The sequence below is a fragment of the Capra hircus genome, chromosome 8 (assembly GCF_001704415.2).
Source record: "Capra hircus breed San Clemente chromosome 8, ASM170441v1, whole genome shotgun sequence".
NCBI classification, from domain to species: domain Eukaryota; kingdom Metazoa; phylum Chordata; class Mammalia; order Artiodactyla; family Bovidae; genus Capra; species Capra hircus.
In genome coordinates, this window is record NC_030815.1 from 73,273,839 (window position 1) to 73,530,139 (window position 256,301).

Consider the following 256,301-nt stretch of genomic DNA (forward strand, 5'->3'; position numbering starts at 1 on the left):
TTCTGTATATTTTGTCCGCTATAGTGGAGGTGGTTGGGTGGTTTAGTTGCTAAGTCATGCCCGACTCTTGCAACCCCACAGACTGTAACCCACCAGGTTCCTCTGCTGGTGGGATTTCCCAGGCAAGAATACTGGAGTGAATTGCCATTTCCTTCTCCAGGGAATATTCCCAACCCAGGGATCGAACCTGCATCTCCTGCCACCGACTGAACCACCAGAGAAGCCTGCCTGCTACAGTATCCATAGCTGTTTTCTTATCCAGGGGCTTAAGCTCTCTCCTAAGGTGGTAAGAGAGTAAGATGTCATGTTGTGCACTGTCTCTTGACTAGCTCTCTCCTCTGGGCTCCAGAATCCTAACCAATGCCTTTGGATGTCCCAGCTCACCCCATCCAGAATTGAACTCACCACTTCCCCCAAATAACTGCACTTTCCCATCTGTGTGAATAGCCTTTCCTGCTTCCCAAGGGCCTGAGTCGGTAACTGGGGTGAGATCCCTAAATTCCCACATCTGACACTCACCAGGTCATGTCAGCTCTATTCCTTAATGTCTCAGATGTGTCCGTTCTGCCTTGCCTACTCTATGTCTCTCCCACTGCTACCCTCACCCACTAGCCAACCTCACATTTTTCCCCTTGCCCTGTCCTAACCATCCTGTGCATTGATTCCAGAGAAAAAGTTCTAAAGAGGAAGTCTAGGGAATTCCCTGACAGTCCAGTAGTTAAGACTTGGTGCTTTCTCTCCAGGGGCCCAGGTTTGACCTCTGGTCGGGGAACTAAGATTCTGCAGGCAGTGCAGCAGGCCCTCCTGGCAAACCACCCCCTCTCCCCACCACTCCCCACCGCTCCCCACCCAAACAGTAAATCTAACCATGGCATTCTTCTTAAAACCAAATGATCTTCCTATTGCCTGCTCCCAGATATTTTTTTTAACAGCTTCATTGAGATATAATTCACATCTCATACCCATTTAAAGGACACAGTTCCAAGGTTTTAGTATATTGACAGAATTGTATAACCATCAATATGATCCATCTTAGAACATTGTCATCACCCATGAAGAAATTCAAGGGACTTCCCGCGTGGTCCAGTGTCTAAGACTCTGAGCGCCCAATGCAAGGGGCCCGGGTTCAATTGCTGGTCAGGGAGCTAGGTCCCACCTGCTGTTACTAAGAGTTCAAATGCGGCAATAAATGTCCTGAGTGCCATAACTCAGACCCAGTGCAGCCAAATAAGTAATCAAATAAATATTCAAAAAGCAACTCTGTACCCATTGGCAATCACTTCCCATTTTTCCTCAAGACCTGGAAATCAACAGTCCACTTTCTGCCTCTCTGAATTTGTCTGTTGTTTTGACATTTTGTATAAATAAAATCATACATACAAGATGTGGTCCTTTAGGACTGACTACTTTCACTTAACCATGTGTTCAAGCTTCACCCATGTTGTAGCAGGTATCAGAATGTCATCCCTCTTTTAAGGCTGAATAATATTTCATCCTGTGGATAGATGATGTTTTGTTTAGCTGTTCATAAGGTGATAGGCCTTGGGTAGTTTCTATCTTGGGTCATTAGGAATGATGCTGCTGTGAACATTCACATACTGGTCTTTGTGTGGATGTATCCTTTTGTTTCTCTTGGCTAGATATGAGAGAAATAGCTGAGTCAAATGGTTACATTTATGTTTACCTTCTTAAGAAACTGTGAAACTGTTTATCTGTTTTTCTAAAGTAGCTGGGAGTCTTTACCACTGGACTGCCAGGAAAGTCCCACTGGTCTTGATCCTTTACTAACATGGAAGCTCACTGAAGGTAAGGACTATGCCTTTCTTCCCCAACCTGAAACTGGCGTCTTGGAGGTTCCCAATAAATATTTGATAAGCATATAAAGTCCCTGGTGGTCACTCCTCTTCTTTATGAGATTAAAGCTGTAGTGCAATGGTCCAGAACTCTGTTCTCCTTAAGAAGATCATTCCCAAACCATCTTGGAAAGCACAATCTGATTTTAAAAATAAAACATTTGTAGTTCCTTCCTAATTCTGTTTTGCTCAGGCTAATAATAAAATAAGCTGGCATTTCTTGGGTATATATCAACTGACAGTAGAGGGAGCCAAGCCAAGAATGTGTTAGGTGACGGCTAGGAATCTCTACACGATTAAAAATAGACCATGTGTAATAATAAGAACTGAAAATTACTCAAATGACCAACAACTAGGAAATAGTTAAATTCTAGGATTAGCTAGACAGGTAAGTAGTTAGATGAATAATACTCCCATTAAAATTATAAATAGGGAAAGAGCTATTTGAAATAATCCTAAAAATAACACTAGAACCCCAACTAGAATCAACACATGGATTACAACTATGCAATGTTGTGTATGTACAATGACCAAAACATGCTGTGTCATAGAATCTAATAAATAGTGGGTGTTTTACAGTGAAACTTAGAATTCTGTTTTTTCAATGTTTTTTAGCTTTTGCTATCAAAAATCGATAATTGTGAGGCATTGTATCCAAAGTGTGTGTCATAAATTGAAACTATTAAGCTTTTCTAAGGTACCTAAGGGCATGTTTTGTAATTTGTTGGATATATGTGATGCATTGCATTCCTTTAATTTAAAAATATATATGTACCAAAATGTGTGTGTGTCAAGTTGTTGCAGCTGTGTCTGACTCTTTGTGACCCCATGGACTGTAGACTGCCAGGCTCCTCTGTCCATGGGATTCTCCAGGCAAGAATACTGGAGTGGGTTGCCATTTCCTTCTCCAGAGGATCTTCCCGACCCAGGGATCAAACCTGTATCTCTTATGTCTCCTGCATGGTGGATTTTTTTACCACCTGCACCACTTGAGCAGCCCAAATAGATACATACATGTGTCTTTCAAATGCTCTCAGAGAAGACAAAATGTTTTCACTTCATTATTGCACTTTGCCTCCATATTTCTAAGAGTCAGGTAAGCCAGCGCTATGGTGTTATCTTCTTTTTATCAGTTTAACTTTAAACATGAGATGAAACAGGTTTGTAAGGCCATTGGCTCAAGGTGATAAGTAAGCAAGGATCAGAAGCAAGATCAGAACCCAGGTGTATCAGCCCATGCACAAATCCTTAATTCTGCCCAGAAACCCAAGCCTAGGATGACCAGGATGAGAGCCGCAAAGGCTCACTTCACAGACTTGGAATCTGGAATGTTCTTTCCTGAAGGACTTTGCACAGCATCCTTCAAAAGGAGATGCTCAGATACTGTGTTTTTCAAGGGATCAATGCATTGGTGGGTCCATCAATGAGCAGAACTTAACAGGTTGACCCTGATGAGCAGAAATGCTTCAGTACACTTGGTAGTGTCAGTCTTCACCAGGTTTGTTTGTTTGTTTGTTTTTCACCAGACTTTGGCTACTAATTAACATTTTTCCTCTGTGAATATTACATTCATTCATTTATTTGTTCAGGAATTGATTATTAGGCAAATACTATGTGTAGGAAAGGGGCTTCCCTGATAGCTCAGTTGGTAAAGACTCCACCTGCAATGCTGGAGACCCTGCTTCAATTTATGGGTCAGGAAGATCTGCTGGAAAAGGGATAGGCTAGCCGCTCCAATATTCTTGGGTTTCCCTTATGGCTCAGCTGGTAAAGAATCCTCCTGCAATGTGGGAGACCTGTGTTCGATCCCTGGGTTGGGAAGATCCCCTGGAGGAGGGAAAGGCTACCTACTCCAGTATTCTGGCCTGGAGAATTCCAAGGGGGTCACAAAGAGTCAGACACAACTGAGCGACTTTCATTTTCAGACTTTCATCTGTAGGATGCTGTGTCAATACCTCACCAAGTTATAGAAGTAGATACTATTTTTACCTTCAATATATTTACCATCTAATAGGAGAATAGGATTTGTATTTCAAAAATCACTATAATTCTTGGCAGAATATGAGATTAAGAGAGGACAGACAGTGTTCAAAGAGCCCAGAGAAGAGAGAAATGGTATTGAGTTAAAGAATAGAGGCAAGCTTCACAGAAACATGGCATTTCGACAGGACCCTGAATGACAAGAAACATTTCACAAAAAGACACGGGGGAGGACATTTCAGCAGACGCAAAGCGTTTTAACAAAGGCACGAGGTGAACATTTTCGAAAGAGTGAGGCTAAGAAACAGGCGGCGGGACTTCCCTGGCAGTCCTGTGATTAAGACTTCACCTTCCATAAAATGGAAACAATATGATTATCTTTGTTAGATCCCCGGTCAGGGAGCTATGATCCCACATGCCTGGCGGACAAAAACCTAAAACACAAAACTGAGCAATATTGTAACATTCAATAAAAACTTCTTTTGAGAAAAAAAAAATGGCCTTCATTAAAAAAAAAAAATCTTTAAAAGCAAAAACCACCCATTTTCCCTAGAGAAGCACATTTTGGCTAAAAGGTGTTCTTTTTTCCCAGGGTCGCTTTTTCCGATCTCTTTGTCTAAGAGCAACGCTTTAGTCCTCTCATCTGACTCAAGCAGGTGCTAGGACTCGAGCCCCAGCTCCACAGGAATGTAGTGTGAGGGCTTGTCTGTTAATTTCTTCTCTTTTATGAGCAAGGTAGAAAGTATTATTAGCCCTGCTTTCCAGCCAGCGAAACAAAGGTGCAGAGACACTGGGAGCTTTCTCAAGGTCACAGGATGAGTCAGCTGGAGAGAAACCCTAGAACAAGGGCTGCTCGTCTCTAAAGGAGGCTGCACCAGGGACAGCATGTTCCCACCCAGAACTCCGACATCTGCAGTGCCTTTTCCTAGCAGTTTAGCACGCACAGCAGACAGGATTTCATTCCCTCAGCGCCCACTGAAGTCCTGCGAAGGCATGTTTACACTCTTTTCTCAAACAGACAAACTAAAAGCCCCCAGAGTATCCTAAGCAATTCACCTAGAGCAAGTGACATGTCAAAAGTCACACTGAGGATTGACCCAAGCACCGTGTGCTTTCGACTCTTGTTTTGGGACTGATGGCCAGCTAAAGATGGTGGGGGGAAGGTTGAAACATGGCATCTTAAGACTTTCAGTTCTGATCCCAACTCTATCCCTTGCCTACTGTTGGGTTTTGCAACCACTCAATCCCATTGAACCTCAGTTTCCTCATCCATAAAATGGAAACAATATGATGTCTCTGTATCTGTTCTTTTTTTTTTTTTAATGTGGACCATTTTTAAAGTCTTTATTGAATTTGTTAGTATATTGTTTCTGTTTTATGTTTTAGTTTTCCGGCCGCAAGGCATATGGGATCCTAGCTCCCTGGCCAGGGATTGAACCTGCACCCCTTGCATCGGAAGGTGAAGTCTTAACCACTGGACCAGCAGGGAAGTCCCTCTGTATCTGTTCTTAACGAGAATTTGTTTTTCATTTTGTGGGGCTTGCATTCTAGTGCCTCAACATGCATCTTTTAAAAATGTTTATTAACTTACTTGGTTGCACCAGTTCTTTGTTGTGGCAGCGAATTCTTAGTTGCAGTATGTGGAATCTAGTTCCCTGACCAGGCATTGAACCTGGGCTCCCGCATTGGGAGCACAGAGTTTTAACCACTGGACCACAAGGGAAGTCCTTCAACATGTATTTTTAAATGCTAAGAAAAAAACATCTGGAAAACAATTCACAAATCCATTAAAAATTTAAGAGGAGGGGAATGGAAGTGATTGGTTTCTATTTGTACCCAATGTACTTCTATTTCATTTGGAATTGCTTAAAATGACCCAGGCAAATACATAAAAGGATAAAAATAATAGCAACCTCATAAATTACTGTATAAAAAGTCCTGACTAGCACAGTTATAGCTAAATACCTCCTTCTCAATAAAAGTTAGTTCTACATATAAAAGCTAACCATTATATCCTCTGGTGAAAGACGAAATCAAGAAACAAGAAGAGAATAACACAAAGTTTCTCGTAAGAGCTAAATTCCTTGGGAGACAATGAATGGAGGAGAATAACCAGGAACCTGGCTTTGAAAAAAAGACCTGGTTTTGAATCCAGTCACAGCCACATATGCATCTGAGCCCTGGAAGAGCCTCCTAGACCTTGGTTTTCCTCTCTGTCATTGGAGATAAGAATTTTCATCTCATAGATTTACAGTGAGGATTATATGAGACAAACACAAGACTTGCTTGAGAGGGCACTGAATGTTACGTGTGTTGTGGGACACAGAAATAAAAACATTGCACACACCCACAGAGCCCCTGTTTTACCTGCTTCCAGAAAGTAAAGGGTTCCTGTAGGTTTTTTTTTTTTTAATTTATTTATTTTTGGCTGCGCTGAGTTTTTGTTACTGTACTCAGGCTTTCTCTAGTTGCGATGCTCAGGCTGCTCATTGCAGTGGTTTCTTTTATCGCAGAGCATAGACTCTACAGCTAGCAGACTTCAGTAGTTGCAGCAAATGGGCTTATTCGCCCTAAGGCATGTGGAATCTTCCCAGACCAGGGATCGAACCCATGTCCCCTGTATTGGCAGGCAGTGTCCTATCTACTGGACACCAGGGAAGTCCCTTATCTTTTTTATTATTTTCTGTTTTTAATCTTTTGGCTGAGCTGCCCAGCATGTGGGATCTCAGTTTCCCAACCAGGAACTGAACCCATGCCCCCTGCCTTGGAAGCATTGAGTCTTAACCACTGGACACCATGGAAGTCCCTGCAGGTTATTATAGAACCATATCATGAGAGATCCTTTTAAAAATATTTTCTGTTGTATCCTTATCCTTGAAAGTTCCTAAAGGATAGGGCTTTAATTTTCTCACCATAACAACCACAAAATGGTAATCATGTGAGGTAAATGGCTTCCTCAATGGCTCAGTAGGTAAAGAATCCTCTTGTAATGCAGGAGACACGGGTTCTATCCCAGGGTCAGAAAGATCCCCTGGAGGAAGAAAATGGCAACCCACTCCAGTCTTCTTGCTGGGGAAACCCAAGGACAGAGGAGCCTGTTGGGCTATAGTCCAAAGGGTCGCAAAGAATTGAACGTGACTGAGCGACTACGCGTGCACACACATGGGGGAAAGGGTATGTAAATTAGTCTGGCCATGGTAACCAGTATATATACATATTGTACATATATATTCACAATATATATGTGTATTGCACACTTTAAACTTAAGCAATAGTATCTGTCAATTATACTTCAATAAATCCAGAAAGAAAGGTTCTAACAGAGATAAAGCCAAGAAAACACCTTGAAAACCAGCCAAAGTGCATCTACCTTTCCACCTTTCTGATCTAGACAGGCTTTTCAGGCCCGCATACTTGTGGTCAAATGCTGACCTCAGTGATCCCCTGGTGCTTCCTGGAGAGACTGTTTACTCTCCCGCAGCCTCTATGTTTAAAGAGCCATAAACTCAGCAATGATCGACAGAAACACACATACTCTCCTCGGGATTTCTTGTTCTGAGTCAAAGAATTTTTCCTGCATGAGAATCTGGCCTGCGTGCTCTGTCGAGTGTCCCTGAGGTCTGTTTGTAGAGAAAAAGCAAAATCAGGGTGATTTTTGTAAAAGCAGTTGGCTTTCTGTTTCTTCACCTGTGAAACGAAGCAGCCGCCTTGTCCCAGTGGCATAAAGTCTTGGCTTGTTGTGAGATGTCCACAAGACAATGTATGCAACAGTGCTTTCAAATTGGAAATAGAAAACCATCCAGGAGGAAATGCACAAAGCAAGTTGAGGTACCAAACACTACAAGTGTGGGATCAATTTTTTTCTTTTAATTTTTCTTTGTATTTTGGCCTCATAGCATGTGCGGGGTGGGGGGAGTGGTCTTAGTTTCCCAACCAAGGAACAAACCCGGTCACCCCTGCATTGGAAGTGCAGAGTCTTTACCACTGGACCACCATGGGATCAATTTTCTTGTCAAAGGAGAACCTGCATGAATACGTCCCCCCCAGAAAATAAGTATTATTGCTTTTGAACTTTATGAATTTGCTTTGCCCCAAGCCTACCACTCCTTTGATCCTTAATCTCAATTTTAGGCTTTCAATTTCGTTTCAGAGCTTCTGCCTGTGTTTCCATGGTGTAATCATCTCTCCACTTTCCTCCTCTTCTCTTTGCTGCCCTGGGCATTTCCAGGCAGCACATGAGATAGAGGAGCTAAACTTCTCCAAGGAAGCAGAGAGGGAAGTCAGTGGCTGATCCATTCAGCTTTCTTGTTAATTCCGTCTCTCAATGATACCACAAAAGATAACAACAATTTCCTAAGAACTCCTGTCTTCTTTATTGAGTGTTTCTGTGGGTCAGTTGTTATTGTTTAGTCCCTAAGTTGTGTCCGAGTCTTTTGCGACCCCATGGACTACAGCCCACGAGGTTCCTCTGTCCATGGAATTTCAGGCAAGAATATTGGAGCAGGTTGCCATTTCCTTCTCCAGGGGATCTTCCTGACTCAGGGATCAAACCTGTGTCTTCTGCATCGGCAGGCAGATTCTTTACCACTGAGCCACCTGGGAAGCCCTCTGTGTACCAGACACTGAGCTAAATGCCTTCACCCCAGTCCCACTTACAATCCTAACAGTCCATGAGAGAAGGCTTTAATGATTTCACAGATAAGGAAAGTAAGGGTCTAAGTTAACGTTTAAGCAACTTGTTCAGTCACACAGGAAATGGCAACCCACTCTAGTACTCTTACTTGGAAAATTTCATGGACAGAGGAGCCTTGTAGGCTACAGTCCATGGGGTCGCAAAGAGTCGGACACAACTGAGCGACTTCACTCACTTCACTCACTCAGTCACACAGCTGATTAATGACAGAAGTGTCAAATTCAAGTGCCTCTGACAACCAAGCCTTTAGCCACTGGACCACACCACCTCCAAGACAGCTAAAATCTTTGTATGACCTGGAGGAAATCTCACCCCACCATGAACCCACAGTCACAAGCCTGAGACCTTCTTTTCTCTCATGAGAAAATCCTGGTTGACTCACGCCTCTTCTATAAGACTCAGTTCAAGAGATGCCTTTGCTAAGAAACACTTGCTGATCTCCCCAGGCTGACTTAGAGAACCCCTCCAGGTTCCCACAGCCTTAACATGATGAATTTTGATATTTCTCTCTCTCTCTCTTTTTTTTTTTTTTTGGCCACATATAAAGGCATGTGGGATCTTAGTTGCCCACCAGGGATGAAACCTGGGCCCCTTCAGTGGAAGCACTGAGTTCTAACCCCAGGTCCACCAGGAATGTCTCCAGGGAATTTTTATATTTCAATTGTGGGTTTACTTGTGTTTCTCCCACGCAGCCTGATCAGCAACCGATGGGTAGTATCAGAAACTTTTTGTGCATCCCCAGTGCTTAATCAGTGCCTGGTACTGAACTGTAGTCAGCCCTCTGTACTTGTCTGTTGAGTGAATAAATGGATTAATATATAATGAATACATGAACAGCAACAAAAGCTCCAACAAAGAACAAGCCAAAACTCCTCCTTACTTCTTGTACCCTCATCCATATCGATGTGACTAACCAAGTAGCGTGGAATCCATTCAACAAAGACTTATTGAGCCATGGGGTAGTGTAACTGAGCCCTGGCACTTTACATCAGACTATTTTAGAAGTGAGGACCCATGTCACAAATTTCTTTGTCTGTAAAAGGAGTATAATAGTCCTGCCTTTATCACCACATTGCCGTAGGGTCAAATTGCAGGATGGATATGAAAGCACTTTGAAAACTGTGGCGTGATAAGCAAACAGGGGTGATCGTAATTTAATAATTATTATGTACAAGGTACTGCGTCAGGTCTCAAAGGAGGACTTCAAGAAGAGGGAGCTACTGCCCCCAGGACACTCACGCATAATGAAGCACTCAAGGGGCGGTGAAATAAGGCAGAAAGTAATGAAAAAAGTTCAAAGGCCACAGGGGGCTCACAGGAGGGAGAAATCAAGGGCCAGAGGTCAGGACAGACCAGCTTGCAAGGCTGTGGGAGCTGAAGGAGGCTTGATGACAAGGTCCCCATCCTCCGGCCATTTGTAGTCACCTGCGTTTATGGTCACAGGCAATGTTGCTGCCACTGAAATCATGTTTGAGCACAGAGAGCTTTTCAAGAGTGTAGGTAGAGAAGGCATCAGAGACCTGGATCTTGCTGAGCAGGTGGGATTCAGGTTAGGGGCTAGGAGGAAATGAGTTCTTTACAGGGAGGAGATTGGAAACAAAGCAGGACTGAGCCTGGAAGGTCTGGTAGATGCTGAGGAGAGCAGAGCAGGGATCACTGGGCTCCCATGAGTCCTCATTACCTGACCTTGGGCAAGGCATCAGAATCATCTGAAGTACCACCAGTGGGTTGGATCAATAAGTCCATTCAGCACTCACTCTATATTTGGCCTGTAGCTCAAGGGGATATTCTGGGAGACCCTCTGATTGTCCTATTTGAATGCTCACTAATCTTTAGTGATTAGGAAGATAAATTATAACCCATTATGGAATCATCATTCATGAATTTTTATTAACCCTGTCTGCAACTGTAGGTAAAAACCTCCCCCGAAAAAACATCTCAAAGGAAAGTTCTATAATAGAAAGCTGTTTCCATGGGCTCTCAGATGGCTGATAGAAAAAGAAAAAAAAAATTTGTTATATAAAAAGCAACCCTAAAAAAAAAATCCCCCAAACTATAGAGATAGAAAGCAGATGAGTGTTTTCCTAGAGCTGGGGGTGGGAATGAGGAGTGACTGTGGAAGTGTTTGATATTTACTTTACAATTGGTGGATTTTATGAGATATTTGTTACATCTCATAAAGTTTTTTTTTTTAAACCTCCTGTCCATACCCATAAAACATTATTCTTATCCCAAGAAGGATATGGGAAGATAACATATCCCAAGAAAGATATGGGAAGGGCAGGAATGAGAATAGGAGCAAACTCTGCATTGTGTTAGTGGAGAAACGTTTCAAGGACCTGGAGATGTTTCTTCCACCTGGGGAGCTGAGGAGAAAAGAGGAGAGAAAACCTAGAGGCAACTTGTGGTATGTCAGGGAGAATGAGGAATGCGCTTTTGAACCCTAAGGACCCGGGCCTTTGGGCAGTGTAGGTGGGTGTGGGGCTGAGAGGAGGGCATTTCATGCAAGAGGATAATTTGAAAAAGATGCAGGATGGAACATGGAAAGGTGTTTGGGCAACTGGGTGTTGGTGGGTTTGCCTAGAACATTGCCGTGGGGAACATTGAAGGAAGGCTGGAAAGGGAGCTGAGAATCCCATGGATGGAAGCTTCCGGATGCCCAGGCAAGGCCTTTAAGGCCCAAAGATACAACAGAACTCACCCTCAGTCTCTAGATACTTCCTGGGGGAAGCTGAAAAGGATGAAAGTTGCAGCTTATTCTGAGAGGTAGAGAGCCATCTGACCCTGGAGGAGTTCAAGTCCAGGTCAGATGCCCTGCTGTTGGATGTTGCAGGTTTTCAAACAATGGATGAGGTCATGGAGTATCAGAGATTTAAGGCCCTTTCTCTTCCTCAGAGTCTCTGACTCTACAAACTGGATGACATGTGGGCTTTCCCCAGACATTAGGAGAACTGAAAGAACGTACCAGGCTTTTGGTCTTTTCCTTCCCAAAAACTGTGACTACAAAATTGTGCAAAAATCTTTTTACAAAAGCCAGAACGTGGAAGCAAACTAGATGTCCATCGACAGATGAATGGATAAAGTTGTGGCACATATATACAATGAGATACTACTCAGTCATAAAAAGGAATAAAATTGGGTCATTTGTAGTGATGTGGATAAAACTAGAGTCTGTCATACAGAGTGAAGTAAGTCAGAAAGAGAAAAACAAAAATTGTATATTAACACACATATATGGAATCTAGAAAAATGGTACTGAAGAACATATTTGCAGGGCAGGAATCGAGATGCAGACAGAAAGAATGGACTTGTGGACACAGAGGGAAGGAGCAGGGGATGAACTGAGACAGTAGCACTGACACACGTCCGCTACCATGTGTGAAATAAAGAGCTGGTGGGAAGGCGTGGCATAACACAGGGAGCTCAGCCAGGTACTATGTGATGACCTAGAGGGATGGGGGAATGGGAGGGTGGTACGGAGGTCCAAAAGGGAGGGGACTATGTATACTTATAGCTGATTCATGTTGTTGTACAGCAGAAGCTAACATGACATTATAAAGCTATTATCCTCCAATTAGATAAATAAATTCATAGGAAAAGGTTTTGCAATGACTCAGCAGGTAAGGGATCTACCTGCAGTGCAGGAGACCCAGGAGACATGGGTGTCTTGGAAGATCCTTTGAAGAAGGAAATGGCAATCTACTGCAGTATTTTCACCTGAAAAATCCTATGGACAGAGGAGCCTGGCAGACTACAGTCCGTGGAGTCACAGACAGGACTGGGCGACTAAACACACCCACAGGAAGAAGGGGAAAAAAAATTGTGCCAAAAGAGCCAGTAACTAAACTAGGGAACTAGACATCACAGTTCATGTTATGTTCCTTCCACCAGGAAGTATCTAGATACTGAGGGTGAGTTCTGTTGTATCTTTGGGTTTTAAAGGCCTTGCCTGGGCATCCAGAAGCTTCCATCCATGGGATTCTCAGCTCCCTTTCCAGCCTTCCTTCAATGTTCCCCACAGCAATGTTCCAGGCAAACCCACCAACACATAGCTGCCCAAATATCTTTCCATGTTCCATCTTGCATCTTTTTCAGGTTATCCCCCTGTGTGGAATGCCCTCCTCTCAGCCCCACACCCACTTACACTGCCCACAAGGCCTGGGTCCAGTTGCTTCTTGCCTCTGTCCCACAGGTGAGATGGTCATGGAGCTTTGTCCTGGGAGGGCCTCACTGCAAGCCGTCCACCAGTGAAGGCTGAAGCTGGCCATGGGAGGCAGAGGCTACAGCAGGTTCGGGGTGAGCTTCAAAGTGGAGACCAGAAATCTAAAATAAGTCAAAGCTTTGGCACAGGATTAGGGGATCTAAGAGGCTTCCCTGATGGCTCAGATGATAGCAGAACCACCTGCAATGCGGGAGACCCAAGTTTGATCCCTGTGTCAGAAAGATCCCTTGGAGAAGGGAATGGCTACCCATTCCGGTACTCTTGCCAGGAGAATCCCATGAACAGAGGAGCCTGGAGGGGTATAGTCCACAGGATTGCAAGGAGTTGGACATGACTGAATGACTAACACAGTGTTGTTGTTTTTTAAATTTTTTAGTATTTCTATTTATTTATTTATTTGGCTGCATTGAGTCTTAGAGGCAGCATTTGGGATCTAGATCCCTGACCAAGGATGGAACCCACGCCGCCTGCACTGGGAGCCCAGAGTCTTAGCCACTGGACCACCAGGGAAGTCACTATTTACACATTATATGTAATATTAAGAAAGTCAATCTTGAAACAGAATAAAATTATATTACCACCATTTAAAGACTTTGCTTATGTTATTATAATTTTTCTTTGAGTTCTAAGTTGTATTCTCTTTTTACTCTTAATTAAAATGTTACCCTTATTGAAACTGTAATAGTCATGGAAACATCATTTCATAATTTTAGGCAAACCAGAGAGGGATAATTGTAATTTCTCATCCAAGGATTTCATGAGCCAACTTACTGAGTATTCTTCAAAAGGTATCTTCTTGATCTTTGAGGGTTTCTATTTTCAAACTTAATAGAAAAAACTAGAAATGAAGAGACTATATCCTAGAGGTTTTCAAAACTAGAATATGTTATAAAAATTCAGTTTATATTTTTCATAGTCATTCATCTATTATCTATACAAAAATTTTACCAAGATGCTACTAAATAAAAACATGTCAGCCACAAAATCTACATGCAATAAATATATAATAAATGAAATAAATTGATAAATTTCATTAGTTACACCATTCCTGAAAACCAAACCTACTATTGCTTTTCAGCCTTTGGTGACACAATTGGATAGCTTGTCAGGTTCAGGTTCATTGCATTCTTGGAAGAAATAGTTGTATCTTTCGGAATAGAAGACTGCATGAATTTTAAGTCCAATTCTTGGAAATTTCTCAATAATCAATATGGGATAACCAAGATCCATGTATTACCTTCTCTCATCTCACCTCCAATATTGTTTATCCACAAAGAGGTAAGCCTTGTAAATGAATGGATTAAGACCAACAGCATCAGTCTTGTCACAGAATCAAGGAAGCCCAGACAATGTGTGCTCTTGGTACAGCTGGGTTGCGTTTGTTTTTTCTTTTTCATTTTTCAGGCCGTGCTGTGCAGCACGCAAGATCATAGTTCCCATGCCAGGGATGGGACTTGCATTGGGGGTATGGAATCTTAGCCACTGGACCATCAAGGAAGATCCTAACTTGTAGTTTTTAAATTACCAATTAACCAGTTCTTGCCATCTTTAAAAAGAAAAACTGCCTCCTGGTTCCAATTCAATACATGCCTTAATGGCTCAGGAAGATTCCACCAAAAGAACTCATCTTTAGAGAAAAAACATTTTTTCTTCTAATTGTAAAGAAAATGGTTGTTGTTCAGTTTCTGTCATGTCCAGCTCTTTGCGACACCATGGACTGTAGACTGACAGTTTTCTCTGTCCATGGGATTTCCCAGGCAAGAATACTGAAGTGGGTTGCCATTTCCTTCTCCAGGGGTTCTTCCTGACCCAGGGATTGAACCCGAGTCTCCTGCATCTCCTGCATTGGCAGGTGGATTCTTTACCGCTAGGAATACCTGGGAAGCCCCATTGCCAGAGGAGAAATCACATCTGGGCCCAAGGACAATGGTCGCATTTCCTGGATTTTGAAGTTACTAATGACTCTCATTTTGAGCACAGAAATTCTTTCCACTGCTGCTGCTGCTAAGTCGGTTCAGCCGTGTCCGACTCTTGTGCGACCCCATAGACGGCAGCCCACTAGGCTCCTCTGTCTCTGGGATTTTCCAGGCAAGAATACTGGAGTGGGTTGCCATTTCCTTCTCCAATGCATGAAAGTGAAAAGTGAAAGTGAAGTTGCTCAGTCCTGCCCAACTCTTAGCGACCCCATGGACTGCAGCCTACCAGGCTCCTCCGTCCATGGGATTTTCCAGGCAAGAGTGCTGGAGTGGGGTGCCACTGCCTTCTTCACTAGGAGGCTATAAAAGGAGCCCAGGTACCTTTGTGCCACAGGTAACGGCAACCCACTCCAATATTCTTGCCTAGAGAATCCCATGAACAGAGGAGCCTGGTGAGTACAGTCCTTAGAGTTGCAAAGAGTCAGATATGCCTGAAGTGAGTTAGCATGCACATCTTTGTGCATGTACATCATTTTCTTCTAGACTTGTGCTATTGGGCAGAGGAACAGCTCCAGAAGCAGCAGCTTGAAGGACCAGAATTCAGAGAAGTGAAAGTGAAAGTCGCTTAATTGTGTCCAACTCTTTGCGACTCCATGGATAGTCCATGGAATTCTCCAGGCCAGAATACTGGAGTGGGTAGCCTTTCTCTTCTCCAGGGATCTTCCCAACCCAGGGATCGAACCGGCATCTCCTGCATTGCAGGTGGATTCTTTACCAACTGAGCTATGATGGAAGAAATTTCACTCCAAACTTCTCTTGAATAATTTAACCCAGAGTGCTTTGTTCCTTTTCAGTCTTCAGCTGGCTTTTGTTCCTGCTTCATACATATGCAGGTATTTCCACCCCCAGTATTCCTGAATATCTCTGACACCAGATCTCAGGGATCACTCCCTCCTCTAAATTCCTTATTATCTGTTAAGTTCAGTTCAGTCACTCAGTCATGTCCGACCCCATGAATCGCAGCACGCCATGCCTCTCTGTCCATCACCAACTCCCGGAGTTCACTCAGACTCACATCCATCGAGTCCATGATGTCATCCAGCCATCTCATCCTCGGTCGTCCCCTTCTCCTCCTGCCCCCAATCCCTCCCAGCATCACAGTCTTTTCCAAGAGTCAACTCTTTGCATGAGGTGGCCAAAATACTGGAGTTTCAGCTTCAGCATCATTCCCTCCAAAGAAATCCCAGGGCTGATCTCCTTCAGAATGGACTGGTTGGATCTCCTTGCAGTCCAAGGGACTCTCAAGAGGCTTCTCCAACACCACACTTCAAACGCATCAATTCTTTGGCACTCACCTTTCTTCACAGTCCAACTCTCACATCCATACATGACCACAGGAAAAACCATAGCCTTGACTAGACGGACCTTTGTTGGTAAAGTAATGTCTCTGCTTTTCAATATGCTATCTAGGTTGGTCATAACTTTTCTTCCAAGGAGTAAGTGTCTTTTAATTTCATGGCTGCAGTCACCATCTGCAGTGATTTTGGACCTCCTATTTAATGATCAGTTCAGTTCAGTTCAGTCTCTCAGTCGTGTCCGACTCTTTGTGACCCCATGAATCGCAGCACGCCAGGCCTCCCTGTCCATCATCAACTCCCGGAGTTCACTCAGACTCACATCCATCAAGTCCATGATGCCATCCAGCCATCTCATCCTCGGTCGTCCCCTTCTCCTCCTGCCCCCAGTCTCTCCCAGCATCAGAGTCTTTTCCAATGAGTCAACTCTTTGCATGAGGTGGCCAAAGTACTGGAGCTTCAGCTTTAGCATCATTCCTTCCAAAGAAATCCCAGGGCTGATCTCCTTCAGAATGGACTGGTTGGATCTCCTTGCAGTCCAAGGGACTCTCAAGAGGCTTCTCCAACACCACAGTTCAAAAGCATCAATTCTTCAGCGCTCAGCCTTCTTCACAGTCCAACTCTCACATCCATACATGACCACAGGAAAAACCATAGCCTTGACTAGACGGACCTTAGTCAGCAAAGTAATGTCTCTGCTTTTGAATATACTATCTAGGTTGGTCATAACTTTTCTTCCAAGGAGTAAGCGTCTTTTAATTTCATGGCTGCAGTCACCATCTGCAGTGATTTTGCAGCCCCCCAAAATAAAGTCTGACACGAAAGTCTGACACTGTTTCCACTGTTTCCCCATCTATTTCCCATGAAGTGATGGGACCAGATGCCATGATCTTCATTTTCTGATTGTTGAGCTTTAAGCCAACTTTTTCACTCTCCTCTTTCACTTTCATCAAGAGGCTTTTTAACTCCTCTTCACTTTCTGCCATAAGGGTGGTGTCATCTGCATATCTGAGGTTATTGATATTTCTCCCTGCAATCTTGATTCCAGCTTGTGTTTCTTCCAGCCCAGCGTTTCTCATGATGTACTCTGCATAGAAGTTAAATAAGCAGGGTGACAATATACAGCCTAGACGTACTCCTTTTCCTATTTGGAACCAGTCTGTTGTTCCATGTCCAGTTCTAACTGTTGCTTATATTATTCTAAGCAGGAAAAGCAAAATCTGACTCTGTGTTGGATTTGTTTCTTTCACTTTGTTGTTGTTATTCAGTGGCTAAGTCGTGTCCAACTCCTTGCAACCTCATGTACTCCAGTTCATCAGGTTCCTTTGTCCTCCACCATTTTCCGGAGTTTGCTCAGATTCATGTCCATTGAGTTGGTGATGCTATCTAACGGTCTTATCCTCTGCCACCCCCTTCTCCTTTTGCCTTCAATCTTTCCCATCATCAGAGTCTTTCCCAACAAGTGGCTCTTTGTATCAGGTGGCTGAAGTATTGCACCTTAGCTTCAGCATCAGTTTTTCCAATGAATATTCAGGATTGATTTCCTTTCAGATTGACTGATTTCACCTTCTTTGCTTTTCGTTATGTTTGTTACTATAATCATTAGAAGGATGCACTGTCTGTAGCTGTAAGCATACAGCTTATCACTAGCTCTAAGCACTGTCTGTAAGCTGTAAGCCTGCCTAAAGGAACCCTGCCCTGATGCCTTTGTTCAGCTCACAGGGAGACTTTCTTACCGTGGCCACCTCTGAATGGCTGCCAGAAAGAAATTAACACATGTTCTCCCCAATGCTGGCCAAGCCAAGGGATACACTGCAAGATTTATGGCCTTTTTACTTTATTTTCTCACCTCCTAAACTGGTATCCAGACCCTGATTAGATGGTACTCTAAGACATTGGGCTTCCCCGATGACTCAGATGGTAAAGGGTCTGCCTGCATTGCCGGAGACCCAGTTTCAACCCCTGGGTTGGGAAGATCTTCTGGAGAAGGAAATGGCAACCCACTCCAGTACCCTTGCCTGGAAAATCTCATGGACAGAGGAGCCTGGTAGGCTACAGTCCATGGGGTCGCAAAGAGTCGGACACAACTGAGAAACTTCACTTTCACTAGGACGTTAATTCACCATCTTCCAGACACCCAGCTTTCTGAATAAAGTTGCTGTTCCTTGCCTCCGATTATTGGCCTCTCTTGCAGGGAGCTGACTGAGCTTGGATTCATTAACATTATTACTCAGCTCTTCATAAAAATTATCTGATTTACCAACTGATTTACCAATACCAACTGTATTGTCAGATCCTTGGAGGAACACAAGCCAACATGTTTCCAGATGTATTATTACTGCTGTTGGCGAAGGAAGGAGACCCCTTCCAGGGTCTGAGAGTGGGCTTTTGTCTAAATCTCGGAAATGAATTGTCTGAGCAGACACACGCACTGACAAAGCAAGAGCCTTTGTTGGAAAGGGCTGCCCGGGCAGAGAGCAGCTGGGTAAGGGAACCCACGAGGACTGCTCTACCACGTGGACCTCAGTCTCAGGTTTTATGGTGATGGGGTTAGTGTCCGAACTGTCTCTAGCCAATCATTCTGACTCAGGGTCCTTCCTGGTAACACATGCATTGCTCAGTCAAGATAGATGCCAGCAAAGAAGATTCTGAGAGGTGGTAGGACATGTGGCGTCTCCTCGTGACCTTTTCCAACTTCTTCTGGTTGGTAGTGGCTTGTTAATTCTGTGTTCTTTGCCAGGACCTCTTGGCATAAAACAACTCATGCGAATGGTTACTGTGGTGCCAGGCCTGGGTGGGTGGTTTCAGTCAGTGTTTCCCCTAACATAGCTATTTATTTGTTAATTTTCTAGCATAGACTGACGTCTCCCTTCCACCTCTCACTCCCTCCTTTGATCCTGAATCTTCAACTTGAGACCAAAATAGTTTTCACAGGTGCATTCAGATGAAAATGAGGCAAGGAATAGAGAGCTCCTGCTTTACCAGAAGAAAGGAAGCCCCAGAACTCTGGATCAGGGTCCGCAAATAATGACATCACAAGTTTGGTGGTGGTGGTTTGGTCGCTAAGTCGTGTCTGATTCTTTTGTGAATCCATGTATGGTAGCCCAGTAGGCTCCTCTGTCCCTGGGACTTCCCAGGCAAGAAGAGGGTTGCCATTTTCCTCTTTAGGGGATCTTTCTGACTCAGGAATTGAACTCAGGTCTCCTGCATTGCAGACAGATTCTTTACCAACTGAGCCATCTGGGAAGCCCGGAGTATCTCAGATCAAACCTGAGTTCTAAAGTTAGGACTCTATGTACCTACAAATGGCTTCCATGAACTTTTGTTGTTGTTGTTGTTAAAGTAAACAAATGTTATTGTGAGGGGTCCAGTCTACTTGTAAAAGGTTCCTTTAGAATAAAAAGACTTGGGACTTCCCTGGAGGTCCGGTGGTTAAGACTCAACCCTTCCACTGCAGGTGGTGTGGGTTTGATCCCTTCTCGGGGAACTAAGGTCTTTTGTGCCTAGTGATGTGGCTGCAAATTTTTTTAAAAAGGACTTAATCTAAAACATTTATTGGGGAAGGAGGTTTAAGAGGGAGGGGACATACGTATACGTATGACTGATTCATGTTAATATATGGTAGAAATCAACACAATATTGTAAAGTAAGTAGCCTCCAATTAAAAATAGATTAAAAACATTTTTTTAACTCATTTATTAAAGGTCATGGAGAAGGCAATGGCACCCCACTCCAGTACTCTTACCTGGAAACTCCCATGGATGGAGGAGCCTGGTAGGCTGCAGTCCATGGGGTCGCTGAGAGTCGGACACACTGAGCGACTTCACTTTGACTTTTCACTTTCGTGCATTGGAGAAGGAAATGGCAACCCACTCCAGTGTTCTTGCCTGGAGAATCCCAGGGACGGGGGAGCCTGGTGGGCTGGCGTCTATGGGGTCACACAGAGTCGGACACGACTGAAGCGACTAAGCAGCAGCAGCAGCAGCAGCAGCAGCAGCATTGGAGGTCATTCCTCCACTCTCAGTAACAGAGCTGTTATCTGTCTTACCCATCAAATGGACAGCTTCTGAACTTTCCTCATGTTCCCTTTATGCGTAGGAGGCCCACCAACATGTTTATAAATGATTCTAGTACGAGCGGAGGTGGCTAGGACCAGGGAGCACACACCATATGCTGTGAAGTCCTAGAGAAGAGATTGCTTTATCTTTTATTCAGATTATCCATTCTTGCTTTGGGCATAGAATTGTCTTTAAAAGGTATTTAATTCACACTCCCAGGGAATTCTGGGATCTTCGTTTCTGTCTGGCCTGTTTGACCACTCCCAGTGTTGGCAGATTACCATGTGTGAGGCTGTTCTGCCCAGGGATACACACCAAGAGTGGTCAGGACATGCCCCGCTGGTGAAACGGATCTTCCCAAGATGTGTCAGAAAATTTTCCTCCCACTCCCTTCTTCCTTCCTCATTGGATGTAATGTCTTTTTTTAATACGTTTTTAGTTTTGGCTGTGCTGGGTCTCTGTTGCCGTGCTCGGGGTTCTCCTTCCAATGGCTTCTTTTCTGGCTGAGCATGGGCTCTAGAGCATACAGGCTTCAGTAGCTGCCGTGTGTGAGCTCTGTAGTTGTGTCTTGCTGGCTCTAGAGCATCGGCTCAGTAGTTGTGGCACATGGGGTTAGTTGCTCTGCAACATGTGGGATCTTCCCAGACCAGGGATCAAACCCACGTCTCCTGCACTGGCAGATGGATTTTTCACCACTGAGCCAGCCGGGGAAGCCCCAAGTGTAATGTCTTGAACTGCCAAGGCAGGTCCAACTCCATAGGGCACAAGATAATATGAATGTTATACAACTGGAGAACAAATCCCAGTGGAGATGGTGATGGAATTTACACGGTAATGTATCCTCTTTTATTTCCTTCTTCTGTGATTTCAGATAAGTTAAACTTGCAGAGTTATTTTGTTGGTAAACTTACAAGGGAATTCCAAGTTCATCTACATCATGAATTCTGAATACTGGCCCCCCAAAAATCTTACTCTTTTTATATATAAAGCATAAATGTACATACAGTTCATAAACATATACAGAATATCTGGTGGTATAAAAATTCTATAAGAAAGACAAATTAGGAAAATATATTTTTAAAAGGGCTCCTTAAGGATGCGGTAATGAAAAAAAAATTGAGAGACACTAACAGATCAGTGTCTTCAGACGAATTAAATCAGAATCTAGGGATGGAATCCAAGCAATACTCTTTTTCATTGTTTTTGGTTGAGATGCATGGTTTGTGGGATCTTAGTTCCCTGATCAGGGATTGAACTCAGGGGCCCTGCTGTGAACGTGCTGAGTCTTAACCAATGGACCACTAGGGAATTCCCAATAGTATTTTTTAAACTATTTCTCTTTTCTTAAAAACTGCGTTTATTTATTGAAGTATAGTTGATTTATAATGTTGTGTGATGTTCAAGTGTTCAGGTGTAGACCAAAGTGATTCAAATATATATAGACATAGATATATTTACATATGCATAAAAATATATATTGAGGTGTAGAACAAAGTAATTCAAATATATATATTTATATATATAATAAAAAATATATATTCTTTTCTCAGTGAAATCAATCAGATTTGATATTATTCTAAAAAAGTTTTTTCAAGGGAAGGTGTAACTGTAAAATGTCAGTACTAGAATTAAGTCCCGTAAGTTTGTTTTGAGGTGGAATGTGGCCAGAGTAGTTCTCAGGTTGTGCTAGAGCAGCACTTTGTTACATGGAAGACAGGTTTTATAAGCAGCCTTTGAATCCAGCTAGTCAAGTGTAATGGAGAAGGCAATGGCACCCCACTCCAGTACTCTTGCCTGGAGAATCCCATGGATGGAGGAGCCTGGTAGGCTGCAGTCCATGGGGTCGCTAAGAGTTGGGCACAACTGAGTGACTTCACTTTTACTTTTCACTTTCTTGCATTGGAGAAGGAAATGGCAACCCATTCCAGTGTTCTTGCCTGGAGAATCCCAGGGACGGGGGAGCCTGGTGGGCTGCCGCCTATGGGGTCGCACAGAGTCGGACACGACTGAAGCGACTTAGCAGCAGTAGTAGCAGTAGCAGCATTCTTTTCCAGATTCTTTTTCCTTACAGATTATTCCAAAATATTGAATGTAATTCTCTGTGCTATACAGTAGGACCTTGTAGGTTATCTGTTTTATATACTTTCTACTGTAGTAGAAAAATCCACAGCCAGGTTTGCGAACCACTGACCCAAATCAACTCCCTATTATTCCATGGAAAACTGAGGATCGAAAAAGAAAAATAACCAAACCAGAGAGAAGTAGGGTCCCTCTTGACTACCATGCTAAAGTTGTTTTCACTGTGCTCTAGTGTCTTTTCCAATTTTATTTTTCTCTGCTCTGTTATTAAGCTTTATTACATATTAGCCTGTTGATGGTTTGTTCCCTGTTTTTAGACCAGTTTGAGTAATAATGTATGGCTCTTTGTAAAAATTGAAAATGTACTACATGCATGTAGTTCTGAAAAATTCAAATAGAAAAAGTACATTATGAGAACTAAGTTTCTCTTTTTCAACCCCGACTCCAGTCTCCCAGTCACCAATCCACTTCCTCAGATGCAGGCTCTGTGCCAAGCCTCTTGAGTATTTGTCCAACAAATGTCTGTGCCTCCTTCTATCCCTTTTAAATAATGAAAGCACTCGATAATCATACAGAAAAAAAAAAATGCTCAACTTAGAGCTCCCAAGTGTCTGCACTTCTATCTCCAGTGTCTCTTTTTCAGGGTTTGCTAATGGCAACCACACATCCTTTTCCAAGAGTGAAAATAACATCATTTTGAACAGTGCTATGATTATACTTTCATTTTATACCGAATTTGCTTATACCGGAAATGTCCCAGCTATAAAATAAGACCACAACAGGCTGTCTTATTGTCCTGCCCTAAGGCAGCAGTCTTTGTAAGTTTTCCAGCATTTCACAGAACAATTGACTTAACAGAGGAAAAAAACCTTGCTGATCACAGATTTCCTTTTCTTTCTTTTCTGGGTTTTTTTTTTGTTTCGGTTTGGTTTTTGTTGTTGTTCTAAGACCAAATTGCTTTAAGCACGAAATTGATCAAACTCCTGTATAACAGATATATTCAGTAAACTGTAAAAGGCATGATGGCCTTTCAAATGCATATAAGCATATACTATCCTTGTCAGATATCTTGGAGAATTTGACTATTGATTCCTCACTTTAGTAATGAATCTTTTCTTTTTTTTTTAAGAGCATCTTTTTGTCTTACCGGGACATTCCTGTTGTCCCAAAAGTGACCCAAGGCAGTGACAGGCTGTAGACTCTTCTTCTAGGCTGATGACTAATCTCCAAAATTTTGCTCCTTTTCTCTACCCAACCCCCAACTCTGAAGCATTAACCTAAGGAGAAAAATTTTTTTTTTACTTCTCTGGGAGAATAAATTTTAAAAAACCATTCTCTTGGAATTTATCCCTACCCAGAACATGCTGACATAAAAGTGATAATGGTTAAATTTAGAAAGTTCTTTCTCAAATCAAAGAATACTCAAGTTGAGAGGGAAAACAGAGCCCGAGCTCTCCTGTTATTTCATTTTACAGAGAAGGCAATTAAAGATGAGGGAGGTTAGCTGGTGTGTCCAGGGTCATGCGGGAAAACTCACTCCATTTTCTTGGTAAATAGTTGCTGGGTAGGGATGTCCCTGGTGGTCGAAAAGTGAAGACTGCCTTCCAGTGAAAGAGTGACAGTTCGATCACTGGTTGAAGAGCTAAGACCTCACATGCCTGGAGACCAAAACAAAACAAAACAGAAAAGAGAAATAATATTGTAACAAATTCAATAAAGGCTTAAAACAAAAATAGTTCCTGGGTGCCTACTCAGCGTCTGGCATGGCCCAGGCTTTGGGGCCCAGCACTTGGTGTGTTCCTTTAGGATGTGAGTGGCAATGCCAGCGCTGGAAATCAGGTTCTGTCCTTCCCCACCCTCCATCGCAGTCCCCTGGGGTGGTGGTGGGGAGACCTCTGGCCTTGCCTCCTCAGAGGATCAGCACTCGCAGCGATAAAAATACTACAGTTTCCAGGAAGATGGAACTTCATTTTTCTCAGTCCCTTCTGGCAGGAATCTAAGGTCATTTGGAAGGAAGCCAGGGACATGAATGTGTCCTTATTTGTAAAGATAATGCCACATCCCAGCACCCATAGGACACAAGCCCTGGGTGACTTATAGATACCCCATTATAGTCATGGTCACACATACCCTTGTAAGTCAAGAGGGGAGCAGGGCTAGAAGTGGCCACGGCACCCACAGAACACACCCAGCCGACCTACTCAGGGATTATAAGACTTTGTCTCCTCTAAAAACATGCTGGAGACAATTTAGCCACACAGAGAACATAGCCCAGCTATCTGACTTTCAACCAAGAACTCACTTGTTTCTGAAATATCTATTTATTTTAGCTTTATGACTTAACAGGAATAGTGTGAGGTAAGATGGCATGAATCACTTAGAGCCTTTCAGATGGTGAAATACCAGCCTCAACAAGAAAAAATAAAACAAATCATACAGACAGGAACAAAGTGTGCACGTGAGCGCGTGCAAAATGCACACACACAGAGCTAAAACTCTTCCTCACAAAAATAAAATCTAACAAGAGGAACCTTGACAGGGCCCTAGTTCTGAAATACCTCTATGAATGAGTATTCATTCTGTTAAGAAATTCCAAATAAAGGAATGAACCTTAAGGATGTTATGCTAACAGAAATAAGCTAGTTAGAAAAAGACATTTACAGTATGGCTCACCTATATGAAGCATCTAGATTATTCAAATGCATAGAAACAGAAAGTAAAATGGTAGTTGCTAGGGGCAGGGGGATGAGGAAATGGGGAGTTGTTTTTTTAGCAGGTACAGAGTTTCAATTTTACAAGGTGAAAAAGTCCTGGCGATGGATGACACAACAAGTGAATATATTTCATAATGCTGAACTGTGCTCAAAAATGGTTACAATGGTCAATTTTATGTTATGTGTATTTCACTACAATTAAATTTTTTTTCAAATAGAAAAAAAGTAATACTTTCCATCAAGAGTTTTCTATCATATCTGAGGTACTATAAATAGGTAACAGGGAGGTAAATTAAGTCCTTGAGGGCCTGTGGGTTCAGTTGACGAAAGCCAGAACTGCAAGAGAGAAGACAATGTTCATTTACATAGGTGCTTAGAAGAGCACCTAGAAAGTTGTTGGGTCGCTAAGTCGTCTGCACCCCGAAGAACAGCAGCATGCCAGGCTTCCCTATCCTTCACCATTTCCTGGAGTTCATCTCCTGGACATGCTCAAACTCATGTCCGTTAAGTTGGTGATGTCATCCAACTATCTCATTTTCTGTTGCCCCCTTCTCCTGCCTTCAATCTTCCAGTGTCAGGGTCTCTTCCAATGAGTTGAGTAGAAAGTAGTTCAGCTCGATACCTTACATTAGGGGCTTATTTAAATAATAGGGAAAAGGGAGGGGGGAAACGGGGTTCTTTGGAAAGATCAAATGTGTTTCTTCAGGGAAAACAAATGGGTTTTTAGGAGAAAAATAACTTTTATACCACTGTGGCATAATTTTGGATTACTTCATAGGAGTTCTTTCATAGATGTTCAGGAGGTGCTGTTTGTAATATTTTCCTAAGCTTTAATCAAAATATATGGCAAATGGCAGCCTAGATGGGAGGGGAGTTTAACGAAGAATGGATACATGTATATGTATGCATGGCTGAGTCCCTTTGCTGTCCACCTGAAACTATCACAACATTGTTAATCGGCTATACACCAATACAAAATAAAAAGATTTAAAAATATATATATGTCACATGAACTTCTTTCCTCCTGACAAGGAGTCCCAATTTTAAATTTGTCAACTTTCTCTGTTTGTTCAATTTTAACCCACAGAACACAGAAGCTAAAAGCTCAAAATATCTTCTGAGATCAGTTGTCATTGGAGAGGATGCAGTGAAGTGAAAAAATTAAGAGCTGTATGTTGGTAGAAAATGTGATTATATACCGGCGTAGGGGGTGCCCTGTCAGAGGGCACAGAGGATTTGATTTTTGCTGTGGAGTCCTGAGCCCAGAAGAAATGATGTTATAATAACCTGCCCTCCTTGAAGGCATGTTCTCTTCAGGGCATTTTCCCAGGAATGCTTTGATTCTTAAAATCTCTGTGCTTTACTATTTCACTGCAAGTATTTGGAATAAGCCTCTTTTTCCTAAGGAGTTTTCCAGGAGAAGTAAGAAACGTTCAAAGCCTTGTCACTCAAATTATGACTCTGGATTAACATCACGTGGGAGCTGGTTAGACATGTAGACTCTCAGGCCCCACCCGACCTACTGCACCCTCATCATCTGCATCTCAACAAGATCCGCAAGAGATTCCTGTACCACTGAGAGGCTGCTGAGAAAGGTGCAGTTCTGGCTTCTCCTTCATTCAGTCTCCTAAAATCTGAGATGCCCTGGCCTAGAAGTTTCAAGTTACCTTAAAAATTTTATATGAAAATAAAAATTTCATATCTGTAGGTCTCTATGATAACAACAATTGCTTCTGGAGGAAAGTACTGGGAGAACCTTCAACATTATCTTTGTTTGGCTTGACAGTTTTTTTTTTTGCTATGTGCCCAGATTAGCTTTTTTGCATATGTGCTTCTGTTTTTTGTTTTTGTTTTTGTTTTTTGCAGTTGAGATGTTAGATCCCTGTGTGTGTGTTAATCGCTTCAGTCATGTCCGACTCATTGTGACTCCATGGACTACAGCCCGCCAGGCTTCTCTGTCCATGGAATTCTCCAGGCAAGAATATTGGAGTAGGTTTCCATACTCTAGTGGATCTTTCCAACTCAGGGATTGAACCCGGGTCTCCTGCATTGCAAGCAAATTCTTTACTGTCTGAGCCACCAGTTAGATCCCTGACCAGGGTGCAAACCTATGCCCACTGCAGTGGAAGCTCAGAGCCTTAACGGTTAGACTACCAGGCAAGTCCGCAGATTACCTTTACCATGGTAAATGTGTATCCTTTCTAACCAGCACATTCCTTAGACCATTATAATTTACCAAGTACTCTCCTATTCATGATTTCACCAATACTCTGAACATCCTTATCAAGAAAGCAATACACTGAGCTATTCCTATGTTACAGATGAAGATGGTGAAGTACGGAAATAAAAGGCATGAAGGAACATTGAAAATTAGAGCCAAAATTAGGATCCAAGTGTTTAAAATATCTTTATTATGAAAATTTTCAAATGTTACAAAATAGACAATATTATAATAGAACTTCATGTATCCATCACTCCCCACCCCCTACTCCATTATTATTATATGTGTATATTATATATATATTATTTTTTTTTCCAGGTAAAATGTACATTGAAATGCACAAATCTTATCAGGATCCTTCCCCCTGCCCCCAATTCCAGTCTTGTTTGGCAGAAATCTGGCTCAATTGCCTCCCAGATGTAAATGCTATTGACGGATTTCCTGCTGTTTCCTACAGGGAGTTGAATCATCCTTCCCTTGATTTAGGTTTGCTTAGAAAAGAGGAATGCCTTTGTTTTCAGTGGAAAAGCATATGGGTACCAAGTCTGGCTGCTGCATTGTTACCCATTCACAAGTGCAACCCAGGAATGCCTTCTTGAAACTGTCCCCTTGGCTATTAGTCAAAAGCTTCCCTTCAAAATGGAAGGTCAGAGCCTCTTAGCCCTGTTCCACCCCTAGCCAGTCTCACACCCCTCCCCTAAGCACTCCCCACTCTGAGTCGGCTCTTTGAAAGTGAAATGAAAGAGTTAGTGTCCAACTCTTCACAACCCCATGGACTGTAGCTCGCCAGGCTCCTCTGTCCATGGAAATCACCGGGCAAGAATACTTGAGGGGATAGTCATTCCCTTCTCCAGGGGATCTTCCCACCCTGGGATCAAACCCGCGTCTCCTGCATTGCAGGCAGATTCTTTACCATCTGAGCCACCAGGACTCTTTGGGCCACCAGAAATCCATTCAACAATGCTCATGTAATCAGCCCTACTACGTGCCAGGCATTGCCTAGACTGGACTTCATCTCCAAGTGACCCAAACATGTAAGACTCCCATTTCCCTTTAAAAGCTGGAAAAGAAAACATAAACTTGTCTTCCATCTTGTTGCAGGAGATGAGTCAGCAGAACAGGAAATTCTCCTCGCACAAGCCCTTCTGATCCTGTGGGCTGGGTGTGTGTGGTATCGAGCAAGGGCTGGGAAGGGAACCGGCTTCTCTCCTAAAACCACTTTGAAAGGTGAACAATGCAAGTTGGCCAGGATGCTTGGAAGCATTGACACACACCTTACCAATTAAAATGGTCCCGACATGTTTGGGGGAAAGCTGAAGGGCTTTCTAATTAGGAGCAGGACAAATAAGGAAACTAGCTGTTGCCAAAGTCTAGGTGACTTCAGGATGAGAGGTTGGAGGAGTTACCTTCTGTGAAAACTGAAAATGCACCTGAGCAGCAAACACAGAATGTTTGAGGAAAAAACCCTTTAAAGCAGGGTTCAAGGAAGGCCCTTACATGCCACCAGAGTGGTGCAATTAGGCATGCAGTAGTGAATTACAGAAGGAAGGGGAGCTGTGGGCATTTGAACTGCCCAACCGCCTCGGGCCTGATCTCTTAACAACAGAGCAAAGTCCACAGCAAGGACCCATGCTGCAGCTGGGGCTCCACTCCTCGCCAGCTGTGAGCCTGGGAATAAGTCATTTAATCTCTGCGGGCCCCAGTTTTCTCCTCCGCAGAAAGAAAGTTAAACACGATAAGCTCTTCCATCTCTGAAATATTGCAGCTCCTCTGCAAATGCAAATAGATTGAGCATTAACCCTACTTTTTCCTTGCCTTTCCTTACTTTTCCAATGAGATCATGAGGGCTGTTAGCAAAAGCAGGACTGTTGAAAATAGCTGTTCTGTGGGAATCAGGCACTGGGTGCTGTGTGTGTGTGTGGTGTGTGTGTGTGTGTGTGTGTGTGTGTACATTTCTTTGGGGTGGGGCTGTGAAGGGATGGATGTTGGGGGAGGCGGGGTGGGGGGGGCGGGTAGGGGGTGGAGAACGCATTCAGCCAGCTCTCCATGTTTTCAGCTTTGCAGAAAAATAAATGCAGCCAAGATTGAAGAGTGAGATTTTTGCATATGAGAAGGAGACGGGGGAGGAGTCACCGCGCTGAGATTCCAGCACTGAATTAAAAAAAAGGGATGAAGACGCAGTTAGGAGGGTAGGCTGCCAAGGAGCCAAGAAGTAAAAATATGCAGGGTTTTTTTTTAAATAGGGTGTAGCCAGAGCCGGTTAAATCCTACTCTTCCACTCCGACCGGCCTTCCCCCTCACCCCACCCGGCCCCATTCTAAATTCTTTCAAGGCTCGGCTCCCTTCCCCTCCTCCCCCGCAGAGAAATGATATAGCAGTCAGGAGGAAGTGACACATTTTCCTGCTTGAATGGAGCAGGCTTTGCAGCAGGCTCTCGGCAATCGTCAGCAGCCTTATCTCACCCCGGCCATCGCAGGAGCCTGGTTCCTCAAACAATGCTTTCCTCTGGCTGAACCCTGGGTGATGACTCTAACGCCTAGGAAAGCTCCGTGCTCAGAGGTTCAGGGCACCCCGTGCATGGTTTGAGTTCCTTGCCAGTGCAACTTCCAAGTCAATAATCCAGCACAGAGGATCATGCCTAAGGCTTTGTGAGACCAGTGAAGGGGACCTGGGGAAATGCAAGATCCTAGGGAGGTAGACTAGTAGAATCCCATCACTGGGAGTCCTGGAGACCTGAATTTACATGCCAGCTCTGTCATTTGGGAGCTATGTTAATTTGGGCAAGTTTCTCAGCCTCTCTGAACCTATGAATCTTCCTCTATAAGGGGAGGGATATTGGTAATAATAGAGCTTCACTGGTGGCTCAGTGGTAAAGAATCCACCTGCCAGTGCAGGAGACACAGGAGATGCAGGTTCAACCCACGGGTCAGGAAGAACCCTGGAGAAGGAGACAGCAACCCACTCCAGTATCCTTGCCTGGGGAATCCCATGGAGAGAGGAGCCTGGCGGGCCACAGTCCACGGGGTTGCAAAGACTCACACATGACTGAGTAACTAAACAACTAATCATTATATTGGTAATAATAACTGCCTTGAAGGTTAGAATGAAGTTTTCATAAGGCAGCAGGTGTGATGTGCCAGGGGAGTAGAATAGATAGAAGTACATTCTTGGGACTAACCTGGTGGTCGAATCGTTGAGACTTCATCTTCCAGTAATGGGGCGTGGATGGGGTGGTGCAGGGGTGCAGGTTTGATCCCTGGTTGGGGAGCTGGGATCCCACAAGCCTGGCAATCATAAAACTGAGACATACAGCAGAAGCAATGTTGCAACAAATCCAATAATAATAATAAAAAAGGTCCACATCGAAAAAAAAAAATCTTAGAAAAAGAAGTCCATTCCCCTTCCCCTCCCACCTAGGATTCCCTCCACTTACCAGTCCAACCCACAGTACTATTTGCTTACCCCTTAATGGCACTTTTTTTTAGTACCTTCCAGCTTAGCAATTAATTTCATGCCATTGTATTATAGTTTAATCATAGAGGCCTTCAGTTCAGTTCAGTCGCTCAGTCATGTCCGACTCTGTGACCCCATGAATCGCAGCATGCCAGGCCTCCCTGTCCATCACCATCTCCCGGAGTTCACTCAGACTCATGTCCATCGAATCCGTGATGCCATCCAGCCATCTCATCCTCTCTTGTCCCCTTCTCCTCCTGCCCCCAATCCCTCCCAGGATCAGAGTCTTTTCCAATGAGTCAACTCTTCACATGAGGTGGCCAAAGTACTGGAGTTTCAGCTTTAGCATCATTCCTTCCAAAGAAATCCCAGGGCTAATCTCCTTCAGAAGCCTTAGGGACACTGAAAACTTAAATCAGCATTCCAATCTTATATCTCATTAGCAGCTCTCAAATGACTAACTAATTGCTATACTAACAGAATCATAAAACTACAGAAAAACAGAGAGTGATGTAAAAAGCATCATGGGCAAGAATGGCTTCTGGTCCTCCCTGTTTCCACTTGTATTTGTCCTGCCTCATGTGTATCTCTACTATATAGAATTTATCTAACTGTGTTGTAATAATGTGTTTCCATACTTGTCTCTCACTACTCCTTGAAGACAGAGACAATGCCTTTTTTATTTTTGTATTTCTAGAACTTAGTGAAATACAAGATAGGTATGTAATAAGTTGGGTGCTTCCCTGGTGGCTCAGTGGTAAAGAATCCACCTGCCAATGCAGGAAACACAGGTATGATCCCTGGGTCAGGAAGATCCCCTGGAGGAGGAAATGGCAACCCACTCCAGTATTCCTGCCTAGGAAATCTATGTACAGAGGAGCCTGGTGTGCTACAGTCCATGGGGTTGCAAAAAAGTTAGACATGACTAAAGTGACTGAGCATAAGCATATGCAATAATCTAATGATTACTTTTGAGAAATGGAATATTTCCTGCCATCTCAGTAGAAAGGATGTCACAGTGACCAGCAACTGCAGCCCTCCAACGTGAGCATGTGAGTCCTGAGAGAACTAAGGAAGGAAAGAAAACCTGCCATCAGACGGTAGCCACTCCCTATGGTGAGTCCCGAGGAAGCTCAGGATGTAAAAACACAGGGTACTGGCCCTAGAGAGCTGAGGTGCATATCACAGGGATGATTTCAGTGGGCCCAGACTCTTGCATATTCCCATACATAGAAAAGTGCTAAATTTAAGAGCTTGAGTTATCTACTTTAATTAACAATAAGTTTTTGATGTTCAGACTACCTGCCCTTTGCTGCAAAACTTTTATATAACCTGGCTCCTTCCCTTGCCTCCAGAGAGCAGTTTTCAGGGTTACTTGTCTCCTGGGCTTGAAGTCCTGAAGATTCCACTAGATAAAACATAATTCTCAACTTTTAGGTTGTGAATATTTTACTGTGTGTGATATGATATAGGCACATTTTATTAATTACAACACATAACCACACATACAATTAAAATCCCTAATAATTTGTGAGAAGGAGGTTGCAACACACACAGTCATGCACGACTCTTTGCAACCCCATGGATTGTAGCCCACCAAGCTCCTCTGTCCATAGGATTTCCCAGACAAGAATACTGCAGTGGGTTGCCCTTTCTTACTCCAGGAAGGCTGTGAATGCATTTTAGGTCCACAATTTGAACACACCGTTGAACTAGTAGATTTGGTCTTATTCTGTCCACTGATGTAGCTTATGCACAAAGAACAGTACCTGGCATATAGCAAGCATTCTACTGACAGGTACCAGAAGAAGGCCTGGGACCTTCCGGGGCTGTATTTGTCGTCTATGTAAGGTTGGTTCATTGAGGTCCATTGATTGAATTTGTGGTTCTCAAATCCTAGTTCTCCACTGGGTTATAGAAGAATCACAATGAGATTTTTTTTCTGCCTGCTCCGAGTCTTAGTTGCCACATGCAGGATATTTTAGTTAAAGCATGTGCAGTCTAGTTCTCTGATCAGGGTTCAAACCAAGGCTCCCTGATTTGGAAACATGGAGTCTTAGCCACTGGATCACCAGGGAAGTCCCCAAGAAGGTATCTTAAAAGATACAGGTTCCAAGACTCCATTTCTGAATGATTCAGGAGGTCTCAGTTAGGATCTATAAATTTGTAGTTTAAAAGAAGAGAGAAAAAAATAAAAAAAGAGAAAAGCTTTCCAGATGACTCATACAGGACACAGTGTAAACCTCACTATTCCAGCTACTTCTAACAGTTCTCAGGTAGTTATGATTTGATACAATATTTTGACTGTTTTCAAAAAAAACTACAGATCAGGACTTCTCTGGTGGTCCCGTGGTTAAGAATCTGCCTTGCAATGCCAGGGACTTGGTTTGATCCCTGGTCAGGGAACTAAGACCCCACATGCTGCAGGGAAACTAAGCCCTCAAGCCACAGCTGTAGAGTCTGTGCGTTGCAACACAAGACCCCCGTGTGCTGAAACTAAAACCCAACACAGCCAAATAAATAAATAAAAGGCTACAGGTCTTCAGAGTGGTTTACTAGGCTGATATAATGTGAATAATATAGAAACTGATTTCAACAAATAGTACTTTAGGCAGACTAGCGATTTGTTGTTGTCAATCACTCAGTCATGTCCGACTCTTTATGACCCCGTGGACTGCAGAACCCCAGGCTTCCCTGTCCTTCACCATCTCCCAGAGACTAATGATTACATACCTTTTAAACAGATGTGTTTTTTTTATGTAACATATTCAGTGGGGTTAAAGAGGAGTTCATTTTTTTAAACAAATAGATACATAGTGTATACCTCTTTGTGTTCAAAATAATAGGTTTAGGAGACCTTTTTTTCTGAATTTCTGAACCAGATAGCTTCTTAGAAGGCAGAGAGCATAGTTTCCAATTTAAATAAAAATAAGTCATTCCAGGTAAACAACACAGTGTCATCCATTATTCAGACAACTGTCAACTGACTGCCTTCAAGGCCAGGGGAGGACCTGAATAAAGTTGTATCTGGGCCTTACATGCATGAGCCACAAAAATGCTAAAAGAATAAGGGCGGAGGGTTTTGTTTTTCTCCAAACAATACACTCTCCTTTGGTGGTGCATGCATGCTCAGTCACTAAGTTGTGTCCACCTCTCTGCAATCCCATGGACCATAGCCCACCAGGCTCCTTTGTCGATAGGATTTTCCAGGCAAGAATACTGGAATGGGTTTCCATATCTTCTTCCCAGGGATCTTCCAGACCCAAGGATCGAACCCGTGTCTCCTTCATCGCCTGCATTGGGAGGCAGATTTTTTACCACTTAGCCACCTGGGAAGCCCTGTCCTTTGGTGGTAGCAGGACTGATTTATATTTCATCAGTTCAGTCCGAGACCTGTTCTCACGGAGCGGGATTATTCAACTCTACTCCAGTGGCGGTTGAATACACCTTTCATATTGATGTCCCAGGTAGCCAGTTGGCTCACTGGTACATTAGTTCTCATCACCTGAGAGACAGACTAACCAGATCACAAAAAGGCCCCTTTTATGTCCCCACACATATTTCTTCTCTTTCTCGCCCAGGTCAATTTTTAGACTTCATCTGTTACATTACTACCAGTGCGGGGGTGGGAAGTCCTGGAGCGGAGGAGGGAACCAGGTCTATTCTGAACTGGATCAAATTCTCTCCCACTGAGTAGTCAGGACATCCTCCAAAAAAACCAACTAACTGAAGGGAAGAACCCAAGGAGTCCTTCTAGAGATTCAGCATCTCTCAGCAGTGCGATTCAGAGGGAGAATCAGAAAGATGCGCACGCAGAAATGCAAAGCCTTTAAGCAGATATGTAAACAAATGTGGTGACAGCCACGTGGGGACAATCATCTGTTGACTTATCCCAGCACCTTTATAGTTTTTCTTCATTTTTCTTTTCTATTTGAATGAAAAATCTTGCAGCTTTTACATTGTCACCGAAAAACAGCAACAAAAAACCTGTGACATTTCACAACACCTAAGTTATTCCGTCAACTTTTGACAGTTCTATTATGTTTCTGACACTTGCAGAAATGTTTTCAACTCTCCTGGGAGGCTGAGGTTGTCACATGTCTGCCTTTCCCCATGCTTTGTTTGTGTTGCTCTGTGACTTCTGGTGGCAACACAGGCAGATGAGATCAGTAACCTGGCTGCAGAGTTTCCCCAGGATTTTCTGTCTGGTGACAGAGGAGAGCGTGTCCTTAGGGATACTGGAGAGAGATCTCCTAGATGTCATTGATAAAGCCAGTGTATGCTATTGAGTCACAGAAGAAAGTTCAGGATTTCACCATGAAACTCCAAATTGCAAAGCTTCAGTTGACAAAAAAAAAAAAAAAAAACCACTGAAAGCAACATGAATGAATACCATAGCACTTTCTGTCAATTTTTAGGAGCTGGAGTGACATGATGGAGCTCACAGATATTTTAGATTGGACCCAAGAGTCAATTTCCCTGAAAGGACTTGAAGCTCACGCTAAAGAATATCCACATTCTTCTTCCTGTGAGCTGTGAAGCACATCTCCAAGCGTGGCCTGGAGGCGGTAGGTACTTGGGTAACCAGTAGGACCTGTATTTAGCGTGGAATCATTGATGCTGTGCCAGTGGATGGGGGTGGTATGAAATGGCACTCTTATCATGACTGTGCTGCCAGGCTTTCTGCAGAGGAATTCACTCCCGCGACAAAGAAGCGTGGGGATGACTCTACAACGTCAAACCAAAGCAGCCTGTTGTCATGTTCAAGGTGTGGAGTAATTGATCTGCCTTTCTTCCAAAGCCTGTCTTCCATGAGCCCTTAGAAGGAAGGTCACCTTCTCAGCAGCAACTGATGGGTAGAAATTGTTGGTAAATAAACAGAAAAAGAGCACATTTCATTGCTTCATACTCCAGTTCTTTCAACCACGGTGTTGTCATCTTAGTTATGTTATTGTCCCCAGAAATCTCTAGCCCAGCAAAAGTGGTCATGAGAAAGAAGAGCATGACTTGCTTTGCAGCAGTGAAAGGTTTTCAAAAAAGATTTTGTTATTGGTTGTTCAATTGACCATTTCTTTTTTTTTTTAATCTATCTTAAATTTTTTTTTTCAATTTATTTGGCTGTGCTGGATCTTAGTTGCAGCACATAGCATCTTCATTGCAGTGTGTATGGGTTCAGATCAGTTCAATTCAGTCACTCAGTCGTGTCCGACTCTTTGCAACCCCATGAACTGCAGCACGCCTCCCTGTCCATCACCAACTCCTGGAGGCCACCCAAACCCATGTCCATTGAGTTGGTGATGCCATCCAACCATCTCATCCTCTGTCGTCCCCTTCTCCTCCTGCCCTCAATCTTTCCCAGCATAAGTTGCAGCATAAGGGATCTTTAGCTGTGGCATGTGAACTGGTGGTTGCAGCTTGTGGGGTCTAGTTCCCTGACCAGGGATTGAACCCAGGCCTCCTGCACTGGAGCTTAAAGTCTTAGCCACTGGACCACCGGGGAAGTCCCATTGGTCATTTTGTTTCTGTGACACTTAGTTAAAGATGGACCTTGGAGTCAGACTGCTGCTGCTGTTAAGTCACTTCAGTCGTGTCCGACTCTGTGCGACCCCATAGACGGCAACCCACCAGGCTCCGCTGTCCCTGGGATTCTCCAGGCAAGAGCACTGGAGTGGGTTGCCATTTCCTTCTCCAATGCATGAAAGTGAAAAGCGAAAATGAAGTTGCTCAGTCATGTCCGACTCTTTGCGCCCTCATGGGCTGCAGCCTACCAGGCTCCTTTGTCCATAGGATTCTCCAGGCAAGAGTCCTGGAGTGGGGTGTCATTGCCCATGTTTAAATCTCACTTCTGTCTCTTACTAGCTGAGAGACCTCATTGAGTTACTTACCGTCTCTGTGCTTCCGTTTTCTTACCTGTACAATGACCATGATGGTCCCTCCCTCCTAGGACTGTTGGAAAGCACAAATGAGTTAATGTACATCAAGGGCTTAGATTGCTGTCTGGCACTGCTGGTAAGTGCAAGGTCAATATTTGCTGTCCTGTGTTTTTGTTGCTCCCTCCTGAAAGTGCTTCATTTTCCCTGGGCACTGGCCATGCTGTTGCTTCACATGACACACCTGTGGGACAGAACAGGCGGCATTAACCCTGTTTCATCAGAGTAGAGGACCTAGGAAATATACATTTCTTTCTTGTGAGTGATGCTCTTTTCAACCAGGAGCAATGACTCCCAAGGTCTATCCTGGAAAGGGCCAATATTCTACCAATATAAGGATATTTACTATTCTAAATTGTGTCACTTAGTTGCTAAGTTGTGTCTGACTCTTTGCAACCCCATGGACTGTAGTCTGCCAGGCTCCTCTGTCCTTGGAATTCTCCAGGCAAAATTACTGGAGTGGGTTGCCATTCCTGTCTCAAAGGGATGTTCCCAACCCAGGAATCAAACCTGAATCTTCCGTGTCTCCTGCACTGGCAAGCGGATTTTCTACCACTGATCCACCAGGGACTCTGTACCTTTTCTGTGTTTGGTACAATGTACTCTGTCAGCTAATAATTGCCTTTCACCTCATGTCACTAAGAAATGTATTGTTCAACTTCTACTTGAAAAAGACTTCATTTGACTCAGAAGTTATAACAGACAAAAAAAAAAAAGAAGAAGCAAAAGAAGACCTTTGCTGGATTATTGAATTCCATCCAATCTCATGACAGTATGCTTTACCGAAAGAGCAAAAGACAAAGAGGAGGTGGTGACCAAAAAAAAATTTTTTTTAAGCTGATTTTTGAAAAGGTAGATGACTCAGTTAAATCTGCATGACGTCCAGAGACAAGGCAGAAACATCTAAGGAGGGATGTTCCTTTCATCGTAGGAGGTGAAGAGTAAGGTGAAGACTGAGTAGGTGGGATTGAACAGTCAAAAAACAAAAAGTTTTTTCCTGTAGCCATAATTTTAGAACTCAGTGAGACCACTGAGACAGTCAAGTGCCATTTCTTTCATTTTATAGATGAGAAAGCAACCCAAGCTGGTGATGCCCCTGCCTCAGATCTCAGCTTGGAGTGGCAGGATCAGGCAAAGGGCCCAGATTGTCTGAATTCAGTGTTTTGTCATCTTCTGTGATGCCAGGCTGATTGGGGTTCCTATGGCTGAAAGAGATCTGGTGAACAGAGAAAGCTAACATAACTCATTAATAAGGTGACCATACACCTATCATCCAAACCTAGGCACTTTTGAGGGGAAAAGGAAAAAACAAACAAACAGGCAAACCTAGACTTATTTCCCTTTAAAATCCATTTACCATTATTTGTCATTTGATGTTATCTGTCACCATATTAATAATTCTACCATCAATGATTCTGGAGAGTGGCTGTTAGTATCTTTTCAATACCCTCCAAGTCATCTGCCAGCTCTTTCCATTGAGAACACTAAGTTGTCAATCAAAAGAGAAGTTGGCTGCCTGGTGGTTCAGTGGCTAAGACTTCATACTCCCAATGCAGGGGCCAGGGTTCGATTCCTGGTCAGGGAACTAGATCACATATGCCACAACTAAGTGTTTGCATGCTGCACGCAATTAAACAAAGAACGAAGATCCCAAGACTTGGTTCAGCCAAATAAATAAATGCTTAAAAAGAAAAAAAAAAAAAATCAAACTGGCTGGTAACTCCTGCTATTGCTCTTTTTTTCCCCTCTTTCATCTGGAACCTAGCATTCCAAGGCAGTAACACGTGGACTTTTCAGAGAGTGGTTTCATGAACACATCTTCCTTGGTAGTGAAATCTCAGATGTATGTCCTGTACCTCCTGCTTCACTTCTTTCCTGTGGAGTTTATGGTTATGAAACCCTCACTCCGTATGAAGTCTCTCTGAGTTGACTTCTCTTTTCCAGAGATGCAGCGTTGCTTCCCAGATGAGCGCACTGGTTCTCTTTCCCACCGGAGGTTTTCTTTTCTTTTCTTTTGAGGTTCTCTTTTTGAGAAGATGATGTTTCAATTTCTGTAAGTTTTTCGCTTGTTAAAAAACAGAGCTGGGACTTTCCTGGTGGCCCAGTGGTTAAGAATCTGCCTTTCAATGCAGGGGACACAGGTTTGATCCCTGATCAGGGTACTGAGAGCCCACATGCTATGGAGCAGCTAAGCCCAGGAGCCACAGCTAGAGAGCCTGAGCGCTACAACTACTAGGGCTGGTCATGCACTCTGAAGTGCACACACCACACCACAACTAGGGAAGCCCACGCACTGCAACAGAGACCCAGTGCAGCCAAACATATTTTTAAATACATAAAATAAAAATATGCTAAAAAGGTAAAAAAAAAAAAAAAAAAAACAGATCTGCCTTCTTTCCAAATTAGGCTCTGTTTGATTAGGGCTGGATTTCAATATCTGCCAAATCTTGAGTAACATCAGTGGGACCTCCAGTCGTTTTTCTGTAGGTGCTCACTCTTGTGAGTTAAATTGTTGGGTTTTACCCTTTGGGGACCCTCCAAGAACAGCGTCTTATTATATGTCTCTCTTGCACCACCTGGGTTTTCCCCCAAGGGGTCTAATGTAGTTACCAGACTCTGAGATGTTTGGTAAGCGTTTATAATCTCACTGCATTGATATGGAGTGAATTGTTAGTATAAAACTTGTGAGATTGGCTTTTGGGACTCCATTTCTCATCATGGTTGGGACCAATTGGGAACAGGAGTCAGTCAACACAACCCCTTTAAAATATTTAGATCTCAGTTATTAATACTTCAGCATCCACCCAGGTGTTGCTGTCTCACCTTCAGATTTCCTAACATAGCATCTGGTTAATTCAATGATTTTAAATGAGCAACTTACCAAGCACTGGTGCTCTTTAGTCAGTTGGCTATTACTGTCCTTTTGCTAAATGGAAATAGCTTAAGCCTATTTACTTGTTTATTTTTGGCTGCCCTGGGTCTTTGTGGCTGTACACAGGGCTTCCCTAGTTGCAATGAGCAGAGGCTGCTCTCTAGTTGTGGTGCATGGGCTTCTCATTGCAGCGGCTTCTCTTGTGGCGCATGGGCTCTAGGACTTGGGCTCAGTACTTGTGTCCTACAAGCTTAGTTGCCTCTAGGCGTACGGGACCGTCCTGGACCAGGGATCAAACCTATGTCACCTGCACTGGCTAGCAGATTCTTAACCACTAGAACACCAGAGGAGTCGCAAGCCCATTTACTCTTTATCTGTGGCACTGTTTTCCAATTTTGTTGGAGTTCCAAAGAATAGCACGGAGATAAGAAAGCCTTCGTCAGTGATCAATGCAAAGAAATAGAGGAAAACAACAGAATGGGAAAGACTAGAGATCTCTTCAAGAAAATTAGGGATACCAAGGGAATATTTCATGCAAACATGGGCACAATAAAGGGCAGAAATGGTATGGAACTAATAGAAGCAGAAGATATTAAGAAGAGGTGGCAAGAATACACAGAAGAACTATACAAAAAAGACCTTTACAACCCAGATAATCATGATGGTGTGATCACTCACCTAGACATCCTGGAGTGCAAAGTCAAGTGGGCCTTAGGAAGCATCATTATGAACAAAGCTAGTGGAGGTGATGGAATGCCAGTTGAGCTATTTCAAATCCTAAAAGATGATGCTGTGAAAGTGTTGCATTCAATATACCAGCAAATTTGGAAAACTCAGCAGTGGCCACAAGACTGGAAAAGGTCAGTTTTCGTTCCAATCCCAAAGAAATGCAATTGCCAAAGAATGCTCAAACTACCACACAATTGCACTCATCTCACTTGCTAGCAAATTAATCTCAAAATTATCCAAGCCAGGCTTCAACAGTATGTGAACCATGAACTTCCAGATGTTCAAGCTGGATTTAGAAAAGGCAGAGGAGCCAAAGATCACATTGCCAACATCTGTTGGATCATCGAAAAAGCAAGAGAGTTCCAGAGAAACATCTACTTTTGCTTTATTGACTATACCAAAGCCTTTGACTGTGTGGATCACCACAAACTGGAAAATTTTGAAAGAGATGGGAATACCAGACCACCTGACCTGCCTCCTGAGAAATCTGTATGCAGGTCAAGAAGGAACAGTTAGAACTGGACATGGAACAACAGACTGGTTCCAAATAGGGAAAGGAGTATGTCAAGGCTGTATATTGCCACCCTGCTTATTTAATTTATTTGCAGAGTACATTATGAGAAATGCTGGACTGGATGAAGCACAATCTGGAGTCAAGATTGCCAGGAGAAATATCAATAACTTCGGATATGCAGATGACACCACCCTTATAGGAGAAAGTGAAGAAGAACTAAAGAGCCTCTTGATGAAAGTGAAAGAGTGAAAAAGTTGGCTTAAAACTCAACATCCAGAAAACTTAGATCATGGCATCTGTTCCCATCACTTCATGGCAAATGGATGGGGAAGCAATGGAAACAGTGACAGACTTTATTTTGGGGGGCTCCAAAATCACTGCAGATGATGACAGCAGCCATGAAATTAAAAGACGCCTGCTCCTTGGAAGAAAAGTTATGACCAACCTAGCAGCATATTAAAAAGCAGAGACATTACTTTGCCAACAAAGATCTGTCTAGTCAAAGCTATGGATTTTCCAGTAGTCATGTATGGATGTGAGAGTTGGACTATAAAGAAAGCTGAGCACCAAAGAATTGATACTTTTAAACTATGGTGTTGGAGAAAACTCTTGAGAGCCCCTTGGACAGCAAGGAGATCCAACCAGTCCATCCTAAAGGAAATCAGTCCTGAATATTCATTGGGAGGACTGATGCTGAAGCTGAAACTCCAATACTTTGGCCACCTGATGCGAAGAACTGATTTATTGGAAAAGACCCTGATGTTGGGAAAGATTGAAGTCAGGAGGAGAAGGGGACAACAGAGGATGAGATGGATGGATGGCATCACCAACTCAATGCCTTAAGTTTGAGTAAACTCCAGGAGTTGGTAATGGACAGGGAAGTCTGGCATGTTGCAGTCCATGGGGTTGCAGAGTTGGACACGACTAAGTGACTGAACTGAACTGAACTGATTGCTACCTTATCACAGTGTCATTTTGATCAGCCTCTCCCTCCAGGCACAAAGCAATATTTTCCCCTGAATGAGTTGCCTGGGGCCAGGAAACCTAATAGTGGGGTTTATGTCTGTGTGTGTTTATTCATGTCTGACTCTTTGCAAACCCATGGACTGTAACCTACCAGGGTCCTCTGGAGTCCATGGAATTTCTCAGGCGAGAATACTGGAGTATTTTCTTCTCCAGGGATCTTCCGACCCAGAGATTCAATCTGATTCTTTAATCAAAGAGGCTAAATTGTTGAGGCAAGTACTTGTGATGGATGGAAATCTTCTTAAGTTGGGAAGGACTCTGGCAGCAGACATAGGTGGGGCACTCGATAGCATCCTCTTGTGACCTTCCAAAGAAACACAAATTTTTCCTTTTGCAGTTTGGTGGGGATTGTGAACTTTGCTATGGTGGAGGAGGTTAGGTTGTGGAGGTGGGTGCTTCAAATAGCATGTGCAAAGAGGTGCCTCAGCTAATTTCCCTTGCCAAAAGCAATTTTGAAGTTTAACTTTTGTTGTAGCGTTATTGCCTTTCAAATTAAGAAGTTATTAAATTTAAATTTTTACTGCAAAGCTACCAACATACCATGTCAGAGAGGGTTTTGCAGGTCTATTAAGTGTAAGCTGGATGTGATTCATTAAGCTTTCAATTTTCTCTAAAGCCATCTTCAAGTGTTGATGGAAGTGTTTATAAGCTTTTAGGGGGCAAGAGGGGAGTCTGTTCTAAAGATGATGGGGGAACCTCGCTGGTGGTCCAGTGGCTAAGACTCCAAGCTCCCAATGCAGGTGGCCCAGGTTTGATCCCTGGTCAGGGAACTAGGTCCCATATGCCGCAACTAAGAGACTGCATCCTGCAGCTAAAACCCAGTGCAGTCAAATTAAAAAAAAAAAAACAAGTAAAGATGAGAGGTACACTCATTAGACTATTATTTTGGAGCTTCATAGGTGAGTTTATGTACACTGGGGCTTCCCTCACAGCTCAGTCAGTAAAGAATTTGCCTGCAATGCAAGAGACTCAGGTTTGATTCCTAGGTTGGTCAGGAAGAGTCTCTGGAGAGGAAATGGCAATCCACTCCAGCAATCTTGCTTGGAGAATCCCATGGACAGAGGAGCCTGGCAGGCTACAGTCCATGGGGTCACGGGAGAGCTTATTTGTGTTACCCTCATGGAATTTTTACTTGACCAATTCTAGTTTGAGTGTTTTTGTTTTTTGTTTTTTTTTTTGCTGAACTGGGTTTTAGTTGCCACACATGGAAATTTAGCTGTGGCCTGTGGGATCTAATTCTCTGACCAGGGATCGAGCCCAGGGCCCCTGTATTGAGAGCACAGACCTTAACCACTAGATCACCAGGGAAGTCCCAGTTTGTTTTGAAAGTATGTATTTGAGGATGTATCTTCCGTTAAGTGTTCTGGACAAAATATGATACCAAGGAAAATAGCAGAGAAATAAGCAGCTGGGTGGGATGACAGGAGAAATACTAGATTGAGTGGACAGAGCCCCAAACTGGTTCACAGCTCCCAGCCTCTCCACTAACCAGCTGGGTGACCTCAAACAAGCTGTCAGCATTTAATAACAAATGCTTTTATCTCTTAGAACCCCAAGGTGTCCTCATTTATCTTATGAACATCTTTGAGATAATACACATGACAAAGCTGTTCAAATGCAAGATATTATTGCTGATTTTGTTGTCATAAATAATAATGTGAGGTTCGAAACCTGAATTATGGTAAAAGCTGAGATGAGCAGGGTTTTAGCTCACTTAAATACTTGCACGGTGAACGCAGGAAGACCTGCACTGGCTATCCTTGCCCCCTACCCTTCAGGAGTTTTCAGTGCTTAAGGCAGACTCATTGTTGGACCAGTGTTTGAATTCAGGAGTGCTACTGTTGAGGTTGGACACTGGCAAATGTGTGTGTCAATATCAAAGGCTATATTCTGGATGGTTAAATGACAATTAAACTGACTGTTGCTGAAGGGCCTCGAAGAAACATGGACTGAACTTGGATATGGTTGAATAGGATTCAGTAGTCAATATTAGAGAACCCCCAGGTTCTTGAATGTATGAGACCCAATGAAAGTGAAAAGTGAAAGTGAAGTTGCTCAGTCCCAATTCTTTGGGACCCCATGGACGGTAGCCTACCAGGCTCCTCCGTCCATGGGATTTTCCAGGAAAGAGTACTGGAGTGGGTTGTCATTTCCTTCTCCAGGGGATCTTCCCGACCCAGGGATCAAACCTGGGTCTTCTCCCACACTGTAGGCAGACGCTTTCCTGTCTGAGCCACCGTAATTACCCAATAGCTTATCAGACCCAATAGCTTATCTAAATAGTGTGAAACTGATGAATAGAAAGTCTATTCATCCTACATCAAAGATCTAGGATTTGGGGTTGAGTGTTCTATGGCTAAGAATGTGTGTAAGTAAGGAAATATGTGTAAGTAAGAATTCACAGGGACTACCCTGGTGGTCCATTGGTTAAGAATCTGCCTGACAGTGCAGGAGATGCAAGAGACATGGGTTTGATCCTTGGGTCAGGACAATCCCCTGGAGAAGGAAATGGCAACCCATTCTGGTATTCTTGCTTGGGATATCCCATGGACAGAGGAGCCTGGGGGGCTACAATCCATAGGGTCACAAAGAGTCAAACACAACTGAATGACTGAGCAGCAGCAGCAGCCAATGAAGGGAACAATGGGTTTGATCCCTGGTCCAGGAAGATTCCACAGGACTCGGGCAGCTAAGCCCGAGCACCATAACTACAGAGCCCCCATGCCTCAACTAGAGGATAATCCTACCACTCACTGCAACTAGAGAAAGCCCATGTACAACAGTGAAGAGCCAGCACAGCCAAAAATAAGTAAATTAAAAAAAAATTTTTTTTTAAAGAACTCATGGAAGAGCTGCTTCATCAGTGTTGTTGATGAATCCATAGAAGGGTGAAAAGTGAAAGTGAAAGTTGCCTAGTCATGTCTGACTCTTTATGACCCCAGTGGACTGTCTGTGGAATTCTCCAGGCCAGAATACTAGAGTGGATAGCCTTTCCCTTCTCCAGGGGATCTTCCCAACCCAGGGCTCAAACCTAGGTCTCCCACATTGCAGGTGGATTCTTTACCAGCTGAGCCATAAGGGAAACCCAATAATACTAGAGTGGTAGCCTATCCTTTCTCCAGTAGATCTTCCTGACCCAGGAATTGGACTGGGGTCTCCTGCATTGCAGGCAGATTCTTTACCAACTGAGCTATCAAGGATGAAGGACAATGCCAATTCTTCTGCCAGAGGGAACTCAAGAATTTCTTATGACTTAACTATAGAATGCTCTGCGTTAGATATGCATAGGACAGGATAATGGCAATGTATTGACAATAAACAATATAAGAAATGTCCAAACTGAGGTTGAAGCACAGAAACAATAACTTAAGTAAGTCCTAAAGTACATTATCAACCACTGGAGCAGGGTCGTGGATGGATGTCTGGGGGGAAATTATGGAAGCAACACTAACTGGCAAGAGGGTTAGAAATGAATAGGTAACAGCTTCAAGCATGTCCAAATCAACCTTTATTGCAACTCAAAAACAACGTTAATTTGTAAGCATTGATATCTTTCGATGGTGTTTAGTCATCTTTATTCATGACCACACATGTTCAAACATCACTATTTTGCCATCTCGATAGGAAAGAGATTCATACCCAATGTACAGGCTTGTTTTAGTAAACATCTTAAAACTGAAAATTTTTTTTTGGCTGCTTGGAGTGGCTTGTGGGATCTTAGTTACCTGACCAGAGGTGGAACCTAGGACCCCAGCAGTGAGAGCGTAGAGTTTTAACCAGGGAACTTCCCTAAAATTGGAATTTTAAAATATAAAGTTCAGATTTATTATGGAGATGAGACTCATCATAACTGAAATACATTAATGCAATGAAACACTTTAGGGTAAAAATATGCCAATTAGGAAGGAAAGCAGAGTATAACTGTCAGACAGAGACTTACTTATGTAGGAACGCTGCTGCCCAGTAAATGGACAGTGATGTGCCAGTAAATGTTTAGCAACTTTTTCCAACTTTCTGATGTGGGATGGAGGGAGCCCTAGCATTTGTTTATTTCTGAGGTGCAAATATTCCCATCAAGACCAGTTTTCAGTTCCCTACAAATACAATAGACATAAATAACCCCAAGAGCCTAGTAAATAGTAAGATGTAGTAGAATAATTGGGAAATGATGAAATTTGAATATTTATTACTTATTACCATTGTTTATAACTTAGATGATTTCATTGTGTTTTATTATTTATTTATTTATTTTTGGCCACTCCAAGAGGCATCCAGGATGCTTGCTAGTTCCCTCACCAGGGATGGAACCCATGCCCCCTACAGTGCAAGCTTGGAGTCTTAACCACTGGACCACCAGGGAAGTCCATCTAACTTATTTTTCATAATGGCTGTTTTTCTTTTTTTTAACAACCAGCTCACAAAATTCCTGAAAATTTTAACAATCAGCTCTTAAAAGCCAGTGTAAACAACCACAGCAATGAATGAAGGAACATCAGAACACTTTTAGGGCAAGATAAGAAAGAAAAAAAAAAAAGGAAGGAAGGAATAGCAGTGAATATTATTTTACTTATTAGAAAATATGGAGAAATGTGAGTTTAGGTTCTTCTTCATTTAAGTTACTTCACTATTGAATGATTTTAGTCAAATAACTCTGGCTCATGGATCGAAGTCTCTAGTCCCGTAAGTTTGGTGATGTTTTATGTTAGATCTTTTCTGCTGCAGATTCACAATGTACTGTTGACCCCTGAACAACACACATTTGAACTGCATCGCTTCACTAATTGGCAGATTTTTCTTCAATAATAAATACTATAGTACAACACAATCCATAATTGGTTAAGTCCGTGGCTCCGAAACCTGGATAGGAGGAGATGCATTGGCAGAGGGCCGACTACAAGTTAAAGGCAGATTTTCAGCTGTGCAGAGGGTGGGCACCTCTAACCCAGTTGCTCAAGGGTCAACTGTATATTTAAAAAATCACGCAGTAAAGAACCCATTTATACCTCATGTTCCCCAACATTTTTGACCATAGAATCCCCTTTTTCCCATAGAATACTTAAAATCTTGTGGAAAATAGGTGGAGGAACACTGCTCTATACTTCTGCTGTAAGAAGCCTGACCCTCGACATTTCCTATTAATGATTCCCATCAGACACTTTATAGCATGTTGATCAAAAGTGTGGATATACTAAATCAGTGATTCTCAAATTTGTCTGCACATCAGATTTACCTAGAGGATTGACTGACTGATAAAAACTGTATATATGCAAGGTATACACTATGGTATTTTATACACAAAGAGTGAAACGATTACTACAATCTAGCTAATTAATGTATCCATCGCCTCACATAGTTACTGGTGTGCTGGTGTGTGTGTGTATGTGTGTGTGTGTGTGTGTGTGTGATGAGTGCACCTGAAATCTACCATCTCGGCAAAGTGTTCTTTTTTGGCCATGCCAAAAAAGATCATGGCATCTGGGATCTTATAGAAGTTCCTGGACCAGGAATCGATCATACCTGGGCCCTCTGTAGTGGAAGTGCAGAGTGTTAACCACTGGACCACCAGGGAAGTCCCTAAATATATTATTAATTATAGTCATCATGCTGTACATCAGATCTCCAGAACTCATTCATCCTACATGACTGCAACTTTGTACCCTTTGACTAACACCTCCCTATTCCTCTTTCCCTTTAGCCCCTGGCAACCACCATTATACTCTTTGCTTCTATGAGTTTGACTCACAGTTTTAGATTTACATATAATTGACATCATGCAGTATTATCTTTCTGCATCTGGCTTTTCACTTAGTATAATGTCCTCCAGTTTCATCTATATTGCTTCCAATGGCAGGATCTCCTTTTCAAGGCTGAATGATATTCCTATATACACATCACATTTAAAAAAATCATTCTTCTGTTGACAGACTCTAAGATTTGTTTTGGAGTTTGGCTATTATGAATAATGTTGCAATGAACTTGATAGCACAGATAATTCTTTAATTAATTTAATTTCCCTTGGATATATACTCAGAAATGGGGTTGGTTGGAAGCTTCTTAAGAGACCTAGTAAATCAAAATATTTGGAGCCTGGAAGCTCTCTTTTTAAGAGGCTTACCCTGTTGGATATATGAGCCAGCTATATTATCTTTGGTTGTGGTAGTCCACTTTTTGCTAATAATTTGTTAATGTGTAATGTACAAATTTTGAGCATGTAATGTGACTGATAATCATGAAATCACAGGGCTCTGGATATAAGAACTTATAAATGCCTTAAGACAATATATTTGAAATCTTTTTTTTTTTTTTGGCTATACCAGGCAGCTGCTGGGATCTTAGTTCCCCAACCAGGGATCAAACCCATGCCCTCTGCACTAGGATTGTGGAGCTCTAACCACCAGACTTTGGCCACTTGATGTGAAGAACTGACTCATTGGAAAAGACCCTGATGCTGGGAAAGATTGGAGGCAGAGGGAGAAGAGGACAAGATGGTTGGATGGCCATCACTGACTTGATGAACATGAGTTTGAGCAAGCTCCAGGAGTTGGTGATGGACAGGGAAGCCTGGCGTTCTGCAGTCCATGGGATCACAAAGAGTCAGACACAACTGATCAACTGAACTGAACTGACCTGAATCAAACTGAATCACCGGTCTGCCAGGAAATTCCTTGATATCCTCTTTTTAAAAAACATTTTGCCACCAAATCTTAAGGTGAAAACTCTTTGGAATAATTCTCTAGAAAGAATTACAACTACATGGCTTTTTAGACTTTCTGTACAAATTAATTGTCATTTCTATGAATTGATCACCAAACCATTACCAATAAAATCTCAATTATAGGAACTTTCCTGGTAGTTCAGAGGATAAGTCTCTAAGCTCCCAGTGCAGGGCGTCCAGGTACAAGTCCCGGTCCCACATGCCACAGCTAGAAATTCTCTGAGCCACAACAAAGACCTGGCAGCAGCCAAATAAATAAAAAAAATATTTTTTAAGGTATCACTTATGAAGGAGAAAAAGATAAAACTTTAGATTTATTCAACTTATCAAGCTCCTACTATGTTCCAGAGAATACGTATCAATCCAAAAAATGAGCCATTGGGAAGAAAGATTAAGGAGCTATGTATTAACACCTATGCATGCAAAAGGGCCTAGATTGCAATATTTTTTTAAAAGACTTTTTGATGTGGGCTATTTTTTAAGTCTTTTCTGAATTTGTTACAGTATGGCTTCTGTTTCATGTTTTAGTTTTTGGCTGCAAGGCAGCCAATCTGGGGATCAAACCCATACTCCCTGCATTGAAAGGTAAAATCTTAACCAGGAAAAGTTAATCTTAACCACCAGGAAAGTTCCCCAAATTACAATGTTTGATTATCAAGTCCAGTAGACTCCTGGCAACATTAATGGAAATAGAGTTTGCACAGAAGAGGGCAGGTAACAATTTTACTCAAATGGGTAATTGTTGGGCCTGAATTATTATATTTATTTCTGAGCATCACTGTATGATACTTTTGGAATAATTAGATTTTATACAGAGGATATTGACTGAGATAATGCACTGATACATAGACCAAATCTGCATCAAGGAAGGAAGCTTGAAGAAGTTAAGTTGATTATTGTGGAAAAGAGAAAATGTGGGAGACATAGCTCTATTCCAGTATCTAAACCACATTTGTGTTCGTGTTGAAGAGGTCCCTTGTGGGAGGGCCAGAGTTTGCAGAAGAAAGCTGCAGTGAGGTATTAATACATTTCTGTACAATATAGGGAAGAATGACAGTGATTATAGCTATCTAAAAATAGAATAGATTTTAGTCCTTGGTTAATTGGAAGTTCCTAAGCAAAGACAAAATGAACACTGGAGGACATCTTGATAGTGAGTTCTACATCTTGAATATTGTGGAATGAATAGTTTTGGGAAACTGTCTTTCAGGCCAAATTTGTAAATATTAAGAAATTATGTAAAAAATGCTGATGTCTGCTTATAATGGGCTTTCCAGGTAATGCTAGGGGTAAAGAATCTGCCTGCGAATATAGAAGGTATAAGAGACTGGGGTTTGATCCCTGGGTCTGGAAGATTCCCTGGAGGAGAAAATGGCAGCCCACTCCAATATTCTTGCTTGGAGAATTCCATGACAGAGGAGCCTGGCGGGCTATAGTCCATGGGGTCGCAGAGTCAGTCATGACTGAGAGCCTGAACATACGCACCACTTATAATATTCCCTGTAAAGTCCTTGAACCTGCTCCATATCAGAAAGCATGCCCCTGATGGGTATGCCAGAATTTTAAACCATATTATTTTATTTTTCTTAAATTTATTTTATTCAAATATAGTTGATTTATAATGTGTTAATTTCTGTTGTACAGCAAAGTGGTTCAGCTAAGCACACATATACTCTTTTTCATATTTTTATCATTATAGTTTACTACAGGATATTGAATACAGTTCCTAAACCAAATCATTTTCTAATCAGGAACCTCTCTCTTTCATTTTTATGGCATGCAGGATCTTTCCAACCAGGGATCAGACCTGTGCCTTCTTCAGAGGAAGTGTGGAATCTTAACCACTGGACAGCCAGGGAATTCCCAGGGACCTCCCCTTTCATCTTTGAGTTGATGATCTTTCCTAGACACCCTAAGTCCTAATCGCCTAGAGGAAAGGAGCATCTAAATAGTGCCACTTCTATTTACTGAGGAGGAGGTTTGTGTTCATCTTAACTCCTAGGAAAAGAACAACTTTCAAGTGATTCTCCCCTCATCACATAATATTCTTTAAAAAGCCATCTTGCAAAAACCCACAGATAAGTCTTATTATCTGTGTCCTACTGGTGAGATTGTGGTTGTCCTTTGAGTCTTTCAGTTGTCCTTTGAGTCTTTCAGTTCAGATTGTAAGCAAAACATGTCCAGGCCTTACAGTCTTTATAGGAGCCCCTCAGGAAAACCCAGAGGGAATTTTCCTCTTGGTGTAACTAAGCCAAACCCAGTTCTGCTGGCAACTATTACTCTGTACATCTTACATGTGGTCAGTTGTTGATGTTCTGGCTCAGGCTCACATGGGAAAATGCTTGCATAATAGCACATGGTTCATATGAGTGAGGGAACGGTGCCCTATGGGATTCTCTTGGGTAATATGTATTCAGGGACATAGGACCACTGGAAGTAGTGGGAGTGACTACCTATAAGCAACTTACATATTTAACCAATTACTGCCTAACAAATGTAGATTGGCATGACCAGGATAATTTGTAAAATGTCTCTTTCTTCCAGGATTAAGAAGGGTGAGTGAAAACACCCACTCAATTTGTGATATGACTTGGTGGTTCAGCAGTAAAGAATTCACCTGCCATGCAGGAGATGTGGGTTCGATCTCTAGGTAGGGAAGATCCCCTAGAGAAAGAAACGGCAATCCACTCCAGTATTCATACCTGGGAAATCTCATGGACAGAGGAGCCACAGTCCATGGGGTCACAAAAAAAGTTGCACATGACTGAGTGACTAAACAACAACAACAAAGCAGTAAGGAGCCAACAAGCCACCATTTTTCTTCCTAAACCAGAGAGATGTGTTAATTCATCCATCAGTCCAACAAATTGTGTGGCTAATGATATGGAAATGATTAAAACAAATCTCCTGCCTTCACAGAACTCAGTCTAGTAACAGACACATATTAAGGTAATTCTAACATAGTCAAGATGCTTACTCCTTGGAAGGAAAGTTATGACCAACCTAGATAGCATATTGAAAAGCAGAGACATTACTTTGTCAACAAAGGTCCATCTAGTCAAGGCTATGGTTTTTCCAGTGGTCATGTATGGATGTGAGAGTTGGACTGTGAAGAAAGCCGAGCACCAAAGAACCAATGCTTTTGAACTGTGGTGTTGGAGAAGACTCTTGAGAGTCCCTTGGACTGCAAGGAGATCCAACCAGTCCATCCTGAAGGAGATCGGTCCTGGGTGTTCTTTGGAAGGACTGATGCTGAAGCTGAAACTCCAATACTTTGGCCACCTCATGAGAAAGTTGACTCATTGGAAAAGACTTTGATGCTGGGAGGGATTGGGGGCAGGAGGAGAAGGGGACGACAGAAGATGAGATGGCTGGATGGCATCACGGACTCGATGGACATGAGTCTGAGTGAACTCCGGGAGTTGGTGATGGACAGGGAGGCCTGGCGTGCTGTGACTCGTGGGGTCGCTAAGAGTCAGACACGACTGAGCGACTGAACTGAACTGAGCTGAACATAATCAAGTAAGAGAGAAGTGCATTAGGTCTTATGAGACTATTTCGGAAGGACACCTAACACAGCTGAAGGTGAAAGGGAGCAGCATGCTATGGTCCTTGCCGTACCCCCTCCACTCCCCGAGTCCTCAACCTGACTTTTGTCTGTGGAAAACTTAGTCAAAGAATAAATTTAATCAGAGATGTGAGAAATAGGGAAACAAAGAAAACAATCAAAGGAGACTAAATAAGAATAACGTACTCATTAAGCATAAAGACTTTTAGCTCTTTCTCAAGGGCCATAGATAATATTCTGAGCCATAGCCTGTAAGCTGCCTTATAGATATTCAAACACCATGTGGAGACATTAACCACTTGATGACCAGAGTATACCTAGGACTTGAGCTGCCACAATTCCAAGAACTGATCACAAATAAATGGGAACAAATGACCCTGGAACTGAAGATTAACTGTACCTAAAACAATCAAGATGTCACACTGCATTGAATTTTTGTATCTTTCAGGTAGCTGAAAGATATACAGGGTGGATTTTTAGTTTGGGTTTGTTCATTGGTTAAGCGAGAAATACTAATGTAGAAATGGAGACATAATACAACACTGCAGCTGTTCCATCTGGAGGGATTTTGAAATCTGCTTTTTGCTAAGATGGTAAAGAATCCACCTGCAATGCAGGAGACCCAGGTTCAATCTCTGGGTCAGGAAGCTCCCCTGGAGAAGGAAATGGCAACCCACTCCAGTAATCTTACCAGGAGAACCCTATGGACCGAGGAGCCTGGCATGGTTATAGTCCATGGAGTTGCAAAAAAAGAGTCCGGACACAACTGAGCGACTGACAGTTTACAATCAAACTCCTCTGCATATCCAACAATCAGGCAGTGGGCTTTCCTGGTGGCTCAGTGGTAAAGAGTCGGCCAGCCAAAACAGGAGACACAGGTTTGATCCCTGATCTGGGAGGATTCCACATGCCCTGGAACTAAACCTGTGAGCCACAACTATTGAGCCTGTGCTCTAGAGCCCAGAGACGCAACTGCTGAAGCCCAGGGCTCCCTAGAGCTAGTGCTCCACAAGATAAGCCACAGGAAAGAGAAGCCCAAGCTAGGCAACTAGAGACAAGTCCCCACTCCTGCAACTAGAGGAAAGACCCAGCAGCAAGGAAGACCCAGTACAGCCGTCCCCCTGAGCCCCCCCAAATAAGAATTAGGCAGAAAGTGGAAATATTGTAGAGGAGGTGAAAATAATCGTAAACTTTTCTTTGGTCTCTGAATGCCTTATCACCCTCTTCTGCCTTAAAGTCGAATCCTGGATGTTTTTCGAGGTGTTTCTTATGTGGAAATCGCGATTCTCTCTTTTGTTGGAGTACTGCAGAGACTGAAATATGTAACGTGCATGTTTTTAGGGGCTGCATGCATCATTAGCGCATCTTTTTAAAGAAGTACGCATCCTCTCTGGGCCGATGAGGGGTGTTTCCAGTTTGTTTTTATTCTCAAACTTTCTAACTCCACTAAAGATGCTTTCAATAGAAATCTAATAATACCGGCAGTTCAAGTTTATGACGTATTCAAATAATTTAATCTTTGAAGCAATCTTATAAGGTAGGATTGTTACCCTTATTTTCTGCGTGGAGTCAGGATCGGCTGCGTGGTTTCAGAGCCCAGCACTTAACTATTGTTTCTGTACTTTTGGAGGAACGGATCTGGCTAATCTTTTCGACCATAATCTACTAGCAAACTCAGTTTTCCTTTTTGAAACCATTCTCAACTGTCTTCACTTATCAAGCGCTCTCGCTTTCGTTCCCAGGCCCAAGAGAAGGTAATTTAATTCACCCAAATGGCACCCGCCCAGCCACGTCCTTCTCAGATTCGCGAACTTTCAGCTTGGCTGAGCAGCGAGTCTGCACCATCGTCCCTTTTACTGGTCTCGGGGCTGCCCGATAGTCATTATTTTAAGTAGCAATACAGTACGAGTATTCTCTAAAAAGACACAGGACCCCATCAACTCTTACGAGCGAGCACGTTAACTGGACCACTGAGCCTGCTCCAGAGTGCAGGCACTGACTCGAAGGTGTGGGCACCGAAGCGCAGCAGTACCTCGGACTGGTACAGACAGTGCGAGCACTGTGAGGGGTACAGCCTGGGACCAGAAACGCGCGGGCCGGGCAGGCTGGGACGCAGCGGGCGGGGAGGGGCGGGGCGGGGCGGGGCGGGGCCAGGAGCCCGCCAGGCCGCTCCCCCGCCCCTCCCCCTCCGCTCCCCTCCACAGCCCCGCCCCGCCCCTCCGGCCCAGCCCGGCGGCTCCGCCCTCCGGGTGACGTCACTGGCCAGGCCAGCCGGCGCCATTTTGAAAGTGGAGTCGCCTGCCCTGCCGCCGCTGCCGCCGTCGCTGTCGTAGTCGCCGCCGCCGCCGCCGCCCGCTGGAGAAAGAGCAAGAGTGGGGAAGCCCCTGAGTGAAATCCACCATCCCGCCGCCTGGTCTGCCCGCCCCTCCTTCCTTCTCCCCCGACCCCTGCCCCCTCCCCCCACAGGTGCCATCCGCCGCCATCCGCCCTCTCTACCCCCCCATCCCCAGGTGAGGGGGGTGAGTTCAGGAAGCGGAGACCCCGAGGAACCCAGCAGGGTCACCATTTGCAGCGCAACATGGCAGGTAAAGGAGAAATCACCCTCTCCACTGACAAGGCACCGCTTCCTTCCTCCTCCCTCCATCACCCCCTAGCGACCGCCTGCGCCTGTCGGAGAGCCACGGGGCGCCCCTCGGATTTCAGGGAATTGGTCGGGTGGGGTGGGGGTGGGGAGGGTTCTGGGGAGGCGAGTGGTCTCTGTGGCATCGCCGTGGCTTTTAAAATGAGGGCTGGAGGCTGGGCATGGGTGGGGGTGGGGTGTATGCCGGCGAGCCCAGGGGTAAGGCGTGGGTGGGGCGGGGTGGGGGCGACTGCCGATTTGTCCCTGCGGCCTGGGAGCCGGGAGAAACCTCCGCCCCCGCCCACCCGCGCCCCCCCGGGGGGCTTTTTTGCCGCTCTTCCTTCCGGTAATTCCTATTTTTCTCCCTTCTGCAAGCCTTCTCCGGTGTTTTTACAAATAAATCTATTTTGCACCGAGAAGGAAGAGTGCTTTACAAGTTAAAATACAATGGGGACATAGTGTATTTCTTTCCACTGTGGGTGCGTATATTTTTGAGACTGTAAGCCTGAATTTTTTGGAGGGTCTGGAACCATTCTCCCTTTGGTTTCTTACCCTTTACATCCAAAGAGTGCAAGGCCTCTAATACAGCAAGTTGCGTGAAAAATGTAATTTAAACTTAGGTTTTGCATGTTAGCTTTTGTGCAGATGTCCTTTTCCCAAAAGGGTTTCGTGGAGTTAGTTAAAATAGTTGTGGAGTTCAGAGATATAAATAGCCAACGGAAGAGAGATTTAGGTAAAAGCTTGGAGGGGGAAAAAGATGCAGAGAGAAAACCAGGTTGGAATATTTCGCAAGGAATGGAGGTGAAGGGGGAGAAAGGAAATTGCTTCGAGGATTATTTTTGTACATTTTGATGTTGCTGAATATCTTCCTTCATCTAATAGAATCAATTCTAGATCTCGATCCAGTTTCTTGATAGATCCAGGACATTTCCCTCTCTGTGCTTGAAAGTGAAATAGAAACATTCAGGGACTAAACCAGTTTTCTGTGCTTTCATCAATATTTAGACAGATCATTAAATCTGCAAAAAAGTTAACACGTTGGATCGACTTAGGGTTTGCTGTGAATAAGTTGCTTTTTGGCCTCGTTGAATAATTATGTGAAATTACAGTTGTTTTGCACAAGATGATGACAAATGAGCAGAATTCATTCTTTGCAAGGTCCTTTGGCTTCTGAGGGATTAGGTGAACGGGAGGGGAAACAAGCTTCCTGTGGCAGTCCCTTCAGCATTCAATTCAGTTTCTCTTCCTCTCAGTCTGGAGCCAGTGATTTGCTGGTAATGAACTGCAAAGAAATGGGTGGTGAGGTTGTTTGCTGTATGAGCGCTTGTGGTGATAGGGTTCATATGAATCACTGCTCTTCACCCAGGCAGTAATGTTCCTGAAGTTTTCTCTTCGTTCCGTGTTTTATGGTAGCTTAACCTTATTAACTCTTCTGCAGGCTTTTGTACCCTTAAAGAAAAACTCTGACTTTTGGTATTTACGTTTTTCTGGTAGGTCTTGCTTGAAGTGAGGCTTTTACTCTATTTGAAGGGAAGGAAAACTGGAAGGAAAGTTTTGTACTCGTATACAGTGGTGATGATAGTACATGGGCGATAAATATTTCAGACCTGGAATCTCTCTCTTTTGAACACAAGACCAACTATTGGGGACTAACCTTTTTCCAAATTAGTGCTCGGGGTGGTGGTTGTATCTGTGGGTAGTATCAGGCGGTTAGTCTCATGCCAGCCATGGATACCATCACTGTGTTTACGAGAGTAAACATGAACAGAACTCAGTTTTAATTGGTATGTTTTCTTTTTCCAGGAGCTGGAGGAGGGAATGATATTCAGTGGTGTTTTTCTCAGGTGAAAGGAGCAGTAGACGATGATGTAGCAGAAGGTAAGAGAGCTTTTAATAATGCAGAATTTGGATAAAGAATCTTCAAAATCTTGGTTGCTGAAGGGCTTCCTTGCAGCTGAGTGTAGTAGTTTAAGAACGTTTTATGTTTGTTGTCCAAGCAGTGGGAGAACAGTTTTAAAAGATATTCTTAAAATATTTTATTGTTTATGCTGTTTTATTTTTTCCTGATTAAAATAAGGAGCGCTAGATAATGATGTATATAAAACTGTCACAAGAAGAGTGAAAGGTCCATATGCTAAAAGTGTCTTTGCTGTGTAAATTTCATGTACCAATAAATGATGATACATTTTCATGGTTATACACTGTATTTTTAGATAGTTGAGATAGATGCCATCAGCATTTAGCTCAAAAGTATTCTTATGGGGGGTTTTTAGTTTTTTTTTAACTTGCCTACTTTGAGAGTGTGGTGTTGAAATTGGCATATTCTGTGAAGAAGTGCTGGCTCAAATGATGCCTTTAATTGTCTTTTAAAAGTTAATTTAGGTGGATAAGAGAAGACAGTGTAATGGATATAGAGCATGTCTTCTGTATTCTTAGAAACTGGATTTGATCAGTTGAATTGCTTAAGTATTTATTTTTCCCCCAGATTCATTAGCATATTTCAGAATTCTCAATTTTTGAAACTTCAAGATTTTTGATGGCATTTGAGATGGTCTTAGACGGAGGAGACATTTTTCATAAAGTAGTATTATGTCATTGTCCAGAAATATTAAGGTGTGAATTTTAATAGTATTCTGTGTCTTGAATTACAGTAGGAATTGTCTAAAACTCAGATAAAATAGGTACTTTTAATTTTCAAAAATTTGTATAGTGAAAATTTATAAATTCTCTCGATTGTGGTGTTGCCATAATAAGCTCCTGTTTCTGACCTCCTGTCCGTGTACCGTTTGTTCTGACAGTTTTTCCGGGTGATGGTAGGATGGTGGCCTTGTGTAGAGCCAGTTGAAGGCTCGGGTTTGCTTGTGTCAGTGTCATTCTAGATTAAGTACCTGATCAGAGTTTGTGGAGCCCCGTGGGGGAGCCAGCTGGCTTCCATGGCACTTCTGAGACAGCTCCCTCACGTTTCTTTCTCTTGAATCCTCATGCGTTTTGCAGATGAGAAACGAAGCTTAAAAGAGTTGAGACTCACTGCTGGTCATACAAATAGTGCAAATCAAGGTTTTCTGGTGAAGCCTGTGGCATTCAGCTTGTTCAGAGAAAGAAAGCCTAAGTTCAAGGGAGGAGTCCTGTGTTACTCATTTTGTAACTCCATTACCTGTTAAGCAGTAGGCACTCAAATATTGGATCATTAGTTCTGTGCTGTTGTGTAATACGCACCAAGTTATGAAAGTCCTGGATCCTTGAAAAACATTCCTTTGTTGATTTCCATTTATTCCCTTTATCAGAGATCTGCTGGGGGCCTCCTAAACACACTAGGGGTCCGATGTGTCTAGAATATAAACCCTGCCCTGAAGGAGTTCATAGTTTGCTTGTTAAACAGGCAAAGACCACATGAATTTTATTTAATCAGAAGAAATTGACGATTTCACACTTACCTAACTGAACCACATGATAGTTTGTGACATATATGATGGATCAGGAGTTTTCTTCTGCTAATACTTAGTAGCTGCATTTTGCTACTGATTCTTAGATAATTTTTTTCATCTGACGTTGTTAAATATTACTTTTAACACACAGTATACTCTTGGCATTTTAACATGCTGAAGTGTGGTATGTATTATTTCAGTAAAAACATGATTTATTCTAGTACCTGTGTCCATACAAATGTAGTAAGTATAAAAAGCACTCAATTTTCAAAATATGTAGCTTTAATTTGGGTATTTTTGCATAGTGTAGTTTGCATACTATAGTCTGATATGTTTATTTTACTAAGAAAAGGTTTATTTTTCTGAAATAAAAAAAGATTAATACATTTTCTCCTGGCTTCAGAGTGTGATCTGCAAATGATTACATCTGGCTCAGTCTTTGGCTTGCCTGCTTTCTGTTAACGATACATCCCAAGTTCTTTTCCATCAAAGGCTCCAAATTGTCTTTTCCTCCTACACACAGTCAGCTGTCATGGCATGCCCTTTTTACCTCTGTAATGCTTTAATCTTCTTTCCATGCCCACTTTCACCTTGGTTAAGGTTCTCAGTATTTCTCATCAGGACTGCTGTAACTTCCTAAATGATTCCTTGCTTCTTGTTAAATGTTTTGCTTCTAAGTTAATCTTAAATGCTGCCAAGTTTATTTTCCTTAGATATTTTTAGTGGTCATTGTATCCACAGGATTATGAATTACCTTCAGATATTTTAGCCTAGAATGTGAGATGAGACTTCTCACCAAAATGACTCCTACTTCTTTGTTTCTTTGCCAGTGTGTTTTACTATCCAGGTGAGTGGATACTGTTCTTCAGACAAGTCCTGTACTTATTTTGAGGTCTTCGTTTTGTTTTCATTTTTCTGTTTTGTGCTTCTGCCCTTGGAATGCCTGACACTCCTCCTACTCTTCTCTTATCAGAATCATATTCATCCTTCAAGTCATGTCTGTAACCCTTATACTCATCTCTCTTTTCCAGAAATATTTAAAATCTTCCTTCATAGCACTTTGTATCTATAATATTTAGTACCCCCAACCTTCACTGTTGCACTATAAGCTTAGTGCAGGTCTGCTGTATCTTTGTCCTCTATGTGGGACTTTCTACATAAAAACTGCTGTGCTTAGAACAAAGCCTGGAACCAGTAGGTGTTCAGTGTTTATTGAATGGAGGGATAAAAATGTACTGTTATGAGGTTATGAAGGAGGACAAATATGGGTGAAAGATACGATGATTGAGACATGCTTTTTACTTGGCAACTATTTAAGTGGATTGATGATACACATATAGCCGAATAATAGGAAGAAGTGAGGAGACCTTGAGTTTCTATCCTAGTAACAGGCTAGTATATGTCACTCTGGGTTCCAGTATGCTTAGCCTTAAGAAAAGAGAACTGGATTAGGTGATTTTCTGTTGTTCCTGGTCCTGTAATCTTATTAATTCTCAAAGATGTCTTAGAAAAGAGGCAGCCTCATGTTGTTACTACTGGTAAGTTAAGTTGGTTGAGATGTTGGATTCTCTGGGGGCCTTAATTTAAAAAGAAGACAGTGGTCTTGGTTACTCAGGGCTCAGGATTTTTCCTTAAGTACATTTCAGAACATTTCAGGGGGACTTCCCTAATGAGTCATATGGTAAAGAATCTGCCTGCAATGCGAGGGACCCAGGTTTGATCCCTGGGTTGGGAAGATTTCCCTGGAGAAGCGAATGGCCACCCACTCCAGTATTGTTCCCTGGAGAATCCCATGGACAGGGGAGCCTGGAGGACTATAGTCCATGGGGTCTCTAAGAGTCAAACGCGACTGAGCGACTGTCACATTTCAGAACTGAGACGGAATTTTGACATTTGATCATATTCTCTTACTGTCCTTTGGTCCAAGTAGGCCCTTCAGAATGTTTACAGCCAGTGTTGGGGTGCTTATTCTGTGCCCTATGCTCTTTAGGCACTTCAAGTAGTTTACCTTTGATGTAGCTGCTTGTCTTGGAGAAGGATGAGGTGCTAAAACCCCTAGCACTCACATAGTCTCATGTAACGTCGTTTTTATTTTAGCCTTCATGGTAGCTTTAACTACATTTTATCATCTTCTGCTTTAGGTTTTCCCTTTGTTGATAGCTGTTCTCTTATGAGACAGTAGTTTGAGCACAGACTGTAGGGCTAGGCTGCATGGTTGGAATGCTACCCGGTTGCGTGATGGCTGTGTGGTCCTGGGCCAATTAACTCAGCCTCTTTGTACCTGTTTTCCCCTCTGTAAAGCGAGGATGACAGTAAAATGTGTCCTGTGATGTTGTTTTGATGATTAAATAAGCTAATGTTCCTCGAAAAGAAACCTAGCACATAGTGAGGGTTTAGCTCTTGTTACTTGAACATTTATGGGGAGTAAGGGAGAGTAGGAACCTGGGCAGTTGTCTTTAAAGGCAACTAAAAGCTTACCAGCCAAAGTGAGGAAAATGGCGCGTGTGTTATTGAACTCTGTATGAGTGGAGTCAAAGAATACGTATAAGTGGGATGGTGAATGGACCTGAATGGTGGTTGTACAGATGTTCGTAATAATTGATTAATTTTAATTTTCTATATTTGGTAGATTTCACAGTAAAAAAGGTTTCTAAAAAATCCAATACTGTACTGAAGGGTTTGAATGAAAAATGGCAGTCCCTTCCACACTCTGTCTCATATACTCTCTAGTCCCTCTCGTAAGGGCAGTTATATTGAACTCTTCTTCTAGCTGTATTCCGTTGGGCTTAATTACATTTTGTTTGGTAAATAAAATGATATTTCTGTTTCTCGTTGACTTTAAACATTTCCGATTGACTTCCTTCCCTGGCAGGTGAAGATTTAGCTGTTGATGTGGTTGTCCCGTTGCCCCAGTGCTACATCACGTGTTATGGTCAAATTAGAAATCAGTGCTTGCATTGTCATGAGGATGCAAATAATTCATTCCTGAGCCAACACTACTCTGCGATGTTGCTCACTTTTATTGCATCCCTTTATTTTCCCTGAAGCTAATGATTGCCTGTTCTATAATTTGCCTAGTTCTTCAAAAAATTTTTTTAAAAAACTTCATTATGGAGATTTTGAACATTACAGGAAGTAGATGGAATAGTGTAATGAACTCCCATCACCCAGCATCGACATGTGGCTGGTGCTGTGGATCTCTTGACTCCTTCCCAGCTCTTACTATTTAGTAATAGAAATCTCATTGGTTTTGTTTTTAAAATCTAGTTTCAACAAACTTGAAAATCAAGTTCATTTTAATGTGAAACAGTAAGGAATTTTTCCTAATGACTTTATGCAGTGACAATTCTCATAATTTGTTAATTTGTTCAAATTCGACTTGTGAGCATAGGATTGTTAAAAATTCAGATACATGTGGGCAATCTGAAGTGTGTAATTTTGAGTAAAAAAGAAAAATTTAACCAATATGGTTATTTTAATTATTTTAATGCAGATTTTCACTATTTAATATTGAATATTAAATAATGAATTTTTATTATTTTCATTAAGTGTAGTTTTTCTTATCTCCAAATTTGACCGTCTTAAACTTTCTTTCATAGGGTATTATTTTAGGATATGATTTTCCTACATGAGCCAGTGAAACTTGGATCCAAATGTATTGCATCTTTTCAACACTGCTTCCTGTTTATTTTTGGACTTAGACTTGTGGACTAGTTCTTGGGAAAAAAATTTGCAGTGGGAGAATCTAAATACTCCTCAAGTAATGAAGTAAATAAAATTTAAGAAACAGTCTTTGGGGCATCACAGAATTTCACAGTTTTGAATCCATCCAGCATGTTTAATGCTATAGTATAACAGAACTTAACATCATTTGTGTTCTGTGTTTCTTAGAGTAGTATGCATGTTAGATTTACGCACTAGGGTCAGTCAGTAGAAAAACTAGTAGAACCTAGTTTTTTGCAAATTTTAGAGTATTGGCACATCGGCTGTATTCCAGAGCTTAATGACTTGGGGCGAAGGTCTTAACATTTTCACTTTGTAACACACGTGACAGCTTCTTTCTCTTAACACTAGCATTACTGCTGACAGAAGTCTGGTACTAATGCAGTGCCATCGCATAAAGTAGAGTCACTTGGCCCATTAAACAACATGGATGACTGTATTTCTCTAGTAGTAGGCAGTATCCTTGTTTTCTCCTAAGGTACTAAGGAGTTTTTTCGTACTCCTTTATTGGTTTAAAAAAGGAAAAATGAAATAATGGTGTTGATTGTCTCAGGCTATAAACCAAAAATGATACTTAGGTATTTCTCAGTACTCCCTTTTAATGAACTATACTTTAAAATTCTTGAAAATTGTGGAATAAGCAGAATGATGAGAGATTGAAGCAAAGAATTGTATTAAATCAGTAAAAAAAAAAAAAAAAGATTGCCATATATTTTGTGTTTATACATCTGTATTTGCCCAGTTTAGTTGAGTTGCAGGGAGAAAGGTAAACCTTATTTTAAGTTTCTTATGTTGTTAAATAGGAAAATGAAAGGGTTGGAAATAGATATTTTAGCTAATGCCCTCAACTGTGATCTTTTTTCCCTTCTCTTGGGTGATAATGGAAATTAAAATTGAGTAATCACAGGTTTGCAAGTTGCTCCCTTAGTAGAAGGAAAGAGAAGTAAAGGCCTGGTCATATATAAATTAGATCTCTTAATTTTGTGCCAGATGTTGTTTTAGGTGCTTTATATATATTATTAGTCTGTGAAATACATAGATGCTGTTGTTTTTCCACAGATACAGGAAACAAGCCGGAAAGATTAATTTACTAACTGTATCCTTAAGCAGGTGGTGGAGCTAGGATTCTCACCTCAAAACTTTAGATTTCCCTAATGTATATTTATTTACTTAACTTGAGCTCCTTTTAGTTAAGGTGAAGGTGTTTGAGATTGTTGGAATGTGACTGGTTTAGAGTTAATTTGTAATGCCTAGCATATTATTGTTTTGAAGTAATTGAATCCAACTTGGAGATTTACTGAATTTTCTGCTAATGGAATTCTTAAGCTAGGACATGTAATGTATGTCCTTGTACATTGGTGCATTGTCAAAACAGTGGCCATTTATTCCATTTTGAAGTGTGGTTTGGCAGCCTCTCTTTCTAAAGGTCTCTGAAGTTGAAACTATTTTCATAATCATACTAAGACACTATTTGCCTTTTTCATTATGTTGACATTTGCACCAATGATACAAAAGCAGTGGTGGGTCAATCTGCTAACTTCTTAGCATGTATTAAGGCCTTGGCACCCAAGGGTGGTAACAGTACCACCACAGTCATCTTCATTGCCATGTATCAGCCATTTGAAAATGCACGTTTTACTTAATAATGTCTTTGATGAAGCAGTAAAAATGGATTTTATCAAGTCTCTACTCGAAAATCTTGACTCTTGAGTACACGTGTTGAACATTCTGTGTGACAAAATGGAAAGTAGACCTGAAGTGTTGTAAACCAGAGTACAGTGGTTGGAGGAAAAGCATTAGTGAGTGCAGTTATTTGAGTTTCAAGATGAACTAACTAGCTGCTTTTGGGGGACATCATTTTTACTAGAAAGAGCTATGTGTGTGTTAGTTGCTCAGTCATGTCCAACTCTGTGACTCTGTGAACTGGAGCCCACCAGGTTCCTCTGTCCATGGAATTCTCCAGGCAAGAATACTCCAGTGGATTGCCATGCCCTTCTCCAGGGGCTCTTCCTGACCCAGGGATTGAACCCACATCTCCTGTGTTTCTTGCATTGGAGGCAGATTCTTTACCATCTGAGCCAACAGGGAAGTCCCCCCGTACTGAGAAACTATTCAGACTTGAATATTTAGCAGACATTTTCTTAAATGAACAGTGAATCTGTTATTGCAGTGAACAGTGTTTGTTGCTCTTGATAAAATTTGAGTTTCCAAGCAAAACTCAGAAAGTATTGGAAAACGTGCACCTCCTGAGCTTGCTTACTTCTGAATATTTACAGATATTTTAGATGAGATCAGTAGTAGTGTTTAATGACAGTGAATTTTGACACTGTGTAATGAAATGTGTCAACATTTGGAAGATCTACATAATGGAATCAGTATTTTACAAATAGCCAGTACCTGTGGTGTTAAAGAATTGTGCATATGTTGAAGTGTAAGAGCATTAGGTTTTTTTAGTGTATGTAATTTTATTTACTTGTTGAATTTTAGCTCTGCTGGGTCTTCGTTGCTGCTTGGGCTTTTGTGGTGAGCAGGGGCTTCTCTAGTTGTGATGCATGGGCTTCTCATTGTGGTAGCTTTCTGTATTGGAGCACTAGCCTTGAGGCATACTGGCTTCAGTAGTTGCAGCACATGGCCTCAGAAGTTGCGACTCCCAGACTGGGTTTTAATATAACAGACAGCTGATAATGATTTCAGATTCCACAGACCTTTAAGAAACTGTCACATGTTGAGTTTTGCAATAGTATCAAAGGGATATCTGTGACTACCTAAAAAACCTGGAAACTGTTCCTACCTTCGCAAACACACACCGGAGTAAGACTGGATTTCTTCATATATTTAACCTACACAACATGGTGTAGTATGTTGACTGCAGAAGGAGTTGAGAGAATCTCAGCATCTTTTGTTAAGCAAGACCTTGAAAAGAATTGCAGCAATGTAATCACTGCAGATGGTTGCAGCCATGAAATTAAAAGACGCTTGCTCCTTGGAGGGAAAGTTATGACCAACCTAGATAGCATATTCAAAAGTAGAGACATTACTTTGCCAACAAAGGTCCATCTAGTCAAGGCTATGGTTTTTCCTGTGGTCATGTATGGATGTGAGAGTTGGAGTGTGAAGAAAGCTGAGCGCTGAAGAATTGATGCTTTTGAACTGTGGTGTTGGAGAAGACTCTTGCAAGGAGATTTAACCAGTCCATTCTAAAGCAGATCAGTCCTGGGTGTTCTTTGGAAGGACTGATGCTAAAGCTAAAACTCCAATACTTTGGCCACCTCATGCGAAGAGTTGACTCATTGGAAAAGACCTGATGCTGGGAGGGATTAGGGGGAGGGATTGGGGGCAGGAGGAGAAGGAGACGACAGAGGATGAGATGGCTGGATGGCATCACCGACTCAATGGACGTACGTTTGCGTGAACTCCAGGAGTTGGTGATGGACGGGGAGGCCTGGCGTGCTGCAATTCATGGGGTCGCAAAGAGTCGGACACGACTGAATGACTGAACTGAACTGAAATGCCATTCTTCACACTAATTTTGGAGGGAGGGGAGACAGTCTTTTTCTTTTTATAACTTCTTTGTTAACATGTAGGGCTGCTTATTACATTTTTAAATGAATAAATATTTTAAAAGGCCTTTGGGGGGTCCTCAGAGTTTAATAGTGTAAGGAAATCCTGCTATCCAGAAATAGCTTACAACTGTGGCTTTAATCTGTTAATTTCATTGTACCTTTGCTTTAGATGAGTCCTCTGAACTACAAGATTAAGTGAACAAACAGAAAGAATCATAAAGTGCTGCTTTTGTGTGTGAATGTTTAAAGCTTTCCTGTAACTTCAGATTGTTTCAGCTTACTCCCTTGCTGTTCTTTAGGTACCAAATTAAATATGTGTGAAGTTTTTTAGGGGTTTTGTCACTATCTGATGAGGTCCACTATCATTAATACTTAATGTAGGATTAAAAATTCCTTAATGTCTAGTCTACTGCCTTTCTGGGTTGGCTGCCTGGTCATTAGAAATAAGTTGGTGCCCTTGCCATTGTGTTTTATTTTGAATCCAACATGTAGCAGTTTTATGTGTTTTGTTTTTTTTTTTTCCCTCCCCTTCTGAGAACTGCACAGAATTGGCATGGTAACTATTTCTCAACTTTTAAGGGAGAGGAAAGGAGAAGGAACAGTGTTTTTCTTTAAATTCTACTTTAAAGTGCAGCATAATCCTATTTTTAAATAGTTGCTGAGTTTTCCATTCTAAGAATGCAGTCTCAACTATTTATTGCTCAGTATTTTCAGTATTTTTGTGGCTATTTTTCTATCCTTTTAAAAAATTCATCAACCTCTATACAACTTTTAAAACTACTTTCACTAATTTTCCATCCATGTTTAAACACTGAGTTTATTTAAAAAAAAAACAACTAATTTTTTACTAATATGGACATTTTTAATGTTAGCTGTAGCTGATTAAAATGTCGTCTAGATCTTTGTGACATACGTGGAATTCTTGGCAATTTATTATTGAATGCTTCTGTGTGCCACTGTACCAAGGTCGGACTTTTGTGATTTTAGTTTCTGTATGTTGACTTTCTCTCTGAATGCTCACATATTAACTGGAATTTTCTTTTCCAAAGTCCTTGAATGATCTCTTTTATCCAGTTTGAGGGGATTCATAGACCAGTGACCGTGTTTAAGAACCTCTGCCTTAATCTAAAAGTTTGTCTGTGGCTAATATGCCTATATGGTTAATTTGGAGAAGTCAAGGATATTTTATATGAGAATGATAGTTTTTAATAAGCCTATTAGGATTATTCTTTCTTAGGAATCTTTTTAGTACTTAAACTCTCCTGATATAATTTTAGAGGGATGAATCTTCTGAGATATTGGACTTGACAGCTTTAGTGTAGTCCCATCTTAATTTTTTTTAATTGAAAAACTGTTGTCTCTTTAACCGTGGATAAAAATATTAGAGAAATATATTGGATTTTTTACTTGACTTGACTACTTGTTTATACTTCATTCAGAAGGAATCTAAATTTTCATTAGTCTATTAAAAAGGGATTGGTGGGAACATGTTTTAAATTGTTTGAACTTCTGAAACAATGTTACCTTTTAGAACTTGCCACTGTAGAATTTCAGGTCTGCTCTGTGTGAAAGTGGAAACAACCTTTTTGGTGTTAAACATGCATGTACACACACACCCCACCTCCCCACCCAGCCCAGTTTATCTCAAGGTGAGAGTCTTGTGGGCCTGAAGTAGGTATATTTTTAAAATAGCATAAGAGGAATCTTTAATATTTTCTCTTGGCTAATAGATTGAGAGGGCTGTATTTCAAGAAAACAAACTGTGGTAGGCAATCAATAATTCTTGGCAAAGTCCTTACCCAGGGATGCAACATTAAAAATGATTATTATCAGACTTGGTAGTAGAGAAGGGATTGCTCCTAGTCTTCTTTCTTTCCTTGAAAGGAGAATTATTTTTTTTCTAGCAGCAAAACTTCTTTAAGTATTTTTTAGTGCCTTGATATTTTTATGTATTTTGCACTGTAAAAAACCCCACAAGTTTACTATTGTGGCCACTTTTAAAGGTACACTTCAGTAGTGCCAACTGTATTCACATTATTGTGAAGCAGGTTTCCAGAACAGGTTTTCATCTGCAAAACAGATACTGGACCCTTGAAACAACTCCCCATTCTCTCCTCCCCTCAATCCTGTATCGATCAGGCTGCTTTCTGATTCTGTGAATTTGACTGCTTCAAATACTTCATACCGGTGGAATCATAGTATTTGTTTTTTTGAGACTGGCTTATTTCATATCCTCAAGGTTCACCCATGTTGTAGCATATGACAGGATTTCCTTCCTTTTTAAGGTTGAATAATATTCCATTGTATGTCTATCCCATATTTTGTTTTTCCATTCATCTTTTGACAGGCAGGTTGTTTGCACCTCTTAGCTATTGTGTGCTCCCAATCTCTTTATAGATACACCTGGGGTTCTGTGGGGGAGGAACATTCTCAGAACCTTCTGTAAGTAGTTGGAGGTAGACAGGAAGAGCCCTAAGCAGAAAATGGAAGTGTCAGATTAGAGGATATTGAAAAATACAGGTTGTTACTGCTGTGATACAAGTCTGTTATCCCAGATTAACAGTTTGGGAACAAGAACTGGGTTATTTTGTAGGCCATTTCAGGATAAGATTAAGCAAAGTCTACATTTTTGGTTAAAAGTAGAAAATCCCATGGATTTTGTGTCACATTTCATTACCGTAAAACTAACAGTAAAGACAGTACATTGTTTTTGTGTGTATTCTAATTCGGCAAAGTCTTCAGCATAATAGGAAAATTTGATAACTGCATTGCATTTCTTTGTAATGAAATTATAGATAAGGAATGACCATGGTTGCATTTCTTAGTAAGCCTTTGAGGTAGACATTATTGTCATTTTGTACAGAAGGACACTGAAGCCAAAAGAAGTTGAGGAATGTTAATCTAAGATTATGAGTTAGTCAGAAAAACTATTCCTTCTGCCTTTTAGGCTCCCATGTTGCTTCTCTGTGGTTCACTTTAAAAAAAATACTATTTGATTAAATCTAAATCACTGGTAATCATAGGGAGTAGTGCTCAGGTGAGACCCTAATTATTCATGTACCAGTCAATAAGTATTTGTTGAGTACCCAGTATTTTGGAGAATGTGAGGGAAATAGAAGACATAGTTCCATCACTTTAGGTATATTAAGAAAGGTCAGTTTATTACAGTAAGCATTCTCCATAACACACTGTGGCCTTTGGTATTAACTTGTTCATATTACCAGGAGATGCTTGACTAAGCCCATGTAAAAGTTTTATTAGATGATGCTGGGGTGTGAGTAGTAAATTATTTCCTGCGTTCCAGGTTGAGGTTACTCTGCTGATGCTGAGGTGGTGTTTAGTACAATACTTAGCTGTTCAAAAAATCACAAATATCTCAAGTCTTTTTTTTAAGACATAACTATGTCTTTGTGGTTACAAATGGTTGTGAGTTGGATTTACTAATGAATAAAACTGGAGATTTCTCCAGGCAGATGTTTGTGGGAGTTTACATGTCCTTTTGTCTCTTTCCTTTGTATCCTATGTTTCAAAACCTTCATTTGAAACTTTGGCAGTTCCTTAAAAAGTTAAACACTGATTTCCTATGTATATATAACCCAGCAATTCTACTTCTATGTATATACCTCAGGGAATTGAAAACTTGTGACCGCAAAACTTGTACATGAATATTTATAGCAACATTGTTCTTAATAGCCAAAAAGTGGAAACAGACCTCATATCTGTCAACTGGTGATGCATAAAGAAAAGGTGATGTAGCCATTATTGTTGTTGTTGTTCAGTAGCTATGAGACAGCAAATTTCTGTTGTTGGAGCCACCTGTGTTTTTTATTTTGTTATGGTGGCCCCGGTAAACTAACACAGGATTTTTCTTGTTCAGTCGCTAAGTTGTGTTCGACTCTTTGGGACCCCATGAATTGCAGCACACTAGGCTCCTTTGTCCTCTACTATCTCCCAGAGTTTCTTCGCATGTCCTTTGAGTCGGTGATGCTATCTAACCGTCTCATCCTCTGCCACCCCCTTTTCCTTTCGCCTTCAGTCTCTCTTTTCCAGTGAGTTGGCTCTTCGCATCAGGTAGCCAAAGTATTGGAGCTTCAGTATCAGTCCTTCCAATGAATATTTAGGGTTGATTTCCTTTAGGATTGACTGGTTTGATCTCCTTGCAGTCCAAGGGACTCTCAAGAGTTTTCTCCAGCACCATGGTTTGAAAGCTGAGCAGTTCTTCGGTGCTCAGTGTTTGTGGTCCAACTCTCACATCTGTACATGACTACTGGAAAAACCATAGCTTTGACTATGCTGACCTTTGTCGACAAAGTGATGTGAGGTCTCTGCCTTTTAATATGTGTCTAGGTTTGTCATAGCTTTCCTTCCAAGGAGCAATCATCTTTTAGTTTGTAGCCACAGTGAACATTGTATAGCCATAGAAAGGAACAAAGGCCTGGTACATGCTGCAATGTGGATGAACTTTGAAAACATGCTAAGTGAAGAAGCAGTTATAGAACCGACATGTTACATGGTTCTGTATGAAATGTCCAGAATAGACAAATATGTTGAGGCAGAAAATAAATTAGTGGTTGCTAGGACTTTGAAGGGTGGGAGAAAGGGAAGTGACTACCAGTAGGTACAGCATTTCTCTAAGGGATGATGGAAGCATTCTGGAATTAGAAAAGTGATGATGGTCACAAAATTCTGTAAATTTAGTAAAAACTGCTATAATGTACACTAAATTTGAAAACATAATAATTGTAAATGAACTAAAAAATAAACAGAGACAAAGTAGGATTCTCTTCCTTAAAAAATTTCTAGAGCCAATAAAACTCCCATTCACAAAGAAAAAAGTAGTACTTCTCACACACACAGCACATCTACGTCTGACTTTCCCTTCTGTAATAACCAAATTTAGTTTGCATATCTTTTTTACAAACCAAATGTAAGACAATTACTTTTGTGTTTTATTAACCAGGATTTAATATAAACATCTCCCACCACCACTGCATACATAGACATATATACTGGTAAATCCACATGGTACAGGAGGTATACAGTAAAAACATTTCTCCCTCTTAGCATTCTCCTAGGTCCTGTGTCCCAGATATACTGTCAGAACTTTCATATTTATTATTGCAGAAACATTTCATATTTGCATGTTTTTGAGTTAATGCAGCATGTTCATCATTTTAGATTTAAAGTGGGTAAATATATACAAGGAGTCCTTGATGGGCATGGTTTGTAGGCAGGATGTTTAGAGAGGATCTAATGAATTGCCCAAGTAGCTACCGTTTCTTTTAACTGCTCTGTGATTTCTATAGCTTCAGTCTGAAGAGTTGCTGTGAAGATTGTACATGTTTGAGATGTGAATCTAGATATGTGATCAGTGTGTTATAAATACAGCTAAGTAAAATTTATAATGGCTTCTAAGATATCAGTGTCTTTAAAAAAAACATTTGGGTTTATTGATTCCTGGTGTCCCTGTCTTATTCCTTTTTAAATTAGACCTTGAGCTGTTTTTAGTTGAATTTTACTCTTCCTGGTAGAGTCTGAAGCCACCTGGTCTTTTTGGTGATTCTTTCATTAGGCTTATACTGGATGTTATAGAGTAGGCTGGTTCCCAAGGACCTAATTTTTTTAACGTGTTTTTCTGACTGTTGAGTAAATACATAGGTCCTTTAGTTAGTATATCCACCATCTCTAATTTTCAACTGAATTTCTTGGGAATTTGGTTAACATTGTGTAAAATGCCAAAATTTGGTTAATGTTAGTGTACTGCTCAGGTTGATGAGAATATAGCTTCATCAAATTCTTGCTATGTGGATATTTGCTAATGTTAAAAATTTTTATTCTTTCTGAATATGTTTTAAAAAATAAGTGCTCAAGGAACATAAAGTGAAAGTCACTCAGTCGTGTCCGACTCTTTGTGAACCCGTGGACTATACAGTCCATGGAATTCCCCAGGCCAGAACACTGGAATGGGTTGCCTTTCCCTTCTCCAGGGGATCTTCCCAACCCAGGGATCGAACCCAGGTTTCCCACATTACAGGCCAGCTGAGCCACCAGGGAAGCCCCAAGAAACATAGCTGATTGCCTATAGTGTAAGCACTTTGCATGCATTGTCTTGTTTAGTCTCTGAGGGTGGGTGGTATTATCATTTTCATTTTGTAGATGAGGAACTCAAGGATTAGATAAAGTATCTTGACCAAGGTCACACAGTTGGTAAGTGGGAGAGCCAGGGGATGAACCTGGTTCTTTTGATCTCAGAACCATCATAAGTAAATGAAGAAAATCACTTGTAATCTATTTTTAGGTAACGTCTATTAACATTTTTGCATAGATTTTTCCAATGTACAGTCCGTTTTCTGCTGTGAATGTGTATTTTCAAAGCTGGCATTAAATGTATAGTTACGTATTAAGCTTTTTTCCCCAGTTAACATTTAAGAAGATAAGTGGCTATATGATATTTAATTGGCTGTGTGCTGTGCTGTGCTTAGTTGCTCAGTCGTGTCCGACCCTTTGTGACCCCATGAACTGTAGCATGGGAATTCTCCAGGCAAGACTGGAGTGTGGTTGCCATGCCCTCCTCCAGGGGATCTTCCCAGCCCAGGGATCGAACCCAGGTCTTCTGCATTGCAGGCAGATTCTTCACTGTCTGAGCCACCAGGATGCCTAATATATTTAATTTGGGCATATTTATAAATTTTGCTATTATAAATTATGATGAACATCCTTGTGCGAATCTTACTACTTTAGGGCATATTTCTAGCAGTAGAAGCTAGTGGTCAAAAGGTGTGATCTTTTTTTAAATGGCTGATGGTATGTACATGGCCACCCACTCCAGCATTCTTGCCTGGAGAATCCCATGGATGAGGAGGAGCCTGGCAGGCTACAGTCCGTGAGATCAAAAAGAGTCTGACAGAACTACAGCAACTTGGCATGTGCGCAATGGTATATATTATCAAATATCAGTAGAACTTGGTGTTGATTTTCCCTTTCTCCACCAGTGAATGGGAGTGCCCATTTCCTGACCTGTTGACAATGTGTGGCACAATACTACCATTCAGAAAAATCTTTTCCACTTATTCATGCATGTTTTAAGTGTGTAGATTCTGTTCCTGTCCTTTGTCTGTTGTTCTTTGGGGACGCTTGTCTTTTTCATATGTATGAGCATCCCCACCTTACCCCCTGCCCTTCCTGCTCCCCCTCCCAGTCAGGTGATACCTGAGGGAGGTTGTATGGAAGCACAGAGAAGAAATAATTTGGGTCTAGAGTAGATGGGGGAAACTTTCTAAAAGAAGTGGTTTTGTTTGTTTTTGACAAGCAAAGGAAGGCCAGAGGGTAAGAAACCAAACATTTGAGAACTACTGTTGTGTTTTCTGTCTATAAATGGGGATAATTACTAGACTTGCTTTGTTATTTGGATTAAACACTTGTGTGTCCTTCCTTTTAACACATACTAAGTGCTCAGAAAATTTAGGTGCAGTTATTTAGCTATTTAATGCTAACAGGTTAGCGATTAACATAAGAATAAAAGCCTATTTGAGCCCATACATTTTTTTAAAAAGCCTAATTGGTTTTGAGATTTGGGGCAGGTTTGTACAAAAAAGATCTTCACGACCCGGATAATCACGTTGGTGTGATCACTCATCTAGAGCCAGACATCCTGGAATGTGAAGTCAAGTGGGCCTTAGAAAGCATCACTAAACAAAGCTAGTGGAGGTGATGGAATTCCAGTTGAGCTATTTCAAATACTGAAAGATAATGCTGGGAAAGTGCTGCACTCAGTATGCCAGCAAATTTGGAAAACTCAGCAGTGGCCACAGGACTGGAAAAGGTCAGTTTTCATTCCAATCCCAAAGAAAGGCAATGCCAAAGAATACTCAAACTACCGCACAATTGCACTCATCTCACACGCTAGTAAAGTAATGCTCAAAATTCTCCAAGCCAGGCTTCAGCAACACGTGAACCGTGAACTTCCTGATATTCAAGCTGGTTTTAGAAAAGGCAGAGGAACCAGAGATTAAATTGCCAACATCTGCTGGATCATGGGAAAAGCAAGAGAGTTCCAGAAAAACATCTATTTCTGCTTTATTGACTATGCCAGAGTCTTTGACTGTGTGGATCACAATAAACTGGAAAATTCTGAAAGAGATGGGAATACCAGACCACCTGACCTGCCTCTTGAGAAACCTGTATGCAGGTCAGGAAGCAACAGTTAGAACTGGACATGGAACAACAGACTGGTTCCAAATAGGAAAAGGAGTACGTCAAGGCTGTATATTGTCACCCTGCTTATTTAACTTCTATGCAGAGTACATCATGAGAAATGCTGGACTGGAAGAAACACAAGCTGGAATCAAGATTGCCAGGAGAAATATCAATAACCTCAGATATGCAGATGACACCACCCTTATGGCACAAAGTGAAGAGGAACTAAAAAGCCTCTTGATGAAAGTGAAAGAGGAGAGTGAAAAAGTTGGCTTAAAGCTCAACATTCAGAAAACTAAGATCATGGCATCCGGTCCCATCACTTCATGGGAAATAGATGGGGAAATGGTGTCAGACTTTATTTTTTGGGGCTCCAAAATCACTGCAGATGGTGACTGCAGCCATGAAATTAAAAGACGCTTACTCCTTGGAAGAAAAGTTATGACCAACCTAGAGAGCATATTCAAAAGCAGAGACATTACTTTGCCGACTAAGGTCCGTCTAGTCAAGGCTGTGGTTTTTCCAGTGGTCATGTATGGATGTGAGAGTTGGACTGTGAAAAATGCTGAGCGCCGAAGAATTGATGCTTTTGAACTGTGGTGTTGGAGAAGATTCTTGAGAGTCCCTTGGACTGCAAGGAGATCCAACCAGTCCATTCTGAAGGAGATCAACCCTGGGATTTCTTTGGAAGGACTGATGCTAAAGCTGAAACTCCAATACTTTGGCCACCTCATGCGAAGAATTGACTCATTGGAATAGACTTTGATGCTGGGAGGGATTAGGGGCAGGAGGAGAAGGTCCCCTCAGGAGGATGAGATGGCTGGGTGGCATCATGGACTCGATGGATGATGGCATCATGGACTCGATGGACGTGAGTCTGAGTGAACTCCTGGAGTTGGTGATGGACAGGGAGGCCTGGTGTGCTGCGATTCATGGGGTTGCAAAGAGTCGGACACGACTGAGCAACTGAACTGAACTGAACTGATAGACACTTTGAACCAGGGTATGTTGCCATGAATACAGCTGTAACTTGGTTGGGTTAGGAATTTGGAAAATCCAAACACAGAAGTGGGAAGATTAGTTTCATCAGAATTGGGGTTAGGCTGGGGTTTGGCACTTTGCCTGTTAATTTAACTAAATTACTGTGTGGCAACAAAATTTCAAATTTTTTTTTTTGCTTCCTTTGCCCATTTATCTCAAGTTCCTCCGTGTTTTGTTCTTCCCTCTGATTGTATATTCTGCATCTTCTCTGAAGAATAATACAGTTTGGGAGTGAGGGGGAGCTTGAGACAGGCAGTAGAGCCCAAAAGCACCCTTCACCATTAGTTTCATTTTCCCTTAGCATGTAAGAGTGGAGTTTGGGACACCTGAGGTTGTGAGATTATCAGGAAAATCCTCTTAGAAGTATTGATCCTTTAATTATTGAGGCTCTAAAAAGCTTTCTCATATCCCCCCCAACCCCCCTCCCATGTCGAAGGCAACTTTATAAGTGCATTATTCTTTTCTATTGTTTAAGTGTTCTCAATATTCTTTCCTCCACTCTTTAGCTGTTTCTATGATGATCTGAATATTTTACCAAACCTTGAGTAGACTGATGATTATATGTATAACTCACAAAAAATTCTACATGAGTCTGAAGAGAAAGTTTTGTTATACCAGTGAGCACCCTCCATTCTGTTTAGAAGTGTGCTGTTTTGTTGTCAGAAGGGATGGTGTTAGCCCAGTACACGTACTTGTCAAGCTTTATGCGCTTATGAATTTCCTGGGTGGAGCCTTTGATTTTGCCTTTGTAACCAGCTCCAGTGATGGCCATGTTGCTGCTGCTGCTCTGGTGGACTGCGGTCCACAGATGGAGCGACCAGGCAGTTTACAGCCTTTTTTAGGAGAAGGAGAACAGGTAGGGTAGTAACTTAATTTGTTGACTTAGCATTTCTGACAGACTGAATAGATCCATTGTACTGTTGTCACATCAGTTAACATTTGTTCAATCAATGAATAAACACCTCCTGGAGAGCTTTGTACTAGTGTTAAAAGAACAGCTTGCATCATACTACTATGCTTCAGCCATCCGTAATTGTTGGGTTAAGTTTGTGTTTGCAAATGCAGTTTAGCTCAAGCCAAGATCTTACTTTACTTATAGCCTTGCTTTTGCTAATGATTTACTTTTATAAGTAGATGGCCTTCCAGTTCTCTGAAAAGGATGAGTTTAAGAAGTGAAGTCTTAACTCCTTAATTGGTTGTTTCATTACCTTTAACACAGATTTTTAATAAGTATAAATGAGTAACCATTTAATTTTTATGTTTGTGATTCCTCTGCTTCATTAGCCTTGAGTTACCTTTTCATTCTCTACTAGGATTTCTCCCTCCCCAGCCACCTAATCTTAGTTTTATTTTAGGTTGATTTTCATTTTATCCATATAGTTCATGCATATAATTTAACAAATTGGTAGTTTCACAGTGCTTTTAAGGAAGATTAAAAGTTTTCTGTCCCTCCTCACCTTGACTTTTTCAGCGGTTTCTTCTGGTATTTGTTTTCCTGTTTCTAAACAGTGTGCTCATATAGTTGTTCTTTTATCAGTTTTAGACATCCTGAGATGTAAATAGTAGCTAAGAATTGAGCTCTGTTCTGCCCCTGTTACCACTCCTGCTGTTTCCTCAGGATTGTTGTACCATTATTATTGTTTATACCAGTATTCAGAGTTGTAGCAGGCTGAATAATGGCCTCCCTCCCCCAAAGAAGATACCTACTTTGTAGCCCTGGGAATGAGTGTGTATTACTTGGAAAAGGGATTTGAGATGTGGTTAAATTAGGAATTTTTTGAGATGAGGTGGTTATTTGGGTTTATCCTCCTAGACCCTGAATATAATCACAAGGGTACTTGTAAGGAAAAGAGGAGGAGATTAGGATCTAAGGAGGAAGTAATAGATGCAACCCCAGAAGCAAGAGGTTGGAGTGATGCAAGGAAAGGATTGCCAGCGAAAGGATGCAGGTGACCTCCATCAGCTTCCAAAAGGCAGGAAATCACGTTCTTAGAGTGTCTAGAAGGAGCTAGGGAGACTGATTTTGGACTTTAGGCTTCCAGAACTGTAAGAAAATAAATTTGTGTTGTGTTCAGCCACCAGATTTAAGGTTAATTTGTTCCAGTAGTCATGTTAAAGAAGTACAGAAGTAGACGTTATTATGTCCATATAGATACTGTTCACTGTCAGATGATGAATTATATCTTTGCTGTTATGACATTGTTTTTTCTAGAGTTTATAATTATCATGTTTTTCCTTTTTTTTTTTTTTTTTGGTTGTTGTTTGTTTCAATCTGCCATCCCTGTTTTCTTTCTGCACCTTTCAGCAGCTTTTCCATATAATTTTCTACATGGCTAAAAGAATCAGATAATCAGTTGTTTATCTCCCCTTGACCCCTGGAGTTCTCCATAGTGTTGTTTCAGTCTGGAGTGATTCATTTTCTATGACTCTGTCATTGAATCACCCTCAAGTCCTCTAAGAGACTAGCTCTCCTGATAGTATTTTAAAGTACATCAGGATGTTCTACCAGTTTCAGTTTTTCCTTGAACTCTGTCCCTCTGAGACAGAGGTTGCCTTCTAAGTTTATTGCATACCTTTGGGATTTTTCTTTGTTCTTATCATATTCTCGTCACCATTGTGGGAGTTCCTTTTGTCTTTCCTGTGTTGAATCTTCCAGTTTGGGGGTGGCATGTTTTATTTCATCCCCCCGCCCATTGGTAGAAGTGTTTACCTGCTTGGAAAGGATGTCTTTCTGTTTTCACACTTTGGGGTTTGGCTAGTTATCTGGAATCACTTTTCCTCAGAGTTTGGAAGGCATTTCTTCTGTCTGTTAAGAGTCCAGTGTGGCATTTAAGGAACCTCGTGCTATTCTGTTCACTGTTGCCCTCTCTGGACAGTGTGCCATGGTGTATCTTTTTCATTAGTTCATTGGCCCCTTTCAACTTGTAGATTCATTTTCTTCAGGTTTTTTTCTTCTCTGCCTTAACTCTCTTACTCTTTCTGGAACTCCTGACATGTGAATCTTGGACTTTCTGCATTGATCCTCTAGTTTTTGTGTGGGTTTTTTTCCCCCTTCTATTTTCCATCAGCTTTACATTTTGTTTCTTTTTGGGTGAGTTCCCCACTTTTGTTTCCAACTATTTCACTGATATTTACAAATCTGATTATTTTTGAAAGCTTTTTGTGGTGTATTCCTTTTTCAGCAACCTTTGTTTTGTAGATTGGAGTATCTTTGAGAGGATTGATTCTAATCTTGGCATTCTGTTTTCCTTTGAGATCCTTTTTTTCTTGTGTTAGTAGACTGCAGTATCTGATGATCCTTAGTTGTGAGATGCTCAAAGGAGATTGGAAGGGCTGTGTTCACTGGCAGAGCGAATCTGCTGGTGGGCTCACTGTAAGGTGATGAACTGGGGACTCTCAGTGTCTCAACAGAAGGAACCGCGTTCAGAGGGAGTTCTATGTGAGGGGGGCATGTCATGTCTTAAGCCTGGCTGCTGACATTCTGAGAGCCAGGAAGGTCAGCTCATGGTTGACCATGCATCCTTTCACTAGATCTCATTTTCAGTTTGTTACTTGGCCTTCAGCTCCAACCCATATCTTCTCTGGCTCAGTTTCTTCAAAAGCTAGTTCTCTCCTTGAGATTTAGATTTCTCTGCATCTTAAGCAGATGCTTCAACCAACAGCCTTATTTTGAATCTCATGTCTCACTGTTGTCTTTTCCTGACCCCTGGCACCGTCTGCTTGGCAACCCCCTCCACATGCTCTTAGTTTTCAATTTCTTTTATTTGCTAAGTTAACCTCTTTCCATTTTCTAGCACATTTGTTGTTGTCTTCTGCTGTTTGCCCACATATTCTTTTGTTCTTAGTGTCTCAAACTGTTTTTATTCATTTAGTGTCATTTTAGTGGGCTCTAAAGGGGAGAGAGAAATGTTTTGAATCTTTGTATGTAACAGGTAGATCAGTAAACATAGGTCTGTTTCCTCCATGTGCCAGGACACTTGATAATCACTTTCTCTGTCTTGCAATAGGAGAATTCACGGTATAGTATTTCTCATTCTTTTAGTGTAAAGGTAGATTTAATTGTTTTCTCAGATTTAAATTCTAACATTGTGTTCTTTTATGCTCAATATACTAAGCCTACAGCAAAAAAAGAGAAATTAAGATACACTATTTTCAAACCAAATTTTAGACATTAAGTAGTCAGCCAAAATGAGTGAAGTTTTAAAAAATTTATCATTTTTAAACTTTGAAATGTATTCTGATGCATTAAACTCTACAGGGACCAGTTCTTTATTTACTGTGATACCTTCAGCACCTGCAACAGTGTCTGCATATGTAATAGCTGCTCATGAGATAATTTGTTGACTAAAGTTATATGTGAAATTTGCTCGCATTTTTAAAATATCAAGAGAAAGCTTTTCCTCTATTAGAGATGACTTTTACTTTTTTTCCCCAAGTCCTAAAATCACTTAATTAATTGAAATATTTGTCCCAAAGTAAATAGAATAAAATTATAGTCAGTTACTGACTGCAGGGCAGCTGAGTTCATAATTTTCTCCTGGGAACATCACTTACTGAAACCAGGACAGAATTAAGGGAGTGATAGTTCTTCTCTGTTTTTCATCCGGAGCGTTCATGCCCTGAAACTAGTACTGTACATTTGTTCACTTAGTGCCAGGGTGCCTCTGCCTGCCTCTGAGATCTTGTCTGTCATTTCACCCTTGTGTTCCATGAGCATACACAGTCTTGTCCTTGTTGAAGGCTTTGAGCTTGCTCTTTTAACCTGGAATATCTTAAATTTTTGCATGGCTTTAGTACCTATGTAAATTGAGTCCCCTCCCAACTCCAAAGTGTACTCAGTGTTATCTGCTTTTTCCCCCTCCTTTTCCCCATATTATTATTTGAAATAATCTTACTATTTGTTTGTTTATTGTAGGCTTTCTCTCAAGTTTATAAAGTTTTCATGCATGAGGCAGTGAACTCTTGTTTCTTTATTTCTTATCATTTTATTCTTAACATGTTGAGTAGTCTCAGGCATGTAGCAGTATTTGGCACTCATTGGGCATTTGGTAATTATCTGTTGAATGGGTAGATAAATTGTGCAGAGTATTTTCATATGTCATTCCATTTATTCAAATATATGTAAAACTTCAGTATTTTACCCAAAGTATATATTTGTGCTTTTATTTAATAACAGAAGATACAGCCAGCTAAAGAAGTTAATACCATTCATATCATTCTAATCAGCTTTGTGAACCAGTAAAATGTTCAGCTGGTAAAAAATCTGCCTGCACCAGAAATCGAATCCACATCAGTACTGGCAGACAGATTCTTAAAAAAAAAAAGAATCCGTCTGCAATGCAAGAGACCCTGGATTGATTCCTGATCAGGAACATCCTCTGGAGAAGGGATAGGCTACCCACTCCAGTATTCTTGGGCTTCCCTGATGGCTCAGCTGGTGAAGAATCCACCTGCAATGCAGGAGACCTGGGTTTGATCCCTGGGTTGGGAAGATCCCCTGGAGAAGGGAACAGCTGCCCACTCCAGTATTCTGGCCTGGAGAATTCATGGACTGTATAGTTCATGGGGTCACAAAGAGTCAGACACGACTGAGTGACTTTCACAAAGTGAGACCCAGAAAAATACCCCAAGTCATACAAGCTGTTACAGACCATGCTGTTGAAAAGGCCCAAATACACAGTGGTTCCCCAAATTGCAGGCTTATTTCTCTCATAAGCCACCAGTGGTAAAGAGGAGTCCTAAATGGATAAGCTGCTTTTTTCCCAGGGATTATCCAGCACCCTGGGTTTCTTCTGTCTTTGTCCCTACCCTTCCACAGTGTGTTGCTCTTGTCTGCATGGCCAGGTCTGGGTCACATCTGTGCTTATTCCTTGTGAGGGAGCCAGAGAGGAAGACAGGGAGCTGTTTTTAAGGATGTGACATGGGAATTTTACACTTATATCCCATTGTTCAGAGCTTGGTCACATGGCCTTAGGAGAGCCCAAGAAATGTAATCTCTACTTTCCTGTTAAAACTGTGTGCATGGTTTTGCTAGGGGTATGGGTGAGGGGCTGTGGGGAGTACCAGGGTGTTCTGTTACTAAGCAGAGTGGAAATGGCCACTTGCAGGGTCATTGAGTTTGTTACAGCTCGTCATTCTTAGCAGTGTTACTCAGGCTGTGGTCTCCTTAGTTCAGTGCTCTTTCCTTCCTGCCTACCTCACCTGCACCTTTAACATTAGATATTTTCTTCAAGGCATGAAAAAGTTCAAAAATGTTACTGTAATTTTCATTGTCAGATAAAATGTTGATTATTTGCAGAATGGAATAGGTTCTAGAGTATTAACAGTTAAAATTCTTAAAAAAATTAAACTTTAAAGAATTAAAATAAAATTAAATCTCTTTAAAATTAGAACTTTTGGTTGTGTCTTGTTTGCTGCTACTGCTGCTAAGTCGCCCCAGTCGTGTCCGACTCTGTGCGACCCCAGAGACGGCAGCCCACCAGGCTCCCCCGTCCCTGGGATTCTCCAGGCAAGAACGCTGGAGTGGTTGCCATTTCCTGAAAGTGAAAAGTGAAAGTGAAGTCGCTCAGTCGTGTCCGACTCTTAGCGACCCCACAGACTGCAGCCCACTCCATGGGATTTTCCAGGCAAGAGAACTGGAGTGGGGTGCAATTGCCTTCTCCGGTGTCTTGTTTGAAGTGGGGTTGAGTAGGCCTACATCTCATTTTTAAGAGGTGTGACTTCGTCTTTCCCAGTCATGAGTGTCCTGTGTACTGCTGCTACTGCTAAGTCACTTCAGTCGTGTCCGACTCTTTGCGACCCCATAGACTGCAGCCCACCAGGCTCCCCCATCCCTGGGATTCTCCAGGCAAGAACACTAGCTTGGTTAGAATTGGGGAGATTATCTTTCTGTTTTAGTAAGGGTTTGAGGAAAATATGCCAACTTAGATCTTGGTTTTCATGCTGGTTAGTTAGGAAAAAGCCAGTCTGCCCCCTGCCCCCAGCTGTTATAGGTGGCTTCATAGTTTTAGGACTCAGTTATATGTGAAATAAGGTCAGATAGATTTCTATACAATGAAATATGAAGTGCTGTTTCCTGGGGGCAGGAACCAGAGGGGTGGTTGGTTCCCTGAAAGGCTTTGCAGCCCATTAGAAGAGACCCAGGGAGGAGAGCACCTCCTTTTTTTGCTATGATGTATGAGAATGTATCTGGAGTTGCTGTATTCACTCAATCGTTCCTTTTCATCTTCTGTTTTGAAATATTTTAAGCCCACAAAGAAGTTGAAAAATAAATTTGATAACCATTCTCTATTTATATTCACGAATTACATTTTGCCACATTTGGTTTATCTATACCTGCACTCTGGCCCGTAAGTTTTTTTGAAAGTAAATTATAAACAGCATGATATTTTACCCCTAAATAACTCAGCTTTTATCTCTTAAGAACAGGAATATTCTCTTACAACCACAATACCATTATGTTACCCAAAAAATTTAGCAGAAATTTATTCAGAAATGCTCTCTATTACACAGTCCATTTTTAAACTTTCCCAACTGACTTAAAAATCATCCTTAAAATTTTTTTTGTTTTCAATTCAGGATCCAGTCAAAGCGTTTGGTTAATTTTGAAGAGTCAAGGCCCATTATAAAATACCTCATTTTCTGGATTTCACCAATTGTTTCCCATAATGAAATCCATGCTAAACATTTCTGGCCAGATCACTTGGTCATGTAGTATATGCCAAATCTTGCCCCCAAAAAGGCTCTATTTCCCTCTTTTGTATCAATAAGTGAATCATTGATGGCCCTTGCCTGAGGCAGTTGTTACATTGGTGGATGCAGAACAGTAAGAGAAGTGCTAAAATGTTTGAAAATCTGTTTGACTCAAAACATACCACCTAGAAATCTGATCAGATCAGATACAGGGTTTAACCTGGGGCGCAGTACCTTTTGTGTCTGTGCAGGATGCTGCTTGTGTAGGTTAGGTCCTGTGCAGCAGCGTGTGGTGCCCTTGTGTTTACTTAAGGCATTTGTGTTAAGTCCCTTCTTAATTATGTTTTCCACATATTCATCAGACAAAGAAACTGAATTCCATTTGTCCAGTACCAGAGTATCAGATCCAAAAATTTGTTGACATCTGATTGAGGGTTTTTTATTTTTTTCCATGTGGACCATTTTTACAGCCTTTATTGAGTTTGTTACAGTATTGTTTCTGTGTTTTATGTTGTTTTGGTGTTTTGGCCACGAGGCATGTGGGATCTTAGCTCCCTTACCAGGGATTGAACCTGCACTATCTGCATCGGAAGGCAAGATCTTAAACCACTGGACTGCCAGGGATGTCCCTTGAGTTTTTGTTGGTTCTCTTCCTATTCTATTAGTTTTGTAAGCAAATATGGCAAATAAATTGTCTTCCTGGGAATGAGGATGGGGTAAGAGGAATAATATGGTATAGGAAAATCTTTTTTTATTGTTAAACCAAAAATGGATATTTTGGTTTGTGAGTTAGAATACTGTTGGTGTTTTGACTGAACCTGGGCAAACTTCAGGAGATGGTGAGGGACGGGGAGGCGTGGCATGCTGCAGTCCATATGAGGTTGCATGGGGTTGCCCAGAGTCAGACACGACTGAGTGACTAGAGAGCAACATCTGCCTTCTAAGTGTTTTGTGTCCATCCCATAGTGCTCGGTGCCCCCTGCTGGACACAGTGGCAGGGGCGTCTTTACAGCCCTCTTCTGGTTAGTTCATCCCACTGAGCAGCTGTGTGTTGTGATTCCTTAAAGATGTTGTTAAAGTGTTTTTTTTGCTTACTAAGTTTTCTAATTTGTGTCCGACTCTTTGCAACCCCTCTTGGAATTCTCCAGGCCAGAATACTGGAGTGGGTAGCCATTCCCTTCTCCAGGAGATCTTCCCAACCCAGGTGTTGAACCCAGGTCTCCCACATTGCAGGTGGATTCTTTACCATCCAAGCCACCAGGGAAGCCCAGGAATACTGGAGTAGGTAGCCTATGCCTTCACCAGTGGATCTTCCCGACCCAGGAATCGAACCGTGGTCTCCTGCATTGCAGGTAGATTCTTTACCAGCTGGGCTACCAGGGATGTTACGTTTTCTAATTAGTCACATCTTAAGCTGAACTAAGTTTGGTGACACTGCATATTTTTAGAAATCAGCAAAATTTGGTTACTTAAATTGCCACAGAATAAATCTGGGAAATGGTATAGATTGAAATCTTTGTTTTATCCAACAACGGAATTGAATTATATGACTTCGAAAATCAACAAGCATTTCTTGTTGTATTTATCAAAACAGAGTCTTTGAAAGAGTGTGTAAAGTGCTTAAGTTAAACAAATAGCTGTGTTGACACCCAGTGGAGGATGATGATCTAAGCTCATGTGTTAAAACAGACAGACAGACACACTGAAATGACCAGCAAGCATAATGGGGAGAGTGCAGTCTCCTTGGAAACCCTGGAAGTACCATAACAAAACGAAAAGAATTTTGTCAGGAAGCAGTGCAAATGAGAAACAGAGTGAGGAAAGTCCTTACTGGCTGCGTTGGGTGCATTCATGTGGTTGAGAGGCCCTCCTGTGCTGTGCGTTACAGGAACCTACTTTGAGCAGCTGAAGCTAGAATTGAAAGTTGTTCATGGAGCAGTTGGTTAGTGAGATGTTTTGTTCTTGAAGCTGGGTTAAAAGCTGAATGATAAATTTGAAAAGTGATCAAATGCTGAGCCCAGAAATAAAATGGAGTAAACCTGGTATCCTTACCATGGTCGTATCTGGAAGCCAACTACTTGGATATATTAGCTGATCAGACATACCCCCTGCATTCTGTTTCATTTATTTAATAAAAAAAAAATAGTACTCACAAAAACAACAACAACAACAGTGATACAGTCTGGTTCTTACCAAGGAGAATGTGGCAAGTGGAGAGGGGTTGGCTCCCTGTGGTTATAGGAGAGAGACTAACCGTGAAGCAGTGTTGAAACTCCCTGCTCTGATGCCACCTTCTTGGCTTTGTATCCTGCTTCCTGACTGCACATGACTGGGTCGACAAGCTGACTAAGGATAAAGTGTGGCAGATAGCTTCTAAGGTGGCCCCAGTGACCCTGCCTCCTGGTGCGCATGTCTTGTGTGTTATTCCCGCCCCTGAGAATGGCTGGACTTAGTGACTTGCTTCCACAAGTATGGCAAAAGTGATGGGATGTCACCTTCAAGGTTAGGTTACGAAAAGGCTTTGGGTTCCACGTTGGACTGCTTCTCATTTGCTCGGAGGGAAACCATCTCCCATTTTGTGAGCTTCCCTGTGGAGCTCGTGCAGCAAGGAGCTGGTGTTTCTGGCCAGCAGCCAGTGAAGACCTGATGCCTTGCCAGCAGCCGTGTGCATGGGCTTGGTTTACAAGCCAATCCTCCTTCCACCAGCCTGCATCAAGCTTTGAGATGACAGAGACCCTGGCTGACACATTGCTGCCTTTTGAGAGATCTTGAGCCAAATGCGCACCCCTCAGCACACCCAGGTTCTTGATGCCAGTTTGTTGTTTTAAACTGCTAAATTTGAGGGTACTTTGTCAGGCAGGAGTTGCAAGCTATCAATAATATAGGAGGTAACCATGTAAACATCTCCCCATCCTTAAAGATTTTAGCTTGGTTTTCTGAATGGTTTTTGATTGAACCCAGTACAGTTCCATAAACATAGACCTTTCTCTTTAAAGTTAAATACATGAAAAGATAGATACAGACTCAGTCTAAGAGAAGGTGACAGATTTATTGCAAGAAATAAGAGACAATGTTGAAATTTAAAGAAAAACTAGTATTCTCAAGGAGACTCATGAGCATTTGAAGAAGTATCAGAGAGCAGAAAATGTTCTTTGGAGAAATATGTGATTCTTAACCTGTTGACTCTTCCGAGGCAGGTAGGTGCAGGGTTCTAGAAATATACTTGCAACTTAGGGGAAATAAATAAAGATGAATAATGTGGACACAAATGTAAGAAACACAAATATTAGATTTCCGTTTAGAATGAGAGTTCAAAGTGAAAAGTCAGAACAGATCAAGAGGGTTCGGGGAACATACTTTGCATTTATTGAGCACTTAGTGTATGCCCTGTGTTGGGCAAGTTGAAACTCATTTAAAATTGTCTACACAGCTTTCATGTGGTAGGATCTGTTGATATTACTCTTTTACAGATAACTGAAGTGCATACCAAGAAAATGAGTGGAACCCGCACCTAGAAATAGCCTAGTGGATTTCTAAGTTTTAGGATGTGGAAAGAAATAATACAAGTATTGAGGCAGGAAGGAAGGTATATCAGGTAGACATCGAGTTTGTCTTCTGTATGCTAGTATTGTTCAGTTAGTGGTAGCCACTAGCCTCATGTAGCTGTTAAATTTAATTCATTACATTCCCTCAGTTTCACTCCTCTCAGTTCAAGTACTCAGTAAATAGCTACGGGTGGCTAGTGGCCACCGTGTTGAACAGTGCAGAATAGAACATTACTCTGATCAGAAAGCCTTGTTGAACTATGCAGAAGTACCTTGTTGAACATGGCCATGCCATTTTCCCATGGGACTTAACAAAGAGATGTATTCATAAGGGGCAATGACAAAGGAGAGCAGTGTAGCCTTAGGTTAATTTAGCTTGTGTTTCATAGTCCAAAACAGAATTGTGAAAAGCTAGACTGTAGCATTTTGCCTGACTGAAAACTTGCGGGGCCCTTTTCTGGTTCCCTCCTTTAATCCAAATATGCCTACTCGGTGGCTTTATTGAAAGGTATAAGATCGGAAAGAAGAAAGTGCTGAAGCTCAAGGGAGCAGCGAGGCCGCTGACGTGAAAATGCTCTCTTCCTCACTTTTGCCGTGTTGGTGAAAAACAGTGGAGTGGCATCTAGACAACTTAAGAGGAAAGCTGTGTAACCCAAGAATCTTTGGGTGGTGAGACTGTCCTTCACATAGGGAACAAAATAGCATTTTTCAGGCTTGTAGTGACTCAAAAGTGTATCATTCAAGTGCTTTTCACTGTCTCAGTACACCCAGCCCCCTGAGAAGTCAGCCTCTCAGGAGCATGGTGAGTCAACTTCAGTGTTTGCTTAACCCTCTGGTTCCTAGAATAACCCAAGACATAGATTCAGTAAAAGTAAGGGGAGGATCTTCATCCATGTCAAACATAAAGAGGATGCCCTCTGTAAACCACATTTTAGACTGTCAGAGCACTGATTTCAACCTTGCCAGCTTAGCACCAGAGCTGCTTCTCCTGACAACTGTAGAATAAAGCCACATAAAATAACTTTTATTTTAAGGATGCCAGTCCACTGAAATCAAGATTGGAATCAAGCTGGAATCAAGATTTCTGGGAGAAATATCAATAACCTCAGATACGTAGATGACGTCACCCTGATGGCAGAAAGTGAAGAAGAACTAAAGAGCCTCTTGATGAAAGTGAAAGAGGAGAGTGAAAAAAGTTGGCTTAAAGCTCAACATTCAGAAAACTAAGAGCTTGGCATCCGGTCCCATCACTTCATGGCAAATAGATGGGGAAACAGTGGCTGACTTTATTTTCCCGGGCTCCAAAATCACTGCAGATGGTGATTGCGGCCATGAAATTAAAAGACACTGACTCCTTGGAAGAAAAGTTATGACCAATCTGGACAGCATATTCAAAAGCAGAGACATTACTTTGCCAACAAAGGTCCGTCTAGTCAAAGCTGTGGTTTTTCCAGTGGTCATGTATGGATGTGAAAGTTGGACTATAAAGAAAGCTGAGTGCCGAAGAATTGATGCTTTTGAACTGTGGTGTTGGAGAAGACTCTTGACAGTCCCTTGGACTGCAAGGAGATCCAACCAGTCCAGTTCTGAATATTCATTGGAAGGACTGAAGCTGAAACTCCAGTACTTTGGCCACCTGATGCGAAGAACCGACTCATTTGAAAAGACCCTGATGCTGGGAAAGATTGAGGGCAGGAGGAGAAGTGGACGACAGAGGATGAGACAGTTGGATGGCATCACCGACTCAATGGACATGGGTTTGGGTGGACTCCGGGAGTTGGTGATGGACAGGGAAGCCTGGCATGCTGCAGTTCATGGGGCTGCAGAGAGTTGGACATGACTGAGTGACTGAACTGAACTGAATCCACTGAAACCACTTTTGTTGAAATCACCCCCAAAATCTGCATGTCACCAAATCCAAGTTTAGTTTCTCAGCCTTTGCTTGATTTCTGTGCACTTTGGGACACAGTTCATCACTGTCTCCTTTATTTATTTATGACCACAGCATGCGGGACCTTAGTGCCCCAACCAGGGATGAAACCTGTGCCCTCTGCAGTGTCAGCGTGGAGTCCTAACCACTGGACCTTAGGGAAGTCCCTATTACTGCCTTCCTTTAGAAAGATTGTCTTATCTGGCTTCTAGAAACGTCTCCTTACCTCACCAGTAGCACCTGGGTATTCTTTCCTTTCTGCTTTCTCCTTTTCAGCTAATCGTGGGAGAGCCTGAAGGCTTAGTCCTGAGGCCAAACCTCTTGTTTTCTTATCTGTCCTTGTTCACTAGGAAATCACATTTGGTCCTTAAATGCCTCTATTAATTGATGATATACTAATTTATGTCTCCTCTTCCTTCCCTAAACTGTCAAATCTGTCTAGCCTCCTAGATGACATTTCCACTTATGTGTCTGGTCGAAATCAACACCACAGATGGAAAATGGAATTTGGGGCTCCTTTCTTAATCCAAACCTGCTCTTTTCCTGGTATGTGTCTCCTCAGTAAATGGCACTGACTGTTCCATTGGATGTGGTACTAAAACCTTGGAATCATCCTTTGACACCTCTTTTGAGACCGCAGCAAGTTTTGCAGTGCTAGCTTCAGAATGTATTCTGAATTCATCCATTTCTCTGGCTGCCACCTGCGTTCGGACCATCGTTATCTCTTGCTTAGGCTACTGCAATAACTTAAGAACCAGATAACGGTTTTAAAACAAATTTAAAACTCTTCAGTAGCTTCTTATCACTGTTATGACAAAGTCTTAGTCCTCCCTTGGCTTATAGGCTGAATATGGTTTGTCATCTGTTAAATGTGCCATCTCTCCTCCACCTTGTTCTGCATTAGTCTTATCAACTCATTTCTACTCAGGTCCTCTGCTTGTAATGCTTTCCTTATAAGTTAGGATGGGTGATTCCCTGTTCATTTTGGTTTCTACCTAAGTCATCTCAGAGAGGCCTTCTCTTACTACCCTACTGTGTTTGTATAGTACTTAGCACTACCAAATACATTTTATGTTTACCTTTTATTTGAATAATATGCCCCCATCTCTAGAATCTATGGTCTGTGAGACTGTGGATCTTTTGGGCTGTCTTATGAACTCCTGCATCCCTAGCACTTAGAAATGCTGGCGTAACCTGGAGTGTCCAGTATGTATTAGATGAAGGAATGACTCTTAAGAATTTGTTGAAGGAATGAGCAGAACAACAAAAATGTACAAGATTTATATAAAAGAAAAATAAGATCAGTTGTCAGAAGAATAAACTTTTTGTTCAGCTAAGTGGAGAAAAACTTTAATGTTTAATTCTCTTTCAGTGAGACCCATGAAAGAAATTGCATCTTTGAAAATGGAATCATGAAATTAATTTCAAATTTTTGAGAAACATGACTATAATTGTTTAAACAGTATAGTAGAAACAATGATTACAGTGTAAATACAATTGAAAAGAAGGTCAGGGAATTATCACCTTGTGCGGACTAATTAGAACTGAGAAGAAAAAGATTTAAGACAGGAAAGATGAGCAGAAAGAATGTCCTGAGCTAATTTTTTTTTTTAAAGTAATATATGATATATCCCTTTTGGTTCAAGAGTTTTCATGAAATCATTCTTGACATAATCTTCAACTTAGTTAATGGAACGTAGCTTTTTTCTTTTACTTGAAGTAGGAACTGCGAGTTGTGTTGTTTAGTTGCTAAGTTGTGTCCCAACTCTTTGCGACCTCATGGACTGTAACCTGCCAGACTCTTCTCTGTCCAAGGGATTTCCCAGGTAAAAATTGGGGTGGGTTGCCATTTCCTCTTTTTCAGGGGACCTGCCACAGAGATCCTGTTAAATAATACCTAATGTAAGGTATATATCTGTCCACTGATGATAGTAAGTATTAATACATTCAGCCAGCTTGAGGAGCTGGACATTGTGCTTGCTTTCATCTTCGGTTCTCCACACGTTAGCAGTGATCAAGCCTTGCTTTATATACTTCATAAATAGATTTTAAAGTCTGTAGACTTCTGTCCCCTCTTTTGCCTCCATGCTTTAGTTTCTTCATCTCTTAAATGGATATGTTAATATAACCAGCTTCAGAGGTTTGTTGTGAAGATTAAATACTTAACATAAAGTGAATTTCAAGTGTTGGCTACTTTTGATAATATTGTTACTGTGCTAATACTGATTCCCTTGGGTCATAGTCATCACATAGCAGGATTTCTGGAATGACCCTGGGTTTGTCTCCAGAATGCCCCTTGCTTACTCTCCTGCTGATTCCCAGGCTTCTTCAGCCGTGAGTAATCTAAGGTGCATATCTACCCAGTGGGCTTCCTTTTGTCATTGGAATAAAGTCTGTAATATTTTTCCCTATCGTAAAGTTCTCTTAACCTCTTTCTCTAAAACATTCTGCCTCTTTATACCCAGTCTGTAGGTGAGCTGAAGGAATCCTGTCAGAAAACACATTTGCTTTGGTTGTGAGTCTGTTAAGACCTGTCCAGTGAAGTGCTTTCTGGTTCTTGTAAATGGCCGTAATAATCTTAGTTTGTAAAGATTTTAGAGAGATATTAGCAACCAGCTAACCATTCTGGTTGTAAAAGTATCTTAATAACATGCAAAGATGCAGGAGCTTTGTGCAGTACTGCTTGTTTGTATGATCTCCGAGAGAAACTATTTACAGTCTGTTTTGATAAGGCAACTTAATGAGATGATTTGTTTAGTGGACTTAATTATGACTTCCTTAAAAGTTGGTGAACATCTAATGAATATGGTAACTAGTTTAGAATGGTCAATTTAGAGCTCTTCTTTCAGACATTGTATGTAACATGCATACACAGGGCTTGTTTATTAAGATCACTCCTGTAGACTAAATGTATTAGCAACTGTTTATCTTTCTGTTCTTCGTTACAGGAGGGTATGGTTCCATTCCATTTTATCCAAACATGATATCAGATTATCCAGGAACAAGTTAATAAGAAGGGAGACTGGTTCCAGAACACATCTCTGGAAATTCCCTGTGGACCCTGACTCTCATGGCAGCATCACAGTGCAGGTTCCGTGTGAGCATCGGCAGCCAGTGGTCTTCGTGGAGCTTATCTCATGACATGTTCTGGTTCACTGAGTCAGAGGCTGAGGAAAGGCTTATTATGTAGGCCTCTAGCACTTTACGTTGTTCTTGGAAATGATGGTGTAATTGAGGGAGTATTTGGGCCGAGAGATGGGAGTAAAAGATCCCGTTCTCAGTCAGTTGTGCTTCAGCCTGAGGCCTTGTAAGTGTCTCTGCAGAGAAGCAGCAAGCCAGGCCGTTGCAGGACTTTGTTCCTAGCTTGGGCTTTAGACTCAGGCTCCTGGGAGCTACGCTGGACCATTTGGAGAACTTTTTTTACTTAGGCTAGGATTCAGCAGAATACAAACAAATAAGGCTAAATGCTTGTTTCTGCTTCGTGCAACAAAGCCCAGATCCCAGCCCACGTCATTTTTTTTTAACCAGTGTGCCTACTGTGTGCCTCATTCAAGGCTCATTTCTTTGCATTTACTAGTTGTTTAGCCCTAAAAGCAACTCTGAGGTAGGTCTTTTTAAGATGAGGAAGCTAAGTCTTTAAGGTGCTGAATTACTTCTTCAGGGTCATATGGACAGGAGAAGTAGTGATTTGACAGTGGGGAAATGACCAGTCTGGTTCTGGTCTTTTGCTGCCCAAGTTCCCTGCAGATGTGGCCCCAAGAATGGGGTGTAGGTGTGCTAAGATAACAATCCCTCAGTCCTTGGAGATGGGTTCTTGAGTGCAGATGGGAGCAGCCTCCCCTCCCCTCTGTGCTAAGGTTCTCTGGCTGGAGGGAGGAGGCGGTGCACTGGCTGCAACAGTGAAAGTCATGTGTCAGCAGGAGTGCTCCCAGCCTTTCAAATGACAGTGATCTGCCCTAGTCAGTGCCAAGCAGGAAAGAGGAGTCAGGGAGAGAGGAAGAAATGGTTGGGGTCTGCTCATCCCAGGAGCGGGTAAGCAGGTCATGTCATACTCAGTCCTGAGAAGCAAGCAGTTCCCATAAGGGGATGGCACACACTTATCTTTCCCTTCAGAGTGCTGAAATAAAATGTTCTCAAGTTTTGAACACATCAAATTTGTGGGAGGAGTGTCCTGACCTTGAGGGGAAATGTAATAAGAACTTGGAGCTCCCTCTAGAGGTCAACAGAGATAAATGAACATCATAGTGGTGTGAAGGGAAATAACTATCCTTAAAGCTTGCCAACCCTTTGTCAGGAAACTAGCATTTTATGGCTGCATTATCGAACAAAGTACTTTCTTATACTGGGGAGGAATTAGTTACCTTTGGGAAGAAATCTGGGTGAATGATATTCTAGTTAGCTATGTGGGGCCAATCCTGAAGTCCAGTGTTTGCCACATAGGTGGTATTAAATGAATAGAGGAGAAAAGATTGTAAAAATCAGTCATGTTTCCAAACAAGATAACATGCTTCTTAATGAGAGCCCTAATTGTTGAAACAAACCGGATCAAAATGAGAATTCATTTCTGTGCTGTTACGTGCCAGAATATTTTGACAGCAGGCCCCTGACTATAACAGAGAGTAGTTGGCTGCTGTGTTTTAACCCCATCTCCCCAACATCTGAAAAGAAGAAAAGCAGTGAGTACCTGAAGATTAGCATTAAGAAATCCAAGTGTGTTGGCTAACACACACAGCTTCTTAACTTCTAGAACCTCAGTTGACCAAATGAGAATCTGTTCTAGGATATAAATCTTTGTTGTTGTTTAGTCGCTAAGTCGTGTCTGACTCTTTGGCGACCCCATGGACTATAGCCCGCCGGGCTCCTCTGTCCATGGGATTTCCCGGGCAAGAATACTGGAGTGGGTTTCCATGCCCTCCTCTAGGGGATCTTCCCGACCCAGGGATTGAATCCGTGTCTCCTGGATTGGCAGATGGATTCTTCACTGCTGTGCCACCGGGCCATATAGAAATCTTAGTAATGGTCAGTTATTCCAAGGATGAGAGCTAGTTATGGTACTAATCTTTCTTTTAGTTACTCCTTTTGTTTTCAGTATGTTTATACTTCAGAATTGAGAGTTCAGTTCTTAAAATTTAGTATGTAACTATAGAATGAAAGAGAAGTCATTTTTAATTTTGTGGTAATATTAAGACTATCTGAAAGTTTACATTAAAAAGAATATTCCAAAGTTTCTCAAAAAGCAGAAGAATAGGAAAATGTCAAAGGGACCCAGGAACCAACCTGAAAGAGTTCTCAGTGGCCAAATCTGAAGCAGTTTGAGCAGCACAGTAATTACATACTATTAGATTATAACCTGAAGTACGACATTAATACCTGTAAATCCCTACTGATAAATGATTGGCTGGATAAATAAATGAGGAGGAAGAGACAAATTTCCCAGACAAAATAATTCTAGATAATTTAGCCGCTCCCCTTCAAATAGATGGAGCTTAGTTAATGCATATACACTCGGTCCCTTTAGTGATTTCCTTCTGGAGTACCTTAAGAGGGTGAAGTGACTGGTGGAGAAACTTAGCAAACCATACCTTGGCCAGATGATCTAGATTATCATCAGCAAGTCATACTGGTAGGATGTCCCCTTGCTATGATGTGATAAAAATGGTATCTCATCTCTATGATCTTTCTGCCAGTGAGCCCCATAATTGCAGCCTCGCCTTGAGGAAAACACATTGCAGTTTCACTTGAGGTACTTGCTGCCGAGTACCTGACTAGTACTCTTCGGAACTGCTAGGGTCGTCAAAAACAAGAAAAGTCTGATAAATTGTCACAGACCATAAGAAGCTAATCGCAGTGTCCTGGAGCTGGAAAAGAACACTAGGGAAAATCGGATGAGATCTGAACAAAAGTGTGGACTTTAGTTAATGATCATATTCAAGTGTTAATTCCTCAGTTTGTGACAAATGTAGCATAGTAATGTAAGATATAAACAGTGGGAGGAACCACCTGAGAGTAGATGGGAACTCTCTGTACTGTCTTTGCAAGTCTTCTGTAGATCCAAAATTATGCTAAAATAAAATTACAGAAGCCAAAAAGATCCAGCTCAATTAACTCGTGTTATTCAGCTTTTGTTCTGTGACATTGAAAAAATGGGGAATTTTGCCGCTTTGTGTATATGTATTAAGCAGTCTCTGACTTTGTGTAAAAGTGAGGAAGATGCCATTTCCTGAAGCTGTGTGATGACAGATGACATGAGAATCTCTGGTGCTCCCCTGCCGCAGCAGTGGCTCACGTTGAGCAGAGCAGCTTCATTGTCTGGGTTCCATTCCTGCTTCACCATCGAGTAGCGTAGAACTAACTGGAAGTAAATCACTACTGTTAATTAGTTCCACATTAAAGAAGAAATAAGTCTGGGCTCCATTTTTGTCCGTGTGTGACCTTCAGTAGAGATACATGGTCCTCAGTAGAGCCAGGCAGCTTTTGCAGAAGGGTTGTCCTTTCAGTCTTTAATTTCAAATATTAGATGTTTATGCATCCTAATAAAAGCTTGTTATTTTCCTCCAGCCATTATTCTGTTTTCTTCCTCCCTTAAATATGTTGAGTTTAAGTGTCTGAGTTGTGTACATGCTCTAAGACATTCTCTGAAGAGATCATCAATCCATATTTCTTTGCAGATATGAAATTTGAAGTTCATAAAGATTAATTGACTTACTCATAGTCAAATTCTTACCTAATAGCAGAGCTGAGACTGTTTCCCCAGGTATCTTGTTGCTCTTCCTCTTCATGGTTAATGAAGAGCCAGAGCTTGTAGTGAATATGGAGGAGGATTAGAGCAAAATGTGAAAGGATATTGGTAGAGTAAGAACATTTGATGTTTCTCATATATTCTTTAACATTTTAAATAACTTATAAAGGCATTAGTGACTATACATTAAAAAATTGGGGGGTGATTATTTCAGTAGGATGACTTCTGGAACTGATCAAGTTTCAAAGGAATGAATGTTTTGTGGCTTCTGATATAAATTATGGAATAGTTTTCTACAGTAATAATTTATACTTTTGTCTACAGTGTAGGCAGGTAACCTACATTGTAGATAAAAGTATAAAGTGACTGAGCACATAGAGCAAATACCAGCTTTATGAACTATTTGTATTTTTCCCTCTAGGAGATAGAAAATGGTGTCTTATTTAAAAAATGTATTTAATTTAATTTGACTGGCTGTTTCCTTATGTTTTACTAGTATTCCTCTTCTGTGAATTGTTGTGCTGCATTGTAAGAACTGTTTCTAAAAATACAAGTGTTTTTCCTAGTCCATTTGGCTTCTATTTATTTATGTAAAAATCATACCTTTCTTTTATTACACTTGCAGATTGTAATCTTCTGGTGTAGCTCTACCTCACGAGAAGTTTAATGTGAATTAATGCTTTTTAAAAAAACTTTTCCCTGATGGGGCACATAGGGAAGGGCTGAAGGAAGTAGGAGAGGAAGGAGGGTATTGCAGGCAAGGTAGACAGCATATCCAGGGTAAAGAAGAGGTAGTGAGGCTGGGCATAAGTGTATATGTGGGAGGTGTAAACATGAGCTTCACTGGAGAATGTGGCGAGTGCTGTGGTCCTCGGAAGTAGGTTGGTATGCTTAAGGGAAGGGTTCATATTATGGAGGAGATGGAATGCCACTCAGTACCTCACAGATCTTGCTGTAATCCTTAGAGGACCTGGAAGGTTTTGGAGCAGGAAAGCATTTTGTAACCTGTAAGTAAAACAGAAGAAACACATTTTGGCATGTCTGGGATTCCAGGATTTTGTTGTTTTCTTGTTGTATAATTTACATCCTGTGAAATTTATCCTTTATGTACAGTTCTTCAACTTGGTCAACATAAAAAGCAGTTCTATCACTCCAAAGAGTTCCATGTCCCCTTTAAGTCGGCCGCTACCCTCCCTCTATCCCTCTAGTTGTACCTTTTCCAGAATGTCAGATAATTGGAATCGTATAGTGTGCAACCTTTTGAATCTGGCTTCTTTTCGTTAGCATGATGTGTTTTGAATTTTATTCATCTTACTGCTTGTATCTATAATTTGTTCCTTTTTGTTGTGGAGTGGTACTTCATTGTACGGATATATGCCACATATTGTTTATTCATTCAGCAGTTGAGAATCATTTGGGTTGTGTCCAGTTTTTGGTGGTTACAAATAAAGTTGCTGTAAGCATTTGCATTCATAATTTTGTATGAATAGTAGTTTTCATTTGACTTGGGTAAATATCTAGTGATTGCTGGGTTACGTTGTGCTTGGCAGTACTGAAAAACTTTTTTCTTCCCACAAAGAGGGTCACATTCCTACCAGCTATATGGGAGGGTTGCAGTTCCTCAATACCAGCACCAGCCATTGTCAGTTTAAAAACTGACAATAAAAGTTTAGTCATTTGAATGCTGTGTGGTGCTAACCTCACTACTTTTTTTTTTCCTTTGTAGAGATGAGTCCGTTTGTTTGTTTACGTGAATGAGAAAATGTATCTGTACCTGGCCTCCCTATCTAAGCTCTGGTCACTAATTCCATAATGCTCTGATGGATTTGTTTATGTTACACCAATAGGATAAAGCATGATGTGTTACTTTTAAAATATATATTTATAGATAACATTCTTTCTCAATACAATAGATTTTTTTTTTTTTTTTTTTTGTACTGAGCACAGGAAGTACATGTGGACAAACTTTGGAAGGGTATACTGGACTGAAATTCTTTCAGAAGTGGGGTTAAGAGTGAATGATTATCTTTTTTCTTTCTTTTCTTTTTTACAAAATAGTTATTTGTGTGATCAAGAAAAAAGTAAAGTTAATTTTAATTGTAATTCTGTTACTGAAATTGATCTTACAGAAATCATAGTATATATGAATACATCTGATAAGTATTTTGCAGTTTGCATGAGTTTGCTAAAAGATTGTTCATTTATTACCTATAGTTGTTATTCCTTGTGGTGGGATTTCAGGTTTTTTATTTCAGTTTTTATGTTAGTTTTATAGTGATCCTTGTATCTCTTTTTTTGAAAAAAGAACAATACTATCTTAAATATTTATATACTTATGTTCCTGTAAATCTTTAAAAATATTTTTATTGCAGTACTGATTTTTGTCCTTGCCCTTAGAGTTTTAAGGTTACTAAGTAGTTGATTAGAACCAGTAGTTACTTATCATTAGCTAATTTTATTGTGCTTAGACAAGACCACAATTTTATTGTGGTCTTTAGAATTCTTTAAGGGACTCTATCAGTAAATGTGAGTTTTTTTAATCGCAAAGTTCTTTGGAAGAAATAACATATTTTGTATTGGTATAAAGTTCTGTGTGTGTATCAGTTACATTTTTCATGTGTCTGTCCCTTCTTTTCCCCATTTCCCTGCCTCCTACCCCACCTATTTTTAATCTATCAGGCATGGAAAAGGATTTGTCCAGCTTCTGGACAATTACTGTCAACTCTTCTACTCCTGGTAACCCTGAAATATGTAAAGTAACAGTCTTTGGGCATAAAGATTTATGACTGTTACATCTTCACCATACCTTTTATCAAATAAATATAAACGTAATATAAACTCTTGTCCTATTGAATTCTTTTTTTATGTAATTTTACCAATGAGTGACGGCATTATTGGCATTTACTGGTCATAGGCTTGAGCGTACTAGCTATTCTGCAGTTTTCAGGACACTCTTTAACTAGAAAATGTCCCATAGTCTGCATGATTTAGAATATTTTGCCATGTTTGTGGTGTTGAAGAAAACTATTTTCTAAGCCTAAAAACCCAACTCGTTTTTTTTTTTTTTTTGCCTGTGTTTATATACTAAAGTTTACTTTGTAAATTAGGGAAATATTATGCTTTGAAATGTCGGAATTCTTCATGGTTTTGCAGTCATATCCTAAAAACAAGACTGCTAAGTCGCTTCAGTCGTGTCTGACTCTATGTGACCCCGTAGTCCCTGGGATTCTCCAGGCAAGAACACTGGAGTGGGTTGCCATTTCCTTCTCCAGTACATGAAAGTGAAAAGTGAAAGTGAAGTCACTCAGTTGTGTCTAACTCTTAGCGACCCCATGGACTGCAGCGCACCAGGCTCCTCCGTCCATGAGATTTTCCAGGCAGGAGTACTGGAGTGGGGTGCCATTGCCCTCTCCAAAAACAAGACTAATGAAATTTATTTTGTTGCCATTACTGTGTACCTTTGTAAGTCTGTGTTTATACCTTGGTTTGATTATTCTGCATATAATGTCATCATGCTGGAGCACTTCCATTCTGGTCATTTTTTCAAATATTCCCCAACTTTCCCCCTGAGACTGCAGTGATACATATGTTGGAACACTAGATCTTCTCCTGCAAGACAAGTCTTTGTTCTTTTTTTTCCCCCCTCTGCATCATTGTGTTTTGACTTTGTTATGAGACCTTCAAGTTCTTGATCTTTTCTGTTGCAGCATCTAATCTGTTAATCACATTCAATGTATCTTTCATTTCAGATAGTATACTTTTCATTTTAACATGTTCCTTTGTCTTAAGCATATGGAGCGTATTTACGACAGCTGTTTTAAGGTCTTGTCTTCCAGAAATGATTCGTCTATCATTTTTGGCATTTCTGGTTCTGTTTCTATTGGCTTATTTTTCTTCTGGTTATGGATCACATTTTCCTGCTTTCTTACGTTCCTGATGATTTTAGACCCCAGACAATGTGAATTTGCGTTGGTGAGTGTTGGATTTTGTTCTTGCACATAATTAAGTTACTTGAGATCAATTCTTCAATGTGAAGCTTTGTCAGGATGAATTGTTTGGTGCTGACTTGATCTCTGAGGTGATACTCTTCTGAGGACTCCACCCGATGCATTGTTAATTTACTCTGGCTGGTGGCTCAGTTGGTAAAGAAACTGCCTGCAATGCAAGAGACCTGGGTTTGATCCCTGGGTTAGGAAGATCCTTTGGAGAAGGAAATGGCAACCCATTCCAGTATTCTTGCCTGGAAAATCACATGGACAAAGGAGTCTGAGGGACTACAGCCCACTGTGTCGCAAGAGTCAGACACAAATTATCGATTTAAACCATTGTCAACCAAGCCTCCTCTGGCTGAGTGGGATCTCTGTTTATGTTGAGACCTTGTAAGCTTCCTGATAGTTCTTTTGTAGGCCTTGTGGAGTGTTACACCATTACGTGTGTGTGTGTGCTTGCATGCTCAGTTTCTTCAGATGTCCAACTCTTTGTGGCCCTATGGACTGTAGCCTGCCAGGCTCCTCTGTCCAAGGGATTCTCCAGGCAAGAATACTGGAGTGGGTTGCCCTCCTATCCCCATATCAGTATTAAACCTTTTAAAGATTCTAAGTGATTTCTGTAGACCCCTTGAACTTTCTGTCTATTCGTTTTCTAGTCATTCCCAGTTAGAGGCTGAATCCAGATTGTCTTGCTTTCCCATGGCCAGAAGCAGAAGGCCAGTTACAGATTTTTAATTTGATTTTTCTCTTTCACTTCAACCTTTTGAAGTGCTAAAAGTTGCTTCATGTTTTCATTGGGTACTTTTTGGAGACAGTTTATGCAGGTAGCCTTAATGTTCTTTGTTAATGTTTGTTTTTACTGAAATACAACAAATAGGAAAGAAGACTGATTACCTTGGTAGAATTTCATGGGTAATTAAGTACTATTTGCAGAAAGGTAAGATTCAGCATAGCCAACTTGCTAATAAGCTCGTTTTCTTCCAGACCTGGAAGGCCATGCTGGCAGCAGCTCTTGCAGCAAGTCTTCGCTGACAGTCACTTCCTCCCCAGAGCAGTCCCTTTGGAGATAATATTCAGAATGTAGAATTTTAAGAAGCAGTGGTTATTCCTAGAATTTTTGTGAACCTCCTGTTTTTCTGTGTGAATATTTGGAACCTATTGTCTTGAGATTTATGCTGTCTCGTGATGCATAAAGCAAATGTGCCTGAATTTTTAGAACTATTTACTGTAACAATGTTTATAGTATCTTATGAGTATTAACCTTTAAATTTTCTTCTCTGTTGCTTGGCCTTAAAGACTAGTCGTATTGAGGGTATTGAGCACAGTGCCCTGCAAGCAGTGGATAAATATGAGCTGCTTTTATAGGGGGCTTTTACTACTGATGTCTCAGTGACAGCACAGTGAGAGTGAAGTAAAGTTTTTGTGAGCAAGTGAATTTGCAAGATAAGTTACAGTTTGCATTGTTTTCTGGGTGGAATAAAGATAAAGTTGAATTTAAGATTAAGTAAAATGTGTCTGATCTGACAATTTTATTGAAAGAATACTGCACATTCCTGTTTCATTTATATATATATATATATTTAACAATAAAAATTCCAAGTCAGCAAAAATTAAAAAACAGAGAGTAAGCCTGTTGACAAAAATAACAGAATCAGGTGTGTCAGCATTCAACGGATGCTTTGTTAACTGTTTCAGGTGAAACTTTGGGCACTGTATAATCCAGAAGGTTAAACATATGAGTGAGCGGTTTCTTCCAGTTGGTTTCCTCCCTCTTTATTTTTATAATAAAGGGAGCTTCTTTATGTATTTAGTCAGTCTTTATGTCTTAGAATTCATTTTATAATGCTTACAATATTCTTCTTTGGTTCTTTTAAACATTTACTAAATCTTTTCTTGGTTAGCTGTTTATCTGTTCAATAATATTTTGCTTTTAAACCTCTTTAAAGGGTACAATTTAGACTCTGGATCACCCAGCCCCTGGAGTATAGCAGGTGCTGGAAAAATGCTTAGTTTTATTGTAGGGCCAGACCAGTAATTGTTATGAGATCATTAGTAAATAGTGTAAAGTTGATGTAGTTTGACCTTAAGTGTTTTTTTGAACACAGGCACTTTGGCAGTGAAAAAGAAGCCGTAAACTGAACACTTATTTATTTATTCATCATCCAGTGGCTTACAGGATTTTGTGCTGCCTCCTTATATGTAATGATTGTTTACACCTGCTAAATTTGAATCCTGGCTTTGACACTTGACAGAGGTGTGAAAGGCAAGTTACTTAATGCCTCAGTGCTTTTGTACACTCTCCTATTAATTGAAAGTGATGTCTCTATCATAGTGGCATTATAAGGATTAAATGATAATATATATATAAACGCTCATTTAGTACACTGCTTGGCATATTATAGTTGAATCTTTCTGGAGATAGAGTGTGCTTTGACATTGGTTTATCAGGTCTCTGTCCCCACATAAATCATATTTGTTCTTTTAATGTTAATATTCATTTATTCTTGCTCGGAGAATCCAAAGGACAGAGGAGCCTGGAGGGCTACAGTTCATGGGGTCACAAAGAGTTGGACACGACTGAAGCGACTTGGCACAGCATTCAGTCATATTAATGTACTTGAACAGTGGTTGACAAGCATCTTCTATAAAGGACCAGATAGTAAATATTTTCAGTCTGTTTCAACTGTTTAGCCCTGCTGTTGTTAATTGAAAGCAGCCAAAGACAATACATAAACAAATGGGCATGGCTGGGTTCCAATAAGATGTTCTTTACAAAAATAGCTGGCGGGCCATAATTTCCCAGCCTAGGTACTAGAGATTGGTTTTCTATCTCCTCATTATTGGATGTTTGAAATACATTCATCTTATTTCATTATAGGCACATCTCAGATATTCAGGATGTGGCTCTAGATGACTGCAGTAAATAGAGTCACATGAATTTTTTGGTTTCCCAGTGCATATAAAAGTTGTTTACACTGTACTGCAGTCTCTTAAGTGTGAGATATAGAGTTGTGTCCCCCCAAAATGTACGTATCTTAGTTGGAAAAATACTTTATTGCTAAAAAAAATGCTAACTACCATCTGAGTCTTCAGCGAATTGTAGTCTTTTGGCAATAGTAATGTTTATGACCACTGATCACAGATCATTGTGAAAGGCATAATAATGAAAATGTTTGGCATATTGAGAGAATTGCCAAAATGAGACACAGAGATATTAAGTGACCAAATGCTGTTGGAAAAATAACTTTGATAGACTTTGTCTACACAGGATTGCCTCCAATTTACTAAAAACACAGTATCTATGAAGCACAGTAAAGGGAAGTACAGTAAATGGAGTGTGCCGTGTATAGATGATTCACCGATAACCATGTTGGTGCTAATTTTAATCGGTTTCTTTCAGATAATTTGTTTGAACTATAGTCCTCAAGTGGAATTATAAAATCACTGAATAACCCATAAAGTTTCTTACCATGCAAGAGTTGACATATTTAGAGAATGTCAGAGCTAATAATAATTTGAACACTTAATATATAGTAATTGTTGTTAATTACTACCATTTGTGCATATATATTGTCTATTAATTTTCCATCATGAGATTTTTATGTTGAGTGAGTTGTATTTTTTAACCACTGGCTGTCTGTGTCCTTTTCCATTGATTAGGGTACATAAGAAATAGAGAAGGTGAGTAAACAAGGGAACGGTGTGGTGTGCCTGATGAAGTAAAGACAGACCAGCAATTGCGTTGTCATCCCCACCACCACCACTTAACCATTCTTGCCCCCCAGATAAAGCAGTCATATCATCATCTTAGGATGAAACCTGGATGCTGATGGTTTAGGAAAAAAAGGTTGGAAGAAAGTTCCATAAGTTCCATTTTATATAACACATTATAAATTTCTTGGTTTTTATTAATATTATGTAGAATTTCAAATCAAAGGTCAAAAACACTGTTAAGTTTTTGGTTAAGTTTTCTTGCCAGCAGTCAGATTGTGCCTTTCAAACCCTGTCTTTAAGGTGCCTAGAATGGCTGTGTGTTGACTTGATGCACAGTAGAGGGTCCTTGACTGAGGTTCTCATCCAGAGTCCTCCCTTTTTATTAACTGTATTCGAATGTTCTTTTGTATGATATTAAACAGGCACTTTTTTTTCATTGTGAAAAAGCATTTGTACTGGTCATAGGAACGATTCTTATGAATCCTTTATGAGAACAGGCATAGTTGACATGTTATACTGGACCCTGCCTCGAGTTCAGTGACGTGACTCTAACAGTGAGGTTAGTGTCTTTGCCTTTTTAAAGTATGTGATAATTATTTTAATCTCAAGAGTAAAGTGTTCGCAAGTTTTCAAGGCTTTCATTAATACTTTGTTTTAAAAATAGTATCCAGGAATCTGAATTTTCATGAAGTACATTCATATTTTCAGCCTGCTCCTTAAGGTAACAATCTGGGTATGTGCATCACAGTAGTTTTACCTGTTTAAAATTTACTGTTTAAAGTTTCAGAATTCTCTTAGCTTCAGCATTCTTGTCTTTTAAAAGTCAGTGTCCACTCTGTAATGTTTTAGACCTAGACCCTCCAGTACTGTAGCCCCTAGCCATATATGGCTAAAGTTAAAAATTCAGGAGCCACACGTGGTTAGTAGTTACTGTATTGAACAGCGCAGATACAGGACCCCTCTATAGTAACAGATTTCTGCTGAACAGTGCTATTGTGCACTGTTCAGCAGAAACAATGCTATTCCTGCAATCATCTACTGTGTAATTGTTTTTAATGGTATAGAAATCAGAGCAATGAAGAATATTTTCTAGGAGCAGGGTTATTGTTATTTTCAAAAACAGGAGATAGCAGCATTTGACCAGTCTCATCTGGGGATCGCTACTCACGATGTGGGAGCACTGTTTTTAGAGCCGTGCTTCCTTATCTTTTCCACATTGTGGCATACTTGAGAGCAAAAATGTTTCTATGGCACTCTGAGGTCAGGTGCGGGCTCCAGGCTGGAGGTCTTAGGTTTGGGTGGTTGCAAACCCATGTCCCCTCCCTGGCACGCTAGTGTGCTGCAGAGAGGCACACACAGCTCCCAAGCTTAGTTTCATAGCGTGCTCCGTAATGGATTCCTGGGTAAAATTTCTCTTGGACTGTAAAGCAGGATTTGATTTTATTCTCCCTGTTATTCATCCTTTTTATATGTCATATTCCCAAGAAGACCTTGTGAGATCTAGGCATTTTACAACTGAGAACAACTTTGAAAGCATTCATACACTTGGAGATTTCATAGGTGCTTATGTACATGGTGGCTGTCTCACTTCACATATGGATGGCCAAGCCTGCAGAAGTCATGGTGTGTCATTTCTCCTTTATTTGGTGGGAAGGAGGAAGGAACACCATGACATGTACCTATTTAATTTCACCATACAAGTCATGAAAATAATTTACCTATCTGAGATATGACCATATTAAATACACACAGTAAAAAATATTACAGTGAGGAAGCCATGAATCTGCGTACCCCTCCCCCCGATAAAATTCCACTATACTATTCACCTAAGCATCAGTGGCTTAGTTAGCTATTTCTGAAATTTTATGTTTGTTCATTGGCATTTCACAAATAGTCACAAAACAATAGTGCCTCGAAAACAGCTGAAATGAGAAAATTATTTGCCTTTCTCTCTGTATTTCCCACCCTCAAGGATTTAATGTGAGTTGACTTTTATGGTGTAAATCTTTGGCTCTTGTTATTTCCTGACGGTCAGCCTCTTACTGTTTAGATCAGTTATTTCTAGGGTTCCTCAGCCTGTATGACTTCCTGTTACTCCATTGAGTGAATGGGAGAATGAATCTGGAGTTGGTATGAAGTATGAGCATTTCACTAAGCCAAGAGTATATACTGGAGTCCAGAGGTCGGGAGTTTTTGGTATGGCATGACTTTGTAGCCAAATTAACTAGTTGATTTCATGGGAAATACAAAGTATGAATGCTGTAGGGAAAACTGGCTGAGTTGGATTTAAAAGAACAGGAGAAAGTTTGCATCTCCAAAGTGCTGCCTGTCTGAGGGATTTGAATTTAAAGATAATTTTTACTATGTATGGGAGTTTTTCCCCCCCTTATTCCCTGATTTTATAATCTGACCTACAAGTAACATGCAGCCATTTGCTCTGTTAAATAGTTAGCCCCTGCTTATTTTCTCTCTGTAACTGTACTATAATGTGCTTTTAGTGCAAGGATTGTGTGGTTTTAATCCCTTATTATACTCAATACAGAAGTAAATACAGAGCACCTAATAGAATGGCTTTTAAGTACTGGTTGATGTTGGGCTTTGTAGAATAAATAGTACAATATATTCAGTTTTACACCTTGGTGTTACATATGCATGTAGCATAAACACTAGATTTATTCCTTCCTCCTGATAGCACTGACCATGGTGAGTTGTCTGGGCCAAAGGTTTTAAGCTGGAGATTGGGTGCTGTCCAGACCTTTTGAAATTACATGCAGATTTTTGTGTGTACTTAAATGTGTACAGTTCCTTGGGAGAGTGTGTATAACTTTGAGTAGATTCTCAGAGAGTTCCAAAAAGATAAAGTGCCTTGGACCTAGACAATGAAGGAAGCAAAGAAAGCTTTGCAAAATCAAGCTCAACTTGGAAAAATCACTAAAATGAAAATGATAAAATGCAGTGCTGGTCAGTTTATTGATGTGCCACATTGGTCAGTAAGTTTTAAAATTTAAAGTATATAATGTTCTTTATTATATGTGAAGTTGCTCAGTCGTGTCTGACTCTTTGCGACCCCATGGACTGTAGCCTACCAAGATCCTCCATCCATGGAATTTTCCAGGCAAGAATACTGGAGTGGGTTGCCATTTCCTTCTCCATTATTATATAAAGTCACTTTAAAAATTCTTACAGTGAGCTAATGTTGGCAAGAAAATGACCCTTCTCCCATAGTAAGAGTTTGCTTTTTTATGTACCGTGCGTCTGATGGGGTCTTCCCTAATTTAGCATAATGCTTAGTAGTGAAGAACTTGTAACAGTGGGGAATTGTGTAGTGTGATTGCTGTATCTTAAAGCCCAATTCTGTAACTTAGATTTTTTTCTTTAGGAAAATGACTGGTGTCAAAAAGCAAGGAAAAAAACCTGATAATTTTATTTGAACTTGACTGTGAAGTTAGCACTGACTTTGAGTGTAACATGACTGATTCTAGTAGCCCCTGCTGTGTCTATGTGTGGGAGCCACAAGAAGAGCTGTGCGTTTTGAAGGTGCATAGCACAAAGCATTGCTGGTATAAGTGTGTTCTATTTACAAACATTTGTTTGAGGCCATAATTTGAATTTATTTATTTATGATTGTTAAAGTTCTATCTGAAATTATTTTTGCATTTAAAGAATTTCCCTTGAAGCAACTGACAAACAACTAATCTCAAAAATATACAAGCAACTCCTGCAGCTCAATTCCAGAAAAATAAACAACTCAATCAAAAAATGGGCCAAAGAACTAAACAGACATTTCTCCAAAGAAGACATACAGATGGCTAACTAACACATGAAAAGATGCTCAACATCACTCATTATCAGAGAAATGCAAATCAAAACCACAGTGAGGTACCATTTCACACCAGTCAGAATGGCTGCGATCCAAGTCTACAAGCAATAAATGCTGGAGAGGGTGTGGAGAAAAGGGAACCCTCTTACACTGTTGGTGGGAATGCAAACTAGTACAGCCACTACGGAGAACAGTGTGAAGATTCCTTAAAAAACTGGAAATAGAACTGCCTTATGACCCAGCAATTCCACTGCTGGGCATACACACTGAGGAAACCAGAATTGAAAGAGACACGTGTACCCCAGTGTTCATCGCAGCACTGTTTATAATAGCCAGGGCATGGAAGCAACCTAGATGTCCATCAGCAGATGAATGGATAAGAAAGCTGTGGTACATATACACAATGGAGTATTACTCAGCCATTAAAAAGAATACATTTGAATGTATTCTCAGTTCTAATGAGGCAGATGAAACTGGAGCCGATTATACAGAGTGAAGTAAGCCAGAAAGAAAAACACCAATACAGTGTACTAATATATATATGTGGAATTTAGAAAGATGGTAATAATAACCCTGTATGCGAGACAGCAAAAGAGACACAGATGTATAGAACAGTCTTTTGGACTCTGTGGGAGAGGGAGAGGGTGGGATGATTTGGGAGAGTGGCATTGAAACATGTATAATATCATATAAGAAATGAATCGCCAGTCTAGGTTTGATGCAGGATACAGGATGCTCGGGGCTGGTGCACTGGGATGACCCAGAGAGATGGTGCTGGGAGGCGGGTTCAGGATTGGGAACACGTGTACACCCATGGCGGATTCATGTTGATGTATGGCAAAACCAATACAGTATTGTAAAGTAAAATAAACTAAAATTTAAAAAAAAAAAGGTAATTAAGACCATCAGAGCTACAGAACCACATGCTTCAAACTGATTCAAACCTTTCACTGAATTAGACCATCTCAGAATGTGTTGGAATCGTGAGGTTTTGCCAGCTGTATAATCAGTTCCTTATTCAATTCCTTAAATAGAGATTTGTTGATAAACCAACCTACTGTTTATAAAAGGAAGTGTTTTGGGAAAAAAATAATAAAGCTTTCCTTAAAAAAGAAAAAAAGAATTTCCCCATTTTAGTTATATCTGTCTTAATTTTATAGTCCTTGGGTTTGTGTATATCAGCTTATCAGAAGTATATAAGAAAAAATTAGCACAATAATTATTAATGTTTAATGGTACTATCATGGAATGTTTCATGAATTGTTGATTTCTTTATATTCATGAATTTAGTGAATTATTAATAAAGCACTGATATTTTTTATTTGTTATGTGCCTATTTAAAAAAATAGTGTCGTTGGTTTACTTTGGGAAGAGTTTTGTCGGGGGAGTGAACCAAATATTCTTGACTCAAAATTTCATGAAAGAACTTTAGATTTACTTTATTTCTGAGGGCAGGTTGATATATAGACTTGGAATATATTAGGAAAACATGCTGAGTTGTTACTAAGAAACTCTGTCGTGAGTTGGGAGAGAAGAACTAACGTCTTTTTTGTTTATTTCAATTATACAGCAGATATAATTTCTACAGTAGAATTTAATCATTCTGGAGAGTTACTAGCAACCGGAGATAAAGGTGGTAGAGTTGTCATCTTTCAGCAGGAGCAGGAGGTAAGTGTTTAAAGTTTGATATCTAAATATCAGTTTGCTCTTGGGACTGGAGCTTATGCTGGAGAATCTCATCAGAGGATGTTGGCAAATTTTTCTTTAAAAATTTGTTGTATATCAAGCAGAATATTGAATGTGTAAGTAGCTCTAGTTCTCTTAGCTTTGTGTGTCTGTGTACATGTGCCTGTTGTTTTGATTTAATTGTGAAAGGATTTGGTTAGAGAAAGGAGTGAGAAGGGTGTTATACAAGATTTTAACTGATTTTATAGCCTTGGCCCTCATTTTTTTTTTCTCCTAAAATTCCATAAAGTAAAATTGTTTTGACCTTTTCTCAGTGTATAATCATCTTTGTGTAATTAGGGGTGGGAGCCTGGTTTAAAGGAAAAAGCTGCTCAACTATTTTGATATCAGTTTATACTAATACAATTACTGTAATTTAAGTATAAAGGTTTTAAATGATAGTTGCATGTATACACATGTAATGTACATAATTTATAAGCTTAGTTACTCCTCTTTAAAGTAGATTTGAACATTGTTTTCCTTTCTTTTTGAAGAAAGGGATTTCTCATTGCAGAATCTGTGATTAAAGTAGGGTTGATTTGGTTTTGTATACAACATAGGCACACTTCTAAATCTGATTGACTAGATTTCTCACTAAAATTTTACACTAAACAAAATTTGTCACACTAGATTTTCCCTTAGTCTCCCTCTCCATTTGTAGATCAAAGCTAGTTTATCATTTGCTTCCAAACATTCTGTCCCTGTCTATACTATCTTCAAAAAGAGTTGAAAGTAATGTGGATAAAATGCAGGGCTTTATGAACAGATGTCTAAATCATAACACAGAGTTAGCTTTTAAAGGATTGTGAAATTCCTTAAATAAGCAAGAATCTAGTAATAATACTACTACTTTGCACTTCTATAGCGCCTTTGACCTGAGGATCTCAAAGTGCTTTACAAACACTAATGAATTAATCCTCACAACACCCAGTGAGGTAGGTAATTTAATTTTAAAAGAAATGATTAATAGTGTCTGATTAGAAGATGCACAAGCACTAAATATGTCTCCTTTTATTATTTTTCTTTTTGGTTGGAAGGAAATATGAAAATAAGACTCAAGGTTTTCTTGACAAAGGATGTTTTTGTGGGAAGTGGGGGCAGCTAAAAACTTGACCATAACAGTCTAGGAAAACTTGGAGTTGAAATAGAGCCTTACAGATCATTATAGTTTACCTTTATTTCCAAATGAGAAAGCAGATTGTTAAGAGATCACTTGATTACCCAGACTCACAACCAGAACCCAGAACTTCCAGCATGTCCCCTCTCGGTGCACTCCAGTGCCTTTCATGTTAAGTCACCAAAATGTGAGTTGTTCTTTAGAAGTTAGAGGTGGATTTCCTGTAGACATTCTCTGCCTTTTTGTGGTTTGGTTTGGTTTTTTACTGAAAACTAATGGCATTCTATATATTGTTTTAAAAACAAAAGGTGTTTGGAAAAGAACATTTAAATTTATTTGTCTCCCAAGCGTTTCCATCTTGAAGGGCTTTACATTGTGGGTTTCTGAGCCTACATTTTTAGTGGGGGCTTTGTGTTGTTTAAAAGTATAAATTGTCATTCTTAACTGCATGTAAGTGTTCAAGACAGAAATCCATTATCTAGAACCTCAGATTAGTAGTATGTCTTTTGAGAATTACTTAGTGTAAATCTCAGTGTATTTTTTAGTGATAAAAAAGATGATTATTATTCTCCTTCTTGAAATTTATGTTGTTAATGTTAATTTGATATTTCACCCAATATATTTTCCACATTTTTTAAGCCCTTATTCTGGAGCTTCTAATGTTATGCTGTCTTCAGGACATTCCGTACCTATGTTAATTATAAATGTATGTGCCTTATATCAGTAGCTAACATACTTAGGTTAGATTTTATGAGTTCATAGCTAAATGTCTGTAAAATAGTGTTAGAGTTTGAAAATTGGAAGTGAACTTAGAGATAGGCTCTTTCTAATGTTCAGGTAAATCTCAGCAAAAGTTTATATAAAGTTAATATTGCTCAGTTTAATAGCAAAGGCCTGGGATTAGAACTTGGATCCCTAAATTTCAGTAGCTTCTTCTAACCACCACTGCTGTTATATGTACATCCCAGGGTATGTTGGCACTTAACAAGTGAGCGGTTTTAAGAACCTGCTAGTTTTCTTTGCAAAATGCAGTGATGTTTGAACTATTGTGTCTACAGTGGCAGGGTTCCTTGCTAAAATTCTCTTGACTGGAGACTTAAGTATTTCCACTCACTCCTTGTATAGTCCTTACTTAATTAAGAGAAGGTCATACTGCAGTAGCAGTGAACCTTGCACATCAGACTTTGACCGCAGTATCCCACCTTTCTGTCTCATTTTACTCTTAAGGTGTGGCAGGTCCCCTTCCTGTCATCTTGTCGGGCACACTTTGCTTCCTGTCCATCTATTCCCCAGGCGAAGAAACCGGGTGCTCCTTTACAAGATTTTCATTTGGTTCAGGTGTATTTCAGCCTGGTGATTCTGTAGCATGTTCTACTGTTTTGTGTGTGTGTGTGTTTTAAACTAACATGTTTGAATGATTTTCTGTTTGACAGAATCTCTGAGGTAGAAGCGGGGCATGTAGGGAAATTGAGGCACAGGGTAGATCGAGTTTCCAGGAGGCATCACACCCATCACACAGTCAGAGTCCAGACTTTCGAATTTCACCCAGTGTTCTGTGTAGTGTGTCCTGAAATAAGGCACCGATCTTGCTGATTTTCACAGCTTGTGTGTGTTAGGTTGGTACAAAATTTTAAATCATGACGAGGGTCATACACGTATTCATTAATCAAAATAGGAACCACTACAGTCAACACATTTTTGCCAAATAAGAATGTTTATTCCTGTAGTATAAAAGTCCATACTTCAGGATTTGACAAACTCTTGGAAAGCATTTTCTGCCTCCTGCTGGTTGTGGAAGCAGTTTCCCTGCAAAAACTTGTTGAGTTGCTTAAAGAAGTGGTTGGTTGGTTGGCAAGGGATCAGGTGAATGTGGCAGATGAGGCAAAACTTTGTAGCCCAGTTTGTTAAACTTTTGAAGCCTTGTGTTGTGGAGAAGAATTGGGCCCTTTCTGTTGATCAATGCCAGCTGCAAGGGTTGCAGTTTTTGGTGCATCTCACTGGTTTGCTGAGCATACTTCTCAGGTGTAATCATTTCACCGGGATTCAGAAAGCTGTAGTGGATCAGACCAACAGTAGACCACCAGTGACCATTACCTTTTTTTGATGCAAGTTTGGCTTTGGGAAGTGCTTTGGAGCTTCTGCTTGGTCCGACCACTGCCAGTTTTCATATACAATCCCCTTTTTGTCGCATGTCACAATCCGATTGAGAAGTGGTTCGTTGTTGTGTAGAATAAGAGAAGACAACACTTCAAAACAACTATTTTTGGTCAGCTCATAAGGTACCCGCTTACCAGGCTTTTTCATCTTTCCAATTTGCTTCAAATACTGAGTGACCATAGAATGGTCCATGTTAAGTAAGTTCTTCTACAGCTTCTCATGTAGTTGTAAGAGGATCAGCTTTGATGATGACTCTCAATTAATTGGTTATTGTCAACTTCCCATGGCCAGCCGCTGTGCTCTTCATCTCAAGGCGCTCGTCTCGTTTGCAGAACTTCTTGAACCACCACTGTACTGTACATTCGTTAGCAGTTCCTAGGCCAGATGTGTTGTTGATGCTGCGAGTTGTCTCCAATTCTTTATGACCCATTTTTAACTCAAAAAAGTAGCTCGAATTTGCTTTTTGTCTGATGTCATTTCCATAGTCTAAATATAAACACCTAGTAATAAGTCATTAGCAGAAAAAAACATATAGCAGGAAATGCACACTAAAATGGTATACAACATAACCACATTTATTTATGGATGTATCCCAAAGAAAGGCAATGCCAAAGAATGTTCAAGGTACTACACAATTGCACTCATCTTGCACGCTAGCAAAGTAGTGCTCAAAATTCTCCAAGTCAGGCTTCAACAGTACATGGACCAAGAACTTCTAGATGTTCACGCTGGATTTAGAAAAAGCAGAGGAACCAGAGGTCAAATTGCTAACATCCATTGGATCATAGAAAAAACAAGAGAGTTACAGAAAAACATCTACTTCTGCTTTATTGATTATGCCAAAGCCTTTGACTCTGTAGATCACAACAAACTGGAAAATGCTGAAAGAGATGGAAATACCAGACCACCTGACCTGCCTCTTGAGAAACCTTATGCAGGTTAGGAAGCATCAGTTAGAACTGGATACAGAACAATGGACTGGTTCCAGATCAGAAAAGGAGTACATCAAGGTTGTGTATTGTCACCCTGTTTATTTAACTTATATGCAGTATACAGCATTTGAAATGCTGGACTGGAAGAAGCACAAGCTGGAATCAAGATTGCCAAGAGAAATATCAATAACCTCAGATATGCAGATGACACCACCCTTATGGCAGAAAGCGAAGAAGAACTAAAGAGCCTCTTGATGAAAGTGAAAGAGGAGAGTGAAAAAGCTGGCTTAAAACTCAACATTCAAGAAAAGATCATGGCATCTGGTCTCATCACTTCATGGCAAATGGATGGGGAAACAATGGAAACAGTGACAGACTTTATTTTGGGGGGGCTCCAAAAGCATCACAGATGGTGACTGCAGCCATGAAATTAAAAGGTGCTTGCTCCTTGTAAGAAAAGCTATGACAAACCTAGCACCATATTAAAAAGCAGAGACATTACTTTGCCGACAAAGGTTCGTCTAGGTAAAGCTATGGTTTTTCCAGTAGTCGTGTATGATAGTGAGTGTTGGACCATAAAGAAAGCTGAGTGCCGAAGAACTGATGCTTTTGAACTGTGGTGTTGAGAAGACTCTTGAGAGTCCCTTGGACTGCAGGGAGATCAAACCGGTCAATCCTAAAGGAAATCAGTCCTGAATATTCATTGGAAGGACTGATGCTGAAGCTGAAACTCCAGTACTCTGGCCACCTGATGCGAAGAACAGACTCATTGGAAAACACCCTGATGCTGGGAAAGATTGAAAGTAGGAGGAGAAGGGGACGACAGAGGCTGAGATGGTTGGATGGCATCACCGGCTCGATGGACATGAGTTTGAGTAGCCTCCAGGAGTTGGTGATGGACAGGGAAGCCTGGTGTGCTGCAGTCCATGGGGTTGCAAAGAGTCTGACATGATTGAGGGACTGAACTGAATTGATTCCAATATCAAAATTGCAAAGTTCAACAGGTACAAAACTGCAGTTACTTTTGTAACAGCTTAAATAATAGCTTTTGACATCAAAGTGGATGGGGCAGTATTCTTTCTGATGATGGTAATGTGGAGGGAGAGCCCAGGCAGCTGTCAGACTGTGGTGTTCCATACTTTTTAAGGAATCTTTTATTTCTATGGGTGCTCACAGGAGATGGTCAGCACTTGTTGAAGTAACTGGTTTCCTGTTGGCTTTGGATTGCTCAGACCTTCTTCTGGTTTCTCTAAGGCTTTTTGATACATATAAGCTAAAATGTTGGGGAGGGTTAATATTTTTAAGAGACAGTTAAGGAGAAAGGTGAACAGAAAGGTTGTTCTTACTGATTTTTCTGGATTGTTATGCAGCCTTTGTTTTCTGTTTTCTACCACTGCTGGTTACTTACTAGGATTTCTTTCTCACTTTTCTGTTCTTAATGTAGCATTCCTAAAACTTAACACGGTTTAGGCTTCCCTGGTGGCTCAGCTGGTAAAGAATCTGCCTGCAATGTGGGAGACTTGGGTTCGATCCCAAGTCTTCCCTGGGTTGGGAAGATTCCCCTGGAGAAGGGAAAGGCTACCCACTCCAGTATTCTGGCCTGGAGAATTCCATGGACTGTCCATGGGGTCGCAGAGAGTTGGACATGACTGAGCTACTTTCACTTCAGTAGCATGGTTTAGAAGAAACCTTTAGCATGCTTATCTCAAAAGGTGGATAGTATTGTTTATATGTTTGTATTCCCTTTCTAAATTATTTGGAAAGACTAGAATGAGACTCAACCGCGTGATATTGTTTAATAGAATTTAATATCATATATACAAAGGGCTTGGTTTAGTGTATTGTTTATTAAAGTGAAGGGACAGAACCTGCTGTTTTAGGGTGACAGGGTAGCATTCTTGGGAGTTGAGTAGTATGTGGGACCTAGATTTGCAACTCCTGGCAATGCAGTTTGCTTTTACCAGTAAAGAAACGGAGGAGCTCAGATTACTGGTCAGAAGTCCTACAGTTAACAAAGAAGTGAACTCTTACTCTAGAACCTTGGCTGTTCCTCCCGATTCCCTGCCCATTGCATTCCCCTTTCTCACCTGGGTTTAGCAACAACAGTTGATGTGCCACACTCTCTGCCAAGCTCCCTAAATCTTATTAATTCTCACAGTAAAGTAATGGAGATGTTATGCTTACTTACTACATCTTAATTTATTACAAATTTATAAGTGAATTGAGACCTAAGTTAAATGCCTTTTCTAAGATCGCACAGCTAGTCAGATGGGTTAAAAAATGAAAAGCTAATCTGGTATAAATTGGGATGAATATCCACAATGAAAAACAAGTCTTAACTCCTCTAAGTAATGAATCTTATAAATCAAGAAAATCAGTTTCATATATAGTAATGAGAAAAGACTTGGACCTCAGACTTTTTAATAATAGCCATTAAGGAATGATGTCTTCTCTGTAGAAGTTTAGTGACAGAAAAGTTGGAGTTTGGAAGCCTGGGCTCTCTCTAGTCCTCATTACATATCCGTTAACTCGTCCAAGCACCTCTCTTGTTCAGCCGTCTGTTCTCCAGATTCCTAGTTTCAGTTTACCTCTTAATATTCCCAGTAATTAAAATTGCTCTATGCCTTGCTCTTATTCTGTGTCATGGTTTAGAACTAAATTATTCTGGGTAGTTGGTCCCATCACTTCATGGGAAATAGATGGGGAAACAGTGGAAACAGTGTCAGACTTGATTTTGGGGGGCTCCAAAATCACTGCAGATGGTGACTGCAGCCATGAAATTAAAAGATGCTGACTCCTTGGAAGAAAAGTTATGACCAACCTAGATAGCATATTAAAAAGCAGAAACATTACTTTGCCAACAAATGTCCGTCTGGTCAAGGCTATGGTTTTTCCAGTGGTCGTGTATGGTTGTGAGAGTTGGACTGTGAAGAAAGCTGAGTGCCGAAGAATTGATGCGTTTGAACTGTTTTGAGATCCAACCAGTCCATCCTAAAGGAGATCAGTCCTGGGTGTTCTCTGGAAGGACTGATGCTAAAGCTGAAACTCCAATACTTTGGCCACCTCATGCGAAGAGTTGATTCATTGGAAAAGACCCTGATGCTGGGAGGGATTGGGGGCAGGAAGAAAAGGGGATGACAGAGGATGAGATGGCTGGATGGCATCACTGACTCGATGGACATGAGTTTGAGTGAACTCCGGGAGTTGGTGATGGACAGGGAGGCCTGGCATGCTGCGATTCATGGGGTCACAAAGAGTCGGACACGACTGAGCGACTGAACTGAACCGATACAGTCTGAATCATAGCACTTTAACCTTATTAGATTTTATAACATCTTAAAGCATTACAGTTAACTCTTTGAACAACATGGAGTTAATCCCTATATAATTTATGGTCAGCCCTCTGCATCCCCTGATACATCGTACAGTTGTATTTACTATTAAAAATACACACGTAAAAGCAGTCCTACACTGTTCAGGGATCAACTGTATTAACTGTAACCTACACATTTCCATGGTTGGTTGAATCCACAATATAGAGGACCAAGTACCAGTTATACCTGGACTTCCCACTGTGCAGAAACTTGGCACCCATAACCCCTATGTTAATACATCTTTGCATACATTGTTTTTCATTAGGTTATACTTTGAAGCGGAATTGTTGTGTACATCTTTTAAGGCTTTCGATAAGTATTGACAGATTATTCTCCAGAAAAGCTGTGTAAATTTATACTTCTCCCTGTAGTGTATAATTTTTGTCCATATTCTCATCTTTAAAGCAATGATCATGATCATTTTTTAAATTCTTCTTCAGTTTAAAGGCAAAACATTATTCTTTAATTTTGTGTACTAATGATGAGTAGTTACGTATTTGCTGACCATTTTTTAGGTAAGCTACCAACTGTTGACCTTTTCATCTCTCAAGGGGGAGAGTGTTAATATTTTTACTAATTATTTTTAAGGACTTGAAAAGATAGTAATATTTTTTACACATGAAAGGTAGTAACCTTGTCTTATGATGCACTTTTCTCCCTAGTGTGCTTTTTTTTCCTTAACTTTTAAATATTTTTCTTCTTACCTTGTCAGAAGTCAACCTTTCTCTGTTCTTTGCTTTCATTTTTATATTTAGAAGCTCCTTTTCACTTGAGAATTATATTGAAATTCACTACTGTAATTTCTCTTAGGTTCTTTTATGTACTTTTTAAACATTTAATTTTTCCCTCTGAAATTTATTTTTGTGTAAGAAATGAAGTTCTAATTCTCTATCCAAATGTTTGTTTGGCTCTAAAACCATTGGATTTTACTGCTGTTTTCTATTTTGGTTGGTTGAATCTCAGGGGCATACTTGAGTTCATGACACTACCACTAGAGATCATGGCCAGGCCCTTTATTTAAGTAAACATACACATAGGTGTGCAATAGTGCACACATTAACTTTTATTTGCGTGATGTGCTGCCATTCACCTCCCACTTCATAGATAACTGTTTGAATGTGTTTTTGTAATTCTCATTTTGTTTTTGTGTACTGAACTGTATTTATTTGTGGCAAAATATAACATTCAACTTCGCAGCAGTTTCCATGTGTACAGCAGGGTTTTGCCAACCACATGCACATTACTGTGCAGCAAACCCCCCAGTATAACTGGAACTCTGTACCCCCTGAACAGCAGCTTCTTGCCATCGACCCTCCTCCAGTCCCTGGCTGTCACCATTCTACTTACTGTTTCTGTGAGGTTGACTGCTTTAGATAATCCATATATAGAAGGGGAGTTGTGCCGTGTTTATCATTAATGACTGGCTTAATTTTTTTTTTAGCATAATGTCCTTAAGGTTCATCCATGTTGTAGCCTATGATAGGAGTTCATTTTTTTTTAAGGCTGAATAATTTATATGTGTGTGCACATACCGCCCACCACATTTTCTTTATTCATTGTCCATCAGTGGACATTTAGGTTATTTCTGCCTCTTAGCTATTGTGAGTAATCTTTTGAGATTCCTTTTTCGCTTCTTTTGGATTTATACCCAGATTGCCAGATCATCCAGTAGTTTTTTTTTTTTTTTTTTTTCCCTCGATGTGGCATATGGGATCTTAGTTCCCAACCAGGGATCTAATCTGTGGCCCTTAGAGTGGAGGCATAGTCTTAACGTATGCAATGCCAAGGAAGTCCCTATTACTTATATTTTTGAGGAACCCCCATGGTATTTTCAAAGTGGCTACACAATTTGTATGCTAGTTTTTTTTTTTTTTAAAACTCTGTTGAAATATACATCGAAAAATGCACAAAACACTAGTGGATTATCACGCAGCAGATATCTCAGTCAGGAGCTAGAACTTCCCCACTTCCATCAACCCTCCTCATTCCCTTTCCAAGCCACTCCTTTCTCTTTCCTCCTTATAAGTCTAGTTTGGCTTGTAGTTTTAGAACTTTTTATAAATGGAATCTACAGTAAGTATTCTGTGTCTGGCCTTTCTGCTCAGTTTTTGTTGATGTAATAATTTGCTCACTTTCATTACTGTATTGTGGTCTTCTGTATTACTGTACCACAATCTAGCCATTCTGTTACAGATGCGGATGTTTTGTTTGGTTCAGTTTGTGGCTATAAAGAATAAAAAGTTTAAGACAACATAGTAAAAAAAAAGACAGCATAGTAAAAAGGGAAGCCTGGTGTGCTGCAGTCCATGGGGTTGCAAAGAGCTGGACACGACTGAGTGACTGAACAACAATAGTAAAAAGTGGTTCTGCCCATTCTATTCTCATATAACGTATGAGAATTCTGGCTCTTCAACATCTTTGCCAATGCTTTGTCCGTAATTTTATAACAATGTATGAAAATTCTGGCTCTTCCACATCTTTGCCAGTGCTTTGTCCATAATTTTATAATTTAAGCATTTTGAGATTATGAGGGTGTCTTGTTATAGTTTTAATTTGTACTTTCTTGATTAATACTGAGGTTCAGCGTCTTTTTATGGGTTTATTGGCCACTGGATATCATCTTTTGTGAAGTACCTACTAAAATTTCTTGCACTTTTTTCTGCTAGATTGTCTGTCGTTTTTCTCACTGATGTGTAGGCTTAGCACCTTTTGAGTATTAACCTTTTGTCACTTGTATTTGTTGGAAGTATCTCCCATTCCATGTTTTACCTTTTTATTTTTCTGAATGATATCTTTTGGTAAGTAGAGGTAATTAATATAATTCAGTTTATCTATATAAGTTTTTCTCTAGACTTACTGCTTTTTCTTTCCTGTAAAAGAAATACTTCTCTACTCCAAGGTCCAGGAAGATAATATATTCCCATTATTGTTTAGATATGTGCTTTGCAGTATGGTAGTTACTAGCTCCATGTGGCTATTTAGAATTTAATTAGTTAAATGTAAACTTCACTTCCTTAGTCACAGTGGCTACAGTGGTATTCAACAACCACATATGACTGGTGGCTACCATATTGGACAGCGCAGGTAAGGACTGTTTACATTGTTGCAGAAAGCTCTCTTGGATAGTGTTGTACTAGAAGCATTTACAGTTATATTCCTGATAATTCACTTGGAATCAATTTATGTGAGTGGCTTAAGGTGGGTGTAGTAAGGGTCAGAGTTTGTTTTATTATACTGAATATATGAATAACCAATAAACCAAAAACTACTCAGTGGAAAGGCCATTCTGGCCCAGCAGTTGCACTTTTGCCCTAATTCAGGCCTACCTGAATTATATGGACTTCAGTTTCTACTCTTGACTAAAGCTTCTTATACACAAGTTATCTGAAGGCTGAGATTCTGTGTTATTAAATCTCTGTATACCTCTGGGACCCAGTGTACATAGTACTATAGTCTTTTGCTTACATTAAAAATAGCATTCATATTAAAAATAGAATTGCTGTTTATTGTAACTTTCTTGGAGAATAATAGGACAAATGTTTTGAGACTGAGTAAGTAATTTTCAGTGGAAGATATATGGAATTTCTTCTAAAGAGATATTGGTACATAGCTATTAAATGGGTTGGGTTATTAGATTTGGTGTAAGAGTATTATAATGAGACCAAGAGTCTCAGTTTGAATTTTACCCTTTCCACATCCCCAGTGTGCATTATGTTCTGTTACGTGTTCTGCGTTCTCAGTATTGGTGAACGCACTCAATAATAATTAATCCAGATACAACTGTGACCATGAATGATCAATCCAGATAATCAGACTACTGGAAAAAACAACCTAAAGGCCTGTGCTTGTGAGATAATGATTCAATAAGATTTTTCTTTTTAAAAGAGCAATAATAATGACCAACAGGCTATTCTTAGTATCACGTCATCCTAAACATTTCATTTGTTAATTCATATTTAGTTAAAATAGTTGATTATAAATACTACCTTTCTTTTAAATGAATTTTCCATTGGTTCTTTGAACTAGACATTTAATGTTTTTGGTGGAAATGTTTTTGATTGTGTGATGATGGATTAATAAGTGAAACTCTAGAAATGATTACAATTTTCATTTTTGCTAAGTTATTAGTGTTAATTGAAGAAGTTCACAAGTAGTCGCTATCCAATAGCTTCAGTTATATTCACTCGCACTGATACTAAATGAAATAAATCATTGGTGTATGCTAGGCTCATAATTAAGAAAGATAATTTAAGGAGGGTTAGCATTTTTGGGTAGTGTTGGATGTAGTCTCAGTGAGTAATACAGCCCTGTAAATGTGGTCTTGAGTGGGGGAGGTTGGGGTCAAATGTACCATTGCACTTATGAGGGCTCTTCTCTTCAAGAGCTTTCCAGCAGTGAAATGACCTAAAGGCAGGCATGAGAAAGGCAGAGAAAGAAGGTGTGCCTCACCCTTCTTTCTGCTGTTTCTGATGAGTTTTTCTCATTTAGTCTTTACTTTTTGGATGAAACTTATGTATGCTCAGTAGTTCTCTATTAAGTATATCATATATAATGGTAAAGTAGCAATCAAAATGATACATATTTTAATACCACTTTTCCTAATAAATTGAGCCTAATTAAGTAAAGGGTTTATCTAGCTTTTCTTTTTTTTCTTTAAAGCATTTGTATCGATTCCTTGGAAGCTTTAAATATAAAAAACAATAGAACTGTATATAAGATGATACAGGGCCTGTTAGAATTGATTAAATGTTTGATTAATTTGAAATATTTCTCAACTGGTCCAAATATTTTTGTTTCCATTTTAGAACAAAATCCAGTCTCATAGCAGAGGAGAATATAATGTTTACAGCACCTTTCAGAGCCATGAACCAGAGTTTGACTACTTGAAAAGTTTAGAAATAGAAGAAAAGATCAACAAAATTAGGTGGTTACCCCAGAAAAATGCTGCTCAGTTTTTATTGTCTACCAATGGTAAGTGTACATTTTTTCTTCTCATATACCCACTATGTACACATATCCTGTGGGTTTCTTTCCCCTTTTCAAAGAGGAGTAGTTGTTAAGAGGCCTCTAGAGATAGACATTTGGAAATATTTCTTCTTCATATAGAATGTAAAGTCTTTTTTTGTCTTTTTAATTTTCTTTCAGTTTTTAAATTCTCTGAAAGAGCTCCTTAGATGTCCTTGTTCTTTAGTGCACACACTGTTTGTAGTAAAAAGAATGAGGTTTACATCTACTTTGGGTCAGATCCTGTTCCTGCTCCTTCTTAGCTTAGGAGCCTTGGGCAGGTTGCTGACCCTGCTTGGGTCTCCTCGTCTGCGCACTCAGGGTGGTAGATTTGCATTACCATCTGGTTGCGGGGAGTACACACGATGGGTGTTCATTTCCTTCCCTCTTCATTTTTTAGTGTGCCTAACTCTCCAAAGAGTATTTCATACTGTAAATGCAAAACACTGTCAAAGGACAGTCCCCACTCCAGGACACTCTCTAGAAGAGCTCTCGTCTTACTTGAGCCTCATTCAAGAAGGACACAAACTGGGGTTGCCTCATTGCCATACTCTCGTGTTTCTGTAGGAAGAGTTACTAAATGAAGGTTAGAATTATATAATGATTCTATCAGAATTTAAAGTCCTTTATGACAGGTTAAGAAGTGGGTCATTTCTTTTTGTTCTTCTTACTTCCACCTGAGTTGTGACTTGGCTTATCCCTGCGGATTTGGGTCTAGAGAGAGTCATTAGCATAGTTGAGGAGTACTTCCAGGTGTTCTGGGTAGCCAGTCTATAAAAATTTAAATTAAAAGCTTTTTGATGTTGGAACAAGAATTGGGGAAGGCTTCCATTTTCTCATCCCCTTGGTATTAGTAAAATCAGATACTAGCACCTAGAACTCACCATTCTTTAGCACTTGCAGAATCTAAACTCAGGTGACTTTGGTTGACACAGTAGAAAACATTAAGTACTGGCTTCATCACCTTAGGCCTTCTCACCCACTGTGTCAGATTCTTGGAAATGCATTCCACAGAATGATACCACAGGCTGATAACATGAACTGCATTTTCCTCTCCTTATTAAAAGGAAAGTACATAGAAATAATGATTTAAAGCTTGTAATTTACAAACTTATAAATGGAGGCTATGTGTTCACTCATGTTGTACGTTGGTTTCTAATCTTGGTTCAGTTTTTATTTGTACAGTTAACTAAGTTCTTTCAAATAGCACTTCAGGTACTGCTCTGACATCAGATATATATTATTGTGGAGAAGGAATGGCAACCCACTCCAGTATTCTTGCCTGGAGAATCCCGTGGACAGAGGAGCCTGGCAGACCATGGTCCATAGGGTCACAGAGAGTCGAACATGACTGAAGTGACTAAGCTTGCATGCAGTAGGTGTTATACAGTTTAGGCAGTTTCTACTTTGGAAGTAAATGTCCTAGGAAGTGTGTTTGCTCGTAGTAATTTTGGCAGTTCACTTCTTACAGGCTGGATTGTTTTATTTTTTATAGAGGGGAATTTTTTAAATACAAGCTGAAGTAGCATAATGAAGTCCCATATACCAGACACCCAGCTTCAGCAGTTCTCAGTTCATCACCAGTTGTGTTTTGCTGGTACTTCTTACCCTGCCTTCTCAGTATTATTTGAAAGCAAACCCCATTTCATCTCTCAGTTTTCATTTGTATCTCTGCGTGTTGTCCATGCAGGTTTCCTTTGTGATTTGAAATAAATAAGGCATCATACAGTCAGCCCAGCCTTTCTAGACACTCGACAAGAGCTCAGTGGAAGGAGAAACCACTGGAAATTCCAAGGGTTGGGTCAGGGGTTATGTGAATCTAAATGCTGTTTTTGTGTAGACAGAACAAACAGTGTTCCCCAAATAGGATTATGTAAATTTGAAAAATCGTTGATTAGTAACCCAGCTTATTTTTAAGGGCAATAACAATGCATTGTACCTGTTTGGGTTTTTGTTATTGTTGTTGTTGTTAATGGGTACTAAGTAAAACACAACTTTTGGGACAGTAGCTGTATTATTTTTTGTGCTGAAAGTAGAATCCAATGTGGAAGAATGTAACAAGTATGCAAATTTTACAAACCACAGTATCTGGGGGTGCTGAGAATAGGAAAAGGGATGAGAGGAGTAGGACTTGAGCTGCATCTGAAAAGCTTTATTCTTTGAAAAGAGAGAAGGCAAATATGGAAAAATGTCAAATTCTATTAAATCTGAGCAGTATCTGACAGCATAATACCTGTACTTTCTCTCTTCATAATGTAATGGGTCTTTATACTCACAGAAAAGTTAGAAAACTACTGGGGAGACTGATGGAAAATAGGACCAAACATTCCAACTTTGAGTAATCAGAATTAATCTTCATCTTTGCATTGGCTTTCTGTGATCGTCACTATTCAAGTATTTCCCAGATTGTTTTTACTTAAATAATTTCGTAGTCCTCTTATAACTATTCATTTAATGTTTCTTCAAGTGACTTTATTCTCTTTCTCTTTAACCGCCTTTGCCTTTCTCTGAATTATCTTCAGTTTCTGTGTGTTGCAAAAACATCCAGCTCTAAAATCTGTTGACCATGGGTCTTTGAATATATGACTAATAAAAGTCTACCTGTGAATAGGTTGTCATAACAGCTTATTCAGTTCAGTTCAGTCGCTCATTTGTGTCCGACTCTTTGTGACCCCATGAATCGCAGCACGCCAGGCCTCCCGGTCCATCACCATCACTCAGACTCATGTCCATCGAGTCCGTGATGCCATCCAACCACCTCATCCTCTGTCGTCCCCTTCTCCTCCTGCCCCCAGTCCTTCCCAGCATCAGAGTCTTTTCCAGTGAGTCAACTCTTCTCATGAGATGGCCAAAGTATTGGAGTTTCAGCTTTAGCATCATTCCTTCCAAAGAAATCTCAGGGTTGATCTCCTTCAGAATGGACTGGTTGGATCTCCTTGCAGTCCAAGGGACCCTCAAGAGTCTTCTCCAACACCACAGTTCAAACGCATCAATTCTTTGGCGCTCAGCCTTCTTCACAGTCCAGCTCTCACATCCATACATGACCACAGGAAAAACCATAGCCTTGACTAGACAGACCTTAGTCGGCAAAGTAATGTCCTGCTTTTGAATATACTATCTGGGTTGTCTGTTTTTCTTCCAAGGAGTAAGCGTCTTTTAATTTCATGGCTGCAGTCACCATCTACAGTGATTTTGGAGCCCCCCAAAATCAAGTCTGACACTGTTTCCACTGTTTCCCCATCTATTTCCCATGAAGTGATGGGACCGATGCCATGATCTTGGTTTTCTGAATGTTGAGCTTTAAGCCAACTTTGTCATTCTCCTCTTTCACTTTCATCAAGAGGCTTTTTAGCTCCTCTTCACTTTGTGCCATAAGGGTGGTGTCATCTGCATATCTGAGGTTATTGATATTTCTCCTGGCAACCTTGATTCCAGCTTGTGTTTCTTCCAGTCCAGCATTTCTCATGATGTACTCTGCATAGAAGTTAAATAAGCAGGGTGACAATATACAGCCTTGACGAACTCCTTTTCCTATTTGGAACCAGTCTGTTGTTCCATGTCCAGTTCTAACTGTTGCTTCCTGACCTGCATACAGATTTCTCAAGAGGCAGGTTAGGTGGTCTAGTATTCCCGTCTCTTTCAGAATTTTCCACAGTTTATTGTGATCCACACAGTCAAAGGCTTTGGCATAGTCAATAAAGCAGAAATAGATGTTTTTCTGGAACTCTCTTGCTTTTTCCATGATCCAGCGGATGTTGGCAATTTGATCTCTGGTTCCTCTGCCTTTTCTAAAACCAGCTTGAACATCAGGAAGTTCACGGTTCACGTATTGCGGAAGCCTGGCTTGGAGAATTTTGAGCATGACTTTACTAGCATGTGAGATGAGTGCAATTATGCGGTAGTTTGAGCATTCTGTGACATTTCCTTTCTTTGGGATTGGAATGAAAACTGACCTTTTCCAGTCCTGTGGCCACTGCTGAGTTTTCCAAATTTGCTGGCATATTGAGTGCAGCACTTTCACAGCATCGTCTTTCAGGATTTGAAAGAGCTCAACTGGAATTCGATCACCTCCACTAGGCTGTGTTCGTAGTGATGCTTTCTAAGGCCCACTTGACTTCACTTTCCAAGATGTCTGGCTCTAGATTAATGATCACATCATCATGATTATCTGGGTCGTGAAGATCTTTTTTTGTACAGTTCTTCCATGTATTCTTGCCACCTCTTCTTAATATCTTCTGTTTCTGTTAGGTCCAGACCATTTTGTCCTTTATCGAGCCCATCTTTGCATGAAATGTTCCCTTGGTATCTCTGATTTTCTTGAAGAGATCTCTAGTCTTTCCCATTCTGTTGTTTTCCTCTATTTCTTTGCATTGATCGCTGAAGAAGGCTTTCTTTTCTCTTCTTGCTGTTCTTTGGAACTCTGCATTCAGATGCTTATATCTTTCCTTTTCTCCTTTGCTTTTCGCCTCTCTTCTTTTCACAGCTATTTGTAAGGCCTCCCCAGACAGCCATTTTGCTTTTTTGCATTTCTTTGCCATGGGGTTGGTCTTGATCCCTGTCTCCTGTACAGTGTCACAAACCTCATTCCATAGTTCATCAGGCACTCTATCAGATCTAGGCCCTTAAATCTATTTCTCACTTCCACTGTATAATCATAAGGGATTTGATTTAGGTCATACCTGAATGGTCTAGCTGTTTTCCCTACTTTCTTCAATTTAAGTCTGAATTTGGCAATAAGGAGTTCATGGTCTGAGCCACAGTCAGCTCCCGGTCTTGTTTTTGTTGACTGTATAGAGCTTCTCCATCTTTGGCTGCATAGAATATAATCAATCTGGTTTCAGTGTTGACCATATGGTGATGTCCATGTGTAGAATCTTCTCTTGTGTTGTTGGAAGAGGGTGTTTGCTATGACCAGTGCATTTTCTTGGCAAAATTCTATTAGTCTTTGCCCTGCTTCATTCCATATTCCAAGGCCAAATTTGCCTGTTACTCCAGGTGTTTCTTGACTTCCTCCTTTTGCATTCCAGTCCCCTATAATGAAAAGGACATCTTTTTTGGGTGTTAGTTATAAAAGGTCTTGTAGGTCTTCATAGAACCATTCAACTTCAGCTTCTTCAGCATTACTGGTTGGGGCATCGACTTGGATAACTGTGATGAGAAGCTTTTTGGATTGTATGTAAAAGCCACACATCCACAAAGGAAACTTGGTAGCATTGGTTTACCCTGTTATAACCCTCTGTGGTGAGGGGAACACCGGGACTCTGAACTTCTGAAACACTTTAGATATCAGTATTCACAATTTCGGGGAACACTGTAGAGCAGTGGTTCTTAACTTTTTGACTGTAACAGTTCTCTCTGAGGAATCTAATAACCCTCTTCACAGAAAATGAGTATATTCACACAGTCTTGTGTGCAGTTTTTTGGAGTTTGATTATTCTCATGTGCCTCCAACAACAGGGCTAAAATTCCAGGTAAAAGTAACTGCTGGGCTTTTCTGGTGGCTCAGTGGTAAAGAATCTGCCTGCCAATGCAGGAGACACAAGTTCAGTCCCTGGTCCAGGATGATCCCACATGCTGTGGAACAATTGAGCCCATGTGCCCCAACTACTGAGCTTCTGCTCTAGAGCCCATGGGCTGCAGCTGCTAAAGCACCCTAGAGCCCGTGCTCCACAGCAAGAGAGACCACCGTAATGAGAAGCCTGCACACTGCAACTAGAGAGTAGGCCTCTCCCCCTACCCCTCTAACCTCTTGCTGCAACTAGAGAAAGCCTGTTCACAGTAACAAAGACCCAGTGTAGCCATAAATAAATATTTAAAAAAAGAAAGAAAGCAACAAACTTACAAGCCCTGCAGCACAGCCAAAAAAAAAAGTTTTTAAAAATACTGTAGAGCATATAAGAATTTAGATTTTTTTAAAAAATTCCCAACTGCCTATTCACAAGCACTGCACTGATACTGTGTAGTACTTCTCGGTCTTTTGTTTATGCCATTAAAAGTTTTTAGCACTCTCTTAAGTCACAGATTTTATCACTTAAAATTTTTCGTTCTGAAGTTTAATTTTTTCCAAAAATCTGTTTGCCCAGTTTTTTTCTTTTCCTTCTTTTTTTTTTTTCTATAACACTACCAGGAACCACAAACCAATTACATCTTATTTGAAATGTTTGTTAAGTTTATTGTGATTTCTTTATCTGGATCTTTAATAAGGATGACAAATTTGAGCAGGCCATAAGAAATCATGGGAATGTGTGTGTGATGGTGTTGGAGGGGTTCATCCTTATAATCTTCAGATGATAATTTCTCCCAACATGTAGAATTCAGGCATGGCTCATTTATATGATAGATTTGGGGACAGGTTAAAGACTCTGAAATTTGTCATTCTTCACCTATATTATGTAAACATATGTTAACCAAATGGCACGTAGAAAACACACATAACTTAACTGCAGTATACCTGAAAACTCCAGTTACATAGGGTTCAGATGAAATAGTTAGCTGCAAGCTAGTAAAGTTGGCAGTTGTTCTCTGTGTACATGTCATCTCTGCTGGGGCACCCACAGTGGTGCTTAGCGTGCTCTTCTCCACTGGGCAGAGGGGTGGCCAGGCCAGAGCAGTTCCTCCTGTGTCTCTATATGATGGAGCACTACAAAGTACTCTATACACGGCTTTTCAGATTCTGATATATTCATTTGCATATGAAGGGCCATTAAGATGTGGCATTTTATAAGTCCAGTTTTAAGCTTATAATGGGCATGCATGCTCAGTTGTGTCTGACTCTTTGCAACCCCATGGGATGTAGCCCACTAGCCTCCTCTGTCAATGGGAGTCTCCAGGCAAGAATACTGGATTGGGTTGGCATTTCCTGCTCCAGGGGATCTTTCCAACGCAGGGATTGAACCTGCATCTCCTGTGTTGGCAAGTGGATTCTTTATACTGGGCCACTTGGGCACATAGAGTTAAATAAGTGTGCTTGATTCCATCGTGATGTAAGTGGTTGATTGAGTAAATAAGTGGGGAGAAAGATGCTGGTTACAGAGAATTCCAAATAACATGTGGATGGATACTCCTCCCTGCCAGGACTGTAACTTGTCCTATTAGACATGGATGGATTTAATGCCTCATTTCCAAAGGGGGAGACAGTAAGTGTGCAGTGGAGAAACCTGGCAGTTTCTTTCCTAACCAAGTGATCACCGGTGGAAAAATCATGTCAGCACTGTGTATACGTTTACTTCATTCTGGGCTTTTCCTGATACCCCATGATCTCAATCTGATCATGAGGGGAACAACAGACATGCCCAGTGGAGGGACATTCCACACAGTTTGCCACTGCTTCTCAGAACTGTCAGGATGAAGAAAAATAGGACAGTCTGAGAAATTGTTGCAGAGAGACTAAGGTGACGTGACAGCTAAATACGGTGATGTTTGGATCCTGGAACAGAAAGGAGCCGTTAGTGGAAAACCTGATGAAATCAGAGTAAAGTCTGAAGTCTAGTGAATGGTAACGTGGAATGTTAATTTCTTAGTTTTAACAAATGTACCGTGGTTGCATAAGATGATGACATAAGGAAAAAACTGGGTAAAGAGTATATGGAAACACTCAGTGCTGTTTGCAATTTTCTGTAACTCTAGACTTACTTCAGAGGTAAAGTTTATTGTAAAAAACACTATTTTATATATCCTTGATACTGAATAATTTTGTCTTGAAGGACTTGGGGACATGTGCTTTTAATTGGTAAACTATTTTCAGGGCCTTGTACTTACTTGAATTGAATCACAAATGTAACTTTACTCTAAATAGACCCTGGTGGCTCATATGGTAGAGAATTTGCCTGCAGTGCAGAAGACCCAGATTCCATCCCTGTGTCAGAAAGATAGCCTGGAAAAAGGAATGGATACCCACTCCAGTATTCTTGCCTGGAGAATTCCATGAACTAGGAAAAACTGAGCCTGGTGGGCTATACAGTCCATGGGGTGGCAAAGATTAAACATGATGGAGCAGCTAACCCTTAGGCTATTTTAACCGACTTTGGTTTTTTGTGTAAAAGTTAAATATTAAGCATTATGCATATATAGGCATATGACTAAGTGTGTGCTTAGTCACTTAGTTGTGTCCAACTCTGTGACCCCATGGACTGTAGCCCGCCAGGCTGCTCTGTCCTTGGGGATTCTGCAGGCAAGAATACTGGAGTGGATTGCCATGCCCTCCTCCAGGGGATGGACACACACACACAGAAACACACACACACACAGTTTCCCCCACCTCCTCTAGCTATAATTTTTTTTAGTTTTATTTTTTTACTTTACAATACTGTATTGGTTTTGCCATACATTGACATGAATCCACCACAGGTGTACATGAGTTCCCAACCCTGAACCCCCCTCCCACCACCCTCCCCATATCATCTCTCTGGGTCATCCATTTTGAAGGATAAGGACCTGGCTGTGACCTGATTTTAATATTAAGTGATATTTAATGAGTGCTATTAACATAGATTTTTTAAATTTTCTGTGCTATTTTTATATGTACAGATGTTTTCATTCACCTGGTAGTAGAAAGTTTGTGTTTTATTAAGTCAGATCAGGGATTTTATTCTTGGGATCCTTTTGGGTGAGATATGGAATCGCCTGTTTAAGTATTTTTCTTCTGTCGAGGTTAATCTCTCATTTTTTAAGACTTTCTTTATTTTTTCCCCAGATAAAACAATAAAGTTATGGAAAATCAGTGAAAGGGACAAAAGACCGGAAGGGTATAACTTGAAAGAGGAAGATGGAAGGTATAGAGATCCTACTACAGTCACTACACTACGTGTAAGTACATGTTAAAAAAAAAAAATCTGATTCCAATGAATAGTTTTCTGTACTGTTATTACATAGTCTAGATCCTCAACAGAACATGTATAGGAATAGTTACACTCTGCCCCTTCCCAAGATCGTGGGACCAGAGACAGCATTAAAGCCCCCGACCTACAGACGAGGCTCATGGTGGCCAGAGGCTGAACCAGCACTAGACACAAGACTGTGTTTTGACTTGTTTTTCACTGTGCCACCATGCTCTCTTTTGTTCTTACGGTTTGGTTGTCAGCTATAGTTTCAAGATTAACTTTCTTTGGAGATCAAAAAAAAAAAATGGACTAAATCTTCTAGTTGCAATGAAAAAAATACCAAGAATTTGATGCTTTGGGCTGATTTCCTTTTTAGGCACTTTAAATCATAAACATAATCATTTATTAGCTTTGCAAGTCTTTCAAGCAAAAGATTGAAACTAGGAAAAACTGTAAATTCTGATAGTATTGCTCTCTGTTCAGTTGGGTTCAGTTGCTCAGTCATGTTCGACTCTTTGCAACTCCATGAATCACAGCACGCCAGGCCTCCCTGTCCATCACCAACTCCCGGAGTTCACTCATGTCCATCGAGTTGGCGATGCCATCCAGCCATCTCATCCTCTGTCATCCCCTTCTCCTGCCCCCAATCCCTCCCAGCATCAAAGTCTTTTCCAATGAGTCAACTCTTCGCATGAGATGGCCACAGTATTGGAGTTTCAGCTGTGGCATCAATCCTTCCAATGAACACCCAGGACTGATTTAGGATGGACTGGTTGGATCTTGTTGCAGTCCAAGGGACTCGCAAGAGTCTTCTTCAACACCACAGTTCAAAAGCATCAATTCTTCGGCACTCAACTTTCTTCACAGTCCAACTCTCACATCCATACATGACTACTGGAAAAACCATAGCTTTGACTAGACGGACCTTTGTTGACAAAGTAATACCTCTGCTTTTGAATATGCTGTCGAGGTTGGTCATTACTTTCCTTGCAAGGAGTAAGCGTCTTTTAATTTCATGGGTGCAGTCACCATCGACAGTGATTTTGGAGCCCCCCAAAATGAAATCTGACACTGTTTCCACTGTTTCCCCATCTATTTCCCATGAAGTGATGGGAGCAGATGCCATGATCTTCTTTTTCTGAATGTGGAGCTTTAAGCCAACTTTTTCACTTTCCTCTTTCACGTTCATCAAGAGGCTTTTTAGCTCCTCTTCACTTTGTGCCATAAGGGTGGTGTCATCTGCATATCTGAGGTTATTGATATTTCTCCCGGCAATCTTGATTCCAGCTTATGCTTCTTCCAGCCCAGTGTAGGAAGGCAAATTTGTTTTTAATTTTTCTTCCCATATTAGCAGTTTAAGCAATCAATATCAGTTGCTTTATAAAACTAAATCTGTGTAGTATTATGCTGTTTAATATTACCTCAGAAACTAATGAAGTCTTCTGAACCTTTAGTTCTCTTGTAGAAAGTGAATATTTTGTAATCACTTCTTTTTCATGTCTTATTGACAGGTGCCAGTCTTTCGGCCCATGGATCTAATGGTTGAGGCCAGTCCACGAAGAATATTTGCCAATGCTCATACATATCACATCAACTCAATTTCTATTAATAGTGATTATGAAACATATTTATCTGCAGATGATTTGCGGATTAATCTTTGGCATCTGGAAATAACAGACAGGAGTTTTAGTATCCATTTGGTTTCCTTTTTTGGTGTTGGGTAAAGAAGGCATGTTATCCTCATACTGGATTTATTTTCATTCTCTCCGTGGTGTTTGATTCTCATATAGTTGCTTATTATTTTATAGCACTTTTTGTGTGTTATTAAACACTAGGTGAAATTATTTGATAAAAGCCATAATGTATCAGTTTAAAAACTGGATTCTTGGAATTTTAATGAATTTTTCTCTGTACCTGTGAAAATAGAAAAAAAACTTTTAATAGCTGTTTCTTGTAACAGAAACAAATATGCAGAGTATTATCTTTAAAATGTTTTTAATTATAAAAGTATTCTCATTAAGGTTGGAAAAAGATTTGTGCAAGTCATGATGCATGATGGTCTAAATACTTCCATTGTTTATGTTATCCTAAAAATTTTCTGTGATTATGAGATACACACACAAATATATAGAAATGTATATACGTGTTTGTTTTTAAGTACTTAAATTCTTGATAAATGTTAATTATCATGACTGCTATTAATGTATATCTTTCTAAATAGATATCGTTTGAAAAATTAACACTGTACTGTAATTCATACTCTACCAGTGCAAGCATACCTTGGGGATATTACAGATTCAGTTGCAGACCACAAGAATAAAGTGAATACTGCCCTAAAATTAAGCCACACGAATTATCTGGTTTCCCAGTGCTTATAAATGTTAGCGCTATATTGTAGTCTATTAAAGTATGTAGTTGCTTATGTCTTAAAAAAAAAAAAATATGTATACCTTAGTTTAAAAATATTGCTGAAAAATGCTGATCATCACCTGTACCTTCAGCAAGCGGTAATCTTTGTGCTGCTGGAGGGTCTTGCTTCATTGAAAGTTGCTGACTGATGAGTGGTGATTGTTGAAGGTTAGGGTAGCTGTAGCAGTTTCTTTGAAATAAGACAGCAGTGATGTGTGCCACATCAATTTTGACTCTTCCCGTCATGAATTATTTCTTTGTAGTCTGCAGTGCTATTTGACAGCATTTCACCCACAGTGGAACTTCTTTCAAAACTGGAGTCAGCCCTCTCAAACCCTGCCACTGCTCTATCAACTAAGTTTATGTAATGTTCTAAGCCCTTGGTTGTCCTTTCAGCAGTTGACTAAATTCACCACCTTATGTGTGTAGTTCATCGCACCCCCACACAATTACAGTAGTAACATCAAAGATAGCTGAGCTGATCACAGATCGCCGAAACAAATGTAATAATAATGTAAAGGTTTGAGCTGATGATGTTGGGAAAATGGTGTTTGATAGGCTAGCTTGATGCACAGTTGCTGCAAAACATCAGTTTATAAAAAATGCAGTAAATCATAGGTGAAGTGCAGTGAACTCATAGGTGAAGCACAGTAAAGCAAAGCAAAGAAACAAGGTCTGCCTGTAATGCATAAAAAGTGCCTGCTTTCCTATACCTTTAGTGGTCTAGTTAGTGAAAGGGTCTCTTGTTTTCATTTGCTTCTTTCATCCTTAGTAGACTTGAGCATGTTTTCATTTTTTCAACCATTTCTTTTTGTGCTTTTCCAAAATTTTCACTGGATTTGCTTATATTCTTATTGGAGGTTTTTTTTTTTTAAGTACCTTTTTAATATCAAGTAAATCAGCTCCATTGTTTGTGTGCAGCTTCCCCACTGTGCTGCCTTCCAGATTTTTCCTTTTGTTTTGTTTGGAAATATGGTTAAGTTTTTCATATTTAGGATGATGGCCTAGCAATCTTTTCTTCATGTCTTCTGGGATTTATATCATACTCGGGGTGGGAGGGAAACCTCTACATTCTAAAATAGAATTAATACATGTGCTTAAATCTGTGAATGAGCTGTAAATTTGAGAAATATAAAATTATATTTGACCTTTCTTTTAAGTGGAAATTCCTTAATAAAATGCTCTCCAGATATTGTGGATATCAAGCCTGCCAATATGGAAGAGCTGACAGAGGTGATTACAGCTGCAGAATTCCATCCCAACAGCTGTAACACATTTGTATACAGCAGCAGTAAAGGAACGATTCGGTTATGTGACATGAGGGCATCCGCCCTCTGTGATAGGCATTCTAAACGTAAGTTTATTTTCAGATGGTAACATTTTCTGTTCAGCTTCAGACGTGGTAACTATATTTACACAGGTTTCCTTGGTGACTCAGACAGTAAAGAATCCTCCTGCAGTGCAGCAGATCTGGGTTCAATCACTGGGTTGGGGAGATCTCTTGGAGCAGGCCATAGCAACCCACTCCAGTATTCTTGCCTGGAGAATCCCATGGACAGAGGAGCCTGGCGGGCTACAGTCCATGAGGTTGCACAGTCAGACAGGACTGAGCGACTAAGCACAGCCCATGGATCTTAAACCTCCTGTACCTTTTGGTAAGCTGCCTGACTCAGCCTGAGACTTTACAGGTTCTCCTACTGGAATAACATAGAAGACTGTCTCTGGGGCACATCTGTTGAGTCCCAGTGGATGTACTTTTAATAGAATGCTATTCTTTGGGAACTTGGGTTGTATTCTCCAGTCCTGTCTGCAAGTAGAACATTTCCTTTCTTGCCTGCTCCCTTTCTCTTCTCCCCACTCCCTTCCTTCCTGTTTTGGGCTTCCTAGGAAGATTTCTTCCTGAGAAGAGGTTTCTTCAGCTCGTTTAAGTTTGAAGAGTACAAGGTTAAGAAATTGAGGGGTTGCATTATTCTTACCTCCATGTTGAATTTTTAAAAAACTTACAGACTGTTACTTATCTCTTATCAAACGAATTTTACCTGACCACTCAAAACCATGGGTAGGTATGGGAATGGCGAAGGTGGTCTGTGTCTTGTGACGGTGTAGGCAAAGTCAGTGCAGTATATGTAGGACCACAGACCTGACACATGTCAGAGGTGGCAAACAAGTGGTTCTGGTGAGTTAGCCACGGGACTCTGGAAAGTGCTGTGCTACGTAATGCACTTCGGCCTCTTCAGCTTCTGTATTATGTCATTCTCATTCTCCTAAGGAACTCTCTCAGGGAGGTTACAATCTTAAGAGATGTTCTTTGAGATGTTTTCCAGTTCTTTATTGGCCTGTCATTTTTAGCTCACTGCTAGGAAGTTTGTGAATGATGTTTTTTGTAAATGCTTTGTCCAACCCAGAGTAATTACAGATGGTCCCAACCTATTTTGCTTGTTTTAGTGTTTGAAGAACCTGAAGATCCCAGTAACAGGTCTTTTTTTTCTGAAATCATCTCTTCAATTTCTGATGTAAAATTCAGCCATAGTGGTCGATATATGATGACTAGAGACTATTTGTCAGTCAAAATTTGGGACTTAAATATGGAAAACAGGCCTGTGGAAACATACCAGGTATTTGGAATTCTTTCTTTCAATGAATATATAGCCTGTATGTGTTAATCCCAGTACAAAGTGTATGTTCACCATTGGGCTTTTTCCTTCAGAGATCCATGAATACACTGCTTTTCCTTATGTTAAATTTATATTTACTTTTATAGATTGTATTTTCTATTTAGTTTTACATTTTAAATGTAAATCTACCAATTTGTTTCAATAATAACTTTTTTTTCCTACTGTTATCTACATTTGAAGTGAGGATGGAATTAAGGTCTCTACCGAGGTCTGGGGAGAAGACGGGCGAGAATGGCCAGGCCTACTAGAGGCATCCCAGATGGAGTGAGGACACTGCTGGTTAAATTAGAGGTTAACCCTGGCGTGTTGCCCAGTCAGGTGAACTGGCTGGTAACTGTTGTCTTAAGCTGAAGGTGAGGGGCTTGTGAGTACCCAGCAGACAGCTTTGGGAGCTGCCTGTGTGTCGTAGAATGTCAGTTCTGGATTCTCGTTAGCCAAGCTGCTCCCGTGGGTCCCTTTCTTCTGGAGCCGAGAATGAAGATGTGCACAGCTGCAACAGGGTGCAGTTTTTTACCTGTGCTGACCTGGCCTAGTGATTGGAGTAGACTCACATCATACTCAGTGTAGCAGGTACAGATGCAACTCCCACTGAGTTTGTATAAGCATCTAGCTGACCTGTTTTCTGATTGAAGGGTAATGTAACTATTACTATTTGCCTCACATACTCATTGTGGGTCCTAACCCACAAATTTTGTAAATCCTCGGTGTTAACATTTTCACTTAAAATGTCACACGCAGTGGTCTGAATCATTCCATTATACTTAAAGATAAAACGGACACTTAAAGTGATGTTAGGTTGTTTCATAGAGAATTCTAAGCATTGAGATGTTCTTTTCTATCATTACTTCATTTTAAGGTTCTCATTTAAATGAAAAAGAACAGTGAGATAGAGACTCCTTTTTTTCCCTTATGATCACAACAAATACTTTGGAACTTTCCTTTGTAATTTAGTAATATTAATATAGAAATGTATCATTTCTAAGAATACTTTTAAAATTTATTTTCTAGTTGATACCTTTGTGGAAAACTAGTGAATACAGAATTATACTTAAAAAAAAAAAACAACTATTTTCATTAGCTTTGGGTACTATATAAGAAATGGGCTTCCCAGGTGGCTCAGTGTAAAGAATCCACCTGCCAATATAAAATCCGCAGGAGATGCAGGTTCAGTCCTTAGATCGGGAAGATCCCTGGAGGAGGAAATGGCAGCCCACTCCAGTATTACCTGGAGAATTCCATAGACAGAGGAGCCTGGTGGGCCACAGTCACGGGGTCACAGAAAGTTGGACATGATTGAGTAACTGAGCACATACTGTGTGTAAGCAATAACAAGTGTGTCAGATATTTCCATGATGCATACGTGAAGTAACCATATAATTTATCACTGGATCAGGGCAGGGTCATGCAGTACATAACATAGGCACTTAATGATACTGTAGGCTTTAGTTAGTTACGCCCCAAAAATGGTAGTTGAAGTAAAGTCACAGTATTGTATGTTTTTTAATCAACAATTAATAGAAAATCAAGTGTTGGAAAATTCAAATATTGCTATCTGTGTCTTCTCTGTGCCATTTTAAAATGTTTTCTGGCCTACTATTCTAGTCAAACTTACGAAGAGTAAATGTGCCATTCCCAGGAGGGTATATCTCTCAGTTGTATGGAAGAAAAATGTGTATTTGTGGAACGGGGAGCTCAATACATTTACTATTTCTCAGAGAATTGAGTTTTTGTTTTGTTCTGAGAATTGAGTTTTAATGAGATTAAAGTATGTATATGATCTGAAGAATTCCATGGACAGAGGACCCTGGTGGGTACAATCCATAGGGTCGCAAAGAGTTGGACACAACTGAGTGGGTTTCATTCAATCCATATGTCTATATAGTCCTTCTTAAAAAGATACAGACTTGTTAAATCATTTTCTAGTTTCAAGAGCAGTAGATCATGTGATGTAGGCTAAGTACACATATGTGTGTGTATTTGTGTATAATATTTTTTTCTCCTCCCGCCAGGTGCATGAATACCTCAGAAGTAAACTTTGTTCACTGTATGAAAATGACTGCATATTTGACAAATTTGAATGTTGTTGGAATGGATCTGACAGGTAAATTGATTTTAATTTGAACTGAACATCTTATTCAAATGTGAATTCTGTTAGAGGAAAGAAATTTACTATTTCACTCTTAGTATGATTGCCACATTTGCTAATAGCCAATGTGTTTTTTGACTGAGATAAATGTTTCCCAACTTTATTTTCCTCAGGGTTTCCTTGAAATCTTACAACAATATTGGCAGATAAAAATTAAACATTGTGTTTCACTAAGTAAATGTGAAAATACACTAGAAACTTATGGATATAAGTTATTATATAAATTTTAATTTTTTCCTGTAATGAACCAGATCAATCACTTTGTTTATATACCAGTAGTTAAAATGGTGAAATTTCAGTGTGTTTGTTACTTTGCTGTTAAATTGGTTTCAGAAATATTTAGGTAGTAGATACTTCATTTGGAGTTTTACACACCAGTTTTTCTGGATACTACATCAATACCTCATAGAAGAGAAGAAGTAATTACTATGTATTATTTTAACCATATTACCATGATGATTAGGCTTGTTATAATCCACAGCTTTGCCATAGTACAGTTTCTTTTTACTGTGTCATCAAAACGTGTACCATTATTTCAAAGGACAAGTCTTAATCTTTTCAGTTTGGTTGTCAGTATTTATTCAGTTCAGTTCAGTCACTCAGTCGTGTCTGACTCTTTGTGACCCCGTGGACTGCATGCCAGGCTTCCCTGTCCATCACTAACTCCCGGAGCTTACTCAAACTTAAGTCCATCGAGTTGGTGATGCCATCCAACCATCTCATCCTATGTCATCCCCTTCTCCTCCTGCCTTCAGTCTTTCTCAGCATCAGGGTCTTTTCAAATGAGTCTGTTCTTCACATCAGGTGGCCAGAGTATTGGAGCTTCAGCTTCAGCATCAGTCCTTCCAGTGAATATTCAGGACTGATTTCCTTTAGGATTGACTGGTTTGATCTCCCTGCAGTCCAAGGGACTCTCAAGAGTCTTCTCCAGCACCACAGTTCAAAAGCATCAATTCTTCAGCACTCAGCTTTCCAACTCTCACATCCATACATGACTGACTACTGGAAAAACAGTCACATTTGACTAAATGGACCTTTGTTAGCAAAGTAATGTCTCTGCTTTTTAATATGCTGTCTAGGTTGGTCATAGCTTTTCTTCCAAGGAACAACCCTCTTTTAATTTCACGGCTGCAGTCACCATCTGCAGTGATTTTGGAGCCCAAGAAAATAAAGTTTGTCCCTGTTCCCATTGTTTACCCATCTATTTGCCATGAAGTGATGGGACCAGATGCCATGATGTTAGTTTTCTGAATGTTGAGTTTTAAGCCAACTTTTTCACTCTCCTCTTTCACTTTCATCAAGAGGCTCTTTAGTTCTTCTTTTTGCCATTAGGGTGGTGTCATCTGCATATCTGAGGTTATTGATAGTTCTCCCGGCAGTCTTGATTCCACCTTGTGTTTCATCCAGCCTGGTGTTTCGCACGATGTACTCTGCATATAAGTTAAATAAACAGGGTGACAATATACAGCCTTGACGCACCCCTTTCCCAATTTGGAACCAGTCTGTTGTTTCATGTATTTATTTACCATTCATTATGTTCCAGGAGAACAGACAATAGTAAAAGAAAACATAATTCTGGAATTACTAAACCTACCTTCAAGATATTCATTAGATTACTTTACTCAACAATAGTTTTATCACTGAAGCCTGATATGATGCAGGTTTCCTGGTGCTCTTGAAGATAACAGAACTTGAATCATTTATCTGTTGTCTGATTTTTTTTTTAATTATTTTTATCTGGTTATAATATGAGGCCACATAGTAGGCTGGCCACAGTAAAGCTGAAGGAGTAAGCAGGCTTCACCTTTGACCACCACTGCCCTGCCTGAGGCGTCAGGGGAACAGAAAAGGGAAGGTGCTGCTGGAGTAGCATGCAGCGCGCAGCTATACCAGCTCATTCTCCTTTGTTTAAACAGCATCTCGTATTATAGAAAAGCTGTTTGTTTCCCTTAACATAAAAATTTTTTGGAAAGATGCTCTCCTATATAATGACTGTGCAGGCATCTAAGGCAGAAAAATTCACATGGATGCAGTACTGCTGTCTAATCCACAGATTCCCTCAGTCGTGTTCTTTGTCCCATCTCATTGTCTCTTTTAATCTGGAACAGTTCTTCGTTCTTCCCTGACCTTTCATGATCTCAGCTTGTTTTAAAACCACAGGCCATTCATTGTATAGAATTTTCCTTCATTTGAGTGCTGTCTAATACTCCCTCATGATTAGATTAGATTCAGGTTATACCTGGCAAGAATACCATAGAAATGCTGGCTAGCAACACGTTTTAAATGGCTATAGACTAGGTGTCAGAATCCATTGAAATCCATTAAAACCTCAAAAATGCAGGTAACATGGGGATGCCAGTCTAAACTACACGAATTATAAAAATATCTGTCAAAAATACTTGTTTATAATATATTTAGTGTTTAGGTTAAATGATTTTTTAATTAATAAAAATGATATATGCTACTTGTTTTATATTCTTTGAAGCAGATTTCTTAAAAGCATTCATAAGAAGCTGTTTGAACCTGACATGTCCTAGGAACATCAGTAGCTTATAATGTAAATCAGGGAATAAAGCATTGTTTTCTTAGAAGTGTATACCACAGTTTTGTGTTTTGTTGTTGGTTGGCTGGTCTGGAGGACTGCATAGACTGGGGTTGTAAATGTTTTCAACTAAGACCATTCACTACTACTTACAAGCCTTACTTGAGGATGCTTTCAACTTTGGTGACAGTTTGGGCAGTCATGAAAGGAGTCATGAATAGACATCCAATTAACTGATACCGTATTCCTAGTTTATTCCAGTGATTGGTCTCTGGGTTGGTGCCAGCAGCCCTCTCCCTAAACCCAGATCTGCTTGCAGTAGCTCTTGCTTTGGAGCATTAGGCAGAGTTTGTTCATCGAAAACTCATTTTTAGGTTCATTGTTAGGCAGCGAAATGTTCATCGAAAACTCATTTTCATTATTTGACTGGATGCTCTGTCTCCTTTTCCAGTGTTGTCATGACTGGATCTTACAATAATTTCTTCAGAATGTTTGACCGGAACACAAAGCGAGACATAACCCTGGAAGCATCACGAGAAAACAATAAACCTCGCACGGTTCTGAAGCCACGCAAAGTGTGTGCAAGTGGCAAGCGAAAGAAAGATGAAATCAGTGTTGACAGCCTAGACTTCAACAAGAAAATACTTCACACAGCCTGGCACCCCAAGGAAAATATCATTGCTGTAGCTACTACAAACAATCTGTATATATTTCAAGACAAAGTGAATTAGGGTTGGCCTTCCTAGCAGAAGAACCCACTTCCTGCTTAGTTGAGATAGTTGAATCTAGCATTCGTACTTAAAAAAGAGAGAGGTCCATTGTGGCGCCCCTTTTCCAGTGTTTGACAATGTGCCATTCGACAACACATTTTCCATAGCTACATGGAGAAAGCTCTGTGGATCCCTCCCTGTGGTGTTCTCCATGTCTGCTAGCCATTTAGGTAAGGGTAGGGCACTTTTAATTTAAATGACTTCTTGCACCATCTTGCCTAATGGACTAGATTGGACTGTGTCAACATTGATTTACTCCACTTTTTATGCCTTCCATTGTGATGACGTCAAACACAGTGAAAGCCTTCAGTCATGCTTATGGGATTTAATTGTGTATCCTCATTACTGTATCATTTGTGGGGTACACCCCTCCTCCCCTTTTTTAAATTAAATACAGCTCATTCTTACTGTGGCTTGTAGCATTCCTCCTCTCTGGCCTCCTGGACTCTTCCCTTTCATCTCTCTTCCCCTTGCCCCTCCACCCAGTCTTGGTGGTGGTATAAAAAGGAAAGAACGAAAGCACACAAACGAGTCAGTTTGGGGTCAGTGGTAAAGGGGGTACATGTTGCGAACAAATGTTTTAATAACAGTTGGCTGTAATCACTCCTTGCCGTGTCTGGCACTGAAAATAAGGAAAAAAAAATACTACTACTGAATAAAAGTGACAAAGAATGGAGAATCTGGTTTCCTTTTTCTTTTTAATCTACCTCTTTAAGCCAATATTTTGTGTCATAACTTTGGGCGCAGTGAAATGAAATGAGGTTCCATTGTTTAATTGGTATTTTTGTTAATTATTTTTTAAAAGTGTTCTTTTACATGGAGAAGGAGAGGTATTGGTTCTGTATGAACATATTTTGACTATATATTGGTATTCCTAAAGATATCACGATCTATATACATGCTACTAGAGATTTTTTTAATTGTAGTTATAAGGGTACTGGATACATTGTGTCTACACTTAATTCATTATCTGTTAATGAAAATTGTTGTAAATGGGAACCACATTTGTAGAACTTCATTTTTAAAGACTTTTTACAGTGCTTAATTTCATTTTTGCATTACTGAATACTAAGTCAAAGACAAACTTTTTAAACAAAACTTTTTTGGTTATTCAGTCATACCATAACAAAACTATCCTCAAGTGATTTACATAGACAGAATTGACACTGCACTAATATTGGGGGGGAGCTATTTTACTGCTGTCAAATCTGAATGAAATGTACTTTGCCATAGATGTTTTTCTTCTATTTTTGGTTTTCCAAAGCAATTAATATTAAAGAGAAACTTTAAAGGTACAGTGTTCCAAAAGTGCTTAATGGACTCCAACAGCTGCCTCAAATAAAAATTTAGTAATGTATATGATTACATTTTCCCTAAATGGTGATACCTTGTCCAAAGATGAAGAGTACCCCTATTTTAACAGGTAGAACGAACCTTTGTGTCAATCTTGCAGAAGCTTTAATGGAGAAAAAGATGGACTTTATTTTTAAAAGATAAATGAGTAGGCATTAACAGAATGGTAGTGTGTTTCGGTTGAGCAGTAGTACACCGCCTTGAATTTTAGAGGACCCAAGTGCTTATCTGTCCACTACCTTGTTCTGTTCTCATCAATGAAAAATGATTAAACAACTCCAGCGTAACCCCTCTACACGTATACAAATACTGTGTCTTGTAAGTTACATTTTTAGCACACAGGATAAATTATATGTAATAAAATTACTGTATCTTTTGGACTTAAATCTGAATTTGTATTTAAACACTTTGATTATATGTCTGATAATTCTTAAAATAATGGCACTTTTCCTAATTTACTTGGAGATCTTGGGTGCATTTGTACTTTGTGTTATTCTTCATGCTTGACTTGGAAGTGGGCTATTCCCCGGCTACAAGCAGACGCTGATCACTCTGATCAGGCAGTTTTCCAGATTTTTCCCTAAAGAGAGATTGTTTCCCTAAAGTTTGGGTGTAGGTGTTGAGATAAACATCGTCAAACAGCTCTCAGAAATTTCTTCTTTGATTTAGCAGTAGCTATGATGATTCTCCTCCATGACACTAAGGGTTAGTTTTATATATTTACAAAAAAACATTGCTTAAAAATTAAAATGCCTCTATAAGATGAATGCTATTATAAATATTCTTAAGAATCAATTTTTAATTTCTTTGATGTAGTGAACTATAAGCCCAGCCACTCATGGTCATGGTTAACCTTTTTATTAATAAAAATTATATTAGAGTAAACGTAGTCTTGTCAAGTTGCTTATATTCTCCCATTCTCTTGACACCTACAAACATACATATTCTGTCCCTCTGTCTTAACCTTTTTGAAAAAAAATAATAGGAGAACTTTCATTCTTTCAATCTCGATCTTTAGTGGCTGGGCAATAGTTATTATCTAAATCTTTGTATCTATATAAACATGTTCATGTAACTTGAATATTAAGCTTTCTTCTGTGAAGCCCTTAGACTTCTGGAATAGAAAAGTGCATTCACACTTTTTTCTTTCAGATTAAAGTGAGGATTTTTAAAAAACCTTAAATGTGAGAATTATTCTGGTCATAGACATTCCTAAAGAAAACAATAAAATTGAGGTTCTTACCTTTTTTTAACAGTATTTATACAAGTAATGTGTTTATTCTTGGAAAATTATTTGTGAAAATGAGACAGTTACTGATAAAAGTATTTTTAGTGAAATTTAGGCCATTACCTTGCTGGGGGACACTGCTTCAGCATCTTTCTCTCTGCCACATAGAAATTCAAATGGAGATAGTAGTGTGTACTTACAGAAGAACAAGACCAAGCCCCAACCTTCAGACTAGAAAGGTAGTGCTAGGCAATCACGAATGAAGTCCATTTACTGTAGTATATAAGAGCACTATTATTTTAGGTACTTATATGTTCAGATGGTGTATAATTAAAGCTGTGTGTGTGTGAGAAAGACACCATGGTTTAAAAAGGTTTTTTACACACTCCTCTCCAAAAAGCCTTGGAAACTGATTCTGCTTCATCTTACAACTATGCATATAAGGTCAAGACATCTTTAGTATTAATGAGAAGTTTAGAGAATTTACAGCATCTTGGGATTCTCAAGTGTTTTAAGTGTAATAATAAATTGAGTTTTGTCTGCTTGACAGATTATTGCTTAATGGTTTTAAATTGTGTGACCTACTATGTAAGAATTGCACACCTAAAGTTAATAATACATATGAAAAGGCCACCGTAGCACAGTACCTATAAAAAGGAAGACCCTACAAAATTTAGTTTCTCCAACAGAAGGAATTCAGCAAACAAAAACACGTGAATAGCAGCCAGTTATTTGAGGACTTTCCCACTAGGGGGCACTAGTTAAGCCTTGACCAACATTTAGGAGGTATTTTTGAGAATGCATAAATAAGATACCGAAAGAGCTTCATTAGTAAGAGCCACACTGGGAGCCAAACAAAGGGGGAGTCAAAAGTGTATTTATGCCCAAACAAAACCACTATTCTACACAACCCTAGAGTGAGTGACTGAGGGGCGACCCAGATGTCAACTCTGCTATCTGTCCATGGTCTGCCTTACCAGAGAAGTAGCAAAAATGACAATGAAAAGAGAATCATGAGCTGCCTTTTCTTTTAGTCAGAGATTACTCAGCCTGCCCCCTTCCCCTTGCAAAATCAGATCCTTATGTACCATAAAGGAGACCAGGAGTTTCATGTTGCTCTTAACTCTGGAATGTCTAAATTCCTTAAAAAAAAAAAAATTTAACTTTTTTCTTCTGAATACATGTTCTTCAGAAAGAACAAAAAATACCCCAGAAGTAATCATGCAGAGAAAATTCCCATTCATATTTTTATGTATTTTCATTGGCTCTCTTCTGGGTGTACTTGAAGCCAGGTTTCCCCTCGAATAGCCTCAATGTGTGCCTGATGCATTACTTATTTAACTAGTCCTGTTATCAAGAGAGGTTTTTATTTTCATTTCTGCAAGTGGAAGTATTGGAATAGTGAACATACACACCAGCCTTGGTGTGTAAGATTTTTAGGATACATTCCTAGAAATTACTGTATTAAAGGATATGGGTATACTTATGATTTGGTACATATTGTCAAATTTCCATTCCAAAAATGGAAGTTCTGTCACAAATATACCCCTAACTAAGGATGAAATTATGTTTTATTTGTCAATCAGAAAAAGTAAAAATGATAACCCAAATTGTGTTTACATATTTCTAATCAGATATTATTTCCTATAATCTGGCTACAAGACTTATCACCCATGTGCTTTATAAATATTTCTCAGGATGAGGCTTGCTTTGTTGTTCTTTTCACAGAGCTTTTTGAAGAGCAGAAGTTCTTCATTTTCACAAAAGTTCACTTTTTCAATTGTTCCTTTAATGGGTTATGCTTTTGGTATCATATCTAAGAAATCTGCCTAACAAGGTGACAAAGTTTTTAATTTTAGAAACCTAACAGTTTTCAGTTTTTACATTTAGTGATGTGAATGTGATCCATTTGAGTTGGTTTTTATATGTTACCATATATAAACCATATAAAAATCATATGTACCATATATAAAGGTTCATTTTTCTTTGCACCTTTGTTGAAATCGGTTGACACACCATTAGTCTGTTCTGAACTGTTCTGTTAAGTTCATATGTCTGAACTTTCACTCATACTACATTGCATGATCACGGTAGCTTTGCATAAATAATACAGCTGTGTTCTTTTTGAAAACTTTTGCTAGTTTTAGATCCTTTGCCTTGCCATATACAATTTAGAATCAGCCTGTTGACAAGAACAAAACGACCTGCTTGGATTTTGCTAATGATTTGCATTGAATCCGTAGACCACTTCAGGAAGAGAGGACATCTTAATATTTGCCTTCCAGTCCATGAGTGCAGCATACTGCTCCATTCATAGAGGTCTTTGATTTCTTTTATCAGTGTTTTTAGATTTTAGCATAAAGATCTTGCAAATACGTTATCAGTACTTTCTGGTTTTCTCTGTGTGTGCTTTCATAAATGGTACTTTAAAATTTTTCAATTTCCAAAATGTTCATTGCTAATATCTAGAAATACGATTGATTTTTGTATATTGACCTTGTATCCTGACACTTTGCCAGATTACTTATGTAGATTGCTTTAAAGTTTTCTACATAGCCATGTCTGCAGATTATTATTATTTATAATAAATGTTTTATTTTTTCCAGTCTTTTCAGTTTTCCTTTCCAATGCCTTTTATTTCTTGTCTTGCTGCACTGGTTAGACCTTCCAGTACGATGGCAAAAAAAGAGTAGTGATGCCAGACAACCTGCTTCATCACCGATATTGGGGAACAAGCATGCAGCCTTTTAGCATTAAGTTTAGTAGTTGTAGGTTTTTGTAGATAGTCTTCACCAGGGTGAGGAAATTCCCCTTTACTCCTAGTTTTCTGAGTGTTCTTAATCACAAATGGATGTTGGGTTTTGTTGGATGTTTTTTCTGTATCTATTAAAAATGATCATGTAGTTTTTCTTCATGATGTTGACATGGTGGATTACATTGGCTTTTAATTGTGGAACCAGCCTTGCATTCCCAGCGCATTGCTGGATTCTTTTGCTAGTATTTTATTGAGTATTTTTGCAAGTTTCATGAGGGATATTGACATACAGTTTCTTTATCTTTCAATGTCATTGTCTGGTCTGTGTAGTATTGGCCTCATAAAATGAGTTTCCCTTCTTACCTATATTATCAAAGACTAGGCAAGAGTTTTGGCTGTTTTTCCTTCAGTTGTCCATTTTACAGTTCAGTTCAGTTCAGTCGCTCAGTCGTGTCCGACTCTTTGCAACCCCGTGAATCGCAGTTAATAACACTCATTTTTTAATCTGCTCAAAATACTAAAAACTGGGATCTTTTTTATTTTATAGTCAAACCAAAGAGTTATTCATTCATAGTTAGGAAGGTATTCTCCAGCTTAAAATGAGAAAAAGTTACTTTATGTTCATATTTATATTTGATGCTTTTATCTTTTTAATATATTTTAATTTCTATTACTGGTATTCTTGTTCGAATTCTGACCTCCATTAAAGGTTATGAGGTAAAAATTACTACAGGTGAAGTGTTCACTTCAAAATACCAAATAATGTCCCTCATTAGCATTAATTAATCTTGACCTATACATCAAAGAATTACTTTATGGTTTAAAGGGACCTCAAACTTCATTAAACCAAACTCCTCGTTTGAAAGATGACACAATATAAAATTGCTCTGTTGAGGGTCATGTTAGTTGTGAGTCACTACAAAGAAAACTGCAGTAGTATCTGTCCCTTTTGAGAATTGAAATGTATTAGTTTTATTATTCTCTGAATCTCTCAGCAGAGTCGGCAGAATGAACCATCATAATTTGAAGTTTTCCAAAAGTGACATGTTGCTTCCTCACAGGATCTTTGAAAATGTTAATGTATTAGCCCCAATCTAGATCAAACTCTTGCTGCCAAGTTTACTTAGTACTGCCTGAAAGGATCCACTGATCAGGCCAGGTAGCCGTTGCCTTCAGTAGGAAAGAACAAGGTGATTAGGATGTGGTGAAATGCCACACCAGGAATGCTGCCAGTCTAAGAAAACACTATTAAGTTCTTTCCTCCTCTGAGCCTCTTCACTGTCTCAGCTGGCAGCCGAGTGCTGATGGACCTTGCAGAGAAGTTGATCTGGTCACGGGATGAGAAGGCTTCTCAGAGCTCATGCTTCGATTCTACCACGTTTGCTTCTTTACCTCCCTTCTGAAACCACTGAGTTCACACTTCTTCTAATTTAGGGCCAAGACAAGGCAAAATTATTTGTAATTGAGTACAATATGCAATCAACACTCAATATAGTTTATAATGGGCTTCCTGGGTGGCTCAGTGGTAAAGAATCTACCTGCCAATCGATATAGGAGATGCAGGAGATGTGGGTTGGAGCCTGGATCAGAAAGATCCCCCAGAGGAGGAAATGGCACCCCACTCCAGTAATCTTGCTTGGAAAATCCCATGGACAGGGGAGCCTGGTGGGAATACAGTCCATGGGAGTCACAAAGAGCTGGACACGTCTGAGCAAATGAGCACACAAACACACAATAATGGTTTGCAGAGTACATCATGGTTATGTCTTACAAACATCTCATTTGATGCCTACTACATCCCCGAGATGGTGAAAGAGGATTACTTTTCCTAGCTGACCCTCGATCAGGCTCAGAGAGGATGTGACTTGCCCAGGATCTCATCACTGGAAAGCCTGGACTCAGACTCAGTTTTTCTTACTCTGGGTCCCATGTTTTTTGCTCTATCTTACACATGATGCCTCTCTGAGATTAAAAACATATGTATTTTTACTTAATTTCTATTTCGTAAATGGTAATGATGATAGTTGCACTTTACTAAGGATTTTACACAAATTAATTTATTTTCTCAAAGTAACTTGCCCAGAGCCACATGACTAGTAAATACTACCCAACTGGGTCATCTCCAGAGCCCACAGTCTTAACTACTACTTTAACAGACTGCTAGGAAAGGAAGATAAAAATCAAGTCTATCCACAGTTCTTCCTCTCATATCATTTCTTTTGCTCTTATATAGATACAAAAGCTGGAGGGCTATTCATACTGTTCTGTAAACTATTTTCACATGGGCCACATTTTCCCATCACTGATCAACATTTTCATTCTTCATGACTACATTCATTACAAGGAAGTACCACTGTTATTAAATTGACTTTCTGTTGGCCACATCTAGATTTTTCATCTAAGTTTTTTTGTGGCCAAAAATACTGCACTGATTATCCATGGACAGACCTCTTTGATTACTTTGTTAGGCCAACTTCCTGAAAGTGAAAGTTCTAGACCAATAGACTACATTTAAAATCTGGATGCAGGCTGTACCAGAATGGTTGTAGACAAAGCTTTGTTACATAATGAGACAAGTTAAGGTCCTAATTTAGCTATCAGTGTTACAGGTACCAAAGCAATTTCCAAATATTGTGGATCAAAATGTCCATTTCCTGACTGATTTATATCACTTGGTCCTTATTTTTTCAAAAGCAATAACAATGCAGTGTTCTCAAACTTGACAAAACTTCAGAGATCAAGGAAAAACATTTTCTGCATGATACAATTATGGCTCTTCTCTTGAAAGCAAAGTAAAACTATAATTTGAGAGAAATCACTCCCTGGATTAACATACCAGGATTAAGGCAGCTTTTTTTTTTTTTTTAGTGTCTGAAAGGAAACATTCTTTCCTACCAATCAAACGATAACTAATTATACCTAACATACTGAACTTTGCATAAGCCCATAATTGATAAGTAGGAACTCTGTGATTTATAGTAAAAAGTTCCAAAGGAAGGGTGCCTGGCAGTGCAGCTGATTAGGATAATGCAGACTGTATCCAGGTGGGATCTCTGTAAATTTGGGTAAAGAGGAATCTGGCTCAACCGGAACCATTTTTCTAGACAGTGCCTTGGAGGCTAAGAAGCAAGACGATAATCAGAATACACTGGCAGCTTTATTCACACGTGTGTGGAAATGAAACGGGAGCACGGCAGTGGTGAGTCTGTACTTGGCTGTCAAATGGTTCCAGGTCCAAGTACCAGCTGTATCGCCATCATGTGTATGGTCCTTGGCAAGTGTCATGGTTTTCTTATTTATAAAATAGTAACAACACCTAACTCCTAAGATGGTTGGGAGAATTAATAGGAAATTAGCTCAATGAGATAGTCATAAAGCCTGGCTCAGATTAAGGGCACAATAGGTTTAGCTGCTGAGCTTCCCAGGTGGCACAGTGGTAAAGAATCTGCCTGCCAACGCAGGAAACATGGATTTGATCCCTGATCCGGGAAGATCCCACTTCCCGCGAGGCAAGTAAGCCCTCGTGCCACAACTATGGAGCCTGTGCTCTAGGGCCACTGCTCCGCAACAAGAGAAGCTACCACTTCGCTTTCGGTATGGGAAGCCTGCACACCCCTGGAGTAGAACTCCGCTGGCCACAGCTAGAAAAAAGTCCATGCAGCAACAAAGACCCAGCACAGCCAAAAATAAATATATTTTTAAGTTAGAAAAAAATGGGTAGAAGTACATCAAAATGTTGCAACTAAACACAAACATCAACAATAATAATGAAACCCAGAATCATGATTTTAATATTAGACAAGGTTGGACTGAGGACAAAACCATGACCAATTTATAATGATAAAGACACACTTATGAACATCTATGCATCAAATAGTGAAGCCTCAATTACAACAAAAGAGAAGAAATAGAAACATGAGGAGTGAAATACTAACTGACCTCTTGAAATACACAGAAAGAGGGAAAAAATATAAAAAACAATTATTAAGATAGTTCCAATAGATACATCAAATGTGCTGTATTCAACACAGGAATCATACCTTCTTTTCAAATACTCATGGAACGTTCCCCAAATGGAACCATAAATTAAGCGCCAAAGAAAACCTAACAAATTGCCAAACTAGAAGTAGTTCGAAAACATACTCTGAACAGAGAAAAATTCTTAAACACCCAAGTAAATAATGAATGGAATAAGTATCAAATGTAAGAAGTTAGAAAAAATTAGATATAACTAATGAGCATAGGGTTTCTTTTGGAGATAAACTGAGAATTAGATTGTGGAGATGGCTGCATAACTGTAAATAAAACACTGAACTGTGAACTTTAAATGGGTTAATTGTAGAGTATGTGAGTTATATCTCAAGTAAGCTGATAAAGGGCTTTCCAGGTAGCTCAGTAGTAGAGAATCCACCTGCAATGAGGGAGATGGGGGTTCGATCCCTGTGTTAGGAGATCCCCTGGAGAAGGAAATGGCAAGCCACGCCAGTACCCTTGCCGGGAAAATCACATGGACAGAGGAGCCTGGTAGGTTATAGTCCATGGGGTCGCAAAGAGTTGGACACGACTGAGCGACTCCACTCACTCACTCAAAATGTGATAAAGGTGTACTCTCAAATCAGTGTAGAAAGGATAGTTTAATAAATACTGTTGGATCAACTGCTAAGAACTGAAATTAAGCAATTTACAACATACAAAAATAAGTTTCAGATGGACTAAGGTTAAGTACAAAAAGCCAATCTATTAGAAAAAAATTCTAGGGAATAGATTTAAAATCATGGTGTGAGGGTATTCCCAAGTCATAAAAATAACATATCCGATTGCCTGAAAATTTTAACGTCAGCATAGTGAAATACTGGGCTTCCCTGGTGGCTCAGGTGGTAAGGAATCTGCCTGCAAAGGAGAAGACCCGGGTTGGATCCCTGGGTCAGGAAGATCCCCTGGAGGAGAGCATGTTAACCCACTCCAGTATTCTTGCCTGGAGAATCTCATGGACAGAGGAGCCTTGTTGGCTACAGTCCAAAGCCAATGGGGTTGCAAAGAGTCAGACACAACTGAGCGACTAACGCTAGAGAACACACTATAGTGAAACAAGGTTCAAAAAACAAATGACAGACCGAGAAAAATAGATGCCACACATAAATGAGACCAAGGAAACGACAAAGACACGGAGATAGGACGGAGGTGGAGGGTTAAGGAACATGGTTTACGGTCAACCCACCTATAGGAAACAAGGTTTCACATGTCCTGTTCCAGAATGGGCCAAGTGATGCGAGTTAGGTGATTATATTCTCTGTTTCCTGAAATTTTCCACTTTTAAAATAATGATTGCGTGTTGTTTGTAATTATGTTTTTTGTGTGTGTTTGTTTAACAACTAAAAAATCTGGCCTGCCTTACATTGTTCCTTGTTTGGCGTGTCAGTGTTCCACCAGCTTGATTTTAGATTTATGACGGGGAGGCACTTCCCTTGTGTCACCACGATACCTATGGTAAATATCTGAAGCGTCCTTACGGAAATTAAAAAAGAAATGCTCACGGGTTAGATAAAACAATGTTGATCCCGCAGGTGTGGGAGACCTGCGTGTCAGCACCAGAGGGCCTTGCACTTCCTCATTACACGTCTCCTCATCCTCTATCCCAGTTGCAGCCGCATACCTCACTCCATCCTGCCAGTCAATGACACGCAGGAATTCATTCCTGGCGCGCGCGTCAGCGCGGCGCGCGCGTCAGCGCGACTCCCGCGTCTCCACGTACCTGGCTCGCCTGGGCACGCCCCCGCCCCGCCCCGTCGCTTGTTGTGTTGTCCTCACGTGGTCGGGGCGGGTCCCGACGTCAGCGTGGGGGAGGGACTGCGCAGGCGCGGGAAAGGGGGCGGGGGACTCGGCTTGTTGTGTTGCTGCCCGAGAACCGGAGACGGTCTTTGCTGCAGGGCTGCAGCTCTTCCAGCCGCCAGACAATGTCGTCTCACTTAGTAGAACAGCCGCCGCCCCCGCACAACAACAACAATAACTGTGAGGAAGGCGAACAGTCTCTGCCACCGCCTGCCGGCCTCAACAGTGAGTGCTGGGCCAGCGGACTCGGTAAAGGAGATGGGGGAGGAGGAGCTGCTCGGGTCGCCGCCGCCAGCTCCGCGCGGGGGGCGGGAGGAGAAGACAGCCCATTGGTCAAGGCCGAGGATGTGCGGATGACTGACAGCTCCCGTCACCGGTCAGGAGGAGTCGCTTCTGTCTTCCTCCTAACCTGGCTCCGCTCTTTCCTGAAGTCTTGGATGGGGAACGGCTTGGGTTCGCGGTTGGGGAGGATAGTGGGGTGGGAAGACGAGGGGTCAAGCAGATCCCACCTGTGGTGGGCCCCAGAGAGGAGCCAATCGGGGCGTGGAGGGGTGGGCCTTGCGGCGCGGGAGGGAGGGTGGGCGGAGCGGGCAGCAAAGGGGACGTGGGCAGAGATGGGGACGTGCGGCTGGGACGCCGGGGGATGGACGCGGGCAGCGGGCCGAGAGGAGGGGGCGGCCGAGGGCGGGCAGGAGGTCAAGGGTGCTGGGAACTTGGGCCAGGCCCGGCTGACCCCACCTCTCTGGGTCGGCCTTTCCCCTGGGCTCGGAACGTGAGTCCTCTTGTTGCGTTCTTTTGTTAGCAAAGGCTGGCCAGGAAAATTATTTGGTAATTTAGTGGTTACTTGTATCACGTGAGGGTGGGGGTGAGGAGGCTATGCTACTTTTTAAAAAAAAAGATGTTTCAGAGTTGCTCAAGTAATTTTTTTTTTTTTTTTAACGATCGTGTTGTGTGTCCTGTAAACCTGATTATAAACAGCCTCTTGAACCGTCCAAGATTGCACAAATCTTGGCGTCTGGGGCAATGGGTTTTCAGAGACGGGATTAAAAACTCATTCGTTTTTAATGTGTTAAAAGTGGGCTGTTGAAAGTCAATGCCAATATCGAATTCCGACCAAATACAGTTGCTTTTCCTAACATTCTGGTGCTTAGACATCTTGTTCTGAGGTTTTTCCCAGTTGCCTTTAAAGCTCGCTGAAAGTCCTGGGAAGGTTCTTGCCTAACCTTCCTGTAATTTACCTTTTGAAAGAGGTAGTTAGTACAGTTAGCATATGGCCACATAAAGTCTTTTAAAAATCAGTTGGATGCTTAAATGACATTTAAAAGCATTGCAAGATCTTTGATCAGGGAGAGGTGTTCAACATGGCCCAACAATTATTTTAAAGAAGAGTTCCTTTCCTCACAATATTGAGATAGAATTTGAGTATTTTAAAAATGTAATGTTGACTTCAAAAATTTGAAGTGTCTTATGTTCTGGAATGTAAGGTTTATGTATTATTTCCCACAGTAAATTAGGATTAATTTCTTTGTCTTTTAATGTTATTTGCTACACATATTAATATGCATTTTAAAATTATTAATTATTTTTTTAAAAAAACATACTCTTTTAGAAGCATGTGATTTTAAAACGGGAAGAAACATTAGCAGTAGCTGTCCACTGTTCTTTACTGGTAAAGAAACAGGTCTATTTAAAATGTATAAACAACAAAGTCCTACTGTATAGTATAGGGATCTATATCCAGTTTCCTGGGATAAACCATATTAGAAACAAATGTAAAAAGGAATATATATTTATGTGTGTAACTGAGCCACTTTGCTGTACAGCAGAAATTAGCACATTGTAAGTCAACTCTACTTCCAGTTTAAAAGAGAAACAAGGCCAGAGTCAGGTGTGTTGTCCAAGTTCACCACAGGCTAGATCCTAGAGCTGAGGTTTAACTTTCACCCAATCTAGTGTTCCTTTCAGGACACTTCTCTTCAGTGGTCCACAATCCCCTGATCTTGTGTGTTTCTTATTTATTCCCTGTGTTATCCCACCTAATGTACAGAGGTGACCTGCCTGTGGATCTCTTTGTAGTATACTGTTTCTTGATTGCACTCCAGTTTTTCTGTGATATAAATTAGCTATTTGGTTAGTATATGTCCCTGACATCACAGAAAGCAAAGGAATTTTTCTTTACCCTTGACTATGTAACAGAAAACTGGGGTTGCACTCCATGTGATGATTTTCCTCCCTGTCCTGACAGACCCTTGAGGTCTTTGATGTCCTTGACCAATCAGGAGCTGATCCATTTGTATTAGCTGTTACAGAAGTGCAAGGATGCTCAGCCTGTGTGTATAGTATCAGGATGTTGTTTCGGGACATCTGCTAGATAGCAAGTATTTTGTTGGAGCTAGGGTGAACTGCTTTGAAATGTTATTGAAAAGCTTTTAGATGGTGCCACATTTAATTATGCTTCTCTTGCCTTTCACTCTTTTTTTTTCTTTAAGCCTGATATACAAATCTGGACTGAACAAAACAAGAAGGCTTATTGATTCCTTCAAGTGATTTTTGGACACTCTGCAAAACGACTTATTCAGGCATCTAATACTACCCAAATTGCTGATAAGTTGAAGTTCTTTGTTGGGCAAAGTTGCACAAGTCTGAAAAACAGGAGATGAACTCATTGTACAGATAATCTGTAGCTTGGGATTTTATCTTTAGTTCAGGGGTCAAAGCGGAACTTTAATAGCAAATTATTGAAATTTTTGGAATAATGAGTTTATCCGTGTAGAGGGACTGTTTGCTTTCATTACAAATCAGTGGAGAAATATCTGAACTACTTCCAAAGTTAAAAGAATATTTTCCAGTTGCTACTTTTAGTTTAGAGAAAACTATCAATTTACTTAAGGATATTGGACATTTATGTCATAAAATTCAGTAGGTAAGATGAGGAAAATTACAGTAATAATCCAGTTTTTGTAATTGTTTCATGTAGACAGTACAGCCTTTTTTTTTTTTTTTTTAATCTTTTAACCATCTTCAGCTATGGTGTACTTGGTTCCCCAGGACTACAAGAAGGCCTTTAAGGCTATGATACATGACACGTCAGTGCTTTATAATACTGTTTTTTTTGTTGTTGTTGTTGCTGTTTTAAAGAAAAATCTCAGTGAATGTTCTCAGCTGGATTCCAGCATCAGGTACTTGAAGTAAAAGAAAGGTTTTGAGGAAAGAAGATAAGACATAATGAAATGTGTTAGAATGAGTTGCACGTAGGATTGGAAAATTGGGGAAAGAATGAGAAAAACTCTTTTTCCTTCTCTCCCTTCCCACATTCTCTCACTTTCCCATTTCCCTTCTTGCAAGAGGATTGAACTGGTGGTTATAAAATTATAAAGAGTAAACACACCATGCAGTCATGAATGTAATCACAATTACTGGACCAGCCTTCACAGTGAACTGTGTTACACACTGTAGAGGCATGCATCTCTGAATCCTCTTAGCAGTTCTCACACTTCAACTAGAAAATAGCTCCTGTAGTGTGTATATGTGCAACCTGACACAACAGAACCATGGTTAGTTTGTAAGTCTTTTAGCATAATAGAGCCTCCAGTTTTTAATTTTAAAGCTTATTTATTAGGAAGAGAATTCATTGAGGTTTTTCTTTCAACTTTGTGATACTTGGACAGCACAGTGCTCATATCTTGCCATGTTTCCTTTCCAAGAAAAAAGGGACTTGGTAACCTTAGACCAGGCAGGAATTCTGAGGCTGCAAATCAGGCATGAAGTAGGGAAAAAGAAAAAGAAAAAGGCATATGTAGCTCATCTATTGAGAACGACAAGTCTGCCTTTTTTCATTTTTACTCAAAAGATAAAGCTACTAAGTAAACATTTAATGGATATCTGTGTCTAACTTGCTCTTCACTGAATATTTCCATAGATGATATTTCTGGAAGAGAATTAAGAGTTAACGGCAATCTCCTTTTTTAAGGCTTTTACTGGATATTGCCAGATTCCTTGGCAGAATGTTCACGGAAGTCCTGGTTGTAAACAAAATATGAAGAGACAGTCATTTGGGTAATGATTAACCATTGCCATGTGGATAATGGTTAAAGCATGGTATATCTTTACGATGGGATGCAATGCAAAAGAATAAGGTAAAGCAACATATATTGACGTTGAAAAACATCACGTTGTTAGGTAAGAAACACTAGTTACAGAAAAGTAGGTGCAATAGAGTTCCTTTTTTTTTTTTTTTTTGGTAAAAGCAAAACACAAAAAATGAAATATTCTCTAGAAGTCCCCATATGAAGCTATTTAGTTTCCTTTAGGAATAGGAATGGGAGGCTGGGAACAGGGGTGAATTTGTCCTTCATGTACTGTTTACATTTTCAAGGAATGAATTAATTTTGTAATAAGTGTTTTTTAAAAGATAATTAGTAGAACTATAATAGTAACTAACACACAGCACTTTATTTTTATTATCCCTGTCATAGGTAGATGTGTTTTGTTTTGTTTTTGCACTGTGTGCAGGCAACCGTTCTGTATTCTTTTAATTTTTTATTTTATGTTTGAACATAGCTGAGTAACAGTGTTGTGATAGTTTCACATGGACAGCAAAGGGACTCATCCATACATACACATGTGTGTATTCTCCTCCAAACGTCTCCTCCCATCCAGGCTGCGTGTGTGTGTGTGTGTGTGTGTGTGTGTGTGTGTGTTTTAAATTGAGGTGTAACTGAGATACAACACTGTGAGTTTCATTTGTACAAAATAATGATTTTATTTATTCTGAAGTGACCACTACAGTTGAGTCTAGATAACACTCATCATCACAAAGTTACAAAAAATATTTTTCTTATGGTGAAAACTTCTAAGAGCTACTCTCTTTTCCTTCAGATGCACAATGCAGTTATTAACTATAGTCATCATGCTGTTTATCACATGGTGATATTACCAGGACTTAATGCCAGAGGTTTCTTCTCCCTTTAAGATGATATTCACGCAGTAGAGGTGGTTGCTTCCCAGCTGGTGCTAGTGGTAAAGAACCCGCCTGCCAGTGCTAGAGACAGAAGAGACACAAGATCCCCTGGAGGAGGAAGTGGCAAACCACTCCAGTCTTCCTGCCTGGAGAATTCCATGGACAGAGGAGCCTGGGGGGCCACGACCGAGGGACTGAGCACATACACATTAAGACCGTTGCAGGTCATTTTCACCAAGCCTTTCTAGGTGTGTCTCCTCAAGCTCCTACACTCTGATTATTTACGTTTAATGCAGAAAGTGGAATTTACATATGGGTTTGGAAGTCCTTCAAAATAAGCAAGGTCTCCAAACACTGATATTGTTAGAGCCTTTTTTCTCCCAATCAGCTGCTTCCAGTGAATGTTAATAATTATTTTAGGAAAGACTGGCTTTCACAGAGACCCTTCTAGAACTCCTGGTTCCTTAGTTCTACTTCTACCAGAGCAGCTCTGGCCTTTTGTTTATTTGTCACATCGGGCTTCTGAACAAGAACAACTGGTCTTACTGGTGTAAATTAGGTTTTTTCAGTCCTAGAAAAGAGTGGGAGTAGAAAACAAAACAGTTTGTTCATCATATACCTTTCTGTGTCACTCTTTTCAGTTAAAATACTTTCTTGTTCAGCTGCTAAGTCATGTTCGACTTTTGCTACCTGTGGACTGTAGCACGCCAAGCTTCTGTCTGTCCTCCACTATCTCTCTGAGTTTGTTCAAATTGATAACTCAGTGATGCTATCTAACCATCTCATCCTCTGCTGCCCCCTTCTCCTTTTGCCTTCAGTCTTTCCCAGCATCACGTGAGTCAGCTTTTTGCATCAGGTGGCCAAAGTGTTGGAGCTTCAGCATCAGTCCTTCCAGTGAATATTCTGGGTTGATTGCCTTTAGGAAAGAAAATATTTTGACAGAGCTGCAAACTTAAGGATGCTTTTAGTGTATTTCTTGTGCACTCCAGATGCCCTCCAAGCATAAGCATTTAGTTAAATGACCTCCAGTGTTAGATCTTTCTTAGCTTTGCTAGTGGAATTTGTTAATCTGTTTTGAGTCCTGTCCAGTCTGTGTACAGTTTTGTGTGTGGACAGAAGCCAACCTCGGAGATGTCTCACAATTGTGTTGTTTGACAATACAACGCCAAAGACTTGGTGGTGGTGATGGGATTATGACAGCCACTGGGACTGCCTTGGAGGGAAAGGAAGGAAAAGGGAACTTCCATTTTTACAGAGCAAACACTGTACGTTACAAATACCAGCTCTTTTAATTAGTGCATAGACAAGCATCTCCTCTTTACGAGACACTTTTCCTGTATTCCTCTATTTACTCCTCACAGCAAGGCTGGGAGGAAGGTACTTTGTTATCATCTCTATTTTACAAATGAAGTCACAGTAAGTGGGAGAGTCAGATTTTCAGCCAGGGTTACCTTTTGAGCTTTTCCTTTGTAGACCGGTCATATTGAGTTCACTTCTGGGTCTGGATTAACCATCACCTCATTTAGGGTGCAGTTTAGGGATTGAGCCTGTTATTCTGACTTACTGATAGGAGACTGTTCAGCCACAGAACTCTCTCCAACACTTCTGCTTGGAGTTTACAGGAACGGTTCCACCAACTTGTGTGATTACCTTTTCTAAAACAAAATTTGTTGTAAGGAATGGAAATTATGAGAAAAAAATATACCACTCTTTCCTTTTGTTGTGAAGTTGCTTTATTGGCTATTGTTGTCAATTCTTACTAAAATTAAAGGACCTTGTAGTCAGCAGACTCATGGAGCCGTGTTTTCAAGACCAATCCAAACGTCCAGGGCCCCGCCCATTTCCTGTGGCTCCACCCTCTTTTCCATCTGAGGCAGTGTGTTGCCCATGCGCACTCCCCGGCACTGGCTCGGCTTCATGAAAACCCTAGGCAGTGGAACTTGTGGGAGCGAAGAAAGAAAAGCCAAGTTTGCAAGGTATGTTTAGTGCATAGAGAAAGGAGAAGGAATAGAAAGAATATGGTATAAAGGAAGGGAAGAAACTAATCTGTGTGACAGGAAAGCGTTTTTTAGAGTTTTTAGCATTCTCACCTGATTTAGCAAGGAGCCAGCTGCATTCATTTTTATGCTCCAGACTTGCACACAAATTGACATGTTTATGATCAGCTTAAGTTGCCTCTCCAGGAGCTTCTCAGTTGTTTGTACTAATTAGGGCACAGTTGCTAACTACTAAGATAAACTTTATGAAATTTCTAAGTCAGATAGAGACTATACAACTAAATAGATACAGGCAGACTATGGAAAATACATATATATGTAACTAAAATATTAAAGGTAAGTAGCCTATCTGCTAATAAAGTAGCTATTTATTTTCTGAAAAGCAACCTAAAAGTTCTGCAGTGTTTATTGTACGTAAGTTTTAACCAGAGAGAAAACTGGCTGAAAGACATGTTTCTAAGTTCCTCATTTTAGAGTTCCAGCTTCTTCTACATCAGTGGATTGCACAAGAACCTTCAGGAACAGAGCGGTGTAGATCTTCCGACTTTTATTGCTCTTTATTTTCTTGAGAATACTTGGACCTCTGGTTCCAAGCAAGCCAGAATTCTTATCTGAATTCACCATGGCTGCATGGTACATGCACACTCGAGCCCGCCGTTTGCTGTGGTTGACGGCAGTTATCTGACTTGTCCAACAGGTTCCTGGGTGGAGCTCCCCATGAACAGCAGCAATGGCAATGATAATGGCAATGGGAAGAATGGGGGGCTAGAGCACGTACCCTCCTCATCCTCCATTCACAATGGGGACATGGAGAAGATTCTTTTGGACGCACAGCATGAATCCGGACAGAGCAGTTCAAGAGGCAGTTCTCATTGCGACAGGTGAGTGAGATCCGTGTTCTGGTAGAGTTCCAGAAACGGGTGGGCTGCCAGGTTAATTCCCATTAGAAAAAATAAATCACTTCCATCCTCATTTGACAAAAATATAGCTCCTGATTTCTTGGCAGCATGTATTTAAATCAGACAGCCAATTGACAAGGACATGAGTTCCCACTTTATTGTATCATTTTCAGATATTTACCAGGCAGTGATATATATGTTTACTTAGAGAAAGAATCTTTCTCCCATTTTCCTTTGTCCTTTCACAGGTCTCTTTCTGCCTTGAATACAGTTACCTTTGTATGTATCTGTCCTCCCTTATATAGTCTGTGAGGCTTTAAAAGGCAGGGATCCAGCTTCACTCTTGACAGTCATTGTATTGGCATATAGTAGCCACTCACTAAATGTCTGAGTTGCAGGAACTACAAGCTGATTCAAGTTATACCAGTATTAGTCTGATGGAGGCACCAACCACGGTCTGTAAAGATAGTTAATTTTAAAGGCTATTGAATTTCCTTAAAGCTCAGAAGAAGTTTTATTTCTTGTTTTCCTATATTTGGCTTGGGGAGACTAGCTCTGATGAAAGACTGCTTATTGTGAGGGAGTTCAGAATACAAATACATATGAGGAGAATGGAACTGAGTTGTTAGTATACTTCTCAGTACAGCCTTCTCTTTTTTCCAGAGGGACTAGGAATTAAATGACATTAGCGGTATATTGAACAATTCTTAGACTGGTGACCGCTGTAGTATTAGCACTTTGGGGTATTGGATGGTCTTCTGGCTAATGAGAGTTCACTGACGCTGGCCATATAGAAAATGCAGACACACAGGACATGGATTAAGGAGCCACCTTGAAACGTAAACAGTGATTATCTGTAGGGGATGCAATGCTGGCCATCGGTCTTCTTCAGAGTTTTTATACTTCGTAAAAATTGTGCAGAGTATATGCTGTTGTTTCTTATCAGAAAAAGTAGAAAAGGAGAATCAAGAGTTAAATCATATTCAGAGTTCCTGCATGACGCGTGATCCACTGCTATTACTGAGGCCACAAAGGACTGGTGTGATGGCCTTGTGGCATGCCCCTCACCCCCAGCACCTCATCACATCGCTCACATGTCCCTGGGCTTCTGAGGAGCCAGGATGGCTCTTGTTCCGAGCAGATGGCGTGCCTCTGAGCAGCTTGCCGCCAGGTATAGGAGCTCCAGCAGAAGTCTGTTTTTGTGAATCACATTTATATTATGGTACATTTATGTTGTGGGACTCACTGATGGGCTTCTGAAGTGTTCTGCTGGTTATGGGCCTGCTGATAAGGCTTTTATTATATGTTCAAATATGCAGTCCTGCATCATGGGAACTGGCGAGTCCTTTAACCTGCCATTCCCTTGGTGATGTCATTGAGCAGAGAGAAGATCACCTGCCCGCCCTTCGGGTCATCTTGTGTCATTTATGTGCGCGTTTAGTCAAGAATTCATGTCTGATCTCGTGCGACCCTGTGGACTGTAGCCCACCAGGCTGCTCTGTTCATGGGATTCTCTAGGCAAGAATACTGGGGTGGGTTGCCATCTCCTCCCCCAGGGGATGTTTCTGACCCCGGGATGGAACACGTCTCGTGCATTGGCAGGTGGGCTCTTTACCACTGACCACCAGGGGTTGCAGTTATGTTTGTGATCCCGTGAACGTGTTCCAGTTGGGTTTCTAAACATGTTAATTGATGTGTGGTAGGTGCTCTTGGATGCTTTTGTGTTCTCACTGACTCATTTTCAGGCTCTGGGTTACCAGTCACCCCTCAGAGGAGCCCTCGGACTCTAGCTCAATGATGCTTTCTAGGGATATCTAACACCTGAACATTTAAAAACATCTTTACAGCTCATGTCATCAAAATTGCCAATGTGTCTATACTTGAAATTGTTAAGAACTGTTTCTTGTAGGTGGAAGTGTTTTAGGAGTGTTGGCTATTAGTTCCAAAGTTAACTTATGTGTATATTTATTTTAAAATATTTATTTATTTATTTTTAAATATTTATTTATTTATTTGGCTACATCAGGTCACTGCAGAGTGCACAGGCTCAGTAGTTGTGGCACTCAGGTTTAGTTGCCCTGCATCTTGTAGGATCTTAGTTCCCGGATCAGGGATCAAACCCATGTCCCCTGCTTTGCAGGTTGAATTCTTAACTACTTGACCACCAAGGAAGTACCTATGTATATTTTTAATTTAAAAATTATCCCATAGCTATATGATTGCCACTTGGGGAAGGAAATGGCAGCACACTCCAGTATCCTTGCCTGGGAAATCCTATAGTCCGTAGGGTCACACAGAGTCAGACATGACTTAAACAAACGTGATTGTCGCTGCAGTGATTGTTGGAAAATAACCTCCGTGTGTTTTGCTTTGTGTTCCAGCCTCTTGGAGTTTCCAACCTATACACTAGATTCACCCTGGGAGCTTTTAAAACTACTAGCATAGAGACCCTGTCCCTAGAGATTCTCATCCTGTTGTCAAGACAGGAGAAAATTTTAAAAGCTTCCTCAGTTCAGTTCAGTTGCTCAGTCGTGTCCGACTCTTTGCGACCCCATGAATCGCAGCCAGGCCTCCCTGTCCGTCACCAACTCCCGGAGTTTACCCAAACTCATGTCCATCAAGTCAGTGATCCCATCCAACCATCTCATCCTCTGTCGTCCCCTTCTCCTCCTGCCCCCAATCCCTCCCAGCATCAGGGTCTTTTCCAATGAGTCAACTCTTTGCATGAGATAGCCAAAGTATTGGAGTTTCAGCCTCAGCATCAGTCCTTCCAATGAACACCCAAAACTGATCTCCTTCAGGATGGACTGGTTGGATCTCCTTGCAGTCCAAGGGACTCTCAAGAGTCTTCTCAAACACCACAGTTCACAAGCATCAATTCTTCGGCACTCAGCTTTCTTCACAGTCCCAACTCTCCCATCCATACATGACCACTGGAAAAACCATAGCCTTGACTAGATGGACCTTTGTTGGCAAACTAATGTCTCTGCTTTTGAATATGCTATCTAGGTTGGTCATAACTTTTCTTCCAAGGAGTCAGCATCTTTTAATTTCATGGCTGCAGTCACCATCTGCAGTGATTTTGGAGCCCAAAAAATAAAGTCTGACACTGTTTCCACTGTTTCCTCATCTATTTCCCATGAAGTGATGGGACCAGATGCCATGATCTTCGTTTTCTGAATGTTGAGCTTTAAGCCAATGAGCCAGGATAATAATGCACTCCAGATTGTTCAGATCAGCCTACCAGTGAAATGCTGAGTGTTAATCTAAGCGAGCTTACTTTGAGCTTGCCATGGGAAGATGAGTGTAGAGAACAACAGTGCTTCTCTGGGATTTTTGACTTGATCGTTTGGCTGCCTTGTCCTCATCATCATGGCTTTGTGAGGCTGGCCCCTCACCTGATCTATGGCTGTGAATTCAGCAGTGTTAGCAGCCTAATGACAGTACACTGAGGATAAGAGTCCCTCGTTCTGCTGGGTTCCTGTGCTATATAGCTTGAGATTTCTATTCCAGTTCAAGACAGAAATTTTCTAACTACGTTAATATGGTGGTTTGATATAGAACCAGCTTTTCCCTTTTCCTCTTATGTCAGTTGTGGGACTTTCCTGGTGGCTTAGATGGTAAAGAATCTGCTCACAGTACGAGAGACCTGGGTTCTATCCCTGGGTTGGGAAGATCCACTGAAGAAGGGAATGGCTCCCCACTCTAGTATTCTTACACACAGAATTCCATGGACGGAGGAGCCTGGTGGGCTAGAGTCCTCAGGGTTGCAAACAGTCGGACACAACTGAGCGACTAATACTTTTCACTTCACTTATGTCAGTTATAATAGTCAAAGACTCCTAGACCTAATATCTGACACATTTCTGGGGATCTCACTTTCTAGTTAGTCTCACCAGCATCTCTATGTATTATCATCGTACACATGCTCTTGGCAGCTCTAATCAGTTCAGTCGCTCAATAGTGTCCAACTTTTTGCAACCCCATGAATCACAGCACTCCAGGCCTCCCTGTCCATCACCAACTCCTGGAGTTTACCCAAACTCATGTCCATCAAGTCGGTGATCCCATCCAACCATCTCATCCTCTGTCGTCCCCTTCTCCTCCTGCCCCCAATCCCTCCCAGCATCAGGGTCTTTTCCAATGAGTCAGCTCTTTGCATGAGGTAGCCAAAGTATTGGAGTTTCAGCCTCAGCATCAGTCCTTCCAATGAACACCCAAAACTGATCTCCTTTAGGATGGACTGGTTGGATCTCCTTGCAGTCCATGGGACTCTCAAGAGTCTTCTCCAACACTACAGTTCAAAAGCATCAATTCTTTGGCGCTCAGCTTTCTTCACAGTCCCAACTCTCCCATCCATACATGACCACTGGAAAAACCGTAGCCTTGACTAGATGGACCTTTGTTGGCAAACTAATGTCTCTGCTTTTTAACATGCTATCCAGGTTGGTCATAACTTCCCCTCCAAGGAGTAAGCGTCTTTTAATTTCATAATAGTCATTATCAATTCCTTTGAGCAAGTTAATCCTGGAGCATCCTTCATGCCCACTTGAGTTTACATGTGGGGAGGTGGGTTGTGTAGTGAAAGCTGTAGTGACTCCCTATGGTTACACAAGGAGTCATCAATAGAGCTAAGAGTAGCACTTACCAGGTTGAACTCATGATCATGTATCTTTGTCTAAAAGTTTATAATTCTTGGAATACATCTTGTACTTGTTAAAGGTTATCACTTGGTATAAGCTTTTATAATTCACTCTGAAATATCTCAAAGAGTTAATATTTCTAAAAACAAGTAAAATAGTGGTTCTCGAACTTTTTGGTCTCACTACTCCTTTACACTCGTGAAAACTATTAGGGACCCCAAAGATCTTTTATTTATGTGGGTTATATGTTTTGATATTTACTGTAGTAGAAAGTAAAACTCAGAGCATTAAAAAAATATGTATTCATTCAGTCAATAATAACAAACCTACCATACCAAACAACAAACATTACTGTAAGTAATTGGAAAAGACTCTGATGCTGGGAGGGATTGGGGGCAGAAGGAGAAGGGGACAACAGGATGAGATGGCTGGATGGCATCACCGACTCGATGGACGTGAGTTTGAGTGAACTCTGGGAGTTGGTGATGGACAGGGAGGCCTGGCATGCTGCGATTCATGGGGTCGCAAAGAGTCGGACACGACTGAGCGACTGAACTGAACTTTTTTAAACAGAAAGTAACTGTTTTCTGTAACCAAGAAATTTGTAAGAATAGTGGTGGTGTTTTATATTTATGCGCATCTCCTTAATATCTGACTTAATAGAAAACAGCTGGATTCTCATGTGCTTTTGCATTCTCTCTGTCATGATGTTATACATAATGCAGCCTTTGGAAAATTGCACTGGACTCTCATGAGGAAATGAGCATGAAAGAGGCAAATAAATCCTAATGGTATTGTAAAAACAGTTTTAACCTTGCAGACCTTCTGAAAGAGTCTTTAAAAGCTGCTTTCACACTTTACTGGTGAATTATTTAATGATAAGAGAGCGTTGAGAAAAAGAAGCCCAAACTGAAGTTTCTGAATTTGAAGATCCTTTTACTGTTATTGAGAAAAGAAGTGAAAATAAGAAAATGTGACAGGCTTCTGTCTTTAGGTAATATTTCCATCACATGTTTATCATTGTGAAGGAATTTAACACCACTGAAAAATTTTAAATCATTTGGACAGTAAGAGTGCTCAGTTTTAACTTTTATTACACAGCATTATGGTATACTTACTGATTTGTTGCTTTTTCAAAGCCATACTACTGTAATTTTTAATTTTCTAATATCCAATAGAGGCTAATTTATTTGACAAATTGAAAGAAAACTAACGGCTCAGTGTCTTTTTCTTCCAGCCCTTCCCCACAAGAAGATGGGCAGATCATGTTTGATGTGGAAATGCACACCAGCAAGGACCATAGCTCTCAGGTGTGTGTGTGTGTTTGTTTAATTTTGTGATTAAATAATTAGGAAAATGCAAATCTCTAAATAAGTCTGTTTTGCTAAAATATAGTAAAGAATATGAGTAAAGACTTTAAAAAATAGTTTGAAGCTGTTTTAACTTACTGAGGTTCTGATGTTGAAATTTACTTACGCCTGTGGTCATGAATGTGCTCCTCTACAACCAAGAATTTGGGATCTTGTCACCTAAAAGAATTGGGAAATTCTTTCGTCTATATCATTCCGATATTCTAGGCTACTGTCTCGAGTTTATAAATATTTGAAAACTGAGAGTGATGACTTATTTAAGGTCACCGAATAAATGAAAGTTGTTGTAGAACCAGGTGTGAAGCTTTTTTTGCACCTAGAATCAAATCAATGACTGTTGGCGATGATTTTCAGCAGCAAGAGATAAAACTCACCTAAATTACACATGCCAAGTTCCTTAAGGTGAAGAAGTTAGATATTGTTTCACTAGGAGTTGACACTGTTGGAAATATAGATGGATGTAGTACTGAAAGCTTACAAAGGTTTTTATTATAAACCTTGTGATAAATAAGTATTGATGTTAATGATGTAGAATGTTCATAACCAGCCCTTGACTTTATTGACATGTCAGATCACCTTCCAGTGTCAGAGTGCAAATTCTTGAGAACAGGAAGCATTGTTTTTTTTCTCCCACGTTAAGGTACTTGAAGAATGTATGTTGAATGAATGTTTCAGTGAATGCTAACAAAAACTTTTGTGGGGTTCTCACTCTGCAGTGTCCTGACTCCCTTTGCACTGGAAATATTTTGCATGTTACCTGGGATCCACTCAGTGTTCTTTCTGTTTGAGAAGCTGCACACTTTCTCCCTTTGTTGACTGTGCTTCATTTGTGCTGTTTTCTGAAACCTAGAAAATCTATGGGACTGACTACTAACGATTTTACAACGAGTTTTATGTTGTAGAGACGCTTGTAGCAGCAAGGCACTCATGTAGCGAGCTGGCTGCCTGTGATTGTGGAATTGCTTGCCTCTGTCCAGTTTTGTTGTGTGCAGTTAGCTATAGCTAACAAGGAGGAGACCATATGACGCTTCCATGGGGGGAGGGGGTGGAAAAAGTGTACTAAGGAATCCCAGGATGGAGAAGTGGAACTAATTGTTTGCTTCAATCTTTTCCTGAGTTAGCTGTCTCCATCCATATAGCCTTTGGTACAGACAAGTTGAAAGTCCAGCGTTAGAGTTTCCTTAAAAACATTTTGAGGAACATTTGCTCAATGGGAGGTTCCATAAGGTAGTTCTGAAGTCAGATATCTGGGAAATACACTGCAATCCCCAGGTTTACTCACCTTCCCTCTCCAGTGGTACCAGGGCATGAGAAACACATTAAAGGCTCTGGAAATTCCTGCAGTAAAGAAGTCTGTTGATGTCCACCAAGTGCAGGCGTTCCTCGGTATTCTCAGGGGACTGGTCTCAGGACCACCACCACCTACCCCCAATACCACAGTCCACGGATGGTCAAGTCCCTTATGTAAACTGGTAGGCAGTCAGCTTCCACATTCGAGGATGTGTGACCCACCGATACTGAGAGCTGACTGTTTCCCAAACTTATTTGACCTTAGACCTCCTTCCCCCACACACACCCCTTTTCCCCCTAGTAATCTACCTGATAACTAACAACCACAGAGAAGAACAGTCCTGGCGCATGGGGTGGCAGGTGTACTATTAGGCTCACCTGGGAATTGTATTTTAAGTGGAATTGTGGAGCTGACTGCATCCATCCTAGAATTCCAAAGGAGTTTGTGAAATTCAGGAGAGAAGAGAGTTTGGTCTCCTGTCAGATTGTGATAGGATCGCTGTTGTGATCCCTATTCAGAAACACGTATCTAAAAGAACACCGGTTATCATCAAGCACTGCGTAAGTGATGCTAACTGACAATCAGATCAGTCTCTTTAAGCCAGGCTATGTTTTTCGAAAAGCAGTCTAACTCCTGTAGAAAAACATTATATCCTTCAGAGTAGGACTCTTAGTAAGGCAGAAATCAATAGGTGTAATTTACTTACACTTTCAAAAAGCTTTTTATATTGCTTGTTTTTAATTGAAGAAGCGATCATTTAATTACTTTAGGGTTTAGAAGGATGAATTTTCTTTCATAAATGGGAAAGAAGCTTAGGGTTAGGAAACAGTACAGTTAACAAAGGCCTATTACTGGCTCTTATTAAATATTTTTATATCATCCACATGAAGAATATATGACTTTCTAGCCTTTTTAGGAAGACAAAGGAAAGGTGCTCATTTATTGGAATTTTTAAAAAATTTTAATTGTAGGCTAATTGCTTTATAATATTCTCGTGGTTTTTGCCATACATTGCCATGAATCAGCCATGGGTGTACATGTGTTCCCCATCCTGACCCTCCCTCCCCATCCCATCCCTCAGGGTCATCCCAGTGCACCAGCCCTGAGCACCCTGCCTCATGCATCGAACCTGGACTGGCGATCTATTTCACATATAATAATAGACATGTTTCAATGCTATTTTCTCAAATCATCCCACCCTTGCCCTCTCCCACAGAGTCCAACAGTCTGTTCTTACATCTGTGTCTCTTTTGCTATCTCGCATATAGGGTCATTGTTACCATCTTTCTAAATTCCATATATATACGTTAAGATACTATATTGGTGATTTTCTCTCTGACTTACTTCGCTCTGTATAATAGGCTCCAGTTTCATCCGCTTCAATAGAACTGATTCAAATGCATTCTTTTTAATAGCTGAGTAATACTCCATTGTGTATATGTACCACAGCTTTCTTATCCATTCGTCTGCTGATGGACATCTGGGTTGCTTCCATGTCCTGGCTATTATAAACAGTGCTGCGATGAACATTGGGGTACACGTGTCTCTTTCAATTCTGGTTTCCTAGGTGTGTGTGGCCAGCAGTGGGATTGCTGGGTCGTATGGCAGTTCTATTTCCAGTTTTTTAAGGAGTCTCCACACTCATTTATTAGAATATTTTTTAAAGCTTTTCCCACATTATTTTCAGTTCAGTGAAAGAGGTGACAGTATCTCTATGAAAAAACTGGAAAAACGAAGCTTTGTCTTAATAAAGTTCCTTACCTAAGATCCCCAAGGAAGTAAGTGATAGACTAGGGCTGAAACCCCGGCTGTCTGGGCCTGTGGCCCCTGTTGTACTAAAGTAAGCTGATGAATAGGATTGATTTCAGGAGCGCTCACAAGGTCATGAGAATGAACTGAGACATGTCAGGTGAGTTGTTCATGGTACAGGGAAGCCTAAGATGTAATGCGTTTAGGAGAAAGATTGTTCAAACTAGACTTAGAATGCTGGTCCCCATGAATCTCACATTTGTAGCAGAAAACGGACCACAGATTGTCTCTCAGAGGCAATTCTCAATGTGTTTCTGGGACCAAAGAGGCCAGCATGGGTTGGAAGATGATACAAACTGAAAATGCCTTCCTTTTCTCTCCTATAAAACTGTGGTTTATCTGTACCTTGGTATGGAATTTAATACCCATGTTTAGAGACCTCAGAGAGCTTGGGGTGGGCCAGAGAAGGAAAATGTAAGCAATTAGAACGTGAGGGACTTGCACATGATGACACACTGAAACGATCAGAATCTTCTGTCATAATAGACGTAGATGTGGGGCAAAGGGTATTGATTTGGATAAAGGCATGACTCTCACTTCATTAGATGAAGCCTATTTTTACAGTATTCTAAAATTCTAAAAATCAGAAGGCAATTTAAAGCCTAAAACTGGTAAATTTAAGGTTAATGAAAGTAAGCGAAGGGTAGTGAATGAGGAAAGGTTACAGCCCTTATTCTTAAGGTCAGCTTTCTAAACTGATCAGGGTTTTGTTTTTTTTTTTCCCCTAAATCATAGTCTGAAGATCATCATCTCTAAAAAGTAGCATAAAGTCTTATTATATTTTCATTCTTTTGGAAAGTATGAAATATTACCTTATTCACAAATTTAAATCTAAATCTTTGAGTGGTTTTAAAAGAGGTGATTGAGACCAAGGTTGGAAACTGAAGTGACCCACAGTATGTTGAATGAGACATTGTGACAGGCTGATCTCTTAAGTAAATTGCAGCAGTTGATCACTTTTGATTTAGTGTTTTCAAATTTACTCAGAGAGCCAACTCATGGTTCCCAGTAATCTCAAAACCCAGTGGGAACAAGCTTAATCCTAAAGGCTACATTGTGTCATTCAGTGGAATTTGTCAAGCCCAGCAGAACTAAGAATGATAGTACCAGAGTAGCAAAAATCCACAGGGATTTAATTTCCGTTTGACAGCAAAAGGGGCCATCTATACCTAGAGATTCTCTGAAGTTACCTTCCTGGGGCAGCTGTTTCATAGAGAATTTTCATAACTACCTACTGAAAAGAATGAAAGTTTGGGTCAAAAAGTTAACTCTGTCCAAACAAAAGAACATCAAAATAATTCTTAGCCTCGAGATCCTTTGGTTTCGGGTCTTAGCTTCATATTCCTAAAAACTGAATAAATAAATCTCATTTTTCAGAAATTGGTCATCCCTGTGGATTCTGTTGAAAGAGAAGCTATTGGAAATTTTGTGTTCTTACACCGAAAGTTTAGGTTCTCATTAGCAAGAAAAAAATTTGATATGAAAGATGTCAAATTCTTAGTATTAAATACATTACTTTTTAAAACTTTTGGCTTATGTAGTTTGTTGTTCAGTTGTTCGGTCATGTCTGACTCTTTGTGACCCCGTGGACTGTAGCCTGCCAGGCTTCTCTGTCCGTGGAGTTTTCCAGGCCAGGATACTGGAGTAGGTTGTCATTTCCTTCCCCAGGGGATCTTCCCGACCTAGGGATTGAACCAGCGTCTCCTGTGCCCTCTCATTGGCAGGCAGATTCTTTACCAGTAGTGCCACCAGTTTTGAATAAACTTTGGGAAATATTTGGATAGCAATTTGTCTGAAAACTGTAATCTCCTTCCAGGGAATAAAACAAAACCTAATCCCTAAGAGTGGGGGCTCTAGAGACGGTTTGCCTGGGTTTGAATACAGCCCTGCTACTTACTACTCATATAGTCTTAAGCGGTTATTTATGTCTCAGTTTCCTCATCTGAGGAATGGAATGGAATAGTAATAGTTCCTTTTTTTAAATAAGGTTGTTTTAAGTAAAGGTTAGTACATGGAAAGTGCTTAGATCAATACTTGTCTCTTGGTAAATGCTTAATAAATACTATTTATTTTAAATTACTTGTTAATAATTATTTAAATTGTTTCTGCAGCACAGCACCTCTCCCAGTTTTTTTTTTCCTATTTGTTAGCATACCCTTTTTGATATGATCCCTTTAGTTTTTAATTGTGAAAATTTTTGAATGCATACAAAAGTAAATAGAGCCTATTATGATGGCCATCCATACATCAGATTCAGCAACTATCAATGCTTTCCACACTTAACATGTCTTAATGTACACTTTTTTCAGATTCATATTCTTTTTCTTAAATTGAGATATAATTCAAGTTTCAGGTTCATTTTATGTTTAGATAGCCACAGTGAAACTCACTCAAGGTTTTTTTTTTTTAAGATATTAAATACTCTGATCTTAGATTATTTTATCAGTCTTTTTAGAAACATGGCATGTTGCTTACATAAAAATTACTGATGCCCAAGTTTATGATTCTTGCATATTTTCTGTCCATATTTGTCTTCTGTAGTAGGAAGGCTCTATCTTCCTTTTCTCCCTTTTTAAAGTGTGCATTCTCCTCTACAGTCAGAAGAAGAAGTTGCAGAAGGAGAGAAAGAAGTGGATGCTCTGAAGAAAAGCGTAGACTGGGTGTCCGACTGGTCCAGTAGACCTGAAAACATTCCACCCAAGTAAGTCGGTACATGTTGCTTTCCAGTGGACGCTGTGCAGTGGTGTGGGCCCGCCAGTGCCCGAGACACATTTATCAGACGTGTGTCTGACACCCTCCTCTGCGTTTCTTCCCCCAGGGAGTTCCACTTCAGGCACCCTAAGCGTTCTGTTTCCTTAAGCATGAGGAAAAGTGGAGCCATGAAGAAAGGGGGGATCTTCTCCGCAGAGTTTCTCAAGGTGTTCATTCCATCTCTCTTCCTCTCCCATGTTTTGGCTTTGGGGCTAGGGTAAGTACTGGTCAATGACTGAAGTTTTTTTCATTGGTTTTTTGCCCAGATTTTGTTTTCAGGATGGAAGGAATACATGTGAAACCAGTTTGTGTTGTTTTCCTTTTCATATGTTAGCATAAGCGGAGTGAACTTAAAAGAATGAGTTGATACGATACACTATTGATACACACATTCCCCCCACCCTTTCCCCACTCTCTGAAAGTAGAGCATTTCTAGGAAACCTTCCATAGCTGAAATGGTATAAGGTGAAGCAGCAGTCACCTGAGGACACGTCTTGCTAGCAGGTGCAAGATAAAGCACTGATGTTCACAGACTCGGTTTGAATCTCTGGAGGCTGGGTGCTGAGATGCTGAGTGTGGTCCCTGGGAAGGAGCTTGGCAGGGCAGTTCTCACTGCTTGGGGTGCCCTGTCTGCCTAACAGCTGTCTTCAAAACCAGCCCTAGGTAGTATTTTCACTTTGCCTTTTTTTTTTTTGATACAAGTGAAACTCCTCTTCAGATTTCTTTCAGTGAACAAAAACAGGTACTAATGTAGGTCTAACTTACGTAGTGAAGTGACGTAAACCAAACTTTTGAAAAGTGGGCTACACCTGTCCCAACAAGGATTTGTAATGGTAGAGTTTTTTTTCCTCATTTAAAAACAAGTTGTTTCTATAATTTAATCCCTGAAATGATCATTTTTTAAAGTGAACTCTTCTGTATTTGATTTTTCTTTTTGGGTTTTGTTGCTGTTGTCTGTAAATTACTCAGGATCAGCTGAGTTTGGAAGTAGATGAACCTTTAGTGTGTAAAGCTGGAGTTGGTGTGAATATTTCTTTTTCCCAGGTAGGAAAGCACACTTCTATTGAATAGTCCTTGAGTGAAACTGGAAAATTGGTTGATACTATTAGTACGATTCTTTTCTTCTTATAGTCTTTTTTTTTTTTAATTCTTCTAAAATTGACCCCACATTTACCTGTAATTCATTCATTTTTCTGGCATGTCTTTTAAGTTCTTTTTTTTTCTTTTTTTTTGAACAATTGAGGAAATATATTTTTTAAATACTGGGTTGGCCAGAAAGTTTGTTCTTAACATAACATTTTGTGGACAAAACCCAAACAAACTTTCTGGCCAACCCTGTATTTTAGGAGTTAGGCACTTGCTGTTACTTACATTCAGGATGTATCCGGCCTTCTCTTTGAGCATGCCCAGTGGGTCATTTTCTGTGTAGAATGCACAGAAGATACAGCATCTTTTAACTTCCCTATAAGGAGCTCAGCCTGTGGGAGAGATGTTCACAGTCGTGAACTTGGAAACACACCTGACTGTCTCACACGCCTCTTCCGTCTTTCTGGGTGCCTGCTTCCATGAGGGTGAGGACAGCCTCAGCACATAGCGAAACAGGGAGTGTGTGAAAGTTGTGTGTGGTTGGTGCGGGGGCAGGCTCAGAGCCCAGACTCCCCACCCCCCACCCTGCCCCAGGGTTGACTGCACAGCAGTTCATTTGCCCTCAGGAGGTTGGCTGGCTTTTGTACCTTGAATTATCTTCCTTTTATTAATCTTTGGACTGTTTCTTTTGCTGGTGTAACTACTGATATAATCAGATGGAGGAAAAAAGGATTTTGAAAAGTATTATTGGGGGACATCCCTGGGGGTCCAGTGTGCAGAACTCTAAGCTTCCAATGCAGGGATCCAGGTTTGGCCCCCAGTTGGGAAACTAGATCTCCCACATGCATGCCACAACTAATAAGTCAGCATGCCACAAGGAAGATCCCACGAGTTGCAACTGAGACCCAGCGCAGTTAAATGTAGAAAAAATTACGGTTTTATTACATTGGGGTGTGGGCTGGTTCTGTATTTTTCCTTAACTTAACTTCCCTTCTGCTTTTGTTCCATAAGGGTAAAACCCTTGCTTGGCATGGGAAAGTGATATAAGGCCCTTAAGAGTTAAACTGGTATACTGCGAGGGAAGGAGAGGGGTGAGATGAATGAAGAGAGTGGCATGGAAACATACATCACCATATGTAAAATCAGTAGCCAGTGGAATTGGCCGTATGATGCAGGGAGCTCAAACCCAGTGCTCTGTGACAGCCTAGATGCGGTGGGCGTGGGAGGGGGAGGTTCAAGAAGCAGGGAACATGTGTATACCAATGGCTGATTCATGTTGATATATGACAGAAACCAACACAATATTGTAAAGCAATTAACCTGCAATTAGAAGTAAATAAATTTAATGAGAAGGAAAGAATCATGGAACAATTTTTTAAAAACGAATTAAACTGTTAGAACATTTTAAAGCACAGGCAGCTTTGTAGTTAGGTATATTGCTGTATTTCTTAGCTTAAATATCGGTAGAATTTTTTGTCCACCACAGCAGACCACCTCAAAGGAGGTTGGCTCTGCTTGTCTCTTCAGAAACATCCGTTCTCTCTGGCTTGACTGTGTCTAATCACTGCCCTGTGCTGTGATTACTCCAGTCCTGCCCCACGAGTAAACATAATCACATAAAACCAGTTTAGCTGGCTGGTGACTAGCTTCAGGTAAGTGAGTGGTGATTTCAGGGTGTCAGGGAACTGTGCACGTAGACCTTTAGAAAAGCCCTTTTTTGCAAACAGCTGAAGACGTTCCTTTGTACAGTGCAGTCTGTGGACAAGTTGGTATAGAACTGTTGAAACAGATGAAACACGACACACTCTGTTTCCCTTTCAGCATCTACATTGGAAAACGACTGAGCACGCCTTCTGCCAGCACCTACTAAGGGAGGAGAAGAGTCCCTGGGCCAGCGTGTGACTTGTGAAGTGGTGTCTTGTCACAGTAGTTTATTTGAACTTGAGACCATTGTAAGCATGACCCAACCTACACCCTCTTTTTACGTATCCAAGTTCCAGTAACTCTCAAATCCAGTATTTTATTCCAACTCTGTTGAGGCATTTTACTAATACCCTCATTCCCTTTTTGGCCTGTAAAACACTTTAGAATTTCCTAATAAGAATTTACTGTCGTTTAGAAATTTGCAAGGGCTTCTTTTCCGCAAACGCCACCAGCAGATTGTAATTTTGTCAAGAATGCCATTGTCTTCTCTCAGTACCACCAGACCTAGACCTGCACCATTCGTGGTATAAATCTTACTCTTACAAGATAACCCACCTGTCTCTTCAGATGAGACCAGGTTGCAAATGATATGAAAGCTTTGTTGTTTTGTTTTTCAAGACAAAGGCAAGCTTCCCTAAGCTTGAATTTATAGTTATGAAAAAAGAAAACAAAAACAAATAAAACAGACAAAATATAACACAAGGAAAAAAAAATATCCTGGGCAATAAAAAGTTATTTTAAACCAGCTTTGGAGCCACTCTTTGTCTAAGCCTCTTAATGGCGCCTTTTTAATTTGTTGGAGGCAGGCTACGTAAATGATAGGTATAAAGTACAAGAACTAGAATACATTAGCAGATTTTAATACTAGTAGGTTATAATGCTGTCTTTTCTATAGTGTAGAATCTTTATTTCTGGTAAGAGATGTCTCAGGCCTAGAAATCTATGAAATTGCTTTGGGAGTTTGTGTGTGTGTGTGTGTTTGGTATTTTTATGTTTATTAGCTGCATGTGAATTTTTCACGATTTGGAATTTTCTTTCCTTTTTTATTTTTTCCTAAGAGGCTTTGGAATGAGTTCCAATTTGTGGTATAAATACAGGCTTCTTGTTTTAGGAAGCATCACTTACACTCTGAAGCCTTTCAGCTCTGAAGACAGTTGTCTCAGAGTTATTTCAAGCTCTTGGGAAACTTGGAAAACCAGACCTGGGTTGTGGGAACAGTTGACAGAGTTTTGAAGAGAAGCCATCGGTTTTCTTCTGCTCACTCCCTTTCTCATGTTTGCCATACAACCTGCCTGAGACGATTCCTGTGATTCCACAGGCGCTGGCCACTTCCTCCTCCCATAGCCATCTTTCCAGTTCCGCTCCGCAAGTCCCAGAACACACAACAACTTCCTCTCATGATACACTTTTGTGTTCGTTTCTCAAATGTGAAGCTTTAGGACCAAATTGTTAGAAAGCATGAGTTACCATTTATCTCAAGGAGGTTGATTGGCTCTCTGAACACACAGCATGACTCTGAAGAGATGCTGTTACATGTGTCATATATAAATAATTACTGTTTATGGTATAGACATTGAATATTTAGAGAACCATAGGGAAAACCAGGTCGACTTGAATAAAAGCACTCTGAACCACCAGGTTTGCTAGTTTGCAGAAACTATCTGTCTTCTCTCTCACATCAAGTTTTGTAAAGTTGATGTGTTATAGTGGAAAATAACGTATAGCTTAAATTAAAAAAATTAGTTTCTCACCTCTTTATTCAAGAATACATCTGGATATCTTTAAGGAAAATGATATATCCAGGTAGTCTTCTGAATTCTTTGACTTTTTCTTTCTAGTTTTTGTTGTCGCAACAATTTTGGCCATCTTTTTATTATGCCTTGTTTCTGTGTCTTATTCACCAATCTAATAACACCTGATTTGCCTTCTATAACCTATTTATTTCAAGTCTTCATTTTTCTTTGGGAAGAAAGTACATCTGCTGGCTCGTTGGACTTCGAAAAGCCTTGAATAAAATTGGAAAGGCTGGTAAACTTAAGCAAACTAAAGAGCTAAACTGTTCCGATAACACAGTTTGTATTACATTGAGTATCATGGGAGGGAAAAGTAAAATTAGAGAAAAGCAAGTTTATAGAGACAACACAGGACTCTCTTTTGAAATTCAGTAGTAATCCTATAAGGAGTGTGATTGAGTACATTCGTGGGGTTTTTTTGTTTGTTTGTTTTCCAACATTGAAAATAAATGTAGTTCTGCCCCTTTTCTTCAAATAGCTGTGAAATTTTGGACTATTACTTAGAACGTGAATACACGATCACAGTAGAACTTAATCATAGGATGAAATCATGCAGTATTTATCAATAACCTTAACGTGTGGGATAAATGTTTATGCTCCTCCCCAGATTTGTTTTGACTGGAGCCAGATTGTGTGATTGGAAAGGAGAATTGGCCAATGAACAGTTGACATGTTTTAAGATCAACGTTTAAAAAGCTTTATGCCTGTTCACAATTTGGGGACAAAAAGGCAGGCTTCCTTTTCCTATGTTTGATGAAAACTGGCGTAAGATATTTGTAAATATAATCAAGAGCAAAACTGCACAAACTTGCACATTGACAAGTGCAGCAAGTTATGCTGATTGCAGTAAAAACATTGACTATTCTAAACAATGAAAACTGAAGATTTAGCCAGTCAGATGAATCTTCAAGTGAACCAGTTGTTGAAATTATCAGACTTAACTGAGCCAAAGTGATTATGCATTCCTCATCTATTTAGTTAGCACTTTGTATCATTATATACAGTTTACAGTCCGTGTATAACTTGTAGCAACAAACATTTTGTGCTATTAAAGCTATCACAAAACTCTTTCTGTCAGTATATGATTTTATGTCCCGTGTGTTGCCTGGGAGTTGAGGGGAATACCTGTCTACGTGTGCATTTTCCATTGAATTGCTCAGATCCTAGCGGGCCTGCCAGTGTGCCCAGCATGTAGGAGTGGATGATGCCCCTGCCCTCCTGGTACTGCCACTCCGGGGTTGAGGAGACAGCCATCGCACGATGTAATCGTTTGTCATGTATGAGGTGTGACGGGGTTATAAGTTTAGAGCAGGGTTCCCCGACCTCTGGGATCTCATGCCTGATGGTGATCTGAGGTGGAGCTGATACCTTAATAAGAGAAAGTGCACAGTGAATGTATTGCGCTTGAATCATCCTGAAACCATCCCCCCTCCCACCCCTGGCCCTCGGGAAAACTGTCTTTCACGAAACCAATCCCTGGTGCCAAAAAGGTGGGAGACTGCTGGTTTAGAGCATTTGTTCTGCCACAAAGCATCAAGGCATTGCTCACAGAGGAGGGAATCTACTGAAGGATGAGTAAGTGTTCACCAAATACAAAAGGGATTACGCGCATGCCTGTAACTGACATGTGCAAATACATTCCGGACATAACCAAGTTCATTGTGGCTGGAAAACACGGTAGGTAGGGAGGACACTGAAAATGTTGTGAAGTGGTGGACCAAAACTGAACTTATTTGAATAGTGAGTTACCTTTCAAGGGGTTATTTAAAGCAGGAAAATGCTTGAAGGCAAAGTTTAGATGGCTATGAAAGGTGATGAGCACCAAAGTCCAGGAGACCTGTGAACTCTAAGGAGGGAATAACACCATGCCCTCAGCTGTAACCTAGGCGTGGGGAAGGTGGGCTAGGATAGGTTTGAGAGACAAAGCCAAGTCAATGGTAAGGAGATGGTTGAGAGAGGAAGAAGGCATGTGTGATCTTTTTTTTCTATTGGCCTGAATGTTTATTGATGCCATTAACTGAGAAAGGGTGGGAAGAAGAATGGAGTGGTAGGGGGAGAGAGAGAGGACTTCAATTTCAAATATATTTCGCCTGGTTTGAGCTTACCCAGTAGACACTTGTTTTTAATTTTTTCCTTTTTTGGCCTAGACAAAGCACCATGTGGGATCCTAGTTCTTCTCTCATTTTGCCCCCTGCAGTGGAAGTGTGGCGTCCTAACCACTGGACCACCCACCAGTGAAGTGCCTGACACCTTGTATAGAACTAGAACTCAGGAGTCAGGTGTGGAGTGGAAATGAAACAGGCACACTGAGACACACACGTGAGTGTGTTGTATCATATTTGAAGATTTGGACATGAGGACAGATGAGAGAAGTCAGGAAAATAGTAAAGTGCAGCGTTTGAGCAGAAGAGAAGCTCAAAAAGTAAAATAGTGTGGTGGGAGAACCACCTCTCCCCGAAAAGAGATGGTGACCAACCCTGTCCAATTTAAGAGGGTGAATTGAAAAGAAGCCTTTGAACTTGGCAATTAAATCACTACTAATCTTTGCAAGAGCATTTTCTGTCAGAGCAAAAGAGGTCCCACATTAAATTGAATTGGGTCAAAGGATGAATTGCAACTAAGAAAGTGTTGACTTTTCTCAGTCAGTTGGGAGATGAAGGGGAAGATTTCCAAGAGGAGACCAGCTGATAGGATTGTTTGCTTAGGTTGGGGTATAGAAGGTGGGAGGGGTGAATGTAGGGTAGGAGAAAGCACAAAAGGAAATAAGATGCAAGGGAGCAGATAAATAATGGTCCTCTGGGATCTTGACCTGGAGAATTCTGTAGACAGAGGAGCCTGGCAGGCTACAATTCACGGGGTCACAAAGAGACATGACTGAGTGACTAAGCACGCACAAACAGCACCTTATCCAAGACAAAAATTAAGACTATATTTAGGACTCAGAGACGAGATTAACCTTGGAAAGGGGGAGAGAAACTGTTGGAACCATTCACAATTCACTGAACCCAAACATTCACAGTAGGAAATGAGATAGGTGAGAAAAGGTGAAGTGAGATCTGTGAGGAACACAGAAGGGAGGAATTCACACATGATGGGCTCTATTTTTCTCCATGAAGTCTAGGTCTTTAAAGGTGTGGATGGTGGAAGATGCTGAAGGAAGATGGAACTGTTTTTCATCTGTATCTCCTGATCTGAAAACAGCTGGAACTAAGCAGGAGACTCCTGGAGCCTTTTAATTGCTCCTGGCATCTTCCCCAAGCATTCCTTGACGTTGAGTCAGCTGGAAGCCCAGACCAGGTTCTGCCACCTTTCAGCCTAGATGATGCTTTTGTGTTTTCAGCTGTCTCAGATTGGACTAAATGATGTCTTGGGACCTTTTAATTATGTAATTGCTGTCAGTAAATTACAGTTCAGTCTAAAAAGCAGAATTGAGAATAGCAGAATGATGTATAGGCATTATGGACCTCTTATAAGTATTCCTTTATATTTGTTGGTGGAACAAGAAACCATGTTTTTCTGAGTCTCCCTATGTCTCTTGGTAAATGGACAAGGTAATGAACCAGAATGCAGAGGAAAAGCTATATATTCTGGTTGCAGGAAAGCAAGGATTCCAAATAACAAATGATTAATCGTTAGTGAATTAGTAAACCCCATTCCTGATATTTAAATTTTTGTGTATTTTAGCCTGGGATTGTTTATTATAGCTCTGCTCTGTGAGGGGTATGAAGTTCAAAATCACTGCCACTTTTCTAGATTAGTTATAAAACAGTGGAAACTTTGGAGTGGAGAATTTGTAAAGATTACCATGTCATCTACTTCATTTGTTATTATTATTTATTTAGAAACACAAATAGAAAGGTCATAAAATTCATCAGTTTATAAGTTCAAAGAAAAAGGCCTCATTTCTCCAGCTGAAAAGACAGAAAGCAGCACTCAATCAGAAGTCAGTGGACCATGCTAAGTCCTATAAATAACCAGAAAGAGCATTTGAGCTGTTTCCAAGAGTTTTGAAGTGCGAATGGATAGTTAAGCTGCTGTTCAAGTCTTAGACTTGAAAATGCAAACTTGAAGTTTGCTTAAGTGAAATGAGGCTGGGAGCTTGGGGTGCGGGAAGGAGAGCTACAAATCACGTCAGAAATCATTTGCTTACCACTTAGTAAAAGATACACACACACACACCCACTGTGCTGCCCTCCCCACCCTTACCGCCCCCACCCCCTGCCCCGCGCTGCCAACGCAACCCACAGGCGGCTCGTATCATTTCTTGAAATGCTCAGCAAACAAAATTGTCTTCTTCAACCTCAATGAATTTGACCTCCACTTAATGTCCTGGCCTCTACTCTCACTCATACAAAGAATATGGAAAAATTGTAGATATATTGCATAAGGAAAAAAATAACAGGCTTTTCAAAACAAAGAGCTCCAAAAATGATTCTTCTGCACAGCCAAGATTTTGACTCACTGACTCACAGGTACCTGGGAAGGATGCCCACAGCTCTAATCATGGCAGATCTCTACTGGACTCCAGGTCCACATATCCAGCTACTATTGACATTTTATTTTAAGATTGTTGTTTCTTTTTGAAAATTTTTGGCTGCACCAGGTCTTCGCTACTGCAGTCGGACTCTCTCCACTTGCATTCGATGAGCAGGGGTTACTCTTCATTGGGGTGCTTGGGCTTCTCCTTGCGGTGGCTTTTCTTCCTGCAGAGCATGGGCTCTAGGGCATGTGGGTTCAGTAGCTGTTGCACACAGGCTTAATTGCCCTGCACCCTGTGGGATCTTAGTTCCTGAACCAGGGATTGAACCTGTGTCCCTGCGTTGCAAGGTGGATTCTTAACCACTGGACAACCAGGGAAGTCCTACCACTGGCATTTTAAATTTCTTATGTCCTGAACTCTTCTTCACCTTCCCTTCCACATCTTCTTATGTTGCCTGTGAATTACACAAGTATCCTTTCAGTTGCCCAAATCCAAAGCTCACCAGTTATTTTCCTTTCCACTTCTCCAGTCTGTCACCATGGGCTATTAATTCCACCTTCAAAATAGCTCCACCTACTTCTCCCCACCTTCCCCTACCTTAATCCAGGCCACCTCCCAACCCCCTTTGTTGGGCCCCTGTGAGAGCTTCCTAACTGGTCTCCTTGACAGCCAGAGCAATTGTTCTCAAGTACAACTCTGATCAGATCACGGTGTCACCCGTAAATGGTTCCCTGTTATCTTAAGGGTAAAGTGTCCTAAGTTTGCTGCCGGGATTCCTGGCTGGCTTGGTGGTAAAGAACCTGCCTACCAATGTAGGAAATGTGAGTTTGACCCCTGGGTCAGAAAGATCTCGTAGAGGAGGACATGGCAACCCACTCCAGTACTCTTGCCTGGAAAATTCCCTGGACAGAGGAGCCTGGTGGGCTACAGTCCACGGGGCCTCAAATAGACTGAGCAACTGAGCGGGCGAGTTTGCTGCCAGGCCCTTCCCAGCAGGCTCTGCCTGTCTCAGCCTCAACTCTCCAGTGGCTGTTCTCCACTCCCTCCCCAACACAGGTCAGACTGACCAGATCTTCATGCTCTTCTAACTCTTGGCCCTTGTGAGTATGGTTTCATCTGCCAGGATAGCCCTTCCCCTCACATTTAGCATTTACCCCCATTGCAGCACAGTTCATCCTAAAATATGACAGTCTGTTTCCATGCCTCACAGGCCCTGAGGCTCTTAAGTGCTGTATCTGATTTGTTTTCCACAGTGTCCCCAAACTGACAATGCTTGTCACCACATGCGTGCTAAAAATAGTGAAAATTACTGAATTTTGTGTTCAACACATACACACAGAGCTAGTTTCAGGCTAGTTTTACTGAATTTGTTGTTGTTTAGTCGCTAAGTCATGTCCAACTCTTTATGACCCCATGGACTGTAGCCCACCAGGCTCCTCTATCCATGGGATTTCCCAGGCAAAAATACTGGAGTGGGTTGCCATTTCCTTTTCCAGTGGATCTTTCCGACTCAGGGATCGAACCTGTGTCTCCTGCATTGTAAGCAGATTCTTTATCACTGAGCCACCGTGGAAGCCCATTTCTTCCAAGTGAATTTTTTTTTTTTTTAATACACACACACAGACACACACATACAGCTAGTTTCAGGCCAGTTTTATTGAATTTACCTGAAGTGGAGTAGCAAATATTTCGAGATAACCTAAGAATTAGGGAGGATTGAACTCTAGGGAAATTGTACAGAGTGGCAACAGATTTTTGAAAAGTTTCATTTTGGAGAGAGAAGAGGAAAATGTTTAAGAAACACTTAAGAGAAAGAATAGAGCTTATGGAAATCTCTTGAAGCTGCATGGGTCAAGCTGATTATTTAGCCTTCTAATTAAACCCAGTCCCGGGTGTTCTTTGGAAGGAATGATGCTAAAGCTGAAACTCCAGTACTTTGGCCACCTCATGTGAAGAGTTGACTCATTGGAAAAGACTCTGATGCTGGGAAGGATTTGGGGCAGGAGGAGAAGGGGATGACAGAGGATGAGATGGCTGGATGGCATCACCGACTTGATGGACATGAGTTTGGGTGAACTCTGGGAGTTGATGATGGACAGGGAGGCCTGGCGTGCTGCAATTCATGGGGTCGAAAAGAGTTGGACACGACTGAGGGACTGAATTGAACTGAACTGAATTAAACCCAGAATCTATTCTCCATGTTGTACAATATGTCCTTATAACTTGTTTTATACTGAACAGTCTGCACCTCATACTCCCCTACCCCTATACTGGCCCTCCCATCTATGCCGGTAACTGCTAGTTTGTTCTCTATATCTTCGAGTCTGTTTCTTTTTTTGTTATATTCACTAGTTTGTTGTATTATTTAGATTCCACATATAAGTGATATCGCACAGAATTTGTCTTTCTTTGACTTACTTCACTGAGCATAATGCTCTCCAAATCCATCCATGTTGTTGCAAATGGCAAGATTTTGTGAGAATTTTTAAAGTCAGAGTTTCTAACACATTGTCTTCACTGCCTGCTGAGAAAAACTGCATCCGGTGAGGATTTTCTTTTTGCTGAGCATTGTGGTTGCTGTTGCTTAATAGGCTCCTATATTAGGTAATTTTATAGATGAAGGAATCAGGGCTCAGAGGTCTTAAATAATTCACCTATATTACACCATTCATAAATTAGAGTTGAGATGCTAATTTAAAAACAAAAATCACTTTTCATGGCTCTTTTTAAAATCAAGTGTCTGGGGTTTCTTAAGTGTCTATTTATATCCTGAAAACTACAGCTTCTAACCCAAACATTAGATTTCTTTAATAACTAATTCTCTTGAAAATACTTGTCAACTGTTCTAATGGTGCATATGGGCTTAGACGCTAAGTTGCATCTGACTCTTTGTGACCTCATGGACTATAGCCCGCCAGGCTCCTCTATCCACGGGATTTCCCAGGCAAGAATACTGGAGTGGGTAGCCATTTCCTCCTCCAAGGGATGTGCCCAACCCCGGGGTCAAACCCACGACTCCTACATTCCTGTATTGGCAGGTAGATTCTTTACCAACTAGCCGCCTGGGAAGCCCAAATCCAGGAAATAACAGAATTGAATCAAACCCTGGGCAGTATTGTCAGAGTGAGTGGCACATTTTGTTATATTGGCAACATTAACATGCCTTGTGCAAAGATAGATTTTTTTGAAGCTTCAAGCCATCCATGTGGGCATCGCCAAGTTCAGCATTGGGAATAAGTCTGAAAAAGAAAGCCTATACACATTTTAACGATTTCTGAAAGTTAATTTTCATATCATCTGTGCCTTTATCCATGTTGTAACGTTCCTGCCAAAGAATCTGTATTTTGGGTGGAGTGTAATTCAGGCTGAGAACAGCATGAAGAAACTGTCGGTATCACTGGCTTCTTAAACATTGCCGTGTTAGCCATGTGATTTAATAAATATATTGCTTTTTGAGATGAAGAATGAGGGGCAAGGGAAGGAAGACAATATGAGTGAGGGAGGAAGGAAATATGAAAACACTAGGGGACCATTTAGCACTGACCAGAAATTGAATCTTATATTCTTTTTAAAAAAATTTTTATTGGAGCATAGTTGCTTTACAATGCTGTATCAGTTTCTACTGTACAGCAAAGTGAATCAGCTGCATGTATACATATATCCCCTCTATTTGGATTTCCTTCCCATTCAGGTCACCACAGAGCACTTAGTAGATTTGAGCTCTTACATTCTTTAATCCTCACAACAGCCTATATTGTTGCTCTTGAGATTTTACAGAAGAGAAAATCTAGGTTCAGTAAATGACCCAGATCTCACCCATGTTCTTGCTCATAGAGCAACTTCTGAATTCCTTTGGGTTTTAGTCTATAAGCCTGTGAGCCTTAGCTCCAGGTGAACTGTGCTTGCTATAATGCAAACTCCTTGGTTGCTGGGTCAACTTTTTATTCTTTGGTGGATGTGATTTTTAAAAAATATTGATTTATTTATTTGGCCGCATCGGGTCTTAATTGCAGCATGCAGTATCTTCATTTTGGCACACAGACTTTAGTTGTCCCACGCGTGCTTAGTTGCCCTGCAGCATGTGGGATCTTAGTTCCCAGACCAGGGATCAAACCCTCAGCCCCTGCATTGCAAGGCGAATTCTTAACCACTGGACCACCAAGGAAGTCCCTTTTTTTTTTCCTAGTGGGAAAAGAAATCAGGTATTAATGCAGTGAGCACAGTCTTAAATGAATTTCCAATATCAACAAATGCAGTGTTTCCAAACTTTGGTTTAACTTTGGTAACTTTTGCCATTTAAATGTGAATGAAAGTGAGTCACTCAGTTGTGTCTAACTCTTTGAGACCCTGTGGACTGTAGCCCCCCCAGACTCCTCTGTCCATGGAATTTCTCAGGCAAGAATACTGGAGTGGGTTGTCATTCCCTCCTCCAGGGGATCTTCCCAATTCAGGAATTGAACCCAGGTCTCTTGCGCTGCAAGTAGATTCTTTACCATCTGAGCCACCAGGGAAGCCCCGTTTAAATGTAAGGTAGATGTGAAGTTTGAAAATTGTCCTCTCTAAGTATATACAGGCTCTTCAGTCCACAAAGACATCTATGATCCTTTTGTTTCATGCTTTCCTTTAACCAGCAAATATTAATAGTGTATGTGTTTCATGTCAATAACTCCTCCGAGATGCTGCTGCATTCACTAGTCACCTCTGACTAGTGGATTGTGGTCTAGTCTGATGCATGTAGGGTCTATTAAAAAGTTATTTACAAGTGACAGAACCATGGAGAGGGCTGGAAAGCCACACCTCTAAACCAGTGAAGTTCCTAAATCCTAGGACTACATTTTTCTGTCTCTATTTTTTTTTAACTGATGGTCATTTTATTTTTTTTAGTTTTATTGGAGTACAGCTGACTTTCAGTGCTGTGTTAGTTCCTGCTGTACAGCAAGGACACTTTTCAACCCTATGCCAGGACCTCACTTGGCAGCCCCTGTCACTGCCAGGACCCAAACTGTTTCTGTCCCAGTCACTCACTCTTGGAGCCACCGCCACTGCTTCTGCCAGAAGGAGAGGAATGATCCTTCCAACTCTTCAGTTCTTCCTGTGTGATCAGTTCTTGATCCCAAATCCTCTGTTGATGTTCCTGATGGGGGGATGCTCATGTCTCAGGTGCAGGGGAGCCTCGAAAGGCAAATGGGTGGTCTTTGGCCTTCCTGCCTCTCCCACCAGGATTCACTGAATTGTTGGCTCTTTATGTTTTCGACTGTATCTTGAGGTATGTGGGATCTTAGTTCCCCAACCAGGGATTGAACCTGTGCCTCCTGCAGTGGAAATGCAAAGTCTTGGACCACCAATGCATAGTATATCAGTATGCTCAGTATATCAGACCCTTTGAGACCCCAGGAGCTTTAGCCTGCCAGGCTCCCCTGTCCATGGAATTTTCCAGTGGAGAATAGCTCAGATGGTAAACCATCTGCCTGCAATGCAGGAAACCTGGGTTTGATCCCTGGGTTGGGAAGATCCTCTGGAGAAGGAAATGGCACCCCACTCCAGTACTCTTGCCTGGAAAATTCCATGGATGGAGGAGTCTGGTAGGCTACAGTACATGGGGTCGCAAAGAGTCGGACACGACTGAGCAACTTCACTTCACATACTGGAGTGGGTTGCCATTTCCTCCCCCAGGGGATGTTTCTGATGTCTCTTGCATCTCCTGCACTGGCAGGGTGGATTCTTCACCAAATGTGCCACCTGGAACCACCAGGGAAGTCCCTAAATGGTTGATTCTTTTTTTTGTTTGTTTGATTGATTCTTCTAAGCTAGAAAGTTTAGGTGCCAGGTCACTAAAAAGAAAGACAAATGGCATTATGACTGAGCAAAACAGACATCGAACTTTCCATCTAGCAGGGAAAGAAATAAATAATCGTACATATCATTGCAAAAAGTGTTAAGAACAGGAAACTGGAGAGCCTATCATGGAGATTTAAATGAATGTGAAGGAGCAGAGGAGGTGGCATTAAACTGAGCCCTGGAAACCGAGAAACAGCTGTAGGAAGAAAAGGGTGGAGGAGATCTTTGTAAACACAGGGAGCAGCATATGCTCTGAAGATAAAAGAAAATGTGTGTGAATAACTGAAAGAAGTCAGAGTGATGTGATTTAGAGTGTTGGAGGGAAACCAGAGAGGCAGATAACAGAACATGCAGAGTCTTGGAGGCCAGGCTAACAACTGTGGACTTCACATTCCAAGAGTTCAGGGATGTCATTGAAGAATTTTAACCAGAAAATCAACAGGCATAGGTTTGCATAATTAAAAGACCACTCTTTCAAACTTAGAGCATGAACTTGAGAAGGACAAGAATGGGTGTGGGTTGACCAGTTAGGACAAAGAGATTATAGTGGTTTAACGTGAAGGTGGGTCAATGGTAAAGAATCCACCAGACAATGCAGGAGAAACGGGTTCAGTCTTTCGGTTGGGAAGATCCCCTGGAGGAAGAAATGGCAACCCACCCAGTATTCTTGCCTGGAGAATCCCATGGACAGAAGAGCCTGGTGGGTTATAGTCTATGGGGCTGCAAAAGAGGTGGACACAACTTAGTGGCTAAACAACAGAAAATCTGTGGTTGAAGAGATGGGAGAACAAAGGGATTTGAGGAATATCTGGGAAGTATTGGTTGGAATGAATAATTGGCTGTTGTCCAAAGATGAAAAGGGTTACTCTAAGAGTGCCACCAGGTGAGAGTCCAGTTTCCTGAGGGACAGTCAGCCTAGTGGTCCAGAATGAGATGGAGCACTTCCAGATCACCAAACAGACATGCACACCAGGTCACTGGATGGATGAGTCTGGAACTCATAAGAAAGACCAACCTAGAGTTTGGTCTTAATCAGATGAAGCCATGGAGTAGGTGCCACCTTGAACAAGGGTCCCCAGCCTCTGAGCCAAAGACCTCCTATAAATCAGCAGCAGCCTTAGACTAGAAGTAAAGTGCACAGTATATGTAATGAACTTGAATCACCCCAAAATCATCCCCCCACCCCCGGTCTGTGGAAAGATTGTCTTCCACAAAATCACTCCCTGGTGCCAAAATGGTTGGGGACTGCTGGTCTAGAGGGAGAGAAGAAAGACAGTCTAGAAAGAGCCTGAGATAAATGGCAACATGGAATGATTTGGACAGGGGAGAAGCTAAAAGGAGGTTGAAAAGGAAGAGCCAGGGAGGAGGAGGAAAGCCAGGCGTGGGAACTGAGAGAAGAGTGTATTTATAGAGCAGCGATGCCAAATGTTGTTTCAAGATCAATTTACATGAGAGACTGCAGAGCGTTTGCTGGTTTCGTCAACATGGAAACACTGATCGGAACCGCGGCCCGTTTGGAAAGTGGCTGGGGGTGGGAGCTGGACTAGAGAGCTTTACTGAGGCGGAGGAACAGGGACAGTCCTTTCTGGAACTCATGGCCACAGAGGAGAAGAGAAAGGATGGTGACTGGGGCATAGGACTTGAGGGAGGATTTTTTTTCTTTTTTAAAACTGAACAGATTTCAGCATATTTAAATACATAAGAGAAGGATCTAGTAGAAAAAGAAGATAAAGGAGAGATACAAATGAGCAGGGTTTTGTTTTAGTCCCCTTTTGCTACATAAAGATCACTAGAAAAATGTTACAGATGAACCTATTTGCTAGGTAGGAATAGAGAAGCAGGGATACAGGGCGGGGCAGGGCCGGGGAGGACAACTGAGAGAATAGCATTGATATGTATACACTACCACATGTAAGGTGGAGAGCTAGTGGGAAGCCATTGTACAGCCCAGGGGCCTCAGCTGGGTGCTCTGTGATGACCTAGAGGGGTGGGTTGGGGGGGTGTGGATAGAAGGGAGGTCCACGAGGGAGACTGTTATTTAGTCACTAAGTTATGTCTAACTCTTTGTGACCCCTTTGACTGTAGCACACCAGGCTATGTGTATACACAGAGCTGATTCACTTCATTGTACAGCAGAAACAACACAACATTGTTAAGTAATTATACTCCAGTAATAATAAAAAAAGATCAATGGCCCTGAGAAGGAGGAAGCTGCCTTGAGAAGTCTCACTGGGACTCTCTCCTCTAAGCCCCTGAGTGCTCCATAGCCTAATGCCTGGCATTGGGGCGTGGGGGGTGGAGCGCAGTTTTTCTGAGTGCAGTGATGTGGTTACCTTCAATACCATTAAACCACAAAATATTGCTTCTAAAGTGATTTATTTTTTGACTGCCCCTTGAAGCATGCAAGATCTTTATTTCCTGATTAGGGATCCAACCTGTGCTCGCTACAGTGGACATGCAGAGCCCTAACCACTGGGCTACCAGGGAAGTCTCTAAAACGATTTTTAAAGGCATATGTGGACAGAGAAGCCTGGTGTGCTGCAGTCCATAGGGGGTTGCAGAGTCAGAAATGACTGAGCGACTGAACAACGAATGTGCAACTACATCCAACCATGCAATCACACCTGGTCTGTCAGTTTCTGCACAAGGCAGAAAGCTAAACTGTTCTTCAAAATCCAGGCAGAGGAATTTGGGGTGAGTGTAGAGATCAGGTCCCTAGGGGATGGAGAAGTAGCCCGGAAGAGGAAAGAGGCCACAGATATTCTCTATCTGAGAGGCACTTTGGAATGTAAGTCTCTTTTTCCCCAAACAAAGTCTCCAGTGAAATCTGCCCTGCTTGTCCCAGAGACTAAGTAGATTATTTGGGGGTATTCAAAGGGATATTGTGTTTCACAACTGAGTCAAAACTGTGATTCAGAGAAAGCTGTACTTACTGGATAACTTGTTTTTCTTCATGAAAAAAATGTTAGGTTTCAGTTACACAAAGTAAAGCTTTTTAGTATACAGTTCTTCGAATTTTGACAAATGCATAGAGTTATATAACCACCACCATAATCAAGACACCAACAGTTCTGTCACCCACCCCCAAATCCACACATCCTCATATTGTTCATATTATTCTCATATTAAGAACAAAATCCTGGGGCTGCCTTCCCTGGTGGTTCAGGGGTAAAGAATCCGCCTGTCGGGAGACACAGGTTCAATCCTTGATCTGGGAAGATCCCACATGCCTTGGAACAACTAAGCCCACGGGCCACAACTGCTGAGCCTGTGCTCCAGAGCCCGGGAGCCCCAGCAAGAGAAGCCACTACAACAAGAAGCCGGCATGTAGCAACAAAGACCCAGCACAGCCAAAAATAGAATTATACAAAGAAGATATAAAAACAGGGCTTTAATGTTCGGCACCAGAGGATAGTTGAAATACATCACAGCTGGAGAGCCTGCACACTGCATTCAAGACCCAGTGCAGCCAAGAAAAAAAAGATATGCAAAATAATAGAATGACTGCCACCAGCCAACTGAAAAAAGGCAAGCACTATCTGGGAGCTCCTTTACGCCTTTAAGAAACCCATCTTTACTGTTATTTTAATTGGATCTCAGGAGGTAACCCAGGTAGATGAGGGTGTTGGATTTGCCCTCTCCAATCCGAGACCTCTATTTGACTTTGTTGAATGATGTAGATGTAGAACTTTAATAAAAATAAAGCTAAATAAAAGGAAAAGAAGCTCAAATTTATAAACCATCAGGAAAAATTGCAATTGAAATAAACATGAGTCCCTACTTTATATACAGCAGACTGGCAAAACTTAGAGTTCTCTCATGACGGGAGGGGAGGAGAGGATTTCGGGGGCTGTTGGGAGATGATCTGGCAGCATGTACCATTTGATTTATATATAGTTTTTGGTCTTTAAATCTGGCTCTTGTGAATCTTTCCTGTGGGGAAAAAAGTTCCAAGTCTGTAATGACAGGAATACAAGAGTGTTTGCCTGTGGTGTTTGTAGAGGCCAGAACTAGAAAAAAAGCAAAGGCGGTAAGTGGGGAGGGTCTCCTCCAGTGGCTCAGCAGTAATAGCTGTCTGCCTGCAGTGCAGTAGAGGCAGGAGACATGGATTTGATCCCTGCGAAGATCCCCTGGAGGAGGGCATGACAACCCACTCCAGTATCCTTGCCTGTAGAACCCCCACGGACAGGGGAACCTCTAAGGCTACAGTCCATGGGGTTGCAAAGAGCTGGACAGAAGTGACTGAGCATGAGCCTGTAAGTGGAGATGGCTGAGCCATGGTTCACCCACATTGTGGAATGTTAGTTAAATAGCCATTAGCTAGACATCAACCACAAGAAAAAAAATTGCAAAAAAACCCCACAAATGCATGGAGGTTAAACAACCAATAGATCACAAAAGATATCAAGGGAGAAATTTTTTAAAAATACCCCAAAATGAATGAAAATGAGAACAACAGTCTGAAATGTATGAGACGCAGCAGAAGCAGTTCTAAGAGGAAAGTTTAGATACAAACCCACCCCAGGAAACAAGACAAATTCTCAAAGAAACAACCTGACCTTGAACATAAAAGAACTAGGAAAAAAAAAAGGAGAAGCAAACAAAACCCAAAGTAAGCAGAAGGAAAGAAGTCATAAAGATCAGAGTAGAAATAAATGAAACAGAGGCTAAAAAAAGATTAGTGAGACTAAGAGCTAGTTCTTTGAAAAGATAAACAAAATTGATAAACCTTTATTAAGATTCATCAAGAGAAAAACAGGGTCCAAATAAATAAAATCAGAAATGAAAAAGGAAAGGTTTCAGCCAACAGGACAGAAATATAAAGAATCATTATAAGCTAATACAAATAGTTATACACCAATAAAATGGACAATAAATGGACTAATTCCTAGCAACAATCTCCCAAGACTGAACCAGGAAGAAACAGAAAATATGAACATACCAATTGCTAGTAATAACATTGAATCAGTAATTTAAAAATAAATGCCCAGCAAACAAAAGTTCAGGACCAGACAGCTTTACAAATGAATTCTACCAAACATTTAGAGAAGAGTTAATAGCTATCCTTCTCAAACAGACCAGTATCACTGATGAACAATGGTGATCATCTTGAAATGTATAGAAGTACCAAATCACTATTTTGTGTAAAAGGAAATAACAGCATTGTAGGTCAATTATACTTCCAAAAACAAATTCATAGAAAAAAGATCAGATTTGTGGTTACCAGAGGTGGGGAGTGGGGAGGAGAAATTGGACGATGGTGGCTAAAAGGTACAAACTTCCAGTTATAAAATAAATAAGTACTAGGATGGAATGTACAACATGATAAATATAATTGAAATTGCTGTATGTTATATATGAAAGTTGTTAGGCTAAATCCTAAGAATTCTCATCACAAGGAAAAACTTTTATTTTTTAATATATGTCTTTAATTTTGTATGCATCTGAGATGATGGATGTTCCCTAAACTTATTGGGATAATCATTTCAGTACGTATGTAAGTCAAATCGTTATGCTTAAATGATTACACCTTAAACTTATACAGTGCTGTGTGTCAATTATGTCTCAGTAAAACTAGAAGAAAATAAAGAATAAATTAAGGTCATATCAGTTGTCTTGCAAGGAACTCCTTGACGTATTGTTCTATGAAAAGAAGTATGATGCAAAACAGTCTGTAAATACCATTATTTTTATGTAATAGTGTCCACTCTCGTTTCTATATCAGTGTACATAGGTAGATATGGTGTGTGTGGCGCTGTTAGACTTTGGAGAAAAATGATTAATAGGAGGTATGGCAATGGGGGACCTGAAACAGAAGAAGGTGAGGGAGAGGGAAGGTCATTGCCCGAAAAGCGTGTGATATAATCCCATTTCCATAAACCTCTGTGCGTGTGTGTGTTTATTTTTAAAAAATAGAAAAAGAAATTTTGACATAATGGACTTTGACCTATATTGTGTATCTTTTCTGAATCTTTTGAGAGGAGATGATATATTTTACTTTTGTATGTTAACATGGCAAATTGTATTAGGAGATGTAATGCAAAATCATTCTCCCTTTCCTGAGATAAACAAAACTTGGCCATGATTTTTTTTTTCTACTTTCTTATTTTAAAAATTTTTGGCAGCTTCACAAGGCATACAAGAGCTTAGTTCCCTGACCTGCGCCCCCTATGGTGGAAACTCAAGAGTCCTAATCACTGGACCACCAGGTAAGTCTCAATATCCCTTGGCTATGATTTTGGTTTTTTTTTCAATTGGAGGATAGTTGTGATAGCTTACTGTGAACAGAGATTTGCGATCTCCAAAGAAGAAGATTTAGCTTAGGGACCAGGAACCAGCCTTGATCACTCAAGAGCTTTTGTGTAGCAGAGTTTTATTAAAGTCTGAAAAGGGACAGAGAAGGTTTCTGACATAGACATCAGAAGGGGGATGGAGAAAGCCCCCACTCACTAGTCTTATCAAGGCCGTATATACTTTTACCAGACCCACCCCTACAACATACATCCTAAATTAACAAGATTAGAACTAAAAATAGAAGTCTTACCAGACCCACTCCCACAATATATGTCTTAAGATAACAAGATTAGTCAGAAGGTTTTTGTTAAGAAGAAGCATGTCTTCGAGCAAAATACGGTTGTTATATTGACTAGGACAAAGCAATGTAGAAAAAAAGTTTGTCCTTTTCTCCTTGAGAGCCTCAGACCCCTTTCTCCTTCTTGAGGGCTCCAGACCCCTTTCTCCTCCTTGGAGACCTTGAACTTCTTATCAACCTGCCTAGGAATTGACTCTCTCATTCCCTCTCTTTTCTTTTAGAATTATGTTGCCAAAGGAAAAAAGTTTCATTTTCATTCCATAACTACTTCCTGCTGCTGGGGGCGTCATCCCTAAATTGTTGAGGCAACATATTTTCATAATCTTCATATTGAGGGTCTCTGATCCAGGGGCCCCAAGTAATAACTGGAGGAGGTCGTGGCACTCATAGGAGCTTGAACAACCATTTGTAACTTAAAAGCTCTCAGACTGTTAGAAACAAACCTCATTTTACAGTTAGAGATGTTTAGGCAAAATAGTCATTAAACCAAGTTAAAACATAATCAAAATTAAAAGACATCAGTCCCTCTTAGGATTGTTAGATGTCATCACATCAAGAAGAGGTTGTATATGATTATTGTTGGTGAAGGTATTCGCAGAGCTGAAGAAAGCCCTTTCCTTGAAGAGGAGAAACTCACCATGGGAAGTCTTCAATTGATGAGGAGGTTGAGAAGCTGAAAGCTGAGTCACATAGTTAGATTCTAAGGCTTCAGGATCTATGACAATATCTGTGAGCAAAAACAGTCTCTCACAGAGACAGTCTTTTCTTCTTAGGAGCAGTTCAAGCCCTCATTAAAGCCATGGGTGAAACTTTAAACCAACTGTCTTGTGTTTCCTGAGTTAGTTTACACAGATGTCTTTTAATAACGGCATCAGCCTTTTCAACCTTTCCTGAAGATTGGGGTCTCCAGGAACAGTGTAAGTGATATTCTATTCCTAGAACTTTTGATACTCCATGAGTTACAGTAGCTTTAAAGATGGAACATTGTTGCTCTGAACTTAAGATCAGAGTTTAAGATCCCTCTTAAATCATGAGAAGTCAGTACAGTAAGATTTCACCCACTGCTTAACCTCAGGCTTTAGTGAATACTGCTTTTGATGTGAAAATAGGTGAGGGTCTTTGAGCTTGATAACAACATGAACAGTATTTTATGCTCAACCGACAGTTTTTTCATCACCCCACACTCTAGGATTTACATTTTGACAATTAAAAAGAGCAGGTTCTATATTCATGAAAACAGGGGCCTGGACCTTGCTCAGTATATCCCTCCCCAGAAGGGGTGAGGGAGTCTCTGGGATGATTAGAAACTATAGAAAATAGTAGAGAGTCCCAGTCGCAGCATAGAGGACAGCTGAAATAAGAGCATTTGGCCCATCCAGATAATCTCATTATGGTAGTCGATCGGGAGGATCAGGGGCTTCGGTGAGCACTGAGAGAGTTGCCCCAGTGTCCAAAAGGAACCGACTGATTGGCCCTCCACAGTTATTAATACTTGGGGTTCCTTAAGTGTGAGTAGGACAGGAGCTTGTGTGGGGACCCCCTAGGCAAATTCAGTCCTGATTGTCCTGAGAGTCTGACCCCTGGGGCCTGTGCCTCAGAGGGCAGTCTCTCCTCAGGTGTGGTCCTTTACAGACTCAACAGGGAGCCCGGGTGGCTTAGATACCTGAGGGCAATCCTGCTTGACAGGCCCCTCCTTTTCATAGCAATAACAAGTCCCTCTTCACCTGGGTTCCTCTGGGCATTTTTCCACAGGCTGTTTCAGAGCAGATCTAACAGCCATGCTGGGACTTCAGTCTTTTACCTGGTGTTGTTGTTGTTGTTTTTTTGCCTCCTATTTTCCTCCTCATATTCTCTACTGTAATATACTGTCTGAACCAGTTGTAACAGTTTTTTAAAGACTGATTTGGTCCAAACATCTGTTTTCATAACTTAGGCAGATATCTGGAGCCAACTGAGTGAGAAATCTATCTTTTAAGATTATTTCTCTCTCTGAACTTTCAGAATCAATGTCAGTAAACTTTCAGAGAGCCTCCCATAGTCTGCTGCTGCTGCTAAGTCACTTTAGTCGTGTCTGACTCTGTGCAACCTCATAGACGGCAGCTCACCAAGCACCCCCATCCCTGGGATTCTCCAGGCAAGAACACTGGAGTGGGTTGCCATTTCCTTCTCCAATGCCTGAAAGTGAAAAGTGAAAGGGAAGCCGCTCAGTTGTGTCCAACTCTTAGCAACCCCATGGACTGCAGCCCACCAGGCTCATCCATCCATGGGATTTTCCAGGCAAGAGTATTAGAGTGGGGTGCCATTGCCTTCTCTGCTCCCAAAGTCTGTCTAGGAATTTATGAGGAGTTTTCTTCTCTCCCTCTTCCATGTCAGCCAGGTTGGCATAGTTTAAAGTCTTAGTGTGCACTGGCTTGAGTCCTTCAAGATTACTTCTAGCAAAGTGACTCTGTTATGGGAACTGCTTGGTTCCTGGTAGGGAGGAGGGCTATTTCATTTTCCTCTTTCCCCTTGCCTCACACTCAAGTCATTCATTTCCAAAAGTAGTAGCTTCCCCCAAAACTTGAGCTCTCGAGTTAGCAGTCAGCATCTGTCTGAAGGTGTACATTACATCTCTCCAAGTAAGGTAATAAGTTAGTTCCATAAAGGCATCTTTTTGGATCCTCTAAATAGTCTTGACCACAACTGGGACTGTTTGAAATTCTACCAAGACTGAGGCAACCCCTGCTGGAAGGGTGCCCTGATTCTCAGCCTGTTCATTTGGGAGCCCCAGATAGACACAGGGGCAAAGTAAGAGAACAAGAAGGAGCTGAAGGTTTCACACCCAAATCTGCACCCTTAGGACATAAGTCAGCCATGTCTTGCAGAGAGATAAAGAGCAACATATATGGCACTTCTGCCCATTTCTCTTCTTTTCTACAGAACCAGTCTAGTTGTAAAACAGTATTGTAATTAAGAGACCCTTCAACAGGCAAGCGTCCCCCATCTTCTAAAGGATACTGTGGCCATTCAGTATCACAGAAGAAGATCAGGCGTGTCTTTATTTTTTTTTTTCCAATTCTGAGGATCCAACTTGTCCCAGTTTATTTTAAATACACTGTAAAGGAGTGGTTCTAGAACTGCTAGCTCCCATCTGTAGGAGAGAAAAAAAGCGGCATCCACAGCCATGGGTTCTTTCCACCAGAGGTGTCCCTTCATGCTCTAGATGGGGGTGTAGACAGATTTTCCACTAAAGCTTTCCTTCCCTGGCTGGACTTAGTCTGTCCCTTACTGACACAGGCACCTTACTTTTCCCTCCTGGTTCTACCACTGAGGCGGGGTGGAGATGTCCCAGACGTAGACCTGATGGCATCCCAAATGGATTTCCAGTTCCTTACCACCAAGACCTCTGTTTGATTTGCCCTTTTCTTCTGATGCCACCTGGGGTGGAGCAGAGTAGCTTTCCTGGAATGTCTCCCAAGCTACACCGACTAGGGGACGCATCCGTGTCCCGCGTGCCTACGCGCATTCCTGAGCACAGTAGAAGCAGTGAGTCATACAGAGACGAACAATAACTAAGATGTCCCTTCCGAGTGGCACCATACCAGTATATGTGATGGCGAAAGAGGTTGTGGAGAGTTGACCAGAGAGGAAAACGTGACTTTTGTCCTCAAGCTCCCAGGACCAATCCTTCCAGTTCATTTCCACAGATTCCACAAAAGAAATATCTAAGGAGTTGAGACAGAAGCCATTGGAGAGCTTTCTCTGGTCTGCTAAGAGCTACATCTGCAAAGGAAGAACCCCGCTGTACTTCCAATCTGGGATTTCTGACCTATGTTCTTAGAAACCTCACGCTCGCTATCAGCGCTTCCATCCATGTAGTTCAGAGGCACGGCAATGACAAGGACGCGCTTTTAGGACTCTGGCCCCTGAGGCAGGCAGCCAAGAGAGTGACCTCTAGCCTGAAAGATGTTTCTGGAGCTAGAGCTCTGCCTTGCTCCCAAACGTACTCACGTACCTTTTGGCTTGTAGCAAGGCTAGGCGCTTCCATACATGGGGTCTAAGTAAAAGTACACAGTAACAGCATGGATCACAAGTCCCTTGAAAGTCTGTGATCCAGCAGATTAGGTAAGTGGTTCTAATTCCCCACACAGTTATGAAATGGTCAAAGAGGCCAGGAAAAGATGACTGAGAAAGGAAAGTTCGGTCCACATGCTTTGCCCATTTCTGGCTGCTCCACTGGGTGTCTCTTGGCATTGGCAGGTCGGTATAAACCCTGACAAGGCTCCCCTTTTGGGGGCTGCCTTCAGTCATTACAAGGCACCTCGAAACTGCAGAGCAGGGCTCATCACTTGCTTTGTGTAGGGAGTGTCATTCATTCACACAAGCACAGCATAGAGTTAGTAAAGTAAAGCAGAAAATGTGTATACTGAGAAAGCAGAGATGTTAGAGCTCTGAGTGTCCTTACCTTGTACTGAAGATCCTGGACAAGCCCCCAAGATGATAGCTTACGGTGAAGGTTCCCATTTGCCATCTATTTTACACGCGGTAGTGTATATATGTCATGCTGCTTTCTAAAGACTGTTGACACACATAACTGGATTCATTTGTACATGAGTGGGACTCAGATCACTGACCTTCTCCTGAATCGCTAGCCTTTCCTCCTTCAGACTCAGTGAGTCCACTTTGCCTGAAGTTGGGTCACTTCCCTCTTCCACCAAAGGACTGACCTCTGCCACCTCACGGACCATCTACCCTAATTGCCTGGGTAGGTCTCCACCTTTGAAACACGGAGATCTCTCAATGGCTTCCAGGGTGACTTGCTTGCCTGCCAAATTCTACTCTTATCCTAAAATGTATGCACGTGTACACACACTGATAAAAGAGAATTTCACATATTGAGGTCTGGGGAAGTCATTCTGGCTTATACATGAATTAACTTGAAATGTTTGCTGACTACAACAGCCTTTTGGTAGCCTATCAAGCATACATTGTACATCTGTTTTAATTTTAAAACATTTTCCATCTGGGCATTGTACATCTGGGCTTCCCTGGTGGCTCAGACCATAAAGGATCTGTCTGCAATCCTGCCGGGTTTGACCCCTGGGTTAGGAAGATCCCCTGGGAAAGGGAATAGCAACCGACTCCTGTATTCTTGGAGAAGGTGATGGCATCCCACTCCAGTACTCTTGCCCTGAAAATCCCATGGACAGAGGAGCCTGGTAGGCTGTGGTCCACCAGGTCGCGAAGAGTTGGACACAGCTGAGCGACTTCACTTTCACTTTTCACTTTCATACATTGGAGAAGGAAATGGCAACCCACTCCAGTGTTCTTGCCTGGAAAATCCCAGGGAAGGGGGAGCCTGGTGGGCTGCCGTCTATGGGGTTGCACAGAGTTGGACATGACTGAAGTGACTTAGCAGCAGCAGCCTGTATTCTTGCCTGGAGAAGCCTATGGACAGAGGAGCCTGACTGGCTACAGTTCATAAGGGTTGCAAAGAGTTGGACACAACTGAGCAACTAACATTTCACTTTTCTGTTTTAACTAACAAAGAAAAGGGCACATTGACCAGAAGTAAAGAATAGCCATGTTAAAAATATAGGTCAAATGCCTGTCCTCCTGGGATCCCTGTGTGGGTCTTCTTCAATAAGATTTCCTTCCCAGGGGCTGAACTGGTACTGACAAACTGTGTGTGTGCTGATCTGATTTTGTTTTGTTTTGTTCAAGCCTTGAAAGAATGTACCCCTGGCTTGTTTGATGCTTTGTTTTGACAAGAGGTTAAACTGTGCTGAAAAACATGCTTTTCCAGAGCAATTCCTCAGAGTTACCTGGGAGGCTGTCGTCCTGGCTATAGTCCTCAGTTTGGCTCAGATAAAACTTTTCTATTCCTATTGTAGATTTCAAGCATGCAAGCAAAGTCACTTCAGTTGTGTTCAACTCTTTGTGACCCCACGGTCTGTATGTAGCCCATCAGGCTCCTCTGTCCATGGGATTTTCCAGGCAAGAATACTGGAGTGAGTTGCCATGCCCTCCTCCAGGGAATCTTCCTAACCAGACTGAATCCAAGTCTCCTGCATTGCAGGCAGATTCTTTATTATTGAACCATCGGGGAAGGAGCCCCAGGTGCCTCATGGCACAGCCAAAAAAATGAAATAACTTAAAATAAAGATGGGCAAGGGGAGAGGGGAGGGTAGGGAAAGGCACTTCATGATGGTGGTGGGGTGGAGAGGGAAGGAGAAAGAAGCGTGTGTGTGGAGTGGGGAGATGTGAATAAGACAAATGAACATTTCAGAGCTTACGGTCTTAGACAAATGGATAAATCTCCTGAATAAAGCCCTTCCAACTTTTTGAGACTAATCAGGGTTTAATGCTTAAATTAAAATAGGTGGTTTTCTTGATATGAATAATTATATTTGCAAACATGAATTTATCAATCTTTTCTCATTAAAGTCAAATTCTAAACCTGTCCAACTGATAGACATTGATTAGTCCCTTTGAGACCAAAGGAGTTTTCTTTTCTAATTGCAGTTAAACACATATCAGCTTCCCTGGTAGCTCAGCATTAAGAATCAGCCTGCAGTGCAGGAGACATGGGTTCGATCCCTGGGTCAGGAAGATCCCCTGGAAGAGGAAATGGCAACCCACTCCAGTATTCTTGCCTGGAAAATACCATGGACAGAGGAGACTGAAGGGCTACAGCCCAGGGGGTCACAAAAGAGTTGCACAACTGAGCAACTAAACAACAAGACACATAACATAAAATTTTACCATTGGAACCATTTTAAAAATTATTATTTTTAAATAGACTTTACATTTTAAGAGCAGTTTTAGGTTCACAGAAAAATTGAGTGGAAAGTACAGACTTCTCTATGCCCGCTGCACTCCACCCCCAGCCCTCAGGCAAGCCTCCCACACTAAAAACATCTCCCACCAGAGTGATAATTTTGTTACAGTTGATGGAACTACACTGATACATAGCGATCACTTAGAGTCCACTGTGTACTCTTAGTTTTGAGTTTGAATAAATAGATAATGATATGTCTCTGTAATTACAATTTCTTTTTTTTTTTAATACTTATTTATTTGGTTGCACCAAGTCTTAGTTACCATATTCAGGATCTTTAGTTACAACATGTGGGATCTAGTTCCCTGACCAGGAATCGAACCGGGTCTCCATGCATTGAGAGCAAAGAATCTTAGCCTCTAGACTACCAGGAAAGTCCTTACCATTTCATATAGAATAGTTTCACTGCCCTAAAAGTTCTCTGTGCTCCACCTGTTCTCTCCATCTTCCCTAACCTCTGGTAACCAGCAGTCTTTTTACCCTGTTTATAATTTTGTCTTTCCAGAATGTCATATAATTGGAATTCTACCAAATGCAACTTTTTCAGATTGATTTTTACCATTTAGTAGTATGCATGTAAGTTTCCTCAGGTCTTTTCATGATTTGATGGTTCATTCTTTTTTAGCACCAAATCATATTTCATTGTCTGGGTCTGACAGAGTTTATTTGTCCATTCACCTACTGAAGGACATATGGGTTGCTTCCAAGTTTTGGCAATGATGAATAAAGCTGCTATAAACATGTGTGTGCAGGTTTTTTTGTAGACATAAGTTTTGAACTCCTTTGTGTAAATACCAGGGCACAACTGCTGGGTCATATGTAAACAGTATGTTTAGTTTTGTAAGAAACTGCCAACCTGTCTTCCAAAGTGGTTATCCCCCTAGCAATGAATGAGAGTTCTTGTTGCTGCTTACCCTCTCCAGCATTCTGGATTTTGGCCATTCTAACTGTTGGGCTGTGGTATCTCATTGTTGCTTTTTTCCTTTAAAATATTTGTTTATTTGGATGCAACATGTCTTAGTTGCACCATGAAGGATCTTTTGTTGTGGCACATGGACTCCAGTTGTGAAACAAGGGCTCAGTAGTTGCAGCTCGCAGGCTTAGTTGCTCTGAGGCTTGTGGAATCTTAGTTCTCAGCTAGGGATTGAACTTGAGTTCCCTGCGTTGCATGGTGTATTCTCAACCACTAGGCCACCAGGAAAGTCCCTCATCATTGTTTTAATTTGCATTTCCCTGATGACATGTGATGCAGAACATTTTTACATATGTTTATTTGTCGTCTGCTCTTCTTCCATGGTGATGTGTCTGGTAAGGTCTTTGGCCCATTTTTAAACTGGGCCATAAGTCACACGGGAAAAGGGTGTTATCAAAGTTAAATAGTTCCCCAGTGGCTCAGCGGTAAAGAATCCGCCTGCGGTGCCAGAGACACAGGAGATGTAGGTTTGATCCCTGGGTCGAGAAGATCCCCTGGAGAAGGAAATAGCCACTCCAGTATTCTTGCCTGGAAAATCCCATGGACAAAGGAGTTTGACGGGCTACAATTCAGGGGGCCGCAAAGAGTTAGACACAACTGAATGGCTGAGGCCACACAACCATTTTCAAGTGTCTGTTCAGTAGTGCTATGTGTGAGTTGTTGTGTAACAGTTCTAGAAACTGCATGCATTAAGTTACATCACATTTCCTCGTTTCCTCCAAACCCCAGCCCCGGTCAACCATGCTTTTGTTTTCTGTCTTTATGAATTTGACTGCTCTAGATACCTTAGCTTAGTAGAGCCACGCAGTGTTTGTCTCTTGCTGGCTGGCGTATTTTCCTTAGCATGGTGTCCTCGAGGTTCATCCAAGTTGTAGCATGGGACAGAATTTCCTTCCTTAAAAAGGTCGGATAATATTCAGTGGTGTACATATCACATTTTCCATTAAAATGTCAATGGATGCTTGACCTGCTACCATCTCTTTGCTATTATGAATAATGCTGCTATGAACATGGGTGTACAAATATCTCTTTGAGGCCTCACTTTCAATTCCTTTGGATATATACCCAGAAGCGGAATTGCTGGATCATATGGTAATTCTATTTTTAACTTTTTCTGAGGAACCTCCATACTATTTTCCACAGCAGCTGCACCAATTTGCATTTCCACTAGCAATGTACAAGGGTTCCAATTTCTCCACATCCTCCCCACTCCCCAGCAGGTGTTATTTTCTGTTGTTGTTTTTTTTCCCTCTCTTCTTTTTTTTTTTGACAATAGCCATCCTAAATCTGTGTAAGGTGATCAGGACTTAAATTTTCAATTTTTATCCAGAAATGATTTACATTAAGTTAGATATACAACATAGTTAGCAGACACTTATATGTGTGTGAGTGTAAGAGAGGGAGGGAGAGAGAGAATGCATAGGTATGAGCTGCCTATTTTTGCTAATTAGCATGGAGAATATAATTGGAATTATTTGAGAATGGATACAGGTGATCTGGTGGCAAAAACCCAGGCAGAGGAGAAAGGAATTCTTGTCTTTTTGCCATTGACTTGAGTTTTTGTGAGTGATCTTGTGAATTCTCAGCCTCTTCATGTGTCTGTGTGCTCAATCGTGTCTGACTCTTGATGACACTTTGGACTGCAACCCACTAGGCTCCTCTGCCCATGGTATTTTTCAGGGAAGAATACTGGAGTGGGTTGCCATTTCCTACTCCAGGGGATCTTCTTGATCCAGGTATTGAATCTTCATCTCCTCTGTCCCTTGCATTGCAGGGGGATTCTTTACCACTTTGCCGACAGGAAGCCCCTCAGTCTCTTCATAATGAGGATTAGAAGAAATATATGGGCTGACACATGTATCAAACACTTAATAATAAGGCCAGCTAGAGTAAATAAAGGGAAACACCCAAAGGGAGCTGGGTAGATAATAGTCAAGTTCAGCCCATAGCTGAGTTTTCCATGTTACAGCTTTTGCTCAATATGGGTGGTTTTCTCAATTTTGAAATACAGATAAAGTTCACTTTATACAGCAGACGTGTTGAAAAGATACTGTGCTTATCAGGGGTGGATTTTTAATAAAGCAAATGAAAATGTAAATGTTTTCAGAGAACTTTACAAGAAAGAATCCCATGGTGAAGTTAAATGTAATTTGGTAATATAAATAGTTAATGCACTTGCTAAATATGTGCTTTGAGAAAATTTTCTTTGTCTTGCTCTTCCATTTCTCTCTCTTCTGCATTCTTTTCTTTCCCACTCCTTTTAAAAAAGTGCTTCGTATACCATATCAAAGATGAGTATAAAAGAAAAATTGGAGGGAAGAAAAGAAAAGATAGAGGAAAACTCTAAAGTTAGAGCAAATATGAACACATGCTTTGGGAAGATATTTTTTTTATTAAAGGAAAATTGGATCTGACCATCCCAGCGTCCAGTGCAAAGGGGGAAACATAATCCAAGACATCATTCACACAGTACAAAAAATTAAAACAAGCCAATCGCATAGTTCTTTTGTTTTTAATTGTGCAGTTCTGATCAATGATGCCTGAAAGATGTTTTTCCCCTGAGACGTATTTCAAAAGGACACAGTGTCCTGTCAGTACTTGCATGCTCACCAGTTATCTCCAGAATAAAATACAGTACTAAATTTTTTAGAAAGTCAGTGGGGCAGCAAACCATAGCTTGGCTTGTGTGGAAGAGCCCTTTGCCTAAGATATCGCTGATCTTGTCTTTGTGAGCTCTTAGTTTTTTTATACGTTTCCAAATTGATTCATGAGAAACAAAGAGAGGACTTCCCTGGCGGTGCAGTGGTTAAGACTCCCTGCCTCTAAGGCAGGGGGCATGGATCCGATCCTTAGCAAAGAAACAAGATCCACACGCCATGGGGTCAGAAAAAGAAGAACAACAACAAAGAAAAAGGAGGTTTATCAGACATTTGGAGCTCCAGACTTGAGCTCAAAAGTTCTAAGGAAAATATTTGAAGACTGAAATTTTATTATCGAAAAAATGTAAACTCATATGTGAAAGATACCATAAACAAAGTCAACAGATAAATGATAAACTGGGAAAAGGTCATTGAACAAATAATGCAAAAAAAAAATTGCTTCTTCTTCTAAGGGACCCCCTTGCTCCCCATTCCCATTTACATGTGAGTAGATGAAACAGGGAGAAGGGAGAGGGTTGTGATTCAGGAAAGGCCTTTACAGGAGATGCTGTATGATAATTTTTGGAGTTCATAAAATCTGTGAAACCCTTCTGTCAGAATCAGCCTTCTCCAACACATTATAGAGCAATTATCCTCCAATTAAAAAAAAATCCTATTTTTTAAAAATAAAAAAAGAATCCGCCTTCTGTGGGGACAGTGCTCAGCTCCCACGGTTCTCCATCAAGCAATGTGTAATACCCCCCAGTCTGGCAGTCCCCTGACCCCACTTGGATTTCTTGTTCTTGACCCTAGAGGTGGAGATGGGTGGACAGGTCCTGGGGAGTCTTAACATCCAACCTGGAGGATCTCATCCCAGCTGTGGGTTTTGACTTCCGGTTTGACTTTATTCCTTAAAAAAAATTATTTTTTTCCTTTCTTTAAAAATATTAGTTTATTTATTTTTGGCTGTGCTGGGTCTTTGTTGCTGTAGGCAGGCTTTCTCTAGCTGCGGCGCACGGCCTTCTTGTGACGGCTCCTCTGCTCGTGGAACAGTCTCTAGGTGCACAGGCTCAGTAGTTGTGGCTCTCAGGCTTAGTTGCTCTGAGGCATGTGGGATCTTCCTGGACCAGGGATCGAACCCATTTCCCCTGGCAGGCAGATTCTTAACCGCTGGACCACCAGGGAAGCCCCCAACTTTATTTAGACAATATCTTTATACATGCATTGCCTCCTGGGACTTCTCCAATGAGATCTCCTAGTACTTCATTATATCAAAGAAAGAACTTAACCCATTCCCCTCAAACTCCTTCTCCTGCTCTTTGTCTCCCCCGGGGAAGTGTTGCCAGCACTTAGCAGCTCAGTTCTAAACCTGAGTGGCACCTATATTCCTTCTCTGCCTGCCTCCCCTGGTCAAACGTATCACAAGTCCATTGGCCCTGACTCCCGTATTTCTCATCAATCTACTTCTCCATACTGCCTCGCCTCCGGTTTGCTCATTCTAAACTTTGGTCTGGATTATGGCATGGACTCCTGATAGGCCTCCCTGCCTCCATGTTACCAGCCTTCAGAGGATTCTGCAGGTGGTAGCCGGAGTGGTTTTCTAAAATGCAAATCTGGTCAGACAGTCTTCTGTTCAAATCTCTTCAGTTGCTTACAGTGGCCGCTGTTGTAAAGGTCAAACTCCTGTTCTTGTCAAGCGGGGAAAGATAAAAATAAACAAATAGACATTTAAATATATTTTATTTAAAAGCCTATTTTAGGGACTTCCCTGGTGGTCCAGCAGCTAAGACTCCGTGCTCCCAGTGCAGGAAGCCTAGGTTCTATTTCTGGTCAAGGAACTAGATCTTGCATGTCGCAACTAAGACTTGGCTCAGCCAAATAAATAAATACATATTTTAAAAATAAAGTTGCATTCCCCATGACAATGGAAGTCCCCCAAGGTAGGTGCCTTCCCTGGTTTGTTCACCATCAGATTCCTAGAATCTAGACATTGTTAACTATAGAGAAACATTTTAAAAAAGAAAAAGAAAGAGAAGAAAACAGAGTAATGAGCCAGATGTGAGTGTAGATGTTGGAATAGGTGTGATCTGGGGATTAGGGTGACCTTGGTGTTGACCTTGGTCTATGAGGGACAGCATAATTGGGCACCTTCCCTTTCCACTGTCTCAGGTGTTTGAAGGCACCATGCTTCCTGGCTTCTGGGCCTTCACACAGACTGTTATTTCTGCCTCATTTGCTCCCTTCTCCCCCTTCATTTGACGCAGACCTACCCTTTGGGTCACTTCTTTAAGGAAGTCCGCTCACCCTTCAGAACACTGTGCTTTGCAAAGTACGTCCTGCTAAGCTGCTTGGCAGAAGGTGTGTTCCAAGTACACCCTCAGCAGCATAACATCAAAGGGCTGGTTCCCTGTGTTCCTATACCTACAGATGGCCGTTGTCTATTCTCTTTGCTTCGTTTGCTTGATCTACTTATTCGTGGCTATTGTGGGTCTCTCAGTGCTGCTCGGGCTTCCTCTAGCTGCGAGTTGAGGCTACTCTGGTTGTGGTGGCTTCCCTTGTGGAGCACAGGCTGTAGAGGCCCAGGCTTCAGTAGCTGCAGCTCCCGGGCTCTAGAGCACAGGCCCAGCAGTTGTGGTGGGCTGGCTTAGTCGCTCCGTGGCGTGTGGGATCTTCCTGGGTCAGGGATCAAACCCGTGTCTCCTGCTTGGCAGGTGGATTCTTTACCACAGAGCCACCAGGGAAGCCCCTCATTGTCTATTCTTAACCTTGGCCATTTTGCTATCCATTCTTTTTAACCTTGGCTGTCTTGATAGGCAAATGATAATATCTCCTTTTTCTCTTAATTTTTGTTTCTTTGACTCTAGCGAGATCAGATATATTTTTATGTGTTTACTGTCCATTTGGGGCTTCCCTGGTGGCTCAGATGGTAAAGAATCTGTCTGCAGTACAGGAAACCTGGGTTTGATCCCTGGGTCAGGAAGAACCCCTGGAGAAGGGAATGGTAATGCACTCCAGTATTCTTGTCTGGAGAATCCCATGGACAGAGGAGATTAGTGGGCTACAGTCCATGGGGTCACAAAGAGTCAGATACTACTGAGCGACTAATACTTTCACTCTCCATTTGAGTTTTCTTTTTGATTTTCCAACTTATCACCTTCATTTGTTTTTCACAGCTATTCTTATAGTTCTGTCATTCACCCAAGAGCACATGTGTTGCTTGCCTACTCTATGTTAAGCAGATATTATGGGCAATTTTGTCCTCTAAAAATCCACATATTGAATCCCCCAGTATCTCAGAAATGGACTGGAGATAGGCCCTTAGAAGAAATAATTAAGGTGAAATGAAGTTGTATGGGTGGACCTTACTCCAGTGTGTCTGGTGTCCCTGTAAGAAGAAAGGATTAGGACAGACGCACAGAGGGAAGACCACGTGAGGACGTTGGGAGAAGGTGGTGTATACGAGCCAAGAAAAGAGGGCTCAGAACAAACTAAACCTGCCTACACCTTGATCTTGGACTTGCCGCCTTCAAAACTGTGAGTAAAATAAATGTCTACTGTTTAAGCCCCTCGGTCTGTGGTATTTTGTTACAGCCATCCTAAGAAACACAGCAGTGTTCTGGGCACTGGTGTTTAAACATTTGAATAAGATAGATAAAGTCCTTGCTCTTACGAATTGGGTCATGGAGAAATAAATAAGATGCAGAAATTCATTTACATTTTATTATATTTGTGGCTTGTTCGTGCATGCCCATGCTCCATGCTCAGTCATGTCTGACTCTTTGTGACCCCATGGCCTGTTGCCCACCAGGCTCCTCTGTCCATGGGATTCTCCAGGCAAGAATACTGGAGTGAGTTGCCATTTCCTCCTCCAGGGGATCTTCCCAACTCAGGGATCAAACCCACATCTCCTGTGTCTCCTGGATGGTCGGGTGGATTCTTTACCACTGAGCCACTTGGTAAGTGGCTTGTTATAACTGCCTTATTTACAATAAGTTACAAACAATAATAACATCAGTGACAAGTGCTATGGAGATAAAAAACAGGATGACGTAATAGAGAATGCTGAGGGCCCATCAGGAGAGGTTGTGGGGTTGAGGAGGGTCTCTCAGAGAAGGTAAGACCTAAGCTTGTGCTGAGATCTGAAGACAGGAAAGAGGTGGCTGCTTGAAGTTCAGCCAGACCAGATGGAGTACACATGCGGCGTGACAACCCGGAGGCACCCATGAGTCTGGGTTGTGTATTAGTTTCCTATGACTGATGTAACAATTCACCACAAATGTAAAGGCTTAAAACCACAGAGACCTACTCTCTCCCAGTTCTAGAGTCTGCAATCAAGTTGTTGGCAGGGGGAGGAGCTCTCCTCACCTCTTCCAATTTCTGGAGGCTCCAGGCGTTCTGTGATTGCTTCACTCCAGCCTCTGACTCCATCTCCAGAGACCTTCACCCCTGTGTGTTCACCTAATCTCCTCTGATTCTCTCTTATAAGGACACTCATGATGGCCACTAGGGCCTACTGGATAATCCAAGACAAGAGCTTCATCTCAAAATTTTTCTTTTTTTTTTCTGTCCACACCAAGCGGCACATGGGATCCTAGTTCCCCAACCAGGGATTGACCATGTACCCCCTGCATGGGAGGCACAGAATCTTTTTTTTTAATTTAATTTTTAATTGGAGGATAATTACAGTATTGTGATGGTTTCTGCCATGCATTAACATGAATCAGCCATAGCCAGTATAAAATCTGCCTGTAATGCAGGAGACCCAAGACATGCGTGTTCAATCCCTGGGTCAGGAAGATCCCTTGGAGAAGAGAATGGCTATCCACTCTGGTGTTCTTGCCTGGAGAATTCCATGGACAGAGGAGCATGGAGGGCTATAGTCCATGGGGTCACAAAGAGTCAGACACAACTGAGTGACTAAGCACAGCATAGCAGAGTTGTTATAAAATATTGACCCTATTCCCCATGGCGTACAGTATTTCCTTTCATACATAATGGTTTGTTCCTCTTCATCCCCTACCTCTATCTTGCCCCTCTTCCCCCCCACTCCCCAGTGGTAATCAGTAGTTTGTTCTCTAGATCGTGAGTCTGCTTCTTTTGGGGTTATATTCACTAGTTTGTTGTATTTATAAGATCCCACATAATATGTGCCTGGCAGGTTTTCTGGGAGGCCTAGATGGGTTCATGCATGTAAAGAGTGTGGAGCCAGGCCCAGTGAATGGCAGTTACTGTTATTTTGTGAAGATTCTCCTTAAAAAGATGCTCATTTTTATGGACAGCTGTTCTCAAGAGTCTGCTGTCTGGACACATCTCCTACATGACCCCCATGTGGCCCTCCAATTGCTACTGTAAATACTGCTGAAGTGTCTCATTCTTGGGAGAACGGGAAGAACTGGTCAACATGAGCTCAGCAATTGTAACCGTAGTTATAAATCCATCAGTTTTGTTGACAGAACTTGAGTCAGGACACAGCTGACCATACTTGGAAGTGCCCTGGCTGCTTGTTTATTTTTATGGTCTGAGGAAGCTGGGTCATCTAGGTCTCCCTGGATGTCAGTTGGCCTTGAGAGGGTAGAGCCTGGGAGACAAGGCCTGCCGGGCCTTCAAGGTCCCCCTCTTCCTGGTTCTCACATCCTCTTGTAAGGACCCCAGTAGTGCTGTTCATCAGACCATCGCAGACACACCCAGCCTCAGGTTTAACCAAATATCCAGGCCCAGTCAAGCTGACATACAAAGTCATCCATCACAAATCTCATATGGGAACATGACTAGGACTCTGCACCCCCAAGGCAGGGGGCCTGGGTTCCATCCCTGGTCAGGGAACTGGGTCCCACATGACGCAACCAAGAGTTAGCGTGCCACAATTAAAGATCCTGAAACAAAGACTGAAGATTCCGTGTGCTATAACTAAGACACGGTGCAGCAAAATAAGTAAATAACATGAACATTAAAAAAAAAAAACAAGTCTCATATGAATCAATGAGAAATATGTCCTGGTTATAACTGTAGCTCAGGACGTGGAATAGGAACCAGGCTGAGCTCTATTTTAGGTCTGGAAAGGACTTCAGAAGGCATAGGGCTGAACCTAGTGTTTACGAACTTGAAACACTTTAAGTGTTTTGCTCAGATATGTAGAGCTATTTAGTGGGGGACCCACATGCCCTTAAATGAATGAGCAATTGCTTATTATGATAATAACAAGTTAACTTACTAAACTGCATCATGGAATGTACATGGGTTTCTGCTCAACTCCTGTATTAATGCATTTAATAATACGGGAGCCCCTAATTTAACTGACAGGGATGTTGAGGTTGGGCCATTCAGCCACCAAGGAACAGAGCCAAGAATTAAACACACACAGGCTAGTTCCAGGCCTTGTGTCAATAACCACCATGCTGGAAGATATAATAGATTTGCCTGAGAGCAGGGCATGGGCCCAGGAGAGTTTTTTATTATATATTGTATTTATATATATTTATATTATATTTTGCTTTTGTTTAGTCCGTCGGTCATGTCCGACTCTTTGCAACCCCATGGACTGCAGCATGCCAGACTTCACTGTCCCTCACTGTCTCCCAGAGTTTACCAAGTTCATGCCCATTGCATCAGTGATGCTATCCAACCGTTTCATCCTCTGTTGCCCACTTCTCCTCCTGCTTTCAATGTTTCCCAGGATTGGAGTCTTTTCCAATGAGTTGGGTCTTTGCATCAGGTGGCAAAGTATTGGAGCATCAGCTTCAACATCATTTCTTCCAGTGAATAGTCCTTCCAGTGAATGACCATTTTTATTAAGCATGATCTTCTCAGTTGGAACCTGAGTGGCTACTGTAGGCTTGTGACTTTGGCCAGTTTGGGCCTTTGCAGCCTTTTTGAATTGGACTCAACAGATCAATCTGTTTAGTGAAAGGAAAAGGACCACATTCACACTAGAGTTTCATTCAAAGCAGTTTCTGGTCCCTTTAGTATATCTTCAAAGAGGATGGACTTTCTTGCATGATCAACACTGCTTTTCAAGAACATGGGACTGATCCTTATTTTGGAAGCTGTCAGCTTCCCTGTGATGTAGGAAATGAATCAGGAGAAAATAGCGTTTTGATACCAGGAAAGTGCTCAGTTTATTGCACTCCAAGGACAAACAGGAAGCTGTGCTTCCTTCCCCTACAAATGGACACACACAGCCTTTTCCTTTTCAGAATGAATCTGGAGTTTCATCCCCACGCTCCCATATATGTTTTACCCATTCATGGTATTTTACTTTTATTTATTTATTTATTTATTAAAAGGGCCTGTTTTAGATCAAGTCCCCAGAAGCAGACCCTGAGAGGGATATTCTTGTGAAAGTCACTGATTTTTAAAATTTTTTTTTCAATTTTGGTTGAGCTGGGTCTTCATTGCAGCACGTAGACTTCCCTAGTTGAGGCATTCAGGCTTAGACGTCCTGTGACATGTGGGTTCTTAGTTCTCTGATCAGGGATCAAACCTGAGTCTCCTGCATTGTAAGGAGGATTCTTCTTCTTCTTTTTTTTTTTTTTTAAAGCAGGGTAGCTTCTAGTTTATTTTTATTTTTATTTTTTTATTTGGCTGTACCAGGACTATAAAGAAAGCTGAGTGCAGAAGAATTGATGCTTTTGAACTGTGGCATTGGAGAAGACTCTTGAGAGTCCCTTGAACTGCAAGGATATCCAACCAGTCCATCCTAAAGGAGATCAGTCCTGGGTGTTCATTGAAAGGACTGATGCTGAAACTGAAACTCCAATACTTTGGCCACCTGAACAGACCCTGATGCTAGGAAAGATTGAGGGCAGGAGGAGAAGGGGATGACAGAGGATGAGATAGTTGGATGGCATCACCGACTTGATGGACATGGGTTTGGTTGAACTCCGAGAGTTGGTGATGGACAGGGAGGTCTGGCGTGCTGTGGTTCATGGGGTCACAAAGAGTCGGACACAACTGAGCAACTGAACTGAACTGAACTGAACTGAACCAGGTCTTAGATGTGACATATGGGATCAAGTTCCCAGACCAGAGATTGATCCCAGGCCCCCTGCATTGGGAGCACAGAATCTTAAGCACTGAACCACCAGGGAAGTCCTGGATTTTTTTTTAACTTTTTTTTTTGTATTGAAATATAGTTAATTAACAATGTTGTTTGACTTCCCTGGGGGTCCAGTGGTTAAGGCTTCATTGGTACAGGTTCTGATCGGGAAGCTAAGAACCTGATTGGGAAGCTAAGAACCCACATACCTTGAGGCCCAAAAACCAAAACATAGAACAATATTGTAAAAATTTCAAAAAAACAATGTTGTGATAATTTCAGGTGAACAGCAAAGGGACTCAGCCATACATATACATGTATCAATTCTCCCCCAAACTCCCCTCCCATTCAGGCCGCCATACAACATCCAGCAGAGTTCCACATGCTCTGCGGTAGGTTGCAGGGTGGACTCTTACCCACTGGGCCCCCAGGGAAGTTCCGAACATAATTCATTCAGACAGTGCTCTGGGGTCACAAACAGACACAGCTGAGTGACTTTCACTTTCACGCCACTTTCTCAGAAAAAACCTAAGAGAGAGAGGGAAGCAGGATCAAGAAGGGCCAGGGTCCAGCCAGGATGCAGTCTCAAGTCACGCATAGCTTTGGGTTAACCATTTGGGGAAGGTTCTGGGACATAAACCGCACTGCAGAGCTGATCCACCTTGAGGCAAGGGGTAAGCTGTGTACACTGTACCCATCAGTTTATGGCCGAGGGATCTCCTGTCAGTATAAGCGAAGGGTTGTCCTCCAGACCTGGGGGGGCTGTGGCCAGAGGTGGTTCTGGGAGCTGCATCACAGCTTCTGTTTCACGATGTGGTTTGATCGCCCAGCATCTGACCCCATTTCTCCATAACTTCCCTCCTCCTCCCCCTCCTCCTGTGTGTTACACAGCACACCAAACCAGCACGGGCAGAAGCAGCAACATGGAGAGGTGGGCGAGACAGCGGAGGTGGTGGCCATCAGCGAACAAACTCCCAGTGGCCATTTGCCCTTTCTTAACTCATCATGCATCTGGCCCGGTGTTCAGTCCGCTCATGTGAAAAGTCAGAGTCGGAAACGGAATGGGAACTTGACACAAATCTGGTTTCCAGGTGGGTGAGATGTCAGTCCTGTGTCTGGAATCCTCACGGTGTGCATTGAATCAGAGACAAAAATCAGGACCGCAGCTTGGGTTTTCTGACTTGAGGATGGGGCCATCGAGGATGAAGGCCTTCTCAGACTGTCTGCTGATGCTGTCTGCCCCCTGGAGCTACTGTTTTCTATATGACAACTCCAGAGACAGTAATACATTTAGTGTCATCAAGGTATAGGGCACATGGCTAGGGAAGGAGGGCAGACAGGATAGAGATGAGTTGTGATGAAATTACTCAGATTCTCCAATCACATGTTAAAGACCTTGGAATTTTTCTGTCAGGCCTGGGTAACGAATGGAGATTTTTACCTTTTTTTTTTGGTTGCACTGGGTCTTCAATGCAGGGTGCAGCCTGAGTTCCTTGTGGCATTTGGCATCTTAGTTCTCTGACCAGGGATCAGACCCGAGTCCCCAGAACTGGAAGGAGGATTCTTAACCACTGAATCTACAGAGAAGTCTCTCAATGGAAATTTTTCACAAGAGGAATGATGAAACCCATTAGTTTGAGGGGACTTGGCAAGCTAGGCAAGATACGGTGAGGGCTTCCACTAAGATGTCTGATAGCATAGGCACTGGGGGAGGAGTTGAGCAGGATAGCCAACAAGCTGCCGAAACTACATCTCTAGGTAAGATATGGTGTACCACTGATTGCTGTTGTTGTTTAGTTGCTAGGTTATGTCCTGCTGTTTGTGACTCCATGGACTGTAGCCCTGCCAGGCTTCTCTGTCCATGGGATTCTCCAGGCAAGAACATTGGAGTGGGTTGCCATGTCCTTCTCCAAGAGATTTTCCCAACCTAAGCATCACTATGAACAAAACTAGTAGAGGTAATGGAATTCCAGTTGAGCTATTTCGAATTCTGATAGATGATTCCGTGAAAGTGCTGCACTCAATATATCAGCAAATTTGGAAAACTCAGCAGTGGCCACAGGACTGGAAAAGTCAATTTTCATTCCAATCCCAAAGAAAAGCGATGCCAAAGAATGCTCAAACTACCGCACAATTGCACTCATCTCACACGCTAGTAAAGTAATGCTCTCAAAATTCTCCAAGCCAGACTTCAGCAATACGTGAACCGTGAACTCCCTGATGTTCAAGCTGGTTTTAGAAAAGGCAGAGGAACCAGAGATCAAATTGCCAACATCTGCTGGATCATCAGAAAAACAAGAGAGTTCCAGAAAAAACATCTATTTCTGCTTTATTGACTATGCCAAAGCCTTTAACTGTGTGGATCACAATAAACTGTGGAAAATTCTGAAAGAGATGGGAATACCAGACCACCTGACCTGCCTCTTGAGAAACCTGTATGCCGATCAGAAAGCAACAGTTAGAACTGGACATGGAACAACAGACTGGTTCCAAATAGGAAAAGGAGTACGTCAAGGCTGTATATTGTCACTACTCTGCTTATTTAACTTCTATGCAGAGTACATCAGGAGAAACGCTAGGCTGGAAGAAGCACAAGCTGGAATCAAGACTGCTAGGAGAAATATCAATAACCTCAGCTATGCAGATGACACCACCCTTATGGCAGAAAGTGAAGAGGAACTAAAAAGCCTCTTGATGAAAGTGAAAGAGGAGAGTGGAAAAACTTGGCTTAAAGCTCAACATTCAAAAAACTAAGATCATGGCATCTGGTCCCATCACTTCATGGCAGATAGATGGGGAAACAGTGGCTTACTTTATTTTTCTGGGCTCCAAAATCATTGCAGATGGTGATTGCAGCCATGAAATTAAGACGCTTACTCTTTGGAAGGAAAGTTATGACCAGCCTAGACAGCATATTAAAAAGCAGAGACATTACTTTGCCAACAAAGGTCCGTCTAGTCAAGGGTATGGTTTTTCCAGTGGTCATGTATGGATGTGAGAGTTGGACTATAAAGAAAGCTGAGTGCCAAAGAATTGATGCTTTTGAGCTGTGGTGTTGGAGAAGACTCTTGAGAGTCCCTTAGACTGCAGGGAGATCCAACCAGTCTATCCTAAAGGAGATCAGTCCTGGGTGTTCATTGGAAGGACTGATGTTGAAGCTGAAACTCCAATACTTTGGCTACCTGATGGGAAGAGCTGACTCACTGGAAAAGACTTTGATGCTGGGAAAGATTGAGGGCAGGAGGAGAAGGGGATGACAGAGGATGAGATGGTGGGATGGCATCACTGACTCAATGGACATGGATTTGGGTGGACTCTGGGAGTTGGTGATGGACAGGGAGGTCTGGCGTGCTGCAGTTCATGGGGTCGCAAAGAGTCGGACACAACTGATCGACTGAACTGAAATGAACTGAAGGATAGAACCTGTGTCTCCTGCATTGACAGGTGGATACTTTACCACTGAGCCACCTAGAAAGCCCTGTACCACTGAAAACACTTCCTAAAAATCTCTTGCATGTGTTTCTTAGAGGGAAGGGGTAGAACATGATACCATACCCAGCACCATCTGTGAGGGGGTTGAATTAGGTTCTTGGGCTGCCATAGCAAAGCACTGCTAACCAGATGATTCCAAACAACAGAAATTTATTCTCTTGGGATTCTGGAAGCTACAAGGTAAAAATTCAGGTGTCAGGACTTCCCTGGTGGTTCAGTGGCTAAGACTCTACACTCCCAATGCAGGGGGCCTGGGTTCAATGCCTGATCAGGTAACTAGATCCCATATGCCACAAGTGAGAGTTTACACGCTGCAACTAAAGATCTTGCATGGCCCAACTAAAAAAGATCCTGCATGCCTCAATGAAGACTGAAGATCCCACGTGCTACAACTAAGACCTGGTGCAGACAAATAAATATTTAAAAAACTTAAGTATCAACAGGATTGGCGCCTTCTGCAAGTTTTGAGAGAGAATCTGAGGGAATTTTCACACCTCTCTCCTAGCTCCTGGTGGCTCCTGGTGGCTCCTGGCATCCCTTGGCTTAATGATACATCACTCCAGTCTCTGCCCCCATTACACGGTGCTCCCTCCTGTGGGTGTTTGTGTCTTGCCCTAGTCTAATATGGCCTCATCTTAGCCCAATCACATCTGCAAAGAACCTAATTCCAAAAGCTCACACTCCCAGATACCAGGACTTCCCTGATAGTTTCAGATGGTAAAGAATCTGCCTGCAATGTAGGAGACCTGGATTTGATTCCTGCGTCAGAAAGATCCCCTGGAGAAGGGAATGGCTACCCACTCCAGTATTCTTGCCTGTAGAATTCCATGGACAGAGGAGCCCGGCAGTGTACAGTCCATGGGGTTGCAAAAAGTTGGACATGACTGAACAACTAACACACACACACACACACGCACATGCAGGTACCAACAATTAAGAATTGAACACATCTTTTCAGAGTATGAGATTCAACCCATACAGGTATATTAAGCCAACTCCAGTTGAAAGTTTCAGACAAATTCTAGTTTAAGGGGAAGAAAGATACTTTACCTACTTGCATAATTGAAGCATGCAGGCATGGCTCCGCTCTCCACAAGGTGGCTTCATTGTCAGGAAGGAGCTCTCCATGGGTGGCTAAAATTGCCCTCCACCCACCTTGATCATATCCACATTTACAAAGGAAATCTCAGAAAAAAAGATCCCCCCTACATCCATGGCCACTGGATATAAAGAGCCAACTCTTTGGAAAAGACCCTGATGCTGGGAAATATTGAAAGCAGGAGGAGAGATAGACAACAGTGGGTGAGATAGCTGGATGGAATCGTTGACTCAATGGACATGAGTTTGAGTAATCTCCAGGAGACGGTGAAAGACAGGGAAGCCTGGTGTGCTGCAGTCCATGGGGCTGCAAAGAGCCAGACACGACCGAGCAACTGAACAACAGCAACATCCATCGCAATCTCTCCACAGGAGTCATGGGTCACATGCCCATCCTTGGAGGCAACTGGCTCAGATCACAAGAGAGGCAGATTGTCATAGAGTGTGGGTGGGGGGAATTCCCTAAAGTGCTGCCAGGCAATGTTCTTTGACTGCCTCCGCCCAAGTGAGGGCCAGGGGAGAGTCTTGGCTATAAATACCAGCTGCTTCCTGGTCATCTTGATTTTCTGGGCAGCTTATATGATGCACAGGCACTGTATCCACTGACTTCTATTCGTGTGGTTTTGATGGATGCATCTTTGTCCAGCTTTTTTTTTTTTTTTTTAGTATTTTTTAAATTGGAATATGATTGCTTTACAATGTTGTGTTTGCTGTACAACAATGTGAGTCAGCTGATGTATACATATATCCCCTCCCTCTTGAGCCTCTTTCCCACTCCTTCATCCTGCCCCCACCCCTCTAGGTCATCATAGAGCACCTAGCTGAGCTTCCTGTGCTCTATGGCAGGTTCCCACTAGCTATTTTCTGTCTGGCCTTTACTTTACTCTGCTCAGTTCAGTTCAGTTCAGTTCAGTCGCTCAGTCGTGTCTGACTCTTTGTGACCCCATGAATCGCAGCACGCCAGGCCTCCCTGTCCATCACCATCTCCCGGAGTTCACTCAGACTCATGTCCATCGAGTCAGTGATGCCATCCAGCCATCTCATCCTCTCTCGTCCCCTTCTCCTCCTGCCCCCAATCCCTCCCAGCATCACAGTCTTTTCCAATGAGTCAACTCTTCGCATGAGGTGGCCAAAGTACTGGAGCTTCAGCTTTAGCATCAGTCCTTCCAAAGAAATCCCAGGGTTGATCTCCTTCAGAATGGACTGGTTGGATCTCCTTGCAGTCCAAGGGACCCTCAAGAGTCTTCTCCAACACCACAGTTCAAACGCATCAATTCTTTGGCACTCAGCCTTCTTCACAGTCCAACTCTCACATCCATACATGACCACAGGAAAAACCATAGCCTTGACTAGGCGGACCTTAGTCGGCAAAGTAATGTCTCTGCTTTTGAATATGCTATCTAGGGTGGTCATAACTTTTCTTCCAAGGAGTAAGTGTCTTTTAATTTCATGGCTGCAATCACCATCTGCAGTGATTTTGCAGCCCCCCAAAATAAAGTCTGACACTGTTTCTACTGTTTCCCCATCTATTTCCCATGAAGTGATGGGACCAGATGCCATGATCTTCGTTTTCTGAATGTTGAGCTTTAAGCCAACTTTTTCACTCTCCTCTTTCACTTTCATCAAGAGGCTTTTTAGTTCCTCTTTACTTTCTGCCATAAGGGTGGTGTCATCTGCATATCTGAGGTTATTGATATTTCTCCTGGCAATCTTGATTCCAGCTTGTGTTTCTTCCAGCCCAGCGTTTCTCATGATGTACTCTGCATATAAGTTAAATAAGCAGGGTGACAATATACAGCCTTGACGTACTCCTTTTCCTATTTGGAACCAGTCTGTTGTTCCATGTCCAGTTCTAACTGTTGCTTCCTGACTTGCATACAGATTTCTCAAGAGGCAGGTTAGGTGGTCTGGTATTTCCATCTCTTTCAGAATTTTCCACAGTTTATTGTGATCCACACTTTATTCTGCTCAAGAATCTGGCATTTCCCCATTGCCTCACCAGCCCAGAGGGGATAAGACCCAGTGGGAGGGGTTACCCAATGAATGAGCTGTGCTTAGAGCATAGAGGCTCTCTGCTGTCTGTGCCTCTGGGGCCATGACACTGGGTGTGGCTGGCAGCTGGGTGCTGTTCCTTGCATCATGCCCTTTGGGACTGCCCGCCACCCATCAGGTTCTCCCAGAACTCCTCGGAATACAAGGAACCTATTCTGCCGAGTGCTTCGTACTGGCCTGCTCCTATCTCTCCTAGCTTAGACTAGTGAGAAGCTAAAGACATTTTGAAGTCCATACCTGGGTCATGGTTCTGTAAGCATGCTGCTACCACCAGCATCACAATCAGCATGTGAGCTGGAAACCTGCCCTATTTTCCTCTGTCCAGCTTCTCTTCTGTGTTGCTCAGCCTGAGTTCCCTGAACAGAGGCCAGCAGAGCTAGGAAAAGCCTCAGGGACCACTAGGCCTTTCCCAGTATAGATGGTGACATGTTCATTTTTACGCTTGTTTGCCTGTGGGGCGATGGAGGAAGAGAGGGCATGTCATGCCTTGACCAGCATGAGCCTCCTGGACCGTGCTGACCTGCTGTGCCCCTTGGATGCCTGTCTTGCTTTTGACCCAGGTGAGCAGCTCCCACTCACACCCTCCACTGGGCACTTGCTTTTTTTTTTTTTTCCAAACATGTTGCCAGCCTGATTGTTTATTGAGCTGTCTTCATCAACATACCCAAAAGGGTAAGTCAGTTTATTTTCTAAAAACTTTATTTTTATAATTTTTATTTACAATTTTGTGTTAGTTTCATATGCACAGCAAAGTGAATCAGCTACACGTATACATATATCCCCTCTCTTTTGGATTTCCTTCCTGTTTAGGTCACCACAGAGCACTGAGTAGAATTTCCTGTGCTATATGGTAGGTTCTCATCAGATATCTATTTTATACATAGCATTGAATCTGTGTCAATCCCAATCTCTCAGTTCATCCCCCTTTCCCATTTGGTGGTCACGTGTTTGTTCTCTACGTCTGTGTCTCTATTTCTGCTTTACAGATAGGTTCGTGGGTATCATTTTTCTAGATTCCATAAATATGCATTAACGTATGATATTTGTTTTTCTCTTTTTGATTAACTTCACTCTATGCGACAGTCTCTAGGTCCACGCCTCTGCAAGTGGCTCAATTTCATTCTTTGTTATGGGTGAGTAATATTCCATTGTATATATATATACTACATTTTCCTTATCCAGTCCTCTGTTGATGGACATTCAGGTTGCTTCCCTGTCCTGGCTATTGTAAATAGAGCTGCAGTGAGCGTTAGGATACATGTATCTTTTGGAATTATGGTTTTCTCCGGGTATATACCCAGTGGGGGGATTGCTGGCATGAAAATAAACAAAGGAAACCTCATTTAAAATGGAATTGGGCAGTCCTGAGGGGGAGCTCTCACACACTCAGCCCAGGACACCAGCAGGGAGAAAACTGATGAGAATTATTCTGAAAGGGAAGGCATTTTCCACTGGGGGATTTTATCTCCTGTTTTTAAGATTAAGAAGGAAGATCTCTCCTTGCCCTAGAGACAACAGTTTAACCACCTCTGGTAGCTGATAAGAAACTGCCTCTTGTTCTCCTCCAATCAACTTTTGTTTAAAATGACCCTCCCCAATTTCCTCCTAAAACCTAATAAAAGCTGGCCTTCCTTTTGTCTTTTCCAACTTGCCTGTTAGGTCACCATAGCCTGCTTTTCCTGACAGGCTATTCCTCAGCTCTTCTGAATAAGCTCTATTTTGCTTTTTCTAATTTGTCAATATTTTTTTAAGGTTTATACTACTCACATTCTCCTCTTGATGACCTCTCCTGGGGGAAACAAAATATAAATATTCTCATGAACAATATCATCATCAACAAAATTAATAGTAATAAGTCTCCCTGTGTGCCAAGCCCTGTATTTACTCCTTTCTGGTCAGTAGCTCACTTACTTCTCCCTCCTAAAAAGTAGGTGATAGTCACTCAGTCATGTCCAACTCTGCAACCCCATGGACTACAGTCCTGCCAGGCTCCTCTGTCCATGGGATTCTCCAGGCAAGAATACTGGAGTGGGTTGCCATTCCCTTCTCCAGGGGATCTTCCCAAACCTGGGATTGAACCTGGGTCTCCCACATTACAGACAGATTCTTTACCATATCAGCCACCAGGGAAGCCTCTACAAGTAGATAGATGTATGTCTACTTTTCAGATAAACGCACTGAAGTTCAGAGAGTATTCAATACAATAGTATTCAGACCTATTGAATAATAGGTCCACATTCACAAACCTAGTATGTGAAAGGACTGTCAGACTTGAGCTCTGAATAGGTCAGCCTCAGGCCGTGGAGCAGGAAGCAAATACGACTATGGTTCCTGCATTTATCTCCTATTTCCGGCCATCTCCTATAGCATTTTCTTTATGAAAACATTTTATTTTTTATTTAGTTTTTGGCCGTGCCCTGTGGCATGCGAGATCTTAGTTCTCCAACAAGGGATTGAACCTGAACCCTCTGCATTGAAAGCATGGAGTCCCAACCACTGCACCATCACGGAAGTCTTAGCCGTTTTTCGTAATTAGAAAAAAAAGCTTTATTTTTTAAAAATTTGTTCACTGCTTTTTAAATTTTTTATAATAATTAATATTTGCCTTAATCTCTGTTTTGATTTCCTTAAATTTATTTTTCAAATATTAAATGTTCTCAGTGTTATTTTCTAAAGGCTCTTTCATTTCTTCTTGAGTTTCTCTTTGATCCAAGAGTTAAAGAGCAGCATTATCACAGTAAACAAAAGGTGGGAACAACCTAAGTGTCGATCAACAGGTGAATGAATAAACAAAACGTCATATATATGTAAAATGGAATATTATTCAATTTTAACTAAGAAGGAAATTCTGACACATGTCACAACAAGGATGCTTGAAAATGAAGTAATAAGCTTGACATGGAAGGACAAATATTGTAGATTCCACTTATGTGAGGTACCTGGAGCAGTCAGATACACAGATAGAAATTGGGATGTGGGTTGCCTAGGGCTGGGGAGGATAGGGGAATGACGGAGATAAAGTTTAGTGGGTACAGAGTTGCAGTTTGAGAAAATGAAAAATTTCTGTGGGCGGTGATATTGCACAACAGTGTGAACGTACTTAATGTCATCGAATGATACATACAAAAATTCAAAATTTTATGTTACATTTTAACACAATGAAATGGTAACTACAGAACTCTTAAATCAAGTTAATTTTGTTTTTAGGTCTTCTATGTCACCATTTTCCTATGAGATATGACCAAGACAGAGGAGTTAGGGTTTCTAAACTCAATGCGATATTTGTGATTCTCCTTGTTATTTGGGTGATTTTTACTTGTGATTGTTATTTCCTCCCATATAAAATGCAAATACCAAAAATGTATTTTTTTCTTATCTCCTTTGTTCCATTTACAGATTTCACCTTGAATTCTACTTTGTAGGACATTGGATTTATCACTGCTGCTTTCTTCCCTCCTTTCATCCTTCCGTGAATAACCACAAGTCCACACTGTGTGCCAAGTACCCTTCTAGGTGCTGAAGACAGACTAGACAAGAAATTAAACCAAATCTTTACTTCCTGGAACTTATATTCTAGTGTGGGAGAAAGTAAAACAAGATAAATATGAAAAATATGATTCATTTTTTCCAGTTTTTAATGTTTTATTTTATTAAAATTTTTTTCATGATTTATTAACATTTTGTTCATTGAGAAAATGGTTATTTTGTTAAAGAAACCTTTTCTTCTGTTTTTCCTTTGTTTTAATTTTGCTAAATTTACATATAATGCTGCAATAAGCAGCCTTAAATATCTATGCTTACATACTGTTATTTTATTCTTAGAGATATATTGACAGAATAAGGTTATCGGATAAATGGGTGTATGGCTATATGCCTATATAATTATTATTAAAATATATACGATATGGTCTAATGCTTTAAGTCCTTTCTATTTAAAGGGTTGCTCACAGATCCAAAGACACAAGATGGGAACAGGTTGGAAACATGAGGATCCACCTTGGACCAACGGAGTGTGTGTCTTTGTTGTTGGTACGCAATCCGAGCTTGCTCTGCTTGCCCCATGCCGAGCCAGTAAGACAGGAGACAGGTGTTGAGGCAAAGAATAGTGACTTCATTCGGAAAGCTGGCAGAGAAGATGGTAGGCTAGTGTCTCAAAATCACCTTGGGGTCTGGATGCCAATTTCTTTATATAGAAGTGGCGGGTAGGTAGGAAATAAAGCAAAAAGACCATTAATCTTGCAGGTATCTCCGGAATGGTCAGCTTCAGCGAGGGGCTGTGTTAATTTCTTCTGTCCTGCGGCCATTCACAGCGGGACTGGGTCAGGATGTCTCCCAAACCCAAGGCACTGAGATCTAAATTCAGGCAGAGGGGCAGGGCTCCCCAAGGCAGGTGATTATGTGTACAGACCTATCCTTCTAAAGAACAAAAGCAAGGGGAAGCAAAGTAAAGCAGATAGAGTCTTCCCTGTAACTTTGTAACAAGTTTTCCAGGTGGATCCACAGGCACTTTCGTGTTTGAGGAGCACTGCTTAGACCCTGCTAAATGCTGAGGAAAAAAGTAGAGAGTCAAAAGGGAAGGGGGCCCTCGCTGGGAAGGGGGCCTTGGAGTACAGGCCGTGAGCTCCGGTAGATACCCGGAGGAAGAAGCTGCCGCAAACGGTAAGGCAGAGTGAGCCGGTGAAGGAGGCTGCGCAAGACGGCCGACTTATCCTCACTGGGCCGCGATCCCAGGCCTTTTGTTTTAGCTGAGCCCAGGCCGCGCGGTTTCCGAGCGCAGCGCTGTAAGATCTCCACGCGCTGGGATGTTAAGGAGCGTCGTGCGCTACGCTAACTCGGGGGCACTGGCGAGTGAAGCTCTCCTGCCTAGGGTTTCTGCCGCTCCATCACAGCTCCCAAGACTTTCAAAAATACAGTTCCCTGCCCCCGCCTTACACCAGCCAGGCTAGCAGCGGAAGAAATCCTAAGGCAAACCTTAGAGTCTACCCTTTTCTCTCCACTTCCACCTAAACGTCCCGGCCTCAGCTCCTCCTCGCATCCCTGCTCTCATCCCCCTGTTTTTCCACGCCTGCACCCTCGAAACTCTTAAGAGAGGAATCCAGGCAAGTGGCTCTCAAACGGGGCCGGCCTAGCACATCACCCGTGCTTCCAGCGGTCTTTGGTTTCTGGGCAAGAGGACATGGAGTCCGGCTTGGCTCCGCGTCTGATCCAGCCGGACTCCGCCACCCAGCCTGGGACCTTGTGGGCGGTGACTCGATTTCCCCACGCGGTACTTTCCTCGGCTTTGAGAAGGAGATAACACCCGCCTCCCCGGGTTGTTCTGAGGTTCGAGAGAGCATTTGAAGGAAAGCATTTTTGTTAAGTGACAGAGTGCTAAATACACGGGGCTAACTTCAGCTCGCTGATCTTGGCTGAAGGATGGATGTCTGCTCCTTCCGCCCCCGCCAACCACCCCAGCGGTCTTCCTGTTTCTTCTGCACTTGGCAGTGCCCTCTCGCCCGGTTATTGCACTCTGCGTGCCCGACTTGTCTCCGGCCTCTGGTCTCGCCGGGGAGGGCAGGCCGGGTAAGGAGAAGAGGACTGATTGGCTGGGTGGGAGGTGGGACGAGCAGTGACGCTCCTCGCCCGGGAGACTGCGCCGCGGGGTGCGCGGGGCGCCGGAGGCGGGGCGGAAAGGGAACCGAACCGGAGAAGGGCGGGGTGGGGGGAGATGGGGACAGGGACAGGATGGAGAAGAGGCGAGACAGGGGCGGAGGGAAGAGGAGAGCAGGGTCGGGGGTGAGATTGGGTGGCGGGTGGAGGAGAGGAGGGGAACCAGGTGGGGAGGGGAGAGAGTGACGGGGTGGGCGGGCAGGGGAGGGAAGGAGGGGCGGGGTGCGCAGAGGGAGGAGGGCCTAGGTGGGGATGGGGGTCGCCTTCCTGGGGCCGTGGCGGAGACCTGATCCCGGCCTATCCCACCCCTGTCCATGCGAGGACGGTGTCCCTGGTGAATCATCACTGGTCCAGGAGGGCAGGAGACCGAGCCTGAGCTGCCGGGGGAGGGGTTTCGGGGAGGGAGGGGCCCGCGGAGGGCGCCAGGTCGGGGTCGGGTTTGCAGTCATCCCCACAGCCTTGGCTCCGCGCGCTGCTGCGCCGCCGGGAGGTTTCCGGTCACAGCACGTCTCTGGGCTTTTGGGTTCTTCCGTGGCCGGCTGTTCTCACAGCCGCCGCCCTTTCCTCCCTTGGCCGCTGCCCCAAGCGGGAGGGGAGAGAGGTCGTGTCCCCGGCGCTGGCTGCCGGGCCGAGGGGTGGGCGCTCTTAGTGACCCGCAGCGGGGCCTCCCGGCGTGTTGTGTGCGGTTTGTGGGCTGTAGAGCTGGAGTATGAGGTAACCAGGAGGACCCCGGAGAAGGGTAGCTGTAGGTTTTTGTCTTTTTGTTCTGTTTCGTTTTGACCTTGCCTGGGGCTTCTGGGATCTTAGTTTCCTGACCAGGGATTGAACCTGAGTCCCTTGCTTTGGAAGTTCCAAGTCTTAACCCCTTGGACCACCAGGGAAGTCTCCTGTGGAGGGTTTTGAAGGGGGCGTGACCTCACGGTTTGTGAGCCTCAGCGGGGAGAAGGTTGGGGCCCTGAGAAATGCAGGATATCTGGCCAGTGGAGATGTGGGTTCCCCAGGCCGAGGAAGCAAGGTGATGGGGGCAAGCACCTGCTGGAGTCCAGACCCCGAGGAGTGGGAGGCGAGCTGGAAAGGCCCCACCCATCCAGAGCCTGCAGCGTGACCAGCTGGAAGCCTTTCTGAGCCCCCATGTCCTCATCTGTAGGTGGCACAGCAGCTCACTGTTTTGAAGATTTATGATGTACCTAAAACTAGAGCTGTTCCCAGCCTGGCGCTACTTGATAACTTAGTCCTTTTCCCTCCTGGAAGGAGAAGAAAGTGAACTTATGAGGCTTTGCGGGACACTTGACAAACACAACTAAGAGCCAAATAGACTTCAACAGAATAGGTATCTAAGAGTCAGACAGGAGCGACACCTGGCCTGAACTGCCATCTTTGCTTCTGCAACTGGCTTTTTTGTTTTAAGCTGAAGGACTTGTCCCCTTCTCCCCCACCATCTTAGTTCCCCAACCAGGGACTGAACCTGTGTCCCCTGCAGTGGAAGCACAGAGTCTTACCCACTGGACCACCAGGGGAGTCCATCGTCTGCTTCTCAGATGCACATCCCTTAGAATTGTGGTCTTGTTGCAGAAAAAGGAAAAAAAAAAAAAAAAAGGATTGAATTTTTCTCTTTTCCCTCTCCTGAAAACAAAGAAGATAAAGAGAGCAGTGAGCAGACCTGAACATTCCTAGTTTTTTTACTTTAACTGCTCCTAACTCTGCACGTCCAAAACCAAGTTTGCTTCTGTGCCCCCTAACTCTGCATGAGCTACACTTGGCATCTATTTTCCTTTGCTGCTGCTGCTGCTCTAAGTCGCTTCAGTCGTGTCCAACTCTGTGCGACCCCTTAGACAGCAGCTCACCAGGCTCCCCCATCCCTGGGATTCTCCAGGCAAGAACACTGGAGTGGGTTGCCATTTCCTTCTCCAATGCATAAAAGTGAAAAGCGAAAGTGAAGTTGCTCAGTCGTGTCCGACTCTTAGTGACCCCATGGACTGCAGCCTACCAGGCTCCTCCGTCCATGGGATTTTCCAGGCAAGAGTACTGGAGTGAGTTGCCATTGCCTTCTCCCCTATTTTCCTTTGACTCTATGCTAAATACATCCTGTACTTGGTGTTTAGCCTTACAACACACTTCCCCTTGTACAAGTTAAATATCTGAAAGAAGGCCACAGAACTGCCAGACTCAATTACTGGGTTACTGACGCCAGCCTATGAGTGTCTTTGAAACTGCAAGAAGAAGAAAATCGAGATTCTAGTACCTTTGCTCCTCATCACAGATTCCTGACTGTGAGCCCTCATCTTACAGAAGGCCCTATTCTCCCCATGGAGGGAGAGGGTGCAGTTCTTGAGGCATAAGCCTACTGTGTTCCCCTCTCTGCCAGCTGAGAATTAAGGCCACCTTTCTATTTCCTCCAAACTCTGTCTTTGTATTTTTTATTTGACTTCGGTGGGCAGAGAAGGCCAAGATTTTGGTCAGCAACAATCTCAACTTGTTTAGTCTTTGTTAGGGATTGTCATGTAGCACAGCAGAGGGAGTTTGCTGGTACTGATTGTGTTAGAATGGACAGATGCACAGATACACACATCTGGTGGCTTTATCTCTCTCACAGGTATATAGAACCATCTGGATTATCTTCAGCCAGAATGCCTTGATTTGCCATCTGTGCCGGAGTCAGGATTCAACATAACAGGGCCTGAGAGGTGGGAACCCAGAACTGTCACTGATGAGCCCTGGGCAAAACTTGTGGCACCAGCAGGTCCCGTGTCTATGATAAAGCACAGGGCAGAGTACCTGCCTGAAGTCCCACAGCTTGTGGGTGGGGCTTCGTGGAATTGTGACCTCACTGAGTCATGGAGGGGCTGGGAATGGCCTGGCAAGATGCTTCCATGACTCAGTTTCTCCACCTGTATCCCAGGAGGGAGGATCCTTGCTGTTTAGTTTCCCTGAGGGTAGGTGCAGCCTTTAAATAGTTCCTCCCACGTCCCGACAGTGATGGGTGGGACCGTCATTTTTGTGGCATGGGAGTGGGTGCAGCCTCCCAATGAGATCAGGGCCCTGGCACAGCTGAAGCAACACAGAGGAGCCTGGAAGGCAGGGTGGCACCCCCAAAGGGAGGGGAAGGGGAAGGTGCAGAGGTGTGGTGGACTTGGCAGAGAGAGATGTTATGACACTGGGGCTCCCCAAAGGCAGGGCAGGCTGCGTGAATGCCTGGACACTGGTCAGGGCAGGTGAAGTTTGCCTTTGTGGGACCAGGATTTAGGAAGCAGCTTGAGTGATAGAACAGTCAGGCTAAGCCACAGAATGTGGCCATAAATGCAAATAAGTGTACACCCTCTCTCCTAAGAGTGGTAGTCGCCCAGCTCTCCTGAACCTGGCTTCCACCTTTGTTTCCTTCTCCAGATGGGCCCTGGGCTTCCCTGGTGGCTCATACAGTTAAGAATCTGCCTGCAGTGCAGAAGACCCAGGTTCAATCCCTGGGTTGGGAAGATACCCTGGAGAAGGGAATGGCAACCCACTCCAGTATTTTTGCCCGGGGAATCCCACGGACAGAGGAGCCTGGCAGGCTACATACAGTCCATGGGGTTGCAAGGACACAACTGAGTGACTGACACACACCAGGTGGGCCCTGCTGTGATGACAGGCTCATTCATGGAGGTCCGTCTTCCTGCAGAGATTTACGTAATGGGAGGCTGAGCAGGCTTTGCTTGAGTCAGCTCTTAATGTTACTGAAACACCCGGTGAACTCTAGAGGCAATTCTGAGTGAGTAGAGTGGCTCGTGAGGTCCCTCTTTATTCACACAGCACAACAGAGGGATTTTTATTCTGCCTGGTAGGTTCTGGAGTAAAGAGTGCCTGCATGCAAACCCTGGCTCTGTCATTTGCTAGCTGAGTGACCAGGGCAAGTTAATGAACTTCTGTGTGCTTTTTTTGTTTTGTTTTGTGGAGTGAGGCGTCTCATGGTACCTAATTAAGGGTTATTTAACAACTAAATGAGATAATGCTTATAAAGCACCTGGCCCAGGGTAAGCACAGAAAAGGTTAGCTATTAATGTTGTTATTCTTTCATGGGAAGGGAGGTAGTGAGTGGTTCCTCAGATGTCTCAGAGGAAAGAATTTCTCGGAGCAGCCTTAGCTATGCCTCCCACTGAGTATCTTGTGACTGACCCAGAGACCTCAGGCAGCTGAGCCTCCCGTGGGACAGCAAGCAGAGGCAAGGGTGACAAATTAAAGCAGAAGTGTTTTTCTCATTCTTGGATGGGATCCAAAGAGATCAGTTTCTTAACTGACTCGGCATCCTGGCATTAGAATGCCGTGAGTGGCACCCACGGGACAAGTGATACAAGTCTATCTGAGTTGACTTGCAGTTTGGAATTCACTCACTCCATTCATTTGGCTGTCAGTGTCACATATATTTAATAAATGCTTGTTATGTGTCAGACACTGTTTCAATCAATGGTATGAAACCATTAAAATGCAATTGATTAAAAATATATTTAAAAATTTAAAATGCAATTAATGAGAGACTCAGATATCTGTATACATCTCTGTTCATAGCAGCATTATTCACAATAGCCAAAAGATGGAAGAAGCCCAAGTGTACACTGATGGATGAATGGAGAAGCAAAATGTGGTATATACATACAAAGAATACTATTCAGCCTTCAAAAGAGGGAAACGTTGTCACTTCTTCAACACGGATGGACTTGAAGACGTTACACTAAGTGAAATGAGCCAGTGACAAAAGGAAATGTCTGATTCATCTGAGGTACCGAGGGTAGTCAAGTTCATAGGGACAGAAAGGAGAATATTGGTTTCCATGGGGCTGGAAGGAGTGGGGAGAAATGAGGAATTCGTTTTTAATGGTACAGAGTTTCAGTTTGGGATGATGACAAACGTTCTGGAGGTGGATGGTCGTGATGACTGTAAAACACCGTGAATGTATTTAATGCCCACTGAACTATTTCCTTAGAAACAGGTAAAATGGTAAATCTTCGCTCACTCAGTTGCTTCAGTTGTGTTCGACTCTTTGTGAACTAATGGATGGTAACCCACCAGACTCCTCTGTCCATGGAATTCTTCAGGCAAGAATAGTGGAGTGGGTTGCCATTCCTGTCCCCAGGGGACCTTGCTGACCCAGGGATTGAACCTGGTCTGCATTGCAGGCAGATTCTTTACTGTCTGAGCCAACAGGGAAGCCCCAGTCAGTCAGTGATTGCCTGCAAATGAGAGAAGGGTTGGAGGGGGCAGGAGGAAGGACAATAGAGGACGACAAAGAAATCTGAAATGCTGATAGATAAATTTGTTATCTTGATTGTGGTGAATCTTTCATGGGTGTGTACATGTCAGAGCTGATCAACTTGCATACTCAAATATGTGCAGTCTATTGTATGCCAACTATACATTAATAAAACTGGTAAAGCCAGTTTTTTTAAAAAAAATTGTCATGCACACAAGAATGCAGTAAAGGGCAGGAAGATGAAAATCACAGAGTTCTATGGGGCACAGGGTAGCGCCAAAGGACAAATACCTGTCATCAGGCAAAGCGTGGGATGGTAATGATGTTTCACACTCATGGGAGCAAAGAAATTGGTGCAAAGACTACAGGCAAGCAGGAGCCTGGGCAGAGATTCTGTGTGGCTGGAACTCAGGCCACAGGGGGCAGTAGAGAGACATGAGGCAAGAAAGCATAGCAGAGAACCAACTATGAATGGAGATTTTATCCCAGAGTCAAGCGAGAATGAATGACCAGAGGCAAGCTGGTGATTATCATAGGTGCCGTTTAGAAAGATGCTCTGGCTGCAACTTGGGAAATGAGCTGGGGAGGAAGCAGAGTGCAGGCAGGAATCCAGGTATTAGGTAAGCAGGGGTGAGGACATTTGACTGCTGGAGAGTTACCCAAGTCAAGAGCTATTCGGCTGTATCACTTCTCATCAACTTTTCAACACCATGGGAGTTAGGAAACTTTATCTCAGCTTTACAGAAGAGGAAACAGAGACTGGAAGCAGTTAAGTAATTTGGTTACGGTCACATAGCACCTGAGAATGAGATCTGGGATTTCCAGTCTGTTGGGTTCTGATTCCAAAGTCCATGCTACTCACAAGCTTCTCTCTAAGTTAGATAAAATACCTCTGGAATGACCCTCCCCTCTCCCGCTTCCTGATTTTCTCACCCTCACTGTGGTTTGTTCCATGAATGTCTTCCCTTGGGAGGAGTCAGGGAGCCATGCGGACACGTAACAAAGGATGTGACTCTCCTCTGGGCAGTCAGAAAAGGAAGACTTCCTGGAGGAAGCAACACTGTAGTTAGCCCCGAAGAATTTGAAGGCAAAGGGTTAGTGAATGAACAGGCTGGGAGAGTGGGGCGTGAGGAGGAGAAGATGTTCTAAAATGGAGGGAAGAACACATGGGAGTCAACTATAGCATCGCTGAAGCTGGAATAACTGTGCAGAATGCCTGAGTGGTGGTGTGAGATGCAGAGAGAGGTACATTGATAGATTTTTGGGTCTGTGTGTAGAAACTTAGAGAATGGAGCGGATGGGAGGGAGACCAGTAGGGTGGGCCCTGTTGATTTGATGGTGAGAGCCTGCTCACCAGGCATCTGCTTCTTCTGGTTACTATGGAAACATTTGACCGCAGATCCAGAAGCCTCTAGTCAGCCTGCTTATTAAAGATGATGAGACTGAGTTCAAGGTGGGGAAGAGGTTTGTTTGCTGGCTTTCCTACTGGCAGTGTGGAAACTTTTTTTAAAACATGTATGTTTGGTGATAAAATATACATAACATAAATGTATCATTTTAGTCATTTTAAGTGTATGGTTCAGTGGTAGTACATACATCCACAATATGTTGCAACCATCACCATTTATCTTGAGAAATTTTTCATCATCCCTAACTGAAGCTCTGTACCCATTCTTTAAAAAAAAAATTTTTTTTTTTTTTAATTTGGCCGCACTGGGTCTTAGTTGCCGTATGCAGGATCTAGTTCTCTGACCAGGGATTGAACCTGGGACCCTTGCATTGGGAGGGTGGAGTCTTAGCCGCTGGACCACCAGTTAAGTTCCTGTATCCATTCTTATAACTCTCATTTTCCCCGAGCTCCTGGTAACTAGTATTCTACTTTCTGTCTTTCTGAATTCTAGGTACCTCATGTAAGTGGGATCATGCAATATTTGTCTTTTTGTGACTGGCTTATTTCGCTTAGCGTAATGTCTTTAAGGTTTATCCTTATTGTAGCATGTATCAGCTTTTCCTTCCTTTGTAAGGGTGAATAGTATTTCATCCTGTGTCTATATCACACTTTGTTTATCCATCCATCTGTTGATGGATATTTGCATTGCTCCATCTTCTGGGTGTTCTTTGGAAGGAATGATGCTAAAGCTGAAACTCTAGTACTTTGGCCCCTCATGCAAAGAGTTGACTCATTGGAAAAGACTTCTGATACTGGGAGGGATTGGGGGCAGGAGGAGAAGGGGACGAGAGAGGATGAGATGGCTGGATGGCATCACTGACTTGATGGACATTGAGTTGGTGATGGACAGGGAGGCCTGGCATGCTGCAATTCTTGGGGTCACAAAGAGTTGGACATGACTGAGTGACTGAAATGAACTTAACTGAATCTTTTGACTATTGTAATTAAGACTGCTATGAATGCAGGTATGCTGGAAACCTCCTTTGTAGACAGAGATTATTGGTATTGAGTGAAGAAGACAGACTTGCTGATGAGTTCTGAGTAAAAGAAGAGGAGGTTAGGGGCTTCCCTGATGGTTCAGTGGCTAAGATGCCATGCTGCCAGTGCAGGCGGCCTGGGTTCTATCCCTGGTCTGGGTACTAGATCCCACATGCCGCAACTAAGAGTTCAGTTCAGTTCAGTTCAGTCGCTCAGTTGTGTCCGACTCTTTCCAACTTCATGAATCACAGCACGCCAGGCCTCCCTGTCCATCACCAACTCCCGGAGTTCACTCAGACTCATGTCCATTCAGTCCGTGATGCCATCCAGCCATCTCATCCTCTCTTGTCCCCTTCTCCTCCTGCCCCCAATCTCTCCCAGCATCAGAGTCTTTTCCAAAAGTCAACTCTTCGCATGAGGTGGCCAAAGTACTGGAGCTTCAGCTTTAGCATCAGTCCTTCCAAAGAAATCCCAGGGTTGATCTCCTTCAGAATGGACTGGTTGGATCTCCTTGCAGTCCAAGGGACCCTCAAGAGTCTTCTCCAACACCACAGTTCAAACACATCAATTCTTTGGCACTCAGCCTTCTTCGCAGTCCAACTCTCACATCCATACATGACCACAGGAAAAACCATAGCCTTGACTAGACGGACCTTAGTCAGCAAAGTAATGTCTCTGCTTTTGAATATGCTATCTAGGGTGGTCATAACTTTTCTTCCAAGTAAGGGTCTTTTAATTTCATGGCTGCAGTCACCATCTGCAGTGATTTTGGAGCCCCAAAAAATAAAGTCTGACACTGTTTCTACTGTTTCCCCATCTATTTCCCATGAAGTGATGGGACCAGATACCATGATCTTCGTTTTCTGAATGTTGAGCTTTAAGCCAACTTTTTCACTTTCCTCTTTCACTTTCATCAAGAGGCTTTTTAGCTCCTCTTCACTTTCTGCCATAAGGGTGGTGTCATCTGCATAACTCAGGTTATTGATATTTCTCCCGGCAATCTTGATTCCAGCTTGTGCGTCTTCCAGTCCAGCGTTTCTCCTGATGTACTCTGCATATAAGTTAATTAAGCAGGGTGACAATATACAGCCTTGACGTACTCCTTTTCCTATTTGGAACCAGTCTGTTGTTCCATGTCCAGTTCTAACTGTTGCTTCCTGACCTGCATACAGATTTCTCAAGAGGCAGATTAGGTGGTCTGGTATTCCCATCTCTTTCAGAATTTTCCACAGTTTATTGTGATCCACACAGTCAAAGGCTTTGGCATAGTCAATAAAGGAGAAATAAATGTTTTTCTGGAACTCTCTTGCTTTTTAGCATGCCACAACTGAAGATCCCACGTGCCACACTAAACAAATGTGGTGTATAAACACAATGGAATAATATTCAGCTTTAAGAAGAAAATCTTGTCAAGCGTTATAACATGAATGAAACTTGAGGATACAGTTAAGTGAAATAAGCCTGTCAAAAAGGCTTTTGCTGTATGATTCCACTTAAATGAGGTAGCTAGAGCGGTCAGATATAGATAGACAGTAGAATGGGAGTTACCTGGAGTGGGGAGAGGGGAGAAAAGGGGAGTTGTTTAATGGCTACAGAGTTTCAGTTTCACAGGCTGAAAAAATTCTGGAGACCCTTGTATCACAACAATGTGAATATACTTTCCCCTACCAAACTGTGTCCTTAAAAGTGGTTAAGATGATACATTTTATGTGCTTATCACCACAATTTAAAAAAAAACAAAACACCTGCTCAATCAATTGACTACATCTGTCCTCTCCACCCTGGCTTTCAAGGCCCTCTCACCCGCTCTCTCTGTTGACCTCACCTGGGCATTCCCTGAGAATTCTTACCTCCCGGCCTCGGCATCCTCTGCTCCCTCTGGCCAGAAGACTGACGCTCTCTTCTGCTTGCTCTGTTGATATCCTTCCTCTGCTTTAAAAACCCATGTCAAGTGCTCCATTATGCTATTTCTGCGCACAGCACATGCTGCCGGTACTCTGCCTACAGCCTCAGTAGGGAGGTGTTTGCATGCATTCCTGCCTTGCCTCCCCTCGTGGTTGGTGTTCAGTCACTCCGTGTCCGACTCTTTGCAACCCCGTGGACTGAAGCACGCCAGCCTCCCCTGTCCTTCACCGTCTCTCAGAATTTGCTCAGACTCATGTTCACTGAGTCGGTGATGCCAGCCAACCATCTCATCCTCTGACTAGGCTCAATTCCTGAGGGTGGAGAGGACAGTGTTTATTTCTGCTTCCAGCACAGTGTGGTTCCACCAGCAGTAGATGGCTGCTGGTTTGCGCTGGGGTTCTCCTTGTTTCCCCATGAGGCTGTTAGTTTGTTTTTAACACTTCTTTTCTTTTTTAAAAAATAATTATTTTACTTTTGGCTGTGATGTGTCTTCACTATTGCCTGGGCTTTTCTGTAGGTGCCGCTGTAGGGGCTACTCTCCGGTTGTGTGCGGCGGCTTCACTTGTTGTGGAGCGCAGACTCTGTAGGGCATGCAGGCTTCAGTAGTTGCAGCTCCCAGGCTCTAGAATATAGTTGCGGCTCACACGGTTTGGTTGCTCCGCAGCATGTGGGATCTTCCAGTACCAGGAAATGAATCTGTGTCTCCTGCCTTGGCAGGTGGATTCTTTACCACTGAGCCACCAGGGAAGCCCCATGAGGCCGTTTCTGACTCTATTTCTCTGTCTGTTCCAGCCTTGGGTGCTGATCTAATCCCTTTTCTGGTCCATGAGTTTTTGAAGAACAGAGCTTGGAGTTTATTCTTTGCAAGGCCCACAGTGCCTTGCCCAGTGCCTGGCTTGGAGGGGCTGTGTGAATGTTTGATGGTTATAAACATAGGCGAGGATTCCTTGCTGCAGGCTTTGTTGCCTCTGTCCCTGTTGGGAAGCAGAGAAGGACCTGACTGAGCTCTTCTTTCTCCTGCCCTGGATGAATTGTGAACTCTGGGTCTTCGCTGTCCTGCTGCTCCAGCATTTCTTTGTTCTGGAACAAGTACAGCTGCCAAGACGGCAGAGAGAAGGGATGAGGGACTTTCTCAGCCACTGCAGACAATTGTCCCTGTTGCCTCTAGCACCACCAGCCAAAGTCCTTTTCATTAGACCAGACAGGTTGGCTCTAGGCTGGCCGGGCTTCCTGTCACCCATGGTCTAAGTCTCAGCTGGATTTGGCAGAGTTGGCAATCCCGGGGGATGTGGCCGGCCCACTCTGGTTGAGTTGTATGTTGGCATCCTGTCTGTGTACCTGTCTGCAAGCCTGGCAGCTTCCCGTCCTGTCTGCCTTGTCCTCGGTTCATTCAGTGGAGGTGGCTCCGTCCACGACCTCACGGAAACCAGACTGCCTTGTACACCAAGCAGCAGTCTGAGTTAGGTCTGGATTTATCTGGAATAGTTAAGATGATCATTGTTTTATTCATTGGAATGGAGATGAAGTGCTAAATGTAACAGTTGAAGGTCACATAAAGGTTGTATCCTTGTAAAAACCTTTCCTGTAAATTCACTAATTTACAAAATCCTTTGGACAGCCACTTGCTCTCATTTTTGTGTTGTGTGAGCCATGGGGAAAGTGAGACGTAAGATGTTCCAGCTGGGACACAGTTTTCTGTCTCTAGGTGACGTCAGGAATTTCCTTTAAAAGGTTAGAGGTTGGACAGAATGCTGTGCATGCGTGCTCAGTTGCTTCAGTTGTATCTGACTCTTTGCATCCCCAGGGACTGTAGCCCACCCACCTCCTGTTTCTATGGGATTGTCCAGGCAAGGATAGTGGAGTGGGTTTCCATGCCCTCCTCCAGGAGATCTTCTCAACCCAGGAATAGAACCCGAGTCTCCTGCATTTCGGGTAGGTTCTTTAACCACTGAGCCACCAGGGAAGCTCCCATACAGGCTAGAGTTACCCTATTAATAAGCAGCCTTTTGAAAGCATCCCTAAGGTCCTCCTCTTTGTTTTATTATTTTTTCTGTTTCCTCTGGTTCATTTACCATCATTTCTTGTTTTTTTTTTTTTTTTTTAACTTTTTCTTTTATGTTGGAGTACGGCCAATTAACAATGTTGTGATAGTTTCAGATGGACAGCAAAGGGACTCAGCCACACATACAACATGAATCCATTCTCCCCCAAACTCCCCTCCCGTCCAGGCTGCCACATAACATTGAGCAGAGGTCCCTGTTCTGTACAGTAAGACCTAAGGTCCTCTTTAGAGAGGACACACAACCATTTCTTATTGTCCAGTTTGTCAGCACCTTGATCTTGTTACTGAATCCTGATTCTCAGTTCCCACTTTGAGCTGAGACTTTTGTATTCATCATGTCTTTTTATTTCCTGTGTTTTCTGATGCTTTGACATTTATGGCTTTGCTGATCTTGGAGAGACTGTCCCTTCCAGGTCTAGGCAATTTCTGCTGCTGCTGCTAAGTCGCTTCAATCATGTCCAGCTCTCTTCAACCCCATGGACTGTAGCCGGCTAGGCTCCTCTGTCCATGGGATTCTCCAGGCAAGAATACAGGAGTGGGTTGCCATTTCCTTCTCCAGGGGATCTTCTCCACCCAGGGATCAAACCTGCATCTCATAAAGTCTTACCTGCAAATGCACCTTTCATAAGCAATCCAACCAACCCAGAGTCCATACCCCAACCACCTCCTTTATCTGTTTGCACATTGTGGGCCACTGTCTGCCTGCCCTAATCACCCCAGGACCAGGTACTTGATAATGATAATTAATTGTAGTAGGAGATTTAAAAATTCACCTCTTTCAGATATTGAAAGTATCTGAAATAAACAAAAATCAAGTGGTGAGGACAGAGAGGATTTGAACAAATGAAGACATTTCACAAATAACTATATGTAGAATTTTATACTCAGTAAAGAAAAATTATTCTTTTTAAATATTATTTTTACACACTTAAAGTGAAAGTGAAAGTCGCCCAGTCATGTCTTTTTGTGACCCCATGGACTATATACTCCATGGAATTCTCCAGGCCAGAATACTGGAGTGGGTAGCTGTTTCCTTTTTCAGGGCATCTTCCCAACCCAGGGACAGAACTCTGGTCTCCCGCATTGCAGTAAGATTCTTTACCAGCTGAGCCACCAGGGAAGCCCAAGGATGCTGGAGTAGGTAGCCTATCTCTTCTCCAGGGGATCATCCTGACCTAGGGATCAAATTGGGATCTACTGCATTATAGGCGAATTCTTTGCCAGCTGAGCTACTAGGGAAGTGCTTATACACATAAGGTACATAAATAAAAATTAGCTACCAAGTCTCACACACACACACACACACACACACACACACACAATCTCTATTTCAAAAATTCGGGGTAGCCACAATAACAAAAATGACTGCAAAAGAAAATATAAACAATCAAATTCATAAGGTAATTTAGGAAAGAATCAAAAGCTTCTGTTTGCGATTACCTCTGGGGAAGAGTTAGAACTGGGTCTGGGAATTTTTACATATAGCCTCATGTAGGAAATGTTTGCTTGAATTTTTTACTATTCTGTGTAATTTTGAAGTGTCTAAAGTAACAATATGGAAAATAACAAATGAATAAGATATACAAGGAGCAAGATCTTCCTTAACACTGAAAAAAATAAGTTATCTAGAAATGCAGTCACCAAGTTCATCACATACTAAAATCCAGGGATGAATGCAAAGCTGTAGCCAGAGTAAGTGTATAGACTCAAGTGCACATGTTAGAAGATAGTAAAGGGAACATAAGTGAACTAAATGTTTAACTGAAAAGGACTTTTGAAAAGGCCCCTAAAACCAAAAGAAAGGCTAATCTAAATAAAAGTTTCAAATGTTAAAGAGACAATTATTTGCAGTTACTAAAAATATCTCCTATAAACATCTTACAGATTCAGTTGAAACCTCATAATCCAATAGATAAGAATAAAACAGTGTCAAATTTTTGTTCCTTATTTGGATAATATTTAGCATTTCCACTGTTTGTAGGGATGTGGGAAATAGACACTCATATCCAGGGCTTGTAGGGATATAAGTTGTCCCATTTTGAGGGCAATTCAGCAGAATCTGTCAGTTTCAGAAGGACTTACTCTTGGACTTCCTTGGTGGCTCAGTGATAAAGAATCCACCCGCCAATGCTGGAGACCTGGGTTTGAACCCTGATCCATGAAGAGCCCAGATGCTGCCGAGCAGCTAAGCTCAGTGCCACAACTATTCAGCCTGTGCTCTGGAGGCTGGGAGCCACAACTTCTGAGCCCAAGTGCTTAAAGCCTGAGCTCCACAACAAAAGAAACCACTGCAATGAGAAGCCCGTGCACCACAGCGAGAGAATGGCCCCCATTTGCTGCAACTAGAGGAATAAAACCCTCAGAAACCAAGACCCAGCACAGACAAAAATAAATAAATAAAATTAACAGACGCTTGTTCCTTGGAAGAAGAACTGTGACAAACCTAGACAGTGTTTTAAAAAGCAGAGACATCACTTTGCTTACAAAGGTCCATCTAGTCAAAGCTATGGTTTTTCCAGTAGTCATGTATGCATGTGAGAGTTGGGACATAAAGAAGACTGAGTGCTGAAGAACTGATGCTTTCAAATTGTGGTATTGAAGAAGGCTCTTGAGAGCTCTTGAGAGGCCCTTGGACTACTAGGAGATCAAATCAATCAATCCTAAAGGAAATCAATCCTGAATATTCATTGGAAGGACTGATGCTGAAGTTCCAATACTTTGGCTACCTGATGTGAAGAACTGACTCATAAGAAAAGACCTTGATGCTGGGAAAGATGGAAGGCAGGAGGAGAAGGGGATGACAGAGGATGAGATGGTTGGATGGCATCACCAACTTGATGGGTATGAGTTTGAGCATGCTCAGGGAGATGGTGAAGGACAGGGAGGCCTGGTGTGCTACAGTTCATGGGGTCACAAAGAGTTGGACACAACAGAGCGACTGAACTGAACTGAAAATTATTTTTTAAAAGCACTTATCCTTTGACAAACAATTGCACTTGTAACTATCCTAGAACAATATTTTTGCATGTGCTCAAAGAAACTTGTACAAGGAGTTTGCTGCAGCATTATTTTGAAATCAGGGGAAATTTAAGAACAATTAAATGTTTACCAGTGTGAAACCATAAAATATCATCTATTTATACTATGAGATATCACACAATTTTTAAACATGATATGAAATGATTGACAGAGAGTCTCTAAGACATACAATACTGTTCATTGAAAACATACACAGGGACTTCCCTGGTGGTCCAGTGATTAAGGCTGCCTTTCCAGTCTAAGGGGACAGGTTCAATCCCTGGTCAGGGAACTACATCTCATATGCTGTGTGAAGCGGCCAAAAGAAAAAAAAATCCACAAATGAGTTAAAAACACAAAACATATACAAACTTAAAAATTAGGTATTTTGTCAGAAATGCTGTTGATAAACCCCAAAGCAACTAACTGTCCAACTGCCTCCTTGGTGCCATCTCCTTGGATGGCTGGAACAGTTAAATATTTGCCCTTCTGTCTTCCGTTGCATCTACAGGTGGCAGGGGACCCATTTGACAAGTGAAACATACATGGAAATCTGTTGGTAGGTTTCTGGAAATCTCTGCTTTCTTGATAAAAAGGTCAGATACAGCACTCTTCTCCTCTTCTTCCCATCTTGAACACAGAGATGTGGCAGGTGGACAGCTAGAAGGGTACAGGCACCTTGCAGCCATGAGGTCAAAAGCATGAATGAAAGCTCCAGAGCATCATCGACAGTAGTGCTGCCTAACGTCACTGGGCTTCTGGGAAGCTGACTATGGCTGACTGTGTCCAGAATTCTTGGTGGTGGTTAAGTCGCTAAGTCACATCCAACTCTTGCGACCCCGTAGGCTGTAGCCTGCCAGGCTTCTCTGTCCATGGGGTTTCCCAGGCAAGAATACTGGAGTGGGTTGCCATTTCCTACTCCAGGGGATCTTCCCAACTAAGGTACTGAATCCGAGTCTCCTGCATTGTAGGCAGATTCTTTACCGACTAAGCCACCAGGGACTGTGAGTCAGATCAAACCCTTATTTGTTTAAGTCACTTTGAGCAAAGGTTTCTAGATGGATACATTTCCAACTAACACAACTGCGTGTTGATACATATACATCCAGAGAAGGTGCAGAAACTATCCAGAAGGAGTCTCACCAAATTGTCTATGGTTACCACTCCAGTATTCTTGCCTGGAGAATCCCATGGACGGAGAAGCCTGGCTGGCTACAGTCCATAGGGTCACAAAGAGTCGAACACAACTGAAGCAACTTAGATCACACGCACGCACCACTTTAGATAGAATGGGATTCACACTGAATATTTTTGTAGTGTTTCAGATATTTTCAGTAAGAAAGTATTTATGTAGCAGTTGTGTTATTAACAATTAAAAAATATATAATAAAGCCTTATATTGAAATTATGGGATTGTAGTCAAATAGAAAAGATGTCACTTATAGTTTCATCACAGAAATAGACATTGTCTACGTATATTTGCTCTCTTTTTTTCAACTAACATGTTTTATGTTTTAGCAATTTGATTTACAGAAAAATTGAGCAGCTAGTACAGAAAATTCTCATTTAATACTCCTCTCTCCTACAGTTTCTTCTATTACTAATGTCTTCCTTGGTATTGTATATTTATAACAATTAATTAAACAATGCTGATAGACTATGATTAACTAAAGTCCCTAGTTTATATCAAGTTCCACTCTTTGTGTTGTACAAGAAATTCTGTGGGTTTGGACAAAAGTATAATGGTCTGTATCCACCACCGCAGTATTAAACAGACTAGTTTCAGTGCCTGAAAAACTGCCTGTGCTCCATGTGTTCATCACTGTTTTCTCTCCTCCCATTTCCCCTACCCCCTACCACTGATGGCTTCAGTTCAGTTCAGTTCAGTTCAGTCGCTCAGTTGTGTCTGACTCTTTGCGACCCCATGAATCGCAGCACGCCAGGCCCCCCTGTCCATCACCAACTCCTGGAGTTCACTCAAACTCAATGTCCATCGAGTTGGTGATGCCATCCAGCCATCTCATCCTCTGTTGTCCCCTTCTCCTCCTGCCCACAATCGCTCCCAGCATCAGAGTCTTTTCCAATGAGTGAACTCTTCGCATGAGGTGTCCAAAGTACTGGAGTTTCAGCTTTAGCATCAGTCCTTCCAATGAACACCCAGTCCATCCTTTAGGATGGACTGGTTGGATCTCCTGGCAGTCTAAGGGACTCTCAGGAGTCTTCTCCAACACCACAGTTCAAAAGCATCAATTCTTCGGTGCTCAGCTTTCTTCACAGTCCAACTCTCACATCCATACATGACCACTGGAAAAACCATAGCCTTGACTAGATGGACCTTTGTTGGCAAAGTAATGTTTTCTTTCCTCCCATTTCCCCCACTGCCTACCGCCGATGGCTCAGTCCCTGGCAACAGACATTTAACTGTCTTAATTACGCCTTGTCTAGAATGTCATATAGTTGGAATCATATGATATGAAGTCTCTCACACTGGCTTCTTTCACTTAGTAATATGCACTTGAGTTTCCTCCAGGTCTTTCCATGGCTGAATAACTCATCTCTTTCTAGCACCAAATAACTTTCCATTGCCTGGACGTACTACAGTTTATTCATCCATTCACCCACTGCACAACATCTTGGTAGTTTCCAAGATCTGGCAATTCTGAATAAAGCTGCTATATATGTATCCATGTGCAGGTTTTTGTGTGTCCATAAGTTTTAAATTCACTTGGGTATAAATACCGTTGCTGGACAGCACGGTAAGAGAATGTTTAAATTTGTAAGAAACTGCCAAACTGTCTTCCAAGCTGGCTGTACCATTCTGTGTTCCCACCGGCAATGGGAGTTCCTGCTGCTCTGTCAACATCTGCTGTTGTCAGGTGTTTGGATGCTTGCCATTCGAATAGGTGTGTCATGGTGTGTCATTGTGGATTTAATTGACTGATGACATACGATGTTTTGCATCTGCTCACATGCTTATTTGCCATCTGTTGCTCTCTTTTCATAAAATATGTAACCCAGCTGACAGCTAGGTTCTGCTGATCCCTCAAAGTCAGATAAGATTGATTAACCCCTTTATTCAACGCTCTGTGCAAATGCTAATCCCTCTTTGAGATAAATCTAACCTAGATTAGACAAACAAAGACTTGTAGACGTGGAGGAATTTATAACGCTTAACACCAAATCCTGGTCCTCTTCCAGCAGTCCCCATTTCGGTCTCATCCTTCTGGGCAAGCCAGAGCCCTTATGGTTAGCCTTCATCACTCCTCTGCCTTATCCTCTTAGCCAAAGTAGTTTTCAAGTCCATCCAGTTCTCCCCACTGCCACCATCACCACCACTAAATACAGTAAGAGCCTAGTTCAGGCTACCTTAAATCTATTTATTTATTTACTTACTTATTTTTGGCTGTGATGGGTCTTTGTTGCTGCTTGGGCTTATTTCTAGTTGCAGCAAGCGGGGGCCACTCTCTGGTTGTGGTGTGCAGGCTTCTCGTTGTGGTGGCTTCTCTGTGGGACACAGGCTCTCGGGCATGGGGGCTTCAGCAGTTGTGGCTCCCAGGCTTTAGAGCACAGGCTCGGTAGTTGTGGTGCACAGGCTAGGTTGTTCTGCCACATGTGGGGTCCTCCCAGACCAGGGATTGAACCCATGTCTCCTGCATTGGCAGGTGGATTCTTTACCACTACGCTACCAAGGAAGTCCCAGGCTACCTTTTTTTTTTTTTTTTCTCACCTAAATGACTGCAAATGGGACAAGAGCTAGAGGGACCTCTTCCATATACAGATCTCCTCATATTACCTTCCTGCTTCCAGAACAGATAAAACTCTAACTGGTTCCCTGCACCACAACCCTCCCTCCCCGCTCCACTCACTGGCACATGCACGTTTCTCTACTTAGAATCCTTCTTCCTCACCTCGATTTTTGGGAATATCTACTCAGGATTCATCACTCTGCTCAAGCATCACTTGGCACAGAAACTGACTCCCTGAGCGGGGCAGACCTCCCTCTTATAACACAGGTTTTCTGTTGCATGGAACACCTGTCACAGGTGCAATGTGACAAAACTTGTGTGGTTTTCACAGTGCCTGTTTCACCATTGGATGTAGACTCTGTGAGACTGGAGATTTTGCCTGCTGTTGCCCATCATTTTATCCAGCGCTTGATACACCGTCCCCCTCCTAAGAGGCACTTGATAAATATTTGTCAAGTGAATGGATGATTACGTGAGTGACTTCCCTATAGGATTCTCAATATAAGACTGACTGATCCTCCTGACTGCCTTTTTTTTTTTTTTCTGACTGCCTTTTAAAAAAAGTTTATTTATTTATTTTAAATGAAACGAAGATGAATATTTTTAATGATAAAAGGTACAATTCACAAAGAAGATAGACATCACAAACCATTACACACCTAACAACAAAGAAACAAAGATACATAAAGCAAAAAAAAAAAAAAAAATCAGAGGAAATATAAGGGAAAAGAAAAACAACATTTCTCTAAGAATATTTTATCAAGTACAGAAAAAAATAAGAATAGGGGCATTTGAATGACGCCATTAATAATTTAAATATAATAGATTTATATCTGACTGCCTTCTGAGGCTGGCATAATAACACAGACAGAAAATCGCCCCAAGGGCTTCCCTGGTAGCTCAGTGGTAGAGTCTGCCTGTCAGTGCAGAAGACATAGGTTCAATCCCTGATCCAGGAAGATCCCACATGCCGAGGAGCAACTAAACACGTGTGCCACAACTATTGAGCCTGTGCCCTAGGGTGCGGGAACTGCAACTACTGAGTCTGTGTGCCGCAGAAGCCCACGTGCCCTGGAGCCTGTGCTCTGCAACGAAGACCTAGCACAGCCATAAATAAATAAATAAAATGATTTTAAAACAATTGCCTGAAAACCCAAGTGACTCTAAAAAAGATGAATCTTATTAAACTCAGCAATGGAGAATGGTTTTTAACTTTCTGGGAAAAGATCCAGTATAATAAAATAATGTTTCTTTCTCCCAGCATATGACTCCGTCTGAAATACTTGATGTCAGCTTGTATTTTACATCATCACCGTTTCCTTAGAGTGTCAGGGAAGTTCTCAGTATTCCAGATGCTAAAATCTGGACGCACTTGTAAGATCTGGATTTCTGTACCCTACATTAGACTAGCAGGAAGGAAGCTTCCGAGTTCGGCTTTGTCTGCCTCTTTTTGCAAATGGATGATGTGGCCACGTGATAGGCGCAGATGGGGCCCCTCTGTTTCTCCCAGGAGCTTGCAGACTGTCTTATCAAGGCCGAGATATTTATTAGCAGAAAGTCTGGACCGCAACCTCCTGTTGAGTCATCTGCCCAAAGATTTTGGGAGAATTCCACTGAGGGAGACTTGAAAAATACTTCAGGTACCTTCAGTGCTTTCTTGTCTGAGATTCCCCCCGCCCCCTGTCCTCCTGCTGCCAAAAGGAGAGGGGTGACCCGAGGCCTTTGATGGTAGGGGAGACTTCTGATGAGTGTGGGTGAATGAGACCATCTTCCTGGAACAGGGGACTGGTGCAGAGACTCTTCTGGTTCCTATTGAGCTTACCAGTTGGAAGCCTACATGGAGTTGGTGCTGGCATGACTATTTCTTCCCTGCACGCAGACAGGTAGGGCAAGCTGATGAGCAGAGAGAGGATCAAATGCAAGAGACAAGAGGCCATTTGGTCCCAGTTCTGGATCCAGGCCCTTAAGGGGCCTGGGTGTGTTTCCCTCCTGATGTCCTATGAGACAGCCCTGCATCCATCCTGCCAATAGATTCTAATCTATGCTTGAGCATGTGCTGTATAAACAGACATAGAGGTAAGGTGAGGACCACCCATATATCAGGCTTCCCAGGAGGCACTGGTGGTAAAGAATCTGCCTGCCCTGCAGGAGATGTAAGAGATGGGGGGTTCGATCCCTGGGTCAGGAAGATCTTCTGGAGGAGGGCATGGCAACCTACTCCAGTATTCTTGCCTGGAGAATCCCATGGACAGAGGAGCCTGGCAAGCTACAATCCATAGGGTCACAAAGAGTCAGACACGACTGAAGCGACTTAGCACACACACACATGTGCCCACATATCACCACCTTTCTAAATTTCAAGTACCTTATGCAGCAGATGTTATAGAAGGAAACAGACTTAGATCAGGCAATGTCCCTAGGTCTCACATCTAGCAGGTGGCATGGAAGCAGATAAGGAGCTGGCATTTAAAGCAAAGGTGTCACTGCTACATTTAAAATGGATAACCAACAAGGTCCTACTGTACAGCACAGGGAACTCTGCTCAACGTTATGTGGCAGCCTGGATGGGGGGGTGGGGTTGGGAGAGAATGGATACATGTATATGTGTGGCTGAGTCCCTTTACTCTCCACCTGGAACCATCACAACATTGTTAACTGACTATACTCCAATATAAAAGAAAAAGTTAAAAAAAAAATAAACACAAAGGGGTCAACTCCAGTGGCTCCTGCCTTAATGACTAACCAGAAGTGTGGGGGATGGCTGGGGTGGACATCGTCTCCCTGTCCAGGGAAGCAGCAGCATTTCTTTCTTGTCCTGGTTACTCCCGATCACCATCCATGCACGTGGCACAGTGCATCAAAGTCATTGCCCTGTGCAAAATGCCTTCTCGGCCCCTCCACCTTGTCTCATTTCCTCCGCTGACATGACAGGGTACAATTAACATTACAGCCTTTCAAGGCAAATGCCTGTTAAATCCATCACTCAGGCCAGGGGAGGTCTGTGCTTCATGTCGTTAAAGGGCGGCACATTTCCCACCGGGATGCCTGGGGAAGCAGGGGCGAGAGGAGGAAAGAGGAAGATGCATGTTCTCGTTGTAGAGAAGCAGTCTTTCTGCTTCTTCTTTCTGATGACTTGTCTGCAGGTTCCTACCTCTGGCACTACATTCTTTCAGGAGCCAAGGCTGATTGTGCTAGAAGTTGCCCTTCTGTAAGCATAGCCCAAGTATGGTTTCCATGGCAACATCTCCAAAGGAGGATGCTAGGCTTCCAGGCTTTGTGGCCTTGGGTAAACAATTGGCTGGTTACTTCTGAGAAGCCCAGAACCTTCTCTAAAGCTGTGTACAGCCCCTCCCACCAGACATACAGAAAGCAAGTGAAATGAAAACCTGAGTCAATTCAGCCTCCCATTAGTAGGGAAAAATAAACGATGTGTTTATTTAATAATCTAAGCATGTGAGTTTTAAAAAATTGAGTGGTCACACTCACTCAGAAGTACAGGAAGTCCTAGGAGAGAATTCTAACAAGGAGATGCTGAAGTTCCTGCAGGGGGTTGGGGGGAACTCTAGCTTCCCCTTGATACCTCCTCTACTCAGTCACTGGGTGAATAAGTAGTCTCTGCAATGCTGCCCTTCAATTAAGGACTCATTCATCCATTCATTCATACGTCCCACCGTTTGTGATGCGCCTACCCCTGGTGGAGCCAGGTACTGCACTACCAGGAGGGGACACAAAGAATGCTAAAGGAACTTACAGCTTGTTTGTTGCTGTTTAGTCGCTAAGTCGTGTCCAACTCTTTTGCGACCCCTTGGACCGTAGCCTGCCAGGTCTCTCTGTCCATAGGATTTCCCTCTGTCCATAGGAATAATGGAATGAGTTGCTGTTGCCTTCTCCAGGGCATCGGCCCAACCCAGGGATTGAACCCGAGATTCCTGCATTGCAGGCAGATTCTTTACCATCTGAGCAACCTGGGAAGACCATATTCATATTCTTTCCCATTATGGTTTATCAGAGGATATTGAATTCAGTTCTCTGTGCTATGAAGTAGGACCTTGTTTATCCATCCTACATGTAAGAACTTGCATCTGCTAACCCCAAACCAGAGATCCATCCCTCTCCCACCTCCTCTCCCCCTTGGCAACCACCAGTCTGTTCTCTATGTCTCTGAGTCTGTTTCTGTTTTGTAGATAAGTTCATTTGTATCAGCTTTTAGATTCAACATAAGAGTCGTATCATATGGCATTTGTCTTTCTCATTCTGCCTTACTTCACTCAGTATGATAATCTCTAGGTCCATTCATGTTGCTGCAAATGACATTATTTCATTCTTTTTTATGGCTAAGCAATGTTCCATTATATATGTGCCATTCACATCTGGTAGAGATTGCCATAAGGTTAAATGAAATAATATTACAAAGTTCTTGGCATAGTGTTTGTTATATGGAAAGAGTTAAATAAATATCAGTCTCTTCCTTTCTGCTTTTTAGAATTCTACCCTTAACCCCCACCCTGCACCACTTACTGCCAACTGTTTGCCTGGCCTGCCGCTGGAAACAGCAGCTATCTAAGAGCCAACATGGCTTGCCAAACTGTACTTTTCCTTTTCAGTTCAGTTCAGTCGCTCAGTCGTGTCTGACTCTTTGCAACCCCATGAATCGCAGCACACCAGGGCTCCCTGTCCATCACCAACTCCTGGAGTTCACTCAAACATTCCTTTTACTGGACCCTAAAGCAGAGTGGTTTCCCCCAGCCTCTGGCTGGTCCCATGGGTAGACTGCTTTCTGCAGCTTAGAACTCACCACTTCCCACCCTCATTCCTCTCTACTCTGTTTTGTTGTAAGAAATGCATGGGGTCCCTGTGAGGAGACTTGAAGAAATTAAGTAAGTGGGGAAAAGTTATGTTAAGAAGACAGGTCCAGGGTTTCTCTGGTGGCTCAGTGGTAAAGAATAGACCTGCAATGCAGGAGATGCAGGTTTGATCTCTGATCTGGTAAGATCCCACATACGTCGGGGCAGCTGAGTCCATGCACCACAACTCCTGAGCCTGTGGTCTACAACCCAGGAGCTGCAATGCAACTACTGAGCCCATGTGATGCAACTACCAAAGCCTGTGAACCCTAGAATCCACGCTCCACAAGAGAAGCCACTGCAATGAGATGCCAAGGCCTGCAACTAGAGAGTAGCCCCCACTTGCCACAACTAGAGAAAAGCCTGCCCAGTAACAAAAACTCAGCACAGCCACAAAATAAATAAATAAAATTTTAAAAAAGAAGAGAGGTCCACCCAGCAGAAGTCAGTTGAAGTTCTCTCTCTTTTTAAAATTAATTTTATTTATTTATTTTTGGCTGCGCTGGGTCTTCATTGCTGTGGGTGGGCTTTCTCTAGTTGTGGTGCATGGGCTTCTCATTGCCGTGGCTTTTCCTGTTGAAGAGCACAGGCTCTAGGGCACTTGGGCTCAGTTGTTGCAGAGCACAGACTTAGTTGCCCTGAGGCCTGTGGAATCTTCTCTGACCAGGGATCGAACCCATGTCCCCTGCATTGGCAGGCAACTTCTTAATACCTAGACCACCAGGGAAATCCAGAGTTCTCTTCTCTTGCAGTGATCATTTATGTTCACTTCTCTTTGTATTGTATCTCTATGTATGATAAGGCCTTCAAGTCAACATTTATAAAGTCATTACTTTAAGCAAAAGCACATGCTATGTTGAGCATCGCTCCTGGAGTCTAAAAGGACATGGTGTTTGGATGGGGCTGGCTGTCTGAGGAGGCAGTACAGGCAGCCTCCTGGGACGTGTTATCTGAGCTATTTTTTCTTACCCCAAATATCTCCCCTTACCAGCTGTCAGAGTGCCTGAAGTTCCAAAATTAGCTGATAGTTTTTTTGCTCCTCTTATTAAAACCTCCCAATTCCTGGTAAATGCAAATAGATGAAGTTGTCAGCGGGACCTGCAACAAGCCTGGGGCCCCTGGAGACATACAGGAGCTGGGACTGGTTTGTAGACTTGTCCTTTCTCAATACCACATTACTGGCCTGAGATAGCCAGGCGAGGGCGTGTGCCTGAGGAGACAGCCGACTTAATGGGAAGGCAAGAGGATGCTGAAACAGGGCAAGATTGCTTCTGATGTGGAAACCATTGAAAGGCACTGGCTTCACAAGGAGGGGAAGTAGGAAGGGGAGGAATCAGGAAACTGGGATTGACATACACACACTACTGATACTCAGCATAAAATAGATAACTAACGAGAACCGACTTTATAGCACAGAGAACTCTACTCAACGCTCTGTGGTAACCTAAATAGGAAGGAAATCCAAAAAAAGAGGCGATGTATGTATACGTAATGAACTTCTCTGGTGGCTCAGCAGTGAATAATCCACCTGCAATGTCGGGGACTCAGATTCGATCCCTGGGTCAGGAAGGTCCCCTGGAGGAGGAAATGGCAACCCACCCCAGTATTCTTGCCTGGAGAATCCCATGGACAGAGGAGCCTGGCTGGTTACAGTCCGTGGTGTCACAAAAGAGTCGCATATAATTTAGTGACTAAACAACAAATATGTGTATGAATAGCTGATTCACTTTGCTGTAAATAGAAGCTAACACAACATTGTAAAGCAACTGTACTCTAAGAAAAAGTAATTAAAAACAAAAACAGACAGAAAAATAAGCACAAAGAGACTAGGTTCATATTTGACCATTCAAGGGCAGAGGCTAGGGGAGGGAGTCTGAACTTCACAGAGGTGGCTTATGACCAGAAAGTCACAAAGTCAGTCTGAGAGCCCTGAGCCAGGACGGAGGGGACAAATTCACATTTTGCACTGAGGGTCTCCGTGCCTAGGGGAGGCAGCAGGTCGGAAGGCTGAGCAAAGCAGGAGATTGGGTGGGGATCAGCTGAGACCAGATTAGGTGTGAGGGGTTTCAGAGAGGCACCATCTTGGGATGTGGGTTGTTGTGACAACAGCTGGGTGGGGTAGGCCCTATTTTGGCTCCCACTGGGCCCTGGGAACACAGCTCAGGGACTGCATGCTGGGTCCCTGGGTTTACTCGCCTTCACAGGTCCCTATGGGACACTCAGACAACAACAACAACAAACACAAAAACCAATAAAAAAGCCATGGTCTTTGTCCTCAGTTCCTGGCACAGAGCTTCAAAACTCTTTGGACTTTCCAGAACATTTTCTGGCATCCCAGTGGTTAGGATTTTATGCTTTCACTGCTGAGGGTGAGGGCCCAAGTTCAGTCCCTGGTCGGGAAACTAAGATCCCACAAGCTTCATGGTATGACAAAAAAAAAAAAAAGAAAAGAAAAGAAAAAAATACCTTGAACTTTCCAGATGATGGGAGCATCTTTTGTTGTTGATAATGAGTCCCCTCTTTTTTCTTTTTTGGGCAGGCAGCATGTGGGATCTTAGTTTCCAAACCAGGGATTGAACCTGTACTCTCCGTAGCGGAAGCTGGGAGTCTTAACCGCTAGACCACCAAGAAAGTCCCTATAATGAATCCCTTCTAACCATACTTTAGTTTATGCTAACAAGGTGACTCATGGCAGGGCCCCTAAATAGCTTCACGATGGAAACTGGTTGTTGTGTGTGTGTGTGTGTGCACTCAGTTGTGGCTGACTGTTTGCAACCCAATGGACTGTAGCCTGCCAGGCTCCTCCATCCATGGGATTTCCCAGGCAAGAATACTGGAGTGGGTTGCTATTCCCTTCTCCAGGGGCTCTTCCCAATCCAGAGATCAAACCCCCTTCTCCTACATTGCAGGAGGATTTTTTACCACTAAGCCCTGGGGGCAGCCCAAACAAAGGGAAACAGCCCTTCAGCGGCATGTGTCATGTGCAGCCCTGCAGTTCTCAAAGTCTACAACACCTGCCCCAGGCAGCACTGCACATGGAGATGGAGCATCTTCACAGGGGCAGCACTTGTCAGTGTCATGCATCAGCTTCTGTCATTTCTCTTTCTCTGTCTGGGTTCCACTTCCCCAGGGCAGCTGCGATGCTCGAAAGCTCCAGACTAATCTGACTTCCTCAGGAACCCCCAACAGAGCCCAGCCTGAGGCTGAACACAGAGTAAAAGCCTTGCGAGCACGTTCTGATCCATCTAAGGTGGCTTCCCACTGCTTCCGCACCACGTCTGCAGCATGGCCCCCAGCCCATCCCTAAGCACTGCGATTCGAAGGCTCCATCAGAACAGGTCATACCTTAAGCCCCTGGCTCACTGTCAGTGAATTTCTGACAGACAAGTGCTTTCCTGCCCATCCCCCCTCTCCCATCACTCATTGTTCTTGTCACAAATTAAAATGAAAAGCAGGCAGTGCTGAGGGAAGGCTGTAGCCCCACTCTTGACACCTCCCGCGCAGAAAAGCATTTGACAACCAGTTCCCATGGCAACAGGCTTTCTTTGAAATAATTTCTCCTTCAGTGTACCAGTCCCCCGCCTTTCTCTTCTTGGGAGTAATGGCCAGCATCAAAAATGAGATCAGACAAGGAGAGAAGACCGAGCAGGCCAGAGCCCAGGAGGGCAAAATCAATGCCTCTGTCCTTAGGGTGCTCACCAAAGGGTTAAGAGATGCCAAGGAGGAGGCCTGAGAAAAGCTGACAACAGCATCAACAGGCACTATTTTGAGCCACACGATCCTCTAATTTTGGAAGAGGACCGTGTTCGCACATTCTGTGCAACAGTGCCTGCCCCGGAAGCTGCTGGCTTCCTTTTTTTTTTTTTTTTTTACTGTTGTTCTTTTGTTTTTTGGTGCCTTGGTGCATGGAGAGTGCTTTCCTCTCAGAGGAAAGCTGTCCTCATCCTTGACCTTGACCTCAGTGTGCTAAGTGGTGAGACCCAGGCCTGACTTCTGTTATAGGCTGACTTGTGGTTCTCCCAACCATGCATCAAATTTGTCTGTTGAAGTCCTGACTGCCGGGACTTCAGAATATGACTTTGTACCTTGGAGGCAGAGCCTTTAAATGTTAGGGGAAACACTGACTGAAACCTCCCCTGCTGGACAGGCAGCATAGTAGCCGCTTGCAATAGTTATGTTACAACAGGAGGTCCTGGTAAGGAATGCGGAACTAACAAGCTACCACCAATGGGGAAAATTCAGGAAAGGTAAAAAAGAGAGCGGAGTTTCCAGTCTATATGTCCTACCAACCTCCCAGAATCTTCCTCGTTGGAATCCATCTTGGCCGAGTGATGTGCTTGGCACCAGGAAGGACTCTGAGTCAGAATGATTGGCCAGAGACAACCCAGAAACTAACCCCATCACCATAAAACCCAGGACTGGGAGCTGCGTGGCAGAACAGTCCCCCTGGCTTCCCTTAGCCTCCTGCTCTCTGCCCAGGTGCTCCTTCCCAATGAAGTCTCGTACTTTGTTGTGTGTCTCCTCACACAATTCATTTCTGAGTGTCAGACAAAAGCCCTCTCTTGGGCCCTGGAAGGGGTCCTCCTTCTTGCACCAACTGGAAGAATCACATAAAGAGGTGATTAAGTTAAAAGGACAACCCTATGGCTGAAAGGAAAGAAGAACTAAAGAGCCTCTTGATGAAAGTGAAGGAAGAGAGTGAAAAAGTTGGCTTAAAACTCAACATTCAGAAAACTAAGATCATGGCATCCGGTCCCATCACTTCATGGCAAATAGATGGGGAAACAATGGAAACAGTAACAGACTATTTTTCTGGGCTCCAACATCACTGCAGATGGTGACTGCAGCCATGAAATTAAAAGAGGCTTGCTCCTTGGAAGAAAAGCTATGACCAGCCTAGACAGCACATTGAAAAGCAGAGACATTACTTTGCTGACAAAGGTCCATGTAGTCAAATCTATGGCTTTTCCAGTAGTCATGTATGAATATGAGAGTTGGACTATTAAAAAAACTGAGTGCTGAAGAATTGATGCTTTTGAACTGTGGTGCTAGAGAAGACTCTTGAGAGTCACTTGGACTGCAAAGAGATCAAACCAGTCAATCCTAAAGGAACTCAATCCTGAATATTCATTGGAAGGACTGATGCTGAAGCTGAAACTCCAGTATTTTGGCCCCCTGATGAGAAGAGCTGACTCACTGGAAAAGACCCTGATGCTGGGAAAGATGGAAGGTGGGAGGAGAAGGGGACGACAGAGGATGAGATGGTTGGGTGGCATCACCGACTTGATGGACATGAGTTTGAGCAAACTCCGGGAGTTGGTGATGGACAGGGAGGCCTGGCATGCTGCAGTCCATGGGGTTGCACAGAGCTGGACACAACTGAGTAACTGAACTGAGTGACTGACTGAAGTTAAAAGGAGCCCACTGGGGTGGGCCCTAATCCAAGCTGCCCGCTGCCTTTATAAGAAGAGGCCATTGGATACAGAAGAGACACCAGAGATGCGCGGGCTCTGAGGAAAGGCGGTGTGAGGATCAGTGAGAGGGTGGCTGTCTGCAAGCCAAGGAGGGAGGCCTTGGGAGAAATCAGCCCTGCCGACACCGTGATCTTGGACTCCCAGCCTGCAGATGGTGTGTTGTTGTGGCAGCCTGAGCACACTTATACCGCTTCCCTCTAGGCTACAGAAGCTCCGCTTGTCAGCCTGGGGTTCAAGAATGTCAGTCTAAAATCCTCTGCTTTACATTCCCTACAGAGGGAGGTGGGCTCCCGAGGAACTCCAGCAGGCTCCCTGCCCTCACCACGAGCCATGTGATACCCTTGTGCCTCTATGTGTCTGCAGGTCTATTCTCTCACCGGATACGGCACTCCGTGAAGTGAATGATGGAGGCCCCGAGTCCACCTACTATGGAAAAAGAGGCTGGATAGGTCTGAGTGATTCAGGGTGGGGAGGCTGGGTGACCTAAGCAGATGTGTCCTTGCGTCTCCATCCACCCATGTTCACCGTATTTTAATGTTTAAGAGATCCCAGAGTGGGATGCTTTGAGGTTGGGCTGCTGTCTTCACCGTATTTTAATGCATATGAGATCCTGGAATGGGATGCTTTGAAGCTGGGCTGTTATCTTCTTCCAATTGTATCCTGGCCACTGGGACTGTGCTTTGCATGAAGTCACTTAATAAGGGTCTCTGAATAAATTAAATGAATCTTATTCTGTTCAAGAGAAGGAAGCTTTAGGATTTAAATCAGAAGAGAAATTGCTGGTCTCTTTTCCCCTTCTTCTTCCTTCCTTCCTTTTTTTTTTTTCTCTCTCTCCCCCTCCTTCACTCTTCTTAATTTTTTGGCTGTGCCGCGCAGCATGTAATATCTTAGTTCCCCAACCAGAGATCAAACCTGTGCATGCCCCGCATTGGAAGCACAGAACTTTAACCACTGGACACCAGGGAAATTCACACTTTGTTTTGCAGAGGAGGAGACAAAGGCTTAGGAAGCAAAGTGAAGCAGAACCAGGACCAAAACCAAGCTCTTCCGAATCCAAATCCAGGGGTCTTTCTGCTCTGCCATGCACTGAATTTAATACACAGCTGGCCATGTATATACCCATGTCAGGAGAACAAAGATAATACCTATATTTTCAGGTAAGTATAGTCCCTTAGGGAGACGTCCCTAGTGGCTCAGCGGTGAAGAATCCACCGGTAATGCAGAAGATGCAAGAGACACAGGTTGGATCCCTGGGTCAGGAAGAGCCCCTGGAGGAGGGCATGGAAAACCACCCCAGTTTTCTTGCCTGGAGAATCCCATGGACAGAGAAGCCTGGAGGGCTACGGTACATGGGGCCGCAGAGAGCTGGACATGACTGAAGCGACTGAGCTCGGATGTATGCATAGTCTCTTAGGATCAGTATTCAAATGTGGATTTACCTACTGTGTTTCAAAGGACCTGATACTATTCTGTGTACTTCCTGGTGTTTGCCTTTTTCATTTTTTCATTTTTTGGCTCCCAATTGAGTCTCAAGAGAAGAGACAGCACAGAGTGAGCATTCGAAACACTTAAAAAATAAATTGATGAATAAATGAAAGCAGGGATAATCCCTGAATTCCTCTCTATGGCATTCAAAGCTCTCCATAATCTGGCAGCCTAATTTTCAACCTTCGTGGACAAAATCCTTTGCTCTAGCTGATTTAGTTTCTCTGCTTTCATTTGTGACTCTCCTCTGGTCCTTCCCCCAGACTCAGATCACCCTTCTCTCTCTTATTTGTCCATCCTGAAGTAGCTTACATATTCAAGCCTAAGTGGAGCCACCCCTTCCTTTTGGCTTAGTGCACAAATAAGAGCAATAAATATTTGGAGTATGGAAGACATGTGTGGGGAAGGAATCTACAAGGCATCCTGAAATAAGGCTGCAAGTGAGGAAAGAAACTGGGAGAGATGGACACTGAGGGGCTGCATCTGATTCTGCCGCTCACAGAAACTATGGCCTTGAGCAAGTCACAGACCCTGATGCTGAAGTTTCTTCATCTATACAATGGAACTTTAGACTAGGCAGTCCTTGAGATAATGCCAGCTTTCACACTCCGACTGCACATCAGCCAAACAGCTGCTGTCTCTCTTTGTACGGCCCCCAACTCTTTTCTCTCCTCCTCCCTGAGGACATGTGTGCACAAAGCTCTGCCTTCCAGAGACCTTGACCATTAGCCTCCCCGTCTTCCTCATTTTGTTGTTGTTTCAGCGTATTCTTCTCTAATGATTCTTTCCTATGCGTGTGTGCTTGCACGCATGCTTAGTTGTGGTTGACTTAGCCACTCCGTGTCCTCCCTCCATGGGATTCTCCAGGCAAGAATACTGGAGTGGGTCGCCATTTCCTTCTCTAGGGGTTCTTCCCTACCCAGGGATTGAACCCGTGTCTCTTGTATCTGCTACATGGGCAGGTGGATTTTTTTTTAGCACTGTGCCACCCTAGTACCAGACTTGCCTTTCTGCCAGAAGTTCAATGAACACAAAGAGGCACAAATAAATACCACATTAAAGCATATCATAATCTAACTGATAAAAACCAGTGCAAAAGAGGAAAATTTTAGAGACTTAGAGGGGAAAAAAAAGACACATATTCAAGAGAACAAAAAGGAAATTTACTCCAGAATTTTTGTCAGAAGCAGTACAAGCCAGAAGATAAAGGAGTAACATCTAATGTGCTGAAATTAAAAAAAAAAATTTCTATCCTAGAATTCTGTATGTAGTGAAAAAAAGGTTCTTTAAAAGTAGAGTGAAATTTAAAAAAACGTAGAGTGGAATAAAGACATTTTTCATAAAAACAAGCTGAGATCATTCATTGCCAATAGACTAGCATCACAAAAAACTGTAAAAGGAGTTTCCTCAGGCTGAAGGAAAAGGACATGAGATTCAAATGTATATAAAAAAAAATGAAGAGTGCTAAGAATATTAAATGAGCGAGCAAATATAAAAGACATTTGTTCTCATTTCTAAGTCATTTTTTTGGCTGAACCCGAAGCTTGTGGGATGTAGGAGGTTAGTTCCCCTACCAGGATCGAACCTGAGCCCCCTGCACTGGAAGCGCAGAGTCTTGACCCCTGGACTGTCAGGGAAAGTCCCTCTTTTTAAAATCTTTTAAAAGAATACTGAACACAGAAATCAGTATGGGCTGGACTTCTCCCTCTGCTTAGGATCTCACTTTATTTAAAAATAAATTTTGCTCCTCTTAAAAAACAATTTCATTTATTTATTTGTTATTTTTGGCTGTGCTGGGTCCTCACTGCTGTGTGTAGGCTTTCTTTCATTGTGGTGCTCAGGCTTCTCATTGTGGTGACTTCTGTCGTTGTGGAGCATGGCCTTTAGGGCTCGTGGGCTCCAGTGGTTGTAGTTCTGGGCTCTCAGCACAGGCTCAGTACTTGCAGTGCACAGGCTTAGATGCTCTGTGGCATGTGGGATCTTCCTTGATCAGGGATCAAACCCATGTCTCCCGCATTGTTAGGTGGACTCTTCATCACCAAGCCACCAGGGAAGCCCAGGATCTCACATTTTGGTGTTGGCTGGGCTCTGGAGGCATGCCAAAGAATCTGTTTGTGAGCTCATTCGTGTTGTTGGCGGAACCTGGTTCTAGGTTGTAGGCTGAAGGTCTAAGGTCTGCATTTCCTTGCTGACTGGTACCCAGGCTCTGCCATCAGTTTCCTGAGACCCACATTTCTTCTCACATGGTCCCCTCCATATTCAGAGCAACAATAATGTGTTTTGTTCTCACATTTTGACTCTGCCTGACTGCCTTTTTTTATTAATTAGAAAAAGGCCTCTTATTTTTTTCTCTTAGATTTTTTTAAAGCAGTTTTGGTTTCACAGCAAAACTGAGAGGAAAGTACAGAGACTTCCCATGTATCACCTATCCTACCATGGGTAGAAACTTCCCGCACCCATCAACTTCCCTTACCAGAGTATTCCCTCTCAACAGTCCCTACCATTATCAACAATTTGTTACAACTGATAACTGTACTCTGACATCATCAGCACCTTAAGTGCATCGTTTACCTTACATTCATTCTTGGTATTTTATTACATTCTATGGGTTTGGGCAAATGTCTAATAATATGAATCTGCTATTATAGTATCATGCAGAGTATTTTCATGCCCTAAAAATCCTCTGTGCTCTGCCTGTTCATCCCACCCCTCACCTTAACCCTTGGCAACCGGCAACCACTGATCTTTTTCCCGTCTCCATAGTTTTGCCTTCCCAAGAATGTCATATAGTTGGAATCATGCAGCAAGTAGTCTTTTCAGACTGACTTCTTTCACTTAGTGATACCCATTTGAGCTTTCCCTATGTCTTTTCATGGTTTGATAGCTCATTTCTCTTTAGTGCTGAAGAATATTCCACTGTCTGGATGAACTACAGTTGATTTACTGGAGGACTGCTTCAGTTCAGTTCAGTTCAGTCGCTCAGTCATGTCCGACTCTTTGCGACCCCATGAATCGCAGCACTGCTTAGTAGGTTCCAAATTTTGTCAGTTATGAATAAAGCTACTATAAACATCCATGTTGCCTTCCCAGGTGGCGCTAGTGGTAAAGAATCCATCTGCCAGTGTAGGAGAGAGCGGCAGGTTTAATCTCTGGGTCAGGAAGATTCCCTGGAATAGGAAATAGCACCCCACTCCAGTATTCTTGCCTGGAAAATTCCAAAGGCAGAGGAACTTGGACTATAGTCCACGGGGCCTCAAAGGGTCAGACACAATTGAACACCACCACCACAAATATCCATGTGCAGAGGTTTTGGCGTGAGCATGTTTTCAGCTCCTTTGGATAAATACCAAGAATCATGACTGCTGAATGCTAGGGCAAAAGTATGTTTAGTTTAGTCAGAAACTGCCAAACTGTCTT

The 256,301-nt window shown here is 41.7% G+C and overlaps 2 protein-coding genes and 1 long non-coding RNA gene across 8 annotated transcripts; all 3 read left to right on the plus strand.

The window, feature by feature from the left end:
• On the plus strand, positions 54,147-140,244 carry PPP2R2A (protein phosphatase 2 regulatory subunit Balpha). Of its 4 annotated transcripts, none has more exons than XM_018052348.1 (10): positions 54,147-54,483; positions 56,322-56,396; positions 107,466-107,563; positions 120,006-120,171; positions 128,897-129,009; positions 130,535-130,712; positions 132,622-132,786; positions 133,878-134,047; positions 136,117-136,208; positions 139,247-140,244. In XM_018052348.1, the coding sequence occupies exons 1-10, from the start codon at positions 54,477-54,479 to the stop codon at positions 139,524-139,526; spliced, it is 1,344 nt and encodes a 447-aa protein (XP_017907837.1). In that variant the 5' UTR covers positions 54,147-54,476; the 3' UTR covers positions 139,527-140,244. The 4 variants fall into 4 exon arrangements, with proteins under 4 accessions (XP_017907837.1, XP_017907836.1, XP_017907835.1 ...); XM_018052347.1 differs by lacking the exon at positions 54,147-54,483 and adding an exon at positions 55,729-55,927; XM_018052346.1 differs by lacking the exon at positions 54,147-54,483 and adding an exon at positions 55,876-56,008.
• On the plus strand, positions 150,748-176,101 carry BNIP3L (BCL2 interacting protein 3 like). 3 transcript variants are annotated; one of them, XM_018052351.1, is made up of 6 exons: positions 150,748-150,979; positions 158,385-158,568; positions 164,467-164,539; positions 170,297-170,400; positions 170,518-170,667; positions 173,358-176,101. In XM_018052351.1, exons 1-6 carry the CDS (start codon positions 150,856-150,858, stop codon positions 173,404-173,406), a joined length of 684 nt encoding a protein of 227 aa, XP_017907840.1. In that variant the 5' UTR covers positions 150,748-150,855; the 3' UTR covers positions 173,407-176,101. The 3 variants fall into 3 exon arrangements, with proteins under 3 accessions (XP_017907840.1, XP_017907841.1, XP_017907842.1); XM_018052352.1 differs by having other exon boundaries at positions 150,749-150,955; XM_018052353.1 differs by lacking the exon at positions 150,748-150,979 and adding an exon at positions 157,469-157,666.
• On the plus strand, positions 210,958-221,273 carry LOC108636644. The gene is made up of 3 exons (XR_001918505.1): positions 210,958-211,501; positions 218,136-218,185; positions 220,449-221,273. It is a non-coding gene; the product is annotated as an uncharacterized LOC108636644 (long non-coding RNA).

What these genes read in the sequence shown, in the direction of transcription:
- PPP2R2A (XM_018052346.1), top strand. Translation starts at nt 55,891, where the DNA reads ATGTTCCTGAAGTTTTCTCTTCGTTCCGTGTTTTATGGTAGCTTAACC. An exon ending in GGCCTGTGGAAACATACCAG is followed by an intron (nt 134,048 to 136,116) that starts GTATTTGGAATT and finishes TCCTCCCGCCAG; the next exon opens with GTGCATGAATACCTCAGAAG. An exon ending in TGTTGGAATGGATCTGACAG is followed by an intron (nt 136,209 to 139,246) that starts GTAAATTGATTT and finishes CTCCTTTTCCAG; the next exon opens with TGTTGTCATGACTGGATCTT.
- BNIP3L (XM_018052351.1), top strand. Translation starts at nt 150,856, where the DNA reads ATGTCGTCTCACTTAGTAGAACAGCCGCCGCCCCCGCACAACAACAAC. An exon ending in GGCAGTTCTCATTGCGACAG is followed by an intron (nt 158,569 to 164,466) that starts GTGAGTGAGATC and finishes TTTTTCTTCCAG; the next exon opens with CCCTTCCCCACAAGAAGATG. An exon ending in CCTGAAAACATTCCACCCAA is followed by an intron (nt 170,401 to 170,517) that starts GTAAGTCGGTAC and finishes TTCTTCCCCCAG; the next exon opens with GGAGTTCCACTTCAGGCACC.